Source organism: Papio anubis, chromosome 14, assembly GCF_008728515.1.
Source record: "Papio anubis isolate 15944 chromosome 14, Panubis1.0, whole genome shotgun sequence".
Taxonomy (NCBI): Eukaryota; Metazoa; Chordata; class Mammalia; order Primates; family Cercopithecidae; genus Papio; species Papio anubis.
Genome location: NC_044989.1, coordinates 65649294 through 65937651, shown reverse-complemented (window position 1 = coordinate 65937651; position 288358 = coordinate 65649294). Strand labels below are relative to the sequence as shown.

At 43.6% G+C, this 288358-nt stretch overlaps 2 protein-coding genes and 2 pseudogenes across 4 annotated transcripts; 3 read left to right on the top strand and 1 right to left on the bottom strand.

Moving 5' to 3' along the window:
- The first annotated feature begins 7624 nt into the window (after positions 1-7624).
- LOC101001481 lies at positions 7625-8226 on the top strand (annotated as a pseudogene).
- A 344-nt stretch (positions 8227-8570) lies between these two features.
- On the top strand, positions 8571-9147 carry LOC116268642 (annotated as a pseudogene).
- A 68520-nt stretch (positions 9148-77667) lies between these two features.
- SPRED2 (sprouty related EVH1 domain containing 2) lies at positions 77668-204605 on the top strand. 2 transcript variants are annotated; one of them, XM_003908741.5, is made up of 6 exons: positions 77668-78584; positions 168352-168529; positions 176505-176673; positions 179233-179297; positions 198558-198707; positions 201284-204605. In XM_003908741.5, the coding sequence occupies exons 1-6, from the start codon at positions 78559-78561 to the stop codon at positions 201950-201952; spliced, it is 1257 nt and encodes a 418-aa protein (XP_003908790.1). In that variant the 5' UTR covers positions 77668-78558; the 3' UTR covers positions 201953-204605. The 2 variants fall into 2 exon arrangements, with proteins under 2 accessions (XP_003908790.1, XP_003908789.1); XM_003908740.5 differs by lacking the exon at positions 77668-78584 and adding an exon at positions 144636-145219.
- A 41256-nt stretch (positions 204606-245861) lies between these two features.
- On the bottom strand, positions 245862-287035 carry ACTR2 (actin related protein 2). Of its 2 annotated transcripts, XM_003908739.5 has the most exons (10): positions 285693-287035; positions 277380-277490; positions 275280-275294; positions 270365-270580; positions 266311-266383; positions 263047-263183; positions 261251-261400; positions 255921-256066; positions 251643-251775; positions 245862-248541 (listed from the first exon to the last, which is right to left on the bottom strand). In XM_003908739.5, exons 1-10 carry the CDS (start codon positions 285738-285740, stop codon positions 248371-248373), a joined length of 1200 nt encoding a protein of 399 aa, XP_003908788.1. In that variant the 5' UTR covers positions 285741-287035; the 3' UTR covers positions 245862-248370. The 2 variants fall into 2 exon arrangements, with proteins under 2 accessions (XP_003908788.1, XP_003908787.1); XM_003908738.5 differs by lacking the exon at positions 275280-275294.
- Between the last annotated feature and the right edge of the window lie 1323 nt (positions 287036-288358).

The window sequence follows — 288358 nt, the reverse complement described above, 5'->3', positions numbered from 1 at the left end:
GCGCCTGTAGTCCCAGCTACTCGGGAGGCTGAGGCCGGAGAATGGCGTGAACCCGGGAGGCGGAGCTTGCAGTGAGCTGAGATCCGGCCACTGCACTCCAGCCTGGGCGACAGAGCGAGACTCCGTCTCAAAAAAAAAAGAAACAGCACCAAAAGCAAAATCAATAAAAGAAAATCAATACATTGGACTTCATCAAAATTAAGAACATTTATGGAAGATTCTAAAATCTCTTATGGAGAAAAAAAGAAATAAAACTGAGAACATTTGCTCTTTGAAAGACATTGTTAGGAGAATGAAAAGGCAAGCTGCAGACTAGGAGCAAATATATGCAAGTCACACATTTGATAACAGATTTGTATCCAAAATATGTAAAGAAATCTCAAAACTCAATAAAAAAACAAAACAACCAAATTTTATAAATGGGCAAGAGATTTGAACGATTTACCAAAGAGGATATACAGATGGCAAATAAGCACATGCAAAGATGCTCAACATCATTAGTCATTAGGAAATGCAAATTAAAACCATGAGATACCACTACATACTCATTAGAATATCTAAAATTTAAACGACTGACCAAATCACATGTTGGCAAGATGTTGAGCAACCTAGAACTTTCTGGTTCACTGCTGGTGGAAATATGAAATGGTACAACCAGTTTGGAGAACAGTGTGGCAGTTTCACTAAAGGTTAAACATGTTGTTCAAAGTTCAACTAAAAAAAAAAAGTTAAACATGCACCTGCCATATGGCTCAGCCATTCCATTCCTAGGTGTTAACCCAAGAAAAATGAAAAACCATGTCCACACGAAGACCTGAACATGAATGTTCATAGCAGCATTATTTGTAATAACCAAAAACTGGAAACAATCCAGATATCCTTCAACAACTAAATGAATAAACGAATTCTGATGTATGAATCCAACGAGATACCACTTAACAATAAAAAGGAATGAACTATTGATGTACTCAACGACATGAATGAATCTCAAAGTAATTATGCTGAGTGAAAAAAGGCAGAATCCCTCCCCACTAAAAAGAGCAAGTACTATATGATTACATTTACATAAAATCTTAGAAAATGCAAACCAATCTAGTGGCAGAAAGCAGATCAGCAGTTGCCTGAGTAGGCAGCGGAAACTTGAGGGGCAACTAATATGCTCACTGTCTTTTTTTTTTTTTTTTTTTTAGGTGGGGGACAGGGTCTCACTCTGTCACTCAGGCTGGAGGCCTGTGGGGTGATCACAGCTCACTGACTGCAGCCTCGACCTCCCAGGCTCAAGTGATCCTCCCACCTCAGCCTCCTGAGTAGCTGGGACTACAGGCATGCACCACCATGCCCAGCTAATTTTTTTTTTTTTTTTTTTGAGATGGAGTCTCGCTCTGTCACCTAGGCTGGAGTGCAGTGGCACGATCTTGGCTCACTCCCAGCTCCTCCTCCTGGGTTCACGCCATTCTCCTGCCTCAGCCTCCTGAGTAGCTGGGATTACAGGCGCCCACCACCAAGCCCAGCTAATTTTTTGTATTTTTTTTTAGTAGAGACGGGGTTTCACCATGTTAGCCAGGATGGTCACGATCTCCTGACCTCGTGATCCACCTGCCTTGGCCTCCCAAAGTGCTGGGATTACAGGCGTGAGCCACCGCGCCCAGCTACGCCCGGCTAATTTTTAAATTTTTTGTAGAGACGGAGGTCTCACTTTGTTGCTGTTCTCAAACTCCTGGACTCAAGTCATCCTCCTCCCTTGGACTCCCAAAATGCTGGGATTACAGGCATGAGCCACCGTGCCCAGGTGCTCATTATCTTGACTGTTTATAATTTCATGGGTGTATACATATGTCAAAACTTATCAAATTGTACATTTTAAATAAGTGACATTTATTTTATGTCAATTATATCTCAATAAAGCTGTTTTTAAAAAAAAAAAAAATAACAATTTGATCCTTAGCTGCCTTCCCCAACTCTGTGCAACTGGGCAACTGCCCTCCCACAATCCTGCCACTAGGCTTAAGGTTTATTCTCTGGAGGAAGTTAATGGAGCCTCTAAGGACTGACTGGAGGACAGCGGGCACCATTGATGGCAAGGAATTACAACAAAAAAAGGAAAGTCCACAGAACGAATGCTGAGACTCACTGCTCTTTAGCCCCACCTGGGTCCCAGGACCCTGGCAGCCAGGTCTATCTCCTTGAGCAGAAGACTGGAAGACTTACTGGCCCAAGAAGAAATACTCAAACATCCTGACATTGGAGGTAGCAGAGCCAGATAACCCTATGGGGAAGATAGCAGTCAACAAGCTCCACTCACAAGATCAGAGCCTCTATTTGGCTTTTTAATACCCTACTCTTAAATATAAGCAGACAGCTAAAATTAGAATTTCACTGTTCTGAGAACATGAAAGGTCAAGAAAGGCTTGTACAGGGGGCTGGAGAGCACTGTCAGAAAGATACATTATATTCTTTAGAAAGAAGTCCTTTTAAAATGCCAAAACCAGAAAAACCATGAAGTAGCAATTTAAGCAAATTAGGATGTGTGAGGATAAATATTACAAGAATCAGCTGAAAGAATTGAAAGTGGTTGCCTCTCAGGAAAGGAAAATAGGGAGGAATGAGGAAATTACTGCAGCAACAAGTGTAGGAGAATTACGTGGCTCTTTAAATTATGTGCCCGTGGGCCGAGCATGGCGGCTTATGCCTGTAATCCTAGCACTTTGGGAGGCCAAGGTGGGAGAATCACTTGAGGCCAGGAGTTCCAGACCACGCTGGGTAACGTAGCAAGACTCTGTTTCTACAAAAGAAAAAAAAAAAATTATCCAGGCATGTGACACGCATCTATCTAGCTATTTGGGAAGCTGAGGTGGGAAGATCACTTGAAGTCAGGAGTTTGATGCTACAGTGAGCTATGATCAAGCACTGCCCTCCAACCTGGGTAACAGAGTGAGACCTTGTCTCTGAAAAATATATCAATTTAAAAATAAAAAAATTATGTGCCCATGTAACTTTGATTAAAACTGGGGAAAAAGTGAAAGAAAATTCATTAGAGATGAATAAAGTTCTTGAAAAATCAATGGGTAGGATAATCACATGTCTGTGTTTGCCAGAAACATTCCCAGTTTTCATCTATTAATAGCACTCCCTTTTACTCTCAAAACATGCCCATTTGGCTAATTTTATGATGTGTGAGGTTGACACCTCCTGAATCCACTGATCAACCTTAACATCACCTTAACATCAGACACAGTATCCTCCTGATACGATGCAGCAGGAAGTACACGATTCCACCTATGAAATATCCTTGCCAAAAAAAAAGCAAAACTTGAATCTCAAGTCTCCCGGTCAGGGTTTCTCAACCTCAGCACTACTGACATTTGGGGACACACAATTCTTTCTTGTGGGCAGCTGTCCTGTGCACTGCAGGATGTTTAGCAGCATCCCTGGCCTCTACGCACTAGATGCCTGTAGCACCCCCACCCCCAGGTGTGACAACCAAAAGTCTCCAGACATTGCCAATGCCCCCTGGGAGGTGAGGGAAGCAGAGTCTCCCCCAGCTGAGAATCACTGTTGTCTACATCTTCAGCACCAATGTACAGGAAACAGGATGGAAAAATAGGTTGAAGGACACCAGCAGAATATACCAGCCACATTCAGAACGTGGGAAGTTCTGAAGGACAGATGACCCAACTATGTCAACAAACAAATGGCATGGGGAAGGTATAGGGGAGGGACCATGACAGTATAAAAGCCCTTAAAAAATGTCAATGAACACAATGTGTGGACTTGTTTGGATTCTCATTTAAACAAACTGCAAAAAGACATTTTTGACACAACCGGAGAAAACTGAGTTCGAAGGTATTATGACACTAAGAAATAACGCTAATTTTGTGGATGTGATAATGGTAACTATGGTTACAGTATTTTTTAAAGCTTTCTGTTAGAGACACATATTGCTGTACTCGTGGATAAAGTGTTACGATGTCTGTCTGGTTGCAGTGGGGGAAAATGGGGACTAGATAAGACAACATCGAATCGGCGACCGGTACTGACATCGAGTGACGGGTACATAGATGTTCATTATACTCTTCTCTCAACTTTTGTGTATGTTTGAAAGGTTTTGTGATAAAAACTGAAATGTAATAAATCAAATCCATGAAATTAACAAAGCATGGCTCAATGGGAAGTTTCCAGAGTTTGCGGCTGTGTCCCTGGTTCCTCCACTAATAGTTCTGTTCATTTTAAGCAGGGAAGTCACTTCTCTGGCCTACAGAAAAAGGATCTTGAATTGAGAGATGTTCATAGTTTCTTCCAAGTGAGATTTTTGATGACTCTGTGACATTTCTTGAATAAGTGTGCTGAGTAACAGCCCTGAGGACCCAGCAGTCTCAAAAGCCTGACTTTGTGGTAGAGATGCTGGTGGACTCGCTGGTGGTGAGTGCTGGCCCAGGGCTCCCAGGTTCAGCAATGTGCCCCCTCCTCAGTCCCTTCACTAGTTTAGAAGTAGCAAGATCAACTGCCTCGGAACATTCTGAATTAGAAAGCGCCTGCTGAATAAGGCTTGCGTCAAGCTTCTCTTTAAGCGGCTGTGGCTGCAGTTTGAGTAACTTGTCAGGAAAGTGTGAACTACAAGTCAGTATTACAAAAGTGTTTATTTTCAGCCTTTCCAAAAAACAGTGAGAAAGAGGAAAGCATGCATAATAAAGCAGCCGGGCATCTGAGGCAAAAGTTGGCTTTTCCTTAATCCTCTCCTCCCATCCTCCTACCCTTTTTGACTACAGGTACCCCTTTTCTGTGAACTTGAATGCAGCTTCCCACAGGTTTGGACAAAAGAACGAGCAGGAAGAGGACAGTTGGAACGGGATGGAGGAAAGAGGTAGCCCTCATAGGTAGGGGTGCAGAGCTCAGAGTGGAAAATGAACAGCAGAAGTCCTGTTCTCCCATGCCCTTGCCAAGTCCTGCTGCAACAAAATGATGAGCTTGGAACTGACTGCCAACTGCCACAAAGGGAACCCTTATTACAGAGAGCTCCCCGAAACACCCGTGGAAACAGCGTCCAAAAGATCTCTGCTCGTGCTTTGAAGAATGCAGAAAACTTTCCTTGCCGCCATATGTGGAGCATTGCCCACAGAGAAGGGAAGGGGGAAACACACCCATCTCCTCCCCTCCATCCCCAACTTGGGCCCCAACTAAAACCTCAGCCTGTCTCCCTCAGCCTATCACAAGGGCCTCCCACCAGTCTTCCATCCATGAGGGTGGCCTTCCACAAATGCAAGCCTGCCCGAGCTACTTACTCTACTCTTTAAGATATTTTCACAAGCCCTCATAGCTGGGGGGAATAAAATCCAGTGTACAGAAGTTCCAGTAGAGGCAGTGAATACTAGTGATCTAAAAGCATCCTCAGAAATCACAGGTGATGCAAGAACCCCTGGATAAACCTAGAATGAGTTTCTCTATAATATTCAGATACCAGGCCTAGGGCCAGAGCCAAAGGAATCCCACCTAGACTCTGGGGCCCTTGGCTTTGGGCCTGTTCCCCAGCTTCTCCTATGCTGCAGCTCTTCCATCTCCCCAGAAGAGAAGCGGTGGGGGCAAGGGGGGGTCAGTTACCAAACAGCAAGTCCCTCCCTGAAGAAAGTGCCGTGGAAAGGGCAGCCTCAAACAGTAGGTCCCCCAGCCTGAGGGAGTACGAAGGATGGAGCAGCCCCAGGAAGGCTCAAGTGTGTATTCCAAAAGTCTTGTACACCTGAGTTGTCAATCAAAGCAGTTCAGCTGGCAGCCCAGAGACCAGCAGCAGAGGCAAACAAGAGCCCCGAAGGGTAGAGGGAGTCAGAGAGTCAGCAGAAGGTGGATCAGGTCAACTCTGAAGATGAAGTACAAATGCCTAAGGGGTTTTATCCTCCTTCAAAAAATGTGTAATTACCCAAGTAATGCATGAATAAATTCTACTGAGAAAATACATCACTTCAGGGCTGGGCTTGGTGGCTCACACCTGTAATCTCAGCACTTTGGGAGGCCGAGGTGGGCGGATCACCTGAGATTGGGAGTTTGAGACCAGCCTGACCAACATGGAGAAATCACATCTCTACTAAAAATACAAAATTAGCTGGGCATGGTGGCACGCACCTGTAATCCCAGCTACTCGGGAGGCTGAGGCAGGAGAATCACTTAAACCTGGGAGGCAGAGGTTGTGGTGAGCTGAGATAGCACCATTGCACTCCAGCCTGGGCAACAAGAGCGAAACTCCGTCTCAAAATAAATAAATAAATAAATAAATAAATAAATAAAATACATCACTTCAGATTAAACTGCTATGTTGGTTAGGATGTGTTTTATTGTAACAGAACACCTGGCTTACAGTAGTTTAAGAAACAAAGGCTTTTAAATATCTCAGGTAACAATAAGTTTGGAGAAAAACAGTTTCTGCTTTGGAAAAGAAAGAAGGTATCAAGATGCTGGGGTGGGCCAGGATTATGCCTATAATCCCAGCAGGTTGGGAGGATGAGGCAGGAGGATTGCTTGAGCCCAGGAATTCGAGACCAGCCTGGGCAATATAGTCAGACCCCCATCTCTATAAAAAATAAAAAATTAGCCAGGTGTGGTGGCACATACTTGTGGTTTCCACCACAGGAAGCTGAGGCAGGAGGATGGGTTGAGCCCAGGAGCTTGAGGCTGCAGTGAGTTATGCTGGTGCCACTGAACTCCAGCCTGAGTGATAGAGCAAGAGATCTTGTCTCAAAAAAAAAAAAAAAAAAAAAAAAAAAAAAAGGCAGAGTGCAGTGGCTCATGCCTATAATCCCAGCACTTTGGGAGGCAGAGGCTGGTGGATCACCTGAGGTCAGGAGTTCAAAACCAGCTTGACCAACATGGAGAAAACCCCCCCACTAAAAAAAAAAAACACAAAATTAGCCAGGCATGGTGGCACATCCCTGTAATCCCAGCTACTCGGGAGGCTGAGGCAGGAGAATTGCTTGAACCAGGGAGGTGGAGGTTGTGGTGAGCTGAGGTCATGCCACTGCACTCCAGCCTGGGCAACAAGAGTGAAACTCCGTCTCAAAAAAAAGAAAACAAAACAAACAAAAACAAAAAAATTAAGATGCTAAGCTGATGTCTCTACATTTCTCCATTTCTCCTGGGTTTTTTTTTTTTTTTTTTTTTTTTGAGAGGGAGTCTTGCTCTGTTGCCCAGGCTGGAGTGTAGGAGTGCAATCTTGGCTCACCACAACCTCTGCCTCCCAGGTTCAAGGATTTCTCCTGCCTCAGCCTCCCAAGCAGCTGGGACTACAGGTGCTCGGACCACATCCAGCTAATTTTTTATTTTTAGTAGAGACAGAGTTTCACCATGTTTGTCAGGCTGGTCTTGAACTCCTGACCTTGTGATCTGCCCGCCTCGGCCTCCCAAAGTCATGGGATTACAGGCGTGAACCACTATGCCCGGCCTCTCCTGGCCTTTTCCCCTGGGTCACAAGATGGTTGCTGTAACTCCAAGCATCACATTTTCAAAAACTCCATCCCAAGGCAGAAAGGAAAGGGAGAAGCAGAACTCTTCACCTTCATCTACTTACTTCATCTACTATACCCTGTCTGTTATTAGAACAACAACAACAAAAATACTTCTTAAAAGTCACCAGCAGGTTCCATACTCTGGTTCTGCCATGTAATCCAACAAGGATGAAGCCGAGCTCTGTATCAGCATTGCCCTCAAGGCCATCCAGCGCAACCAGCCCGACCAGGCGCTCCTCTTCCTGGAGAAGGCACAGTGGCTGTACCCAATGCCGCGAGTTTGCATCTTGATGGAGTCCCTCAACTAGGAACCACAAACTGCTGATGACTAGCCCCAACCCACAGATGCAACCCATGCCACCCACAGGAAAGCAGGTGGGACCGATACTCCCTAGGCCAATGGTGAAGCTGGAGGAGGAGAGAGCACCAAAGGCTACACTGAAGAAGGAGTTGCAGCTGTGGAAAGGGTCAAGCAATGTAAGGATTACTATGAGATCCTGGGGGCGAGTAGAGGGGTCTCAGATGAGGAACTGAAGAAGGCCTACCACAAACTGGCCCTCAAATTCCACCCAGACAAGAACCATGCACCTGGCGCCACTGAAGCAGCATATGCAGTACTCAGCAACCCGGAGAAGAGGAAGCAGTATGGCCCGGCGCAGTGGCTCATGCCGGTAATCCCAGCACTTTAGGAGGCCGAGGTGGGCAGATCATGAGGTCAGGAGTTTGAGACCAGCTGGTTTGAGACCAGCCTAGCCAACATGGTGAAACCCTGTCTCTACTAAAAATACAAAAATTAGCCGGCCGTGGTGGCCCATGTCTGTAATCCCAGCTACTTGGGAGGCTGAGGCAGGAGAATTGCTTGAACCCAGGAAGCAGAGGTTGCAGTGTACTGAGATCGAGCACTGCACTCCAGCCTAGGCGACAGAGCAAGACTGTCTCAGAAAGGAAAGAAGGAAAGAAGGAAGGGAGGGAGGGAGGGAGGGAGGAAAGAAGAGAGAGAGAGAAAGAGAGAGAGAGAGAGAGAAAGAAAGAAAGAAAGAGAGAAAGAGAGAAAGAGAGAGGAAGCAGTATGACCACTTCGGCTATAACAGGAGCTGGGCAGCCAGGCCCGGCATCGGCAGGGGACTTCCACCGTGGCTTTGAGGTTGACATCTCCCCCGAAGACCTTTTCAACATGTTCGTTGGCAGTGGCTTCCCTTCTAGTAAAGTCCACATCTACAGCAATGGCCGCATGCGCTATACCTCCCAACAAAGGCAGGGCCCCAGGGAGAAGCAGAGTGGCGGCGGGCTAGGGGTGTTTGTGCAGCTGATGCCCACCCTCATCCTTGTGTCAGCTCTCAGCCAGCTCATGGTCTCCAGTCCACCCTACAGTCTGAGCCCAAGACTGTCTGTGGGCCACATCACAGGCGAGTCACTGACCACCTGAGCACTTTCTCCGAGGAGTATGCAGGCTCCAGCCTCCAAACAGTCAAACCGAATGTGGAAGATGATTATATCGCCAACCTCTGGAACAACTGCTGGAAGGAGAAGCAGAAGAAGGAAGGCTTGCTGTACTGGGGCCGCTGCTTTGGCGACACAGATATGTACCACAAAGCACAGAAGATGGGCGGCCCCCTGCTGCAGCTGACTGTCACAGGTGCAGGCCTCCCTGCATAGATAATCTGGGGCCAGCCACACCACTGAGGTCCAAACTCTGAAATTCTTGGAGAATTGTTGGTGACATGCACTGAGCCAAGGTGATGGACTATATTTAAGGAAAGACATACAAAGAAACAAAATTAAAACAGAATTGGAAGCCAAAAAAAAAAATAGTCAATAGCAGACTAGGTCACATGCCTACCCCTAGACAAATCACAGGCAAAGGGCAGTGGTATAAGCATACTTGGCTTAGATCAATCATGATTTGACACCTGGACCTACCTTCCCTGAGCACAATGCTGCCCTTTGATACCTGAACAAGATTTGAGTTGTTAGCATTAAAGAAGGGGGTGAGTGGGAAATGGCTGTTACTAAGCAGCCAGTACTATCTACCACAACTGAAGTCCCCTTTGACCAACCCCCGAATCTTGAACCGCCTCCCACCTCTCCAGAGCAAACCACTCTTACCAGTTTGATGTATATTATTCCAAACTTTGCATATGGACATATACATATAACAAAATACCATAAAAGACATGGGGCATTTAATAGACTTTTTTTTTTTTGAGGCAAAGTTTCGCTCTTACCACCCAGGCTAGAGTGCAATGGTGTGATCTCGGGTCACTGCAACCTCCACCTCCCAGGTTCAAGCGTTTCTCCTGCCTCATCCTCCCAGAGTAGCTGAGATTACGGGCATGCGCCATCATGCGCGGCTAATTTTTGTATTTTCAGTAGAGATGGGGTTTCACCACGTTGGCCAGGCTGGTCTGGAACTCCTGACCTCAGGTGATCTGCCCGCCTCGGCCTCCCAAAGTGTCGGGATTACAGGCGTGAGCCACCGCACAAGTGTTGGGATTATAGGCGTGAGCCACTGCGCTGCACCTTAATAGACTTATGATAGTGTATGTGGTTGGGGGGTTGGTGAGTATTGCAAACATGCCATCCTACTCTAGGCATTTTTCTGCAGTTTACTTCACCACTCAACAACAGGTCTCAGCAATCTCTCCACACCATAACTATTGACCTGTTCTGTCTTTTCAACTCCTGCCTAGGATTTCCTAGCACGGACACATCACAGTTTATTTAGATATTTCCCTATGGATAGCATTGTGGATTGTGTTCCTAGCAGTTTCTAAGTACATCTGTGGATAAAGGCAGAGGATGCTCTCTTTGCCCCTCAGATTCATCCTTGTCTGCTCTGCGTCCAGGCTGCTGATAGCATGAGCTGACTCCCTCACCTTTTGGCATCTGGTTGGATGAAACCGATGTGAGTGGCAGGAAATCAAAGGGTGAAAGAGAGAGAACTTGGAGTGTTTATCCACCGGCTCACTTCCTACCACGCTGCAGGTTGGGCAGTGGCCGCGTTTCACTTGCAAAGGTCACAGGTCCTGTTAGGGGCCTGTCCTAGAGCTAAAGCTCTCAGGGCGTTCCTGTATCTGCTCTTGTCCTCTTGTCCCCCAGAAACATGGTAAGAGCCCAAAACCTCCCTGTCACCCCTCAGAGCTCTCTAATACCTTACCTCATACCTCCTCTTAAGCTCAGCACTAAGTACTCCAGGCTGCGAGATTAGTTTAGCAACCAGTCAACAAATTTCCAAAACTCTCAGCCTAGTCGTTAAGAATATGGGCTTTTCAGCAATTTCTCATCTGGGTGAATACCCCAAGGAGATGAAATCACCACCTCATAAACACATCTGCACTCCCATGCTCCTTGAAGCATTATTCACAATAGCCAAGATATAGAAACAACCTAAATGTCCATCTATGGACAAATGGATAAAGAAAATATGATGTGTACACACACAGACACACACACACAGGAATATTATTCAGCCTTAAAAAAGGAGATCCTGTCATTTGCGCCAGAACTTGGATGAACCTAGAAGACATGTGCTGAGTGAATTAAGCCAGACACAGAAATAAAAATATTGCATGATCTCACCTATACGTGGATTTAAAAAAAAAAAAATCTCAATTACACAGAGACAGAGAATAAAACAGTGGTTACCATGGCAAGGGGGAGGGGGAGAGGAAATGGGGACATGTAGGTCAAAGGACACAAAATAGCAGATGTGCAGGATGAACACATTTAGAAATCTAATGCACAACATTAGGGCTAAGTTAATAAAATCGCATTGCTCTGAAATTTGTGTTAAGTAAGTAGATTTTAGCTGCTCTTGTCACAAAAAAAGTAACTGTGAGATGATAGATATGTTAATCAGCTTCACTATAGTAACCATTTTACTATCTATATCTGTATCCTATAACAGCATGTTGTAAACCTCAAAGATACACAATAAAAATTATTTTTAAAGAAGAATATAGGTTGAAAAGATAAATCAAGGTTCAAATTTTGATTCCACCACTCAGCAGCTGAGAGGCCTCATGAAAGCTATTCCACTCTGTGCCTCAGTTTCTTCATTTGTAAAACTGAAATTATAAAATTACCTCATAAAGCCCAGGCATGGTGGCTCATGCCTGTAATTCCAGCACTTTGAGAGGCCGAGGCAGGTGGATCACCTGAGGTCAGGAGTTCAAGACCAGCCTGGACAACATGGTGAAACCCCATCTCTACTAAAAATACAAAATACAAAAATTAGCTGGGTGTGGTGGTGGGCACCTATAATCCTAGCTACTCGAGAGGCTGAGGCAGGAGAATCGCTTGAGTCCAGGAGGCAGAAGTTGTGGTGAGCCGAGATAGCGCCACTGCACTCTAGCCTAGGCAACAGAGCAAGACTCTGTCTCAAATAAAGTAAAATAAATAAATAAAATAAAATTACCTCATAGGATAGTTTCAAAGATTCCATAATATAATATATCTGAAAGATCTCGGCCAGGCACAGTAGCTCATACCTGTAATCCCAGCACTTTGGGAGGCCGAGGCGGGCAGATCATGAGGTCCGGAGATCGAGACCATTCTGGCTAAAACAGTGAAACCCCCTCTCTACTAAAAATACAAAAAATTAGCCAGGCGTGGTGACACACACCTGTAGTACCAGCTACTCGGGAGGCTGAGGCAGGAGAATCGCTTGAACCCGGGAGGCAAAGGTTGCAGTGAGCCAAGATCACGCCACTGCACTCCAGCCTGGGCACCAGAGTGAGACTCCATCTCAAAAAAAAAAAAAAAGATATTAACAAAGTGCCTAGTCGACAGAGAGCCCTCCATAAATGGTAACAGACAAGGTTTTTCTGAACTCCATATAAGTTGCTGTGGGACGAAAAAGAAGACATGGGCCTTACCCGCAAGGAGCCTGCAATCTACTTTGGAAGATGAGACAAACATTATTATAATAATGAACAGCACAGATGACCCTATTTTTTTGTTTGTTTGTTTTGTTATTTTGTTTGAGACGGAGTTTTGCTCTGTCCCCCAGGCTGGGGTGCAGTGGTGCAATCTCAGCTCACTGCAAGCTCTGCCTCCCGGGTTCACACCATTCTCCTGCCTCAGCCTCCCGAGTAGCTGGGACTACAGGCGCCCGCCACCACGCCCAGCTACTTTTTTGTATTTTTAGTAGAGATGGGGTTTCACCGCGTTAGCCAGGATGGTCTCAATCTCCTGACCTCGTGATGTGCCCGCCTCGGCCTCCCAAAGTGCTGGGATTACAGGCATGAGCCACCGCGCCCGGCCCATGATCCTATATTTTTAAGTGGTAAATTATCTGATATGAGCTACAGTGAAACAGTATTGGAACAGTATTGGAACTATCTTTTCCACATACCTGTCCATTCTTTTTTTTTTTGGCAGGGTCTTGCTCTGTCACCTAGGCTGGCATGCAGTGGCACAATCATGGCTCACTGTAGCCTCAACCTCCTGGGCTCAAGTGATTCTCCTGCCTCAGTCTCCCAGGTAGCTGGGAGTACAGATGTGCACCACCATGCCTGACTAATGTTTTTAAATTTTTGTAGAGATGGGGCCTCACTGGGTTGCCCAGGCTGGTCTTGAACTCCTGGGCTCAGGTGATCCTCCTGCCTCAGTCTCCCAAAGTGCTGGGATTACAGGCATTAGCCACCACACCCAGCCTTTCTTTTTATATTGTCTGTAAATTTATTTATTTTATTTTATTTATTTTATTTTATTTTATTTTTGAGACAGAGCCTCACTCTGTTGCCCAGGCTGGAGTGCAGTGGCGCAATCTCGGCTCACTGCATCCTCTGCCTCCCGGATTCAAGCGATTCTTCTGCCTCAGCCTTCTTGAGTAGCTGGAACTACAGGCGCGCCACCACACTCAGCTAATTTTTTGTATTTTTAGTAGAGATGGGGTTTTACCATGTTAGCCAGGATGGCCTCAATCTCCCGAACTTGTGATCTGTCTGCCTCAGCCTTCCAAAGTGCTGGGATTACAGGCGTGAGCCACTGTGCCTGGTCTGTCCGTAAGTTTCTTGAGGGTAAGCACCAAGCATTATCTTGTATAATAATAATGTTATCATTTGTGTAATATATCCATTTTGTACACCCATTACTCTCTGTGTAGCCATCGCTCTGCACACAGCAGGCATGCAAACGCAGTTTGTCCATATAGCCAGAAAGTATTTGCATAGCACATTAGAACAAGCATTTAGTTCTTTACAAAGCACTCTGAAAGGGAAGATCATTTATTTTCATAACAACCCTGTGAGATAGTTACTATTATTATTAGAATCTGCATTTTCCAAATGAGGAAACTGTGGCTCAAAACAACTAAGTATCTTGTTCAAGTCACACAATCAGTTTATGATGCGATTGGTCTGGGATCCAAGGCCTTTGACTAGAATAAATGTGGAGCCTCTTCCTATAAGGGCCACAGAAGTCCACAAGCTGAAGAAGTGTATCCTCTGCCAAATGTCTTTTTTCCAGCCTCAAGTATGTTCCCTTTTTTCTTTTTTTTTTTTTTTTTTTTTGAGGCGGAGTCTCGCTCTGTCGCCCAGGCTGGAGTGCAGTGGCGCGATCTCGGCTCACTGCAAGCTCCGCCTCCCGGGTTTACGCCATTCTCCTGCCTCAGCCTCCCGAGTAGCTGGGACTACAGGCGCCGCCACCACGCCCGGCTAATTTTTTGTATTTTTAGTAGAGACGGGGTTTCACTGTGTTAGCCAGGATGGTCTCGATCTCCTGACCTCGTGATCCGCCCGTCTCGGCCTCCCAAAGTGCTGGGATTACAGGCTTGAGCCACCGCGCCCGGCCGTGTTCCCTTTTTTCTAACCTTTCTCTTTGCTCTCTCCAACTGAGACAGCTGGCTCCAGTTTTTTCTTTTAGCCAAAGGGAATCCAATTCATTAGGATTTCTTCTGAGGGAGGCAGAGACTCTCCTGTTTATCCAAGCCCGTATCAGACTTATAAATGTATAATATAGTCATTAAACTCTGAAATACATGACACAGTCATAACCACACACAAGCTATTAAAAAGTTCCTTACCTCCAGTGGGAGTTATTCACTATGCTTACTGTTCTCTCCTCTTGGCAGGGCCAAGAGAGAACATGGGCTCTGTTTGGGGGAAATCTTTTCTTTTCACCAGGAATCCTTCTAAAAGCAGTTATACTGCTGATAAAAACCTTATTTATTTGTATGCTTCTGAATGCATTGGAAGGCACTCACAAACAGCACAGTATGCCCTTTGCAAGGAAAAAAATCAAACAATACTGAAATATGTAAAGTAAAAACAGAAAGTTCTCAAGAGAATGAGAAGAAGTCACAAAGTGGGAGAAATTATTTTTAAAAGATATATCTGATAAAGGACTGTTATCCAAAATATACAAAGAACTCTTAAAACTCAACAATAAGAAAATGAACAATCCAATTTTTTAACATAACCAAATGACCTAAATAGACACCTCAACAAAGAAGATATCAGATGGAACACAGACGCATGAAAAGATGCTCAACATCATGTGCATCAGAGAATTTCAAATTAAAACACAGTAAGATGCTACTACCTACTTATTAGAATAGTTAAAAACCAAAACAGTAACACCACCAAATGCTGGCAAGGATGAACAGCAACAGGAACTTTCATTCATTGCATGTGGAAATGCAAAATGGTACCGCCACTTTGAAAGACAGTTTGGCAGTTTCCTACAAAACTAAACATACTCTTACCATATGATCCAGCAATCGTGCTCCTCGGTATTTACCCAAATGAGTTGAAAACATGTCCGCACAAAAACCTGCACATGAATGTTTATAACAACTTTATTCATAACTGCCAAAACTCGGAAGCAACCAAGATGACTTCCAGTCGGTGAATGGATAAACTGTGGTACATCCAGACAATGGAGTATTATTCAATGCTAAAAAGAAATGGGCTATCAAGCCATGAAAAGACACGAAGGAATCTTAAATGCATATTACTGAATGAACAAAGCCCATCTGAAAAGTCTACATACTGTATGACTCCAACTATATGACATTCTAGAAAAGGCAAAACTATGGAGACAGTAAAGATCAATGGTGGCCAGGAGCTGGCAGGGGCAGGGGTTGCCTGGATGAATAGGCAGAGTACATAGGATTTTTAGGGCAGTGAGGCTACTCTGTATGATTCTGTAACAGTGGATTCATGTCATTACACATTTGTTCCAATGCACAGACTGTACAGCACCAAGAGTGAACCCTAGGGTGAACTATGGACTTTGGGTGATAATGTGCAATGTAGGTTCACCATTTGTAACAAATATATACTTTAGTGCAGATTTTGATAGTGGGGAAGGCTGGGCATATGTGGGGACAGGAGGTATATGGAAAATCTCTGTAGCTTCTTACTATAGTTTGCTGTGAACCTAAAACTGCTCTTAAAAAATTGTCTATTTTTTTCAAGTAAAAGTTTTTTCCTCATGTCTCCCGTGCCCAATCTACTCCCCTTGTGTAACTGTTAATGTTTAGTGTATTTTCTTTGTCTTTTTTTCTCACACACGCATGATGTCTATGTATCTGTAAGTTTTTTGTTTGTTTGTTTTTGTTTGTTTGTTTTTTAAGACAGAGTTTCACTCTTGTCACCCAGGCTGGAGTGCAATGGCGTGATCTCTGCTCACTGCAACCTCTGCCTCCCGGGTTCAAGCAATTCTCCTGCCTCAGCCTCCTGAGTAGCTGGGATTACAGGCGCCCACCACGATGCCTGGCTAATTTTTGTATTTTTAGTAGAGACGGGGTTTCATCATGTTGGCCAGGCTGCTCTCAGACTCAGAAATACTTAAAAATAGCCAGCTGTTCCAAGCAAGGAATAGTTAAGCAAATTATTATTTATTGCTAACTGAGCACTGTGTAAAGGAAACAACTCTGGGCTCTAAGGTAGTTAGAGTAGAGTGGTAGTAGGAATAGCAGTGGTAGAGTCAGACAGAACTGGGTTTAAAATCCCCCATCACTATTTAAACAAGTAGTGAGTCCTCTCTAATCCTCATTTTTCATCTGTACCATAAAAATACTAGTGCTCACTCAGAGGATTGCTGTATGGATTAAATTAAAAGTGAGAATGTATACAGGGTCCTCAGCAAAGGGCTTGGCACCTAATAGATGCTCCATTAGCTCCAATCCCTTCCTGGCCATAGACCCTTGTCCTGGTGATCATTATTACCCAACAGCTTGCCTCAGTGCCTGGCACAAAATAAGCAGTAAAATAAATGTTGGCTGAGTTGAACTGCAGTGCAACAACATAGCTTTTAAAAATCAATATTTGGAGACATGGGATATGGTTTAGTATTTCAAGCAAGATGAGACTGAATAGAGAGAATGCGAAGTGGACTCAAGGCTGGAAGGTCAGGGTTGGTGGAGGTCAGGTAAGTCCCAGCCACCCTGCACAGCAGAAAGGGCAGAGAATGAAGGAAACGATCGCAGGTGAGCTCAGCCGCTCTCAGCACCAAAGAGGTGGTGCCCAAGGGGCTGGAAAAGCTTCTGGTAAACTTTACATCTGGCCTGGTAACAAGGTTTTCTCTGCATTGCTGCCATGACTCTCTGTTGACACATTAAGAAAGAGAGCCCAATACTATGAAAAAAATGCAGAGAAGTGAGTTCTCATAAGAGAAAAGGAAGGAGGAAGCTCATGGCACAACCTATAGAATACTGCAGGAGCATTTCTTGTTTTCTTTTTTTTGAGATGGAGTTTTACTCTGTTGCCCAGGATGGAGTGCAGTGGTGCGATCACAGTTGTTCACTGCAACCTCTGCCTCCCGGGTTCAAGCAATACTCCTGTCTCAGCCTCCCAAGTAGCTGGAACTACAGGCGCCTGCCACATGCGTGGCTAATTTTTGTATTTTTAGTGGAAAGGGGCTTCATCTTGTTGGTCAGGCTGGTCTCGACCTCCTGACCTCAGGTGATCCACCTGCCTCGGCCTCCCAAAGTGCTGGGATTACAGGCATGAGCTACTGCACCTGGCCTGCAGGAGCATCTTTTTTTTTTTTTTCTTTTTTTGAGACAGAGTTTCACTCTTGTTGCTCAGGCTGGAGTACAGTGGCATGATCTCGGCTCACCGTAACTTCTGCCTCCTGGGTTCAAGCGATTCTCCTGCCTCAGCCTCCCGACTAGCTGGGATTATAGGCATGCGCTACCACACCCGGCTAATTTTGTATTTTTAGTAGAGACGGGGTTTCTCCATGTTGATTAGGCTGGTCTTGAACTCCTGACCTCAGGTGATCTGCCCGCCTTGGCCTCCCAAAGTTTTGGAATTACAGGGTTGAGCCACCGCGCCCGGCCCGGAGAATTTCTTACAACAAAAATAACTTTGTTTTATATTACAAAAATATATCCCCCAACTGTAAGAGGAAAAAATCATCCATTATCTAACCAGAGAAAATCCTTGCTAAGACCTTGCTCTTATGCCCTTGTAGATTTATTCTTATGCCTGCATATATATATCTTGCACATATCATAAGTATAAAGTATTATATGTGTTTTCCATAGAGGATATCCTCCTATCATGTCAATAAACAATCATCTATGACATCATTTTTAATGGCTGAATAAAATTCCAATGTCTGGCTAACCCATACCTTATCTAACCAATCATCTATTGTCAGACACTTGGGTCATTTCCAAAATCTTGCTACTATCAACAGAGCTGCCAGGAACTTCCTTAGAGCCATGCCCTGAACTTCTGATCCTCTTTCACAGAAGGGTGAAAGAGAACAATGAGCTATTTGCTAAAGTTGACTTCAACCCCAACCCACCACCCTCTTGTCCCCACCCATGGCGATACTCAGAAGTCCTCTGGAGACCAGCTGGGGCAATCCACGGTCAGGACCTTGGATGCCCGAGGATCTGCCCCCGCTCATAGAAGGAGCGTCTGAGTCTCTTTGAATCCACAGAATATCATTATTATTTCTTTGAGACAGGCTCTTGCTCTGTCACCCGGGCAGGAATGCAGTGGCATTATCAGGGTTCACGGCAGCCTCGACCTCCTGGGCTCAAGCAATCGTCCCACCTCAGCCTCCTGGGAAGCTGGGACTACAGGTACGCATCAGCATACCCAGCTAATTTTTGTAATTTTTTGTAGAGATGGGGTTTCACCATGTTGCCCAGGCTGGTCTCAAACTCCTGAGCTCAAGCGATCTACCCACTTCAGCCTCACAGAGTTCTGAGATTACAGGCAGGAGCCACCATGGAATCCACAAAATTTAGATGTGGGGGCCCAGAAACCAGGCCAGCTCTAGCCACAATTGGGAGACAGATTCAGGAGGTCTTGGGTCACCATCAGCTCCCTCTTGAGTGTTTCCCTTCCCCAATACTGTCCTGTCCTCCCAAGAGGAAACTCCCTAGTCCACAAACCCCAGAGTCCTGCTCTCAGATTGACAACCTCATTTCTACAGCTGTGACAGTAGTCAGGCTAGAAAGAGCCACATCTTCCAGCAACATCTTTTTATGAAGCTCCCTTTAACGTCTTGAGTCAGCCATGTTTGGAACTAAACAATGCAGAAAGGCATAAGATGAATAAACCATCATCCCTGCCCTCAGGTGGCTTCCACTCTGGATTACTCTCCAGAGCTGTCAAAACAAAGTACCACAAACTGGGTGACTTCAAACAACAGAAATGTGTTGTCTCACAGTTCTAGAGGCTACAAGTCAGAAAGCAAGCTGTTGGCGAGCCCACACTCCCTCCCAAGGGTCTAGGGAAGAATCTTTCCTTGCTTCTTCCTAGCTTCCAAGGGTGGCTGGCAAACCTTGGCATTGCTTGGCTTGCAGCTACACCACTCCAATCTCTGCCTCCAACTTCACATGGCCTCCTTCCTGTGTATCTGTGTCTCTGTGTCCAAATTTCCCTTTTCTTATCAGACACTAACCGTACTGGATTGAGGGCCTCTCTAATCCAGCACGATTTCATCTTGACTAATTATTAGGTTGGTGCGAAAGTAATTGCAGTTTTTGCTATTGAAAGTAATTGCAAAAACCGCAATTACTTTTGCACCGACCTAACAAATTTGCAAAGACCTTATCTTCAAATAAGATCACGTTCTGGGGTTCTGTGTGGACATGAATTTTGGGGAGACACTACTCAACCCAGTACACTCACAGACAGAGGCAAAGATGAATGTAAAACATCAGGCCTGGCACAGTGGTACACACCAGTAATCCCAACACTTTGGGAGGCCAAGGTGGGAGAATCACTTGAGGCCAGGAGTTCAAGAGCAGCCTGGGCAACAAAATGAGACTCTGTCTCTAAGAAACAACACGTAAATAAAAATAAATAAAAATCAAAACTGCAGGTATGAAAAATTACCTAAAGCTAAAAGCTAAAATAAGCTTTAAATGAACCAGGAGGGAAAAGATGTAAGTGTGAGTATGAGGTGTGAGGAATTGTGAGCCTGGGGGTTTCTTACAAGCACCTTTAAGTCACTTTGTCTTGTACCTCCTGGTCTGGCTATGCCTAGGAGTCAGACTTGCTGTGAGACCCCCGTGGGCCCTCTAAAACTCCCTGTGGAATAAGGAATAGTTCTTGACTTCATCTTTTTTTTTTTTTTTTTGCCACGACTATTTCAGTATAACTTCTTGATTTCTCTCCAGCTCTACTCACAAGCCCGTTTCCTTTCAACCATAAGTTCTGGAGACAATCATGGCAGGAAAAAGGCAAACCTTAATGAGAAACATACAAAGGCAAAACTGCAACAGCTTTTCCCCCAATTTGCTGTGCTTTCTGCACATTTTTTCCCCTTGCCTCTGCTATTTCCAGTTTTGAAAAGTGGGGAAGGTGAGGGAAGCAGCATTATCCTTTTTGAATCTGTGAGGTTGCTCTTTCCTGCCCCAGCTGTGCACTGCTGCTCACATAGCAGGGTCGTAAAATCTCAGTGAGATAAGGAGGGTGGGGCCGTCCTCCAGCGAGCGCAGGCAAGAGTCTCTGCACTTCCAGAGCTGAACCTCGGTGGAGAAAGGGCTTGGTGGGTGCTGAGATTTCAGAGATACCACTTGACAATCAAGTCATTAAAGAGGCAGCAGGGTTTTCTTCAGAAGCATATGCCCCCACACCTAAACCCTCCCCTTGAACAATCTCAAAAAAGTTATAATTTTTCTCCACCAACTCTTATGGATAACAGCAGAACTCAGAACAAGGGCTGCCACAGTCGATGCCCCATCCAGAGATTCCCCCCAGCACAGGGTCCAGTGGGACCATGACCCTGACCCCAGGCTTTCTTCTGCAAGCATCTTTGACTCTTGGCATAAGAACTGTCTTTGGCTGCCTGGGGAGAGTGTCCTGAAAGTACAGAGGAGGAAACCTTTTGGGAGCAACCCTCAAGCAATGAGTAACAGGAGGTGATGAAAAAGACCCCAACTTTCTTGCCCTTGGCAAGAGGAGAGACAACTCTGAGGTTTGCTCTCTGCAGTCTCCCAGAGGTCCCCAGCAGGATTGAACCTGAGTGTCCACAGTGGGAACCTGCTCATTAATGTATCCTGTACTGTCTCACTTCCCCTCTTCCTTACCTGTGCCTCCTGGGGTCGCCTCTCAAATACACGACTTGCACTCAAATCTGTATCATCAGGTCAGTTTCTGAGGGCACCCAACTTAAAACACACAGTTGCATTAATGTATATTTTCCTTTTGGATGGTGAGCTCCCCACAGACAGCCAAAAACCATATTTCTCTGAGAACTCACCCTGCCAAATGCTTTCTGTGAATTACCTCATCTCATCTGCATGACAACCCTAAGAGGCCACCACTATTATTATTATCCTCATTTTACAAATGAGAAAAATGAAGCTCAGAGAGTTTAAGTCACTCGTCCAAGGTCACACAGAAGAGCTGGGATTTGAACCAAGGTGGTCTCTCTCTGAAGTTCACACTCTTAATGACTGCATATTACATATGGTATTCAATCATGGTGTGAAAGGAAGGAAGACGGTAGCAAGCAAACTTGACAAGCACTGGTACAATGTTCATTATTTGATGCTAGAGATCAGCCAATTTCTCAAACATGTTTAAGACCCAATGGAGACAGAGGCCATCACAGTGTCCCTCCCTACACTGTCATGTAACTTTTTTCTGTTCATTTATTGATTCCTAATTGTGTCTAAGACACTGAATTAGGACCTGTGGAGATCACAAATTAAAGCAAATTTGAGGAGCTTACCGTCTACTAGAGGGTGTGGGAGAGGGACAAAGATAAGGTAGAAGTGCCTGGAAAGATAAATGACACGACCAGAGCTTCCATCAGGCTCAGCTGATTCATGGCCAAGTGCACTGAGCAGAGAAGTGCCATGTTTTCAGAGAAGGTGGCCCGTGGGAACTGGAGTGGACAGCTGCCCTGGAAAAACAAGGCTTAGAGAATGAGGGGAGTTTGCTGGCTGGGAGCAGGGCTGGAGAGGGAGAATGAAAGGGGAGAGGCACATGAGCAAAGCTATAAAGCCAGGAGATACCAGGTGATTCTCTTCATCACTCTGCCTCCCCCACCTTTCCTCAGGTCAGAACAACTGGGGAGTCGAAGGGGGTGATTGAAAAAGATGTTTACCAGGAGGGAAACCAAGTTTCAAGAGACAATGGCTGAGGATTGTAGATACATGGTAATTCACGACTACTTTTCAAGCCAAGACATGGATAAAGTACACAAACCACATACTGAACAAGTCACCCTTCCTGCAGGTCTAAGAGGGCTGATTGATTAAGATGACGCGTGTGACCGCTGTGGCTCCCCAGTCTGAAAACTTGGCACCAGAAGACACTGTGTAACTGCCAGTCTTACTGTTGTGCTTGGATCACACTGCTTGGAACTCAGGAGTGTCACAAACTTTGGGGGCTGAAGACATTTCCCTGAAGCCTTGGCAACTGAGACCTCATTTACAGCTCCTGTGCTGGGAGAGGATTTCTTCAGTGCTTACCTTCACCCTTCACCCCAGTGAGGGCGTGGGCAGGAGAGATTGGCACACTGGGTAAGAAAGAGAGACAGCCCAGCCAAATACTCTGCACCATTTTGTAAGGAGAAATCAGGCATGGAAAGCCTTGAAGACTCTGGGCTACCTCAGGCAGAATTTGCTCAAGAATAATCTTACTCTTTTTGTTTTTAATTTATTTTCTCAAAAATTGAGATGGGCCAGGCATGATGGCTTATGCCTATAATCCTGGCACTTTGGGAGGCTGAGATGGGAGGATGGCTTGAGCCCAGGAGTTTGAGACCAGACTGGGCAACATAGTGAGATGCTGTCTCTATAAAAAAAAATACAAAAATTAGCCGAGTGTGGTGGCACATGCCTGTAGTCCCAGCTACTTGGGAGGCTCAGGTGGGAGGATTGCCTGAGCCCGGGAGGTTGGGGCTGCGGTGAGCCAAGATCGCACGACCACATTCCAGCCTAGGCGACAGAGTGAGACCCCATCTCAAAAAAAGAAGTGAAAAAAAAAAACAGAGATGGAGTCTGTGTTGCCCAGGCTGATCTCAAACTCCTGGGCTGAAGTTATCCATCCACCTCAGCCTCCCAAAGTGCTGGGATTACAGGCATGAGCCACTGTGCCCACAGGTCTTGCTCTTGGTGGCTGTGTTCAGAGCTAACAGCCCCTCATATTCCTTCAGCGTGCCCCAAATACATATACAATCTAAGTAAACACAATGTCTGTTCTTCACAACCTACCCCAAGTCCCAAACAGATGGCTGCCCCCAGGCTCCTTTCAGATAGATATTCCACAACCACCATTCTTACCAGCTTTACATTGCGGCACCTATAGAGTTTTATAGCCAGGGCTATAGGAAGGCAAGTCCCAGGATCCAAGTCCCAGGAGGTTAAAAATAGTTTGCCATTTCTTCAGCAAGATACCAGGCGCTGTTGAAGTGACACTGTGTAACCAACAAGTTTATGTAAGGATCATGCCCCTGGCTTTCCCCACCCCCTGCCCTAGATGAGGCAAATACAAGTGTATTGATGCCTATGGGGCAATCTTTGCCCACTGGGGCCCGGGGGCAGAAGGGTAAATGCTTCCCCATTTCCTCTCCCCTGACCCTAGGATGTTCCTGAAATGCATTTCATAAATCTTCTCAGAAGGTTCTGCGTAGGGGTAGCCAACTCAATACCTCATTATTTTATTGTGATGGGGTTCAGAACACACTACCCCAAAATATGGCACCTGGGTATTTAAGGAAACAGCAGAAGCGGGAAAGTCTCTCTGACCTTTTCTTGACCTTCTCCCCTGAAACAGACCAGAAAAGAACGTTCTTACATTCCCCTAAAGTAGGTCATAAGGACCAGGTGCAGTGGCTCATGCCTGTAATCCCAGCATTTTGGGAGGCCAAGACAGAAGGACTGCTTGAGGCCAGGAATTCAAGACCAGCCTGGGCAACATAGTGAGACCCTGACTCTGCAAAAAAATCAAAAAATTAGCCAGGCACGGTGGTGCACGTCTATGGTCCCAGCTACTCAGGAAGCTGAGGATGGAGGATTGTTGGGGCCCATAATGTCAAGGCTGCACACTGCAGCTTTGATGGTGCAGCTCCACTCCAGCCTAGGCACCAAAGCAAAATCTTGTCTTAAAAAAAAAAGTAGTTGATAGGTCATAAAACCCTCATTCAGGCCAGACGAGGCAGCTCACACCTGTAATCCTAGCACTATGGGAAGTGGAGGTGGGAGGATCACTTGAGTCCAGGAGTTCAAGACCAGCCTCGGCAACATCGTGAGACCTCATCTCTATAAAAATGTTAAACCATTAGCTGAGCATGGTGGCAAGGTGGGAGGATCACTTGAGCCTGGTAGGCAGAGTTGCAGTGAGCGCTATACTCCAGCCTGGGCAACAGAGTGAGACTCTGTCACAAAATAAATAAATAAATACCCTAATTCCAGAGGTGCCCTCCCTATGCCTGAAGGAAAGAAATGTCCTTATCGCTGAAGACACAGAGACCCAGAGAAGAATTTGAACAAATGAGCCTTGCTAAATTCCCCCCAGTGGATTACTGTTAGGTCCTACCTCCTTTGTCCAATCATACCTCTCCATGACTGGCCACTCTTCATCAAACCTAAACATAAAAAAAAAAAAAAAAAAAAAAAAAAAAAAAACCACAAGCTTGACTGGGCACAGTGACTCACGCCTGTAATCCCAGCACTTTGTAGGCCAAGGTGGGCAGATCTCCTGAGGTCAGGAGTTCAAGACCAGGCTGGCCAACACGGTGAAACCCTGTCTCTACTAAAAATACAAAACAATTAGGCAGGTGTGGTGGCGCTCGCCTGTAGTCCCAGCTACTCAGGAGGCTGAGGCAGAAGAATTGCTTGAACCTGGGAGGCAGAGGTTGCAGTGAGTTGAGATCATGCCACTGCACTCCAGCCTGGGTGATAGAGTGAGACTTCATCTCAAAAAAAAAAGAAAAAAAAAACACACAAGCTTCCCTCTTTCATGGTTCTTCATTTGTTTTTTTGCTTGTTTGTTTTGAGACAGAGTCTCACTCTGTTGCCCAGGCTGGAGTAAAGTGGTGTGATCTCGGTTCACTGCAACCTCTACCTCCCGGGTTCAAGCAATTCTCCTGCCTCAGCCTCCCAAGTAGCTGGGACAACAGGCGTGTGCCACCACACCCAGCTAATTTTGTATTTTTAGTAGAGTCAGGGTTTCACCATGTTGGCCAGGCTGGTCTCAAACTCCTGACATCAGGTGATCTGCCTGCCTCGGTCTCCTAAAGTGCTGGGATTATAGGGATAAGCCACTGTGCTCAGCCGGTTCTTCATTTCTGAAGGCCCCATGTTACATCAAATGCATTAAATAAATTAATATGCTTCTTTTTATTTATTTGTTTGAGATGGAGTCTCACTGTGTCGCCCAGGCTGGAGTGCAGTGGTGTGATCTCGGCTCACTGCAACCTCTGCCTCCAGGGTTCAAGTGATTCTCCTGCCTCAGCCTCCCAAGTAGCTGAAGCTACAGACGCCCACCACCACACCCAGCTAATTTTTTTGTATTTTTAGTAGAGATGGGATTTCACTATGTTGGCCAGGGTGGTCTCGAACTCCTGACCTCAGGTGATCCACATGCCACAGCCTCCCAAAGTGCTGGGATTACAGGCGCAAGCCACTGCGCCCAGCCTGAATATGCTTCTTTCTTGTTAACTTGTCTTTTATTATAGGTGCCTCAGCTAAGGTACTCAGGAATCTCAAAAGATATCACTTGGCTTCTGAAAGTGACCCAGTAGGGCACAGTGGTGTGGGTCTCCTTAGATCCCATCTTCTGTTGGTGCTGCACGTGAACCTTTTCTGTTGTAACCAGTCAGGCATTGACTCTGAGAAGTCCTCATGCAACCCATAGAAGGAGGAGAAGATGATCCCTCTATCTACAGTGGATAGGCATAGCAGGTGAATTCTTTTCACTAAATCCTGTTTCATTTTGTTGATTCACTAGAACTCATCTTGTGGGAGGACCACTGACTCACCATGCAAAAATGGGAAGATCAGTTTCATTAGAAGTGGGATGTTTCACACGCTTCTTATATACACACTTCAGGACACAAAGTGGGGTGACGTGGTTTGGCTGATGTCTAAGTGCCCTCAACCCAACATCAAGATTTTAACCAAATATAGCAAGGAGTCTTCAATTTGAGAATCCAGCTCCTTCTTCCAAAGCAGATGATAGGTGAGAAGAAGGGGGGGGGGGGGGGGGAAGTGGGAGAAAGATGGGATTTCAGTTAAAATAAACCCAAGAGGAAAGAGCAGAATTCTAAAGAGAAGGAAAGAAAAACCTCATCTATACCTTCTTCTGTTTGAGTACCTAGGTCTGACCATAATCGTTTTCAAAGCGACAGAAAACATCCAGAAATATATGTGTCACACATGGTAACGGTTGAGTTTTATCTTGAGTGGGAAACTAAGATGGCAAGTAGTTAAAAAAAAAAAAAAAAAGTAGTGTTTCAGTTTTTAGCACTCATCACAGATCAAAATTCACATTATAAGCTCAAAACTAACTGTTTTATAAATTATAAACTTATTTTGATATATTAAAAATCTGAATACTGGAAGAAAAACTTATTTCTGAGTTTTTCAAAAGTGTGTGAAAAAAAAAACAAAAACAAAAAACAAAAAAACTCCTGTTTTCCATGTCCTTCTCTGGCAGCAGGGGGCTGTTGACATCTACCAAAGTCCTGAGTATCTAGTTATACAACATCCTGAAGGCTAGCTAGAAGCACGAGCTGTGCAATCCCACTCCTAGGTATTTACTCAAGAGAAATGAAAAGTTACATTCGCATGAAAACCTGCACAAATGTTGGCTGGCCGCGGTGGCTCACACCTGTAATCCCAGCACTTTGGAGCCCGAGGCGGGCGGATCACGAGGTCTGGAGATCGAGACCATTCTGGCTAATACGGTGAAACCCCGTCTCTATTAAAAATACAAAAATTAGCCGGGAGTGGTGGCAGGCGCCTGCAGTGCCAGCTACTGGGGAGGCTGAGGCAGGAGAATAGCATGAACCTAGGAGGCGGAGCTTGCAGTGAGTCGAGATCGCGCCACTGCACTCCCACCTGGGCAACAGAGCGAGATTCTGTCTCAAAAAAAAAAAAAAAAGAAAAAAGAAAAGAAAACCGCACAAATGTTTATGTACCTTTATTCATTCCACACTGGGCACAACCCACATGTCCTCCACCCGAAGAATGGATAAACGAACAGAGGCACATCCATACAATGTAATATTTCTCTGCAACAAAAAGGAACAAAAGATGGATGTATGCAGATTATGCTAAATGAAAGAAACTAGTCTCAAAGGGCTGTATGATTCCATTTGTATAACTAAAAAGCAAACAGAAAACTGACCACTGGGCATACAGGGGGTAGGGGCAAATAGAAGGAAGGGATCGAGGCTGGGCGCAGTGGCTCATGCCTGTAATCGCAGCACTTTAGGTGGTCGAGGCAGGAGGATCATGTGAGGTCAGGAGTTTGAGATCAGCCTGGCCAACATGGTGAAACCCTGTCTCTACCAAAAGTACAAAAATTACCCAGGTATAGTGGTGCACGCTGCAGTCCCATGTACTTGGGAGGCTGAGGCAGGAGAATCGCTTGAACCTGGGAGGTGGAGGTTGCAGTCAGTGAGCCGAGATTGCACCACTGACCTCCAGCCTGGGTGACAGAGGGAAACTCCGTTTCAAAAAAAAAAAAAAAAAGTTGGAAGGGATTGATTAGAAAAGGACGCAAGGGAATTTTTGAGGGTGATGGAGCTGTTCTATATCTTTATTACGGTGGTGAGGGTTACAAAGTTGTATTTCATTTGTCAATCCTCATAGAATTGTACACTGCCAAAACAAAGTGAATTTTACTTTATGTAGATTATACCTCCATTTAAATTATTTATTTATTTTTAAAGACAGAGGTCTCCTTATATTGCCCAATCATGCCTCAGCCTCCAGAGTAGCTGGGACTATAGGCGCACACCCTATAGGTTATATACATAAAAAAAAAAAAAAAAAGATATGGGCCTTGGGGTCACCAGCCTTACAGAACCTCAGCCCCACCATTTCTTTAGCTGTGTGACCTTGAACAAGTTCCTTAAGCCTTCTGGGCCTTAGTATCCTCATTTGTACACGGTGATGTAATAGTTCCTGGTTCACAGGTTTGTTAGGAGGATGCAGTGAATGTGTATATGTAATGCAGTGCCCAACACCCATTCTGCATTAGGTCTCACTGTGACTAGCCGGCCAAGAGTCATAGCATGAAGTCCCTTCTCAGCTGGGCCTAATATCTGTCTGCCCTGTGCTCTATTTCCCACCTCCCTCCAAGTGGCCCTCTGCCCAGCCTGGATTCCTGGGAGGTACCACCCCAGGGCAGCTAGCTTCTTGGCATTTTATCAGACTACACTAAACATTGTTTGATTATAGGTTCTAATATTCTTTTTTCTTTAATTTTGGGGGGCAAGTGTGTGTGTGTCATATCGCCTAGCTAACACTTTCTCTTGAAAACTTTCTGTCCAACTTCACCGTTTTAAAGATCCCAAGCAGACTTTTTCATAGTTAGTAAGTTATGTGAAATGTCCCATTCATTATATTAAGTAACAAGATGAACCCTTCCTGATAGATTTTCATGGGTTAGGATGAAGTTCGGGGCACTAACCACATGTGTACTGTGGGCAGGATTTGACAGGGACCATCACACTGTGAGCGTTTATGGAGCACCCTGTCTGTGCCAGGAGTGCTGGGCCTCTAGGCAGTCACACAGCTCCTTCCCAGCTTCTGAACCTGAGTATACATGCTGTCAATATGCAGACACCTCACCTCTTGGGGTCTCTGTTTCTTCACTGTGATTTTTTTTTTTTTTTTAAAGATGGACTCTTGCCCTGTTGCCAGACTGGAGTGAAGTGGTGCAATCTCGGCTCAGCGCAACCTCCATCTCCCAGGTTCAAGCGATTCTCCTACCTCAGCCTCCCGAGTAGCTGGGATTACAGGCGCCCACCACCACACCTGGCTCATTTTTGTACTTTTAGTAGAGACAGGGTTTTGCCATGTTGGCCAGGCTGGTCTTGACTCGGCCTCCCAAAGTGCTAGAATTACAGGTGTGAACCACCATGCCCGGCTTTTGTGTTTTTTGGAAATTTTATATTTTTAGTAGAGACAGGGTTTCACCATGTTGGCCAGGCTGGTCTCAAACTACTGACCTCAAGTGATCCACCCACCTCAGCCTCCCAAAGTGCGGGGATTACAGGTGTGAGCCACCGTGACTGGTCTCTCCACTCTGATTTTAAAGGCCCATTCTGGACCCATTCCAGGGGTCTATGACTTGGAAACGTCATTGTAATCAGTGGTGGCTATGGGAACTGATAATGGTGGTGACAGTGGTGGTGAAGATGAGGATGCTTCCAACCTGGAGAAGAGGAAGAAGTTAAAGGAGGGCAGGCAGGATGGCTCATGCCACAGTCCCAGCACTTTGGGAGGCCAAGGTGGAAGAATCACTTGAGCCCAGGAGTTAAAGACCAGCCTGGGCAACAGAGCAAGGCCCGTTTCTATAATAATTGTTTTTAATTGAAAAAAAAAAGAAGTTAAAGGAGTGTTTTTAATGGAAGTAGCTAATTTACAAGTTTCCATTCCTTTTGCTGCTTTGAGACTACTTGTGAAGGACTAGAAAAATATATAGCCCCTCGAATGCAGTAGGAGAATGGGAAGAGAGCACAGGAGGGCTTCGACTGATATTTTTAAAGTTTTATTCCTTAAAAACATGTGTAAGTCAATTCATTAAAACCAAAAGTTCAACAGGGGTGTTCAGAGTCCATATCCATGAGTTATAATGCACTCTGCACTTTTTCACATGTTCGAAATATTTCTCAATCATTTTTTTTTAAACAGACACCATCCCTTCTTAAGTAGTCATGAAAACTGTGGTGCAGGGCATTTTTCATCACAGAAAGGGTATTTCTGTGTCTAGCTGAGCAATCAATTATTCCTTGGAAACAACACCCCGCTGATTTGTTCTCCTTCTCCCCTCCGAATGTTGCACAGGATCCTGCCTATACCGATGCTTGGATAAACGAATACACTAACGGATACTTAAGTTCCTTTATTTTCTCACTTTTTGATTTTTTTAATTTTTGAGAAGGATTCTTGCTCTGTCACCCAGGCTGCAGTGCAGTTGCACAATCTCCGCTCACTGCAACCTCTGCCTTCCAGGTTCGAGCAATTCTCCTGCCTCAGCCTCCCTAGTAGCTGGGATTACAGGCATGTGCCATCACACCCAGCTACTTTTTGTATTTTTAGTAGAGAGAAGGTTTTACCATGTTGGCCAGACTGGTCTGAAACTCCTGACCTCCGGTGATCAGCCTGCCTTGGCCTCCCAAAGTGCTGGGATTACAAGTGTCAGCCACCACGCCTGGCCTTAAGTTCCTTTAAACCCTTCGTACTAGCAGGTCAGCTCCGCCTCCATACTCCTTGCCCCACCCGGGGCCGACATCCTGCTGATGGAGCAGCTTTGAGCAAGCTTTGCTCGAGGGCAGCTCCCGAGAGAACTCGGGTGCCCTGGCTGGGCCAGGGAATAAATAGGACTGTGCGTTTCAAAGGAAGGGGCGAAGGGAGGGGTGAATCAGCCTCGCCTCAAAGGCTAAAAATAATCTGGCTTTGTAGACTCTTCCTCCAACTACTCAGGGCCCGGAAAACGGGAGGTGGGGAGAAAAGGGTGGGATCTTTGCATCAGTCCTAACTATTAAGCATGTGTTTGTCAGAAAAGAGTTAAAAGGGAACCTTCATCCTAGGCTGTCTTCCAAGTCTACTTCTTATAACTTGAACTCGTCACTCATCTTGTTTGTAATAAATGCAATTAGAAGGAGCCAGGTGGGTTCCCTCTGTTGTCTTGTCCCACTGTTGTCTCTTGTCTCACAGTTTAGAGAAAAGCCCAGACAGGCACCGGACGCAAGTCAGCCTCCCTGGAGCCTGAATCCCCACATGCACTTGAGCCTGGACATGTGGCCTATCTGGGTACAGAATCCTATCTCTTTTCAGGTGGTTTGGGCTGATCCCCTACATACTTTCATAACAAAGGAGACAATGCGCAGGAGATGCTTGTACCCTCCTTGAGAAATCCAAGTGGCGTTCCAGCATTCCTGTGGTCAGATGCAAGCTTCCTGTGTGTGCCAGGGATGCATTTCTCTTTACTGGGTTTCCTTTCCTCCTGGTCTGCAAATTCTCTCAGTAAGACAAGGACTCCTTGCTGCCCAGCATGCTTCTCTACCCTACCTGAACCTGGGTGTTTGTAAACCTGTCAGAAATTCCAGAGGGCTGACTTCCTTTATAAACCAGGTTAGAGACAGTCAGGGAAACCTACTTACTGGCCAGCACCCGGGGATGTCAGAGCTACAGCCTTGTAATGGGTTCCAGGACTACACAATTTTCCCTGAGGCAGTAAGCAACATGGGAGGTTCTGCTCCTTTTCATCTGCTGAGTAAAACCTTTTCCCTGCAAACTAGGTCTTCCTAAGTGCAATGACTTGTGTGTGGAACTGCACACCATGACTGGCTCCAGCCTAGTCACCCTCCAACACAGAAGTCTCACCCAGTGGGTGAGTGGCTGCCACATAGCCACTTCCCTTTTCTTGGTGACTATGCCATCTCCATTGGTTGGAAAGGTATATCAAGGAGTCCAGCTTCCTTAACCCAGTTGTTATTGCCACATATTTGCCAGGATTTTATGTGCTGCAGAAACACTTCAATTTTTTCATAGGATCGTTCCGAGTCAGGATGGTTCTGAGCAGCTTCCAAATGAGGTGAGAAGGCAGTAAACTCCCTGGACGTGGACTTGAAAAACCATCAGATTCCACCCCCTTAAATCCCAAAATACACTTCTTTGTTCTTTGAATTACTTACAAAAAATAATATGAACAGCTGATATCTCCTCAAGACTTACTCTCTACCAGGCTGTATCTGTGCTAAGCTTTTAAATAGATCAACTCCTTCAGTCCCCACATTTACAGGAGTTGGGGGTTGGGGGTGGGGGGCTGAGGTTTTAACACAGTCATAAAAGGTTCCACTGTCATGCAACCCATAAAAGGGATTTGAACTCAGGTCTGTCTAGCTCTACATCCAGAGCTGGTAACTATGATGTCCAGAAGTGCTCTGTTGAGACGCAAGTGGTCTAGTGTGGAAAGTGTATAAGAACAAACCTTGGCAGACTTGTGTTTGAATCTCTAGATCACATCCTAATTTTCTTTCATTTTTTTTTTTTTTTTTAGAGATGGATTCTTGCTCTGTCACTCAGGCTGGAGTGCAGTGGCTCCATCATAGTTCATTGCATCCTTAAGCTCCTGGCCTCAACTCATCCTCCTGCTTCAGCTTTCCAAAGTGCTAGGATTACAAGTGTGAGCCTACGTCCTAATTTTCTATATGACTGTGAGGACTAGCACCATCTCTCTGGGTGTCACAGCTGAAGAAAATAAACAATGGTATTAGGTCAGCCTGTTTCTCAAAAGTGCTTGCTTGTGTTTTACCGCTAATCTCTAAAGGAAATGGAAAGGAGATAAGCAAACAACATACAAGAGGAAGCGACCAGGATTCTTCAGTCTTGCCAGGTCTTCTTAGAAAGATCACAGGAGGGTGGGGCCCCTTTACTAGATGGCATCTGGAGACCAAACCCCTCCCACCTGCCTTCTCTGGGTTGTCTGAAACCTTCCCACTATCATTAGACAAAGAAGTCCTAAAAAACCACCTCAAAATGGGCCAATTTAGGAGTCCAGGTTTCAAGGGCTTCATTTACATCTCGAGGGAAATAAGCTGACCCCTTTTCCAGTTACTGAAGCCATTAAACTCAGAAAGGGCTCTCCCCAAAAATAAGCAAGAGAGGTGTCTGAACAGACCCTGAAAAGGCCCCATAATGGGCATCAAAATTATTTGAAGTTTGATCTACATCTTTTAAAATATAGACAAAGGGCTGGGCACGGTGGCTCACACCTGTAATCCCAGCACTTTGGGAGGCAGAGGTGGGTGGGTCACGAGGTCAAGAGATGGAGACCATCTTGGCGAACATGGTGAAATCCCATCTCTACTAAAAATACAAAAATTAGCCAAGCGTTGTGGCAGGCACCTGTAGTCCCAGCTATTCAGGAGGCTGAAGCAGGAGAATCTCTTGAACCTGGGAGGTGGAGGTGGCAGTGAGCCAAGATCTCACTGAGAGGTGAAGCCAGATGGACTTCCCGGGTCAAGTGGGGACTTGGAGAACTTTTCTGTCTTAGCAAGGGGATTGTAAAATGCACCAATCAGCGCTCTATAAAAACGCACAAATCAGTGCTCTGTAGGTACCAATAGGATTGTAAAATGCACCAATCAGTGCTCTGTAAAAATGCACCAATCAGCACTCTAGCTAGCAAGAGGATTGTAAAATGCACCAATCAGCACTCTGAAAAATGCACCAATCAGCACTCTGTAGCTAGCAAGAGGATTGTACAATGCACCAATCAGCGCTCTGTAAAATGCACCAATCAGCACTCTGTAAAATGCAATAATCAGCAGGATCCTAAAAGTAGCCAATCGCAGGGAGGATTGAAAAAAGGGCACTCTAGTTAGACAGAAATGGAATATGATAGGGGCCAATAAGGGAATAAAAGCTGGCCACCCCAGCCAGCACTGGCAACCCACTCTGTTCCCTTTCCATGCTGTGGAAGCTTTGTTCTTTAACTCTTCACAACAAATCTTGCTGCTGCCCACTCTTTGGGCCCATGCCACCTTTAAGAGCAATAACACTCACCGTGAAGGTCCGCGGCTTCATTCTTGAAGTCAGCGAGACCACAAACCCACCGGCAGGAACAAACTGCAGACACAGCACCATTGCACTCCAGCCTGGTGACAGAGCAAGATGCCGTACTGTTATTCCTCCCACCTCATAGATAGGGAAACTATTCTCCACTTCATTGCTGCCTTTCCTTTAATTACACCCAAGGATGTACTACAATTGGCCTGTGGCTTCTCCCACTTTGGACATTATGGATGTGTGCCTTCCATTCATGAAGATTGTATGAGAATCTTTATTATTATCATTTTCAAACTATAAAGTATATAATAAACATTATGGTAAGCATAATTCCCTCCAAGCTTCATCCTTCTGTAAGGCTGAGAAGCCCCTTCTACTCCTCTGAGAATCCCTGAAACATGAAGTTGCTTTGGGTGTTGCATTATTTCAGATAAAGACCCAGTTTAATGTGGTGATAAGCAGCTTAGACTCAAAGCATGGGCTCAGGAGTTACAAATCCCCACTCAGCCACCTCCCCCTTGTGTGATTTTGGGCTACTCATGTACCCTCTTAGCCTCAGTTACTTACCTGTAAAATGGGGGTAATAATAGGACTTACCCATAGGGATGTTGGGAGGATTAAATGAGCTAATGCATATATAATGCCTGTCACAGAGTAAGTGATCAAGAAATATCAGCTGCTTTTCTTATTAAAGAGACTTTGGACGGAAGTTGCTTTAAGCAAGACCTTTTAGGTAACATACTTCCAAGGATGGGAAAATTACTGCCATTGATTTCAAATAATCTTCAGATGTCAGACCAGACATATTGACGTTTGGCTGAAAATGGGATCTCTAAAACAATGTCTTAGATTCTGAGCTGGGAGTGCGTATGGGGTAAAGTCTACTGACTCCTGTAACCCAACTGAGTACCTTTATGAACCTGAAATCCATTTACAGGGAAGAGTGAATCCAAGAGATACTATAGGTGATCCCTCTGAGACCACAGCAGAACTGAGCCTTGCTGGCTGCAGATGTAATGAGATCACAGTTGCCCTGCCCCAGGGGACAGCCCTACTCACTCTCAACCCCTACTGAGCTGACAGTACCAGTTCTCACCCTGGCTACCACCTCCCCTCCAGCTCCCATGTTCTCATCTCTTGTTGCACTGAGAACTCATAGAGACTGGGCCATGAGGCTTCATTCATGTCCATACACCCACACCTGGAACACAGTACATGTTCTGTAAACCTTTGCAGAACTCATTCACAGGAAGCTATTAAATGCCCTCCTCTCTTCTCTAAGGTGGATCTGTGTAATCAGTGCTAGTCCTGTGGCCTATATGTTTGGGTCAAAACGAATGCCGTCCAGCCTTTATATTCTTCCTTTCCCAGATTTGGTCTGACAAAGATGCTTTGTTTGACCAAACTTTAGTCAGGCTCCTGAATCTTCTCCTAAGTTTATCTGTACACTTCCTTGTAAAGACAAGTTTAGCAAGAACCTGGCTAAATTGGTTTAGCCAGAATCCCCCACCCTCCATATCTGATCCCTCTTCATATCTGATTGGATTCCTCATCCTCCACCATCCCCAGGTGATGTCTGATCATCCTGCCCTGTCCTCAGTTAGCCAGAGTCCCCCTTATCCCACCTGCCAACCCCCACCCTGCTCCTGGCTAGAAATTCCCACTTGCCCATGCCGTATTCAGAATTGAATCGAGTTCTATACTGTGATCTCTTTTCCCCTAGTGAGATAGTCATGAACAGAAACCTGTTTTTACCACTTCAGTTACTGTCCAGCTCTGGTTTTACCTTGTCAGTACATACGGCTGCCCTTCATTTAACAGTCACCTCAAAGAGACAGGCCACTCAGTCACAATCTTTATATTCTTTATATTTTAATTGTGTAAGTACCTTGCCTCTCTGGTATCTTGTTCCCAAACATTTCTTCAGCTGGACCACTTAAGCCAATGAAAGAGCTAATCTATTTAACATTGATTCCATTAGCTTTGGTTTCCTGAACTCCTTTCCAACTTGGGGGGAATGATGGGAAAAGGGGCACCTCTCCATAGCCTTCTCGGACCTGCCACAGGAGAGGCAAGGGAGCTGTGGTTGCTCTCCCACACTCTCATTTGAGTGTGACCTTGTCTCCCTACCCCAATCCTACACATGAAGATAGCAGAGAAGTAACATACCTGTATAAACTTAATAAGAGCGTGTCTCAATGGACCTAGTGGAGCCTGTATCCCCTACGCATAAATAGATTAGTCTTGTATCCTGGCAAGAACCCTGGATTTATAATCATGGGCCTTGCCTCCTGTTGTGACATTTCAGATAATCACTTAGCCTCCTTAGACCTCAATTCTTCATTTCTAAAAGCAGGATTAGCCTAAAATATTTTAATGTTCTCTGTAACACTAAAGAGTGGAAAGCACTATACAAACATGAAGAATGACTGGTCTCCCTGGAAAATGCCTTCCTTTCCCCACAGCACAAGCTGGTAGCAAGTTTCTGAGGGCAAAAGTCCCTAGGGAAGCAGAAAAGGCCAGCAGATCACAGATCACATTCAAAACAGAAGAGGCTGCAAAGCTCCCCAGACATGACTTACTTGTGCAGAATATCTCCTGGAACCTTTGTGGAGACATGAGAATCTCCTGAAGTTACCTTCCCAATGGAAGAATCTAAGCATCAATTGTCCTTAAGTCATATCAATGAAAATCTTAGGCCTGAACTGGAAGCTCTTAATATATTAACCAATGTAGTAACTGGCCCTTTTAGAGGGCAGAATATGTCAAGAGTTGCCTAAAGAACTAATAGTGCAACCTGTGCTCTATTGTCCAAAGCTATTTTGGGTCTTAAACCATAAGTGCAATTAAAAAAAAAATCAATGCTTTCAACAACTGAAAGTCAATTGAGTTACTTAAGCCTTTCCCCAACATATATGGCCATTGACTCTCCAGGAGTCTGGCTACAGCATTTGGGCCTGGTGCAGACACAAACTACTTAGCTAGCAGATAAAGATTATAGGGAGCTCCAACCATCCAATCAAGAAACTATTAAAATATGGGTCATAAATCTTCAGTTCTGTCACAGTTCACCAAGGACAAAGTCTGACAACCTTTCGTCCTCACTGAGAGGCAGCTCTACGGAGCTGGAATGACCGAGGGTCCTGTTTTCCCTTCTCTTAGCTGTAGCCTAAGGTATGGTGCACAAGCATCATCAGAGAACTTTTGTTTCCATACCTGAAAGGGAGTCTACTTTCCCCAAAGGTACCCAGAAGGTTTTTGCCAGTGTAGCCCCTCAACCTTAATCCTGAGTGCCTTCCACCTCCAGGAATGCTGCCCTTGAATATGAGCAGGCTCCTGAGGACTCCTTGAGTCCTGCCCCTCACCGGCAGAGCTGTGAGTGTCAGAGGATAGAGGAGCAGTGTCTACCCCTGTATCTGAGCTCATTGAGGGTCTGTCCTGTGGCCAGAGTACCCAGGGAGTAAACTGACAGGGGCAGGATGCTCCAGGCACCTTGGGCCGCATCCCAGAACCACTAGCACTGAGAAGATCAATAGCTCAGCATACATTCATTATGCATTCCAGCATACCAACTGGGAAGCCCTGCTGGAGACCCTCTGCCCTCTAAGCCACAGTCATGGTTTCCTCATCTGCAAAATGGGAGAATAATACCAACGCCACTGAGTGATTGACTCCATGAGATAATTATGGCAGCCAAGTGCCCAATACAGTGCCTGACACATAGCAGGTACTCACCTGTGGTGGTGCATTTCCCTAGCCTCTCCCTCCACTCTAAAGTCCAATTGCTGAAGCCCCTAAGAAACACCTGATACTCCAGTTCCAGAGTGCTATGATCAATATCCAACCCTTGAAAGAAAACTATAATGAATAGTTCAGTTCAGCTTTTCCTCTGTTAAGGAAAACCATCCAAGATGAAAGTAAAGTAAAAAAGATTACTGCATGTCTTTCCAATGTCATACAAGAGCATTTTCTAACAAGTCCACCTACAGGTTATCTGACATTCTATAACACAGGTTATCAAAGTATGGTGCCTGGACCAGAAGCATCAACACTGCTATAAACACAAATTCTTAGGCACCACTCCAGACCTATTATCAGAAACTCTGGGATTTCTGTAATTAACAAGCTGTCCAGGATTGATGCACTCATCTGAGGAAACATGACTTTCCTCTGCTCTAAGTAAACATAATTTTGTGCTTACAAAAGTGCCTGACACAAAGTAAATGCTACGTAAGTACTGGCTGTCATAAATTAGCCTATGTAAATGTAAAATCGTGATGGTATATACATTGGAGCAAAAGGCACAGTCAGAGGACTAAAGATCTCTGAGTGGAAGCCTCAAGGCTGACCCAAAACTGTCACAACCAAGCAGGCAAAAATCAGGGAGGCAGAGAGTAATGTGGCTGTCTGTAGTTGATGAGCAAGGGGAAATCAGAGGCAGGGTATGGATGAGACAGACACAGCTGGAATGAAGTCTTTTTTTTTTTTTTTTTTCCCAGACAGGGTGCCACTCTGTCACCCAGGCTGGAGTGCAATGGTACAAACCTAGCTCACTGGAACCTTCACCTGCTGGGCTGAAGTGATCCTCCTGCCTCAGCCTCCCCAGTAGCTAGAACTACAGGCACACACCACCACACCTGGCTAATTTAATTTTTTGTAGAGATGGGGTCTTGCTATGTTGCCCAGGCTGGTCTTGAACTTCTGGCCTCAAGCAGTCCTCCTGCCTCAGCCTCCCAAAGTGTTGAGATTACTGGCATGAACCACCATGCCCAGCCAGATGAAGTCTTAAGATCATACCTGGGAAGCCTTCAAGCGGTCTGGAGCAAGTTTGACCTTTTAGCTGAGAAGATGTTGGTCTCTGCTGGCAGGCACTTCCAAGTCTGAAAGGTGTCAGGCCTACCTGTCTGTGCTTGTCTCCCCTGTTCCTGGCTGTGTTCCATTTCTCACATTTCTCCAATAGCCTCAGGACGGTGCCACTGCTATCTCTGGGGGCATGAAGCAGTCAGCGTAGAGCAGATGAAGTTTAATTCTGGAGCCCACTTCTATTAGTCCATTTGGGACAAAATAACATGGACTAGGTGGCTTATAAACACCTGAAATTTATTTCTCACAGTTTTGGAGGCTGGGAAGTCCAAGATCAAGGTACCAGAAGATTCTGGTGAGGGTCCATTTCCTGGTTCTCTCTGTGTCCTCACATGGTAGAAGGGGTAAGCCTAGTTCTCTGGGGTCTCTTTATAAGGGCACTAATCCCATTCATGAGGATTCCACTCTCATGACCTGATCACCTCCCAGAGGCCTCACCTCCTAACCATTAACATAGGGATTAGGATTTCAACATATAAATGTTGGGGTTGGGGGACGAAGACATTCAGGCCATGAAACCACCTACCATCCTGCTCAGGTATCTTCCTGGCTCTCACAGCTTCACAGGGTTGAGGTCAGTTCCTTCTGAGGTCTGGGACCAGAGCCCTAAGAGCTAAGTTTGCAGTTAGGGCACTGTTAACTGATGTAAGAGATGGTTGGTTATAATGATTATCCTGGACAATACAAACATGAGGCTCATGATCATACATATACCAGGTACTAGCAAAAATCTGGCTCCTTCACAAGTGGGTTGATCCACTTATAAATGGCTGCATAAACAAGAAAAACTGGATTTGGGTTTTTTTTTTCTTTTTTAGTTATTATTATTTTTTTATTTTTTAGAGACAGGGTCTCACTATGCAGCCCAGGCTGGTCTCGAGGTCCTGACCTCAAGCAATCCTCCTGCCTTGGCCTCCCAAAATGCTCAGATTATAGGCATGAGTCATTGTGTCCAGTCCTGGTTTTGGTTATAAAATTAATTTTATAAATACTGGAATTCCAGCCAGGCACGGTGGCTCACACCTATAATCCCAGCACTTTGGAAGGCTGAGGTGGGTGGATCACTTGAGGCCAGGAGCTCAAGACCAGCTGGCCAACATAGCAAAACCCCGTCTCTACTAAAAATACAAAAATTAGCCAGTCGTGGTGACACACACCTGTAATCCTAGCTACTCGGGAGTCTGAGGCACGAGGATTGCTTGAACGTGGGAGGCGGAGGTTGCAATCAGCCAAGATTGCGTCACTGCACTCCAGCCAGGGTGACAGTGAGACTCAGTCTCAAAAAATAAATAAATAAGTAAATACTGGAATTCCATTTGAAACATACGTTTGAAGAGAAATCACGTTGATAAGAGAGTCCCTTTCTTAAATGCTTGAAAGTTCTGTGTTCCTTATATTTCAAATCATTGCCAATTAATGCAGTAATGACAGTGGTGTTGCTTTAAAGCAATTTAACTGTTTTGTAATCACTGAAAATAATTTTTAAGTTAATTTTTTTTTTAAAGCATGGAATATTCCAAGCTGGTGAGAAAGGGGAGGAAGGAAGGGCAGAGAGGAGTACATCAGCAAATCGAGACTTGCCAGCCACTATTGCTGGGTACATTCTGCTACATACAGCTGCCGTAAGGGGCAACTAAGGAATAATTGGCAAAGCTTGGGGGGTTGAGGAATGTCTGTACAAAACATGCATTATAAGGCAGGGCATGGTGGCTCATGCCTGTAATCCCAGCACTTTGGGAGGCCGAGGCAGGCGGATCACTTGAGGTCAGTAGTTTGAGATCAGCCTGGCCAACATGGTGAAACCCCATCTTTACTAAAAATACAAAAAATTAGCCAGATGTGGTGGTGCATGCCTGTAATCACAGCTGCTTGGGAGGCTGACGCAGGAGAATCACTTGAACCCAGGAAGCAGAGGTTGCAATGAGCCGAGATTGAGCCATTGCACCCCAGCCTGGGCAACAGAGCAAGACTTTGTCTCAAAAAAACCCAACCGAACAAACAAACCCAAACAAAAAAACATGTATGAGAGAGAGAGAGGGAAATGGTAGAGATACTAATATAGGTAGTCCTGCTTGGCCTAGAGATATAGGTATATGTAAGCATGTGTAGCAATATTTCACAGTATTTCACAGTTTTCCAAATGCTTTTGCATAACATTCAAGGGATACTTAGTAAGCTTTTACTATATGTAAGGTATTAGGTCTACAAGGAGGACTTAGAGGCCCCTGCCCTCAAACAGTGCACTTTCCAGTTATTAGTAGGTAACATCCAAACGAATTTTTTGCTGTGGTCCGTATGATAATCTGTTGTAGATATATATATGTATAGTGAAATTAAGATTGGAATCTCAGTGTATTTATTCATTTTTTTTTTTACAGTTCTGCATTGATCAGCCTAATGAAATTTCAGTTTAATTTACCCTTTATAAAGAAGATAATTAGGGAAGTAACTGGGAACACCAAGTCTGGAATCAAACTGCCTGGATCCAAATTTCAGCTATATTGTTTACTAGTTGTGTGATCCTGAACAAATACTTTAACTTCTCTGTGCCTCCATCTGCAAAACAGGGATAGTGATGGTACCCATCTCAGGGGGGCAACTGTAAGGATTAAATGAGTTAAGAATGTATGTAAGGCACTTGGAAGAGATCTTGGCACAGAGTAAGCACTACATGGATTTCCTATTCTATTTTTATTTATTTAGAGATCCACTTGAGCGGATATTTCATTCATTCCCTAGTGGATAGAACAATAACATAGCAAGAAAACGGAAATAGGGAGGAAGCAGGTTTGTATGGTTATTTGGTCAATTTCTGGCCCTAGAAAAATACACTGGCATCCTAACGGATGTTAGGGCATGATTTCTAGATAAGTCAACAGAAATTGCTCTTAGCTAGCACCATTCCTGAGCTTATGCTCTGGCATAGTGCCCGCACATTTACCCCTATGTGATCTGACGCCCCAGGGAGCAGAGGATGAATGCCATTATCCAAGCCAACCAAGCCAGTTAGGATCCATACTAGTGGGGGATAAAACACACACACAATGACAACCTGATGGAAGAGGCCTGCAAATAGAACTTTTAACCCTGACGGCCATCCACGATGAGTGAGTTCCATGGCTGGAAGCCATCACTCCATCTGTCTGACAAGTCATTCAAAAAAGTTCACCATCTTCTGGTCTTTAAAGATGAACGCCTATAAGGCCAAATGGCTGGAGCTGTGTACTGAAGCCCAGAGTCCCTGACTTCCCTTCCCCACTCTGACACCCCTTCTAAAAAGCCATCTAAGGAAGTCACTTAACCACTCAGTTTCCTTATCCACACAAAGAAGAAAGCATTTGGTGCCCTTTGTTCCTCCTTATCACCCTAGAGAGTTTACAGTGTCTGTGTAACTAGTGCTCTGAAGATGCAAAGAATCCTAACTAAAGTGTCCAATATTGCAGAGACCAGTAAAATGCCTGGTTAATTTACTTTGGAAACATTGATGCTTCAGGAATTCAAATAAATGGGTGATGTGGAGGTAGGTGTTAGGTCTGGTCTCTGGGAATCTGGCAGTTTAAGGAGAGAAAATCCTGAACACATCCTTCCTAAAAGACACTCTTCTCAAGTATTAATGCTATCTTCTTGTTCATGGTCCTATACATAGCATATTCTGGTTCACTCATGTATTAAAGTAATTTCTTTCATTTACTCTGCCGATTGTGCACAGTAAATACGAAGTGATGTTGTTGCTGAAAGTAGTGCTTTTTGGAAACTGCCTCAGTATAAACCAAGTCTTCCAAGTTTTGAAGCCACAGGGTGTAGTAAAAGGCACACAACCAGGCCTTCTTTACCACTCTAAGTGGAGGGTCTGAGCAAGAATGGGGGGATTGGAAGTAACAGTAGAAAGTTAAAGCAAAAAAAAAAAATTGAAGGCTGGGCACAGTGGCTCACACCTATAATCCCAACACTTTGGGAGGCTGAGGTGAAACGATCACTTGAGCCCAGGAGTTCAATACCACCCTGAGAAATACAGTGGGAACCCATCTCTACCAAAAAAAAAAAAAAAAATTAAAAGCATGGTGGCATGCACCTGTAGTCCCAGCTACTCAGAAGGCTGAGGCGGGAGGATTCACTTCAGTCTAGGAAGTCGAGGCTGTAGAGCAATGGCACAACCCCAGTTCACTGTGACACTGCACTATAGCATGGGCAACAGAGCAAGAACTTGTCTAAAAAAAAAAAATTTGAGGCCAGGCACGGTGGTTCACACCTGTAATCCCAGCACTTACAGAGGCTGAGGCGGGCAGATCACGAGGTCAGGAGACTGAGACCATCCTGACTAACACGGTAAAACCACGTCTCTCCTACAAATACAAAATATTAGCCAGGCGAGGTGGCGGGCACCTGTAGTCCCAGCTACTCAGGAGGCTGAGGCAGGAGAATGGCGTGAACCTGGGAGGCGGAGCTTGCAGTGAGCCGAGATCACACCACTGCACTCCAGCCTGGGCAACAGAGCAAGACTCTATCTCAAAAAAAAAAAAAAGAAAAAGAAAAAAAAAGAAAGAAAATTGAAATGGGATCATCTAAGTGGTCTACTTTTTGGGTTTATCTATTTACTTCCTGTTTGATCAAACAATGCTCAGATTGACAGTGCTTCTGATATTATCATGCAGCAGGGTAATACAGATTTCTGGGTCCACCCTAGTAATTTTCAGTGTATATATGTGCAGACATCCTGAGGACACAAGATGTACATCTGAATTGTTTGTCCTGCCACAAACAATTCAGTGGTTTCCCACAGCTCTTAGAATACGGACCAAGTAAGTCCGGGCTAATGATTCTTAACCCTGGCTGCTTTACCTCAGGAACTTTAAAACACTACCCATATCTGGCCTGGCGCAGTGGCTCACACCTGTAATCCCAGCACTTTGGGAGGCCGAAGCAGGCGGATCACTTGAGGTCGGGAGTTCAAGACCAGCCTGACCAACATGGAGAAACCACATCTCTACTAAAAATACAAAATTAACTGGGCGTGGTGGCACATGCCTGTAATCCCAGCTACTTGGGAGGCTGAGGCAAGAGAATCGCTTGAACCTGGGAGGCAGAGGTTGCAGTGAGCCGAGATCATGCCATTGCACTCTAGCCTGGGAGACAGAGTGAAAAAACAAAAAAACAAAAACAAAACCACAAAAAAAACCTACCCATATCTCTCCCCCTCTCTCCTAACTGAATCTGAATCTTCATGGGTGGGGCTTGGGGGCTAAATGTTGCAAAAGCCTCATGGTCTAGCACTTCTTGCCTCTCCAGTCTCAGCTTCACCGCCTACCCCTCCCTTGTTCTGCTCGCCCTAACTGGCTGAGTCCCAGTACCAGACACAGTCCAGGGCTTTTGCACAGGCTGTTCCCCTCACTGGCTTAGACATCCATCCCCTGACCTCTCAGACTATATCAAATTGCACACTCTCCTAGCACCAGACACTTGCCTCCTTAGCACATTTTGTAGTTGCATTGTGATCCTTGGATTAATGTCAGCTTCCTCACTGGGCTGTGAAATTTTTTGCAATTAGAGGCTGGTTGGTTTCTGCGCACCGTTGTGTCTTCCCCAGCGCCAGTGCAGGGTCTGACAAATAAGAGGTGCTCATTACTTATAACAAATGTGGGAAATAAATGGCAGGACAGAAAATCCCAATACTCTCTGTCACAGACTTTAAACGATAAAAAAAGTATCTATTTTTTAAAAGTCATGTAAATCTAAGGAAGTATTGTCACAAAACACTGAACCCCATTTAATCTTAGCTACAGTTCCCCTAGCCAAGCTTCAAAGACAAGCATCATTTGGAAAATAAAATTACAGAACTAATATAACAAGCCATATCCTGTTGAAAGTTATTTTGGGAGGTGCCTACAAAAGGAGGGTTGTACGCTGCCTTTTCAATGCCTGGATGGGGATCTGCAATTTGAGGCCTCTCCTCCAGAGAGAATATTTTCTGAAAGAAGAGTTAGACCAAGTGATAACTGCACAGCAGAGCATGGATCTGCTCCCATACTGCTTCCAATGGGGCGTCTCTGTCAGATAGTCAGTTAGTTCATAACTACCATCTGTTGCTAATCCAGAAATGCAAATCGACATGACTTCGGTTCACATATTTGTAGGCCGAAACATCAGAAAGCTTGCACCTGCCAGAACTACCTCTTCTTTAGACCTCTGAAAAAAGCCGAAGCCGGCAATCCCAAGCAGAGGTTTCCAGAATAAGCTGAACTGCACAGCAGATAAAGTTAATTCACAAAACGAAGAATGGTCTGTGTAGGGGGTGGTGGGCTATAGATTTCACAGTCAAGAGGCATAGAAATTGATGCATTTGGGATATATGTATTTGAAAGACTGGAGGCAAATAGAAAAGATAATACAAGATTTTAAAGTTATAAATTAGCTCTAGTTCTCTCTTCTTTGTCCTCGACTTTTAAAATGCCCCTGCTTGGGAGGTGGAGGGTTCAGGAGGTCTGTGGCACTAAATTGCAATTACAGAACATATTGCTACATACCCATCTTCCACTGTAGCACAGAAAGTCCATGAGAGGTAGGGAGACACTGGCCTGCCGCAATTATTTTCACTGAATAAAACCAGCTGTGTTTCCTAGACCCGGAACTGCACAAAACTATGACGTTTGGCTTTAGCATCCTGCCACTCCCCTCCAGAAGCCTCTGTGTCTTCCCAGCCAGCCACAAATGTCAGAGGGCCTCAAGCAGCCATCGAGAATGCTCAGGGACCAGATTTGGGCTCCAACCTCTGAGACACCCATTTCCTTCTAACATAAAAGGAAGGTAATTAATTCTTACCGTGCAGGGCCATTGGGAGGGTTCTATAAAACAACACTTGTCAAATCCCACTTGGAGCCCAGTGAATGTTAATTTCGTGTGTGAAATACATTCTCCTCAATAGCAAAACTTCTAGCGTCTTGGTAATCTACTCTCAAGTGGACATGAAGTCATCTGAGAATCTAATTTACATGGCAGTGTGAATGACTGAAAATGGATTTCCCTATCAATTTCTCGGTGTAGACGGCTGCACAAAAAAAAAAAAAAAAAGAAGACATTTACAGAGGTAAATTCCCAGTGCAGAGTCTAAATACCAGGGACAGTGCAGTGTAGTAAACACCAGCCTAGACCCGGGAGCCAGGCTTCCCAGGTCCCAATCCTGCTTCCATCCCCAGCTGCCAGCGAGAGACCTTAGGCCAATTACTTAACCTTTCTGTATCTAGTTTTCCTTATCCCTAAAAAAGGTTTGATATTAATAGTGCCATATCTCATAGGATGGTTGGCAGACTCAATGAGGTAATACATGTGATATACTTCAAACAGTGCTGACACCATAATAAGTGCTCAATAAATATTAGTCATTATCACTGACAATGGCATTTCAAGCATAAGGTAGGATACCTGGGTGGCTGCTTCCTTCTCCAAGCTCAAGCCAAATGCCCTCTCACCAGATGGCCCCTGTTTATAGGAAAGGAAAACAATCTACTTTGTTCAGAATGACAGGAACACAGCTCCAGATTGAATGAGAAGGCTCCCTGCCTTGTAACAAAGGGAAAGTAGGTGCCAGAAGAAATGCACTTTCACATGTATTATTGCCACCAGAAGAAAGGAAGGAGTGGGGATTATACAACCTGTAAGTGCCTTTATATTTTAGTCAAGGAAAATTTAAAAGGAAACTAGGAAGCCATTCCCCAAAGCTCATCCATAACATCGATTCCTTGGTTTTCCACCCCACTCTCTATACAGAACACATCTGTTCTACACCCCTTTACCTTTTCTTGTTTCGTTCACTCTGTCACCAGCTCCCATCCCCAAGCCCAGGAGAAGGCCACGTTACTCTGCCCCATCTAATGGCTAAGGACCAAATAGCATAGGAAGGGAGGACAAGAAATGGGAAAAAGAAGCTTGCTGAGAGTTTTCAAACCTACATCAACAGAGGTCTTGTATATTTTTGGTATATTAGTTTGCCAGGACTGCCATAACAAAGTACCACAGGCTGGGTGGCTTAAACAATAGAAACTGATTTTCTCACAGTTCTGGAGGCTGGAAGTCCAAGGTCAAGGTGTTGGCAGGGTTGGTTTCTTCTGAGGCCTCTCTCCTTGGTGTACATGACTTTCTCCTCCCTGAGTCTTCACATGGTCTTCTATGTGTGCTTGTGTATGTAGTCACCTCTTCTTATAAGAACACCAGTCATATTGCAGTAGGGCTCACCCTAATGACCCCACATTAACTTAATTGCCTCTGTAAAAACTCTACCTCCAAATATAGTCACCTTCTGAGCGGTATTGGGGGCTAAGAGTTCAACATATAAAATTTGGAGGACCAGGACCATAATTCAGCTCATAACACTTGGTTAGGCTAATTCCTACATACTTTGTGGGTTTTGATGACCATTTTGAACGTTCTTATATTTTTAAACAATTTTTCTTTCTTTCTTTGTTTTCTTTTCATTCCTTCCTTTTTCTTTCTTTCTTTCTTCTTTCTTTCTCTCTCTTTCTCTCTCTTTTTTTCTCTTTCTCTCTTTTTGTCTCTTTTTTTTTTAATAGAGACAGGGTCTCATCATGTTACCTGGGCTAGTCTTGAACTCCCAAGCTCGAGCAACCCTCCTACGTTGGTCTCCCAAAGTGCTGGGATTAAAGGCCTAAGCCATTGCATCCACCCTCTCATATTGTTAATTACATTATTAGGAGGTTATTGCTTATATAGATAAATGCTATTACTTTTTATATGTTGACCAGCAACCTTCCTGAACTCATGTATTAGATCTAATTCTTTGTTGGTTGTTTCCTTCACCATCAAACAATAATACATTTGTCTCATTATCTGACAACTTCTTTCTCAACTAGCTTTTTTTCCCAAGGACTGCTATTTCCCATAGGAGTCCTCTTCCTTTTTCAGTTACATTCCCATAGACAACTCTGTATGGCCGAATCCAGAGGGAGATACGAGATCAAGCATGGGATTCTTAATTTGTATTTATTTATTTATTTTTTTAATAGAGGGAGGTCTCACTCTGTCACTCCAGGATGGAGTGATCATGGCTCACTGCAGCCTCAAACTCCTGGGCTCAAGCGATCCTCCCACCTCAGTCTCCCAAGTAGCTCAGACTACAGGCATGAGCTACCATGCCTGGCTAGGTTTTTTCGGGTTTGTTTTGTTTTGTTTCAAAGGGAAGAGGCTTAAATGGCCAAAGAAATAAGCATGTGGTGAGAAAGAGTTTGAAGATAGAAGAGAGAATGGGGGTCATTTGGTATATTGAAAATCTGCGATGATATTTTAACAGAGACGTCAGGATTAGCCCTGGACAGGAAAATGGAAGAAAGCAAAGGTAGATGGAGATAAGGACAAGATGGCAGATGGGACATGCACAGAGAGGCTGCAGTGCCTTCTGTCTAATCATCTCAGCAGCAAAGTCATCTGCAATAAGACATAGCGGTGTTGGGTGGCATGAGGAAGCCTGGATGCAGATGGAGGGCTGAAGAAGAACTGTAAAGGTTTGTTGTAGCCACACTGTTTTTTCTTCATCCTACCATGATTTGTTACACAGGTTTAACTTAGAGAATACACCACTCCCTGCTCTTATTTCCATGAAAACTGAGAACAAGAGCTCTTGGCCAAGAATTTAGTCAAGTCCCTTCCAGAAAGTTCAAGAAGTAAGAGAACATCCATTAAGAGGTACATCACTCCCTTCTTATTCCTAGTAACTTATAATGCCTGTAAGAAATCGTGTTTGTCTTTGGGAAGGGAATGTGAAGTGTAGGCATATGTCCGTCTAGCAAGTTCAAAAATTGCCCATTGAAATTGTTAGAAGAATGACTATTCGTGCTGCAGCTATGTGCTGAGGGAAACCTAAAAGTCAACTCAGCTTAGAGAGACCATGTCCACATCCCCACACCCGCACCCTTCACCTTGGGCCCCAGAATGAGATAAAGGGAAGAGACTGCATGTCACTGGTCCAAGGAGGGCAAGGGACATAAGAAACACAACTGGATCCAACCTGGAGCTTGAAGCCCAAAGCAAAGAGCTAGCCTAGCTCAGTCCAAGTTGTAGCCCAAACTGTAGACCTTTGAGCATGAAAATAAATGATTGTTGTTTTAAGTAACTGAGCTTCAGAATAACTTGTTAGAATAACTGTAGTAGTAACAGACAGATACACCACCTTATGTCAGAGGAAGTCAACTCTAGAAAAGGGAGTGAAGAAGCTGGGCACAGTGGCTCACGCTTGTAATCCCAGCACTTTGGGAGGCTGAGGCGGGCAGATCACGAGGTCAATAGATCGAGATCATCCTGGCTAACATGGTGAAACCCCGTCTCTACTAAAAATACAAAAAACTAGCCGGGCGTGGTGGCGGGCGACTGTAGTCCCAGCTACTCGGAGGCTGAGGCAGGAAAAGGGAGTGAACCTGAGAGGCTGGAGCATGCAGTGAGCCGAGATCACGCTACTGTAATCCCAGCACTTTGGGAGGCTGAGGCGGGCAGATCACGAGGTCAATAGATCGAGATCATCCTGGCTAACATGGTGAAACCCCGTCTCTACTAAAAATACAAAAATTAGCTGGGTGTGGTGGTGCACGCCTGTAGTCCCAGCTACTCAGGAGGCTGAGGCACAAAAATCACTTGAACCCAGGAGGCAGAGGTTGCAGTGAGCCGAGATCGCACCACTGCATTCCAGCCTGGAGCACTCCAGCCTGGTGACACAGTAAGACGCCATCTTCAAAAAAAAAGAGAGAGAGAAAAGAAAAGGTAGTGAAGAGTAGAGGCTCACATTTTTGAGTTACATAAAAGTGGTAACTTACTGGGTAAGATGTATTTATTCACTTGTTCATTCATTCAAAAGTTGTCTAATGAGCTGTGTTTCAGATACTGGGAACAAAACATTGAATGAAACAGAGGAAATCCCTGCCCCCACAAAATTTGTACTCCAATATGCAATATGCAATATGCAAGAGGCATTTGCTACGGTGAGCAGGGGAAATACTTTTATGTCTTAACCTTGATGTAGTAAGCTCACTTACATTTGTTTAGCTACTGCATCACAGGTTCTCAGCCATTTATATAACCCAGCTGAGTTCCCTTCTCTGCTTCTCTTTCCAGAGAAGCAACTTGCCCTGAGTGCCCACTACTTGACAAGCAGGAAAACTACATCTTCTTCATCCTTACAAAATCTTTAGACTGGGTAACAGCATTCCCATTATATGAAGAAACTGAGGTGAGAAAGTGAAATAATTATCCATGGGCACATAGCTGGGAAAAACCTGACATTTGAACCCAATTGTATACAGCTACAAAGCCCTGTTTCTGGGAACCATATTGCCTCCCACAAACTTGGTATTGCCCTGGAAGTTTCTAGGCTAAAATAAGATATTATTGATCCTTCATTGGATTTGAGGGTGGCAGGGGGAGTGTTCAAAGACATTTTCGGGACAACTACAAAAGTCTGGACTATATTTTAGGTAGTAGTATTATTGCACTAATGTTAAATCTTGTAAGTGTGATAATCATATCACGCTACGTCGGAAAAATAATGGCCTTATTCTTCGGAAATGCGTGATAGAGTGTTTAAGATGATATGTCAAGTTCGCTGCAATTTACTTTCAAAGGGTTTGTCACATTGTGTGTCATATGTGTGTTTATAGAAATGGATGGATACATGCATACATAGACAGGCAGACAGCTATCTCATAAGAGGAAGAGGGAAAAAAGGGGAGACAGAGAAAGCAAATGTTAACAGCTGCTGAATCTAGGTGAAGAATATATTAATTTTGTGGGGTTTTTCTTTCAGCTTAACTGTAGATTTGAAATATTTTCAGAATAAAAATTGGGGGTAAGAAAAAAATGAAGGTTTTGGCAAGGATGGTGTCTCTGTCCCTTACTTTGCTGTCATTTGAAAAATGCCATAACCGGCCAGGCGCGGTGGATCATCCTTATAATCGCAGCACTTTGGGAGGCCAAGGTGAGTGGATCACGAGATCAGGAGATCGAGACCATCTTGGCTAACACAATGAAACCTGGTATCTACTAAAAATACAAAAAATTAGCCGGGTGTGGTGGCACATAACTGTAATCCCAGCTACTTGGGAGACTGAGGCAGGAGAATCACTTGAACCTGGGAGGCAGAGGATGCAGTGAGTCATTATCACACCACTGCACTCCAGCCTGGGCGACAAAGCGAGACTCCGTCTCAAAAAAAGGAAAAAAGAAAAATGTCACAACCTGAAATAGATCATCCTTGCAGGACATAGCCCTGTCTGAATCCTGGGCCTAGTTAAAAATCCTCCCTGCAAACCCACACTGAGTGTCCATTCAGCATACTCAGGAGCTGACCAAAGAGGGTGCTGGCTCCTCTCCTCCTTCCTCCAGTCTGGTGCACCATGATGACTGTTTGGAAGTTGACTTTGATAGACAAGAGGATGTTTGTGCACTGCTGGAAGAGACTGTGAAGGGTGAGTCAGGAAAAGGCTAGGAAAGAGATGAGGGGGCAGAGAGATGGGATGTTTATAGCCAGGAGACAACTTAAGGAATGTCTGAGAAATGTGGAGGAGGGGAGGCTGGGAAAGGGTCAAGGAGCAGTGGCTTATCTGAAAATCCTTTAATACAAAAACAACAGAGGAAGACTTATTTGGTGTTGTTTATTTACCTACTACAGGTTGATACTGAGGAGTAGGTGGGCAGCCCCTACCCCTGTTTTCTCATCCTCTAAGGGAGCATAAATTTCCTTCCCGACTCTTTCAGACAAGCCCTTCTTTCCTTGGCAAATCACTGGTCTTCTTCACCTCAATGTGCCCAAAGCAGGAACACAGACATTTGGAGCTGGAATGTGCATGAAGAAATTCTAAGAGGGCATGGGTGGAAACAGGAGGACCAGTCTGAAGGTCTCTGAAGCCTAGTGACCAATGAGAGTGGTCTAGACAGGGGGTTACAGAGGAGGTGGTGAGAGGTGGTTGGATTCCAGATGCATTTGAAGGCGGAAGTCAGCTTTCCATAGATGCCTTGCCTAGAAACATCACTGCCTTTTAGATTTCCCTTCAGTAGTCCCCTCTCTGTGGTTTATATTCTTGAACTGGAGGGCTCAGTTTCTTACAGCAACAAGGTGAGTTGGGATATGGACAGATGAAGACAGATCCATCTCTGATCCTGGAAACACCATTTGAAGGGCACATCTTCCTAATGAAGATCGTTCAGCAACATCAAAGGAAGTTGAGTCCAGCTCAACACTCCATTTTTCCAGGAAGCCTCACTCTCCACAGTGTGATGGCTTCCTCCTATGAGCTCAAGGGCAGTCTCTATTATAGTAATAACATCCTACCTGACATGAGTATAGTACTTTACAGTTCTTTCATACCATTTGGGGAGGTCCTTCCTAACCCCTCGATTAAGTTGGGCCCCCTATTGTATGTTCCCATAGCACCTTGGTCTTCTCCTATTCCAATTTTCACTGTATCTTATTGTAGATGCTTAATTACTTGTCTTTCCTGCTAGATTGAAAAGCTTTACAAGGAAAAGACAATGTTATAGCCTTAGTACCTACCAACCACAGTGCCTGGCTCATAAGAAGCATTCAGCATATCCCTACAATTGAACGGATAAATGATCATTAACTCTTTTAATCTTCAAAAGATTAATCTTCAAAATTATTCTAAAGTGGGTGGTACTGACTCCACTTCATTGATGAGGTGAAGGAGCTGCTGAGAGACTATGGTCACATAGCAAGTTAGCAGAGGAAGTGGGAATAGTACCAGGGTCTAGGCTCTTTCCACTGCACTCTACCTGGAACCAAAAACAAAAAAACAAAAAAATCAATTCATTTAATCAATCAATAGATACTTACTGATTATTCTCTATGTCAGGCTCTATTGTATGCTGATAGAAGGACAAACAAAAAAGGTAAGATTTGCATTTGGATGCTATTAAAAGAAACCAAATGCTGGGAAACTGACATGCAAACACATAATTGCATCAGAGTGTAATAAATACCACAGACGCTCTAGCAGGACTGTCTAACTCTGCTCATAGGAGGAATGTCTAACTCTACCTTTAATGGGTTCCATTAGATCTGGGTTTAAAAAAAAAGTAGGCCGGCACGGTGGCTCATGCCTATAATCCCAGCACTTTGGGAGGCCGAGGCAGGTGGATCACGAGGTCAGGAGATTGAGACCATCCTGGCTAACACGGTGAAACCCCGTCTCTACTAAAAATACAAAAAATTAGCCGGGTGTGGTGGCGGGCACCTGTAGTCCCAGATGCTCGGGCGGCTGAGGCAGGAGAATGGCGTGAACCCGGAGGCGGAGCTTGCAGTGAGCCGAGATCGCGCCACTGCACTCCAGCCTGGGCGACAGAGCGAGACTCTGTCTCAAAAAAAAAAAAAAAGAAAAGAAAAGAAAAGAAAAGAAAAAAGTATATTGCTAGAACAGGATGGGGAAGGTTATTAAGGGAAAAGGTGAATGGCTGGTGCCTCCAAAGCTGGGTACCCTTGTTTCCTGCTCTGTGGCTAAAGATTCTTAATCACACATTCCACCCTAACCCCGGCAGCTTGCCTCAGGAAGTGGGGGAATCAGTCCCAGGAGCCCAGGATTGCTTAACTCAAAAGCAGCCAAGACAGGAGACCAATAATGTGGGGCCAGGTCGCATTATAAACATTCCTGGAGCTTGCCTACCTGGGCTACCACAAACTGATTAAAATTTCATCGTATGAATGGTGTTTGTTATCGCTTCTCGCCTTTTGGTTAAGATCAAGTGTAGTATGAATAGTGTCTGTTGGATTCAGGCAGTGTTCAACCCTCACTTATCACACACAGTGGCCTGAACACTTCGTTTTGATCAATGTATAAAATTTATTTTCGTGACAAGTAAAAGAACACTGCAGGTCTTGTGGCCTGGAATAAAGTGAGGTACAGCTTGCTGTGGGTAAGAGACAGTTGGGGCCAAAGGAAGATCACTGGTTTATGGAGACTTGGGAGAATTTGCCTCCTGAGAATACAATAAACCAGCCAGGGGCAGTCAACAGTCCTTCCTTCATTGAGAAATGGCACAGAAGGGCAGCCAAGAGGTTATCCTATGAGCATTGTTACGCCATAGTAGGAATTGGAGTGGCGGGGGGGCAGGAATTACCATTAGCAGTTGAAGTGGTAGGAAATTTTTACATAGGAGAGTATGGTGATCATATTCGCATGTTGGAAAATAATGGATGGCAGTTTGTTAGGGGAACAAAGGACAGAGACAGGGAGACTGTTTAAAACATTAATAAAAAATACCAGTGACAGATCTACCTGATGGGAATCGAGAAGAGGAGATGGATTTGGAAACTACTCAGGAGGTAGAGTCATCAAGATCTGGATGACTAATTGCATGTAGGGGGTAAGAAAGTAGGAAGAAGAGAGGATGATGACTCCTGCCTTTCTGGCTTGGGAAAATGGTTACACTGTGGGCTGGATGTGTGCGTGATTGTGTGTGTGTGTGTAGCTGAAAGGCAATTTAGCTTTGTAACTGTTAAAGTGAATATGGACCATAGGCATAGACATCCACTAGGTAGCTGAATACGTATTCTGCAAATCAGGAGAAAATCCTAAGTGAAGATGGTAATTTAGAATCATCAGAGTCTAAATGTAAGTGGGAGTGGATGAGGCAGCCCATGTAGACCACAGAGGGAGGAGAAGGCCGAGGACCCAAACTTGCAGAACACCCACACGTGAGGGGCAGCCAGAAGCAGCTGCCTGTGAAGGAGATTGAGGAGTCAAGCCACACAAACTCAAAACTGTAAATACCATTGGGAGCCTTAGACAGTCTAGCTCAGTTGGAGTTGGATTTGACTATATATAACAGAAACCTGACTACAGTGGACTAACAGACTTCTTATCCAGAGGCAGGCAGTCCAAGGCTGATGCCCAAAGAAGCCATCAAGACCCGTGCTACTTCCAGCTCCTTCTGTCCTCATAATCATAGATGATTGCTCCACATCCAGGTATCAAGCTCTTATTCCAAGCAGGAAGGGGAAGGACAAAGGGCAAAAAGCATTTGCCAAGTCTCTCCCCTTTTATGAGGAAAAACAATGATTTTCTGATAAGCCCGATTAGACTAAAAACTACAACCCATTGGACAGGATTGGGAATATGAATATCTCCCTGCAGGAGTACCTGGGGAAAACGAGTATTTTGAAAACTTTTTGCTTTGGAATGATTTCAAACGGACAAAATTTGCAAAAGTAGTACAAAGAATTCCTGTATTTTTTCACCCAAAATTTCCCAATACTAACATTTACCACAATTACTTTATCATTTTTTTTTTCTCTCTCTCTCATGCATGCGTGATGCTCATTTACTTCTAGTTTGGTATGTGTTTCCTAAAAATAAAGACTTTCTCTTACATAACCACAGTACAATGATCCAAATCAGAATATTAACATGGATATAATGCTATGATTTAATCTACAGCTTTTGTCAATTGTCCCACTAATGTCCTTTGTAGCAAAGAAAAAGCTTTTTTTCTGGTCCAGGAACCAATCCAGGAGCAAACATTGCATTTCGTTGTCATGTTGCTTTAGTCTACTTTAATATGAAACAGTTCCTCAATATGTTTTTGCCTTTCATGTTGTTGGTATTTTTGAAAACCAAAGGCCAGTTACTTTGCAGAACATCCCTTATTTGGGTTTGTCTGACAGTTCCTCGTGATTCAGGTTAGGTATTTTTGGCTAGAATACCACAGAAGTGATGCTGCATCCTTCTCGACGCATCATAGCAGAAGGTACCCTATTTTGACTTGTTCTATTACTAATGATATTAGCTTTGATCACTTGGTTAAGGTGGTAAGGTCGTATCTGTCAGATTTCTCTACTATAAAGTTCCTATTTTACCCTTTGAAATTAACAAGAATCTGTGAGGAGAGGCTTTCAGATGATATAAATATCATGTTTCTCATCAAACCTTCACCCACTAGTTTTAGCATCCATTGATAAGTCTTGCCTGAAACAATAAGATGGTAATTTTCTAATTCTGTCTTTCCTTCTATATGTATTAGTTTGCCTTGTACCATACGGAAAGCTTTCCTTTCTCCACTTACTCATTTATTTCCGTATGGACTCAAAGATTTTTATTCTATTTGATGGGTGACAACCCATTACTATCATAATTTATTTTAACATGGAATTGTCCCAGATTAACCATTAGGAACCCCTTTAAGCTGGCTCTGTGTCCTATTGACATGTCCCCATCATTCTTTGGGGACTTCTCTTATTGAGATTATTATTTTTAACAGGGTACATTGCTACCTTGATAAAATCATCCTTCTGTTAATAAGGAACAAAAGGAGAAACAAAAATTGCGTGGGCAACCGGAAGTGTCTACCACACCTAGCTCCTCATCAGCCAAGAGGTGGTGGCTTGAATCCAGGCTGACAGCCTTGCTTTGTTCTAACAAAACAACTTTGTGCAAACATTCCAAAAAGAGCCTTGAGGCCATTTAATTCCATCCATTCTTCTCCTCACTGTAATCCTTTATCACTATCCAAACTGAATGCTCCTAGAGCCAGGTCATCTGTGTTGCACAACTCCTGGAGGTGCCATTCATATTGCAGACTATGAATGATGTGCTAGAACAGGGGCCAGAAAATTTCTTTCTTTTTTTTTTTTTTTTTGAGACAAGGTGGAATGCAATGGTACGAACACAAGGCTCACTACAACCTCTACCGCCTGGGCTCAAGCGATCCTCTCACCTCAGCCTCCTGAGTAGCTAGGACTACAGGTGCACACTGATATGCCTGGCTAATTTTTTTTTCTTTTTTTTGTTTTAGAGATGGGATTTTGCCATGTTACCCAGGTTGGTCCCAAACTCCCAAGCTCAAGCAATCTGCCCATCCCAGCCTCCCAAAATGCTGGGATTACAAGTGGCATGAGCCACTGTGCCCGGCTAACAAACTTCTAAAAAGGGCCCAATAGGGCCAACAGTTTCCACTGTGTGGGCCACACAATCTCTGTTGCAACTACTCATTTCTGCTGTTGTAGAGGGAATGCAGCCATTGACAATGTGTAAATGAGAGGGCATGGCTATGATCAAAAAAAGCTCAATTTATGGACACTGACATTGAACTTCATATCATTTTCATGTATCATGAAATATTCTCAAATTCATTTTCAAAAACCCATTTAAAATGTAAACATTATTCTTAGTTTGTGAGTTACACAAAAATAAGCAGCTGGCTAGATCCGGTCATAGTTCACCACCTCCTGCTCTGCTCAGCTTCAGCCATCTTGTGCAGTGCTCCTGCCTCCGGAGGTCTCTTCTCCCTTACCCTAATCTCCAATCTGTTATCCTGCTCTGGGCTTCCTCTCCACCTTCTACCTTCTTCCTTCCCAGATCTTTCCTCTGTGCCCTGCCTTCATTCAATTGTATAGAAACTTCTTTCCACTTTTAACCTCTGGCTCATTCCTTGCCTTAACTGAAAAGTGACTGTAATCCCTAAGGAACATGATTCCCTTGCTGAATTCTGGAAAAGATGCTACTCATTTTCCCATGCCCCACAACCCATGGGCATGGAAAGTGGTATTGGCCTTCTCCACATTCCTCAATCCTACTTCTAAACCTTTAGCTCTTCCAACCTCCTGCAAAACTCCCTCCTCCTTTGATGCTCTACCATCTGAGTCTTTGAGTAGTAGCTAACATACACTGAGCACTATCCTGAGCAAAACCAGGAGACAGGTACCATTGTTATCCCCCACTTTGCAGAGGCAACGAGGGGTTAAAGTCACACAGCCAATAGTAAATGGCAGAGCCAGGATCTAATCCCAGCAGTCCACACTTATTCCCAAGATGTTACATTGCCTTTTCTCTATGATCACATGGATCACCATCCTCCATCCAAGCCTCTGAATCCCATTATCTCCTGGATCAGTTAGGTACCTGGGTGGAAACAGGTGCACATTCAGCCTGAGTCATTTGAAAAGGATCTAGTCAAGGAACTATTTACAAAGGTATAGGGCAGTGTTGCTCAACATTTTGTCATTGTCTCATTTCATCCTAAAGAGAAACATTTAAATTTCCCTTAACAAAATTTTGGTGAGTGGGGTTGAGCTTTGGAGGCCAACAAACCATTTTCATATCTAAGATTGTTTTGCTCCCCCAAACTAATTTTCACCCCTTTAGAGGCAATATTACCCCCATTTAGAAGGTGAGACTGCATGGGGAGGGGAACCATAGGGATAGCACAGCCCTCTAGGCTAGTGACTGAGATACCATCTCAAGGCCGGAAGTGGTGAGGAGGGAGGTATTACTGGAAGTTGGAGACATCTGAGAGCTGTGACCTTCTGTCAAGAGATTGGTATGGCCCCAGGACTGATCCTTTCTTCACACTATAGTGAAAGTTATCTTTCTTTTTTTCTTCTTCTTTTTTTTTTTTTTTTTTCCTAGAGATGGAGTCTTGCTCTGTCGCCTAGGCTGGAGTGCAGTGGCATGATCTTGGGTCACTGCAACCTCCACCTCCCGGGTTCAAGCGATTCTCCTGCCTCAGCCTCCCGAGTAGCTGGGATTACAGGCATGTGCCACCACGTCCAGCTAATTTTTTGTGTTTTTAGTAGAGACAGGGCTTCTCCATGTTAATCAGGCTGGTCTCGAACTCCCGACCTCAGGTGATCACCCACCTTGGGCTCCCAAAGTGCTGGGATTACAGGCATGAGCCACTGCACCTGGCCGAAAGTCATCTTTCTAACTGGAAACAGTGGGCACCTTTGGAAGATGGAACTGGGTAGTGGAAACAAGCAGGAAGAAGACCTTTTCAGCTTTTGAAGGCTGTACAATATGCATGTATCATCTAATTTTAAAATAAAATGTAATTTTAAAAATTGACCTAAAATGCAAATATGGTCATTCTTTCCCATGCTCAAAACATTTCAGTAGCCCATCTGCCACCAAGTTAAAATCCAAATTCATCCACATGTCACACAAGGCCCCCGGCATATTTCTTTAGCCCATCTCTGCCACTCTCCACCTCAAACCCTGTGTCTAGACATGTGAATTGCTGAAAATTGAGTGCATTCCCTAAGCAATGTTTTTCCTTTATTGCCAGTTTGCTCATAATACCATGTTGTATCAGACATCTATTTCTTATACCTGCAGTTTCCACATGCTAGAATGCAAAGCCTCTCCCTCTCCTCACTTTTCTTCCTGGTGAATTCTTCATTCTTCAAGATCCAGTTAAAATTACCTCTCCTGGCTCCCACTCCCACTTCCAAGAGAACAGCTGACAAGCTTCTCTGTGTCACCATTGTACAGTACGGTGATTAAGAATACAAGTCCTAATGTCAAACTATGTGGGTCTTGATCCTGGATTTGCCAATTCAGTTGTTCACATTGGCCATGCTACTTAACCATGTGTTTTGGTTGCCTTATTTATAAAACGGGGATTCAAATAGTTCCTATCTTAGAAAGAGAGCCTTTATTCATTAAATATTAACTGAGCATTTATTTTTCTATATTGAAACCGACCAAAATTCCTGCCCTGGTGGAACTTAGATAGATTCTAGTGCAGGAGTTGGCAATCTACAGCTCCTGACCAAACTTAGTCACTTGTTTTATAAAGTTTTATTGGTACATGGCCACACCCTTTAGTTTATGTATTATCTATGGCCACATTCATGCTACAAAGGTTGGGTTCAGTGGTTGCAACACAGACCATATGGCCTGTACAGCTGAAAATATTTACTATCTGGCCCTTAAAGAAAAGGTTTGCTGTCCCTTGTTCTAGTGAGATTAAAGTAGTTCACACATGTAAACATATACAGTGTTTAAATTTTTGAATCATTGCCTAGCACTTGGTAAGACACTCAATTAATACCAGCTTTATTAATATGATTGCATACCTTTACTGTAACATCTAACACCAGTACTCGGTTAAATTTTTTGCTGAATAAATCAATGAATGGAGAGGTAAAGAGGAACCAGAAGTTGGGGTTACGAAGTCACTGATCAAAGAGTTTCAAGATAGTAGAAGTGGTCAGCCCTGTTAAGTGACAAGCCAAGGACTGAAGAAAGACTGGCAGATTTGGCAATCAGATGAAGTGACCTGACCAAAGAGCAGCTTGTGTGAAGTGGTGAGGACAGGCGCTGGTCTGCAATGGGTTTAGGAGGAAATGGAAATGAGGAAGAAGAGATAGGAAAGTGGAGATTATATGATGGCAAGTATCAAGATAAAAATGAACACATTTGGCCTGCTACCTGAATTTTTAAAATCAGCTCACCAAAAAATATCAGGCTTATTGAAATATTGGAATATCTGACGAAGTTTCCTCTTATCTTTGAGCTGTTCCGATTTGGGTAAAACTTCAATGCTTAAAATTCACGTCTAGAACTAGCAGGCAGAACCTTAAAGTCCAGAACCATTAAAGGGTTTATAATGGTGAAGCATATGATGATGCTGATGGTGATCATGTTTCTTTCTTTCTTTTGTGATTTTAATCATTGTGTGATCTTAACTAGCTTGAAATGAGAATTGCAATGGAGACAGTAGTGTAAATTTACCAACAGAACAATTACAGTCATGACAAAACAAAACTATACAAGCATATTTTTGTTCATTCTATAAATATGTACTGAGTACTTTATATGCACTTGGCATTCTGACAGATATAATTATGTGGGTATAAAACTTAGGTTATTTGATAGTTGCTTTCCCCACCCCCTTCAGAAATTCATGATTTAGTTGGTAAAGAAAACCAGTTAAGCAAGTAAGTTCACTATTTGTAGAAGTGTAGATGGGTTATTGTGGGGGCACAAAATAACAAAATAATGTATTTAAAACTATTTTCGTGTCTGTGAAAAGCTCTATACATGTGTGGCATTAAGACTAAAGAGAAAGATGCCAAGTCATAGCTGCCAAGACATTTAGGACCTCTGCATATTACCACTGAGTTGTTTTTCTTTTAAGGGGCTACATAGGAGTATGTTCAGCATGATCTTATTTTTATTAAAATTATACTTTCTATACAGAAAAAGACTATAAAGATACACACTTAAAACATTAGCAGGGACCCAAAGCTAGTATCATACTGAATGGGGAACAACTAAAAGCCTTTTCTCCATGATCTGGAACACAACAAAAATGCACATTTTTACCACAACTATTCAACTTAGTACTGGAAGTTCTAGCTAGGGCAATCAGACACGAGAACGAAATAAAAGGCATCCAAATTTGAAAGGAAGAACTGAAATTATCCTTGTTTGCAGATGATATGATCTCATATTTGGAAAAATCTAACAACTGCACACACACAAAAATATCTATTAGAACGGATCACTGGGCGCGATGGCTCACGCCTGTAATCCTAGCACTTTGGGAGGCCGAGGCAGGTGGATCACGAGGTCAAGAGGTCGAGACCATCCTGGCCAACATGGTAAAACCCCGTCTCTACTAAAAATACAAAAATTAGCTGGGCGTGGTGGTGTGTGCCTGTAGTCCCAGCTACTTGGGAGGCTGAGGCAGGAGAATCACTTGAACCTAGGAGGTGGAGGATGCAGTAAGCCAAGATCACACCACTGCACTCCAGCATGGCAACAGAGCAAGACTTTGTCTCAAAAAAAAAAGAAGAAGAAGAAGAAAAAAAGAAATAAGAACTGATCAACAAATTTAGTACAGTTGCAGGATACCAAATGTACACAGAGCCAGAAGTAGTGGCTCATGCCTGTAATCCCAGCACTTTGGGAAGCCAAGGTGGGTGGATCACTTGAGCTCAGGAATTCAAGATCAGTCTGAGCAATATGACGAAACAACATCGCTACAAAAAGTGCAAAAAATTAGCCAGGCATGGTGGCACACACCTGTGTTCCCAGCTACTAGGGAGGCTGAGGTGGCAGGATGCCTTGAGCCCAGGAAACAGAGGTTCCAGTGAGTCAAGATCACACTACTGCACTCTAGCCTGGGCAACAGAGCCAGACCCTGTCTCAAAAAAAAGAAAAAGAAAAAGAAAAACTCAACACACAGAAATCAGTAGCATTTCTACATGCCAACAGTGAGCAATCTTAAAAAGAAATTTAAAAAAGTAATCCCATTTACAACAGCCACACATAAAATTAAATACCTAGGAATTAACCAAAGAAGTGAAAGATATCTATAATGAAAACAACAAAACACTGATAAAAGGAATTGAAGAGGACACACAAAAAAGGAAACACATTCTATGTCCATGGATTGAAAGAATCAATATTGTTAAAATGTCCATACTGCGCAAAGCAATCTGCAGATTCAATGTAATTCCTATCAAAATACCAATGGCATTCTTCACAGAAATAGAAAAAAAAATCCTAAAACTTATATGGAACCACAAAAGACCCAGCATAGCCAAAGCTATCCCAAGCAAAAAGAACATAACTGGAAGAATCACATTACTGACTTCAAATTACACTACAGAGCTATAGTAACCAAAACAGCATGGTACTGGCATAAAAACAGATACACAGACATATGGAACAGAATAGAGAACCCAGAAACAAATCCACACACCTACTGTGAACTCATTTTTAACAAAGGTGCCAAGAACATCCACTGGGGAAAAGACAGTCTCTTCAATAAATGGTGCTGGGAAAACTGGATATCCATATGCAGAAAAATAAAACTAGATCCCTATCTCTCGCTATATAGAATAATCATATCAAAATGGATTAAAGACTTAAATCTAAGACCTCAAACTATGAAATGTCTACAAGAAAACATTAGGGGAACTCTCCAGAACATTGGTCTCGGCAAACATTTCTTGAGTAATACCCTTCAAGCACAGGCAACCAAAGCAAAAATGGACAAATGGGATCACATCAAGTTTAAAAGCTTCCACACAACAAAGAAAGCAATCAACAAAGTGAAGAGACAACCCAGAGAATAGAAGAAAATATTTGCAAACTACCCATCAGAGATGGGATTTATAACCAGAATATATAAGGAACTCAAACAATGCTATAGGAAAAAAATCTAATAATACAATTTAAAAATGGGCAAAAGATTTGAATAAACATTTCTCAGAAGAAGAGATACAAATGGCAAACAGGCATATGAAAAGTGCTCAGCTGGGCGCAGTGGCTCACACCTCTAATCCCAGCACTTTGGGAGGCTGAGGCGGGTAGATCACCTGAGGTGGATCAGTCTGGCCAACATGGTGAAACCCCGCCTCCACTAAAATACAAAAATTAGCCGGGTGTGGTGGTGTGTACTTGTAATCCCAGCTACTCAGGAGGCTGAGGCAGGAGAATCACTTGACCCTGGGAGGTGGAGGTTGCAGTAAGCAAGATCATGCCACCGTACTCCAGCCTGGGCAAAAGGAGCGAAACTCTGTCTCAAAAAAAAAAGAAAAGAAAAGAAAAGAAAAGGTGCTCAACATCACATCACTGATTATCAGAGAAATGCAAATCAAAACTATAATGAGATATCATCTTATTCCCAGTTAAAACAGCTTGTAAGCAAAAGACAGGCAATAACAAATGTTGGTGAGTGTGTGAAGAAAAGGGAACCCCTGTACACTGTTGATGAGAATGTAGATTAGTACAGCCACTATGGGGACAGTTTGGAGGTTCCTCAAGAAACTAAAAATACAATTACCAAATGACCCAGCAATACCACTGCTAGATGTGTACCCAAAAGAAAGGAAATCAGTATATTAAAGCGCTATCTGCACTCCTATATTTGTTGCAGCACTGTTCACAATAGTCAAGATTTGGAAGCAACCTACATTGTCCATTAACAGATGAATAGATAAAGAAAATATGGTACAAGGCCAGGCATAGTGGCTCACACCTGTAATCTCAGCACTTTGGGAGGCCAAGGCAGGCAGATCATGAGGTCAGGAGTTCGAGACCAGCCTGGCCAACATGGTGAAACCTGTCTCTACCAAAAATACGAAAAGTAGCCAGACATGGTGGTACATACCTATAATCCCAGCTACTCAGGAGGCTGAGGCAGGAGAATCACTTGAACCTGGGAAGCGGAGGTTGCAGTCAGCTGAGATCGTACCATTGCACTCCAGCCCGGGCAATAGAGTGAGACTCTGTCTCAAAAAAAAACAAAAACAAAAAACACACACACACACAGAAAAAAGAAAGAAAGAAAATATGGTACATATACACAATGGAGTGCTACTCAGCCATAGAAGAAAATGAGCTCCTGTTACTTGCAACAACATGGATGGAACTGAAAATCGTTAAGTGAAATAAGCCAGGCACAAAAAGACAAACATCGCATGTCTTCACTTATGTGTGGGATCCCAAAAATCAGAACAATTGAACTCATGGAGACAGAGAGCAGAAGGATGGTTACCAGAGGCTGGGAAGGATAGTCGGGGGTGGCGGGGGTGAGATGGAGATAGTTAATGAGTAAAAAAATTAGTTAGAAAGAATGAATAAGACCTATTATTTGATAACACAACAGGGTGACCATAGTCAATAATAATTTAATTGTACATTTTAAAAGAACTTAAAAGAGTATAATTGGATTGTTTATAATACAAAAGATAGATGTTTGAGGGGATGGATATCCCACCTTCCATGTGATTATTATGCATTGCATGTCTGTATCCAAATATCTCATGTATACCATAAATATATGCACCTACTATATACCCACAAAAATTAAAAATTAATTTTTTTTCTTTCTTGGAGATGGAGTTTCGCCCTTGTTGCCCAGGCTGGAGTGCAAGGGTGTGATTTCGGCTCACTGCAACCTCCACCTCCTGGGTTCAAGCAATTCTCGTGCCTCAGCCTCTCAAGTAGCTGGGATTACAGGCATGCACCACCATGCCTGGCAAATTTTGTATTTTTAGTAGAGATGGGGTTTCACCATGTTGGTCTGGCTGGTCTTGAACTCCTGACCTCAGGTGATCCACCTGCCTCAGCCTCCCAAAGTGCTGGGATTACAGGCGTGAGCCCAGCCCCCCCAATTTTTTTTTTTTTTTTTTTTTTTAATGTAAAAACATGGCCAGCCACGGTGGCTCAAACCTGTCATCTCAGCACTTTGGGAGTTCAAGGCGGGTAGAGCATTTGAGCCCAGGAGTTAAATGTCAGCCTGGGCAACATGACAAAAACCCATTTCTTCAAAAAATACAAAAATTAGCCGGGCATGGTGGCACACAACTGTAGTCCCAGCTACTTGAAAGGCTGAGGCAAGAGGATAGCTTGATCCCGGGAGGCAGAGGCTGCAGTAAGCCAAGATCGTGCCATGGCACGCCAACCTGGGAGAGAGACCGAGACCCTCTCTCAAAAAAGAAAAACCCGGTGGGGCGCGGTGGCTCACGCCTCTAATCCCAGCACTTTGGGAGGCCGAGGTGGGCAGATCACGAGGTCAAGAGATCGAGACTATCCTGGCCAACATGATGAAACCCTGTCTCTACTAAAATACAAAAATCAGCTGGGCCTGGTGGCATGCGCCTGTAGTCTCAGCTACTCGGGAGGCTTAGGCTTGAATTCCGGAGGAGGAGGTTGCAGTGAGCCGAGATCTTGCCACTACCTCCAGCCTGGCAACAGAGCGAAACTTCTTTAAAAAAAAAAAAAAAAAAAGAGGCCGGGCACGGTGGCTCACGCCTGTAATCCCAGCACTTTGGGAGGGCGAGGCGGGCGGATCACGAGGTCAGGAGATCAAGACCATCCTGGCTAACAGGGTGAAACCATGTCTCTACTAAAAATAAAAAATTAGCCGGGCGAGGTGGCGGGTGCCTGTAGTCCCAGCTACTCGGGAGGCTGAGGCAGGAGAACAGTGTGAACCTGGGAGGCAGAGCTTGCAGTGAGCTGAGATCGCGCCACTGCACTCCAGCCTGGGTGATAGAGCAAGATTCCATCAGGAAAGAAAAAAGAAAAAAAGGAGAGGAGGGGGGAGGAGCGGGGAGGAGAGGAAAGGAAAGTCAGAACCATTAGCAAGGGTTATATCTGAGTGGTGAGATTACTGGGATATTATTCTTTTCTCGATACTTTTTTACACTTTTAACTGTTTATACAGTGAACAAGGCTTACATTTCTTTTTACTTTTCTTTTTTGAAAATTGAGACAGGGTCTTGCTATGTTGCCCAGCTAGTCTCGAACTCCTGAGCTCAAGCAATCTTCCTGCCTCGGCTTCCTGAGTGGCTGGGACTGCAGATGTGTGTCACTGCACTTGGCTTTTATTTATTTATTTTTTTAAATTAAGGCTTATGTTATTTTATAATCACAAATAACAATGGAACAAAACCACTGAGTTTTGTAAAGCAACAATATGTTACAAGCATATAACACATGCTTGTAAGCATACATAGGCTAGAGGTTTTTACATTTTTGTAGATTGCCCAATGTTAAGTTGTTACACAAAAGCACCAAAAATTTCTCAGCCTACAAATATCAGCAGATGACATCTCAAAGAGATATGTCTAAAAACTGCTGCTTAGTCCTCTTCTGCAAGGTGGCAAACCAAGCCCAGGCACCCGCTGCTGGAAGACTGAGATTTACTTAAAACCCTGCAGAGCAAGGAATGCACACAATGAAGCCATGCTGTGTGAATCACTTAGTTTGGCTGAAAGTAACAAGACACAGAATAAAGGTGGCTTAAATAATAAATGCTTACTACTTCACATAATGTGAAGTCCAGATATAGGTGGTTTCCAAGACTGGTTATGTCAGTTATCTTGACAATTTCAGGATTCTAGGTCAGTTTTCCTTTGACTTCCATGGCTTTCCCCTCCCGGTAGCTCCTGGCATCACTGTTTCACACAAGAACTTCTAAAGGCAGGAAGGGGTGGGTGGTGGCATTTCTGCTCACTCATCTCTCTTTTTCTCAGGGATTCAAATCTTTCCCAAAATGTCTGTTCCTAGCAGACATTTTCCTACATTTTATTCGCCATACTGACAGTTCAGTGTAAGGAAAAGCACAGGGAAAAAACTACGCTCAGTTAAAAGAAGAAACACGCTCAGTTAAAAGAAGAAAATCAAGAACTGGCCCAGAGAAGGGGATTACCATTATCATCATTATTGCCCTAGACCAGCAGTGTCCAATAGAATTTAATGTGAACCACAAATCCAAGCCATATAAATATCCCTGAGTCAGTCTTTGGAAACCTAAAAGCAAGTCTTCATTTTCTCCTTTGTGAATGAGTTACAACAATCATAAGCAACACTGCCTCCCACCAGCATAATTAGCAGTGGGTGCCAAAGGTGTATCCAGCATTATTCCAACAAAGTCACCTTGATTATGAAATTTGGACTCTTGAGTTCCCGAGTTATGGTTTGGTGTTACTCTATCTGTGTGATCATAATTGAGTTACTTTTCTTATCTGGGCCCCAGTTTCCTCATCTTAAAACAGGTAGTTCCTTAATGTCCTTTAGAACTCTAGTACTGTACTCCATGGTTTTATGCTATAAAATCAGCTGGAGCACCTTCCCAGCCTGTTATCTGACAGGAGCAAGCCCAGGGCCTTGGGCAAGAACACTCCAGAAGTCATTCAGGATACTTTCTCTGATGCCTTGGAGCAAAATACACTTTTACAGGGAAAGAAGAAGGCAAGTTGTGCTGGCTTGTCATTCACTTACTCAGTAAGCATCACAGGGCATGCACTATGTGCCATAGTGGCTCAAGATTGAATAAGAGAGAATAAGATGTGTTCCCTGCCCTCAGTAAGCTTACAATCTAGTAGGAAGGAAATGTAGAAGAGCAATTACCAAAAGGTATGGAGAGGACTGGGACAGAGGAGAGGGTGTACAAGCCTTGTAACTGGAGAGTTGAGGTGAGATGAGAGAAGCCTTCCTGGAGGAAGTGATATCCAAATGAGGCCTGAAGGAAGAGTACTTGGTTGCCTCTCCTGGCATTCTGGGGAACTCTGGCCTAGCGGGAATGTCATCATATACTTTACCTGTTTTTCTTCTTTTCTGCGACTTGCTGTTTTTCTATTCTTTTTTTTTTCTTCTTCTTAACAGAGTCTCACTCAGTTTCCACGCTGGAGTGTAATGGCGTGATCTTGGCTCACTGCAACCTCTCCCTCCCTGCTTCAAGCGATTCCCCTGCTTCAGCCTCCCGAGTAGCTGGGACTACAGGCATGCACCACCACACCCGGTTAATTTTTTTTTTTTTTTTGTATTTTAGTAGGGACAGGGTTTCACCTTGTTGGCCAGGATGGTCTTGATCTCCTGACCTCGTGATCCACCCACCTTGGCCTCCCAAAGTGCTGGGATTACAGACTTGAGCCACCTTGCCCGGCCTTCTATTCCTTTTTCTAATGCATTTGCCCTAGCTATCTGTATAGCCTGAAATCTGGTAGACGGACCACAGGGAAACCACTGCAGCAAACTAAAAGTGTCTATCTCAGATCCTTCCACCACCAGCATTTCCAAAATCATCCTCACTATCTCCACCAACATCACCTTTACCACTATCACCATCCTCACCCTTCCCATCACCATCTCCACTGCTATCTCTCAACACCATCATCACCACCACTACCATCATCACTATAAGTACCACCTCTGTCATCATCAAAAAGGCACACAGGTGAGCCTTGCTTTAACTAATCCCAAAACTATACATAAGATATGAGTTCTATGAACAAATTCAGGAATGATTATTTGCTTTTCCAAATTATCCAATCTAAAGTAACCCTAAATAATTAAGCTTCCCTAGTGTTTTTAAAATGTGCTTTGGTTTACAAACATTTTAATTGCCAAGATCTCTTCAGGAACATATCTATTTTAAGATGTAAGCATAACAGAAATTGGATTTTCAAGCTGACAGAGAAGGGCAAGTATAAGAAGTTTGTAAGGACTTTTTCTTGATTCATTAAAGTAATTGAGAATAATTTTATAGCATGCACAAATCTACTAAACATTAAGCAGTTTTAGTTACTGCTTTTAGTAACTCAATTATGATCACACAGATAGAGTAACACCAAACCATAACTCGGGAACTCAAGAGTCCAAATTTTATAATCAAGGTGACTTTGTTGGAATAATGCTGGATACACCTTTGGCACCCACTGCTAATTATGCTGGTGGGAGGCAGTGTTGCTTATGATTGTTGTAACTCATTCACAAAGGAGAAAATGAAGACTTGCTTTTAGGTTTCCAAAGACTGACTCAGGGATATTTATATGGCTTGGATTTGTGGTTCACATTAAATTCTATTGGACAAATCAGGGACTGTAAAGGGAAAAGTGAATTTCATCAACAGTACTCCTATATAGAAATAGTGTATCTGTATAAAAATATACTTATTGTAAATACATGATACATGTACTTATATATGTATCATGTTTATATTTTATATTTGTATATGTAAGAATACAATATATCATATGTGAGATAAATGTATATTATTATTACAAATATCCTGGCTGGGCAAGGTGGCTTACACCTGTATCCCAACACTGGGAGACCAAGGCAGGAGTATCGTTTGATCTCAGGAGTTCAAGACCAACCTGGACCACATAGCAAGACTTCATCTGTACTAAAAATTTAAAAAATTAACTAGGCATGATGGTGACCCCCTGTAGTCCCAGTCACTAGGGATACTGAGGTGGGAAGATCACTTGAGCCTGGGTTGAGGTTGCAGTGAGCCAGATCGCACCACCGCACTCTAGCCTGGGTGACACAGCAAGACCCTGTCTCAAAAAAAAAAAAAAAAAAAAAAAAAGCCACAACAGGCCAGGCATGGTGGCTCATGCCTGTAATTCCAGCACTTTGGGAGGCCAAGGCAGGTGCGTCACTTGAGATCAGGAGTTCAAGACCAGCCTGGCCAACATAGTGAAACCTCATCTCTACTAAAAATAAAATTAGCTGGGCATGGTGGTGCATGCCTGTAATCCCAGTTACTTGGGAGGCTGAGGCAGGAGAATTGCATGAACCCAGGAGGTGGAGGTTGCAGTGAGCTGAGATCACACCACTGCACTCCATCCAGCCTAGATGACAAAGCAAGACTCCATCTCAAAAAAACAAGCAAACAAAAAAAAAACCACCAAAAACAAAAACAAAAAACAAATATCCTTTTCCACGTTGTAAAATTTGGGTTAGAGGTTGAAGTAGATTATTAAGTTGACTACAAATTCCTCTCATCTTATATGCATATCCTTTGTGATATGACTTTGCTATTCTTCTCATCAACAGGGAGAATCTATTTCACTACTCCTTGACTCTGGATTGACTGTGTGACTTCTTTTTTTCTTTTCTTTTTTTTTTTTTTTTTTGAGATGGAGTTTCGTTCTTGTCACCCAGGCTAGAGTGCAATGGCATGATCTAAGCTCACTGCAACCTTTGCCTCCCAGGTTCCAGCAGTTTTCCTGCCTCAGCCTCCCGAGTAGCTGGGATTACAGGTGCCTGCCACCACGCCCAGCTAATTTTTTATATTTTTAGTAGAGACAGGGTTTCACCATGTTGGCCAGGCTGGTCTTGAACTCCTGAACTCATGTGATCCACCAGTCTCGGCCTCCCAAAATGCTGGGATTACAGGCCTGAGCCACCGTGCCCGGCCAACAGTGTGACTTCTTTAGCTAATGGGATAATAACAAATGTGATGCAAGCAGAGGCTTAAGAAGTACATGCACATTGGGGTTTGTTCTCTCTTGCTGATCTGGGAACCCTGCCACCACTACCATGTGATGCAGTTCAGGCTGGCCTGTTGGAGGATAACAGATCATGTGGAGCAGAGATGAGCTGGCCCACCTCAGGCCCTACTAGAGCAATCAGCTTGCCAATCACAACATACATCAGCAAGGCCATCCTAGACCATCCAGCCCTAGCTGAGCCAGCCCAGACCAGAGACTCACGAGAAACAGTAAAATGTTCATCATTTTAAGCCACTAGATTTTGTGGTGATTTGTTATACACCAAAAGCTAACAGATACAGGGACCATATCATATTGTATTTTGTTTTCTTCCTTAATATTTCTCCATTCCAAAAAGCTTGGGTAAGATGTTTGATTTACTGAAGTCAGAGTTTCTACAATATATGATCCTTCATTTTCTTCTATTTTTTTTTTTTAGACAGAGTCTCGCTCTGTCACCCAGGCTGGAGTGCAGTGGTGGGATCTCTGCTCACTGCAAGCTCCACCTCCTGGGTTCACACCATTCTCCTGTCTCAGCCTCCCAAGGAGCTGTGACTACAGGCGCCCGCCACCACACCCGGCTAATTTTTTTTATTTTTTAGTAGAGATGGGGTTTCACTGTGTTTGCCAGGATGGTCTCTATCTCCTGACCTTGTGATCCACCCGCCTTGGCCTCCAAAGTGCTGGGATTACAGGCGTGAGCCACCGCGCCCGGCCCATTTTCTTCCTATTCTAAAAGCTCTGATTCTCTTACATTATTAAGCTTCTTTCCCTAGCTTTGGTCTTTACAGAAGGGATAGGAAATAAAGGTAGTAAAAATGAGGTATGTTTTTAGGAGTGAGAAGGGAGGTGAACACGTGAATTAAGGTAGCGATGGTAGGATGCTGAGACTGAAAAGAGAGGACAGTGCAACCCATAAAGCGTTGACTAACTTCCTGGGAGAAGTTTGTTCTAGTAAATCAGAGTCTCTATGAAACTCCCTGGCAAAGACCCCAGATGTCCCTGTGTTAAATTGCAAACACACATTCTAAAATTCCCCTTACGTTCCATTCCTTAGTTCCTCTCAATCTTTTTCACTATCCAAAGTATGGTTTTCTACTTCGTTGGTTAGAATGTTGGGGGCTTCAACTGACAAAAGCCCAACTCAACCTAGCTCAAGCAAAAAACAATATATTGGCTTTTACATCTTGAAAGTCCAGATCATCCTCAGGCTTCAGGCAAGATTGAATCCAGTTGCTCAAATGATGTATTCGGGGAACTGTCTCCCCATCTCCACCTCCAGGATCTGCTGCACTCGGTCTTGTCCTATCTATATCCCTCAGTCCCTGACCTACTGTGTGGGTCCCAGACTTGTGTGGCAGCAACTGCCCATTGTGTCTCTCCATCCTGAGTGATCCCAGCCTTCTTCCTACTCCCCACTTATTACCGTAATCATGTTAAGGGACCAGAAAACACCCAATTTCCCAAGGAAAAGGGAAAGAAACTTGGAATTTATTCTAGACCTCTCCATGAGCCCCCACATCTAACAGATCATAAAGCCAAGTCATTTCTCCCCCATTTGTGTCTTTGGAATTGGTTACTTCTTTCCATGGCCCTTGTCACTGTGCTTTATCATGCACTGTTATTTCTGTCACGGAAGAGGAAAATTTCTCCCACACCAGTCTTTGCTCTGCTCCCAACAAACCATCCTTCAAACCTAGAGTAACCTATTAAAGTATAAAACCTGAGTCTAGCATTCCCTGCTTAAACTATTTGGTTATGTAACTTGTAAAACCACAAATTTGGTGATTTGCTCAGTTGATCACTTGAACCCCTCCAGCTCCCCTGGTGGGAGAGAGCCTAGTTCTCTTAGGTTGGGTTCCCTAGAAACAGAGCCCAAGTTGGGATCAGTGTTCATTGTTATTTTAGGAGCCTCACTGCTCCCTGCCTGCGGACTGTGGGTAGGCCCATTCTAATCCAGTGTGCCTGGCCTACCTAGGTAGAATACAGTGTCTTTGGTAAGGAGATTGGGGACTGGCCTCCCAAGAGGCCCAGCGTTCCTCATGCAAATTGCTTTACCCAGGGACAAGCTCTACCTGCCTGGGGTCTCAGAGTGGGGCCTTCACCCCGTCACAAAACATCCTGTTATGCCAGGGGTCAAAAGCTCAAATGCCTCCAGGAACCAGAAGCCTGACAGACAGGGCAGCCTCCACTCAGCAACCATCGACTGTTACCCCGCAGAAATCTGGCACTCACAGTTGCTAAGTCTTTAATTTTTTTCAGGAGGAGCCAAAAATATTGAGTTTTATGTGAAATATTCTGGTTTTAAGCTGTTAGCTTGATTAAAAAATAACAACAAAACAAAAACAAACAAACAAACAAAAAACAGGCAAAACAAAACTTGTCTGGGGCCTTATCTGACCTAGGAGCTGTCAGTTTGTGAATTTGGTTTGAAGCCCCAATCCCATAACAATGGATGCCCACTTGCCCCACATTTGCATAACTTTGGGAGCCACTGCAGTTATCTGGGACTAGACAAAGATCAGCTGTGAGTCGACTACAAAAGCTTCCATGATTTCAAAATAAAGGGTAACCTTCTTCAGCAAGGCCTGTGTGACCTCCCTGACCTGGCTTCTACCCTTCTCCACCCTTTCCCGCACCTCCTTCCCCCTACCCCCAATGTTATTTCACACCTAGGGCCTTTGTGGTAACCCGGCTCTTTATCCCGGAGATCCCTCCCTTCCAATTATCTAAGGGCACTCCCAGCATCTTTCAAGGATCCTTTCCTCCTTTCTCTGACCCCTGTTTTCTCTTCTGCTTCCCCCATTTTTTACAGTTGTGTTTTTTACATGCCTGTTGCCCCAGCTGACCGAATCCCTGGAGGGAAGGAGTCTGGGTTTCTTCACCTCTGTATCCCCACTGCCTCATAGAGACCTGGTGCTTTCAACGCAGACTGGAGCAATGGGTAGCCAATGAAAAAAATCATGACTTTGACCATTGCCCTTCACATGTCAGAAATTCATTTGTGAAGAACGGGCCATTTTTATGTTAAAAAATTAAGTTGAAATCTGGTATTTATGAGATGAAAACTTGCTGCATCCTTTAATTTTTAAAATGACTACCTATTTTTGAAAAACAGTTGGAAAAAAAATACGTTTTAAAACCTACTCAGCTTTGGACCTCGCTGAGGCTTCCAAGGTTCTGGAACTAGAGAACGGCTACAGTGACCAGCATTCGCTTTTTTTATAGACCCTCAGGGGTTCTCAGGGCTCATCTTAAAGTGGGGGATGAGACGGGAGAGGGGATGTGTGCTGTCTCCCTGGCAGGGCAGGAACTAGCTCCTCTGAATAAAATAGCACTTTCCACAGACAGCGGCCTAGGGTGTGAGGGCGAGCAAGCCGCAGTCGAAAGCCCCTTTGCATAATCCATTCTTAAATTGACTGAGGCTTGTACAGTTGTAAACTGAAACTCCAGAGGCAAACCCTGAGCGGTTAAATTTTCTCGAAAAGAATGTTTCCCAGCCTGTCAATTATTTCCTGCTCTCCGTCCCTCCCCAACGCGCGCACACACCCAACTTTTGGTAGCCAGCTGCCTTGACAGTGAGCCTCTCTCCTACCTGAAGTGGAGCACCTCAGGAAGCAGCGAGGCTGGCGTTTCATTCATAATACATGAACTCAGGGGAGGAGGGAGGCGGGGGCAGGGGCCTTTCATCTCTATTTAAAATTCCGGCATTGCAGCTGAAAGAGAAAACGACCTGGGAGTGAACGGCACCGGGGATGAAGCATTGCACGATAACGGCACAACCGAGAGCGTCAGCGGCCCGCCTGCCGGCTATTTATACCGCGCAGATTATGCAATCCGGCTCCAGCCATTCATGCCCCGACTGGGCCGCCGCACGCCCGGGGCGCGGGGGGGGGGGGGCCTCATTCCCGGGCGCCGGGTCAGTTTCTAAGTTTGCATCATCCCCTGCATTACGAGAGAGCTTGGGTTTCCATTCCTGCCAGTGGGGCTTGGGGGAGACAGTTGGGCTACAAACTCACTTGGCACACACGACTACTTACTTAAACATCATAATAAAGGCATCAGATCGCCCGAGGCGCGGCCCCGCCGCGCTCAGGGCTGAGCTCGGGGAGACCGGAAGGAACTGATAAACCGAGCGCTAATGACAACCCCTCCCTCCCGCGTCGGAAGTGTCCTCGGAGCGCCGGTCATTGAGAAATACCGAAGGGGTAGAGTGGGGGTGAGGCGAGGACAGGCCCGGGCGCAGCTGCGCGCGCCTCGCGGGGCGGGGAGCGGAGGCGCCGCGGCAGCTGGGGGCTTCTGGGGGCAGGGCCGCGGCGGGGCGGCGCGAACCTTTGGGCCCCGTGGAGTCCTCCCTAAATCACCCCCTCCCCGCCCCTGGGAGGGGGGAGGGCGAGTGATTACTCAGATCCCACCCCCGCCCCTGGGGAAATCTACACTCCCGGCCCTACCGGACGAGAGGGGGAGAAGGACACGAACGGGAGCGGATTGCAGAGGAGGCTAAAATGTCCGCTTCTCCTGGCGCCCGAGACAGGCGGGAGGGGTGGGGGCCGCGGCCGGCTTCCCAGTGAAACAGGACCTGCGGGGCTACTGAGCATGCCCGTCCCCGGCCGCGAAGGGTCGCTCCGGCTCCGCGCTCCGGGCTTTCCGGGCAGCCCGCGGGAAGGGCCCGGGTGTGGGTGCTCCCTCGCCCAGGACTCGGAACCGAGAAGCTTGTAGGTGGGGGACCTGCTGGGGGCCCCGCTGGGTTTGCGTGAAGTTGTGAGCAGATCGATATTACTTTTGAAGCTTTACGATCCTACTCTGACTGAACACTATTGATTTGATTGTGTTCAGAGCTTCCCGCGCCCCCCGTTCTGCTGGTTTTGGGGAGACAGGGATGTGGGTCCTTAGCTTTTTCAGCAGTGACATTCAATTAAAGCCCTAAATCTGTGATATCCCCTATTCCAGCAACAATCCAATGGACTTTGATAACACCCTGTTGTTCAGATCAACAGGCGTATCCCAGTTATTCCCCCAATATCCTCATTTATTCTATGGAGCTGCAGGAGTCAGACTTACCTCAACCACGGTAATTGATGGGGAGGACCAAGAGGTGACCTGCTAGTAATGTTTCCATCAAAAGGCCCCTTTTGGGTGATGAACAAGGCAGCAGAGAACTGGCAGGCTTCATTTAAAGGAACATGAAGGACAGAGTGGAGGGGGCGTTTGGTAAACCAACTTGCCAGAGAGAGCAAAGAGCTACCAGGAATCTGCATAGCACATTTAAGATTCCCAGCAACCCTATGTTGTGGGTATTATTCCCACACAACAGACACTGAACCCAAGGCTCAGTGGATCTAAGGGCCTACCTGAGATAGCCCAGCTGGAGTATGGCACCAGGTGATCCCAATGGGGACTTGGGGACTTCTGCACCTCAGAATATTTACCATTGTTCCCCTGGCAACCTGGTCCATAGGCTGGGCCAGTCGTTCACAGATATTAGCTGAGAGCTGGCTGAATGAGTGGTGATGACACCAATTTAACCTGCGCATAGAGCTGGCCTACCTGCAGAAATTAATAATCACCTCGCCTGCCACCTCGCCATTTGTGTACCTTGAAACTGGAGGGTGGAGCCCAAGAGATGCCCATAGGGTGGATAATTTTGACATGGGTAAGTGCTTGTGTTCTGGGAAGTTCAGGAATAACAGGGTGGGATCTCTTTCAGCACTCCCAGGGAGAAAAGCAACCGTGGCTAAAGGTGAGACCTGGGTGAGAGCAACCATGGCCAAAGGTGAGTCCTTAGCCTTCTGGGGATTTAAAGGACAATGAGATCTTGGCTTTGGTTAGTACTTTCTCACCAACTCTCAATGACCTCACAAACTGATAAAGACAAGCTTGACCTTGTTATTCCTGTTTTATAAGGAAACTCACTTGGGGTCTCAGGACTGCTAGGAGAAAACCAGAACTAAGCTGTTCCATCCTCTGGTTCATGCCCTCCCCATCATCACACATCACCAGTGTGAACCCCACTCCATGTCCGCAGAGATCATGGCTGTGATAAGCACAAAGCCCGGAGTAAACCATCAGTTTCTCCTTGACTCAAGGTGAAACTTTTTGGAGCATTTGTGGCTCCTAGATGCATGTAAATTTTAGGAATACTAAATGTGAGGCATTTATTTATTTATTTAGAGACAAAGTTTCTTCTTGTTGCCCAGGCTGGAGTGCAATGGTGCAATCTTGGCACACTGCACCCTCTGACTCCTGGGTTCAAACAATTCTGCCTCAGCCTCCGGAGTAGCTGGGATTATGGGCACCCACCACCACACCCAACTAATTTTTGTATTTTTACTAGAGACAGGTTTTTGCCATGTTGGCCAGGCTGGTCTCAAACGCCTGACCTCAGGTGATCCGCCCACTTCGGTCTCCCAAAGTGCTGGGATTACAGGCATAAACCACTGCGCCCAGCCTGAGGCAAATATTTAATCTCTTAACCTGATGTTCAGTGGTTGCTATTTAGTTAACATCATATCTGGATTGTCCCGTGGACATTCAAGAGGATGAAAAAGTCTACTATGTTTGGAGAGCAGCAAGGGATAGGGACTATGTCCCTTGTTTCTTTTTCTTTCTTTCTTTCTTTCTTTTTTTTTTTTTTTTCGAGACGGAGTTTCGCTCTTGTTGCCCAGGCTGGGGTGCAGTGGCGCAATCTTGGCTCACCGCAACCTTCACCTCCCGGGTTCAAGCGATTCTCCTGCCTCAGCCTCCCGAGTACCTAGGATTACAGGCACTCGCCACCACGCCCAGCTAATTTTGTATTTTTAGTAGAGACGATGTTTCACCATGTTGGTCAGGCTGGTCTCGAACTCCCAACCTCAGGTGATCTGCCCGCCTCGGCCTCCCAAAGTGCTGAGATTACAGGCGTCAGCCACTGCGCCCGGCCGGGGCTGCCTCTTAACGCGAGAATTTCCATAATTTCTACGGAAATGCAAACGTTTCTGGGCTATGCTGGGCTTTGCACGAGTAATGATTCTTAAAAACATCCGTTCCTTGGCCGGGCGCGGTGGCCCATGCCTGTAATCCCAGCACTTTGGGAGGCCGAGGCGGGCGAATCACGAGGTCAAGAAATTGAGGCCATCCTGGCCAACACGGTGAAACCCCGTCTCTACTAAAAATACAAAAATTAGCTGGGCGTGGTGGCGCGCGCCTGTAGTCGCAGCTACTTGGGAGGCTGAGGCAGGAGAATCACTTGAACCCAGGAGGTGGAGGTTGCAGTGAGCCTAGATCGCGCCACTGCACTCCAGCCTGGGCTGGGGACAGAGCGAGACTCCATCTCAAAACAAAACAAAACAAAAATCCGTTCCTCTATTGAAACAAAAAAGGAAAAAAAAAATCACAAGATTCACGTGAAACGGAAAAGCCACTGCCTTTCAGAACCTTGGTAAAGTCGAACCCCCTCCCCTTTCTGGTTGGGTTGGGTTGGAGAAGCCAGCCCCTGGCACCTGCGCCGCCCCTACCTTCCCACCCTGCGGTGGGGGTACTTGTTCCTCTGAGCCTGAGCACCTCTTCAGCTGTTTCACTCCCTCCCCTCCCTTGAGTTTCGCATCTCCGCCCCCGCCCAACCCCCCGATTTTTAATCTTGGGGTTTGGAAGGAGGGAGGGGGCAAAAACGGGAGCCAGATGTGTAAGAGTCCTCCGCTCCCGCCTCCTCTCTCCTCTCGGGCTTCCTAAAACCCGGAGCCCTAATCAAGGAGGATTCGGAGCCAGACGGTCGCGGCGAAAGCAAACAACTCGGCTCCGCGGCTCCCCCGGGAGTGGAAGCCAGGAGGGAGGGGGAGAGGAAGCCGGGCGTGCTCAGTAGGCGGGACAAAGTTTTTTTTTTTTTTCTCCCGTTTTTTTCGGTCGCAAGTAGGAAGCTTTTTGCACTCCACCACCTCTGGCCGCTGGGAAGACGTCATCGCTTCCGCCCTACTTCCTCCTCCTGTTGGCGGCGGTGAGAATCCAATATGGAGTAAATCGGTGGAGTCGAGAGATGGGGCTCGGACGGGGCGCCCTGCACCGCCTCCCAGGCGCACCTCCCCCGGCCGCCGACCGCTCCCCGGAACCGTGATTGGCCCGGCCCCCCGGGGGCGACCCCGGACCGAGTCCCCCCACCCGCGGCCGGCGCTCTCCTCCTCCTCGCAGCAGTCCCCGCCGCTCCAAGGCGCGCTTGTTTTTCTCCTGCTCTCCCCCACCGCCGTCCCCTTCCCAAATCTCGCCCCCTTTGCCCGCTCCCGAGCCCCCGGAGCCTCCGCCCGCCTCTCCCTACGGCGCTGCGGCGTTCACTCCCCTTGCAGCCTGCCTTTGCACCCCTTCCCCCAAACCTCACCCCGCTCCCTGCTTCCCCTTCTGCTGCGGCGCCCCCATCTCTAGCCGCCCCCCCTCCCCAAATCAGGCGATCTCCGGAGATGTGAAGAAGGGGGGCGAGCGGACAGGAAGATGAAGGGAGCAAAGCTGCCCGCCGCGGGACAGGCGTCTAGGTGAACAAGAAAATGACCGAAGAAACACACCCGGACGAGTAAGTTTGGTCGCGGGGTGGGACGAGGGTGCCCCGCGGGGGCAGCGTGGGGGCCGGGGCTGAGGATGCGGGCGGGGACGCTTATTGGGTGAACTTGGCGTGGGGTGCAGCGACTCGCTGACCTGTCGGGGTTGGGACGCGAGGCTTCCCTGCTTGTTGAAGTGAGGAGGGGGCAAAAACTGCTGCGGGCTGGCGGGCGCACGCCTAGGGTCGGCGGGCTGGTGGCCGCCCCGGGGGCCAAGGGCGTGCGGGTGACCTCCGGGCGGTCCCCGCTCCCTCTCCGAGGACTCACAGCACCCCCCGCCCCCGAAATCCTCGGCGGCTGGAGCGGAAGACCTGACACCCCCACTCCGGCTTCCCGGGGCCGGTGGGTTTTTGCACAGTGACTTTGTGACTCCCGCCGCGCCGCGAGCCCCGCAGTCCGCTCCTGAGCCCACTGGGGCCTAGGCTCCGCCATTTCGTTTTCTTGAATCGCTCTCATTTGCATACCACATTTTCATTCATAAAAAACACGGCGGAGCGAGAGGAGGACGGGCGCGGGCTGCGCTGGGGTCTGGTGCGCCAGGGTCCCCGCGCGGGCCGGCGTGCTGGAGCCGCCCGAGGGGCCCCGCGGTGCGTGAGTGCCTGTGCACGCGCTTGTGGTCGGCACACGCGTCCTGCGGGGTCAGGCGGCTCGGGGCGGACCTAGGCGAGTGCGGCGGGGGCGTGCGGGGCAGCGCTCTGGGGGCGAGTGTGTGTGTGTGTGTCCTCGCGGGTGCGCGTGCACGGGCTTTTGCCCGGCCCGCAGGCCCGAGGGGAACAATGCTTGGGGCGCTCCGCCGGAGGGATCCCGGGCAGCCCCGCGCGGGACCCGTGACTGTCGCCAGCCTGGGGCGGAGGTGCAGCTGCCTCCTGCCTCGCGGTCCAGGGGTCCAGTTTGGCATTTTCTCTCCCTGGTCCGAGGCGTTTTCTGTCTCGGGTGCGACGGGGGCGGGGCCGCGGGGCCTGACACCTCAGGTCTTCTGCCTGGGGTCCGAGCGGTCATCGCGCGGCGGCCGCCGCTGCTGCTCAGTGGCTGTGCCCGCCACCAGCCACTTTTTTTTTTTTTTTTTTTGTGAATAAGACGCTCTCCTTTATTGTCACATGATATCCCTCCCCTCCTCCCCTGCACATTCATAAATCCGGAGTCTGCATCGGTTCCTTTCATTCAGTGCTGCCATTAGCCAAGGTAGCGGCGGCGCGGGCTTGGGCTCAAAGAGCCGGTTGGCAGCCGCGGGGACGCGCCCTGAAGGGAGGCCCCGCGCGCGTGTTAGCAGGGGAGTGCGGGCTGCGGGAGGCGTGCTCCAGAGGCCCCAGGTCTTTTGCCCCCCTCAGGCATTGGGCCTCAAGAGTGCTGGGAGGGGAAGTGACTCAGGGCTGGGCGACAGGGAGGCTTGTCTCTTGCAGCAGGTGACAGTGTTGTGCTCTACTCTAAGAAATCTACTCACTTTATTAAATATACCCCCTTTATCCTTTGGCGTCTGCTGTTGCCAGTCTGGGCGGGAATGGGGCTGCTGTTTGGGGAAAGGAATTTCGATTTCCTTCCTGTGAGTCCCCAGGGAACTTTGACTGCAGTAACCCCTGATCTTCCAGACACCCGTCACAGGAGAGGATCCCTGCTGGTGTGCCTGTCGCAGATGTCCCACCACATCTGCTGGTGTTTCTATTTCAGACGTTTTGCTTTGTCTTCGTATATAGCATCTTAAAATGGTAAAATGAAAAAAAAGTTGCGCTTTTAGGGCTGAAATATAGAGAAGGATTATGCTGCTGGGCCTTGCTGCGTTTTGAACGTGGCCAATAAATCAGTATTTTTATGGGCCCTCGATTGTACCTGCACACAGAGTAGCAGCAGTGGCAGTGAGGTTGGTTGCTGTGCTCTGGCCTTGCAGATTCTTGGAGAGGTTTGACCGCTGTACCTTGGCTCCACTCCTTGGGAATACAGGCCTGACCTGGCCCTTTTTGTGGCAGCTTGTCAGCCTTGCATCTTTCTCCATCTGCTATCCAAAGCAGAAGGATTTCGAGTGGGATCACCAGCGAGGAAAGAATAGTTCCATTTTAGGCGCTCAGAGCAAGTTCAGCATGAAGCCGCAGCCTCCACTGCTGTCACAAGTCCAGTTGAGAGGATAGATATTTGAGGAGTTCTAGTTTCACTTAGAGGCTGAGAAAGCCTTGGCATCTTAGCCACTGAAGAAATGGGCTATAGGGGTTATTTTTAATGTGATGACCTTGGCACGAGACTTTACATGCCTGAGAAGAAAGCGACTTCGTGGGCTGTGAACTGCCATAGTAGCTACCGTCTATTATTATGTTCAACGTACCTGTGTAATGACGCATCTGAAAAATTCCTTTTAAGTGTTAGTGACAGTAAGTTTTCTCTCTCTGAATTACAGAGCTTGCTGTGATTGCTTTTTTGTTGTTCAGGTGTTGTTTGCTGCCACTGTCTTTAAGTCCAGAGCTAAAATTATTGTTTGATTAAGGTAGCCATATTTGCTTAGGTTCTTGCTAGATTCCTACTCTGGGTGAATTTTGTTCTATTTTTTTCTTGTAATGATTTTATGTTTGAGGTCTCTCAGATACCTTTTGGAACCAGGCAGGGGTTGTTACTTAAGAGAACTGTGGCATCAAACTGGAGACCTAGGGAAGATGTATTTGTACTTTTGGTAAAATAGACTTGATAGTCTACATATAGTAAAGCTTTTGTGGAATGGTCCAGATAATGTGTTTTATTTAGCATCAGAATGCAGTAAATCAGAATCTTGCAAATGGTAAAACTGTGCTTAATTTAAAAACAGTTTTGTTTTCTAATGTTGTTTTCCATGTCAATTTAAAGTTCTTCTAATATATGGTAATTCAGGAAACTCTCTTTGCTCCTGTTGACGATGGTCCCAAAAGATATCTTGCATATAGAAAATACATTGACCATTCTGTCTTTCGTTCTCCCCCCCCCACAAAAATGCATGTTAAAATTTACAATTCTACAGACTTTTAAAAATATAATTTAAGAAGTAAAGAGCATCAGCAAACTATTGTAAGTCGTCCTCTGCGCATAGGAGTGGAAGTTTTTTAAAAATTAAAGCATTTGATCATGGCTATGAATGGCTTGGAAATTCGCAGACAAGATAAACCTTCCTGAACCAAGCTCTAACCCTGGAGACATCGAGCTGCCATTCAGCTTTCTCTTTTGTTCCTTTCATGAACTCTTCTCTGTAACTCACTCTTTGCTGGGAATGGATTTGCAGCTTCCCTTTCAGTCATATTTTTCCTAACGTCGAAAGGTTTCCCATTAATAAAACAGGCATAAGTATTTTTGCTGAACTGTTTCAAAGACATTGCAGACATTGGGACTCTTGTATCTGAATAATTGAGCTTACTTCTCAAGAAATAAAAATACTGTTCTGTGAAACCACAATACTACTATCACATTTTACAAAATTAATAATTCCCTGATGTCTTTAACACTCTGCCTGAACTGTCTGCAAAAATGTCTTTTATAACTGGTTATTCAGCCAGAGACCAATAGAAGACCCCAAGTTAAATGCATTTGTAACATATATTTAAGGCTTAAGGCTTAGCCATTTGCTCACTTTATGATCTAGGGCAGTTTACTTTCGTATGTCATGTTGGTTTTATATGGAGTGGACAAAATGATAATAGACACTACCTATTTTGTGGAGCTGCTTTGAGAATTAAATGCGATAGCCTATGTAAAGCTTATAGTACAGGACTAGGCATAAAACAGGTGTCCTGTGTGGCTCTGCAGGGCACTGAGATAGATTTCTTTCAAGCTCAGCTTAATTTTCAGATAACCCTGTGAAGAAGGTGTTACCCCATTTAACTGATGAGAAAGCCGAGGTCAAGTTAGTTGCCTGAGAAAGCAAACATTTTTTAAAAGCACTTTATTCATTTAGTCTTCTTAAAAATCCTGCGAGGTAGATAGTATTATTATCTCTATTAAATACTGGGAGAAGTGAGGCACAGAGAGGTGAAATCCTTTGCTCAAGGTCATGCTATGAGTAACTGAAGGAGCTGGGAATTGAGCACTCCAGTAGCCGGGTTCAGGAAGTGCTCTGTGCTCTTAACTAACCACTGTGAACCGGTGGGGGTGTCCAGCCTCAGTCGTTCTGACTCAGAGCTCGCAGCCTTTCTGCCAATCATGCTTGTTCATTATTCTTCTGAACTGGTGACAATCTGTCATTGCCATAATTTTTCTCACTTCACTTATCTTCCCAGAAAATGCTGTGAAGCATGAGGGGCATACTGAATTAAAATGTATTTAGATAAATTTGGGTTTGAGAATTCTGTGATACACCTTAAAGATAGTGGGAGTAGTGCAGATTCAGAGTTGGTTATTATTGGAATGTTAGATCTACATTAACTGAAATAACAGTTGCGGAAATTAAACTGATACAGTGAGTATTGATCCATTTTCTTTGTGTTAGCCTTAAAAAGGGGGGTATGTTTCTACCAGGGGGTATGTTTCTACTGTACATGAGTAGAACCCTTAAATGTTAAAAATATGGAGTTGGCTGTGTAGAATTAGAATATTGATTTATTCCTCAGAAAATCCCCACACTTCTGGAGACCCAGGCCCAGAGGATGGCTTGAGGCCAGGAGTTCAAGACCAGCCTGGGCAACATAGTGAGACCCTGTCTCTACCAAAAAATAAAAATAAAAAATTAGCCAGGTGTGGTAGCACACACCTGTAGTCCCAGCTACTCAGGAGGCTGAGGGGAGAGGATGGCTTCAGGCCAGGAGGTCGAGGCTGCAATGAGCTGTAATTGTGCCACTGCACTCTAGCCTGGGCGACAGAGTGACACCCTGTCTTAAGGAAAAAAAATGTTAAAAGCAAGACAAAACAAACAAACAAAAAAACTGGAAAGACCTTAAGGAGCTTGTAAGCTAGGACCTGTCATAGTATAAAATTAAGTGCCTAGTGCAAGGCTGAACAGCTAGTGAAGTAGTAGACCTGGAGTGGACTAAGCTCCATCAGCTGGTGGTGGTCTGGGTTTGTTTCCATGGGAATATTAGCAAGTGCAACCTCCTTTCTGACTAAAGCTGGTCCCCTCTGCTTTCCTGTCCTTTTAACCAGTAAAATATATACAAAGTGGATCAGTAGCAATACCCAGAACTGTTTTGCCTTAGCAATTTGCTTACTTTTGCTTTTATTCTGAAATTCTCTTCTTTCTTCCTTCACTTCTCCAGTAGGTGACATTCTGCTTATGCCCCCAGCCATCTCTGAGCCATTGCGTTTGGGTGGTCCTTTTTGACTTTCCCACCACAACCCCTCCTCCCAGTCAAAATCAAGTTGAAGTCAAAATCCAAGTCAAAATCGATGCCTGTGTGTAGTATTTTTTTCCCTACACTATGTGGCAATTATCATTTCAAGTTAGGCTTATACCAAGCTACATTCTGCATCTGAATATGAGCTTTTTGGATTCAAGGTTACTTCTCAAATGCCTAGTTTTCTAGTTGTTGGACCAACACCATTGGGCACATTGTGGTTGCTTAATGTCTATTGAATAAAATAATGGATTTAATTATTTTAAAGTGCTATTTCATCTCTACTGACTAATGCAATAATTACAAATGTTGTATTTGGTTAACTTAGGATATACATAAGCCTCCTTCTGAGAAACTCTACCATGAAGCCTCTGGTATTTTGTGGAAATTCCACGCAGAACTATCTGGTGGTAGTGATCTGTCATTGGTAACTCAAAACCAACTTTGATTCCATTATTGTTGCGAGAACTGACAAGTAGAAAATCTTGAGCACAATAAGACAGGGCCTGTTTCTGTGCCTCTGCAGGAGAATCTCTGCAGAAGTCACAATATTAACAATTTGCAATATCTGCAGGGTTCTGTCGGAGTCTTAACACTTGAGGGTGGATACAGCTGTGCCAATGAACTCCAATATTGGTATTATTCCTGTATTGCCAGCTGAACACAAATACAATCTAACGGCAAAGTTTTCAGAAATTGAACAAGATTATAATAGAGGCAGACCAGAAAATTTTGGTGTATGTGATTATTTGTTTGGGCTTGTTTTTACTAAGATGAATTAGGCCAAGTTTTTAAAAAAGACTCCGTCATATCGATAAACTTGATAACTTACTCTTAGAAATATTTTAAAATTACTATTTAAGACTAGAACATTGACGGTGCTTTTAAGGCATTTTCTAGGGCTTTTAGTGACTTTGAAGTAGAAGAAATATTTTGGGCTGGGCTTGGTGGCTCACACCTGTAATCTCAGCACTTTGGGAGGCCGAGGCGGGCGGATCACGAGGTCAGAAGATCGAGGCCATCCTGGCTAATACGGTGAAACCCCGTCTCTACTAAAAATACAAAAAATGTGGCGGGCGCCTGTAGTCCCAGCTACTCAGGAGGCTGAGGCAGGAGAATGGCGTGAACCCAGGAGGCAGAGGTTACAGTGAGCTGAAATCGTGCCACTGTACTCCAGCCTGGGCGACAGAGCAAGACTCTGTCTCAAAAAAAAAAAGAAATATTTTATATTGATGCTCCAGTGCCCCGTGGAGCAAAATATGTTTTTTTATACGCTTGCCCTGGATAGGCATGAAGGATTGTTACACCTTGACATATGTCCTGTGTCATGGAAGGAAAGTCAGGCCAGGATCATAGGATTTTGCTAAATTAAGTAACAATTGTTTCCTAACTACCCATTTCCCTTTCTCAGGTAACCTTTATCAACATTATGTTCACATGTGGCATATTGCACACATATTATCAAATTGTGCTTATGTTCTTCCTGCTACTCTCAAAGGGTAGTTGAATATTTATTTAAAAACAAACTTTCTGTGTTTACTTGCACTTAGAGGGTAAAGGTAAAGAAACAGATTTTGACTTCACCCTTAGCATTTAACACTTGGAACGGAAGAGATTAGGACAAATATTGGAAGCTTCTAAAAGGTACGGTTTTGGTTCCTCTGTGTCCTGAAATAATGATTTTTTAGATCTGGTTGTTTTTGTTCTTCGATATATTTCCTGTGGTCCATTTATAAATGCTTAAACTTAATTATCAGTTACATTTTTTAATTGACTTTCATTTGTTCATCTGGTAATGACATTTTTGTCTTTCCATTTTCATTATTTCTTCCTTTTGTTTCTTTTTCTTGTTGCTTTGCTTTGGCTCTGGCCTCCAGTACTGACCTTTCAGATACGCACTGTTTATTTTGTATTTGCATCACATACTAACTGAGAATGCACAGAGAAACTTGGCCCATCTGTCTTTCTAGGTGTAGGAATAGCTTTTTTTTTTTTTTTTTTGGAAACAAGGTCTTGCTCTGTTGTCCAGGCTGGAGTATTCAAAGCGATCCTTCTGCCTTGGCCTCCTGAGTAGCTGGGATTGTAGGTATGCACCACCACACCTGGCTAATTTTTAAATATTTAGTAGAGATGAGGTCTTGTTATGTTGCCCAGGATGGCCTTGAGCTCCTAGCCTTAAGCAGTCCTCCTGTCTCGACCTTCCAGCGTGCTGGGATTATAGGCATGAGCCACCTGCACCTGGCATGGGAATAGCTCTATTTTTTATTTTTATTACTTTTTTTTTTTTTTAGAGCCACCTGCACCTGGCATGGGAATAGCTTTATTTTTTGCTTTTATTACTTTTTTTTTTTTTTTAGAGATGGGGTCTTGCTGTGTTGCCCAGGTTGGAGTGCAGGGGTGCAATCATGGCTTGCTGGAGCCTTGAACTCCTGGGCTCAAGCAGTGCACCCATCTCAGCCTCCCAAGTAGCTGGGATCACAGGTATACACCACCATGCCCCGTGAGAATAATTTATTAACCCTCATACCCATGGCCTGGTAGAATGCTGAGCACATAGTAGGCTTTCTGTAAACATTTATCAATTGGTTGAAGTAAATATTCAGTAATTGAAAAAATAATTGTACCTTGTATAAAAATTTAACAATTTTTCGCAATTTAAAGATAATTTAACAATTATCTTTTTTGGATACCTATATCCAAAAAAGACTTTGAGTTGCTTTTTCAAAACTACTAAAGGAGAGGCTGCCATGATGGTAGTGGAAGAATCATGGACTTTGGAGTGAGACCATACCTCTTCCCCCACAAAGGGACCCTGCTAAGTATCCTAAGCCACCAGCCCTGGGTTAATGTAAGTGAAGTTCATTATGCTGTATACCTGATAGGCTGTTAAAAAGTAGAAATGGGCGGGGCATGGTGGTTCATGCCTGTAATCCCATCACTTTGGGAGGCCGAGGCGGGCGGACCACCTGAGGTCGGAAGTTCGAGACCAGCCCAACCAACATGGAGAAACCCCATCTCTACTAAATATACAAAATTAGCTGGGCATGGTGGCACATGCCTGTAATACCAGCTACTTGGGAGGCTGGGGCAGGAGAATCGCTTGAACCTGAGAGGTAGAGGTTGCACCGAGCAGAGATAGTGCTGAGCAGAGATCGCATCATTGCACTCCAGCCTGAGCAATGAGAGCGAAACTCCATCTCAAAAGTATAAATGGGGTAGCCTAGGTAAAACATTTTAGCACAGCACCTGATAAATTGAGATTCAGTGGCATCCATCTACCCCAGGTCTGTCCCACATCATGTAATAAGGTGTTCTTTTCAGAATTTACAAGGCAGAGGAGATCCATGAACTTTTCAAGGCAGGAAATGAGATTTTCACTTTATACCTTAGAGAGCTGAAATGACTTGCTCAAGGCTCCTCAGGGAGCTTGTGGGAGGATAATTAGGATTTAGAAGTCATGTTCTAAGACTGACTGTTTCTTTTGGCTTTCTAATGCTGTCCTGGTAGTTTTTGTACTGTGATAATCAATGATGCCCAGCTGACCATTGGCCCCTTTACTCAGTGATCCCAGTTAGCTGTGCTTTTTGAGATTCTGAGTTTTATAGCTTGTCTGTTCTCTTAGGGTAAGAGTACCTACCTGTAGTAGCATCCTTGGCTCCCCTGCTATCCCTGTGCCATTCCTGATATGTGGTCTAGAAATCTTATTACCAACAGCATTCAAATTGTCTCTAAAACAAAAGTCAGTAGGCTTGGTGGGGATGGGTGGAACTGACCATCCTCTTAGGAGTCACTTGGCTTATGACATGTTTTGTCTACTTGAATGCCATGTTTGGAGTTTCATTTTATTTTTCCAGCCAAGGAATAAAATGGATGATGGAGTAGGAATACAGATGTAGCGCTAGACTAGAGGTTTAATTTGTCAACATCCCAGTAATTTTACTCATTTTTATAGATCTTTTTTTTTTTTTTTTTTTTTTTTTTTTGAGACGGAGTCTTGCTCTGTCGCCCAGGCTGGAGTGCAGTGGCGCAATCTCGGCTCACTGCAAGCTCCGCCTCCCGGGTTCACGCCATTCTCCTGTCTCAGCCTCCCGAGTAGCTGGGACTACAGGTGCCCGCCACTGCGCCCGGCTAATTTTTTCTATTTTTAGTAGAGACGGGGTTTCACCATGGTCTCGATCTCCTGACCTTGTGATCCACCCGCCTCGGCCTCCCAAAGTGCTGGGATTACAGGCGTGAGCCACCGCGCCCGGCCTATAGATCTTTTAAAGCAGCATACGTGTGACTGTAGTCTTAATATAGTTATTAGATTTCTCCCCTTTGCTTAAAGGCTAAGTCAAGTTTGATTTTGCTCAGACTCAGACTCCCAAAGCAAATCTGCCTTGCTAGAATGATGTGCCTGGGCTCAACAGCTCACCTCTGGCCCTGGAGGCCTAATAATGGTTGCCTTCTCATTGATCTGTGTGTGAGCACATTTCAGAACAGTACTCTGCTGTTTGTAAAAACAAAAAACAACAACAAAAAACCTTTGAAGACCTTACCGTCCATTCTAAGATGTCTTTTGTACTAAGGAAAATCGGGGATACTAGATTATAGGTGTTGATTTGGAGTGTGGTAGACTATGAATCTGAATAACTTGAATTAGAATGTACTTAGGCCCCAATTGCAAAATTATGTATAAATTATTGTATTGGATAAAATAAATGAGTGGAAGTACAGCCAGAGGAGAGGTAGCCACTAGCCATTGAATGCCTACCACATGCCATTCACTTACTGCAAATATAGAGCACTTAGCCTGCCATACAATACCAGAGCTGTGGCTCAGGAAGTCCCTGCCCTCAGGGCGCTTATATTCTAGGGTGCTAGACAGTTTCATCTGCTTTAAGGTGGGAGGACAGCCCTCTTGATGACTGACTGACTGATTACTAGAGTTGTTTTCCATTTTCTTCCCCTACTTCCTGCTGGGTTCCTCCTAGAGCTGCAAACTAGAAATGTGAAGTGTTGGGGTTCTCATATTTGGGGAGGGGAACTCTTCATGCACAGCATTGACAAAGGACCTACAGGCCCTTGCCAGAATCTTCGAACAAGCAAGCTTTTCAAGTCGTTTTTAGGTATGAGAGAAAGAATGAGTGAAGGTAAGAGAGAGAGAGAGTGTGTGAGTGTGTGTGTGTGTGTTGTACGTACAGGCACGTACACATTCACGCATGGGTGGAATATGTCCAACAGTCAAGTGTCCACATACCACAGGTGAGGAAAAGATTCTGAGAAGGCACTGTCTTGCCTGGGGTCACACACACAGCAGGATTTGTTATTTTTAACCCAGGTCCTTTGACTTCAAATCTTAACATCTGTAGAACAACACTCTGGGTTACAACCTCACAGGGCCTCAGTTTTCTCGTATTAAAAAATGTGTTGCCTGAATAGCTTGGTTTATATTACTGTTGAGCAAATGAAATTAGAACTCATTTAGAATCCTGTAAACACCTCACAACTATGCAGTGACATTTCTTCCTCGCATTCCTGTTCAGCTCTTCTATGAAGTAGGGAGCCAGTGCCCATCCAGGTGGCCTTTTCTGTACTGAGATATAAACAGCAACTCTACAAATACTTGCTTTGGAAAGAGTAAGCCAACTTACCCCTGATGGAAAGCTTGTGAGAGCAATATGTCCAATACCTGGACCTGCATTGTAGCCTTGCTGTTTTGAGGGGAGCATCCTGTAGTGGTCCTTCTCAAACCTGAACTTACATAGGGATTCCCTAGGGAAATCTGGTAAAATGAGGATTCTGATCCTGAGATTCTGCATTCTTAACAAATTCCCAGTAATGATGCCACTGAGGGTTCATGGGCTTATCCATGGCTGTGATGGTTTGTCTTCATTGTCCAGACCCTAATAAAAAGATGACTTCACATCTTTGGCATTTTGAATGTTTGCTGAAGAGGCTCATTTGATAAGAAGGTGGTGCTCATGCACTGAGAGGTATCATCAGGTGCCTGCCCTTCCCCATTCTTGGCAGGACTTCCAACTTTGAGGTACAGCTTGATTTTAGATAGAAATGTACTAGAAGAATTTTTTCTTTTCTTATGGCTGAAAGAGTTCTTGGTGAATGCCAGAAGACCCATGAGATCCATCACTTAAAAAGAAACGTGAAGTCCCAAACTGTGTGTGTAATGTCTGACTGTCAGCTGGCATTCTGCACCTTCCAGACAAATCAGTCATGTATGCACGGAAAGGCTGCCGCCCTGGGAAGCTTGGGCGCTCAGCCCTAGAAGAAATCACAGGAAGTAATTAAACTGAGAAGGTCAGAGAAAGAGGAAGTGGTTGTGTTGTTTCTGATGCAAAGAGCATTGTTGTTACTGGGAATCAAGATGATGATGTTTAAATCTCTTGGAATGTGACTGCTTGGGAATTTGATTGTATTGTGGCCCTTTTAGTTTATTCTTTTAGACATCAATGTAGTTAGGAAATGAATTGCTTTTAGTTCTTATCAGGAATCCCCACGTGCCTAAGCAGAAGTCTTAAGCGGGAGTTGCTTGTAGCTTGGCAAATTGCACTTAAATGAAATGAATGTCAAGACTATTAGAGGTTAATTTTAGGTGTCTGGAGTTCTCCCTAATTCTCCTGATTAAACACTTTAACATAATAGTTTCCTTAATTGGAATAATGATGGAATATTAGCATGCATATTAAACCATTTACCCAAATTTGAATAGGGTTAAAATGCAAATTATCCATCACTTGTCAGTGCTTACTCTTTAGAGATAATTCTGGTGAGAAATCGGGAAGAGACTGGAATATGAATTGGAATAGGGTTTTCTACTTGACGCAGCTTTGCTGGGAAAGACAAGAATAAACTAGAGGACTGAAATAAGTGAGAGGCCCCTTTGTTTCCCCCCAAAAGAGGTACTAAAAATACAAAGGCCTGTGCTGTCAGTAACTCCAACACGGAGGTGGGTACAATGGGGAATCTGAAACTAACCATAGACCCTCTGGTTGTATCTTCATTAGGTTGTCATATTTTTCCTTTTTTTTTTTTTTTTTTTGAGACAGAGTCATGCTCTGTTGCCCAGGCTGGAATGCAGTGGTGCAGTCTTGGCTCACTGCAACTACCGCCTCCCAGGTTCAAACGATCCTCCCACCTCTGCCTCCCAAGTAGCTGGGACTACAGGCAAGCACCACCACGCCCAGCTAATTTTTGTATTTTTAGTAGAGAAAGGTTTTCACCATGTTGCCCAGGCTGGGCTCGAACTCCTGACCTCAAGTGATCTGCCCGCCTCAGCCTCCCAAAATGCTGGGATTACAGGTGTGAGCCACGGCACCTGGCCTGGCTGTCATATTTTTCTTTCAGAGGAAGGTGACTAAAACTTAAGGTCTCTCCCCAGCATTTAGATATCTCATCTGCAAGTCTTGAACTGTTGCTACCACCCAGTGGTTTCCAAACAAGTGTCTGGGAAACCATATGCACTCCATGCATTTTTGTGAACCAAATACGTAAGTCTCCCAAGTACATGTATTACTGTCTTTCAGTGTATGTAGCTACATTTATAGAATAATAAAATACAACCTTATGAAAATACTACTGAATTCACAGTGGATGTTTGGCATATATTTTTCTTGGCTCAACAGTTAATTAAAAAAAAAAAAAAAAAACCCACATACAACTATAATCCCTGTGAAGGGAAGTGCTCCCTGAATTTTTTCCCTTTGAGTCCTTGTGCTTGGAAAGTTGGGAATTATTGTTATGAACCGCATTCTGGATATAAGAACGTAAGTGTGGGCACTCTTTGGGGGTGAGGGATGAATACACAGAGGGTGCCTTGGTACTCTAGAGTGGATTTAGTGGAAGGTCTGAAGGAAAGCAGAGGACATTTAGTTGGAGTTGGATGGGGGGAATTGCAAGTGAGTCTAACCTAGAGACTAGGTATAAAGTTGGGTCTTCTGATTAAAGGAGGAAGAGTTAGGGTAGTGAATCTTCTGTCTTCCAGTTCTGTCCCCTTTCTACTCTTGGAGTTAGCATTTGTGTGAACACCTTGTCTGTGTGGTGCACAAGTGGAAAAGAGGATACACTCAACACTAAAAGCTCTTGAATGTGGATACCAAGTCTAAAGAAGATAGGTACCTGGTTGCCAAGTGTAGTAAGTTCTGGGATGGGAGTCAGAAAACTTAGGTCTGCCACTGACCTGCTGTGTGACCTTGAGCAAGATAGTCAGCATCCCTAGACTCAGTTTTCTCATCTCTAAAATAAAGGGATTGAATAATAAAGTAATACTGAAGGACTCTTTTCATTCTAAATGTTGCAAGCAGAATTTATATTTTTTTAAAAAAACTTTTTTCTTATAAGGATAATATTCTTCTTTTAAATAGAAAAAAAATTGATAAGAAATTAAAGGCCGGGTGCGGTGGATCATACCTGTAATCCCAGCACTTTGGGAGGCTGAGGCGGGCAGATCACTTCAGGTCAGGAGTTCGAGACCAGCCTGGCCAATATGGTGAAATCCTATCTCTACTAAATATACAAAAACTTATCCAGGCGTGGTGGCAGGCGCCTGTAGTCCCAACTACTTGGGAGGCTGAGACATGAGAATCACTTGAACCCCGGAGACGGAGGTTGCAGTGAGCCAAGATTGTGCCAGTACACTCCAGCCTGGGCAAAAGAGTGAGACCCTGTCTCAAAAAAAAAAAAAAGAAAGAGAGAGAAAAAGAAAGAAAGAGAAAAGAAATACTTGTCACTGCACCAGCCAGGGGAGAGTTCACTTTCGACAAGGTGAGTCTTGAGTCTTTGAGGACTCAGAAAAAGATGATGGTAGTATTTGGGGGAGGACACAGGTCAGCAAGGTGGAGAGGAGACATCTCACGTCCAAAGGTTTCTTCCACAGATAGGGACACTGCATGTCTGAGTTTATGCTGGTGGAGCTCAGAGAAAGCCGGTCATGTCAGCTGAGGCTAAATTTGGGAGGATATTGAGTACCAGCCAGGCTGACAAAGTATGTATTTGGACTTTTGTTCTTTGAGTAGAACAGAGCTGGTTGAGACTTTGAAACAAAGAGACGATGAAGTGATATGTTGGTAGAATCAAACAGATTAGTTAGAGTGCAGGCTAGTATGGAGTCAGGGAGACCACTAATAATTCTGTCTGACAGGTCTCAGCTGGATTTTTCTCTCTGACTTTAGTTAAATGCAGTGAGCATGAATATAGAAACCTATGTTCTGGCCGGGCGTGGTGGCTCAAGCCTGTAATCCCAGCACTTTGGGAGGCCGAGACGGGTGAATCACGAGGTCAGGAGATCGAGACCATCCTGGCTAACACGGTGAAACCCCCGTCTCTACTAAAAATACAAAAAACTAGCCGGGCGAGGTGGCGGGCGCCTGTAGTCCCAGCTACTCGGGGAGGCTAAGGCAGGAGAATGGCGTGAACCCGGGAGGCAGAGCTTGCAGTGAGCTGAGATCCGGCCACTGCACTCCAGCCTGGGAGACAGAGCGACACTCCGTCTCAAAAAAAAAAAAAGAAAGAAACCTATGTTCTGAAGAGGTGGTTGTTGGTGAAGATGGTCAAGGGGGCTGTGAAATTCAGAACAAAATTAGCCAACTTATTTTGTAAATTAGACATACGGCCTAAAATTATCCAAGTGAAGCTTTGTTTTTGTTTGGTTTCAGTATTGTTACTTCTCACAGCACTCATCAGCGAAGTGGTGAATGCTTTGCCCTTTCTCGTTTAAGTAAAATGGTTTCCATCTGACCATAACCTTTTAGAACTAGAGAGGATCTTAGGAAAATACCAGCTCAGCTCCCTCTTTTTCACACCTAATTTGCAATCTGGAGAGGCTGAGTGACTAACTCAGGGTCACAAAGTTAGTTACTTTGGGCTACATCAATGAGATATCATCTGGTTCCAGGCCTGTTTTGGGTACTGTGTTAAACATTCATGACAACTACTTTGAGTTATTGAACCATCAGGAGATACGAAAAAGATGGTGGAAATTAATTGAGAAAAAGGTGGCCCAGGTAGATGTTGAACCACCAGCATTGAACAGATGGCTAGCCTTGGTCACACCCTGCATGAGTTGGAGGTAGATGAGCTTCCCAGATGCTGTTCTTGTGTAGTAGCTCTCCTGAACATGGTAGGGAGGGGTCTGGGTCTTAAGCTTTGGTTTCTGCATGTTGTGTTCCAGGTACAGGAGCACTGGGAGTGGAGGCAGGGAAGGGCCTCCAGCTCACTATCCTGGGAGAGAGAAGGTGGGTCCTTAGATGATCAGTTGAAATACATGTGAAGTTCCAAGGTTTTTGCACCTGGGCACCAGAAAAATGTTTATGAAACATTACCTATGCTTGTTCTTCCTCCCCTGCTCCAGCGCCTTCTGTTCTCCCCATGTGTTTGCTTTTGATGTTAACTGCCAAGGCGGTGTGGTCATAGACAGCAGGAAGTAATATCTGATATGCAGGTCTCCTGGGGTGGGGGAAGGTGGGTGCCAGGATGGGAAGGGTGGTGGTTTTGGCACGTTATTGTGAGAACTCTGTGCACTTAGAAGCCAACAGGTGCTGTTATAGCAAAGAGAGAGAAGGAGGAGTTGACTGTCTGGTCGTACATATAACCAGCATTTTTTATGGTAGCTTTTTACTCTTAAGTTTTTATAAGGCCACTGCACCATAGATTAGCTCCAAATAAAGTGGGGCTTGTCCTCTGTACTGAATCACAGAGCTAGGAAGAAGTATCATGGCCAAGGGCATGTACAAACCTAGGTTTGAGACAGAATGAAAATAGTCCCCAAACCAAGACACACTATCCAGAGCTCCCAAGGTCCCACAGACGCCTAGGAGGACACCCACCCAGCTTTGCCATGGTAAGGCTTGATCCATTTCCCAATTCTGCTTTGAAACTAGATTTTACCGTCAGGACTTCCATTGGGATAACAAGATTCATACTGCTTGTGTAGGACAGGAAACTTGTATTTTTTTAAAAAATTTCCTTCTCTTGGGCTTCCAACTACCCCCTCCCCTCTGCTTTTCTTGTTAATCCGCATCAGCTGGGCATTCTTCTTAGCATAAAGGATCCCTTGTGAGGCTAAACAGTGAGGGGAGTTTGGTTATAATGGCTTACCTGTAGACCCACGCTTCCACACTCTCTTGTTCAGGATGGAGCAGTACAACAGTGACCAGGAGAACTAGATGTGTGTGGTTCATTTCCCATCCCCTCCCTGGGCAGTGTGTTGGTTGGCACGCAGCCTGAAATAGACACCCCCCCCCAACTGTCTTAACAAGGACAGTTTAGCAACAAAACCAGAGGCCCCAAGGAAGAACATATCTGAGGTTGCTTGGGGATGTCACCAAGGAGAAACAACACTCTTCATCTCTCCCATCTTAACCTTTCTTATCCCTAGACCGATTGAATCTGAATGTCACCCCCATCCTCCCATCCTCCTGAGTTGATATTTTAAAAATCCAAGAGATTCTAACATGCTTTAACTCATCGGGATTTGGAAGGGGCAACACCCAATCAAACCTAGAAGGTTGCAGCCAACCTAGGCAGTATTGACCAGGGAGCAGCTAGTCTTTTTAAAGATCCTTCTCTCTCTCTTCTGCCCATTAATTCATCACGATTTATCTGTCATACTGGGTGGTATTTAAAAGATGACACACATTCGTATTAGTGAGCTGAGGAGAGGAATGTTGCTCCTTCCCTCTCACCCTTTGTTCTTTCTCATTTCAAATTAGGTGACCGATAACCTCCCAGGGAGGCATGTACCAAATGGATGTTACATGTGAAGAGAATCGTAAGAGTCAATAAAAAATAAATTCTAATTGTTGATCCAAAGAGTCTCTTTGAATAAATAAAATAAAATAAAAATAAAATCACCTACAGCGGTCCAAAATTATAACTGGTTTTTATTTTTATTTTTAAAGGTTTGGCTGAAACTTTAAAAGGTCTATTAATGTTCTCAGAAATTTTCCTTGGTGATATAACACAGATGCCTTTAGGATATGAATTTAGCTATTTTAATGGTTAAAGCAGTAAATATAGAGGTGCTTTAAAATGTTGCCCCCTTTTGGTGGAGTGGGGGCCAGTTACTTTACAGGAAACAGGAATAATTCCTTGTATTTGAATTTTTTTTTTTTTTGGACAAACCTTTGTTAACATAGGATTGGTATTTGCTTGAATTTAAAGGAAAGCAGAGCTATAAAATCATATGCTTTTACCTAGAAATAAAAATACATTCACTTAAAACAGATGTCTCTAACAAAGACTGATGCCAGGTTTTAAGATTGTATCTTGTCACCCAAAGTGTGGCACTGCGTGCAAATGTGGGGAAGGCCCAAAAGTTGTTTTAATGTCTTAGGAGAAAATGTGAAGGGCATACATAAAAATGGGACAGAATCTTACATATCAGTGTGAATGTACTTAATGCCACTAAATTGTATAAAAATGGTTAAAGTGGTAAATTTCATGTTATGTATATTTTAATATGATTAAAACATTTTGTTTAGGCTAGTTGTGATGGCTCATGCCTGTAATCCCAACAATCTGGAAGGCCAAGACAGGAGAAGAGGAGTTCAAGACCAGCCTGAGCAATATAGCAAGACTCTCTCTCCACCAAAACAAAAAAAAAAAATTTTTTAAACGGGACAGAGTCAACTAATGACTTTATAAGAACTCAGAGAAACACTTCCCTCCTGAAAAATGGAATCCTGGACACAACTATCTGGCTCATACTCCCCAGAAGCTGACTCTCCTATTTACATCCTTATTTATAGATTTCTAGCTCCCAGTCAATTTCTTCCTAGTCCCCTCTGCAACTCTGTTCTCCCTGTCCCGCCCCAAAAGCTCCCTTCACAGAAATTTAAAGATCAACTTTGCGATTACTCCAGTAATGGCCAAAGTCTTGCATCTCCTTAAGGTTCCTGCAGTTCACCAAGCATATACATTACTTTCTGTAGTACCAGTGCATCTTGACAAGGGGTTGGAACCTCTGAGAATGCTCTAGAAGTCTGAATTACCTGGCAGTAGAGCAAACAGCAGAGCTGGGTCTTAGTTGTGGGTGGTGGGGATGATGATCCCAGACATTCAGGGGACCAAGGTTGAAGAAAGACTCCTCTATGACAACTGATAGGCCCTTGGGCAAGCACTTCACATCCACAGCCTCCGTGGTTCTCGAGGGCAGCAAGAATAGGAGCTTCAGAGGTTATACTGATCATAGGTGATGATAATGTGAAAAAGGTAGTATTCACACACGTGTAAAAACCAAGCAAGGCAGCCCTTCCTCCTTTCCCCTATTTGGAGAAGGGACAATTCAGCATTTAGCAAATGAAATTAAGAATCACTTAATTCAAACAAACATGTTCGAGGATGCGTATGTGTTGTAGTGCATGCCTGTGAAAAAACAAATTGTTCTTTGAAAATGCTCGACCCCCCCACCTTTTTGTTTTGTTTTGCTTTTTAAGACTTAATGTTTCTCTCTTTAAGTAGTTTTACTAGTAGCATGTTGGTGTAAATTGGATTGTTAGCGTTTTCTGGGACGCTATATCCCTAGAGTGGGAATATTAACAACTTAGAGTTTTTTGTGACTTTTTCAATAAAACTACACACACTAACTCTTACCAACAAGTACTCATTCTTGATTGTTGAAAATTTATACTCATTCATAAACTGTTTATAGATTTGATGCTTTCTGGCCTTGGGGAATACTTAAGTCACCAAATTTGGCAATCTGTATGTTCAGTAGAAAAAACAAATGTCGTGATGAACCACTCTGATAAGCTTTGGAGTTAGGGCTATTTGTGATGGAAGCACTCAGACCCCACAGGGACTGAAACACAGGATCAGAAAATATGCAAATCAAGGGAGCTGAGAAGGATGCCCTGTCCTACCACACTGGTTGGCCCTGCAGCTTATGTTTGGACGTGTGCTTGATGTGGAATGCCTGGGTCCCACTTGCACCGTGACTTGGGTATGCAGCTCTAATAGTCAGCGAGTTCTTCTGTGGAACCACTGTCCTCTGCAGCAGCGACAACCAATTCTCTGCTGTTTTGACCGCGCTGCAGACAACACAACACAGAGGGTTTCCTTTCTTCTCTTCTGTTGGCCAAACATTATCCTGGTCTCCTGATCAGTGGACAGATACAACCACATCTCTTCATAACGTGGGAACCCAGAAATGCGATGCTTTTCCAGAGGCCGCAGCCTCTTATGCACTGTGGGTATTTGCCTCCCTGTAAAGTCTGGGGTGACTCTGAGGCCACCGTCAGGGTAAAGGCTCCAGGCTGTTGGCATGGAAAATGCATGCTGTCCTTATGAAACCTGCAGCGTTGGTTTTCTCTTGAAAGTATGTTGGTCACCATCAATGGCACCTGGGCCTTAGAGGAGAAGCATCTCTCCCCTTGAGATGGGGTGGGCAAAAAAGAAGGTCCTCTTAGTGTCAGTATGATCACTTTCTGGACAATTTATTGGCTCCAAGGCAAGGATGGGGAAAGGAGTTCCTCCTGTTCCAAGGATCAGCCCACTTAGGTGAAGGACTCTGGTCTTTGTATTCCCTGGGTGGTATTCTTCAGCAGGGAAGAAGGTGAATGATCTGCTTATAGTGCCAAAATTGTGACCATAATAGGACAGTTGCTGATGTGCACTTAAGTCAATGCAATGAGGCACAGGATTGCAGCAGAGAAAAGTTTAACTGTAGGACCGCCGAATAAGGAGATGGGAGGAAACTTCAAATCCATCTTCCTGTGGAGTTTGAGACTAGGATTTTTAAGGGTTTTGGAGTGGGCCAAAGTGTGAAGATCATTGATTGATTAAAGAGTGCAGCATAAAGTCTTAGGGCAAGGAGATGAAGAAGCTGTATTCTCATACTGATCTCATTCCTCTTGGGGAGGGGGGTCTTCAAACTGGTTTCTGAAAAACATCTTAAAGGATCATTAAACAAAAGCCTCTGACTAATGTCAGAGATCCTGTCTACAGGAACAACAGGGATGCAAATCCACTCTTAAACGGTCACATGACCCTGATGCCAGAAATCTACCTCTAGGAATAATGGGATTGCAAATAGTCAATATCTAGTGCTAGGTGACTTTTAGCAACAAGGAAGTGGGCCAGAGTGCAGCCCGATTAGTGCTTAATTACAACTGTATTTCTATCCAGAATCTGGCATGCAGTTCTTGTGAACCCTGTAGGGATGGTTTCAAAATCCTTTTTTTCTTGAAGCTGGTCCTAAGCCACCTACTCAGAGTCAGTACTCCGGAGGGCTTGTTAAAATACAGGTGTCTGCAGCCCACCCAGGCCTCCTGAATCTGCCTGCATGGGTATGAGGTCCAGGGAATCTGCATTTTTGAAATTATCTCCAGGTGATTCCTCTGCCTACATCCACAGTTTGAGACTTACTTCCTAAATTGTCATTGCATCCTTGCTGTTCATTTTCTTTTCTTCTTTTTTTTTTTTTTTTTTTTTTTGAGATGGAGTTTCACTGTGTCGCCCAGGCTGGAGTGCAGTGGTGCATCTCGGCTCACAGCAAGCTCCGCCTCCCGGGTTCACGCCATTCTCCTGCCTCAGCCTCCCCGAGTAGCTCCCCGAGGGACTACAGGCGCCTGCCACCACGCCCGGCTAATTTTTTTGTATTTTTAGTAGAGACAGGGTTTCATGGTGTTGGCCAGGATGGTCTCGATCTCTTGACCTCGTGATCCGACCACCTAGGCCTCCCAAAGTGCTAGGATTACACGGGTGAGCCCCACTGCACCTGGTCTTGCTGTTCATTTTCTTAAATGTTGAACTATGGAGTACTCAATCCTAAAGGCCACCTCTGTGCCTTACTCCAGCCACCCAGTGCTTTTTTAATAGTTCCTGAGTATGTGTTTACACAATCTGAATTTTATGAAGTCCATAAAGACATATTTACCCAACAAGTCACCAGCGTTCCAAAGGTTAGCTTTCCTTGATTTGTATGAAAGCCACTTACCTCAAAGTCAATTAACACTAAGATAGAAGCCAATTAAAGCAAGGAAGTGAGCTGTTCAGGCCAACATTCCATCCCTCACTTTTGTCCCCTGTTGTAGCTTAATTTCACAAGTCCCTTCAAGCCATTTACTTCACACAACCTATGCATGTGTGGCCCGTTTCAGCATATAGGAATAAGTACCATTTGTCATGTCATCATGTGGAGTGCTGTTTAAAAGCATGTAATTTAAGTAACTATTAAACAACGCCATATTAGCACTTTTGCAACCAATTCAGTCGCCCTCCCACTGCAAGTAGCAGGGATATCACAGCAATGTTAGGAAAGAAGCAAAGAGAGGCTCGGTGTCCCTCAATGTTGCTATCAGAGCCTGCTGTTGAATCTGAGCCTTGCCTGGGTCCAGAAAGTACAGAAAGTAATTCCTCAAAAGATTGCTGGAGGATTAAATGAAATAATGTGGGTCAAGTGCTGAGCACAGCACCTGGTACGTGGAAAGCAAACCTTTTTTTTTCTTTTAAAGGTAGTTGCTGAAGCAGATGATGATTATAATATAAAAATGGAAAACTCTGAAAGATAACTAAACCTTAGAGTTAGCAATTACAGTAGGTCAAGCGCATCCTCTGATAGGTTTTCCACAGTGAAGGAAAACCTTCCACAGTGAAGGAAAGTGTTTGCTTGAGGTGCAAAGAACCTGAGGTCCTCCTCTGCAGACCATGACCCCTGTCCCGATGGCAGTTGGTTGCCCTGTGCTGAGAACCGCTCTCCAAAGGAAAAGTCTGAAAGTACAATAGGCTCCTTCCGGTCTCATGATAGATCCTCTGCATTACATCTTTCAGGCTAACTGATTATCTATAAAAGCCTCATCCTTTAGAGAAAAGCTAGGTTCTTTTTTGATTGGGAACCATTTTTACCTAGTGAGTTTAAGAACTGGGATGGCGAGTACAAGTAATGGATTTAAAAGGAGATTCTGCCTGAGAGGTATAATCAGATGCCATGAACAATGCTAAAGAACCCAGCACGGGCAGGAGAGAGACAGAGATTGAGAGAGAGAGAGAGAGCCCTGTGTAGGCTGCTTGCAGATCATTTGACACCTGCACATGAAGGATTTTTGTTTGTTTGCTTGTTCGTTTTCTTTTCAATTAAAAGACAAGGTCTCACTGCATCACCCAGGCTGCAGTGCAGTGGCACAATCAAAGCTCACTGCAGCCTCAAACTTCTGGCCTCAAGTGATCCTCCTGCCTCAGCCTCCCAAAGCATAGGTATTACAGGCGTGAGCCATTATGCCTGGCCTTGCATAACATGTTGTACTTTTCTTTTTTGGCATTTAATTTTTTTTTTTTTTTTTTTCCTGAGGCGGAGTCTCACTCTGTTGCCAAGCTGGAGTGCAATGGTGCAATCTTGGCTCACTGCAACCTCTTCCTCCCTGGTTCAAACGATTCTCGTACCTCAGCCTCCCGAGTAGCTGGGACTACAGGCACGCACCACCATGCCCGGATAATTTTTGTATTTTTAGTAGAAACAGGGTTTCACCATATTGGCCCCCCACTTAGTCTCCCAAAGTGCTAGGATTACAGGCGTGAGCCACCATGCCTGGCCTAAAATTACTCTTGAAAGTCTTCATCAGGAAACAAAATTCTTTTTTTTTTTTTTCCCCAGGAGACTGGAGTTTTATTATCACTCAAATCAGTCTCTCCAGGAAACAAAATTCTTGTTCCTAGAAGTGAGAATGTCAAGGTGGCTTTATTTATTTTTAATTAGTGCATGAGATGTAAATTGCTAATAGCTGTGTTATTATAGGGAGGCAGTAGAACTTCTTGGTAAACTCGTAGGATTTAGACTAGTGCTGTCCAATAGAAGTACAACACAGGCCACATACGTAAATTTTTATTTTTTTATTTATTTATTTTTGAGACAGCCTCACTCTGTTGCCTGGCTGGAATACAATGGCGTGATCTCGGCTCACTGCAACCTCCACCTCCTGGGTTCAAGCGACTCTCATGCCTCAGCCTTCCAAGTAGCTGAGATTACAGGCGCCTGCCACTACACCCGGCTAATTTTTGTATTTTAGTAGAGATGGAGTTTCACCATGTTGGTCAGGCTGGTCTCGAACTCTTGACCTCAGGTGATCCACCCACCTCGGCCTTCCAAAGTGCTGGGATTACAGGCGAGAGCCACTGCGCCTGGCCACATATGTGATTTTAAATGTTCTGATAGGGGTGTTAAAAATGTAAATAAAAACAGGTGAAATTAATTTTAATCTATTCGTGTATCTAAAAATTATCATTTCAACAGTTAATGTTTTAAATTGCTAATGAAGTATTTCACATTCTTTTTTTGTACTACACCTGCAAAATGCCACTTGTATGTTATACTTGGAGCACATCTCCATTTTCATGTGCTCAGTGCCACTTGTGGCTGCTGGCTGCTACGGTGTTAGACAGTACCTCTAGACTAGGACAGACCTGGGTGTGAATTTCTTTTTGCTGCTTATTAGCTGTGTGACCAGGGTTAAATTACCTGAGCCTTTCAAAAACTTCAGTGTCCTTGAATATAGAAAAAGGGATCATAATACTTCCTTTTCTGGGCTGTTGTATTAAGTCAGTTGATTCATGTGCATAAAGGTCTGGGGTCGATGAAGAGGTGATCTGTAAATGACATCGGTGACTTTTGAGATATCTACAGGTAATTGTGGTCTCACACAGGCTAAAGACTAGGATATAAGGGTTATGATGAAAGGCAGAATTAGGGCAATATTTATGGGCTATTAAGAACTTCAGGGCCAGGAGCGGTGGCTCACGCTTGTAATGCCAGCACTTTGGGAGGCTGAGGCGGGCAAATCGCAAAGTCAGGAGTTTTAGACCAGCCTGGCCAATATGGTGAAACCCTATCTCTACTAAAAATATAAAAATTAGCTGGGCGTGGTGGCGTGTGACTGTAGTCCCAGCTACTCGGGAGTCTGAGGCAGAAGAATCGCTTGATCCTAGAAGGCAGAGGTTGCAGATTGCACCACTGCACTCCAGTCTAGGCAACAGAGCGAGACTCTGTCTCAAAAAAAAAAAAAAAAAACTTTATAATTCCCCTTATATAGTTGACTAATTCCTGTGACTGGCGACTGGGATTGTACATACGGACATTGGAAGGGGGCTCTGGTTCTAGTCCGAGCAATTTGCATGGAGTTCTGTGATCAATTCAGAGAAGATGGGATACAGGGAATTCCTACAGGAATCTCTGTGGCGTCATGAAAACAGCTTCTGCCTCAAAGCCAGGGGAGCTGATTTTGAATTCTGACTCTGCCTTATACAGCGTATTTATCTTCCCAAACTTTAGCTTTCTTGTCTGTCAAATAGGACTCATAGTATGAGGCTTGTGAGGATTAAATTAAATGTAGCACATGAAAGTGTCCTCAGCAGTGTCTGACACATTTGAGGTGCCTACTACATGCCGGGTGATCATTACTGGTGTCTGGAAAGCAGTTTCAGCCTAAAGCTTTGTTGAAAGGACCCACGTCCGGGCAGAAGGGAAGGATCTCGCTCCTCTGATAAGATCTTAAGAAGATGGAACCAGCAAGCCGGGAGAGAAGCTCAAGGGACTGGTTTTGTGAGGAGCTGAAATCAGACTGATAAAAGGAAGATAGCCTGGGTTGGTGGCCTATTGGGGAATGACATGACACAGGGACCATGTCATAATCGTTTTGATAACATTCTTTCTTCCTGCTCCTGTAGACCTCTGGCTTCCTTGCCCAGCTTTTGATATTTTGTTGTTGTTTGTTCTGAGAAGTAAAAATATAGCTAGAGCTTTGCACTCTGTCATGTTAGTATTTTAAGACTCTCCCAAGAGCAGAAGAGAGAACTGTCCTCCAGTTGGAGTTAAGGGGAGGCTCCCTGTGCTCCACCTTCCCCACCCTTTTCTGTCTGCCTGTGTGCATGCAGGCATGAGTGGATACAGTGTCTCCACGGGTGAAAGGACAAGTGGTCCAGCTGGAGAGAGTTGATCTTTTGGTTTAAGACACCCAAACCTAGATTTCCAAGGCATGTGAACAGGGGTGTGCATGACAGTCCTTGACATGAAGACTCAGAATGAGATAAGCTTTAAGTTCGCAACACCTCACACCCCCTGCAGAGAGGAAGTTTGCATGCGGTACATCCACCTTCTTGATTTACCTGCAGCTCTCATGGCTACACAGCAATAGATTAGAACCCCCTCGTGGATCTTGACTTGATGAAGACAATCAAAATGCCTCCCAATATTGTCATTTGATGGGTTTTCCCTGCATATGTTGTTTTCCTTCAATTCAGGCATAGGTATCAATCATCCTTCCCACGAACACACGACACACATGCACGTGCGTGTGCACACACACACACACACACACCTGCAGCCACCTCGGTTTCCTGTTAAGTTATTGTGGTTTGGGAGTCTTCATTGTCAGTTCACATTAGCTGTGAAGTCAGAATCCTTGTGTTATGGAACTTCTAGCCAAAAATAAAGGAACCAGCACCCCATTTGAGAAAGAGACTAAACTTTCCACTGTCCGGTAACTTGGACCAGAGCCCTGCCTGAGCCTCCAGGACAGGCAGCTTGGTGGAGGGCCCTGCCTCGCTCTCAAGGCTGAGCTCTCAGGAAAGGTGGATTTTATCTCTAAGGAAGTGCGGCTCCCTTTATCAGGCCATTCTGGTGGAGCAGGTTAGCTCCCTGCAAGGGTGGAAAGGAAAACAGTGTTACTATTTTTAGCCTGCCTCTTGTGTACACCAAGGTGGACTGATGTGCCAAGCAGAAGGAAGGTGAAGTGTGAGTTGCTTTCTGCCCCCAACCTTTCATCTCCACCCCTACTTCCCACAATCTCCCCAGAGATGGAATGTCAGGACATCTCACATGTGGTGCACGAAGAGTATAATGACCAACTTTATTTCTACAACTAGCGAGGCTCCTTGTCACTGCCTTTCTAAAAGAAACAAACTTGAGTGCACAAACATGAGTGGATGAAATAATGGGTCCTGCCTAGCAAAACCAGGCTCTTTGATTTGCGGGGAAAGGTTGGTGTTGCTCTCTGTGAACATTTCCATTTATTCTCGACCTCTATAAAGAGTGAATTACAAGAATGGTGTGGGAGGATTGGAAAGTTGGTGGATGGTAAGTTTGGGTGTCAAGTAATAAGAAATCCTGGCTTCTCGGCATTTTCTTTGCAGGGCACATGCGGCAGAATTTTCTGCCTCTAGCAGGGTCTTTGTGGCTCTGAAGGACCTGCCACCATGGGGTGGTTCGCTCTTCTGATCTCATGGCAGCACTCTCAGCCCAAAGGAGTGTCATCACCAACATAGAGGCCAGGAGCACCATTTAACAGATGAGGATGCTGAGGCCTGGGGAGGTAAACAGTTGGATAGTGAGAGAGTCTGGTTGCCTGGTTGTTTTGCTACAGGGCTCCTCCAAATGAGTGCCGGGAAGAAAATGTGGGGATGTTCTGCCCATTGCAAGAGGGTCAGCTTGGAGAAATAGGTTTGAATTACGGAGTGCCTGACAGAAAGTGGGAACAGTCACTTAGCAAAGAAGTCCGGGTCTTCTCAAATAGGAGTGCTCTGGGTGGGAGGAGAAGGGCGGGTAAGCCTGAGGACTTGTGGAGGAGCTCAGATGTAGCTGCTTAAATTAGTTCAAAGTGAGAAATGTAATTACTATACTTGCTCAAACCAAATGTCTGAACATTGTTATAAAATGAGGTGTAATCACAGAAAAGAGGATTGCAGTGCAGCATCACTCCCACAAAATAGCCTTTGTGTTCTCAGGAGCCCCACGGTGCTGATTAATCTTCTGGGGGCGTTGAAGCCCCATTAAGTTCAGGTGTGTGTATTGGACTTAATTGGGGGAGTTTTGTCCTGCTCGTTTGGCCAGTCATTCACAGTTATTTGCATTTATAATGAGTGCGTGATGAGAGGGGGGGAAAAGACTCAGCCTTAAACATTTTGGCTAGGAATATTTGGGATCAGAATAAAATAAGATCCAAGCAAGAAGGAAAATTGAGGATGATTTACGGCAATTGGTCCTTGTGAACTGCTATTTGAATGATGAAAGGAAGGTTGAAAAGGACATTTCAGTAACTCCCTGGATAGGGACTTCCTCTATTACTATCACTATGTATCACCTCGATGACTATGTCATCTCTGTGCTCTTCTCCACCAAGGTGGAAAGTACCATAAGAAGGTCATTAAGTCCTGATTCTGCCATTTGTTGGTCATGAGACGTAGGGTAGTTACATAAACGCTAAGCCTTAATTTTCTCTCCTGGAAAAATGGGCTGATATATATACATTTAGATGAGCTAATGCTTGGCACATAAGAAAACACACGGTAAATATTAGCAAGTTGTCATTATTGTCATCATTATTGTTTATAATAATCTCTACAACGTGTTTATAATGTGTGATAGAAGAAAAACACCTTGCCAGATTAGCCACAAGGCAGGAGGGAAAGTGAGGAATGAAAGGCCTGTTAGGGAGCAGGTGCCTGGAGCTAAGTGAAGTTAGATCATAAAAGGGCCCAGGGATGTGCTATTGTTGGGTGGGGGGAGGGGGGTTGTTTGTTTGGCAGAAGGGAAAGGTGGTCTGTTCATGCTGGGGAGGCAGTACATTGATAACTGGGCTGTGCCCTCATTTGTAAGAAACAGACACTTGTTTTTTATAGACCTACAGCCTGTCCTGTTTGCTCGCTAGGTGCCTTCTCTTTGATCTTGTGTCCCAAAGTTGGGGGTCTGTTGACACTCCAGCTCCCAGGGACCCCAGGTCCCCTCTCTCTGCACAGTAGGAGGCAGGGTGTCTGCCTGTTTTATTCATTGCTGTCTTCAGTGCCTGCCATAATAGAGGCCCAAGAAGTATCTGCTGAATGAATGAATGAATAGGGTATAGTATGAATGAATATCTGCATTAAATTATGTGCTTCTAGAGAAAACTCCCTGAGAAGCTCATTACTGAGACTGTTTAGCCGTCCAATAAAGAGATGAGAGGAGATTTTGAAACAACTTGGTTTGGCCATAGAGAAGTAGTATATACTTGCGCTTATACCTAGTTTCCATGCAGTTGACTAATGCATGTAATATATATGGTTAACTTTGTGAGTATATTTGATTACAGACTTTCCCTTTATTTAACATGGTTGCCTGCCTACACATAATTCTTAAAACAATTAAGGAGAACATTACTAGCACAGATGTTTCTTCTTTTTCTTTCTTTTTTTCTTTTTTTTTTTTTTGAGACGGAGTCTCACTCTGTTGCCCAGGCTGGAGTGCAGTGGCGTGATCTCGGCTCACTGCAACCTCCGTCTCCTGGGGGTTCAAGAGATTCTCCTACCTCAGCCTCCTGAGTAGCTGGGACAACAGGCACCCACCACCATGCCCAGTTAATTTTTGTATTTTTAGTAGAGACTGAGTTTCACCATGTTAGCCAGACTGGTCTCTAACTCCTGACCTCAGGTGATCCACCTGCCTCAGCCTCCCAAAGTACTGGGATTACAGGCTTGAGCCACCACACCTGGCCGCAATTGTTCCTTTTTAGGAAATGATTCTGCTGCTGCTTCTGGAGTAGAGTGTTGTGTATGGAATTTTGAGCATTATATTCACCTGATTATGGCTCAGAACAGGCAGTACCAAGCACCTGAGCTCTAATCCTTTTGGACCAGTGCTTTGATATGCATGTGAGTCACCTGGGGGTCTTCCTGCTAAGCTGCAGGTTCACATTCAGCAGGCTTGGGGTGGGGCCTGAGATGGTGCTTTTTCCTTCAGCTTTTGGGTGCTGCCCATGCTGCTACTCCTTGGACCACATTTACACTAATGAAATTTCAATTAGTCTAGTATTTTGAGGATTTCTTTGTGTCCTAAAAATGTCTATCCCAGCTGGGCTCAGTGGCTCATGCATGTAATCGCAGCACTTTGGGACGCCAAGGCGGGAGGATTGCTTGAGCCCAGGAGTTCAAGACCAGCCTGGGCAACTCCACCTCTACACAAAGTTTTAAAAAAATTATCCAGGTGCAGTGGCACACGCCTGTAGTCCCAGCTACTCAGGAGGCCGAGGCAGGAGGATCACTTGAGCTCAAGAGTTTGAGGCTGCAATGAGCTTTGATGCGTGTACCGCTGCACTCCAGCCTGGGCAACAGAGTGAGACCCTGTCTCTTAAAGGAAATGGATGTCTATCTGATCTTATTCTAAATGTTGACTGTACTATCTGTAACCCCTTCTGGAAATATTTAATAGTTGTCTCCTTAGGAGGCTGTTGTTTGGTTTGCACATGGTTCATGTAGTACTGCCGAGTTTATAGCCGCTCCTGAGCTTGGACGTTTCAGCATTCACTGTGGACCTTTGGTGAAGTCTGAAGCTTTGTATTTGGTTGGCTTTTGGGAATGTATTTTGGCTTCTGGATGTAAATCAGATGTTATTAGTTCAGTGTTGGCTGAAAGATTGTGCCGATAAATTCTTTTGCAGAAGTGTAAAACGCCCCAAACATAGATTCATTTCTATTTCTCAATTCAACCAAATGTGCTCATCGTTGTGTAACCCTTTTTTTTGGTTAATAATGAAGCAAATCTTCTGTAGTCTTGCAAAATTAAAACCCTAATTATGATTCTCTGCGTGACTGTACCGTGCCTATTGATTTTAAACATTTCTGAATTGTCAGAGGATTTCTTCAGACGCAGCTCTTTGTGGAATTATATTAATCCAATTCAGGCAATTACATAGGTGTGAGTTTAACTTCTAGTTTGTTTTGGGATGCTGTGATTCCATATGAGCTCTGGTAGGAATTCCTGTGCCTTCACTATGCCTGCTTTAGGCTCTGGAGCACCCCAGGGGCTCAGTGCTACCCCCTTCTCCTTTCCCTCTACCGGCCTGCCTGGATGGCATCTAATCCTGTGACTTCACATCCCATCTGGGTGCAGATGACTCTCAGATTGATTTCTCCAGCCTGGCCATTCTCAGAACTCCAGAGTTATATCAGTATCTCCATATGGTTGTCTAACAGGCATCTAAACTTAAATATTCAAAAGAGAACTTATCCCCTACAGTGGGCAGCCCGCTTACCCAGCCTTTCCTGACTTGACAGATGGCACCACCCTTCACTCAGTGATCCAGATCCCCAATAGCATGATTTATTTATTTATTTATTTTGAGACAGTCTCACTCTCTCTCCCAGGCTGGAGTGCAGTAGCCGGATCTCAGCTCAATGAAACCGTTGCCTCCTGGGCTCAAGTGATTCTCGTGCCTCAGGCTCCTGAGTAGCTGTGATTACAGGCGTGTGCCACCACGCCCAGCTAAGTTTTTGTATTTTTAGTAGAGATGGGGTTTCGCTATGTTGCCCAGGCTGGTTTCAAACTCCTGGCATCCCTGCACAGACAAGCCTGTATGAAATACCTGATTCTCCTGGTGATGAAACCTGTGTTCCTTTAGAATTACCTAAGACAAATTAATGTGTATGTGTATGTTAATATTCTCATCATTTTATAATTTATAATCTGAGTAGTCTAGATGTTAGCATGTAGTTAACTAAAATATTGACCAACTGTAAGTAGTAAATATTTATTTATTTATTTATTTTTTTTTTTTTTTTTGAGACGGAGTCTTGCTCTGTCACCCAGGATGGAGTACAGTGGCGCCATCTCGGCTCACTGCTAGGCTCCACCTCCCAGGTTCACACCATTCTCCTGCCTCAGCCTCCTGAGTAGCTGGGACTACAGGTGCCCCCCACCATGCCCGGCTAATGTTTTTGTATTTTTTTAGTAGAGACGGGGTTTCACTGTGTTAGCTAGGATGGTCTCCATCTCCTGACCTCATGATCTGCCCGCCTCGGCCTCCTAAAGTGCTGGGATTACAGGCGTTAGCCTCCGCGCCCGGCCAATACTTCTTGAGCTCTCACTACTTACAAGTCTTTGTACTTGATGCTACCAGGAAAAAAAAAAATGGTATGAGACATGGCAATTAACTGTAATTCTGTTTGTAAATATTTGATATGCATGTGAGTCACCTGGGGGTCTTCTTGCTAAGCTGCAAGTTCCCATTCAGCAGGCTTCTGGTAAACTGAACAAGTGAATATATCTCTGCTTCCTCCCAAAACTGTGTAAAATGAAAATAAGGGGCTGGGCGCAGTGGCTTATGCCTGTAATCCCAGCACTTTGGGAGGCTGAGGCGGGTGGATCACTTGAGGTCAGGAGTTCAAGATCAGCCTGGCCAATGTGGTGAAACCCCATCTCTACTAAGAAATTAAAAAAAAAAAAAAAAATTTGCCAGGCGTGGTGGTGCGCCTGTAGTTCCAGCTACTCAGGAGACAGAGGCAGGAAAATCACTTGAACCCGGGAGGCAGAGGTTGCAGTGAGCCAAGATCGCACCATTGCACTCCAGCCTAGGCAACAGAGTGAGACTCTGTCTCAAAAAACTAATAAAAATTTTAAAATGACGATAAGGAATAAAAACAGTATAAATCCAGAAACTTCCCAGAGAAATAACAACCACATTTTGTAAGATGGAAGGCCAGCGTGTGGATTTAGCAGAGCAGGGAAAGCTAGAACCGAACTGCCTTCCAGGGTGGGTGGTGCAAAGCTGAAGGTGGGATAGTTGGAGTTTTTGCTGCAGAATCCTGAATTCTGGATTCCAGATTCAAGACTGAACCAAAAACAGGACGTGAAAGGACATACCATCAGAGCAGGAAAGAAAAAGGAGAGAGAACCCCACAGAATCTGGGAAATAGGGACGGACACAGAACAGAAGGGAAGGGAAGAACCCCCATACCCCAGACCACACACTGAGGCCCTCAGAGCAGTTGGCCTAGATGGAACATGGGGCCACCACTAAAGAACTTACTCATGTAACCAAATGCCACCTATAGCCCTGTAACCTATGGGGGGAAAAAAAAGATGGGGGATGGAGGGCCAATGGTCCCAGAAGGGATGGCATCAAGCAAAAATGCTTTCGATCTTACTGAGAGAATAGTATTTCAGTTTCTCTGAAAACTTGTTTTTTTTTTTTTCTTTCTGGCCCCATTTGTAGATGAAACAATAATTCCCACATAGGAAATGAAGCAAAAGTAAACAGAGAGGCAATATTTAATATAGGAATAAAGCAGAAAGTTACAAGAAAGAAAATATAACCATAGACTATTCCAAGGTTGGCCCTGAATATTTATATAATCGTAAGTTTTATCACCAAATCTTGACTTAGTTAAAAGTGTCATATAATTATTTAAGAAGGATTGAGGGGGAGGATTGTGGAGGGACCAGAATAATATGAGAGCTAAACCTTGGAAAGCTAATAGGTAATCACTGAATTTGATGTGGGAAGGATTATCAGTACCTTCACTGGACCTTCATTACACTTGTGTATACCCTGCAGTGCTGACATTAGCTCAGGTATTTTGTTGGGGGTTTTTGTTTTTTGTTTTTTCATTTTTATATTTCAATAGGTTTTGGGGGAACAGGTGGTGTTTGGTTACATGAATAAGTTCTTTAGTGGTATTTTCTGAGATTTTGGTACCCTTATCACCTGAGCAATGTACAGTGTACCCAAAGTGTAATCTTTTCTCCTTTGCCATCCCCACCCTTTTTCCTAACTCCCCAAAGTCCAATGTATGATTCTTATGCCTTTGCATCCTCATAGCTTAGCTCCCACATATGAGTGAGAATATATGATGTTTGGTTTCCATTCCTGAGTTACTTCACTTAGAATAATAGTTTCCAGTTCAGGCCGGGTGCGGTGGCTCATGCCTGTAATCCCAGCACTTTGGGAGTCCGAGGCAGGCAGATCACAAGGTCAGGAGTTCGAGACCAGCCTAGCCAACATGGTGAAACCCTGTCTCTACTAAAAATACAAAAATTAGCCGGGCGTGGTGGCAGGCGCCTGTAGTTCCAGCTACTCGGGAGGCTGAGGCAGAAGAATCACTTGAGCTGGAGGTTGCAGTGAGCTGAGATCACGCCACTGCACTCCAGCCTGGGCGACAGAGAAAGACTCCGTCCCAAAAAAAAAAAAGAAAAAAGAATAATAGTTTCCAGTTCCATCCAGGTTGCTGCAAATGCCATTATTTTGTTCGTTTTATGGCTGAGTAGTATTCCATGGTGTGTATATATATATACACACTTTTTATTTTATTTATTTATTTATTTATTGAGACAGATTTTCGCTCTTGTTGACCAGGCTGGAGTGCAATGGCGTGATCTCGGCTCACTGCAACCTCTGCCTCCAGGTTCAAGTGATTCTCCTACCACAGCCTCCCGAGTAGCTGGGACTACAGGCGCGTGCCACCACACCTGGCTAATTTTTTGTATTTTTTAGGAGAGACAGGATTTAACCGTGTTAGCCAGGATGGTCTCGATCTCCTGTCCTTGTGATCCGCCCGCCTTGGCCTTCCAAAGTGCTGGGATTACAGGCGTGAACCCAGCTACCCCACATTTTCTCTATCTGCTCATTGATTGATGGGCATTTGGGCTGTTTCCATATTTTTGCAGTTGCACATTGTGCTTCTATAACCATGTGTGCAGGTATCTTCTTCGTATAATGACTTCTTTTCTCTGGGTAGATACCCAGTAGTGGGATTGCTGGACCAAATGGTAGATCTGCTTTTAGTTCTTTAAGGAATCTCCACACTGTTTTCCACAGTGGTTGTACTAGTTGACGTTCCCACCAACAGTGCAAAAGTGTTCCCTTTTCACCACATCCACACCAACATCTATTATTTTTGGATTTTTGATTATGACCATTCTTACAGGAGTGAGGTGGTATCTCATTGTGGTTTTGATTTGCATTGCCCTGATAATTAGTGATGTTGAGCATTTTTCCATATGCTTGTTGGTCATTTGTATATCTTCTTTTGAGAATTGTTCATTCACGTCCTTAGCCCACTTTTTGATGGGATTTTTTTTTTCTTGCTGATTTGTTTGAGTTCTTATAGATGCTGAATATTAGTCCTCTGTTGGATGTATAGATTGTGAAGATTTTCTCCCACTCTGTGGGTTGTCCGCTAACTGTTGATTATTTCTTTTGCTGTGCAGAAGCTTTTGAAGTCCCATATATCTTTGTTTTTGTTGCATTTGCTTTGGGGTTCTTGGTCATGAAGTCTTTGCCTAAGCCAATGTCTAGAAGGGTTTTTCCAATGTTATCTTCTAAAATCTTTGTGGTTTCAAACCTTAGATTTAAGTCTTTAATCCATCTTGAATTGATTTTTGTATAAGCTGAGAGATGAGAATCCAGTTTCATTCTTCTACATGTGGCTTGCCAGTTATCCCAGTACCATTTGTTGAATAGGGTGTTCTTTTTCTGCTTTAAGTTTTTGTTTGCTTTGTCAAAGATCAATTGTCTACAAGTATTTGGGTTGATTTCTTGGTTCTTTATTCTGTTCCATTGGTCTGTGTGCCTATTTTTATACAGTACCATGCTGTTTGGGTGACTATGGCCTTATAATATAGCTTGAAGTCAGGTAATGTGATGCCTCCAGATTTGTTCTTTTTGCGTAGTCTTACTTAGGCTATGCAGGCTCTTTTTTGATTGGATGTGAATTTTAGGATTTTGTTTTTTTCTAGTTCTGTGAAGAATAATGGTGGTATTTTGATGAGAATTGCAATTAATTTGTAGATTGCTTTTGGCAGTGTGGTCATTTTCACAATATCGATTCTACTCATCCATGTAGCTCAGGTACTTTGGAGTGGGGGATATGTCTGAAGGAGTCTAGCTAAGATGGGGCTCCTGTCTTCAGGAAGTGGGCAATCTATTTGAAAAGCCTGGGTCTGTGAATTATACATATGTTACCTTGTATTGTGAGTAAAGGGCAAAAAAAAAAAAAAGTGATGCCAGAAACAGATTGTAGAAATTTGAAGGGTCAGATTGGGACATTCTGCCCACAGCTGGGGCTGAAGGCAGTTGTCAGGGCTGGACCTAGTGATGGACCAAGAAATTATCTTGTTTAGGTAGTTGTGAAAATCTTCACAGAAGAGAAAGAAATTGAGCTTTGCCTTGAGTGATTAGTAGAGTTTAGGTAAAAAGGAAAAAGAGAGACATGTCATAAGCCACAACCCATTCTGGTTGCCAGTGAGAAAAGTTAACCCTGTTCATTTGTTCAGGATGGGGGCAGTGAGGGCTGGGTTTATTACTTGGCGCTGTCTGTGGCTAATTTCTGACAAGCATGAGTCATTTTCAGGGTACTCAGGAGTAAATACTGTGATAGGGGTCTCAGAGGCCAGGCCATGCAGATATGTAAGGCTGGTGCCAAGATGTAGTGTGTATCTGTTTCTCTATCAAAATTTTTCTAATTTGGTATTTCATTCAAAACAAGGAGAGAAAAGTCAAATCTTTTTCCTTTTCCCTTTTCTGATGGCCATGACTGAATTCTTTTTTTTTTTCATGAACGATTCTTGTGTTCTTATTTAAAAGAAGAATTTGGCATATGGCAGACCTCCTCAAGCTATCTTTAGTCGGTTGTGGGGTGTAAGTGATTAAGAATGCAGCTGTACTTGCTACCAGCACATGCTTTTAAGGAGTGAATTGCTAGGCAGACAGGCCTGGTTAGAAGTTTAGAATAGCCTCTTGGAAACAAAGATCTAATTTTTCAAGTGCATGGTATACAAGAGTCCCTCCCTTCAGGACTGAAGCACTGAGGGCTGTTTGCATCAGAGCAGGGTGACTTATTTGTTTAAAATGGCAGCCACCCTTGGCTCTGGGGAGGCGGCCATGCTTCACTTGGAGGAGACAGGGGAAGCTGACTTCACTTCACTTTGTATAGTTTGGCTTCACTGCTCCTTTGGAATAAAAAAATTCTTTACTTCTCTAGTATGTCCCAGGACAAACCCATCTCTGTCCTATTGCTCAGTTATACTACAGTGCTGGTTCCTTAGTCTTCAAAGCTTGGAACTCCCTCCTGCCTTTGCTCCAAAAATTTGTTCTTTCACTCAGCAAATATTTACCAAGTTTCTGCTATATGCAGGACCTTGTGGAGAACTCAAAGGTGAATCAGACGTGGGGCCTGTCCACAAATGTTGTCAGTCAAGTATAGGACATAGGGCAAGCGCACGGGAGCTTTTGCTGTTGTGTCCAAGAATAGCATGATGCACTGTAGGTATTTGGTGGGGGAAGGAGATTAGTGGGTGGGTTTCAAGTAGACCCACATGGAGAAGGTGACATTTGAGTTGAGCCTTGAAGGACAGGCTTATCTGTGCAGAGAGGGAAGTTTTAGGTAGAGATATAGCACAAAAGTTAGAAAACAAAAACGGGTGGAAAAGAGGAAGAGTAATCAACCTTTAACTGCGTTCTAAATATTTGCCATGCCCTTGACTGAGGCCTCACCCACATTATCCCATCTAATCCTCCTCATAAGAAAACTTTTTTCCTCATAAGAAAACTAAGGCCTGCAGCATTAAAATGACTTGCCCAAGAATGCTCATAAGTGGTTAGAGTGGAGATGTGAACCCAAGACAGTTCAGTTCCAAATTTGAACTGAGCAGGCTATAGCCAGAGCAAAAGATATTTGAAGAGAAAAAGGAGTAGTTTGAAGAGGTAAAGTTTAGGAAATAAAGTTACTTGAGGCAGATGGAATAAAAAGACCCTGAGTCCTCAGCTAATTACTCTGTAAGCAGCAGGGAGCCATTGAAGGTTTTCAATAGAGTGTGACGTGGCCACAGCAGGACTTCCAGCAGTAACCGCAAAAATATTTGATATTTGAGTTCATGACTGTGTGCTGGACACTATCCCAGGTGCCCGATACCCCAACCTGTTTTAATTCTCATAACAGCCCTAAGAGATAGGTGCTGTTGATGCCCACTTCTACCCGTAAGTAAACCGAGTACACATTTAGAGACCTCAAATGACTTTTTACAAGTGGATCGAATATGATGTGCAAGATGAATTGAGGTCAGAGGCAGAGGTAAGTCAGGACATGACAGGAAGCAATGAGAGACAGGTAATGTGGGGTGTGGTAGAAAGAAATGGATGAGTGTGAGGGAGTTGGGGTTGAGCTGAATGGATGAGTGTGAGGGAGTTGGGGTTGAGCTGAATGGATGAGTGTGAGGGAGTTGGGGTTCAGTTGGGGCAGAGGCTTCTAACTTCCACTGTGTAGGGTACTGCTGTGGGGAGAATCCTGGGGAGTAGGCGAAGGGGGAAAGTCCTCTTCCTTTTCAACCCCACACACAGACTTGAAGGTCAGGTTGGGACATTCTGCCCACATCCAGGGCTGAAGGCAGGTGTCAGGGCTGGACCTAGTGATAGACAAAATCCGTAGAGGGTTAATGTTGGTAAGGGAAGAGCGTGTGGAGGCCAGGAACTGGGGCCACGGAGCAAGAAGTGCTGGAGATTGTGGAACACTTAGATCCGAGGCCCAGTGGAATGACAGGGGTCAGACAGGGAGACGGGGATGAACAGTCAGTGGGCTGGATACCTCGGGAGGAGTTAGCTTGGGTGATGGAGAGGAATGACTGGGGATGGCAAATCCTACCCACCGGACATCTCTTGTACCCTTGCTACAACCCACGGCAGTCTCCTATTTTCCTTGGTCAGAAAATGGATAAAAATCACTACAATTAGCATACATTTGCCTAAGAAAAAGACAGAAGTAGTGTAATGTGAAAATGCAGTTGTTGTTTTACTTTCTCTTCATATAAAAACAAAAAGTTCTTTTAGCTAGCACTTGAATATCTAGTCCTTTGTGTTCAACCCTCCCTGCACCTCACTGTGATCTCGGAAGTGGACTTTGGTGTCCCGGGAAATAGAAATAGTAAGCAAAACCCCTCATGGCTCCCAGCAATCTTAGTACCGTAGCAGAAAAGCAAGGAGGCCTGGGACTGAGGTGCACACACAGCGGACAAAGCCCTGTCCTGATGGGTGTTTGTAAGCACCAGGGAGGGGGCAGGGCATGTGTTTGTTCGTCTCTCTGTTGCAGTGGGTCCAATGAATCTAGCATCTGTGAAACATGTTGTCATAAAGTATGTTCCCCTCCGTTAGATTTGACCCAGAGGCCTTTCTCATTCTGCTTTTGTGTTCATTAAGGCTGCTTTGAAATGGAAGGTCCATTAAGCCCTTGTTCCTGTCCATTCACAGCTGCCTCTATCCGAGTGGTCCGTGCCGGGCGCGCCAGCAGCCACCCCGATGGAGGGCAGATCTCTAAAAGCAGCATCCTTTGCCAGGTGCCTGAGAATTTGAAAAGTGAGGATGCATCTGTGGCATCATCTTCCTAAACTAAATGATGTGTAATTGCATAGTTGTTGAACTGTGTGGTTGGTCTATTTCTAGCAGATTAGCTACCTGAGAGGAAATGAGAATTTAAATTGTTTGCTGGACTTTAAAAATTTTACATATGAGGGAGACATCTCATCCAGAGATGCGCTGGGCACAGGGAAAGCTTTTTTTTCAAGTAGCAGCCGCTATTCATTGACATGTTACAATTTTCCTGCCTTAGTACTTTTCACACATCCTTAGTAGTCCTCATTTTTTACTTGTGTAGTTTTAGCCCCATTTCAGTAATGAGGAACCGAGGTTCAGAAGGTTTAGGAGCTTGCTCAAGACCCCCCAGCTAGTAGGTGCCAGAGCTGCAACTGGAATACAGCTTTGATTCCACTGTGGGTTTCTGTTCCATTATCAAGAGTAGCCTCACAGTTGGCAATAACAATTACTGAATGAATGAATAAATGAATTCTCCAAGAAAATAGTTCATGTTTCCCTAGTATGAGGGAATTCTTGAGATAGTTGTTTTGAGAAGGGGACCAGAGACCAGGAGACACCAATAAGTCTTTCTTATTTCTGGTAAATCGCTTTATAATGACCGTTATTACAAAGTGTAAAAACAACAACAAAAAAATAGGCACAGTGGCTCACACCTATAATCCCAGCACTTTGGGAGGCAGAGGCAGGCAGATCATTTTAGGTCAGGAGTTCGAGACCAGCCTGGCCAATATGGTGAAACCCTGTCTGTACTAAAAAAGCAGAAATTAGCCAGGCAGTAGTGGCACACGCCTGTAGTCACAGCTACTCGGGAGGCTGAGGCAGGAGAATCACTTGAACCTGAGAGGCGAAGGTTGCAGTGAGCCGAGATTACGCCACTGCACTCCAGCCTGGGAGACAGAGCCAGACTCCATCTCAAAAAAAAAAACAAAAAAAAACCTTACGATTAATCACTAAACAGGTATTGCATAAAATAGCAATTTTCAGCTCTGGATTTTGGGAAAGGGAGTAGAGGTTGGAAATGCAGGTGGAGAGTCAGGCTGGGGAGAGATGCCACATTTGCAACACTGGGTATTTTTTACAATAGTACTGCATCTATCTCTGTGCAGGAATCTAAAAGTGGTTGAATGCTACATTTAGGATTATTTAAAATAACATACTGCCTTATTTTTATCTCTGTAGCAACAACTTTTTATAGGAAAAATAGCTAGTTCCATGATCTTTTGCCTTTTGAAAAGGAGAGATCTATTTTAAACTCTTGACAGGCTCCTGGAAGTTCCTTTTTTCACTATTGAGTGGCAAGTAGAATGTCTAGTTCATGGAGGTCTGATGGATCCATGGCCCCCTCCTCATATTGTGCTAACCTCTGCTTCTGTCCCTCATCCTTGCCACTCTCAATAGTCTTCCCCAACAACACTTAGGAAGACAAGGGCTTGGAGAAGGAGAAGGACTGAGTGTCCCTGGCACGTTCTGATTAATCCTATTCATTGTCAAGTACAGCTTTTTAATGAGCTGATTCATTACTGAGAGTAGGTCTCATGCACATCCCTAGTTTGTATCCCGTGGATTTGATTTCTAACAATTTCCTCATTTCAGCACAACTCCATTTTACCACGGGCTTTATGATTTTCTAATGTAGAGCTTGACCTCACATTTTAAGACTATAAGATGAATGCTAAAAAAACGAAATCCTTAAAATAAAAATTCAACTAGAAGAACATGTAGGTGGATATTCAACTCATCTCTAAAGGAAGAAGGGTTGTCTACACATAAAAGTTTTGGAAGAGACTGGGTTTAGTGGCTTACACCTATAATCTCTGCACTTTGGGAGGCTGAGGTGGGAGAATCACTTGAGCCCAGGAGTTCGAGACCAGTCTGGGCAACATAATGATACCCTGTCTCTACAAAAATTTTAAAATTAGCCAGGTATGGTAGTGCACACCTGTGGTCACCTGTGTTTGGGAGACTGAGTGGATTGCTTGAGGCTTCAGTGAGCCATGATTGCACTACTGCACTCCAGTGTAGGTGACAGAGCAAGACCCTGTCTCAAAAAAAAAAAAAAGAAATTTTGGAAGAAATGACAGAGGAAATCACTGATAAATTTTGAAACATAAGTTTGTGCAGTATCACAGACAAATATAACAAATATGTAAAATTTGTGTCCATTATGGTATAAAGAGTTAATATAAAACTATGAAGAGTTCAGGAGATTATAAAAATAGACAAAGACAACCAGGAGAAAACAGATAACTTAATACTTTTTTAAAAAACACCAGGCTAACAAAAAAGAAATATATAATTGGCTAAATAAATATAGTACAAAATATTTAACCCTACAAATTTAATGCAATGAAAACATAATAGCAGCTTTTCAACTGTTATTATTACCAAAAAGAAAAATATTTTAAAATGCTCTTGTGGTTTTGGTGAGGGAACTTTTTTCATGCACTGTTGTGGAGAGTAGTATTTAGTGCACCCTTTCTGGAAAGCAGTTTGGTAACTTGTAATACTTTTTTAAAACAAAATTCATCCTCTTGTCTAAAAATTTCTGCTCTAGAAACTTAATAGTCAAGTGAAAACACATTTATGGGCAATGTTTAAAGTTTTGTGAGTGAAATTGTTGATAAGAACCTTTTAGAATGGTTAAGCCACATGGAACATACTATTTATATATTATGCAGCCTTGGAAAATGGTACTTTTAAGGTATGTTAATAAGATGGGCAATACAAAACTGGATGAAAACCCGATATAGAGCTCTGCCTACATAACATGATCCAAATTTTGCCTAAAATTTGCCTAAAACATGCATAGCAAAAGGATTTTGGGCACCACATCACAATGTTAGCATGGGTCCATCATTTCTAAGCTGTGGTGTTACTGGCATGACTCTTGTTTTCTTCTTTCTTCTTTTATGTTATATTAAGGTGACCACCTGTTCCAGTTGGCCTGGTACTGCCCTGGTTTTAGCACTGGAAGTCCTACTCTGGACAATTAATGACGTGTGTGTGTGTGTGTGTGTGTACACATTAAAATGAGGTTGTGCCCATTTGAAAGGAAGGGCCAAAGATAAAGTGACAAGCTTATGGGGACTGTGTGGTAGTCAGGCAGTAGACTTTTTTTTTTTTTTTTCTTTTTTGAGATGGAGTCTCACTCTTGTCACCCAGGCTGAAGTGCAGTGGCATGAACCTGGCTCACTGCAGTCTCTGCCTCCCAGGCTCAAGCGATCCTCCCACCTCACCCTCCCAAATAGCTGGGACTACAGGCATGCACCCCCACACCTAGCTAATTTTATTTTGCATTTTTTGTAGAGACGGGGTTTTACCACGTTGCCTAGGCTGGTCTCAAACTCCTGAGCTCCACCTGCCTCAGCCTCCCAGAGTGCTGGGATTACAGGCATGAGCCACTGCGCTTGGCCCAGGGAGTAGATTTTCTGATGATAAAATTAATATGACTTGTTCTAGAAAATACAGAAAAAGAATAAATGTGCAAAGACTTAAATAGCGTTTACATGTAGCCCATAGTGCTCTAAATGCTTTTGGTGGTTCACACTGTAATCGTCACAACCCTGTGAAGTAGATAGTGTTGTTGCATCCCCATTTACAGAGGCATAGAGAGATGGAGTAATTCACCCATGGCCACACAGCCCTTGACAGAATCTGGATTTGATCTCAGTCTGTTCAGATCCAGAGTGTGGGCCATTGACCACCACCTGCATCTCTATAGATCCCTGACTCCAGCCTCTCCTGCTGCTGCCCCTCTCAACAATAACGATGCTGTTAACTCCCCACGCCAGGCCTCTGGGCTGGCCAGGCTCACTCCAGCCCCACGGTCATGGCCAGGACTGCCTTTGACCTTACACAGAGGAAACATCTTCCACCTGTCGGGAGGGAGCCAGGCGGGGATTTCCATGGCAGAGTTACTGTTCTCTGGTGATAGAGTTCTTTCAGTTTTGCTACATGGTCTTGTGGCAAAGGACTGGGTCCAGGTGCAGTCTTGGTTATTTCTGGAAACACTTCTCCTTTTCTTTTATTTTGCCAGGTCTGGCTCATCAGTCACCTTCCTCTCGGAAAGGTGTTTTTGGCTCCTCTGCCCGAACCATCAAACATTTCTGTAGGTGTCACAAGTTTCTCTGAGGGTTCTGGTCTCTGTGAATTTCAGGAAGAATCCAAACATAGGAAGGGGGTGATGTATATCAGGGTGTCCATCCTCAACTTTGCTCGACAAAGACCCTCACACTTCCTCATTGTTTTGTTAACAGTATTATCTCTGGGTGGTGGGTTTATTCTTTTTTGCTTACCTGTTTTTTTAATTTAATTTAATTTTATTTATTTATTTTTTTGAGACGGACTCTCGCTCTGTTGCCAGGCTGGAGTGCAGTGGTGCTGTCTTGGCTCACTGCAACCTCCGCCTCCTGGGTTCAAGCGATTCTCCTGCCTCAGTCTCCCAAGTAGCTGGGATTACAGGCACGCGCCACCATGCCTGGCTAATGTTTGTATTTTTAGTGGAGATGGGGTTTCACCACGTTGGCCAGGCTGGTCTTGAACTCCTGACCTCGTGATCCACCCACCTCGGCCTCCCAGAGTGCTGGGATTACAGGCATGAGACACTGCGTCCGGCCTGCTTACCTGTTTTAAACACGTCTTCAGCAAACTTGCTTTACTTTCCATTTTTTAAAAATGCATTTCAATTTTTTAAAAATAATGTCGTTTTACTCCTGCAAAATTTCTCACTCCTTCAAAGTCTGTGTATGGCACAGATCTTCCTAACCATCATTCAAGTTAGAGCAACTCCATTTCTGTATCAAAAAGACACACCTTTAGTTATTGTCTGAACTTGTCAGAAATTCTGAGAACGATGCCAGAAATTCTGGTTAATTGTTTGTTTTGTCACATGAATTGAACAATGAGAGGGCACCAGCGTTCCTCACTCATGAGGTGGAAGCACCACATCTACATTTCTTTTTAGATAAGGGTGATGTTTTTGCTTTTAAATCTTAGAAATCTGTTAATTAACAAATAACACAACAAAGTTTGGGATACTTCCTTGTGGGGACTGGGATGCTTAAGCTAAAACGAAGTTTAAATTTGGACTGTGTGTGTTATGTTTCGCAGAATCTATTATGTTTCTCAAAAGTAGGCGTCACCCTCTTTCCTCCCCCAACACACGCTTCAGGGGTAAGAGGAGAAGTAATGTAGAAAAATTAACTCTTTCTCCTCCGTAAAAGTAGGGTGTCTTTAGAATGTTTCATGTTCAAAGGAAAGATTGTGCTTCCCCAAGACAAGATGGTCCCTTAAAAAAAAAAAAAAAAAAAAAAAAGGCGAGCGTATCTTTGTATTGCTCTCTCTGGAAGAGGAAATGAGGCATCTCTTGGGGTTTTGGGGTGAGAACAAGGGAGAATTGAACTCTCTGGGCTGGCCAGATGGATTCCTTACACTAGCACAGAGCTGTGAAGGGAAGGGCCTTTCATCCTTCAGAGGAAAGAGGGCTGGGGTCTGAGAGGCCAGAGCATGGGGACAGGCAGGAGTCCTGCAGCCCTGATGCCTGCCCCTCCCAATACAGGATCTCTCCCCTGACCCCCACCTGTTGAACCTTTCGAATCCCAGTGACTCGCCAGCTTTCCCTGTGGATACTGGCTGAATTGGTGGCTTGTGTGGCTGCCCAGGAGAGCAATTTACCCCTGAGCCAAGGAGGGGGTGGGCTACAGTGAGATGGAGAAAGACCATTTTAATTAAAGAATAGGGCCTTTATAATATGAAACCACATGCTCAGGGTTTGGGTTTTGCTTTGGGTACCTAGGAAACATCCGTGAACACAACAGTAATGTTTTTAGTTGGGGTGTGTGTGTGTGTGTGCGCGCGTGTGTTTTGGGGAAAAATTGCTTTTCACCACCTCCTTCCTGCTTTTGGTCCTTTGTCTGCCCTGGAAGAATCATTGGAGGGGACTGAGGGACTTCCTGCCCCATTGACAACAGCCCCTAAGAGCACAGGATGAACCCTGTAGTAGGAGACCAGGACATCTCCCAGCCACCCTCACTGTACTTACCATACTCTTATGGGCTTAAGAAGTCACTGAAAATGGAGCCATAAACCCATGGGCCTTGGCTAATTTTTCAAGGCCCAGGATCAAGTAGGAGCAGGTACTGTAGCTGGGAGCCAGGCACTGGGCAGGCAGGGCGGCCCTGCCTACATGCCGCCCAGGGCTGGCATGACCTCACTGTCATTTGTAGGGCACTGATAATGTCTTTGGCCCGGCCCCTAATAGGAGACATGCGATCTTTACCTTGAGGGCTCATATTCAGTTTCATAAGCACTGGATTCACTCAGGTTGAACTTTCTTTTCCCCATACACACTGTATTAAAATAAGAGACTGAACCTAGCGTGTGGGTGAGGTGCTGGCCCAGCTCTTTGTGTGGCTGTGTGATGTACTGAAGCTGAAGACGCGAGCTGCATGACTGCATCGTGGTGGCTTTTAGAAATTCGTTCTCCGCTGTGCATAGTGGCTCACGCCTGTAATCCCAGCACTTTGGGAGGCCGAGGCAGGCGGATCACTTGAGGTCAGGAGTTCGAGACCAGCCTGGCCAGCGTGGTGAAAATCCATCTCTACTGAAAATACAAAAATTAGCCGGACATGGTGGTACACATCTGTAATCCCAGCCACTCAAGAGGCCGAGGCAGGAGAATCACTTTAACGTGGGAGGAGGTTGCAGGAACCAAGATCATGCTACTGCTCCCCAGCCTGGGCAACACAGCAAAACTCAAAAAAAAAAAAAAAAAGAAAGAAAAAGAATTTGCTCTCCCTGGGAGTTCAGTGTGTATACATTTCCTTTCATATACATGTATATACATTATATGTTTATGGTAAATTGGCATTTTTAGTTTCATAGTCTTTAGATCTAAATTGGAAATGCATTTGTATATTTAAATTTTTAAATTTGTTTTAACCAAACTCTATAGTATCTTCGCGCTGGAGTTAGTATGCACACAAATACCTAACCTTTCCAGTGTAGGCCCTCGTTACTGCCGAAATAATTGAGAAGTGTTTACAGATGTTTTGACTATTTTGCTATGATTTTTCATTTATTAGTATCAGAATTGGATATATTTAGCTGTTGCTCTCTGCTAAATAAACTGAGACCTAGGTGTGCTTACCATTATTTTCTGTGAAAACCAGCTGATCCATGTTACAAATGACTGTAAAACAGCTATGGAAACGACACCTCTGTGAATAGGATTCCTTGTGTGGTGGGCATCGCTGGAGAGCAGTGACTGTATTCATTAAAGAGAAAGTGCGAGAGCGGCAGTACAGACTAAGGCAGAGGTGGCTGAGGAGATTGTTCCGGTCAGCCATGTAGAATTCCCGCCCCTGGTGTTCTGTGACCCCAACAGAGGGAGCCAGCACTCACTGTGCACCTCCCACACAGCCCACACCGTGCAAGGCATTTAGATAGTGCCTTAAACTCACTCCGTCAACACTTCGAGAGCCCCACCGGCTTCCCCTTTCGGGTTTTAGGTGCTTAGGGTATTCACTGGATACAGTTGAAGTGTTTTTCTATAACATTAAAACCAGCTTCAACTTAAAAAACTAAAACAAAAACATAGCTCTTAGCCATATGTAGAAAGCTGGTCATCCATGTGAGTTCTGGGTGAAGTGTGGCGGGAAAGCTGGGTCTCTAAAGTAGACATTATTTTTAAAAGATGCCTTTATGTCCAAGACCTCTGAAACAACGGAGTGCTCTGAATATACAGAATGACAGCTGAAGAGCCCAAACCTGAAATTTCCTTCCTTATATAGTTAGTCCGAGCTTTACTTGATCTCTCTTCCTCTATAAAAATGTAAGGATGAAGATGATATATATTTGACAAATTCATGATTGCATTACTAGCTTACTATGTTCACAGCACTGTTCTGGGTCTTGCATAATCAGAAGTGACCTTACATTCTTAAGAGGGAGATACACAATATGCATAGAAGCATGTAAACAAAAAGAGTACAGATGATACCAATGCCATGAGAGGTACGACAGAGAGGACATGACCTGGCCCTTACCTAGTGAATACTTGTCTCCATAATTGTTAGCTGCTGCTGCTACTATTGTGGTTGCTGAATGCCCTGTAGGAGTAAGAAGGTCCCTTGATTAAATCTGGTGAAGACCTTCTGATACCAGAGGGCACACGAAGTGAAGGCCTGTGCTTTTTTTTTTTTTTTTTTTTTCTTTTGAGACATCTCACTCTTGTCGCCCAGGCTGGAGTGCAATGGTACAATCTCGGCTCACTGCAACCTCTATCTCCCCAGTTCGAGCGATTCTCCTGCCTCAGCCTCCCAAGTAACCGGGATTATAGGCACCCGCCACCATGCCCGGCTAATTTTTGTGTTTTTAGTAGAGACGAGGTTTCACCCTGTTGGCCAGGCTGGTCTCAAACTTCTGACCTCAGGCGATCCTCCTGCCCCCGCTTCCCAAAGTGCTGGGATTACAGCCGGGCCTGTGCTTTCTGATACAATATCATCCCCCCTCTCTGCCTCACCATCTCCCATGGGCATGATCAGTTAACAATTGCTGGAAAAATCAACTTTACCTGAACATTTTTAGGAAGCTATTTGGGATGTCCAGTGTTTTTCTTCCTCTTGAAAAACACTAAAGCAGGTCTACATTTATTAGGGGGAGTGGTGATCATCGTCTGTCTCTTCTACCACTTTGCTCTAAAGGAACTTAAGAGCCCATAAGCATTTTCCCTGAAAAGGTCATGATTTCCAAGGAAACGAGAGCTCATTTAAAGGTTCTAGATACGAAAACCCCAGGTTCTTGCCCTTCTCCTTCTACTTCTTGGTGCCACTGGGTAGGGGATCAAACATGAGATGACCTTCTTCCTCTCTGGTTTCTCCCCACCACTGTATCAGACCAGGAAGGTGAACGAGGGTCATGCTGACTCTCCTAACTCCCATCCCTCTGCCACGCCCCCCCTCCACCGCTGCACTGGCGTGGTTACCTGTGAAGCAACTGCCAAAGACAACATGGGCAGCCTTTGTGTCTGGGTAGCCCGGTTCACAATGGCGGTTTCACAATGGCGGTTAATGGAAGTTCCTGTTCAGACGCCCTCCAGCTCCCCAGAGGGCGTGGGCATCTCCTCTTATGTAAAGGGAAAATCTTAGGAAATTTTTAATTTTTCCTTTAATCAGTCAGCAAAGTCATAAGAGGCTTTGTAAGTATTCATTAGAAGTGGAAAGTAGGCCGGGCGCGGTGGCTCATGCCTGTAATCCCAGCATTTTGGGAGGCCGAGGCAGGCGGATCACCTGAGGTCAGGAGTTTGAGACCAGCCTGGCAAACATGGTGAAACCCTGTCTCTACTAAAAACGCAAAAATTAGCCAGGTGTGGTGGTGCGCCTGTAATCCCAGCTACTTGGGAGGCTGAGACAGGAGAATCGCTTGAACCCAGGAGGCGAAGTTTGCAGTGAGCCAAGATGGTGCCACTGTACTCCAGCCTGGGCGACAGAGTGAGAGTCCATCTCAAAAAAAAAAAAAAGAAGTGGAAAGCCACATTTCTAGTGAACATGCCATAGAAATTTATAGCAGACCTACTGTGTGTCCAGTTTTGTTCTGAACAGGTGGAGAGGAGGGCACAGAAATGAAGAGGCAATGAACAGGAGCCTGGAACTCCTGGTGAATGGAGGTGTGCAGGAGAGACAGGCAAATGAGTAGGCATACTGTAAATCAGGGCCAGAGAGTGCCTCTGAATGGGGACCCGCCAGGGTGGAAACCGATTTTCTTGTCTTGAAGTCTTCCTTGAGGGAAAGGATGAGTTTCACTGCAGTGAGGAAGAGGTAAGGAGGGCTTTTCTCCGTGGGGGTAGCATCTGCCTTCTGGGGTCGGTCTAAGGGAGGTGTGGGGAAGGGGCCGGCCTCATGGGCCTGCAGCCTATGCTACCACACCAGGCTTGCTCTCAGAAGGGCCCCACACTTGGTTTAATTCTCTGCTATTACTGTCTTGAAATTCTTACTAAGTTTTGAACTAAGGATGGCTCCACAAATTATTTTCATTTTGCACCAGGCCCTGCAAATCATGCAGCTGGTCCTGCCTACGGAGATGGGACTGTAAAAGTAGATTTGGCTGGATTGTGAAGAGCTTTGCCTGTCAAGCTTGGGAACATCTGACTTTATTCCATTAGCAGTAGGGAGCCATGGAAAGTATGCTGACAGGGTTGGGAGAAGGGGCACTGGAGGCTGTGAGACCAGGGAGGCCGGCAGTCCACCAAGGGAGGCTGATAACACCATGCTGGGACAGACTCCGACAGCTACAGCTCACACACCTGGTGGAGATAGGCCAGCTCTGGGCACTGGGAAGGAGGCCGAGAGGACCATTGCAAGTGACTGAGGCTTCTAGCTGAGCTGCAGATCCCGCACATCAAGAATGCAGGAGAAAGAAATCTCTCAGCCAGTGGCAGTGAGGCAGATGTTTTGCAGGAGCGGGGCGAGGCTCTTTCCAGAAAGACCCGGAAATCTCTGGTGGGACAGCTTGTAGAAACATGCACTGCAGCTGCTCAGCTGCAGCAAATGACCTGCAGATCAAGGTTTTTGTCAGTATCGAGAGCTTCGCTAGAACAAATATTCATCCAAAAATAAACTTCCCGTTCTTCCTGTTTTTATAACTTGCCTATTTCCTCTGAGTTTGAGGCTGGGCTCCAGTTCCATGGGTTATTAATCTTCAGAGGATCAAGACCTCTATAGAAGTATTTCCTGTACATGTTTATCTACCCAGCCCTAAATTATATTCTCCAAATGATAAGAGAACTTTTCCATACTGGTATGTCAGACTCCTCCTTAGAGAGATTTCGATTAGGCACCACAGCAAGTAAGGCTAAACCAGAACGCCTTATCCCAGAACATAGGGAACCCACTATCGGTGGAGAGTGGCCTTTGGTGGGTTTTGATGGACACTCAGCCTCCCTCCTCCAGGTGAAAGGTAGCTTCTTTCTGGCCAGAATCCTAAGGATATAAAGTATTAGCTATAGTGGGCCCTATTTGAGGATATTTTAAATTCCCTGTTGAATACCACAGGGGATATTAGCTAAAGAAATTCTGCTCCTTTGAAGAGCTCATTGGACCATCAAAATACCCCTCATTGGACCATCACTTGTTCTTACAGCATCTTGCAACTAGAAACAGGGCCCCTGCCCTCACAGACAAGGGAACGAGAGTGAACTTGGTGCTCATGACAGCACAGAGAAAGAGGGAAAACCTCTGTTGAAGCTTGGGCCGAGTTCAGACCTGATAGACAAGTATAGTTAAGCAGGCGTGGGCGCTTTACTCTTAGGCCCGGTCCACCTGCCTCTGGAGCCCTTCCTTGCTCTCCTACTTTTTGTGCTTACAAACCCCAAGCTAGCATGCTGGTGTATTTTTAAAACGTAAGCCTTCTTGTATGACTCTTGCAGAGAGGCGGTGGTGACCGGGCTGCGTGGGTGGCGGCTTGTGCTGCAGCGGAACTTGGAGGAAGGCCAGCTGCCTTTTACTAAGGCCTTCCGAGGTGGGGCTGGGATGCCACATTTTTCAAACACACCACCGCAAGGCAGCACCCCTCCACCTTGGAGATCCTGGTGACTCCACTGAGAATTACTGCACCACACCGTGGCTTCTAGACCCATACTGTCAAGTACGTAGTCCTCGCCACCTGGGCTGTTGAACCTCGAAATGAGGCTAGTACGAGCTGACATGGGCCAAAAGTGCAAAATACACGTTGGGTTTTGAAGCCTTATTACAAAAAAAAAAAAAAAAAGAATGTAAAGTATCTCATTAATGATTATTTTATTTTGGTTACTGTGGAAACAAAAATATTTTAGATATCTTGGTTTGTGTCAACTATGTTATAATTAATGACACCCGCTTTTTAATTACTCTTTAAATGTAACTAGTAGAAAATTTTAAATTTTGTACGTGACTCAAGTTCCATTTCTGTAGGCAGTGCCGCTAGTCTGTGCTGTGAGTTCAGCTGCCAGTTGTGGCTTTGAAACCAGTACATTCCCAGAGGTTCCTCTCCTTAGTGGCCTGGCTGAGGGGGTGACCCCACCCTAACCGTGGACTGCCTAGGGCGGTAGGTGGGGACAACCTGCTTCCAGGCAAAAAGTTAATAATTTAATAAGCAGCAGCAAGAATTTCTAAAAATCGTTTCCAAAGCACCCCTCCTGGCTTTTTTTTTCTTCCTCTTCTTCTTAGCCTTCTTCCTGGACCAGCCTTCTTCCTGGAAATCTTTTTTTAAATGCAGAACTCTTCCCTTCTGTCCCACATGGGACCTGTGGGGGTGATGGTGTCCAGAGGGGCTATTGTTTTATTTTATTTTCTTGTTTAAATTGTTCTTTTGCCCACAGGTCAGGCTGCTCCAGTAGCTGCCTTTTAACCCTTCCTCTGCAGGACCATCTCAGAAACCACCCAGCAAAGACTGGGAAGCCACCCTTTTAGACCAGTTCCCCCTCCCTTCTCCCTTTGGAGTGGTTACTCAAGCGCAGATATATATTGGGAAAACACAAGGTGGATGTGAAACCAAGGAAACTCGGGCTTTGAGAAGTACAGAAGTGCAGACCCACAACCGACCTCCTAATGTCAAGCTGGCATTTTAGGAAAAAGGTGTGTGTGGTGGGGGGAATTCCACTGGTGTCTGAAAGCCCCCAAGTAATTCCCTGTTGCAAGGAGGACTCTCATGTTGACTTCAGAGGTCCAGGCAGAACCTGTTGAATTGCACAGTTCCCATTTGCTAGAGGATATTACACAGTGAGATCTCTGCTCAGGCACCCGTGCTGAGGGCTTCTGTCATCAGCCAGTGGAGCGGCCCTGCACCGAGGCACCTCCCTGCTTTTACCACATTTTGCCCACCCTGCTGTCTGTCATGTACTGAACCTTTGCTGGAATAATTGCCATACGTGTCAACATGTATTAAGTGCTTGCTGTATGAAGGTACTATGCAAAGTGCTTTTTGCCATGTGCAGCTAACTGGCATGACAAACCCCAAGATGCCCGAGAGGAGATACTCTTGCTTTCCTGTTTTGCAGATAGAGAAACTACAGGTTAGAAAGATGAAATAAGTTGACCAAGCTAGAAATTGGTGGGCAGGGAACACAACTTGGGCCATGCTGCTTTAGAGCCGCCGAGTGTTTAACTGTTAAGGTGTCATTCTGCACTGCCTGTACCAGCCCATGTATGTTACCGTTCCATTCTGTATGAGCATTTGTCTATTATCAAGACATCTGCTGGTGCAGGCTGGGACACAGCACCAAAGGAGGGTTAAATTCTGGGCTGCCAAACCAGCTGAGCTAAGAGTTAAGCAGCACCGCGCCTCTGAGCTTTGCTGGACTAACTTGGTGAGGTCTAGAAATGAGCAAAGGGGTAAGAAAGAGCCGTGTCTGTCTGGAATCAGGCTGCCTATTTGGTTTGACCTCTCAATGGCTTCATAGGTTGGGCTACTCCTTCTCTGGGCAACAGTTTCCCCAGCTCTAAAATGGAGATCCTAAGAGCGCCTACCTCAGAGAACTGCAATGAGAATTAAAGAGGACACATAAAGGCGAAGTGTACTTGGCACATCAATGTCATTAATATCATTAAAGCCATTTAATGCTCTTTGATGGAGCATAATCCTATATAAAATAGAAGATATAATCATGTGGCTTGAATTTTTTGTTGTTTTAAGGCACATACATCAGAGCATGTACCTTTGCATCTGAACACATACGTTTGTATTTGAATGTTGTATCTTTCAAAGCCATGACCTCACCTCAGGAGACTCCTCTCTCAGCTTAATCTCACAGCCGTTTGCTGGAAACATTTTCAGAAGCCTTTGTGGAACTCTTTTCAGAAGAAAAAAAAGAGAAAGTGGGGGCCATACTTGGCACTAGTAAGTATTTATCTTGTAAAGGTAGATTTTTAAGTTTAGTAGAGCTAAGTTTGGTAAATAAGTCCAGAATAAGCTTTGATCCACTAAAGTTTAAAAAATGGTGCTTAATTAATAGTAAGGATGGAATTTTTTTTTAATGGCTGGCTCATTCATGATTGACTAGCCTTGAAGGCAGTTCCAGAAGAAAGGTTCCAGGCAGCTTTTGACTTCTGATACTGTCTCTGGAACACCAGTAAAGGCTCCTGGGGCAAAAGCTTTAATGACAGGGGTTTGGGGATGAGTATGCAGCCTCGACTAAGATCTACAAGGTTGAGTCTGGAGAGTAAAAATTTATCTTATTTACACCTACAGTATTAAGTGACACTGGCATCTGAGTTGACCTTGTCGTTGGGGCTTGCATAGCTACGAATGGGGTCAGTAACAGAGAAGGTTCTCTGCATCTAAGGAGTAGAGTCCAAAACCTGACTTTTGACCTAAGTTGACTTGCTCACTAGGTCTCTTTATACCTTATATACAGAATTCAAACCTGGATATGTGAGTGCAGGTCAAGGGAAGGACCCTGAGGTTGGTATTGAGTCCTTGCTGAGGCAAGGACTTTAGAGTTGGGTGTGTAAGAAGCACTCACCCTCCTTGTACAGTGCCATGGACAGAGCAGCCAGGGTAGCTGGAAAGCAACACCCAGTTGGGGTGGGTGGAGGAAGAATGCATGTCCCCATGGAACATGATAAAGCAAAGTTCAAGGCTCATGATGACTAATAGGTTCACTAGGAGGATGTGTGACCAAGCAACCTTTGTATTATTTCCTACAGGTGGAAATAAGAGGTGCCATGTTCGTTCTAACCTAAAGTATCTCTTAGAGGACATTGCTATGGAAAAAGTGTAGTGCCTTGGAGTTTGGCTGGGTCAGATTCCAGCCCTGCTCTCTGTTGTGGTGTTGACTCAAGCATAGTAACTAAGGTTTCATGAGCCTCATTACGCTCATCTGTAAAATGGAAACATGATTACACTTCAGGGTTGTCATAGGAGGGAGGGTCATAGGAGTTACATAGATGAGGGGCCTCAACAGATGCAAGTGTTCCACCTCTCCCAGGCTCTGAGAATGACACCAGAATCTATCTTTTTGCCACAAGAAAGTAGGCAGAGGCTCATCGTTGCTCATCAGAGTATGCCACCTGCCACAGGAAAATAGCCCCAGTCTCTTTGTGAGGAGAGGCTTGCAGTCCTAAGAGAATTCTACTTCCTCTTTGCTTGAATAAGACCAGCTGTTAGGGCCCCAGTACTCAGCAGCTATGACAAATTTCACTGCTTAAGACCCCTCGGCCTCTTAAAACAGGAGTTTTTCTGTAGCTAACATAAGCTGCTCTCAGCAAGATGCACATTAGCACTTAATGCTCAGGTGGGTGAGGGGGAGCAGTCAATGGAACACTTGGTATCCACTGCAATCCTGATATTGATAACGAGTCACTTCTCATCTGGCTTTAAAGTAGGTCCAGCTTCTGGTTTTAACCTGTTTGCCAAGTCCCTAGTTTTTACTATAGCTCTCGTGTCATCTTTGATTGCACCGGTAATTTAGGGATGCTCAGCCTGGACGCCAGACTTGGAGGCCCTAGAGAGACAGAAAATCAGGTCAGGGGGGTCCCAGGAAAGGCCCGAGCAGAGAGTATCCAGCTGTCCCTGTCCTTTCTCACTCACTTACCCTTGCTATCTTCCTGAACTAGTATGTTAGGTTCTCAGAGTACTAATTCTCAAACTTCACTGTACATTAGAATTACTGGGGAACTTTTTAAAATCCAGAAATTCAGGCTGTACCCCAAACAATTAAATTAGGCACCAATTAAAACAACAAAAATAAACCTCCCAGGTGATTCCAGTGTGCAGCCACATTTGAGAACCAGTGTGTTAGCTGATAGAATGTAAAATCGAGTGCAGTTACTTACTGGGTTGACTTTTGTGCAGTCACCAACTCTATCATCTGAGGATCATACAGGACAGAAGTGTCACCCCTGTGGGACCACACTGCCTGTTCTGGTCACTAGTGAGGTCTCAGTGGCATCTAGCCATTATAACAGCCCTTTTTCCTTTTTACTATGAAACATTCATAAAGATAGAATAGTATATGCCCACACCCCATGTACTCATCACCCAGCTGTCATTCATGTCTCCTCCGCCCCACCACACACACTTTTTCTCGTATGGAGAGGGTGGACTGCAGTATTTTAAAGCAAATCCCTGGCATATAATTTCATCTATAAATACTTCAGTATGTATTTCCGAGAGATAAGGACTTTAAAACAAAAACCACAATACCATGATCGCACCTAAGAAAATTAACAGTAATTCTTTAATCTCATCTAATACCAAATTCATGTTCTATTTTCTCCAATTTGTCTGAAAAATACCTTTATACATTGGGTTTTTTCCAATTAAAGCCCAAACAAGTGTTACTCATTTTTAGTAGTTTGACTTTAACCCCAGGGTAATTAAACTGTCATTATGTACACACACAGGTAATGATGCATATGCACTTCTGAAAAGAAGTGTAAATGGAATTTGGCTCAGCTGATGTTTACTGGATGGGCTTTCTCCTCCTTCCTTCCTTAGCCCTTCTGGTGGGATCTTGACATGTTACAGAGGAAATACTAATTGAAGCCCCAGCCACAACCACTTCTGTGCTCTGCTTCTGCCTAAAGGCATGTTCCCTTTGGTAAACTTAGAATAGAACCTTCAGGATGCGTGTAGAAAGACAGTATGAGTCAGCTCCGTGGACAGAATTTCCTGCCCCTTTGCTAGAGGCTGTGTCTGAGAAGTGCTGGGACTGCCTCCTGGGTTCCTCTCTGGTCTCTACTGAGGACTGCTGCTTTGACAGTTACCTAGGGAGTTGCCCAGGACTTGTGTTCTGATGGAAGGACCAGCCAACACCCACACAGCCCTGCTTTCCTTGGTGTGCAGATGGCTCTGTGCAGCCTTACCTCCAGCTGGGCATCTGGGTTCAGGTCAGACGATGACCAGGAAAGGAGGGGGTGGCTTTCTGCCCTCTGAGGTAACACCTGCCACCTCATCAGTCAATGCTTTGCCACAGTGTTCCCCCTCTATGAGATCGAATGCTGTTAGAATTTCTTAGAGTCAGACGCTACAGCTTGAATGGGTGATGAGGCTTTGAGGGGGTCGGCAAGAGGAAGATAAGGATGGAGAATGGGCAGCCTAAATAATCAAACTGTATCACTCCTTCCACAAATACCAATCCAATGCTACCACATATGCGTCATTCATTATCTAACCCAACAAATCTAAATTTTGTTTTGTTTTTCTGTAGCTTTTCTCTTCTTTAGAAGGGCTTTGTCTTGATTTCAGATGGGTTTGCAGTTGCAAGATTTTCTTCTTTCTCTGTATCATGGTCAGATGGTTACAGAACAGTAAACAAACATCTTAATATGTAAAGGCAACTCTAATGTATAAGGTTATTTATCACAGGATTATTTTAACAGCAAAAAGTTTGGAAAACACTAAATGTTCATTAATAAGGACCTAGTTAAATAATTGTCATGGTACATCCTTATAGTGGAATATGGTGCAGATATAAAAAGAAAATGGATTAGGTTTTTTTTTGATGTGGAAAGACTGGGAAGAGATAAACAGTAAGGTCTAGAACATGTGAGTAACATTCTTGCTACCCCTTTTTTGTGAGATGAGGTTGCGAGAGAATGCATGTTTATATTTGCATAAACCCTAGAAGGATACACAAAGCAACCTTTAAGAAGTGCGTACCACTGGCATGCGGGGTAGGAGAAGGAATGGGGCAGATGGGATGGTGGGAGTACGCCTTTGTATTTTGATTTATGAATCAAATCAATGTGATACCTATACAGAACAGTTAATAAAATTAAAAAGAAAAATGCATCTATTTTTACATTGTACAGGTAAATTAATGGCTTTATTATGCCCCAGTTAATCTGTTTTGTAAGCTTCTGACCACTGCTTATCCACATTTAAACAGTCCAGAATCTGCTCTGAAACGGACCCATGTAACCAGCCCATGGAATGCATGCCCTATTCTTCCCATGATGTTTTCCTCAACAACAGATTATAAATACGTGGTTGACTCCTGGAGCCCGTGGTCTTTTCCCCTTCTTCACCCTGAAATATAAACTGAGCTGACAGCCTCTAAAGTTTAACTGTAGGGAACAGGGAAGGCAGGTGCCTATGTCCCACAGCACAATGGGCTTCTGTCTTCTGTCTCTGGAGGAGGTGCAGTGGAAGGATAGGGAGCAAAGGCATGGCCTCCTCTCCCACCTCAGTCTCTCAGTGCACTCTTGCTTACCTGTTGGCATTCTGTGCACCATATCGTCTGTATGTTTGTGTTTATTTCCTGCTTGTCCTGAGTGGTAGCACAATCTCTCTGAGCTGAACTGGTCCCACCCTAGTAGCTTTGGAATGTTCAAATGTTAAGACTTGCTCTTCACACTCGGCACATTCTTAGCATCGGGGGCAATTCCTCCAGGGCTCATGGGAAACAAACAAATGAAATCCATGGAACTCTTTTCTCCATCTTGAGTGGAGAAAGAGGCAGAGAAGATCTTTGGGGAAACTTGAAACAAAGAACCTGTGAGAGTGAACCTTGTTTAAAAGTGTTCTGAAAGATGAAATTCAAGGACACTTGGGATCTATTCTCGGCTCTGCCACAAATGTACCTCTTCTATTTTATTCCAGTTTGTGCATTACTATTAGGTTTTTACCTACAGAATAAGTAGAGCCCACATTGGTTGTCCATTCCCCTTACTGTTTCTTCTTAGCCAGCTGACACTTACTTTAATGAAACTTGAGAACTGTCCTTTTAATGGCAGCTCAATGAAGAGAATGGATAAGCCCTCCTCCTTTGGCCCCTTTCTTCCTTGAATGAGGACTATAGTGAGTACTGTTCTGAGGATGAGTGCTGGTCAGTTGAGATTCGATCAGGGACTTGTTATCTCTCCTACAGATCTCTGTCCCTTCTGAATAGGGTTATACACACAGTGGAAATCACATGTGGTCACAGCTACCTGAGACCAGCATACAAGCCTTCGCCTCTTCCTCCAGTGCTGGGAAGGGTTAATGTTCCTGTGATGGAGTGCCAGATGAAGTCATTGGCTGGCATTTAGGAACCATGTTGACAAATGAGTATGTGCTGCAACTTTAAATGCTTGAGGCACATCAGGGGTGGCAAGGTGCGTGGACAGGGGTCCCCAAATCTCAGCCAACTCCAGGGTATGTGTTCCTCAGAGGAAGGGCCTCTACTCTCTACATGTTCTCAGTCTCTTGCTGAGTGTGCATTGTTCAGTTGGGAAGGGTAACTCTGCACCTATGAGACTCCCCTGTAAAGCCCTCAGCTGCCAGATACAGCAAGCTTCTTTTCTTGATGAGGTGCTTTGGATCCCCACTTCTCTCCCCTCTCCCAGCAAGCTGTATTAGGCTGTCTCTTGGGGATACCTGAGAGGAGGAGATACTCGAAACAAGTTGGATGCTCTCCACACATGCCTCCCCTATGCAGAATGCAGGTGAGCCATGGGCAGGAAGTTGGGCCCCAAGTCAGTGGTCTGTATGCTTTATCTGATAGTTTCCCATCTATTAACCAGTGAGCCCTGGCTCACATTCACTGGCCTATTTTTTAAATTTCTGATAGAGCTAAAATGTTTGTGGCAGAGCCAGAAAGAACTTTCAAGTGTTTAGTAACTTTGGCTGCCCTGCTGGTGATTTATTTAACCTACCACCTGAGAATTCTCATCCAGGTAAATATCCTAGATGTGATCATCTACTTTTAATTCTGGAATCATCGGAAACCACAAAGTTAACTGTGACAGAATTTGGGGATTGGTTATAGTTAGGTAGCTGATTCTTAGTACGGAACAATGAGTTTACAATCTGAATTTAGAATCTTAGTAAGGAACAATGAATTTAGAATTTAGAACAATGAATTTAGAATCAGGCCCAGTTCTGCCTCCTGCAATTAAATTTGTACAAGGAGCTTGATCAACAGCTGTAATTTTCTCTTCCATCAAGTATGCTTGGTCTGGACCTAGGTATTTCTAAGGTCCAGTTTAGAATTCCAGGCAGCTCTTCTAATTCTGTAGTTAAAGTCTAGGGTTCATAAGGTGTGAACCTCATAAATTATTTATTTGCCCCTCTGGGGAACTGAACGAAAGCAGAAGAAAATAAAATCTTGCTAAGCCCTGTGCACTATCTCTTTTGTTTTTATCAGGAATGAATAAATAGAAAAACAGGGGAATATTATTTTCCAGTAATTTTTTAAATGGATCTCAGTGGCGAAAAGTATGTTAAGTCAGCAAACGTGCCTCACATACTGTGGATGCCTGTAAGACTCTTACATTCCTCTGCCTAGATGTATTTCAGGTGAATGTTTTTCTTTGCATTTCCTAAATTTTCTGTAGTGAATTTATCTCTTTTTGTAATGAAGAAAAAAATACACATCACAGAAGTTTGCTATTGTCATTTCCTCCCCTCATATAATCCTTATCTCTACCCCCTGTAGAAGCCAATAAAGGATAATGTGTGTTTGTTGAATGAATGAAGAAACCCAGTCTCCCGTGGGTTTATCATGTGCCAAATGCGGAGCTACAAAAGGCAAAATGAACGAGAAAAGACCTAGAGAATCTCAAGTCCAGTGGTAAAGATGACATGCAAGTCATAACAAAATGCTGTAATTGTGGTACCAATTACCATGAAGACAGAAGAGGTTGTGCTGTAGACTCTGTCTCCCTATCTTGGGTCTTTTTCTGGGATAAAAGTCCAGTGTAATTCTAAAACTCAGTGCTTGCATATTATATAACCATAACTAATGTTGACATTAGCTGCTGCTGTTGACTAATGTTTGTTTGTAAGGAAAAGTGAGTTCTAGCTTTGGGGTAAGATCCACATCCTTTTGGACTGGTGTGTGAGTTTTGTGTGGTCTCTTAGATCCAGCATCAGGGACATAGCTTTCCTCCCAATCCATTGGTCTTGATCCACCAACAGTGCCCAGCTTTCTTTCCACTCCCCTCTTCTTTATGGGGTACTTTTATTATTAGGCAGTTTTCTCATTTCGCTGTGTTGGAGCTTCAAGTACTAAACTAGTTTAAACCCTGCATTTTCTAGACAAGGAATTTGAAGCACAAAGAAGTTAAGTGACTCTACCTCAGGTTGTATAACTAGTGGCAAAGCTAGGCCAAAGCTACTGCCTCTCAATAGAATAAACTTGCAAGATGTCTAACTCCATTAATTGTGGGCTGTTTACCTAGGGGAATGATTACAAAGTATCGTTGAAGGCTCTTAGAAGACATTTCCATGTCCACAGCTGTATGGGCTTCTGACAAACAGATAGCTTCCATGTGAAAGGTTTATTTAGCTAGGAATCTGTCTTGGATAAGTTTTTTGTGGCTAGCATCAAGGTGAGTAACAGATTTCTCCACTGAAGACTATTCTTAGAATTGTACAGAGCAGGTTCAGGTCTAATTCTGGCTTAGAGGTAGGGAAACAGCAGAATGGGTTGAGCTGGCCTGAGTGGCAGATTTGGGTCTAGCATGCTTAGTCCAGTTAATGATCCTCTTGGTGCAAGTGCACCTTAAGGAATAGGCCATTCAACTTTAAGCTGATTTCAAGTTCGGACTTCATTGTTCAGCCTGTCAGGTGCTAAATACATTAAATGATCACTCCTTAACTCCCTTTATCTCATTTCCAAGACTTGAGTTAACCCAATCCCTTGAACTTCAAATTCCACCTCTAGATCTAGACTTGGTCTGTCTGCAACCAGGTCTGAAGCCAGGCCTTGTCCTGGTTGGTCCTCAGCACTCTTTTGCCAGACTTGAAGGGGAAACTGGTCTCCTCTCATAGACACCTGGCCTCCCTCAGCCACATAATCAGCACCCTGAATGCCCCAACCATTCCCTGTCATTGCTAATCAAGCCCCTGGCTCTTCCCATGCTTTCCCAGAGTAACTTTCCCATATTTCTGATGTATTTTGGATTCTTCCTCTCTCATCAGTCCTGCTGCATTTGTGTAACATACTGTGCAGGAGAAACTCAGACTATCTAGACAAAGCCTGTGTACTAATCCAACCCTCTATTTTCCCTCCACACAGTCCAGGAACAAAATTTATGGGTGTGATGATAGAACCCCATGGAGCACCCCACACAGAGTGGGCTTTGGGAGAATGTGAGTTCCCTTTTCCTTTCTCTAAAGAAACCTGGGCTGAAACCACAATCCTAGCTCTGAAAGATCCTTACATTATAGAGCCTTTTTTTTTTTTTTTTTTTTTTTTTTATGAGACAGAGTCTCACTCAGTCTTCCAGGAGGGAGTAGGGTGGTGCAATCTCTGTTCACTGCAACCTCCACTTCCTGGGCTCAAGCGATTCTTCTGTCTCAGCCTCCCAAGTAGCTGGGATTACAGGCGTCCACCACCACACCCAGATAATTTGTGTATTTTTAGTAGACGGGCTTTCACCATGTTGGCCAGGCTGGTTTCAAACTCGTGAACTCAAATGATCCACCTGCCTCGGCCTCCCAAAGTGCTGGGATTACAGGCGTGAGCCACCAAGCCCGGTTGAGCCTCTTACTTTTTTTTTTTTTTTTTTTTTTTCAGTCTACTTGGCATAATAACCCATATGCATTTCATCTGCGAGAGCCAGGTCTTCTGGCTCTGGCCAAGCTGAACATCCCCAAATTAACCCTGAGCTTTGGAGAGAGCTTTATTTTACCTCTCTTGCCAGCCTGTTACACTTTAAGAAACATAGCTGAAAACTGACTTAGCTTCAAGGAAGATTTGTCACTGTGTGTTCTGAAGTCCTGCTCTACCAGGTAACAATAGAAATCATCTGCCTCCCCTGCCTCCTTGACCGGCCCTCATCATTCTCGTCAGTATTTAACACAGGCATTTCTCTATTGGATTGACTTCTCAAAGATGTTGATATTTGCCAGTAAGGCAGCAAGTGACCACCAGAAAGACACTGTGTATATCTAAGTACACCCCAGTTTAATCTGTTCAAACAGCTGGCTGAGACTTCTTTTTTTCAAGAGAACATAACTGAAGGCAGCTAGAATGGTTTCTTTTGTTCAAATTTCCCCTCCCAGAGACCAGTCCCAGGAGTTCCTTCACCTGCATTATCCATTAATGCTGTGAATTCATTTCCCCCAAATAAACAAGCTTTCCTGCCAAAGAAAATATGCAGTATGATTGGATGCAGGGGTATGTCTTGGGACCTGATTTTGAGGCATGTTCTTCATTTTTCTAGGTTGGTCCTCATTCTCCCTTACTGAGCTCTTATGCGCAGGAACAGTGTGGCTGTAGCCCTCATTTCTGAAGGTCCTCACTGCCTTGTTAATCCTGTGTGTGGCTATTCAACCCCCTTGAAAGCATCCTTCATTTCTGTTTGCTTAGTTTCCTGCATGCCTCTTCCAGATCATCTTTCACCTCTTGCTTCCACCTCTGGGGACATGTGTGGTTTCTACATAATGCACAAATGTGACTTCGGGGGAGGGGAAGATGGCGGTGGACTCATACACTTCAGCTGGAGTCACTGGACTCTGAAATAGGGGAGGTCCTTTCTGAGTGGGCTGGTCAGGGAAGAGGGGAGGTGGAAAGACCAGCAGGCAACCTCAGGCACTGTAGATACAGTGCCTGAGACAGAAAGCTATGTATGTGTTTTGCATTATAAGGAAATCGTGAACTACAGCTCCTGTGGACCAAATCACCATAAATAACACTCTTGTATCCGATTCTAAATTGAGACATTGAGGAGAATAAGGTATCAACAATCAACATTTCTTTTTTTTTTTTTTTTTTTTTTTTGAGACGGAGTCTGGCTCTGTAGCCCAGGCTAGAGTGCAGTGGCCGGATCTCAGCTCACTGCAAGCTCCGCCTCCCGGGTTCACGCCATTCTCCGGCCTCAGCCTCCCGAGTAGCTGGGGCTACAGGCGCCCGCCACCTCGCCCGGCTAGTTTTTTTTTTTGTATTTCTTAGTAGAGACGGGGTTTCACCGTGTTAGCCAGGATGGTCTCGATCTCCTGACCTCGTGATCCACCCGTCTCGGCCTCCCAAAGTGCTGGGATTACAGGCTTGAGCCACCGCGCCCGGCCACAATCAACATTTCTATAGGAAAAAGATCTGGTTCTTTATTCACCCAAATGTTGATCACCAGGGGTCAACGAACTTTCTCTATGAAAGTTAGATGGTAAATATTTTCAGCTTTGGGGACCATATGGTTTCTGTCACAGCTGTTCAGGCCTGCCTTTGTAGCTCTCAAGCAGCCATAGACAGCATATAAACACTCAAATGTGTTGCTGGCCATAATTTGCCCACCTCTGAGAGAGTCTAAATTCATAAAATTTACTAATATCATTATCATTGTTGTTCACATAAATTGACGAGTGTTCTGTATGTGGCCAGGCTCTGTGCTAAGTACTTGTTGCGAATGGTCGCATTTATATCATTCAAAACAATTCTGTAAGATTATTAATAGTGTTGTATCCATTTTACAGGTAAGGAAGCAAAGGCTTAGAGAAGTTAAATAACATTAAGTGTGGGCAAGGCTGAATTTTGAACCAAGAAAATTTCACTCCAAGCTCATGCTTTATACCACTACACAATACAGTCAGCCTATAGTACCTGCATCATTGATATCCACATTTGCTTTTAGATCCTGATTGTAGCCAGTATTTGGACTTGATATATACATATATAGCTAAAGTTTTGCTTTACAGTTAGAGCTAATTTTGCTTCTTACCTGCCAAGGATCAGTGCTAGGAAATGAATACATGAAGGCCTGGAGAGCTCAGAGGCAGAAGACATATATGTCCAGGCTGGTTTCCAGGTTCTAAGACACCGTGCTCTGAAAATAGTGAGGTAGAGCCAGGCTTGCAGCAAGCTATACTACTCCTTGGAATGGCCTCACCCAGGCCCAGCGCTGGCATGAGCTGCCAAGCCATTGCACACAGGTGCAGGCTCCTCAGCTGCTGGTGGCACAGACCACACTAGTATGGTCAGGGGAGACTGAAAGTTGCATAATTAAGTTGTTTTCTAACTACTGGTATCATTAGCATGCAAGTTGACCAAACAGAAATGTCTGTTAAAGACGGCAGGAACCATGTCTTTGTTGTTACAATGAGTGAAGAAAACTTAGAGTAAAAGTAAAAGATCAGGGGAAAAGTATCCCATATGCTATCACCACCAAAGTTCTTTCTTCAGGCTCGTTGGAATGGTAATGGGGGTTGAGGGTGGGGATTCTGTGGTCAAATAAGTTTGGAAAATGCAAGCCTAGAAAAACTTAACAATATTCTCAAGAATATAGTATGATGTTTTCCCAAAATGTGTCTGTGTCTGTGTGTGTGTGTGTGTGTCTCCCCTTATAAAAATGTTTATAAGGAATATCCTTTGAGAAACCCAAACCCAGAGGCATTTCCCAGTGTTAACATTTTGGTAAATTTCTTTATGGTCCAAGATTTTTCAAATGGGTGGGCATGTCAGCAGCAGTAACTGTGGTGATTATTAAATACATTTAAAAACTTTTTTTTTCTTTTTTTTTTTTTTTCTTTTTTTTTGAGACATGGTCTTTTGCTCCATCACCCAGGCTGGAGTGCAGTGGCGCAAACATAGCTTACTGCAGCTTCAGCCTCTCAGGTTCAGGCTATCCTCCTGCCTCAGCTTTCTGTGTAGCTGGGACCACAGGCATGCACCACCATGCCCAGCTACTTTTTGTATTTGTAGAGACAGGGTCTCACGTTGTTGCTTAGGCTGGTCTCCAGCCTCAAGCAGTCCTCCCATCTCAGCCTCCCAAAGTGTTGGGATTACGGGCATGAGCCACTGTACCCAATAATCTCTTTTTTAATTTTTTTAGGAATAAGAGTTATATATATTCGTTCCTGTGTGTTTGTGAATGTTTAAGTTCATTTTGAAACAGTTCATAATTACAGAAATGTTGCAAAAACAGTATGAAGGACTCATTTCCCCATTTGTTACCATTTTACTGTCTTTACCTTATTGTGTGTGCATGTATGCACACATTATTATTGCTATTATTTTTGTATTTTTCATTACTGAAATCTGAATTATAAAATTCTTCAATGAACTGTGAACTTATTTCTCCAAAATACCACAGAAACTCAAATTAGACTAGAAGTTTATTAATTTCCCCCATTTCTAGCTGTTGCATTAAGGTAAATTATGCTTTTCAGGTGTGTGAAAGGTTATAAAATTTCAAGGAAACATTTTGATAAGGCTGCAGCCTACAGTCCTCATGAGGAAAGAATTGTCAAATCCAAGGAAGTCTTCAGTTCAGGCCCAGGCAATCCTAATCAGTCTGGATTAGTGGGTTGTAATTTGATGTTGGATGGGACTGTCCCAGCCATTTGGAGCCAGTTTGAAGTCCTATTAGACAGGGTCCTTTAAGAATTAGAGTCAGCTGTTTGCTGAGGTGGGAACCTCAGCCTGAAACATGCTTCCGTTTTTAAGTTTCAGGACTAAGGAGGCCATGCAGGAGCTCTGGGCTTTAGTGACCCCTGTATTTTGTTTCCTGTGGGGACTTGTCATGTTTTCACAGCGCATCAATGTGGATAGTTTTTAAAGTGACAGCCAGTTTCAACAGTGGTTTTATTTCACATACATTGGAGCTTCCATATCTGGACTTTTTTTTGTCAGCCACTAAATCAAAGCTCTTCCTCCTCCAGATGGTTTAAGACACCCAATTTGAACATTAAGTGATTCAAGCAAACACTGTGCCACATTACCAAAGGACCTGTTGGTTTAAGAGACTATGGATGTGACTTACATAACCTCTCATGGAGCATTTCCAAAACCTTATAAGGAAGCTGGATATAGTCACCTCTACTTCATAATGTTAACACTGAGCTCACGAACGAAGCCAGGGCTTGTGTCCTCAGAGAATGCATAAGGAAACGATCACCAGATCGCCCTGGGAGAAGGCACTAGGCGCTTGTTCAGGAGGTTGATGCAACACTCACAACAGCCATAGGACACGTGTATCATACCTCCCAGCTGGAAGGCAGAAACAACTTCAAGTTCAAGTTCAGCTCCCACACCCACAGGGCCGCACTGTGTAAATGGTGCCCTCCACTCACATGTGTGGTAGCTCTATACCTAACTAGAAAAGTGCCTTGTTTAGGTATAAATTAGATGGAAAAAAAATATTTTTTAATTTTTAAAAACATTTTGTTATGAAAATTTTCAAAGATACTTCAAAGAAGAGAAATACAGTCAACCTGCATATATGCACTACACAGATGAAACCATTTATCAAGATTTTGCCACATTTCTTTACCCCCTCCCTTATTTATTTTTTTGCTGAAATGTTCACAAGAAACCCCAGATATCGTATCATTTTACCCCTAACATACTTCAACATGCCTCTCTTAAAAAGTAGACATTTTATAAACACAATGTCACTATCCCACCTATAAAATTAATCCAGGACCAACATTTTGATGTGTACTTTTTACATAGCTTCTGCAGCTGGGTCACCTCACAGCACAAGAATCATTAAGTCCATGCCTACACGAATTCAGCTGATAACTTTTTTTTTTTTTTTTTTTTTTTTTTTGAAGTGGAGTCTTGCTCTATGCGGCCAGGCTGGAGTGCAGTGGCGGATCTCAGCCTGCAAGCTCCGCCTCCCAGGTTCCACGTAATTTCTCCTGCGTCCAGCCTCCCGGTAGCTGGGACTACACGGGTGCCGCCACCTGCAGCCCAGCTAGTTTTGTATTTTTTAGTAGAGACGGGGTTTCACTGTGTTAGCCAGGATGGTCTTGATCTCCTGACCTCGTGATCTGCCCGTCTCGGACTCCCAAAGTGCTGGGATTACAGGCTTGAGCCACCGCGCCCGGCCTTCAGCTGATAACTTTAAAGAGAGGGATCCTTGCTCTCAACTTTGTACAAAATTCTTTGTTTTGGGGCTGGGGGCGGGTGAAGAATTTGCACTTGTGGTTCTCCAGAATGTAATCTCAGGTATTGAACTGTGCCATTTGCTTCCTGGGCATTTCATCCTCTCATCAATGATTGATAATCATAACTTACAGGAATTTTTTTAAACAATATTTTAATTGGAAAACGCATCTGTCAGCTGTCAGGCTTCCAGTTTCCACTTTTGAGAAGCAGGATGTTGAATGTGAGTAATGACACAACAGGCCTATAAAATGCGGACTAACCCTCGGATGACTCATCCAGTACAATGCAGTATATTTGTCAAGGAGACTGAATCATATATGGGGGAAACCACTTCTCAGGCAGCCAGCTGGTTCTCAGGTCAGCAAGAGACGATCCATTTTTATCGGAAGCTTTAGAGTAGCAATAATGCTAACACCCAGCACTCGGGCTCCACAATGTAGAGGAAATGGCATCGCCTGGCAGGTACGTGCTTACTGTTTACATGAACTTTATTTTTTCATTGTTCTCTTCTGCTTAACCTTTCTGGTGCTTGCTTTTAGCATTTTTTTAAAGGAGAAAAATTATCCTAGTTGTAGAAGACCACAGTGTGTATGTGTTTGTGTCTGTGTGTGCCCACGTGCAAGGACAGATAGGTAACCTCTGGTCTGTTGATAGACACAGGACTCTTACCCCCTCATCCCTCTTTCTGAAAACAAATTTCTCCTTAGATGTTCTGATAGACTTTTTTTTTTTTTTTTTTTTTTTTAAAGTCCTGAATCTAAAAGATGCTGCCTAGGAAACAGCTTGCAGAGATGGTATACCTTTTGGGTGGGTAGTGTAGAGCTTTAAAAAAAATGAGTAAGCAGAGGTGAGCTGAAGGAGGTGGTCTAATAATTACTGTTGTGTTATGTTGGATTTCTTTCAGTACTGTGCTTTTTTCCTACCCCCAAGATGCATGACTTAATGCAAGAAAGCTTTTATTCCCCTACCGAGTGAATAGGGTGGGTTTTTTTGTTTGTTTTGTGTTTTTTTATAAATCACAATTTGCTCATACTGAATTCATGCATTAACTTTTTCTAGGTGGGAGAAAGGGTAGTGGGGATTTGGTAGCAACATTTAATTATAGCGTTCACATGATCTGAAGGATCATTCTGCATAATTGGGAGGCCGTGTCTGCCTGTCTGACCCTCTCTCTTTCTTCACCCACTAAATTTAAACAATGTCTGACTAGTTAAAGCACATATCTTATTTATTTGAGTGTATAAAACATTCCTATGTGTGTTGACAGTCTATTCAGTGTCTCCTCATATTTTAAAAAAATACTTTGTGAGTCTTGCTTGTTAGGGACAGATGCTATAGTTAGTTTATAGCAGTACTATTTATGCTTTCCTGGTCTGTCTGTCCAGAATGGCTAGGTCAGGACCTATAACACAACTGCCCACAAATTTGCCTAAGATTTAGCATTTGTGGAGCAGCCCAGTGTATAGCAGTAAATCCTGTTATCACTCAGAGAGCATTAAAGAGATCTGGGGTTACCAAGCTGGAAAAATAGGCAATCTTTGTTTCTCTTCCCCTTTCTTATAAAGCCCATAATAATGACTTGTTTTCCTTGAAGTGTATGAATTTTAAGCTGTCAGTAAATGCGTTCAATTTACTTACTTAACTACATTCAGAAATTCCTATAATTTGGAAAGCCAGGATGAAGGGAGTTTGTTTCTGTTTGTTTTGTAGATTAAGGGGTGTACTTTTTATAGAATGGCCAATTTGTTTTTGGAGACAAGACTATCTCCAAATTTCATTAATTTTGCATTCTATAAATGAAAGCCACCTGTTATGCTGTAACGTGCTAATTATGGTAGAGGACAATAATGAGGAAGAACAGTATTTGAAATATGTGGGGGTTTTGCTAAGAATTTTCCTGCCCACATCTGTAGTGCTTATTTTTATATGTGTATACATGCATATATAGTACATATTTAATAATAGCACTTGGTGACATTAACAAATACTTCAGATTCAAAGTGAGGGCCATTTTTTATTAACAACATTTTTTTAAGTTGTGAAATGAAGGCTACTTTAAAAGTGTTATTGCCATGTTATAGTAAATGAGTTGTTTTCCTACAGTTTTGGTGAATGCCACACTCAACTTAGGGTTCACTTTATCACATTCATTAGAAAAATATAAATTAATTTTGTTTTATTTTAAAGACAGAATAGCTAATTTCCTGTGCTTTCACGGAAACATTAGGTTGCATGATAGCATTTTTTTTCTCCTTGAGGCCTGTGGTAAATGATTATAGTCAGGGATAAAAAAAAAAATTCTTTTAAAGTTCTTGATTTAGTAACACTTTCTGTGAAAATGTCTTGTTTTTCTTTGATGTGTATGGTTGGGACTCGCTTAGGTCCTGTCCACATTCTTTCCAGAGCACCATATTCTGTTAGCTTTGGTTATACTACACAGAGGGTATACTGACCATTGAAACTGGACAGTGATAATCACTCCTAGGGTTGTGGCTGCCATGCCTCAGAGGCGTCTTTGCTGTTAAACGCTGTGAGCCATCAGTCCAAAGGAACCACGTGGTTTTTAGATGCCTTCTTTCCCTTTTGAGGGAAAAGGAATACAGAGCCATGGCCAGTTCCAAAGGTCTCATATCATTCAACTTGGAAGCAATCAATAGATATTGAGTGAGACGCTGCCTATGCTCAGAGCAATGTGCTGGGAAGTGTTACGTTTAAAAGCGCTTCAGATCTGAGCCCAGTCCAGTTCTTCTCTTAATTCCCGCCCTAGTGGGGATTCATTGTTATTGGAGATAAATTCCTCCCTGGGTTTTCTTTTATTCATAGATTTACTGGAGTCTACAATCCAGAGTCACTCATTGCTATTGTGTATAAGCAACTTTGAGCTATTCCTTTTTGGTTCTTCAAAACCTAACTCTGCTTGGATGGAAATCAAGAAAGAACTGCTCTACTCAAAAATCCATTTGATAGTTTTGGTGGCCATGTTTTCTGAGCCAAGTAGAGTGACATAACCTTGGACAAAAGATTTTTGTTTTTCCTTTTTCTTGGGGAGAGTGACAGGGAGAGCATTTGAATCCTGAAAGGTTAAGAGTGTCCAAGATATTTTAGTGGAACAGTTTTTCCCAATCTTTGCTGGCTTGCAGATTTTTAGCACTTACTAAAATTATATTCTAAAGACTCAAGCTATTGTGAATTCAATAAACATTTTATAAAAACAGGTTTATTTAAAATTAATATAGATCACTTACCAACATTTAAACATCCTTATTTGTATTTAGAGGGAGACCTGTTTGTTATGGAGTCTGCAGTCTGTCCTTGCTGTCCGGATGTGTGGTTTATGGATGCGTGGTCGTGATGATCACTGCCTCAGAAGGCTTGGCCTGTCTATTGCCTGCTGTCCATTGCTCACTGTCTGCTGTGATATTGTCCTCCCCACATCTGGAGTTTATTGTCATTATGCCTACATACTGGTTGGGTTTAATAACACTTGTAGGTAAATCTTATATCATTATCTAGAAATAGCAACATTCCTGTGTAGCTCAGAAAAGCCAGAGACAAGTGTGGATCAGCCTTCTAACATAAACTCCTAAATGTATAAATGGGATGGATGATCACCCTCTTATCAAACTAGCATGGACTTCTGTGAGCCCTGAACATTCTTCTGGGTATACGTTTGCTGACAGCTTGTTGCGTCAACTCCACCTGGATTGTCTTGAGCTATATGTGGCATAGTTGTGCAAACCGTATGCATTCCCTTTTGGATTTGTTTGTTTGTTTGTTTTGTTTGTTATTAAGACGGAGTTTTGCTCTTATTGCCCAGGGTGGAGTGCAATGACACGATCTCAGCTCACTGCAACCTGCGCCTCCCGAGTTCAAGCGATTCTCCTGCCTCAGCCTCCGAGTAGCTGGGATTACAGGCATGTGCCACCACACCCAGCTAATTTTGTATTTTTAGTAGAGACAGGTTTTCTCCACATTGGTCAGGCTGGTCTCAAACCTTTAAAAAAAAAAAAAAGTGATGACCATAGAGAAAGCAAATGCTGCAGCTCGGCCTCCCTACAGGCGTGAGCCACTGTGCCCGGCCCTTTTTTCTTTTTTTCTTTTTTTGAAATGGAGTTTCAAAAAACCTCCACCTCCCTGGTTCAAGCGATTCTCCTGCCTCAGCCTCCCAAGTAGCTAGGATTACGGACGTGCGCCACCACGCCTGGCTAATTTTGCATTTTTGGTAGAGATGGGGTTTCACCATGATGGCCAGGCTGGTCTCGAACTCCTGACCTTAGGTTATCCATCTGCCTTGGCCTCCCGACCCACTTGGATTCTTATTTGCCAAGGTTTCTTCATAATAGATGATGGCCAGGCGCAGTGGCTCACACCTGTAATCCCAGCACTTTGGGAGGCCGAGGTGGGCAGATCATGAGGTCAGGAGATCGAGACCATCCTGGCTAACACAGTGAAATCCTGTCTCTACTAAAAATACAAAAAAATTAGCCGGGCGTGGTGTCAGGAGCCTGTAGTCGCAGCTACTGGGGAGGCTGAGGCAGGAGTCCGGCGTGAACCCGGGAGGTGGAGCTTGCAGTGAGCCGAGATAGTGCCACTGCACTCCAGCCTGGGCGACAGAGCGAGACTCCATCTCAAAAAACAAACAAACAAAAACAGATGATGACCATAGAGAAAGCAAGTGCTGCAGAAGCAGGCTGGCACTTCAGCCCTCTTAGAAAGAGCCTTTGGCTTGGGATGAGAGTAATACCTTCTTTACTGCACATCTGAGAGCAGCTCAGAGAGTTAGCTGCATCGTCTTCATAGAGTTCAGTGTATAGGAACTACAGCAAGATGACTATCTCTTTCCTGATTTCAATCGAAGAGATGACTTAGTTTTCAGTGTTAATTCATTCATTTGTAAAGATTCTTCAGATTAGAGATGTCCAAGCTAGATGTGGCTTTTTGTTGTTGTCTTCTTTTAAACACATGTTCCTTGTACCCATCCAGTGGAGGAGATGGGTTGCCTGTTGTTGCCCTGGCCCTGTGGGGCTCTGCTGTTTGACTGGGCCTCTTGAATTCCATTAAATGAAGCACAGACAGCATGTGTCATAAAGGCTGCTTGGGAAGGGTGAAGAGCAAAATTAGTGTCTGTGGGTGGGCATGTGTTCTCATCACGTCGCCAAAGAACTGCAATGTGCAAAATCTGGCAGGAACCTGTTCCAAAGAAAAATAAAACAGCCCCTTTTTTCCTGCTTTGAGTAATATTAAAAAACATTGCTAACCCCCATGTAGAAGAAATGGAACTGTTAGGAAATTCTTGTTATTATGTGTGAGTGTTTCATAATCTGTGTGTTTAATCTTTACAACTGAGGTTAGAGACGAAAAGGGACTAATCATGAAAAATATTTTGGTGTATTCTGTTGCTGGTGTTGTAGACATTGTAAGGGATTAGAGGAATTTGTCAGAGCTAACAATTTGGGGAAAATCTATTTTGTTTAACTTTCTTCTGTTCTTCTTTGAAATGATTTTGTAAGAAAAGCCATTTTTGTCTCAGTAAAACCAGTACCAAAGGAAATGTTTGTGTTTTTCTTACATATGATTTGCCTGGTACCCCAAGGAACAAAGCAAAGCCAACATTTACACTTAAATTTGAAGCATGAGATCTTCCTTTTATAGTTTCCTCGAGAAGGTCTTGCATATTTGTTAATTGCTCCTCATAGTATAGAAGAATGTTTTTTAAGGGAGGATTGTGATGTATGTAGTTTGCATAATGGGGACATGTGTTACTTTTGTAATTAGGGGAAAGTTAACTTTTTAAATAGTGTTAATGTTTACTCCTTTTTTATTTTAAAAGAATTTTTTAATAAAAATAGAGATGAGGTCTCACATTGTTGCACAGGCTGGTCTCAAACTCCTGGGCTTAAGCGATCCTCCTGCCTTGGCCTCCCAAAGTGAATGTTTACTTCTTAAGGACGGCAGAAATGTTCCTAAGCTAAACCCAACATTTCTAAATTTGAGGTTTTTTACCTATTTCAAGTAGCCTCTCTTTGTTTCACAGATTATCTTTATTTATTGTGGTAAAAAACACATAACATAGCATATATCATCTTAACCATTTTTAAGTGTACAGTACAGTAGTGTTAACTATATCCAAGTTTGTATAACAGATCTCTAGAACATTTTCATCATCCAAAACTGAAATTCTTTCCCAATTAAACAACTTACTCCCCTCCCCAGCCCCAGCCTCTGGCAATCACTATTCTCCTTTCTGTTTCTAGGACTTTGACTAGTCACATTTAGATAGCTGGTGTAAGCGAAACAAATCATGCAGTATTTCTTTTTGTGACTGACGTTTCACTTTGCAAAATCTTCACGATTCATCCATGTTATAGCATATGACAATGTTTCCTTCTTTGTTAAGGCTGAATAATTCCATGGTATGTATGGACCACAAGTGTTAAAGTTAATTCCCTATATGCAAACACACAAGAAAAAGTTAACACAAGAGCTTCCATATATACGAGCAGCTCACTGCTGGGTGTGCAGCAGTTTTCAGGGGATGGCATATCCAGGATGCTTTCAGTGACTGTGACTTTCCCAGAGAATGAAACAGTGTGAAGTTAGTCCTGGGAAGTGGCTGAAGCACACCAGTGAGTAAAATGAGCCGAGAGTTGTTCCTCTTGACCGACATTAAGTCGGGGGCCCTTCCACCTGTCAGTAAAGCTCTCTGGTGGAAGAAGTTGGCAGTAGCCACTTGGTTGCCCTGTCTTGGGCAGTGGTCTTTCTTTTTTTTTTTTTGAGATGGAGTCTCGCTGTGTCGCCCAGGCTGGAGTGCGGTGGCACGACCTCGGCTCACTGCAACTTCCGCCTCCGGGGTTCTAGCGATTCTCCTGCCCCAGGCTCCCGAGTAGCTGGGATTACAGGCACCCAGCACCACACCAGGCTGATTTTTGTATTTTTAGTAGAGACAGGATTTCACCATGTTGGTCAGGCTGGTCTCAAACTCCTGACCTCAGGTGATCCACCCTCCTGGGCCTCCCAAAGTGCTAGGATTACAGGCGTGAGCCCCCGCACCCGGCCCAATTTTTAGCATTTTTAGTAGAGACGGGGCTTCACCATGTTAGCCAGGATGGTCTGGATCTCCTGACCTCGTGATCCACCCGCCTCAGGCTCCCACAGTGCTGGGATTACATGCGTGAGTCACCGCACCCAGCCAGCAGTGGTCTTTAACCACCGCAGACTGCATGACAAAGCTTGGTTGGGCTCCCTGCTGCAAACATGTTGGTGATGGCCAGGAAAGCCCATCTTCAGCAGCTTAGCCACCAAGGGTTTCAGTTATCTGTGAAAATCATGAGTCTTGACATAAAATACCTTCTAGTGCCTCCACAAGCTAGTTGACTTTGGGAAGTGGAGATAGCTCTAGTATTTCCTGAAGGTTCTTTCTGAATCAAGTACTTTACTTCCTTATAAATGAAAAAATATTTTAAGACTAACGTGTTAAAACCGTGAGGAAGGTTGGTAGCTAGTTGGTCTTTACATTATCCTTGCTGCCTGGTTCTTTTATGTCAGGAAAGTAACATGGGAAATATGTGTACTGAGTGGATGGCTCTGTCTTGTTATAACTCGGAAGGAAATTGCGCTTGTAGGACAAATCCTGTCCCTCTGTGTAGTCAACTAGCTAAGAATCCACTGCATCATAATTATATCCTATGAGCCTGACACTTGCCTTAATTGCTCGCCAACAGTCATTGTGACCCTAAAAGGAAAGAATTTCCCCAGTAACACTTAAGTTGGGATTTGTAAAATAACATCAGTACGGATCCTTTTAGAGCCATTCAAGATTCAGTGGTGCCACATTCTGAGGATCCCCATAAGTGAAGCCTAAATCAGAAGTTTAAGAAGAATTCCTCCTCCTTACCTTTTCTCCCTCACCCCACCCCTAGATAGGAAAACCCTTGACCAAAACCCAGCAAGAGCTGAGCGGAACTGGCCTTTCCTGCTGGCAGTGGGCAAAGAGGCTTCTTGTCAAGGAGACTGTCAGTAAGCAGTTGAAACATTTGGGAATATTTTTCCACCTTGACTAGGCTTTCAAGGGCTGGATTGGGAGCCCAGTTGCTCACCATTTTATGTTTTTTCTGTAGGGAAGATACATTCCAATTTCAAACAACCGATTTACTTTTGGACCAGAAATTATTTTTCACATTGAAGCAACTTAAACCTAAGTTGCAACTTGATGTGCACTGAGCTGGTTTATCAGAGGTCTGTAAGAAATGTCTTTCCCTATTTTTAAGCTAAACAATTGCTTTGTTACCTTTTCCTAACATTTTCTCCTTTTCAGTCTGAATGTAGTAAAGATTGGGGCTGGGGAGTTCATGTTGAGTCAACTGATAAGGCAGATAGAATCAACTGTTTGGAAGAAAAATGGCAGATCTCTCTTCTCTTCTTAGCCTGCATTTGTTCCATAAATATGTCTTGGGGTTTTTCTTCCATGTGGCTAAAGAGGATCTCACATCTGTGAATGTGTAAAACCAGTTAGATGACCAGGTTGTACCTTTTTTTTTTTTCCCTCAGAGGATCTTATTAAACTTACTAAAACTCAATTTTCATCATTTTCTTGCTTTTTCAAAATACTTGGATAAACCAGTTTTGCTCCTGGAAACTTAATTGTGTAATAACAGTGGCACTGAGAGAATGTATCTGTTAGTTTGTCGTGGTTTCAGGTCTTTGTGGCTTCAAGTTTTTTCTCTACCCAAAATATATTCTCAGTTGCATTTTACTGCTGGAAGTTTTCTGATCTGCTTTTGTAGGATGTTTTAGTGGCTTAAGTTTGCTAAGCCCTCTGCCACAACTAAAAGACTTTAAGGCCATTTTTTTAAAACACAAAGCGTAAAAAGGGACCAAAGTTGAAAGGGTCTCAAAAGTCATTTGTGGTCTCTACCCCTCATTTTACATATAAGGAAACTGAAACTCAGTAATAGAGTTTGAGGTGCCTCACCCAGTTGTGAGAAGATGTGTAATGGAGGTTAGGTCACCTGTCCTGACTTATGGCACTCATTACAACAGATCCAAAAAGGAATTACCTCTGTTGGTGTGAAACGGTGGCAGGATGAGTAGGATCACCCTCTTGCTCTGTGATTTTTTCATGTAGCTGTGTTGCCAGTGTTACCTCTTCATTTCTCCTTAGAATTCCTTTCACAATCAGTTGCCTATCCAGTAAATTTCAAGGGACCAAGATAAGGAATAACTTATCCTCCAGAGCACCTAACTCGAATATAGGCACTTCTGCCACCACATGAGGACCTTTCAAAAGTGTGGTCAGGGGTTGGTCACAGGGACTGGTCTTAGTCCTTCATCTGTCCCTAATGTCAGTGACCTTGAACAAGTCCCTTCTGCAGTCTGGATTTTAATTTTCCATGTGAGAGAGGAGTCTAGCGTAGATGGTCTCCACAGTTCTTTGTATTAATAGCTTAAGAGGTGGAACTAATGTGAAGACCTGAACTCTGCCTTCGGGCTGACCTCTATTCCACTCTTCAGGAGGGAAGTGAAGCCGTGCAGCATGCTTCAGGGAGAACAGGTGCCTTGACTGTGTGTTGTTTGTTTATCTGTGTGTTTAGCTTTCCATCTCTAATGAGGGAGGTGGCAGAATCCTAGAAAAAAAGGAACTAAATGAATTAGTAATTCTTGCCGTCTGAGAGGGCATCCATTTCCAGTGGAGCTGTGGGAATATAAACAGGCTCTTAAAAATCCTGTCAGCTTACAGCTTATTATTGCTAGGATGATCTGCTGATTTTCCTCCCTCCCCTTTGAGTTAAATTATCACCTTCTTTTGTTTGAGAACAGGTTTTTTGTTTTGTTTTGTTTTGTTTGAGACAGAGAGTCATTCCGTCGCCCAGGCTGGAGTGCAGTAATGCAATCTTAGCTTCTTTTTTTTTTTTTTTGAGACGGAGTCTCGCTCTGTCGCCCAGGCTGGAGTATAGTGGCGCGATCTCGGCTCACTGCAAGCTCCACCTCCCGGGTTCACGCCATTCTCCTGCCTCCGCCTCCCGAGTAGCTGGGACTACAGGTGCCCGCCACCATGCCCGGCTAATTTTTTGTATTTTTAGTAGAGATGGGGTTTCACCATCCAGGATGGTCTCGATCTCCTGACCTCATGATCCGCCCGTCTCGGCCTCCCAAAGTGCTGGGATTACAAGCATGAGCCACCACACCCGGCCAATCTTAGCTCACTTCTAACTCTGCCTCTCAGGTTCAAGTAATTCTCCTGCCTCAGCCTCCCAAGTAGCTGGGATTACAGGTGCCCGCCATCATGCCCAGCTAATTTTTGTATTTTTTTAGTAGAGGCAGGGTTTCACCATGTTGGCCAGGTTGGCCTGGAACTCCTGACCTCAGGTGATCTGCCCGCCTCGATCTCCCAAAGTGCTGGGATAACAGGCGTGAGCAACCGCGCCCGGCCAGACAACAGGTCTTATTAAGGGCTGGCTTGTAAAGGATTTTGTAGGTTTAGAATTTGGTATTAACATAGTGTGGTAAAGTCATTTCCTGACCTTCTGATTAGGTTTACGTTGGGGTGGAGGGCAGGTGGTAGATAGCAGGTACAAAAAAAAAAATTATGGAGGGAACTGCATTCTAAATAGCAGAAAGAAAAGTAATCAGATTTTGTTTAGTACCATTATCAGCATCTTATAGATTTAGTGTTGATTTCCATTTAGAAATCAATCATAACACTACAAATTCTCTCACTCTCCCGACACTTACGATTTTCAGTGTTCAGAAGAGTTCAAAGAAGTATATGCTTAACATCCATATGCCTACCACCTCAAGTCTGCAATTAGCATTTTGCTATTATTGTTTTATCAAACACATATCTATCCATCTATCTCCATCCATGATTCTATGTTTTTTTAAATGCATTTCAAAGTAAGTTGCAAATATCATGGCATTTCTTCCTAGACATTTCAACAGGTGGGTTATTAAGTACTCCCTTCCTTTGTTTTCTCCAATAATGTGAAAGAAAGCAAAAAATATTCTGAGAAAGTCAGGCATAGGAGTTCAAGGGCTGCCATTTAAAGCGCTAAATTGGAGATTATTAACTTTAAACAACTCTCCTTTGCCATTTGTTTTTTGAAGTACCAATTTTTCTATCACATGCACACTTTAATGTGGTGAGAGTTAATTTTGTTTAGTAATCTGACATTTCTGTTAGCTGGCCTTTGGGGTTTAAATGTGGATCACAAATACCATTTTTGGAAGTGTGTGTACAACAGAGGGAAAGTCAGAAAATTACTGCTTTTGGAATAAAAAGTAGAAGAAACGGTCCTTCAGGGGTGGGTTATTTTGTTTGCTTTAAGATGGTAATCTTTTGATCTTGATTAATTACGAACTCCAGAAGTTCAGGCTCAGTAAAGCAGACAGACAATAAAAGCAAAATCACAAACCTAGATTCAGACTTTGGCCTCTCACCTCCCAGTACTCCCTCAGCCCCACTTCAGGCCATGTAATCACCCTGAAATTCAGCCCTTTAGGACAGACCATTTCATTCATTCTTTTTTGGTTGGAGTGAAGTAAAAAAAAAATTTTTTTTTTTGAGACAGAGTTTCACTCCTTTGCCCAGGCTGGAGTAAAGTGGCGTGATCTTGGCTCGCTGCAACCTCCACCCCCTAGATTCAAGCGATTCTCCTGCCTCAGCCTCCTGAGTAGCTGGGATTACAGGTGTCCGCCACCACGCCCAGCTACTTTTTTGTATTTTTAGTGGAGACAGGCTTTCTCCATGTTGGCCAGGCTAGTCTCGAACTCCTGACCTTAGGTGATCCACCTGCCTCGGCCCCCCAAAGTGCTAGGATTACAAGCGTGAGCCACCACACCCAGCCCTAAATTTTACTTTTTTAAGCAGTTTACTCATGTCAGAGCCATTCGTGTTTTGGTGGTTTTGAGAAAAACTCAGAACTACCTCTGACACATGTCTTGAATGTCAACAAACTTTCACAGTAAAATCTTCCCATGATTTCCTAAAATATTTTGTTGTTGTTGTTGTTGTTGTTGTTGAGACAGAGTTTCTCTCTGTCGCCCAGGCTGGAGGGCAGTGGCACGATCTCAGCTTACTGCAACCTCTGCGTCCCAGGTTCAGGCAGTTCTCTTGCCTCAGCCCCCCGAGTAGCTGAGATTACAGCCTCCTGCCACTACACTCGGCTACTTCTTTGTATTTTTAGTAGAGACTGGGTTTCACCATGCTGGCCAGGCTGGTCTCGAACTCCTGACCTCAAGTGATCCACCCACCGTGGCCTCCCAAAGTGCTGGGATTACAGGTGTGAGCCACTGCACCCTGCACCCTAAAACGTTTTGAAGAACCTTAAAAGATTTGTGTTAACATTTAGAGAAGCTGTGTATAACATTTTAATAGATTTGCTACTACAATAAAACACATATACATGTCTATGTTTATCTTGTTACTTCAATAACTGTCTTCAGCAGATAGGATCTTTGGGTATGACAGATAAAAGGAAAGAGGACATGGGAACATGTCCAGTGGGGTTTGGAAGGCTTGTCTGGCATAGGAGAACCTATAGAACCTATGCCTTTTGAGGAAGAACCTAAATCTGAATCATCCACTTTATACCTGTGTTATCTTCACCTGGGCCAGTGCAGATAATTATTTGATGCTGGGCTTTAAAGAAAGAAATCTTTAAAACAAGTTTTTAACTTTATTGAATTTAGTGGAATTGTAAAATTGTTTAGATTTTACAGTTCTGTTACATTTACTTTCAAATCAAAGGATGTATTGTTGTTGCTGCTGTTGTCGTTATTGGAGGATAGTATGAGGTTAATTCCTAGAGCCAATGTTTTAGAATTCAAAAATAATTTTAAATACATTGTAGAGCCTTCTTTAAGGTGATTTATCTGCTGCACAGATATGTGACTGATACAGAGGCCCCTAACTGGTTGACCAGGAAACCCACCAAGGATTTAAGAGCATATGCCCAGGAGTCTCCAGTTCCCTGGTCCCTCAGGGTGAGAAAATTAGGATTTCTGCTATTAGTAAGGATTAGAGCAAAGAGTTTTCAAACTTCAAGAAAAAGTTGTTCCATTCTTCGCTGATTATAATCTAATGACTAAACTACCATACCTGTCCTGCCGGTCTCCCCAGGCCTGACCTCAGCCCTCTGCTGGACTTTCCTTCTTCTGGGCCAGGTACATTACTCACCTCAAGAGGTAATTGCACAAGAAGACCATATTGACAAGAGAAAGTTGCCCAGGAGCCATTTTTTTAAAAAATCTGTCTTAGACATTACTCCTAAAATTGCCTGCCTGTGTGCTGAAGCTGAGATTTACTTCAGCGAACACTTCGTTGCCCATGTTTAAAACTGCCCCATGTGGCTGGGCGCGGTGGCTCACGCCTGTAATCCCAGCACTTTGGGAGGCCGAGGCGGGCGGATCACAAGGTCAGGAGATCGAGACCACGGTGAAACCCCGTCTCTACTAAAAATACAAAAAAATTAGCCGGGCGCGGTGGCAGGCGCCTGTAGTCCCAGCTACTCAGGAGGCTGAGGCAGGAGAATGGCGTGAACCCGGGAGGCGGAGCTTGCAGTGAGCCGAGATCGCGCCACTGCACTCCAGCCTGGGCGACAGAGCGAGACTCCGTCTCAAAAAAAAAAAAAAAAAAAAAAAAACTGCCCCATGTTAGGGTTTTAGGTTGAACAACCTTAATGTCTTTATCTTTATTGTGTCCCAATTACAAGTGGTCAGTCATCTTATATATATTTAGTAGTATTGTGGTTTATAAATTTGAGTACTAAATTGAAATGCTGGAAAGATTTTGTTGTTAAAAAAAAAAAAACAAATATAGTGGCATCCTTAATATATTTTTGATAGATTAAATAAGTATTGATAAAATCAAAAGGTTTTTATTAAAACTTTTCTTTTTTTTTTTTTTTTTTTTTCATGAGAGCACTGTAGATAGAATCCAGCCAAATCACTCTTTTCCCTGTGCAGGATTTATGTGTGTTCAAGCTACAGGAGATAAACACTTAGAGGTGAAATTTAAAATTGCGTTTTAAACACAGTACAGTGGAGTGAGTCTAATATAACTTTGTCAACCTTGCTGAAATGGAAACCAGAAAACCAACATTGTATGAGGTAACTTCCAGTGTGCCTGGGCATTGCTAATGCCATGGGTATCACCACCTTCTATTTACAGTCCATGCAGATTTGCCCCTAAAATTGGGGCTTTCTCTGAGAAGGTGACGGGGCACTAGTCACTCCAACTTCCATCTGCCACAGTAGGTTTTTCAAGCTCACCAGAACCGTCACTCAGGGCTCCCAGACTCGGGGGATGTCAGAGGATCCCTAATTGCCTGCCGGTATTTTCCCAACTACTTCCTCAAAGGCTCCTAAGCCTCTGTAAAGCTTACGTGTTTAACTTCCAGCCCTGATCTTTGTTCCTTTGTGTCTTTGCTTAATTTCCTTTTTTGTGTGTGTGGCCCTTGTGGGTCACAGGACACAGCAGGAAAGAAAGAAGGAGGCCAGACTGGTGCATGGCACACTGCCTTGTACCCTTGACTAGGGACAGCTGGGCAGAGCATCTATTCCACTCCCAAGGATGTCTGCAAGGCAGGTGCAAGATAATGTGCCAGAATGTGCAGTATACATGCTGCTCTGGCTCTGGTGACCTGAAAGTGTAAGGTAGCACTCAGAGATGGGGAAATATTTATATTTAAATTAGGATTTAATGTCAGTGATAAGTTAAATCTGTATTATCTAAATATTAAATCTATAATATTTTCCTTTAAACTGAGGTTTAAAGGAAAGTATAGAGGCACATAGCATGCTAAATCAGCACCGTATGTTAAACAAGGTATGGGCATATAATTTGAATCAGAATTGCTCACTTACAAAAATAGGAATTCACAGCTTATTTTTAAAGAAGTATTTCTGTATTAAAATTTCATTAGGAAAACTAAAATACTAGAGGTCCAAGCCTAGCAAACTTTGACTTGTTAGTACTGGTTCTGAAGAATGATTGATAAATTATTAAGTTTAATAATCATTTATATGCTGACCAGTATCTTCCGTGATAATGGAGGAAACGGCCTCTTTTAATATGTGCACTGGAAAATAGCGTGTGGGTGAGAGGTTTATTTATATGCTTCGGTGTAGCTAGGTAGCATGAACAACAACAAAGATGCTCGGCTTATCCAAGGCATGAGGAGGGACATGCCCCTTACCTCCTCTTCAGGAGAGGGTAGAACTTGGACACAGAGGGCGCTAGTGACCTTGCAGGACAGCAGAACTTACTGGCTTTACTCACAGATTCTGAGCCCAACAGAGTGGAGAAGGAAAACCTATTTATCCCCCTTCTGAGGCTTCTGCGCATAAGCAGGACCCCTGGCTTTTAGCCTAATTGGTTTCTGTATGAAGGTTATATCCCCAGTCATTGTAAAGCAAAGACCACCACCGCCACCTCCTATACACAGCTTTTAGGTACCATGTTTGTGTAAGTGTTCCATTCCTAAAAGTCATTGCATGCCATTTAAAAAATACATAAGTTGATAATGAAGATAACATATTTTTAAAAATCAAAGCTGGCTGGGCCTGGTGGCTCACGCCTGTAATCCCAGTGGATGCTGAGGCAGGTGGATCATTTGAGGCCAAGAGTTTGAGACCAGCCTGGTCAATATGCCGAAACCCCATCTCAACTAAAAATACAAAAATTAGCCAGGCGTGGTGGAGCACACCTGTAATCCCAGCTACTCAGGAGGCTGAGGCAGGAGAATTGCTCAAACCTGGGAGGCAGAGGTTGCAGTGAGCTGAGATCACGTCACTGCACTCCAGCCTGGACGACAAGAGCAAACCTCCATCTCAAAAACAAAACAAAACAACAAAAAACCAAAGCTATGTTGTAGTCCTCTTTTTTTTTTTTTTTTGAGACAGAGTCTCGCTCTGTCACCCAGGCTGGAGTACAGTGGTGCGATCTCAGCTCACTGCAAGCTCCGCCTCCTGGATTCAAGCCATTCTCCTGCCTCAGTCTCCTGAGTAGCTGGGACTACAGGCGCCCGCCACCACACCCGGCTAATTTTTTGTATTTTTAGTAGAGACGGGGTTTCACCATGTTAGCCAGGATGGTCTCAAACTTCTGACCTCGTGATCCACCCAACTCAGCCTCCCAAAGTGCTAAGATTACAGGCTTGAAGCCACCGCGCCCGGCTGCTATGTTGTAGTCCTCTAAGGGTAGGGGTTACTCTGCATGAGCAAGATTAGCTACAGCACCTCAGAAAAGCAGGGACACAGTGAAGAGCCTGTTTTGTCCTCTTGGTAAATGTGGTCAGAGCATAGTGCCCGGGCACTGTGAGCTCACATGAAAGTGTTAGTCCCTGTTTAAGTACATGGGTTCTTTTACTAGCAGATACTTTGAAGCTGGAATAGGGCAGTTTCAAAGGTACTCTCTATTGAGTGTATTCGTTGGCTGATTTCACTGATGTTAAATAACTGTGGAGAAGCCTTTTGTTAAGTGATCTTAGCCCACTTTTCACCTTCCCTAATTCTTATATCATGCAAACTGGTTCCCTTTATGAAACAAACACTTAATGCTCAGAAAATCTCTTCTCTGCCTCACAGTGCCTGCTCATCCGTGTTTGAGAGAAGAGCTGATGGCCTTTGCCAAAATTAGCTACTGCAAGATCTGGCATCTTTGGATCGAGTCTTTCTACTGTAGGCATTAATGAGCTTTCATTAACACTGTTTTCTGTAATGGCCTAACCTAACCACACAAACAGTACATATTTTGGTAGTTAACACAAAGGCCTTATTTTCTGGGCCATTATAGCGTGTAGAGCAAGTGTTCTACCTTCAGGGGCTTGTACAGAGCAGAAAATCATGTTACCACCATGCATAAAATTACGTTATGTTAACTTTCCTTGCCCATAAAGTTCAGAATATATAAACTTCCAAAACCAGGGCAGTCCGCTTTCAAAAAATTATTGAGTAGCTGATACTTAAGACAGCACCCACAAAACAAAACCACCACCTGACTTAACAAATAGAAAGTATGACCAGTACCCTCAGTTTCTCAACACATTTGATTCTACTGAAGTATTTTGTTGATTTTTTAAAAAAGATAACTAGTTATATATATTTTATATTCACATATAGTTCATACACACATATGTAATATTTTAAACATATAATTCGATGAAATCAAAGAGCCTGTATAAATCTATAAGCACGAGGAAGACCGGGGGCGGGGGATGTGATTAAAATAAAGTGAGTGTGCCTGGCTCCCTGCAAGAAGTTGGTGTTATATTTGGCTCAGTTGGCGTCTGGGAGTTGGGCTGAAGAGGCTGGGATCTTGGCTAATCCCTCTCAAGGTCTGGTGAAGTGGAGAAGAGGCTGGGAGGAAGTGAATCTAATGTTGAGCATAATGGAGAGATAAAGGAGCCGTGTAATCAGATAAGGGTTGGCTGTGGGAAGTGTTTATGGGGAGGTAAAAGTCCCAGTCTCCATCCCTGAAAGAAACCGATAGGGAAGGGCAGGAGCAGAGGGCCAGCTCACAGACGGTGGACAGCATTATTTTCCTCTACAGGTATGCCTACAGTGGACAACTAAACCTGGTCTTTATAAACCTAACCTCTCATGACACTTGCTGGAGGTCCATGTCAAATTTCCTCCTACTGTCAAGAGCCTGACAGCTTCCCTGCCCCTCCACTCTCTGATCGCTAGAAAGGGCAGGCAATCGAAACCCACTCCTCAGTGGCCAGGGAAGCTGGTGTTTCAAAGACCTGTTTCTGTCACTGAGGTAGGCTTTCAGCAAAAATGATGATGATTACAATTTACCAAATGTCTGAATCTGTAACACTGCTTTCAGCCAGCAGGGTAGATCCCCTATTCATTTTGCAAAGGAGGAAACTGAAGCTCAAAAAGAGGTTTCTTCAGCTCCTGAGAGGACTGGGGGACTTCGGGGCCGCCTGGCCCTGGAGCACACATTCTTTGTGAGACCCAGTGCTGTCTCGCCGTCATCTCCTACAGTTCCTTGGTTTACGTCTGTTAACGTGGCCCAGACAGGGCCTGCTTTGAAACTGGAGAACACTTAGAACATAAAGGCTGAGGTCTAAAACTTTTCTGTGGAGATGCTAATCCAGTTTTGAAAGCGTTTTTTTCTCTGCCTTCCTATCCTGCCTTACGTTGTTACCTGCCTCTTTTGCATATTGCGTGATCCCGGGACAGGAAGTCCTGTTTTTACAAAAAGTCCACGTGTTGGGAACACAAAGCTTTTTCCATAAAGAAACCACATTTCAATGGAAGATCCTCAGTCCAGCCACTTTTGCCCATAACACACCTAAAGAATATGGTATTGAGCGCTGGCCGTCCAACACGATTTGTAATAACATTACTGGGGCTGTTCAGCTCAAGTTCAGACACTCGGGCTCCATTCAGTTGGGGTTTGGACCCTTGGCTGGAGCTTCACTAGATCCACACCATTACAGCAGTTGTTAATTTCAGAAGCATTCTTTTAAAATGTTGTTATTTTTGACAATGATAGCATGTTTTGACATTTTTTTTTTCTAAGGCATACCAGCAGCAGTTTCCTTGTGCAAATTTTTAAAACTAATCTGCCCTTGCCCTTCCTGCCCCATCCCCCCCACTAACAAACCCTGCATCTGTTTTAAACAGATGTTGTTTAATTCTTTCCAGAAAGAGCGGGAGGGAAGGTGGGAAGAGAGTTTCCTCCTTTATACCTTTTTGGTAGTGAAGTTCATTGTCATTTCTGTGCTGGGTGGGGTGAAGTGCCTGAGTAACGTAAATACACCATGGATAGGAAGCAGTTGGCATGCAGCCATGCAGCTGGATTATCCAGACATCCTTCGCAGCTTTTAGTGCAGCACTTTATCCCCCGCCTTGTTTTAAATAGCCAGATGCCTCAGTTAATGCTGGCTGTCGGGGCTCTTGCCGGAGGAGACAAAGGGGGCTTCTGCCCCTGAGCCTCCCTTTCCCCAAATCCCATCACAGAGAAGTCTATACCCTGGAGAAGGCACTTGATAGGAGGCATTGAGGCAGGAAGGAGGAGGCCTCAGAGTGCAAGCAAAGGCCAGAGTTAACAGCCTTGTAGTCTGGACACAGAAGGGTATGGTATTTTTAAATTCTGTAATAAATGGGTACTTTTTGGAAATAAGTTTATGGCACTAACATAAGCAATGCAGACTTCTCTTTTTCATGTTTACTTAATCCCCTCAAAGAAACAGAGAACAGCACACAGCTGCAAAACAAAAAAAGTAAAAGCATGTTTTAACAAGAGGTGCACAGAGTTTCAATTCTTCACCTTGGCCATCTCCTGTTGAGATGAACCCATAGTACACTCATAGAAGATTTGAGAAAGCTGTGTTGCACACTCGAGAATTAAAAGTCATAGGACCCTTAATTTTTTTTTTTTAAATAAATGGGATTGGGGGAAAAGGATATTCTCAAATTGTATGCAGTTAATCTAAATAAATGTTACAGAAGGTTCTTAATCTAAGGGAATATGCATGTTGAATCCTGAAATAGTTGGATTAGTCCTATATGTACATGTATGTCCTATGATATTTATATGTACTTCTACATGATTTTTTGATTTTTATGAATGGAAAAATACCATGATCCCAATGTAGTAATTGTGGTTCATAAGTAAATAAGTATTGAACACTGTATATTTTTATAGGAATTCTGTTAGCTATAGATTTTTTTTTTTTTTTTTTTTTTTTTTTTGAGACGGAGTTTTGCTCTTGTTGCCCAAGGTAGAGTGCAGTGGCGTGATCTCAGCTCTGCCTCTGGGGTTCAAGCTATTCTCCTGCCTCAGCCTCCCAAGTAGTTGGGACTACAGGCACCCACCATCAAGCCCAGCTAATTTTTTGTATTTTTAGTAGAGACGGGGTTTCACCATGTTGGCCAGGCTGGTCTCGAACTCCTGACCTCAGGTTATCTGCCCACCTCAGCCTCCCAAAGTGCTGGGATTACAGGCATGAGCCACTGCATCCAGCCTGCTGTAGATAATTTTTTTAAAAACCTGTTTATATTGTGAATTTAGCCCTATTCATTCCGCAACATATTACATGTAAGACACCATTCTAGGCCCTAGGGATATAGAATTGAACAAAAAAGGCAAAGTTTCTGCTCCTGTAGAATTTATATTCTGGTAGGCAAGCAGATATTTTATTGAGCAAGCATTGATTTAGTAGCATATAGAAAGCCAAAGCAGGGGGAGAAGATTTAAGAGGGGTGGAGGGTGCTATGCTGCTTTATATAGAGTGGGCAGGGAAGTCCTCTCTGAAATAACCTTGGACAGAGACTTAAGTGAAATAAGAGAATGAACCCAGTTGGTATGTGAGGAGTAGGGTTTGAACAGAAGAAATAGCAAGTGCAAAGGCCCTGAGGTAGAAGGATGCTTAACATGGAGGCTAGTGGGACCAAACTGGAATGAACAAGAAGAGTAGTAGGATAAAAGGTCCAGATTTTGACTTCTGCTTGGTGATACCACTGGAGGGTTTGTTTGAGTAGAGTGATCTGACTTACCTTTCTATTTTCTGGGTTAAGTTGGGCAAACATGGAAGCAAGGATGCCAGTTAGAAGGCTATTGCAGCAATCTCAATGGAAGGTGATGACAGTTGGATCAGGTCAGTGTCAGTAGAAGTGGTAAAAAGTGGATCCCGGATATATTTTGAAGAGAGAACTAGAAGGATGAGGAGGTGTCAGGAACCAAGAGTTCAACCTGAAACATGTTGATTGTGGTACATATTAGACACCTATGTAGAGACTTCACATGGGCCCTTGGTTCTACTGGACTGAATCTCACAGAAGAGACCTGGATGGAAATGTGAATTTGGGAACTGTTGGTATGTAGAAGGTGTTTAAGTGGAGGAAGTTGGTCCTAACTTGGATCATGGATGACTTAACCACAGTTACAGGAGGAAGGGCAGAGAGAGTGCTGGTACAAAGCGTAGGCATGGTGGTGGGCACAGGCAAAAGGTCTCCTGTGATTTTGTCTATTTTCTCAGTGAAGCTAAAGCAACTTCATCCATCATCTGAGAGTGAGGGGGTAGGAGGCCGTGTAAAGTTGTCTTTGGGGGACAGATCAGGGAAATGTAGCAGGATGCCAGGTGGCACTTAAGGACTCACTAGAGAGTAGTGTTTATGGCTTTCAAACTAGTCCTGTGAGCATAGTAGAGTGGGGTTTTTCCCTTGCACTATGTTCAGCAGCCTGGGTGGGGTTACGGAGTAGGTAGATGATAGGATTTAACTCCACTGGGGTCATGCCAGGCAATGGCCATAAGCAAGGGGAGGGGTAGAGAATCAGTTGAGGATGTGGCGTTTGGGGGAGGGCAAAAGTGGTCAAAACAATAGATTGTTGGCCCCAACAGGATAAAGAATTATTAGAGTCTGGAGGGAGAGAGCTGCAAAGTTACGAGGTGGTCGGAGAGCAGGATGCTTACAATTGAGTTATGGAGGTGGTGCAGATGTTGGTAATGACAAGATTCACGGTTGACCTGGGCATGAACGGCTAAAGTTGGTTGTAAGACAAGGGCATTGGAAGGAAAGAGGCCCAGAAATTGAGAGGCCAGGGAATTGGAGGGATCCTCCGAGTCAATAATGAAATTATCAAGAATCAGGCCAGGGATCATGGTGGAGATATGGAGAGTCAGTGAGCCTGGTTGCTGAAGTCTTCAAAGGATGAAGGAAAGTGAGGTCTGTGGAAGACTGAAGAAGGGTTATGAGGGGGGCATGGTCAGGGTGTGAGCTTCACACTGGAGGGAGGCTGAACAGTCTGCAGCAGTGGCAAGCACCATACCCACATCTCGGCCCAGCAGGGTGCAGTGGGGAGACAGAAATCAGCCCTGGGAGAATGGGCCACAGAGGCCCAGCCGAGAGTGCATTTTAATTTAGGTTAGGAAAGGGAAAGGAACTTATATGAGGTACCTAGAGTATCAGATTCATAGAGACAAGACAGTAGAATGGTGGGTGCCAGGGGCTAAGGGGTAGGGGAAGTGGGGAAGGGGGAGTTAGTATTTTTCATGGGTACAGAGTTTCAGTTTGGGATGATGAAAAGTTCTAGAGGTAGATGCGGGTGATGGTTGACCAACGGTGTGGGTGTAATTAATGCCACTGAACTTGTATACTTAAAAATGGTTAAAATGGGAAATTTTATACCATTCATATTTTACCGCAGTGAAAAAAAAAAATGAAAGGATTGATCAGAGGAGGGGATGAGGAAGTAAAGGGAATGGTAGACCTTGGAGTTGGGGTGCCAAGGGAGGTCAGTTGGGTGACAGTGGAGGGTTAGCTGTAGGGGGTCATGGAAAATCTGGTGGCTTTGCCTTTAGCGGTGAGTGAGGTGAGCAGGGCTATGGGGCACTGCCTCCACGTCTCTGGCCAATTGCGGGGGCCAAGTTCTGAGTGCCCGGGCTGAGGGCGTCTTCCCTGAGGCCCAGGGAACGAGGGGAGTTCTTTGTTACTCTGCAGCTTTGTTTCCCGAGAATCTGTTATAACGCCTGGCATATGCAAGATGCAAATATATGTTTGAATGAGTAAAAATGAATTCTATCCAAAGAAAGAAAACAGCAAGTGAGAATGTAATGGCCTTGCCAAAAATCCAAATAAATTTCCCCCAAAAGTGATGAAGAATGAAAAGAAGCTAGAGTTGGTCTCTGGGGTAAAAAAAGGATTTTTGGCAAATGTACAGAAGAACTTATTGTGAAATTGAGGTTTTAGACTGGAAGAAATAAAATCATAAACAGAAGGCTACAAATGTGTAAAGGGTTATTGGAATTGAAATATTTTCCTACCTAGATATGTGATTTCATGGTGAATTTATGATTTGCAAGTAGATTATCCTATTTTATGCTAAATAAGATTCTTGACTTTATAAAATGTTAAAACTTGGTCATTCATTTTCAACTAATTTTAAAGGGTTGAAAACTTAATACCCTCTTAATGGGTTTGTAGTCTAGATGCGATGACTCATGCCTGTAATCCCAGCACTTTGGGAGGCCAAGGTGGGTGAATCACCTGAGGTCAGGAGTTCCAGACCAGCCTGCCAACATGGTGAAACTCCATGTCTACTAAAAATACCAAAAACTAACCAGGCATGGTGGCAGGTGCCTGTAATCCCAGCTACTTGGGAGGCTGACTCAGGAGAATTGCTTGAACCCAGGAGGCAGAGGTTGCAGTGAGCTGAGGTCATGCCATTGCACTCCAGCCTGGGTAACAAGAGTGAAACTCCGTCTCAAAAAAAAAAAAAAAAAACGGAAAACCAAAATAGGCATGTGTCTTTCCAACCTAAAGATACTAAATTATAGAAATCAACTCATTTATCAATACTGACACCTAGAAACTAGAGAATATTATGCCTGTATAATCTTTTGATCACAAGTAATTTTTAATTACTAGGTATCTTTTTTAAAATGTACTTTTATATTGAGTTTAAGTGTTTTGTTTTTTCCCTAAAAGTTGAGAGGGATCCCTTTTTAAGGTTGCCTCCAGGCATAGATTTCTTTCTATAAGTCCAAAAAAGTGCTGACTGGTGGTCACCTTGCATTGTGAAACGTGTTCTGCAACTACTAGACCATTGTCATGCCCCATTCTTCTTGTTGTCGTTTTAGTGACAGCTATATTGTGCGTGTCAAGGCTGTGGTTATGACCAGAGATGACTCCAGCGGGGGATGGTTCCCACAGGAAGGAGGCGGGATCAGTCGTGTCGGGGTCTGTAAGGTCATGCACCCTGAAGGCAATGGACGAAGCGGCTTTCTCATCCATGGTGAACGACAGAAAGACAAACTGGTAATGGCAGACATACATCACGTGGGTTAAATTAGTGACAACTGCTTTATTTACGTTAAATCATAGTACTCTTTCCTTAACGTATTTTTTTCTTTCTTTCTCTGACTTCAAACTCTTGCAAAAGCTTCAAAAGTTAGAACCCCGGAGCTGGTGCCAAATTGCAAAATGTGACTGTCCTTTCCAGCAAAGTCTCTTTTGACCACACGCTTTATCTGAGATGCTTAGAAGTATATTTGGCTGTTTTATTTGCATCTTTGATTAAGATGTCTAACATTGTAAAAAGGTGTTCAAAACAAAAGTGTACTTTTTTATTATTATGAATCACATTGTACTGAGCTGTGAAGTCAGTGTTTTAAAAATGTAGAGTTTATTCATGGAGCATGCCATTGAGGTTTGGATGGTGGCAGGTAAAATACAAAGGCAAGATACCATCTGACATTAGGCTATTTATAAATAAATGTTTATCTAGCTTTTATTTCATGCCCTAATGAATAAAACATGCATGGAAAAAGAAAGTAACAAAAAGTAGTGGTATCATACTTTGGTTTGTTTTTGTTTTTGTTTTTTGTTTTTTGTTTTGAGACGGAGTCTCGCTGTGTCACCCAGGCTGGAGTGCAGTGGCGCGATGTCGGCTCACTGCAAGCTCCGCCTCCCAGGTTCAAGCAATTGTTCTGCTGAGTAACGGGACTACAGGTGTGTGCCACCACACCCAGCTAGTTTTTGTATCTTTAGTAGAGACAGGGTTTCACCATATTGACCAGGTTGGTCTCGAACTCCTGACCTGAGGTGATCCACCCACCTCGGCCTCCCAAAGTGCTGGGATTACGGGCATGAGCCACCGCGCCCAGCCCATACTTCTATAAATTATTATCCATGCTTATAGATAAATACTTTGGAGAGTAATCATCGTCTCCCAAGGGTGGGGGATTGATACTTCATAATATACAGTCTTGTGGAGGAACTCAAATGTTCAGTTCTATGTTATGAAGGAATCTATGATAGGAAGGAAAATTGAACGTCCAAAATCTGTTTTAAATTAATGGCCCTAAACATGGAAGAACACTACTTCTATCTGTATTTGATCATGGAGTGTATACTCAGAAGCCAACAGATGATTCAGAATGTGCAGGATTGTGCAGGATCCCACAGAGAAAATGCAAAGACACCACAAGAATATGTCAGTGTTGCATTTGAGACCCTTTACAGCAGCATCTGTTGGGTTTTATGTGTTAAGTGTACAAATTTAATCTTTTGCAAGCACTTCTTATAGTTTAAAAAATTTACAAAATAGATAAGACAGAACAATTTGTAAATGTTACATGTGGGTTAACAGAAATGTTATTTTCACATTTGATTTCATTTCTGAAAATTTGAAGGGAGAAGACAGCTAATTTTAAAAAGTGTTTGTTCAGGAAATACCGTATATAATAGTCGAATAATGAAAACATTCTTATTTATAACATTTTTGCAATAAAAAGCAATGTAACTACATTACCAATAAAAAGTAAAATGACTACCATTTATCTAGCATTTACCATGTACTAAGTACAATCCAGCCCTTCGGTTAGATCTGTCATTGTATCCTTACAGCAGCCTGTATAATTGTAATTGAAGAAATTATGATTCAGAAAGATTCCTTGTTCTTAGTGGCCTGTTTTGGGGGCCTGGAACCAGTATTTGATTCTCTTGTCACTCTGACCCCAAAACTGAACAACCACCCTTAGCCTAACCTTTGATGTAATTTTCCCATTTTGTACTTTTTTAAATAAAAGACAGGATCTCACTTTGTTGCCCAGGCTGGCCTCCAACTCCTGAGCTTCAAATGGTCCTCCCACCTCATCCTCTGGAGTAGCTGGGGCTACAGACACATGCCACTGTGCCCAGCCATATTTTTAAACAGTCGTGTATCTCATTTATTTTGCCTTAAACATTCTCTTTCAAGACTATCATGAAACAGCATTGCCCTAACATTCTCATATGAAATTTTCCATGTTGCTGATATCAGTTCGATGTTTCATTATTTGACCACCTCCTTAGTGTCAGATATTAAGGTTCTTCCCCTCACCTCAGTGTTAGGAATACACCTGTGTGAATTTTCCACGTTTATTATATTTTTGGAATAATTTAGGAGGTCATGTTTGTATGACTTTTGATACATGTGCAAGGAGCTGCCACCGGTATTAGAATTTCCTTTAACACATTGAGGGATATAAAATATACATATATATAATATATGTATAATACTTATTGCTTACTAATGAGATAAAATGTTTTTCTGTTTGTTAAACAGTTGTAACTGTGAATTAATTATCTGTTGATGTCCTTTGTATATTTACTTATCGGGGCCTTATTTTTCTCCTTGATGTGTATGCCCTCTTGCATAATAAAGATATGAATCTCCATCTGTCATATTTGCTGCAAGTATATTTTTATAATCTGTTGCTTGCCCTTTAGTTCTTATTTTTATAGAGAGAGAAATTTTTTCCACGTCTTTGGTCTTTCTGTTTTTAGGGTTATTCTGTGTTTTACCAGATTATCTTGTCTGAAGGGTTATGTTTTTAGAGCTACTTTTTCCTGGTATTTCTACGGTTTGTCGTAGAATACTTCAACCTAAAGTGGTCCTTTAGCTTGTCTAATCTAGTCACTTTGAAGACATCACTAGTGCATAGTAAACTTTCACCATTTGTTCCAGGTCCTTTAAGTAAATAACCTCAGTTAAATTCCTACAACATTTTGAAGGAGGAAGATACTACTATTTCCACATTGTAGTGGGGAAACTCAATGCTCTAAGAAGTGAGCCACGTCCTCGGCATGGGACGGGCAGTGTCACCAGCAGAGCCAGCGTTTGAGCTCATTTCTTTGCAAAATCAAGCCTGTCCCTTCACACTAACTCAGCATACTATTAGGGCAGTCCAGTCCTCTGTCCACCCCCACTGAGTCGTGGACCAACTTATGTTGTTTGTTGCTAGTGTACACATAGATTGTGCTATCCTAAAAGTGTGCCTCATCCCCTCCCCCATCATGTTTCTCCATCTCCCCACCCCCTTTTCCTGTCCACTTTACATTCCTTGACTCCACACTTGTGGGCTTTTATATTCACTGGTACCTAAATCACACACCCATATGTCCTGTTGTACTTCTCTATCTTTGCATCCCTTACCTTGCCTGTTTCACACTCTGGGAAATTCTGGATTCCTGTACTGAGTGGTACTTAACCCTCCCCTCGCCCATACGCAGCATATCCATGCCCATGCTTGCGCATGCACACACACACACACACACACACGAGCACACGTACACAGTCTCCCTCCCTCTCTCTCCCCCAACCCTCCACCCTCCCTCTCTCCCTCTCCTTCTCTCCTTAGAGATATGATAACTCTTCCTTTGGCCTCTCAAGCTTCTCTAATGCAACGCTAGTGCCCACTGGAGACTATGCACCCACATGGGAGCTCTGCAAATGTGGTGAGTTATTGAGGAACCCCCCTCTAAAAGGTGGAATGGCAAAGAAAAGATGAAGATTATTTTTAGGATATATTGGATGGATGGTATCAGAGTTCCCAGTATTCCAACTAGGGCATGAAGTGCTCTTTCTGGTAGAAACAGTGTTGTCAGTTTTTACAATGTAGTGCAGGTGTAGAATTCAGCACATCGTGGGAGTTTGTTTCGTTACATATTGAGGGCTGTGAACTTAACTACCATTGTTTCTATGGGAAAAGTCTCTGTTCCAGACACCCATTCACAAGTAGTTATTCAGATCATTTTTTAGTAAGCTGGGGACGGTCAAGCCTGATAAATTATATGTAAATTAAAATTTTCTAAGTTGAATCTCATTTTAGATGGATTAAAGAAGTTTACTCCTTAAACAAATCTTGCAAGAAACCTCTTTATGGAGACTAATCCCAAAATCTAAGAGGTTGATCATTCTAGGCGTTGCCCATGTGTAGGTCAGTGAGCATTCTCACATAACATTTGGTGGGAATTTGAGCTGGCAAAGCTCTTTGAAAAGCAATTTGGCAGGATTTTAATTTTAAATGTGCGTATCTTTTTACCTAGCAGTTCACCTCTAGAACACTATCCTTTAGAAAAAGACTTAAACACACAGAGATTTATGGACAGCAACAGTTCTTAAACTTTTTTGGTCTCAGGATCCCTTTACACTCCAAAATTTTATTCAGGACCTCAAAGAGCTTTTGGTTTGGTGAGTTACAGCTATTTATAACTTACCATATTAGAAATTAAAACGAAAAACATTTAAAACTTTTAATTAAACAGTATTGTTACTATAAATGACATTTTTATGGCAAATAACTGTATAACTTTTCCAGAACAAAAGTAATTATGAGAAAAGTGGCATTGCTTTATGTTTTTAAAGATCTCATTAATATCTGGCTTACCAGAAAATAGCTGGATTCTGGTATCTGCTCCTGCTTTTAATCTGTAATACATTATTTTGGTTGAAATATATAAAGAAAATTCAGCTACTCACAGAGAAGGGGAGTTGGTAAGGGGAGAAATATTTTAATAGCCTTTTCAGACAATTGTAGATATTCTTCTTTGATACTACACTAAAACTCAACCACGTGGAATCTGAAACCTATCAATGAACCTTTCATACTCTGTTACATTACAACCCACTGGTTTATCTTTCACTTTCAATAGATCTTTTCCTCATCCCTGATTTTGTAACATGCACTGGTCACCTGAAAAATAATGCTCCACTGAGTAAAGCAGATGTTCCAAATGTTGATACATTTTATTCGGTAATATAAAAAAACTACATTTCTTAATATCGCCACTGACTCATTAATATAAAAAAAAAAACTACATTTCTTAATATTGCCACTGACTCATTAGAAGAGGCTTTAAGTACCAGGAAGCTGTCTAGAATTCTGATTTATACTTGAAATATAGATCAGGATGTAAATTGCAGCATTGTCTTCAAGGTGACCAATTCTCGTTGACATAAATGCCCGTGGGTATGGAGAATGGTTGAATAAATCTAATACATCCATATAGACTAATTAAACAATTCTTTTTACCTTCCTGTATCTCTATGACATATTTTTAAGGAAAATAAAAAGCAAGTTAAAAACAACTTATAGGTGTGGCTACATTTAAACACAGTTACCCTTACGCAGAAACTTACCTGTGTATGTGTAAAAAGCCACAAAACGGAAACTGGGATTATGCCCGCTCTACTGACAGTGGGGAACTGGACAGAGAGAGATGTTGACAGGGAGGGGAGAGATGAGTAGGAATGGAGTTCTCATGGCTTCAGCTAATACTTAAATCTCTCACAACATGTATTTCTTGTGTAGTTTTTAAGTCTCCAACGAGAACATAATCACGTTTTTTCTCCTTATGCATCTTATTTAAACGGGTATTTTTTAAAGCCTTTCTCAAGTTTTAAGTTAGCGTCTAATTGTATGTGTGCCAAAACTTCACCAGAGTTTATATCTGTTGGGAAGATTAAAGCATCTAAACCTTTTCATTTTTGTCTTTAAACTTAGATACATATGATAACTATTTTGCTTTAGAGGACATAAAGAGATGGTATCTGATTTCCCCCTTCACTTAATTTAAGTGGCTGAACTATTTTACTTAACTTTTTTTTTTTTTTTTTTAAGACAGAGTCTCGCTTTGTCACCCAGGCTGGAGTGCAGTGGCGCAATCTCGGCTTACTGCAAGCTCCGCCTCCCGGGTTCATGCCATTCTCCTGCCTCAGCCTCCCGAGTAGCTGGGACTACAGGCGCCCACCACCACGCCCAGCTAATTTTTTGTATTTTTAGTAGTGATGGAGTTTCACCATGTTAGCCAGGACGGTCTCGATCTCCTGACCTCATGATCTGCCTGCCTCGGCCTCCCAAAGTGCTGGGATTACAGGCGTGAGCCACTGCGCCCGGTCATTTTACCTAAACTTTTCTAAGAAAATGTACCTTTGGAATAATTTCAGAGTTAGAAAATGTCAACCAAAGACTAATTTTTTTCACCCCGAAAATATGGAGAAACTAGGAGTCTTTGTTTTCATAATACAAAAAGTTTATTTTGAGACTTTGAATTGAGACTATTAAATTCTAAAATAGATAACATTTGTTAGTTAAATTCTTGATTATTTGGATTTCCCCAATGTGGAATGGGGCTGGGCTGACATTTAATCATTGTGCTATTCTTAGGGGGAAATGGCTATAATAAGCAATTTAATCATAAATAGAATTATGGGAGGGGACTGTTGTCCGATCTCAATACAATGTATAAAGTTAACTGCTTGGGACTAATATTTGATATACCAATTTGAATATTATTCTCGTTTTTTTATTAAGTTAGGGAACATTCATTAGGCAACCCTTAATTTATTTTTCATTTGTTCTTTCCTTTTGTTGAGACAGAGTCTCACTCTGTCACCTGGGCTGGAGTGCAGTGGCACAACACCTTCTCAGCTCACTGCAGCCTCAACCTCCCAGACTCAAGCAATCCTCCCACCTCAGTCTCCTGAGTAGCTAGGACTACAGACGTGCGCCACCACACCCAGCTAATTTTTGTATTTTAGGTAGAGACAGGGTCCTGCCATTTTGCCCAGACTGGTTTCAAACTCCTGGGCTCAAGTGATCCTCTTGCCTCAGCCCCCAAAAGTGCTGGGATTACAGGCATGAGCCACTCTACTGGCCTCCTTCTTTTTCCTTTGATCTATTCTTAGAATTTGTACTTATTTAAAGGTATTCTCTAATTTACGTGTATACTAATTTAGGCAGGTCTTTACTCTTGTCCTTCATTGAGTCTAAATTAATAAGATCACATTGTGGTAAACGCAGATCTTTGCCAGAACAAGATTGGGCTATTAAAACTTAGCAAAATCGTTACGGTGTTTGTAATGAAGCCATAGGAAAAAACATTTTAAGGAGTTTGAGTTTTTTCATGAATAAAGAACGAAGTTTACATTCAAATTATTGCAATATTATCTATAATATTAAATAAACTCTAGTATCTCTATCAACTGTGTTACACACAGGGAGTTATTTTATAATCTTGACTTTTTGTAGGCTAGTTAGGGGAACAAGACTAATATACATGAAACTGTTAGAAAATAGTTTGAAATCAGGTACTAAATTGTGAAGATGACAAGGAGAACTGGAGTACGTGTAAGAGTAAAACTTGACAGGGAAGATATACTGGACAATGAGTGTGAATTAGGGTTCTCATTTATTCAGTGTTTTCAGAGCATGTTCCTGTTCTCATTGATAACATTGGTGTTCTTTCCATCTTAGAGATAAAAAGATCAGTCTACTCATTATAACTCAGTAAAAGCCAGTTCTGAGACTAAATTGCTAGAAACTTGAAGATTGTTCTATTAATCCAAACATAAAGTTAATAGAGATGCAGATCAGTGTGGCAGCAACTGAAATGGGGTTGATATAAAAGCTGTTGAAGGAAAAATGAAATGGACCTGGTGATTAATAATACAGGGGATAGGCAGAGGAGGCAAAGATAACCACAGAGATGTTGAGCCAGAGAAAAAGAGTAGAGAAGGATTGGCATTGCCAGAAGCTGGAAGAGGAGAAATTTTAGAGTAAAGTTGATTTTTCAACTTTTGGAATTTGGAGCCTTAGGGGAGGGAAGCTAGATGGCCATCAATACAAAGACCGCAACATGAAAACAGTAATCTGAAATACAGCAAAGACCCAAGACCTGGGCATCAGCTTAGTGCCCTGTAGCCAGGGGCCAGGAGGAAGAGGAATGACTGTGATGAAGAGAGAGTGGTGAAGTGGTACAGCCAGGACAGTGGGAAGCAGCGAAGATCAGATGGTCAGCAGCCAAGCAAAGCCTTCTTTCCAATTGGAGAGACTCACAGATATGTGAAGGCAGGGGTTGGAGGGATTTTGGTAGTTGCCACCAGTGATGGTTCCTAATTAGAATTCTGTAACCAGACATCATCATGGCTGTTCCACTAGTAACCAGCCTGTGTGTTTCCATCCTTCAGGTGGTATTGGAATGCTATGTAAGAAAGGACTTGGTCTACACCAAAGCCAATCCAACGTTTCATCATTGGAAGGTCGATAATAGGAAGTTTGGACTTACTTTCCAAAGCCCTGCTGATGCCCGAGCCTTTGACAGGGGAGTAAGGAAAGCAATCGAAGACCTTATAGAAGGTATTGAACTTGTCACTGCATTCTTAGTGGGACTATGGAAATGTTCCAAATTCTTTTTAATTCCAATAGTCTGCCATCATATATTTGTGGTTTATTTGTGGGAGGGTTTGGGGCCAGGTCAGTAGATGCCAAAACTTTTGGAATATCCAAGGAGAGTAATTAAAGTGACAATGCAGGCAAAAGGAGATGGGTTTCAGAGTAAGGAGTAATCCCAATTGATCTTTGGACTCTGCTGTGAAAACACAAACAGGCAGGTTCTGGATTTCCATGTGCATGTATTTTTGACTGCTTTCACCTTGTCCTGACTATTGAAACGGCTTTGGTCTGGTCTGTCTTGGCTCAGAAGTAGAGTATGGATTCTGGCGGGCCCAGACGGCTTCTGGCCTACCCACTGTCCTCCTGTAATCAGAGGCCCAGGGTGTACGGCTGCCACTGAGAAGGAAAGGGATCTGTGACCTCTGGAGCCCTGGTTCGGTTTAGGCCTTGGTCTATGGGTAAGTGAGTAGTAGGCATTGTGTTACATCTGATCATGGCCTGGAGGGCCCTTGGGCAGTCAGTTCTCATAGTGGACTTGGCGAGAGTCCACAGATGCAAACACAAAACTTCTCCACTGCAGCACATCCAGATATCAAATCAGAGCATTAAAGAAGCCATAGACAGGGCCCTGTGAAGAAAGAAATATCAAGCAAGGCATATTAATGCCAAATTCAGATCTTGGGGAAATTAATCATCAAAGAATGTGTGTTTCATTTGCTTAAGAAATAAAAGTGTTCTGAAGTCATTTTCTTCATTGTGGATTTGGGGGAAGAGAAAAAAAGCCAGTCTTAAAAGACAAATTACCTAACATTATAATCAGTAGTAAGACAAGTCTAGCTAGAACATGAACCCATAAACAACTATGAGATAGCCAAAAAGAGATGATAAAAACCAGTGTTCAAATTATAGGTCTGACATAAGTGGCAAATATTTAAAATGTTATTAAACATAGCTTTTTCATGTTTAGAGAAAAAACAGCTCCTATATTATTGATAGGCGTTCACATTGTGTCCATGTACTTAATTGCACCACATTTCATTCTCCTACTTGTAATTTTTTTCTCTATATACATTCCATCTAGCTTTTTTTCCACCAGTTTTCCTTGAATATTGGTTTAATGGAGTAATTCGGAGTAGAGAGAACTCCTGAAAGACCAATAGGAGTTGCACAGAGCATATTATGGAACTGTTGTTTTTTCTCCTGCAGTCTCTTATTGGAAATTTAAGTATTTCTCATCATTTCTGAGCAGTTCTTTTAATTTCAATTTCATGTAATAGCAAAATACTTTCTTTTTCTTTTTTCTTTTTTTTTTTGAGACGGAGTCTCACTCTGTTGCCCAGAATGGAGTGCAGTGGTGCGATCTCGGCTCATTGCAACCTCTGTCTCCCAGGTTCAAGCGATTCTCATGCCTCAGCCTCCCCAGTAGCTAAGATTACAGGCGTCCGCCACCACACCCAGCTAATTTTTGTATTTTTAGTAGAGACAGGGTTTCACTATGTTGGCCAGGCTGGTATCGAACTCCTGACCTCGTGATCTGCCCGCCTCAGCCTCCCAAAGTGCTGGGATTACAGGCATGAGCCACTGTGCCCAGCCAACAAAGTATTTTCTAAATGCATATTTTAAAAGATCTAACCAAGAAAAGGAAAAGAGAGAGAATAAATTTCCCTTTTGGTATATCTGTCACTGATGCGATTTTAAATACGTTCTTCTTTTGGCCAATTAAGTTGCTCCATGCATTATTGTCTGCTATTCAGGGTGGTGGGGGGAAGTAGGGCAGTTGTACCTGATTCGCATACCAGAATGAAGAAAAAGGTGAACAAGTAAATACATTGAACTTTAAAGTCCACTTGGTTCCATGATGGAATAAGGAGGGTTTTCTAGCAAGAGCTGTAATTTTGACTTGGAAAAACAAAGCAAACTCACTGATGCCTTGGTATTGCAAGAGAAAACCCCCTTGCACAGGTGTCCCCTTAGAAGGGAGCCCACAATTTGGGATTTAGAAATAGAATATCTCAATTCAGAACTGGACACAACCATACAAGCTATTGAGCTAAAATGCCTTCATTGGTAGATGAAAAGACCAGAGGCGCTAAGTACAGTTTACACAGTGAGATTGTGGCAGGTCTCACTTAGAGGTTCCCCGTCCAGTGCTTTTCCCACTACACAGCTGGGACCTCAGGGTCACTACAGAGGCTGGGCTCGATGCATGTCCCTCAGAGGAGCGGGCAGCCTCTCCCCTCCTCCACAGTGCCTCTCTGTGTGCTTATTCTGTAGCAGCCAGTGCAGAAGTTTGAGAGATTAATTGGGAACAACAGCAGGCAAAGTTAATTTAGGGAGCATCCTGGTAAAAATCAATTAAAGAAAAGTAAATTAAAAGCACTCAATTCCCAGGTAACTTATTTCTGCTGGTAATTCACATGCAAAAAGAATGGAATGTGGTTTTATTAAAATATCCTTTTTTAAAGGGTTGGATTTGATGTATCCTCTTGGGAAACACTTTTTATGACATTTTTGTCTTTTTAGGTTCAACAACATCATCTTCCACCATCCATAATGAAGCTGAGCTTGGAGATGATGACGTTTTTACAGTAAGTTTCCTTTGTCCTTTGCTTTCCAGATTAGTTGTTGAATAATCAGAGAAAGGTTTTGTTTAAGGGCATGAAGCACACTTTGCAATGTGGCGCTTGCTGTTGCTGTTTGGACGGCATCAGAGCGATCTCTGTCTTACTACAGTTTTTCTTGGGCTGGGTCTGTCCCTGTTGCTTACGCTGCAGTGGTGTCATCTGCCACACAGCACAGCATTGTCAGCTCTCTCAGGTCTGTCCAAGGTTCTTAAAGTCTTTGCTCAGATTTAGGATGACTGGCTGCCCTGGTTTGCCCAAGTCTGTCCTGGTTTTAGCACAGAATGTCCCTAGTCCTGGGGTACACCTCAATCCCAGGCAAACAAGAACAATTGCTCGCCCTATTTGGAGTCTTCTGTGAACAGGCTTCCCTCCCTGGCATCAAGGGGGAAAGCCAGCACTATCTTTCCTGATGAGTAATTAAACATCTGATAAGAAAGGCCTGAAGGCTGACTTAAGGTTAGGCCCAAATGTGCTAACGCAGGAAAGGGCTTAGCTGTTTTGACACAGCTTGAGTTAATGGGATGTAACTGGAAGCAGAATGATTTCTCAGCTTGCTGCTTCAATTAAATCCTGTGCTTCTAGAAGTTAATTAACAAATAGTTCATTGCCTGCCTGCTGTGTGCTTAGAGCAGCAAGTTACGCTGGACAGCATTTTCTTTCTTTCCTGTTTATTTATTTATTTTCAAAAATGGGGTTTCGCTGTGCTGCCTAGACTGGTCTTGAATTCTTGGGCTCAAGCCATCCTCCAACTTCAGCCTCCCAAAGTGCTGGGATTACAGATTTATGGGCTTGAGCCACCACACCAAGCCTGGACAGCATTTTCAAAAATTCTGGGCCTTCACCTACAATAAGAAATATATGTATGTTGTGACCCAGGACACATATGTCAATAGATACCTAAACCAAATCATATTTCATCCTCTGCATTCTGATTTTTTTCTGTTTCATTTTCTTCCATTTTTTATTATAAAACTTTTCAAGCACACAGAAAAATGTAAAGTGCAGTGAATGCCTGCATACCCTACACCTAACATTGAGCAGTTGTAACATTTGGGCACATTTGCTTGATCTGTGCAAGAGTGTGCTTATTTTATTTTTTATTTTTATTTTTTTTGAGACGGAGTCTCGCTCTGTCGCCCGGGCTGGAGTGCAATGGCCGGATCTCAGCTCACTGCAAGCTCCGCCTCCTGGGTTTACGCCATTCTCCCGCCTCAGCCTCCCGAGTAGCTGGGATTACAGGCGCCTGTCACCTCGCCCGGCTAGTTTTTTGTATTTTTTAGTAGAGACGGGGTTTCACCGTGTTAGCCAGGATGGCCTCAATCTCCTGACCTCGTGATCCGCCCGTCTCGGCCTCCCAAAGTGCTGGGATTACAGGCTTGAGCCACCGCGCCCGGCCAAGAGTGTGCTTAAACACACACAAATATTTTTGTTGTTGATCCATTTGAAAGTAAGTCACCTCTCACACTTTAGCATGTATCCCCTGAAGTTCACAAAGGAATTTCAGGGCAGTGAAACTATTCTGTATGTCACTGTAGTGGCAGATGCATGTCATTATACATTTGTCCAAACCTGTAGCATGTATAACACCTGAATCCTAATGTAAACCATAGCCTTTGGGTGATAGTGATGTGTCAGTGTACTTCATCGATTGTCACAAATGTGCCACTGTGGTGGTGGTGTTGATAATGGGGGACTTTGCATGTGTGGGGACAGGGGAAATCTCTACTTTCCACTCAGTTTTGCTGTGAAACTAAAACTGCTCCCAAAAAAAAAGTCTAATAAAAATAATTTATAAGGCCGGGCGCGGTGGCTCAAGCCTGTAATCCCAGCACTTTGGGAGGCCGAGGCGGGCGGATCACGAGGTCAGGAGATCGAGACCATCCTGGCTAACATGGTGAAACCCCGTCTCTACTAAAACTACAAAAAACTAGCCGGGCGTGGTGGCGGGCGCCTGTAGTCCCAGCTACTCGGAGGCTGAGGCAGGAGAATGGCCTGAACCTGGGAGGCGGAGCTTGCAGTGAGCCGAGATCGCGCCACTGCACTCCAGCCTGGGTGACACAGCGCGAGACTCCGTCTCAAAAAAATAATAATAATAATAATAATAATAATAATTTATAAAAGAAATAAGGCATTTTCCTGCATAAACATACCACCATTACTATCCCTTAGAAAATTAATAAGGATTTCATAGTGTTGTCTAATATCCACTTCATAGTTCCCCAGTTGCCCAGGAGTGTCTTTTGTAAGCTGGTTTTTATTTTATATTTTAATATATTGGGTGCAACCCATTAAACTTTCTTCCATTGTACTCATGGTTTGCAACTGGTGATTTGAAAAACCATTGCTTTGGGAATACAAAGGTATGTAAGCCATGGCTCCAACCCTCAAAGAGATCACAAGATGTTTTCCAGAAATGAGACTGACCCATGAGAGGCTTACAGACTGTGAAAAGTAGTCTGGTTGAGAGATGAAGGAGGGGCATGGGATCAAAAAAGTCCTCACTGGGGGTGAGGCTGGACTGAACCTCTCAGTTGCATTTGAATGGGGTTCAGGAAGGGGCTTCAAGACCTGGGAGCCATATGGGCAAAGGTGGAAGCAGGGGTGTGCATGGTGTGTAGCCTGAGCATTGACGACCCAATCTGACTTGAACTGAGTGTGCGGAGGGGGTTTCAGGAAATGAACTCAGTTGTCCTTCCTTGGATTGGCTGGTGTGGTGTGGCTCCAAACAGGCTTCCTATAGTGCTCCAAGCAGATCCTCTCAACAGTTGGCATGTTGCTTACATCTGTTCCTTTGTCACATTTTGAGAGACAAACAACAGCAGGCGGGTTAAAGGTGGCTTCCTGTGCTCCAGAGCAAGCCTGTCATTCGCAGCTGCTTCCCAGCTACCTGCCAGAAGTGATTTATAGAATCAGAAGAGGGTGAGAGGGAAAGGGATGATGGAAGCCAGAATCCCTCCTGGTTTTGTCCTTTAATCCACAGGGGATCCATGTGCTACTCTAGGCTAACACCAAATGCCTGGAAGAAAGTTTAGAAGCAGCCCTGCTGCTTCCAGGCACTTGCATACTCACTGGAGAAAGAGCACCGCTTAATTTCTTGTATTCTGTATAGACCGTGGTGTCTGTGATCAATTGCCTTCATTCCATTTGTTTACAAACAAGGACGTATTAACAATAGTACCTCCTTTCCCTAGAAAAGCCCAGTCATTAGGCCATTGACTCTTAGGAACACATTCCGTGGGAAAATGGGTCATTGGGACTTACAAACCAGGTCCCCCTTCCTTTATGAGCTCCCTTTCCTTAGATTTTCTGTCCTGAGGTAATAAAATGTCTGGAACCTAGGAGCCAGGAACATGAGCACTGCTTTAGCTCACGTGTAGTCGACAGCTTCCCAAAGTGTGGTTGTGTTCTAAAACTTACTGGTAAGACAGATATTTAGAACTTGGAACTCATTTATCATAGGGTATAAATGAGGATAAGACTCTCCTACAACGTATGATGGATCAGAATGATAACAATTTTCTGAGGGGACAGCATGTGTGTGGGAAAACCTTTAGTGTTGGAACATGAGGAACCAGGTGTGTAGCTTTTCTGTTTCTGCTGCTGGAGCCAGAGGTTTCCCTCTGTTTCAGGAGATTCCTGTGGCTGAGGAGGAAAACAGGATATTGATACACAAGAGCAAAGTACTCCTTAATATTCTACATTAACAAAGCCTGCAGGAAGAGGCATCCCCAGCCACCCTGTGGAGTGGCTGTTTGGACTTGGATGCTCACAAAGTATGGCTGTCTCTGCTCACACTTCCCCAGCTCTCATGGTTATCCCTCAGACCAGCTTGTCCTGACCTCTCAGAATGCTAAAACTGTGTTGCACTCCTCGGAAGCAAATGCTCTGCTGCCTGTTGCCTGCACCGTTGCCTCTGCGGTCTTCCCGTGCTGCTCCTTTCCATCTCACTGACCCCAGCTTGGTGTGTGATCACATCTTTCCTGCTGGAGTCTCCTTCTGAGTTTTGGGCTCTTTATTCCCTTCATGTTTCCTTATATTTCTCCTTAACCAATTATGATTGTTCTTTCTTCTTTAAAATCCCATAGCACTTGGTATTGTATTCCTCTCCTGCCAGTTGAAAGCCTGCCCTTTCTGTTTTCTTTTCACAATTTATTTGCTGGACAAATGAATCTTCCCCTGATTAGATTATAGGCAAGTAATTCATCATGGTAGTCTCTACAATCCAGCAAAGCTTTGCTCTGTAGATGCTCAATAAATAGGTAAAATGAAATGGGCTGGATGAATGGATATAGTATATATAATAATCATAGGTTTTCATATTTTATTCATTTGCTTTATTGTTATCCTCAGGGACTATTTAAAGGTAGGTGATTTTGAGGGATTCTTAGGTTTGTGTTGTTTCTTTTAGCTGTGTCTCTGCTCAATCCACAGTTAGGGTCTGAGCCCACAGTGCCATCACTCATGATAAGCCTGCTAAGGCATCTTCTTGCCCTCCCATCAACTCTCTCCCTTACAGCAGGGTCCCTTCTCGGCCCCTCTGCTCTGTGGGGGACCTCAATTGTAGAGGTGAATCCAATTGAGCACAAACACCTAAGAGGCAAGGGTGTACCCCGGCATTAAATATGGGTGCATCACGGCTTTCCCGCATCTGAACCATTTGGTACAAACTTACAAGTTGAATAATGCAAAGAATATAAAACAACAAGAACAAAAAATTTCAGCATTCCGTGTTGGGGAGTTTTTTGGCGTTGCCAAGAGTTAGCATACGGTTGTTGGTGCCTCTTCCAGACAGCTTTTCTTTTACTCCGGAGCTGGGGAGACTTGAGAGGCATGGAGCTGAAAGACCCTGAAGTCTGTTTCCCCTGTTGGGTGTCTTAACTGACACGTCTTGAGGAGGCCCAGGTAAACCTGAGCTATGAAAAGTTTAGCTCTGTGGATAAGCTGAGCTGGTTTGCTCTCCAGCTTAGGACCAGCTTCCTCCCAGGGCCCTGCAGTTGGGGACTGGGTGAGGGTTTGGAGCTGGGCAAGGAGGTAATTGGGGATGGAGCATGGGAGTAGAGAAAAACTGGCTGATTATGGAGAACTGGAGAGGTTTTAGGCTTTCTGGTCCTTTAATGAACAAATTTCTAAATTCCTGTGGGTAGGATTTGGTCCATTAAAACCTGGTAGTTTATTTACTGCTGCAGAATTCTAAAATTGTTTCTAAATTTTATTAGCATCTTCAGATGGACAAGGATAATTTCTAAGTGATCTTGGGAGAATATGGCTGCAGTATATTCGTACTCGGAGATCAGGCTCATCTGGAGTCTGTGTCGAGCGTTGTTGCTTCAGCTGCCATTGTGCAGAGTGGCCGGACAATGGCCCTGAATCTGGGGGATTAGGGAAATAGTTGCTTTATAGGAAGATACTTGTGGGTGTATAAATTAGCCAAGTATTCATCTTCCATAATAAAAAGCCCTCAAATAGCATCTACATCTGAAAATCAGGAAGCAAAACCATGACATTTTGAAAACAGAGAGAAATACCAGAAGAAAGAGCCCCACAAGAATCGAAAATGAGTTTTTCTGGGGAGTGAGAAGCTGAGATGGGGAGGGCTGAAACAAGGGGTTACTGTTTGATTCATTAAACGGCATATATGCACTGCTTTGATTTTTTAAAAAGAAGAATGAGAGGGGGTTTTCGTGGAAGGGTTGCCAAGGGAGGAGTGACAAGAGACACCTGAGTTCCAGCCATCCTGATTTCTGCCATCTGAGGGTTCAGATAGATTCGAGGGACTCAGCAGAGGTGGTGGTCTGTGGCCCTGGGCGCTCCTGGGAGTGGCCGCCACTGTTTTCTCAGCCTCATGTTAGGAAGTAGGACATCTACCTGGTAAATAATGGCATATTAGAAGTAGGGTAAGTGACGAGAGTTAGCTGGAAGTGTTTGGCTTGTTGGGAGGCAAGGGTAGCAGTAGATGTACCAAGTGCTTAGAGTTATAGATCTTGGAATTGGAAAGGATTGTGTATTCATCTGCTCCAGCCTTCTTTCTAGCACTGAAGTAGGATTTGCCTCATTTTACAGACACAGTTGCAGAAGCAACTCAGAGTCAGATGGGTGACTTGCCTAAGATCTCACAGCTAGTTCATGGTGGAGGAGCAGCCAACACTATCTCCCAAGCTTTCCAGTTAATCACTGCTGTTTTTATCTTCCTGGGTTAATAATTGTATAGTTTTTTGTTTGTTTTTTTTTTATGAAAGAGTCTTACCCCCATTGCCCAGACTGGAGTGCAGTAGGTTATGATTATGGCTCACTGCAGCTTCAACTTCCTGGGCTCAGGTGACTGTCCCACGTCAGCCTCCCAAGTAGCTGGGACTACAGGCACATGTCACCACACTCGACTAATTTTTCTGTAGTTTTAATAGAAACAGGGTTTTGTCATGTTGCCCAGCTGGTCTTAAACTCCTGGGCTCAAGTGATCCACCCATCTCAGCCTCCCAAAGTGCTGGAATTACAGGCGTGAGCCACAACGTCTGGCAGCTTTTCTTCTTTTTTCACTTTTTTTGTTATTTTATTAGATTCAGGGTGTATTTTAGATACATGTGCAGGTTTGTTACATGTAAGTATTGCATAATGGTGAGGTTTGCGCTTCTAGAGAACCTATTGCCCAAGTCCTCAAAATAACAATTAGAAGCATGACCATGGGAAACCTCTACCATATATAAGATTTTGATTTTTCTTTCCCCCTTCCAAGTTTCTACTGCCACTAAAGTATTTTGTTTCTGGATTTGGGCAGCCCATCTCAACCGGGATTCCTAATTAAGCCCTGGCACCGTCAGACATCCATCGTATATAATTAATTGACTTCTATGCACTTAGAATGGTACCAACTGCATACCATCCTTTGCAGAATTGAGAAGACTCATTCAACAGCATTTTGTGTGGCACTTAATGCTTTCCCAGAAGCCAGTTGAAAGGGGCCGGTATTTGGGTTATGTTTTTGTTGTGGTGGTGGTGGTGGTGATGGTGTTTTGTTTTGTTTTTTTTTTGTTTGTTTTTTTGAGACAGTTTCGCTCTTGTCACCCAGGTTGGAGTGAAGTGGCACGATCTTGGTCACTGCAACCTCCACCTCCTAGGTTCAAGTGATTCTGCTGCCTCTGCCTTCTGAGTAGCTGGAATTACAGGCGCCCACCACCATGCCCAGCTAATTTTTTATTTTTAGTGGAGATGGGGTTTCACCATGTTGACCAGGCTGGTCCTAAACTCCTGACCTCAGGCGATCCACCTGCCTGGACCTCCCAAAGTGCTGGGATTACAGGCATGAGCCACTACACCTGGCCAGGTTATGTTTTGGTTTTTCATTATACCTTATTTCTTCAGGTAGGCAGTATTCCTCCTCATAGGAAAAAATGCCCTGTCCTTTGTAGCAGCATCACCTTCTAGCCATGTCTTGCCCTAGCTGGAAAGCTTGGCCCTTCCTCAAGCCCTATGCTTGAACCCTTGACATCCTGTTTATTACAAGCTGCATTTTCTGACTGTCTGGCTATTCAGAGCAGTTGTGTCTAATGACATCCCAGCCCCCTCCCATCCACCTCAGGTGTTGTCTACAGCATGGATAGAGCACATAGTTAAAACCAAAGTACTGAGACAATGTTGGTTTTGCCCCAGATGGGCTTTTGGGTATTTGCAAGTTGAGTTTCTTTTCATTCTTAAGTGGAAAAATGAATTTGTTGAATTTTGTACTTATCAAGGTTTCATTTACAGAAGCAAAAGGGCACAGAATACAACATCTTCCTTTTCTTGAAGATTTTTTTTCTACCTACTCGATCCCCAACAAACATTAAAGCTGAGGGCAGATCTACCAGTTTTGTAATGAATGGGGTTCATCAACTGGCTTTCTAAGGAGTGTTTTCTTAAAGGTGAGGTGGCGTGTGATCCCTGTGTTTGGAGTCTGAAGAGAGGCCTACATTCTAAACTGGATTCTGCTTTTAGTTAGCTGTGCTTTGGACTCAAAGCCTTCTTGGGATGGACATATTTCCTTTGAGTCTCCATTCACTGGCCCAAGGGGAGGGGAAGGAAAGGGACAGTGATGTGGAACCATTACTGTCCCTGGCACTTCGCACTGCACTCCTGCATACGTGACTGCATTTGGTCCTCACAGCTACCCTGTGAGTACAGATCGACACTTCCATTTTTGCAGATAAAGCTACCACAGCTCAGCAAGATGAAGTGACTTATCCTCAGTTCCACACTGTGCTGTCCCAGAACACGAGCCCGTAAACTGCTTGCTGCCTTTCAGAGAAGCTTAAGAAAAGGAAATAGCTATCCAACTAAGTTTCAGTACGTTTTACATTGTCAGTATACCAGATTCCTTTTATTGCAGAAAAGCTGCCTAAATGATGTGCATTTAAACTGGTACATTGGCTTAAGACCTCAGTCATCTCTTTGCTGGAGGTCTGAGGTTCCCCTGTCCCTGCTTGAAAGCCTCAGTCTCGTTTTAGAAGATCAGTTGATCAAAAATATTTTCTGGTGTCCTTACCTTTAGAAGTAAGGGATTGGGGCAGAGGAGGGAAGGGGTGACAAGTAAAAGAGAAAATAGTTTGAAAATATAAATTACTTCTACAGAGTTTAGTGAACCTGATCTATGGTGGTTGATTAAGAAAAGCAAAAATGTTTCGGGAGGGCAGCCCTCCGACCCCAGGGAGCAGTGCATCCCATAACTACAGCTGATTGAGACCCATCACTGCATGGGGTGTCAGAAGAAGGTCTCAGAAGATGGGTGGGGACTCCTTTATCTTCTAAATGACAATAACTCTCAAGCTCACATTACGCTGTAAGAGGAGGATCTTTTTATCAACATGTAATACCTATAGTGGCTACATTAATTAAATGTCTAAGGATCTAAATAAAAGCTTTGGAATGCTCTCAGTTTCAGGAAGCCCAAAGGCATTTTGCAAGCCCTACCACTTGTGTCTTGCTTCATTTACATATATATCATCTCATCTTTTTAAGCTGTGGACAGTGAGACACTTTTATTTCCATTTTACTAATTCATACAGAGTATATATTCAGGGTTACCTGAAACCCAGCCTTCCTGCTCCCAGCCCCTCAGTCCCTCCAGTGAAGCTAAACTATGGGTTTTTTAGAGTCCTTTTCTTTCATATCAACGTATCATCTAACTTTAAAATTTAGAGGCCGAGCATGGTGGCTCACAACTGTAATCCCAGCACTTTGGGAGGCCGAGCGAGGTAGGAGAATCGCTTGAGGCCAGGAGTTTGAGACCAGCCTGGGCAACATACAGAGACCCTGTCCTGTCTCCACATAAAATTTTTTCCAAAAAATTAGCCAGGCCTGGTGATGTACTCCTGTGGTCCCAGCTACTTAGGAGACTGAGGTGGGAGGATCTCTTGAGCCTGAGAGGTCAAGGCTGCAGTGAGTTGTGATTGTACCTCTGTACTCCAGCCTGGGCAATAGAGCAAGACCCTAACTCAAAAAAAAAAAATTTTAAGAAACAAAACTTCTAAAAAATTGTTTTTGTTGACCTGGCGTGGTGGCTCACATCCATAATCCCAACACTTTGGGAGGCCGAGGCAGGAAGATCACTTGAGCCTAGGAGTTTGAGACCAGCCAGGGCTATAGTGAGACCCCATTTCTTTTTGTTCGTTGGCTGGTTGGTTGGTTTTTGTTGTTGTTAATTTCACAATGAAAGAATCCTCTAGGTCCTAGAGAGAGGATGATGTCCTAGAGTCTAGAACAGGGTCAGAGTCATCTCTCCCCCAAAGCCCCGACAGCAGCTGCCTCAAACTGCCTGCTAGCTGGGATTGTGAAAGAATACAAGTCTGGCCTACTTCCTGATCTGCTGCCTCTTTGAAAGAGGACACCTGGAACCAATGCAGGCCCTCAGGACAGATGAGCTGGAGCTACCTGTTCCCAAAGACCTGTTGACAAAATGGCAGATGACTTCCTGTTTGCCAAAGGAGAAAGGACTGATTGCAGGTTTCTCAGCCCTAGTAGACCTGCGGGGAAAATCTTGCAGCTTATGCAGTCTGAGCCAGTAGTCTTCTGAGACACTCTCAGGCTGAAGTTAAGAAAGGAATGAATATATATATATGGGGCGAGGGGAGTTGTAAATACTTGTATATAAAATGAGAATCCCTTGCAAAAGGGATTTTTTTTTTTTTTTGAGACAGTCTTGCTCTGTCACCCAGGCTGGAGTGCAGTGGCATGATTTCAGTTCAGTGTAACCTCTGCCTCCCGGGTTCAAGTGATTTACCTGTCTCAGCCTTCTGAGTAGCTGGGATTACAGGTGCCCGCCACCACACCCAGCTAATTTTTGTATTTTTACAAAGATATTTTGTATTTTGTATACAAAATACTTTGTATTTTACAAAGATGCGGTTTCACCATGTTGACCAGGCTGATCTTGAACTCCTGATCTCAGGTGATCCACCCCTCCCTTGGCCTCCCAAAGTGCTGGGATTACAGGCATGAGCCAGTGCACCCGTCCTAATCCCGTGGTTCTTGAATCAACTAAGCAACAGGCTTAGTCAAACTCCTCTAACCTGTAATGTTCTTAGGAGCAGGTGAGAAGCATTGCACATGAAATTGTTAGGGCTCAAACAGACCTTGGAAATCATCTAGTGCAACCCCCTCATTTTACACATGAGAAAACTGAGGCCCCCAAAAGTTAAACAATTTGTCCAAGGTTCCTGGCCTGGCCTGAAGTGTATAGTGCTGTAACTCTATAGAGTTTGACAACAAATGAGAGCAACTCCATGGAGTTGAATCTCTCTGTATAGTGCTGTTTTTGCTTAGCAGTGCTACGTGATTCCTGGATGATGTGTTCTAGCTCCTTAAGCCATTTCTTAACATTGTTTTCTATGGCCCTATTCAAAACATGTAGGCCCATTGATCTCCCAGACAGGCTGGTCAGAGAAGGCTTGGCTCTTTGCACATTGTGATTTCTGCAGTCAGCCCTTGTGTTCCTGGGAACATGAGGATGATGAAGTGGCTGTACTTGTTTCCTTGCCTCTCTAGAGGAGGGGTTTGTCCCTTTTATCTCCATCCCTAAGAAGCAGGAAGAAATTACACATTGCCAGCCCTCTAATAGTCTCACCCATGTACTGGATGGGAGCATCCTACTTGAGAAGGCTGTGAACCAGGTGCCCCTTGATAATAATCCCAAGTGTCCTTGAGAAAACAGCCCAGGCACACCTTTTCTTTCCCATAGCACTTTTTGCCAACTGCTGCCTCCTTGTCCTCTGCCCCTACCTGCTCTTGGAAAGCAAAGGTTTAGCAGGAAAACCCAGGGGACTTGAGGGGATGCGCATAGTACTGAAAAGACCTGCGAAATGTGAACGTTGAAATCTGTCCGGCTCATCCTGAAGACACAGAAAGTGCCCCCAAAAAGCCCTTGGTCAGCAGCCAGGATTCCATCCCAGAATGGACAATTTAAGCAACCTGTCTCCTCAGCTGGTCTGGCCTGGTGGTTCCTTCCCTCCCTCCTTGAGCTTCCCTTGGTCCGAGAGGTGGCCTTCTACTTGAAGAAGGCTCATTCTTGGACCCAGGGTGTGTGAGCCACTGCACTTGCTTCTTTATGGATTTCCCAGTAAACTCAAGGTCCCTCCATAAGAAAGGGAAGAGTAGCCAAGCTTCCAAGAACAAGAGATCATATTGTACAAAAAAGGCTCATACAGCAGGAAGGAGCTGGCTCAGGTTTAACCTGAGGTGTTGCCCTGTTAGTCTGCTTTCTCCATTCAGACCAATTCCCACCCAAACCAGGCAGCATTGACCTTGGGGAAACTGCCAGTTTATTAGCCCAGGCACCTTCAGCCCAGTGTCTTTTGCACTCAGATTTTGATTTATTATCAAGCCATCATAACATTAAGGTCAATTATTATTTTTTTAAAATTCTGTCTCAAGTTTTGAAGCTCCATGGGGTTGCTCTCATTTGTTGTCAAACTCTATAGAGTTACGGGAAATATCTGAATTTTCAAAATAAGTACAGCCTGTAGAATCCGGCCACTGGAAGCCTGTTCTTTTTTGAAGATGTTGATCAGATGTTCACTGATAAACTTGAGCCCCCTTTTCTTCCTCTGGTCTACCAATCTAGAACGCTGTGACCCATCTCAGGCACACCCCGCTGAGGAACCACCTGACCGTGACCAGTGCTCTGAGGCTCACGCCCATTGGTGTATGAGGACTGCCCACCTGGCCTTGCCTCTGCCCATACCACGTGGCATCTCCCCAACAACGTGGTCACTTTCTGTGTCTGAGCCCACGTCCCACAAAGCACCCAGCCCAAACCCAAAAACCCTTCTGGGAAGGAGGGATGGGATTTTTTTTTTTTTTTTTGAGTCTGAGTCTTGCTCTGTCACCCAGGCTGGAATGCAATGGCACGGTCTCAGCTCACTGCATCCTCTTCCTCCCAGGTTCACACCATTCTCCTGCCTCAGCCTCCTGAGTAGCTGGGACCTCAGGCACCCGCCACCATGCCTGGCTAATTTTTTTGAATTTTTAGTAGAGACGGAGTCTCACCGTGTTAGCCAGGATGGTCTCGATCTCTTGACCTCGTGGTCTGCCCGCCTCGGCCTCCCAAAATGCTGGGATTACAGGCATGAGTCACCGCACCCAGCCAGGGATGGATTTTTTTTTTTTTTTTTTACTACCATAGAGGATTTGGACAGGCCAGCCCTGTCCCTATTTCTTGTTTTTTTAAATGTTGGCAGTGCCCACTTTCATTTCTGTACCCTCTGACACCTGCTTTCACGCCCTTCCCTTCTCTTTTCTCACTCTCTCCTTTCTGGGTTCTTCCTCATCAAAGGCTGGTCTCAGCTCACTGCCCTGTTAGAGGGCTTTAGAAACCAGGTCACACAGGGTTTGTTATTTGCTACTCAAAGTATGTGGGTTTTTATAGTAACCATAGAAAAATTTGACAGTGGGCCAGGTGCAGTGGCTCATGCCTGTAATCCCAGCACTTTGGGAGGCCGAGGTAGGCGGATCACCTGAGGTCAGGAGTTGGAGACCAGCCTGGCCAACATGGCGAAACCTTGTCTCTACTAAAAATATAAAAAAGTAGCCAGGTGTGGTGGCACGTGTCTGTGGTCCCAGCTACGCAGGAGGCTGAGGCACAAGAATCACTTGAACCCGGGAGGCGGAGTTTGCAGCGAGCCAAAATTGCGCCACTGCACTCCAGCCTGGGCGACAGAGCGAGACTCTGTCTCAAAAAATAAATAAATCACATCACATCACATCACATATTAGTAAGACAAATTTAATGAAAGACCAGTAGAATATATCTGAGGAATGCAAAGAAAGGTTATGTTGGAAAAGCTGTTTAATTTACATATTGATAAAATAAAGACAAAAGATTGTGTAATCATCTCAGTGGACAGAAAAATCATCTAATAACGTCTAATATCTAGTGAAAATCCTTAGCAATCTAGAATAGAAGGAAACTTTTGGAACTTTATAATCACTCCAATTACCTAGAAATATTATATCTAATAGAAATTCATTAGAATTGGTTCTATCAAAGTCAGGTTCAAGACAAGCAGGGCACTGTCACCTCTGTTTTTCTATGTCATGTTGGAAGCTCTGGCAAAAGATGCAATGAGATAAGAAGATGGTATAAATATTGAAAAGGAGGCCAGGCACAGTGGCTCATGCCTATAATCCTAGCACTTTGGGAGGCCAAGGCAGGTAGATCATGAGGTCAGGAGTTCGAGACCATCCTGGCTAACAAGGTGAAATCCCATCTCTACTAAAAATACAATATATTAGCCGGGTGTGGTGGTGAGTGCCCGTAGTCCTAGCTACTCGGGAGGCTGAGGCAGGAAATAGCATGAACCTGGGAGGCAGAGCTTGCAGTGAACCGAGATGGCGCCACTGCACTCCAGCCTGGGTGACAGAGCGAGAGTGTCTCAAAATAAAAATATATGTATATAGGAAAAGAAACCAAACTATCTTTTGTGAGCAAAATGATTTACTTAGAAAAATCCAGTTTCATAAGGGAGCTAAGCAAAACAACCAGATACAGAATCAACACACAGAATCAGTAACTTTCATATACCAGCAGTCACAGTTTAAAACAGAAATTTTTAGGCCAGGCGTGGTGGCTTATCACTTTAGGAGGCCAAGGCAGGCAGGTTGCCTGAGCTCCGCAGTTCAAGACCAGCCTGGGCAACCGGGTGAAACCCCATCTCTACTAAAAAAATCAACAACTTAGCCAAGCGTGATGGCACGCGCCTATAATCCTAGCCACTCAGGAGGCTGAGGCATGAGAATTGCTTGAACCCAGGAGGCGGAGGTTGCAGTGAGTCAAGATTGTGCCGCTGCACTCCAGCCTGGGCGACAGATCAAGATTCTGTCTCAAAACCATATATAATAGAAATTTTAAATCCTATTTTATTTTTGCCATAACCCCAAGGAAGATTTTGGCCCCATTTTACAAATGTAAAAAGTGGAGTTAGACATTAACTTGACCAAAATCATCTTATAATTAGCAGAGAATGATTCAAATGTAGTCTGCCTGAGCTGAGCCCCTGTTGTTTTCAGCATTGTAATACTCCCCTGCATTTCTTTTGTTTAGTGCCTCATATTAGGTTGCATGCTTCTTAATTGGACATCTTTTTTTTTTCTAGACAGGGTCTTGATTTGTTGCCCAGGCTGGTCTCGAACTCTTGGCTTTGAGCAATCCTCCTGCCTCAGCCTCCCAAAGCGCTGGGATTATAGGCATGAGTGACTGCACCCAGCTGGACATCTTTTTAGTAACAGGCATTGACATTGAGTCAGAGTCAAACCCAGAGGCAAGAGAGTTTTTAGAGGATACATTTGAAGGTGGCAAGGGCTGTGCTCCCTGCATCATAGTGCACAAGACCTCCCAGTGTCAGCTGGGCCCAGATGGCAATGCCAGACTGGAGACATTAAACACCCACTCTGACCTGTTCTCTCAGGATGCTGCAGTCACGCCTCCTAGGAGCCTGAAGTCCCCGAACACAGAGTAGTCACAGAGGACCTCTGCTTTTGTTCTTCAAAGCCCTAACAGTTCATAGACCCCCCACTGGAGAGCAAGGCGAGTGTAGATACAGTTGGGAGCATGCGATTGCCAACTTTTTCATTGAAGGTGACAGCTCTCAGGTTGGTAGGTTGGTAGGTGTCAGTAGCTTGTGCACAGAAATAACAGAGAGATATTTAAGAATCTTGCTTGTGTATTAGGTATGTGCATACCTCGGGTGGGCTGCTTTTCTGCAGCCCAAGGAAACCAGGGCAGAGTTACAGGAGAGCCAGTTCAGAGGTGCATGAGGGTAAAAGAAGATTTGTTTTCCCCTTGCCTTTCTTGGAGATGCCCTGGTAGTACATTCCTTTTGTTTGTAGGTCACACTAGCTGCTTTGTAAGGTTCGTCTGTTAGCATTGATCTGAAATAAGCCTTGGCTTCCAGTGGAGCATTCCCGGAGTTCAGATGGCCCTGAACAACTGGGCCTGTAAGGCTGCAGGCTGGGCTAGGACACACCCTCAGCTCTGCCCTCAGGAGGTCGTAGACTGTGGACGTGCCTCCCAAGTTCTTCTGGCCTTCTTGCTTCACTGTAGAAATTCCTCATCGGATAAGGCCTTTCTCAGTCTCACATCCTCTGACAAATGTCTAGGGAGCTTTACACGGATTGTGCAGGGAGAGAGGCTGCACAGGGAGGGAGGGTTGGGGAAGTGGGATGGGAGTATCGGAAGGTAGCGTTTCTGATCAACTCATGAGTCCTAGGAGAAGCTGGATGTGCCTCATTTCTCAGAAGGACTTTCTACACATTATTAACCCAAACATGGGTCACAGAAAATAGGCTGGGTTAGGGTGAACAGATGACTAACACAGTGGTGACCGTGATGTGTTAACTGGGTTTCTGAGAACTAAGTACTGAGAGCGTATTACAATGTTCGATACAAGGGTAACGTCTAACCTAATAGATGACTGTAACGTGACTGTTGGATAAGAATTTAACTCTTGAGACTTGAATCACACTGAAGGGCCCTGATTACTCATTTCAGAGGTATTTATTGACATCTGTAGTAACCTTTGTACTGTGAGACATCATCTCCTCATCTCCTGGGTTTGTATACAGCAGGGTGTACCTTGTGACTTGGAGAAGTTGTGTTTTGTGTTAATCTCAACAAAATACCTCTCAGCGTAGGAGTTGGAAGTGGACTTACCTGGGTGTGAGAGGCAGCAGTGTGTGGGGCCTATTAGAAATCTCCCTGGGCTTTGTGGTCAGGGAGGCTGCATTTCAGTAGTAGCTCTGCCAGTGATTCTGTGCTGCCATGGCCTGGATTCCCCATCTCTCAGAGTCCCTTAGTGCCAGTGTGTGACGTGGAGATGATATTTTACCTGTGACCTGCTCTCTGTGCTGAGGAACCGTGTCCACATGTAGCTCAGGGCCTGGCACACCATTAGCACTCACACATACAACACCAAGAAGAGCTGTTTGCGAGGAAGAGGAGGGACGCTGGGGAGGAGTAAGGGCTAGAGAGAAGCCAGGAGTGTGGTGCCTGTGGGACTGCTGCCACAGGAAGGAATCTAAAGTGAAGGGAAAGTGCACCCAAGTGACAAACCCAGTGTATTCTGGCTTAAGTTACAAGAGAATTGGTTTTCATCACTGGGACATCCTAGAGTGGATCAGGATTCAGGCTTGGCTGGATCCAGCAGCTCAAAGGGTCTAAGGGTGGCTTCTCTTGCTCTTATCCTCAGACAAGTCCTTTCCCCACACCAGTGCCAGGATTCAAGGCTTATAGGACCCTTAGATCTTGATTACAGAAATGGAGACAGCTGCTTTTCTGACCTCTCTGTCAAAAATCTCTCTATATTGCTTCAGAGAGCACTGTGTGTTCATATTGAAATTAGTCACCATGGCTTGGGGGATCAGAAACAGGCATCAGCCATGCATGGCATAGACCAAACCCAAGTAGAGAAAAGTCCAGGAGGGTTGGGTCCCTAGAGAGATGCTGCACGTGTGGACCAAGGTTTAAAAACTAACAGTGCTTATGTTGCATAATGGAAATATAGGTGTGTTTTTCCTAAATTCTTGTGCTATTTTTCTGAGTATGTATTACTTTATAAATGGGAGGAGGATAAAAAGAACTTTTATAAGTCTATTTGTTTTGACCTTGTCCCTAAAATGATTTATGATAGCTAACAAAAGCATGTAAAATGATAGACAAGTCCAGGTATGGTAGCTCATGGCAGTAATCCCAGCACATTGGGAAGCCAAAGCAGGAGGATCACTTGAACCCAGGAGTTCAAGACCAGCCTGGGCAACTTGGCAAGACCCCCATCTCTACAAAAAATACAAAAATTAGCCAGGGGTGGTGGTGCACACCTATTGTCCCGGCTACTCAGGAGGCTGAAGCAGGAGGATCACTTGAGCTGTGTTCGTGCCATGGCACTCCAGCTTGGGTGACAAAGCAAGATCCTGTCTCAAATACATAAATTAATAAATTTAAATATATATATATGCAAATGAGATGAGGGGAATATACAAGTAAAAACAATAACCAAGGGAAAGTTCCTGTAGCTTTGCCAGAAAGAGAACATCTAGATATCAGGAAAAACCTTTTCTTTTCATCTGTTTAGTTGGGGAATTGTGGAGGGTAGAGGGATATGTCACTCTAAGCACGCAGAAGGAAGGGTAGCAATTCTAGGGGCCCTGGTTTTAAAGATGGTTGCCAGCTGCATCTAACAAGGCCCCTGGATAGCCCCTGGGCCCAGAGGGTTGTGGAGTATGACCACCACCTTGGGGTCACTTGGCCTGCTCGGTTGTGTCTCAGGTGAGAGTATTAGTCTATTTTCTGGCTGCTGATAAAGACATACTGGAGAGTAGGCAATTTACAAAAGAAGTTTAATTGGACTTACAGTTCCACATGGCTGGGGAAGCCTCACAATCATGGCAGAAGGCAAGGAGGAGCAAGTCACATCTTACGCGGATGGCGGCAGGCAGAAAAAGAGCTTGTGCAGGGGAACGTCTCTTTTTAAAACCATCAGATCTGAGACTTATTCATTGTCAGGAGGACAGCACGGGAAAGACTTGCCCAATGATTCAGTTACCTCCCAGCAGGTCCCTCCCACAAATTCATGATGAGTTTTGGGTGGGGACACAGCCAAACCATATCAGGTGGTATACTGGGGGCCTGTGGGATCTGCTTGTACAGTGCGCACTGATAGTTAATCATCTTCCGAAGACATGGTTACGGAGACTCCAGTCTTAAGTTGACATCTCTAGTGGGCAAAACAGCTCTGTACTCACCCTTCACAGAGGTGGCCTTTGTTCTTCTATGCAGTCATCCATCTCACTTCCAGTTTAAAGTGACGTCCAAGTCTTGCTCCCAACCCCAAAGATACAAAATTTATTCCTGGAAATCCAGTACTCAAGATACCCCAGAGGTATCCTTACCTCTGAGACTCTCCCAGGTGGAGATTTCCCCCCAGTATAAACATGTGGGTTTCATTTTTGCCTCTGTGCATCTTCCCAGCTTGCCATAATACCTCACAGCCAGGGCCACAAATGGGATAACCATTCTTTTGTTTATGTTTCGTTTTTTGTTGTTGTTGTTGCTATTGTTGTTTTGTTTTGTTTTCTTTTGTTTGAGATGGAATCTTGCTCTGTCACCCAAGCTGGAGTACAGTGACTCAATCTGGACTCACTGCAGCCTCTGCTTTCTGGGTTCAAACAATTCTCCTGCCTTAGCCTCCCAAGTAGCTGGGATTATAGGCGCCTGCCACCATGCCTGGCTAATTTTTGTATTTTTAGTAGAGACAGGGTTTTGCCATATTGGCCAGGCTGATCTTGAACTCCTTACCTCAGGTGATCTGCCTGCCTCGGCCTCCCAAAGTGCTGGCATTACAGGCCTGAGCCACCACACCTGGCCAGGGTAACCACTCTTGATCAAACTAGAACACACCTTTGGGGCGCCTGGTATATCCAGCCTTTCCCCTGCATCTGGTCACTATTCCCACATTTAAGGAAAAACCACCTTTCCAGGGTCTGGTGGCTGGGCTTCTCTGCCTGTTGAGCCAGCCACATTGTGTTTAGACAATCTAGCCATTCAGGGGTCCTTCTGTTGTAGCCAAGATAAGCTCAATATTTTGGGAAGACCAGCAAGATGTCACAACGGGGGAATAGGTAATATTTGAATAGTGCATGTTAGGGTTTGGTACGTGGGGTTTTTGTTGTTTTTAAATTGACTCTTGGTTACCTCCCTCTACACAGACAGCTACAGACAGTTCTTCTAATTCCTCTCAGAAGAGAGAGCAACCTACTCGGACAATCTCCTCTCCCACATCCTGTGAGCACCGGAGGATTTATACCCTGGGCCACCTCCACGACTCATACCCCACGGACCACTATCACCTCGATCAGGTGAGCAGAGCCCTGTTCCTCTGAGGGCATCAGGGTGGTGCCCCTGGTTCTGGAATGGCCTCTTTCCCCTCCTATTCAGCCAAATTCCATGACCACAGGCCTCTCCTGCTCTCCTGCTTTTACCCCCACTTCATACTGAAAGTGGCATTGGTGGTGGCACCTCAGCCTCATCCAGTGTTTTCTGTGTGCCAGACACTTTGCCAGACCCTTTATATGCTTTATGTGGTTTAATCCTCAGAAACTGCCCCACAAGGCAAGTCATTAGCCGCCCCAGGTTATAGATGAGGAAGCTGAGGCTTAGAGAGGTGGAGTATCTGATGGAATGAGATTCAAATCCAAGCCTGTTCTCACCCAGGGGGCTACACTGCCTCCTGCATTCCTCTGTCCAAAGGGCCTCCCGGCTTGTGTGGAAGCCCAGAGCCACAATCAGGACTAAGGAATGCTGCAGACTTGGCTCGACCCCCAGCCTTACAGGCTACAGGCCCAGTCTTGCTCAGGCAGATGTAGTTGGAGCTCAGAATTCAGTAGTTCAACAAATATTTACCAAGTGGCTGCTTTGCAGAGCAAGTTCCCAAATCATGGGGCATGGACTGGTGCCTGTGTGGGGTGCTGTGGCCACTAGGCTGCTTTTAAATGAGAAAAAACGGCAGTTAGTTTTGTTTTGTTTTTAACATGAAACTAGATTTGACTCTTTTTTAAAAAATTATTTTAGATTTTGCTTCCTAGTATTTTGGGATTAAAATGTCCTATTTAAAAATCACGTTATTGGCCGGGCACAGTGGCTCAGGCCTGTAATCCCAGCCCTTTGGGAGTCTGAGGCAGGTGGATCACGAGGTCAGGAGATCGAGATCATCCTGGCTAATGCGGTGAAACCCCATGTCTACTAAAAATACAAAAAATTAGCTGGGCATGGCGACAGGTTCCTGTAGTCCCAGCTACTCAGGAGGCTGAGGGAGGAGAATGAACCCAGGAGGCAAAGCTGGCAGTGAGCCGAGATCGCGCCCCTGCATTCCAGCCTGGGCAACAGAGCGAGACTCCATCTCAAAAAAATAAATAAATAAATAAAAATCACATATGGTATCAGTAGATGGAAATTAACTTTTTTACTTTCCTTACTGTCCAAAGTAAAGAATTAATAAAGCCTGTGTCAGTTTCCGAGATTTGTTTTGAAATCCTTCTGAATTGTGAGTTTCAAAAATCTAGGCAACTCTGATACCAAGAATTTGACAGGAATTAAGGCAAACTGTGTGGGACATGGCCCTGCTGCCCTCTGGCAGGAAGTGATGGGTAAATCTAATAAGCACATGATCAGGTCTATAACAATATGATAATGACTGTGATGGCGACAGGTATCACGTTCATCCTGTGAGCGAGGCTGTGAGCTGACACCCTGTGTAGATTATTTCTCTTCATTCTCAAAACAATCCTATGCAGTTTGACAGAAAGGGAACCTGAGTCTTAGGTACCAGCTAGAAAATGTCAGCATTTGACTGCAGTGGGCCACTCCAGAGCCACGTTCCTCAGCCCCTGAAAAACCTTCCTGCCCAAAGTACTTCAAAAGCAAGAAGTCTCAGTTCTCTGCCTCCACTGAGAGGCCCTGGGTGAGCCAGGGTTATGTGCATGTACTTAATAAATATTTATTCATTGTCTGCTGCTGTGGACAAGGCAGGGTTGCAGCCTGTAGCAGAACTAACTGCAGAGAAAAGCCTCTTCCACCCTGAGGGAGAATGCAGTTTAGATTTGCAGGTTTCTAGAGGGTGTGACTCTTGGTCTGGCCTCTCACTATTTGTGACATCCTGGCAGGAGTGGAACTTCAGACAGTTTCCGGAGCCTTCACTCTATCCTTCTCCTGTCTGCATCTTATCTTCCCAACCAGATGACAGAGTGAGCCTTGTGTTTCCTAGTGTCCCCTGTCTCTTGAAGGAGAGACCCACAGGGAGAAATGCATCTCCTGTTGTGATCCTTTGTGGACATATTGTGCACATATGGATAATGAAGTTTCGTAAAACAGGACTTAACCTTATAACATGTATGGCACTCCAGTGTCCTTATTCTATTTCAATTTTCAAAAAGCCAGCCTTACAAAAGAGAACATACTGTACAAAAATAGGCAAAAGTACTGCAGGCCTTTAGAAGTCAGTGTAGCCCTCACACTGGGGCTAGGAGGGCCCTGAGGGAGGCGGAAGATACTCTGGGGCACAGGTCCTATTCTGCCTCTTGATCTGAGTGTGCCATGCTCCTGAGAACGCATCACACTGTGCCCCTGCCATATGCACACTCCCCTGCCTGTATGGCAGTGCGTCACCAGAAAGGGAAAATACTGCTGGTCTCAACCCACGAAATTGATTTCCTGGCCCAGTAATGGATTGAGACTCTTTGAAATACATCTTTGACTGGGCGACAGGATATTCAGTAGTTTCAGGAGGGGTCTGTTTCTTCACGGAGCACCGTGGGGGAGTTCTTGAGAAAGGTGCATTTTGGACGACTAGGGAGGGAGAAGGTGGGGTTTTTTTGTTTTTTGTATGTTGGTTTTTTGGCCACTGCTGTAAAATAATGTCTCCTCTCTCACGGGACAGCCGATGCCAAGGCCCTACCGCCAGGTGAGCTTCCCGGACGACGACGAGGAGATCGTGCGCATCAACCCCCGGGAGAAGATCTGGATGACGGGGTACGAGGATTACCGGCATGCGCCCGTCAGGGGCAAGTACCCGGATCCCTCGGAGGACGCGGACTCCTCCTACGTGCGCTTCGCCAAGGGCGAGGTCCCCAAGCACGACTACAACTACCCCTACGTGGACTCCTCAGACTTTGGCCTCGGTGAGGACCCCAAAGGCCGCGGGGGCAGCGTGATCAAGACGCAGCCTTCCCGGGGCAAGTCGCGGCGGCGGAAGGAGGACGGAGAGCGCTCGCGGTGCGTGTACTGCAGGGACATGTTCAACCACGAGGAGAACCGCAGGGGTCACTGCCAGGACGCGCCCGACTCCGTGAGAACTTGCATCCGCCGGGTGAGCTGCATGTGGTGCGCGGACAGCATGCTCTATCACTGTATGTCGGACCCCGAGGGAGACTATACAGACCCTTGCTCGTGCGATACTAGCGACGAGAAGTTTTGCCTCCGGTGGATGGCTCTTATTGCCTTGTCTTTCCTGGCCCCCTGTATGTGCTGTTACCTGCCCCTTCGGGCCTGCTACCACTGCGGAGTGATGTGTAGGTGCTGTGGCGGGAAGCACAAAGCGGCCGCGTGACTCAGTTTCCCTCCCTTCTCCCTCCTCCATCTGCAGCCACAGGGGAACTCGTCTCTTACATACCCTCAACTTCTCCCCCGCTCCCTTCCACTCCAAGGAGCGAGGAGGGCAAGAGACCTCCCAGCTCCCTGGTACCTTGAGGCACCATTCCAGCCAGGGACGCTGCCGGGTAGACTCTCCACTCCCCCCGCCGCCCACACTGCAGCAGCCACACCCATACACACACGCTCGCACAGTGTTCTGAGGAAGGAACCTTCGCCACAGACTCCTGTACTATTAACAATCTGTAACCAAGCTAACTGTCTCATCCATGTGTTGATTTCCTGTTTCCTCCTCCCCCGCCTCTTCCAGTTCAAAGGAGTCTGCAGTTGGAACTGCTGATTTTCGGTGGGTTTTGTAATTGATTTTTCCAAGAGCGTCGAAGACTTTCTTTCTCTTGGTTCACCTTGCCTGTCGCTAGCAAGCATCTGGTTCTGCGGAAATGGGATGTGAGAATGATGAAACCCAACAGAAGTATCTCAGCCTACAGTCAGTTATTATGTATAGGAGGTGAGCTAGTTAACAAACTTGTACCACAAAACAATATCGCTTTAACTTTTCTAAAGCCAAATTTCCCATGTAAGCTGCAGTTTCTATCTTTAGCCCATCATCATTTTCTGCCCCCCCAAAATCTGTTGAAATGATTCACTGATGCAAAACACTCACCCGTAATAGACTGAGAATTGAGCCTTAACTTCAGATTAACTTGTGAGAATCAGGAAAATTCCTTAAACTGCATTGCATCCTCTTGGACCAGGGCTAGAATGGGGATTTCAGGTTTCTATGAGCCTCCCCGTTACCCCTAAAGTAGACCATTTTTTAAATTGTGTTGCCACCACTTCTAAAAATTTAGCAATATTAGAATAGGATACTAGTGAAGTAAGAAATTTTGCTTGTTGTTTTGCAAACCAAATAGTTTCCTCAAACACAAACCAGTGTTCCCACGAACAAGTTCCAATTGAGAAACACGAAGGTTATGGTGAATAAAACCATAGGGAGCTTCCCCCCAACCCCTGGCTATTTTATATTAATGGGGAGAGGGGATTTTTAAATGTCATGAAGAGTGGTGGGTTGCATTTTCTTCATGGGTTTATGTTTTTGTTTTCCTTTTGGACTCGATTTCACATCACCAAATTCCTCATTTATACTTGGGGAAAAAACAAGGCCATATGTAAAAACCCTTCCAATGCCTAAGTGTCTTTCTCCTGCAACTCCAAACCCAGACTCGCCACTTTAGGTGCACAGGTGGTTAGGTCAGCCAACTGGTTCTGCCTGTCGCCTTGCCACGGAGGAGGCTTCTGAGGAGGCTTCTAATAGCTGGAAAAGAGTATTTTTCTAATATGTCGCAAGGATTAGCCAAATCTTCTTATTGAAGAAAGAAGAAGAGTGAAGAGTGGTTACCTATACCTAGCATAGTACAATCAGAACCTTGTGGAGACCACCGGGGACGGGCTTGTGGACGCCGGCTGTTCTTCCTGCCACTATCTTTCTGTGGTAACGGCCATCCGAAGACGTGGCCTGCTCCCCACTTCCTTTCCCCACTCCTTTATTGCACACAGGACACCAGTCTTCAAGGAAAGGGACTTTTTTCCAGTCTGTCAATCATACTGGGCAAGTGCTAGCTGTGCTCACCTTCCTGGGGCTGTTTCCAGCTCGTCCGCAAGCTCATCACGTTTCTTTAGTAGATTACCGGTGTAAATACCCAGTGTGCTTATGAGTCTGTTAGTAGACGTCTTCATTCGTTGGAGTAACTGGTTTAGGCTTTCCAGTTTGGAAAAGGAGCAGAGAGCTGTCCATCTGGATTGATGGAAGAAAAGAGAACCTCATCCATGCCTGGAGAACATCTAGAAAACCTTCAGCCAGCCTCCAGTGCTGTTGAGAGACCACCTGCCCCCGACCCAGAGGCACCTCCTTGGGGTCTTTCTCTAGGGTCTCTTCTCTACAAAGCACAACACTAATGTTCGTTTCCTTAGACCTCAGTTCGAGTGCCCCTATTTATTTCAATAAGAACGCACATATCCCGGCAGTTTTTTGTTTGTCACCTCTATTTAGTTGTTACCTGTTTCTCTCCTTTCACCCCTTGTCCTTTTCCACCCTTTTAAGAGTTATGCTAGCAAATCTTACTCCACGTATACTTTTTGGTTTGCGAAGGCACCGGTTAAGGGCACAAAGACAGCCATGGGGACATTTATGTAAATACGTCTCTCTAATTGCCACACTGCAGCTGGACAGTGTGTAGTATTTTCCCAGTCAGCTTTGCCATACTGACGTCAATCATTTGAGAGAAATTATTCAGATTTTATTTTTGTATCTGTGGTAACAAAACATTAACCAAAAGATTTTCTGTCCAGAAGCCTCCCCGCCCCCCCAAGCTATTTGCTCACATTAACAAATTAAAGTGCCTGAAGCAGAATTCATTCTTCACCTGTATACTAAAAACCCTGTTGTATTGATTTTTTTATAATAAGCCTTTTTACCTCTGTGTAAAAAATATATATACAAGTGTATGATGTACATTTTAGTTCTTAACTTTTTTTTATGGTTTCTAATATGTATGACCAATGTAGCCATTGCTTTAAAATGTACCGTGTAAATATAAACACATCCTATCAGATCGCTGGCTTTGGGGTATTTGTCTGGCTGGAGACGGGGTGATGCTAGAGCGTTGGCAGATCTTGGAGTTCCCACATACAGGATGGGACAGGGCTTCCTGTGCCGAAGGACATGTGGACACCAGTCTGTTTTTTCAAGGCCCTTTCCTCCTATGGTTATGTCATATTCCCAAGGGGAGACTGCAGCTCCTTGGGCTCGGATGCCTCAGTGAAAGGAAGGCTGCAGGCCACCGCCCAGGAACACCCCCTCTTCCTAGGCCTGGCTTCCCCAGTGAGCGCTCCTCAGAGGGAACAGCTGTACTTCCTCTAAGTTGTTTTCCACTGATCCCTGCTGAACCTCAGGGTGTGTGTGTGTGTGTGTGTGTGTGTGTGTGTGTAGTTTGGAGGACAATTTCTTGCAGAAAACAGTTAACACTGTAAGATGCTTGGTCCCCTCCGAGCAGCTCTCTTTGGCCCACTTTCCTTTTCCAAATGGACTCTTTGGATGCTCCAGAGCTACAGTGACAATCCCCAGGAGGAAATAAAGTATGAGGTCTTTTGAGGGTCACAGAAAAACGTTTCTCTAGAGAAAGGAGTAGGGCCCTTAAAAGGAGATATATAGGAGGGGCCCTATGTATCATTTCAGTTTTAACTCTTCCTAGAGGTGGTGATTTCCCCAAGCCACTGGCAAAGGTAAGAAGCATGGAGAGACGCTGGAAGTTAGGAAGGGAGAGGAGGACGTGGAGGAGTGGGGAAAGAGTCCTGCAAGCTCACTTGCCTTCATGCTCCCTGCAAGACAGGGCTCTCCTGTCATCCCTGTGTCACAGTTAAGCAGCTGAAGCTTAGGGTGAGTAACAGGTAACCTGTGGTCCCAGGAGGCAAGGGCTGAACCAGGCTGAGCTGGGCTAGCCAACTCCTGAGCCCAGGTCCTTACCAGGCCTCACTCTGATGCCTCTGTTCCCTCCCTCCCTGCTGGTGGCCTTGACAAGTGGGCGACAGTCAAGAGCCTTATCCTGTCCGGCTGGTTTTCTGGGGTGCCCTCAGGCTGTCTCAAGTATAGCTTGTCTTTGGTGTCCTATGTGCTAGGCCAGGAACTAGGCATACCACCAATGTCATGTTTAACTTTCTGCGGAATACGGGATTCTTTTCCACCTTACAAGTGAGGAAGCACATGTAGAGAGAGAACAGTAACCCTCAGTATCCATGGGGGATTGGTTCCAGGACCCCCTGCAGATAGAAAATCCACAGATGCTCAAGTCCCTGATGTATTTGCATATAACTTATACACATCCTCCTTCTTGTATCCTTTTTTTTTTTTTTTTTTTTGAGACAGGGTCTCACTCTGTTGACCAGGCTGGAGTAGTGGTGCAACACTGCTCACCACAGCCTCAACCTCCCACTTCCTGTATACTTTAAATCATACTTATAATACCTAATACAATGTGAATGCTATGTGAATAGTTGTTATACTGTATTGTTTAGGGAATAATGACAACAACAAAAAGTCTGTACATGTTCAACCATCCCCCCCCTTTTTTTTTTTGAGACAGGGTCTCACTTTGTCACCTAGGCTGGAGTGCAGTGGCACAATCATGGCTCACTGTAGCCTTGACCTGGACTCAAGTGATTCTCTCACCTCATCCCCCCGAGTAGCTAGGACTACAGGTGCATATCACCTTGCCCAGTTAACTGTTTTTTAAATTTTTTCATAGAGATGGAGGTCTCACTATGTTGCCCAGGCTGGTCCTGACCTCCTGGGCTCAAGAGATCCTCCCACCTCAGCCTCCCAAAGTGCTGGGATTACAGTCCTGAACCACCATGCCTGGTCCTTTTTTTGTTTTGTTTTTTTCTTTTTTTTTTTTTTTTTTGAGATGGAGTCTCGCTCTGTTGCCCAGGCTGGAGTGCAGTGGCCGGATCTCAGCTCACTGCAAGCTCTGCCTCCCAGGTTTAGGCCATTCTCCTACCTCAGCCTCCCGAGCAGCCGGGACTACAGGCGCCCGCCAGCTCGCCCGGCTAGTTTTTTTGTATTTTTTAGTAGAGACGGGGTTTCACTGTGTTAGCCGGGATGGTCTCGATCTCCTGACCTCGTGATCCGCCCATCTCGGCCTCCCAAAGTGCTGGGATTACAGGCTTGAGCCACTGCTCCCGGCCTGTTTTGTTTTTTTCTTAACCTCTATTAAAACACTTTAATGAATCTTTTCTTTTCTTTCTTTTTTTTGAGACTGAGTTTCGCTCTTGTTGCCCAGGCTGGAGTGCAGTGTTACGATCTCAGCTTACTGCACCCTTTGCCTCCTGGGTTCAAGTGATTCTCCTGCCTCAGCCTCCCGTGTAGCTGGAATTACAGGCACCCGCCACCACACCCGGCTAATTTTGTATTTTTAGTAGAGACAGGGTTTCACTATGTTGGCCAGGCCAGTCTCAAACACCTGACCTCAGGTGATCCACCCACCTTGGCCTCCCAAAATGTTGGGATTACAGGCATGAGCCACTGCGCCCAGCCTAAATGAATATATTTTCGATGTGAGGTTGGTTGAATCCACAGATGCAGAAGACATGGATACAGAGGACCGACTACACCTAACTCCATCAAGGTCGCTGGACAGCCTTTCTGCCATGGCAAGTGACTTCACCTTTCTGAGTTTCCTCAGATTTAACAAGTGGGATAATACCTACGCTCAGCTGGCATGAAGGTTAAATGGTATGCTTTAGTTACAGTGGGATACGCAGCAGATGCTCCAAAAATGCTGGTTCTTTTCTCAGTCCCTTTTTTATTCTGAGGCCCTGAGGAAACATCAGGAACTCGAGAGAACAGCCTCTTTCAAGGCACAGGAGGCTGAAGCGCATTATCAATATGTTGTGAGTATTTAGATCTACATCCTGTGTGTTGAGATTTCTATTTCTTAACTTCTATTTGATCTGAATTTGATTTCAGTTTCTTGCCAACCCCTCCAGGGATGTTCATGGCTCCAGGGATGGCTGCAGAAGTGCACTAGGCTGGCTGGGTTTCTGGGAGCCCATGCATGCAACTGGGAAAAAGTCAGTGGCCTCTGTGGGAGCAGTTTTACCAAGAGGGCAGTGTCCTGCTCAGCGGCACTTGTCCTGGATCGGAGCACTGTCTCCAGAGGACTGCCTGCCTGAACCTTCCACCCCGCTTTTCTGGCCTTTGGGGGTTGCCTCCTGCAAGTCAAGCCTCTGCTCTTCCTCCCTGCTGCTGCCCTGATGCTGGTCCACCACCCACTCCCCTGAATGGTGGACACCTCCCAGAAAAGCAGGACGCTTCCCAGGGGAAAAAGTATTGTTAGAGGAGTTCTATTTTACAGGCCTCACAGGCTGGGTTTTGTTAGTTGTGTATTGTGGCATTGGAGCAGGCACTCACAGGGCCATCTGTGTGAATGGCAGGGGCAAGGGGTGTGGGGAGGATGCTCGTGAAAGTGCCCGCCGATGTAGTCGTCCTCACTGCAAGCCTGTGGTCTTTCCAATTCGTGGGGTGAGATGGTTAGAAAAACGACTCTTCCTTTGTTAAGCACTGAACTAGGCGCATGGAATGAAGGGAGATGACCCTGTTAACATTTTGTAGGAACAGATGCCAGTTGTGACTGTGCAAAACAGGGCCTGCCCCATCTCCTCAGCTGGAGCAGCCCCTGGTGCTATTGGTGCTGTGGGGGAAAGCATGTGTATTTATAAAGGAGGAAAAAGGCAGTTATTATGTAATGGTCATACCTGGTACCCTTTCCCCCTCATTATGTCTCTCTTTTTTTTTTTTTTTTAGAAGGGGTTGTGATTATAGAAGTAACATATGTAGTTATTAAAATGTCATACAGGCCAGGTGCAGTGGCTTATGCCTGTAATCTCAACACTTTGGGAGGCCGAGGCGGGTGGATCACTTGAGGTCAGAAGTTCAAGACCAGCCTGGCCAACGTGGTGAAACCCCGTCTCTACTAAAAATACAAAAATTAGCTAGGCATGGTGGTGCACGCCTGTAATCGCAACTACTTAGGAAGCTGAGGCACAATAAATGCTTGGACCTGGGAGGCGAAGGCTGCAGTGAGCTGAGATCAAGCCACTGCACTCCAGCCTGGGCAACAGCACAAGACTCTGTCTCTAAATAAATAAATAAGTAAAATATCATACAATATAAAAATACCAGTCTCGTTTTGCTGGGGCTGCCATAACAAAATACCACAAACTTGGTGGCTTAAACAATAGAAATTTGTGGTCCCGCAGGCTGGTGGCTGCAAGTCCAAAGTAGGGTATCGCAGGGCTGCCAAGGCAGGATGTGCTCCAGGCCTCCCTCCTTGGGTTGCACATCTCCATCTTCTCCAGGCCTGTTCTCATCATCTTCCCTCTGTGCATGTCTCTGTGTCCCAATGTCCCCTTCTTACAAGGATAGCAGTCATATTGGATTAGGGCCCACTCTGATGACCTGATTTTAACTTTATTATCTCCAAATAGAGATGTTATCTCCAAATAGGCACATTATGAGGTCTTGGAGGTTAGGATTCCAACCTTTGAATTTTATTGGGGTGTAGGAGGGAGACACAGTTCAACTCCTGACATTCCTCTGTCACATGAAAGGTAACCACTCTGTGTCCTTCTGGACTTTTTTCTGTGCATTTATACATAGATGTGTGTGTGTATTTGTGTATGTGTACATGTGTGTTTTCCCTTTGGAGGGGAACTAAAATAGGGTCATGTATTCTACCTATATTGATTGCTCTGAAAGCTGTTTATGTTGTTTTAATTAAAAATATATCCTGGACATCTTTGCATGTGAATACATACAGATTTACCTTATCCTTCTTAACAGTTTCACATGAAAAAACTTTTTTATCCAATTAGAAAAAGGTAAGATAACTGCCCAAACATTTGGTTAAATGGATATATGTCTCATCCATTTCCTTGAGTTCTCCAATGAATTCAGAGTAAATTTCTTGAGTGTTCTCTCCTCTTAAGGTTGTAAGGCATTCCCATTAATGTCCGAAGTCAGCAGTGAACTCAGCATTTTTAATCTTCTCAGTGAATATGAGTTGACTGGAAGGGCAAGAGGATTTTGTACCCAGGAAGAATACAAAAGTGATTTTTATTTTCTGAGCTTTGCATAAGCCAGAATGTCTTCTTGTTGCATGCACACACACCCAATGACTTGGCGGAATACAGAATCCTTGGCCAGCATTTCCCTCTGAATGTCCTGTATACATGACCTTTGTTTCTTGACATTTACTGTTGTGAAAAAGACCTGTGTGAGTGTTGACCAGTTTTTGTTCATCAGTAATGGTTTTTTAAACGTAGATGATCTTGTCATTAAACCCTTTGGCTTGTGTATGGCGTTAATTTTTCCTGAAACTCAGTGAGCCCTTTCATATATAGAATCAGATTTTTAACTCAGAATTTTTTTCTAGTATGTCTTTGATGATTTCTTCTTTTTTTAAATTTTTTTTAAAATTATTTTTGTAGAGACAGGGTTTCACTATGTTGCCCAGGCTGGTCTCAAACTCCTCAGCTCAATCGATCCTCCTACCTTGGCCTCTCAAAGTGCTGGGATTACAGATGTGAGCTGCCATGCCCGGCCTTCAGTGATTGTTCCTGCTCCTTACAGTTCAAGTTTCTTCCTTTGGGTTATGTAATTCATAGATTGACTCTCCAGTCTTCCATATTTATTGTATTTGCTCATCATTTGCATCTTGCCCTTTTATTAAATTATACTCCTAACTTTGTCCTCTTTAAAATTATATATATATATATATATATTTTTTTTTTTTTTTTTTTTTTTTTTTTTTTTGCTATAGTACTCTTTTTCAAAGAGTGGTCTGCAGAGAGACCCCTGGAAATCCCTGAGGTTAAAATCATCTTAATAAGACGGTGTTTGATTTTTTCCACTGTGTTGATATTTACATTGATGGTGCAGAAACAACGAAGGGTAAAACTTAGCGCTAGTCAAAGCAGGCTACCAAACTCTGCTAGTCTAATCGTTGCATGTTCTTAGAAAAAAATGCCGGTTTCACTTAAGAATGTACTTGATGAAACAGGCCAGGCGTGGTGGCTCATGCCTGTAATCCTAACACTTTGGGAGGCCGAGACGGGTGAATCGCCTGAGGTCAGGAGTTCGAGACCAGCCTGAACAACATGGAGAAACAGATCTCTACTAAAAATACAAAATTAGCGGGGCATGGTGGTACACGCCTGTAATCCCAGCTATTCGGGAGGCTGAGGCAGGAGAATTGCTTGAACCTGTGGAGCGGAGGTTGCGGTGAGCTGAGATTGCGCCATTGCACTCCAGCCTGGGCAACAAGAGCGAAACTCCGTCTCAAAAAAAAAAAAAAAAAAAAAGAATGTACTTGATGAAGCAATAAATACTTTTAATACATATTGACCCTTGAGTTCACATCTTTTTAATATTTTGTGTGACAAAATGGAATATATATGTAAAGCACTTCTGTTGCACAGTTAAGTATTGTTGTCTTGAAGTAAAGCTTTTGTGCAATTGTTTTGAGTTGCAAGTTGAAGTAGCTGCTTTTGTCATGGGACACCACTTTTACTTGAAAGAGTGACGGACTGTCATTATGATTATCTTGTATGGTTATTCAGGAAGGGGTATTTGGCATACACGTTCTCAAAAAAAATGAGCAAAATGAGCCTATTACTTCAAAAAGACAACTGACAGTTTTGTTGTCAGTGAAAAAATCTAAGCATTCAAGCAAAAATTAGAATTTTGTAAAATGTGTATCTGCTACTGTTGTCTTGACAGTTTCCCAATAGACTTTTTTTTTTTTTTTTTTTTTTTTCATGAAATTGGTGGTGACATTAAGAAATGCGGTTTTGGCCAGGTGCAGTGCCTCACGCCTGTAATCCCAGCACTTTGGGAGACCGAGGTTGGCGGATCAGGAGTTCGAGACCAGCCTGGCCAACATGGCAAAACCCCGTCTCTACTAAAAGTACAAAAATTAGTTAGGCATCGTGGCAGGTGCCTGTAATCCCAGCTACTCAAGAGGCTGAGGCAGGAGAATCGCTTGAACCCAGGAGGCAGAGGTTACAGTGAGCCAAGACCATGCCATTGCACTCCAGTTTGGGAGACAAGAGCAAAAGAAATGTGATTTTTAAATATATATTGTATAATGAAAATGAAACGTGTCAACTTTCAAATCTACATAATTCATAGAGCCAATATCTTCCAAATGACCAATGTATTGCTGTTAAAAAATCATGCATGAGTAAAAGATCCATTCAGAGTGAAAGACCCATAATGAATGTTGGGTTTTTGTTTTAGTATTTTTTGTTTGTTTTGTTTTGTTTTGTTTTTTGAGATAGTGTTACTCTGCCGCCCAGGCTGTGGAGTGCAGTGGCGCGATCTCGGGTCACTGCAGCCTCCGACTCCCGAATTCAAGTGATTCTCGTGCCTGAGCATCCCTAGTAGCTGGGACTCTAGGCACACACCACCATGCCTGGCTAATCTTTGTATTTTTAGTAGAGACAGGGTTTCCCCATGTTGCCCAGGCTTGTCTTGAACTCCTGGCCTGAAGTGATCCTCCCGCCTTGGCCTCCCAAAGTGCTGGGATTACAGGCATGAGCCACCTTGCCCAGCCCCCATAATGAATTTTGATGTAACCAAGTGATGTGGTTTTAGATTCCACAACTAACCTTTCTTTTTCTGGAGACGGAGTTTTGCTCTTATCACCCAGGCTGGAGTGCAGTGATGCGATCTCAGCTCACTGCAGTTTCCACTTCCCAGATTCAAGTGATTCTTGTGCCTCAGCCTCCCGAGTAGCTGGGATTACAGGCACCTGCCACTACGCCCAGCTAATTTTTGTATTTTTAGTAGAGATGGGGTTTTGCCATGTTGGCCAGGCTGGTCTTTAACTTCTGACCTTAGGTTATCTGCCCGCCTCAGCCTCCCAAAGTCCTGGGATTACAGGCGTGAGCCACCACGCCCAACCTCCCACAACTAACCTTTAAGAAACTATCACCTGTGAGTTTTGGCAGAGTATCAAAGACTACCTACAAGGATCTCTCAAAAGGCTATTAAAACTCTCTTCCCTTTTCCAACAACATATCTAAGGTCAGGTTTTCTTCGTATACTTCAACCAAAACAACATATTACAACAGATTGAACTCAGAAGCAGATACGAGAATCCAGCTGTCTTCTATTAATTAAAGAGGTTTTCAAAATATAAGCCAGTAATTCTCTTCTCTAAAATATTTTTTATTTGGAAAATATAGTTGTTTCTTTCTCTTTTTTTTTTTTTTTTTTTGGGACAAGGTCTCCCTCTGTCTCCCCAACTGGAGTGCAGTGGTGCAATCATAGCACACTAACCTCAAACACCTGGGCTCAAGCAATTCTCCTGCCTTGGCCGCCCAAAATACTGGGATTACAGGCGTGAGCCACCGTGCCTGGCCTCCTTAGTGATTTTTAAGAGTGTACAGAGATCCTGAGAACAAAGTGTGTGGCCTTTCCCTCTCTTTGGTTAACAGGCTGTTTTGTAGTCAATACTGCTCTCATTCTCTTCAAATGCAGCTTTGACTCTGGTCTTCTATTTTTGGTTACTTTGTATTGCCTTCTTATTTTAGACAGCTCCCTTTGTATCTCTTGTCTTAGACTGTTTTGTTGTTCCCCTTCCTTCTTAGGCCAGTTCCATTGAAACCATATCTTCTTGTGTCTTTCAGAGGACACTAAATTGCAGTTTTCTAAGAGGAGCCTCTGTTTCTTGCAGAGTAGTAATGTTCAGAGAGATCTGCTACCTCTGGCCCTTGAGGGCAGTTTTCTCCCCTTCAGGCTATCTTTTCTCCAGCCCCTTGTTGGTATTTTTCCGTTGCGTGGAGAGCCCTCTATCCAGGCTTGGCCTTGGCCATCAGACAAGGCAAATGCCTTGTCCTAAGCCTCCCACTTGGGTGCTGGCAGCTTCCGCTTGTGGATCTACGCCCGCCTAGCTCAGATGTTCATGCCTGGTGAGCATTATCTGGGGTATTTCTGAGCCAGCCTACAGTTGAATCTTCTGCTCAGCTCTTAAAATCTCTGATTAAACTAGAGAATCAAATGTAGTTTACATAGCTTCTTTGAGCAGCCACTGTTAGCACCCTCCCCTTTCTACCACTGTTGAAGATACTTCCTCTAGCAATTAAACACCTGAAAAATACGATGTGTGTCTTCAACTAGTGCTCTCTCTCTCTCTCTCTCTCTCTTTCTGTTGTATGCTGGAAGTCGCAGTCTTTGTTGCTTTGGAGAGAGGTGGAAAGAGAAGATGAAACTGGGTTCTGTCTGACCTAGACGATAATTCCTGCCCAAGTGGAAGACTATCACCGACAGAGATTGAGTGAAACAAAACTATTTCCTTCCTTCCTGGGGCTGTCTGCCCCGTTCTGGCTCGGAGGGGGCAACATGGATGGTGTGAAATCCAAGAATGTTCTAAATGCATCACCGGGACAATGTGGTTGGGGAACATTCTGCCTGGCTCATGGTGTCGTCTTTCAGGGAGCTGATACCAGGTTCTTGTTTCTGTGAGGCTTCCCGGGAATCTGAAGGGGATGCCGTGAGGGGTGTCAGGTGTGCCTGCTCTGCTTCTACACTCATCCTCGGGTCTGTGGAATTAATATTTGGGGCTTGATGCAAAATCCATCCCACGTTTTCTCCTCTTTTGTCAAGCCTGGGTAATAGCTGCCTCTGTCTCATGCTTGCCATGCTCCATCAGTAACTATGGTTGCCTTTTGAGTGTCTTCCAAAAAAGCCTTTTCCCTGCCAAAGGAGAGAAAATCGATCCTGTCTGCCTATCCCTAAAAGCTGACATTGTCGGCTGTCATAGAACCATCTTGTGCAACGTGCAGTGAAGGAGAAAGGTTGAAACACAGGCCTCAGAGCTGTGGTCCCTTTTGAGTCTACCCTCTGGGGCCAGGAAGTTGTGGTGTGGCTCCTGCGTGATGTTTTTGAATGAATGCCTTTGCTTCCTCGCCGGCTTGATGCGACAAACAGAAAAGCCACTTTCAGAATGCCTCGCCTCACCCCGGGCCCAGATATTTACATAGTGGCCTTTCATTCTGCGAACAGTGTGTGCCTCTGCAAATATTTCAGGCCTCCCGGCATGCTTGTGGGCCCCTACGTCCCATTCACCAGCTTTTAAGTTTGTTTTGCAGGCAGGGAGCCACTGAGAGGGAGGCCTGACTCAGAGCACAGGGGGCCCTGCTGTCTGCTGCCGCCGCCTCCTGCCACTGCAGACTTGGCGGGGAAGGAAGCAGTGGGTTTTACAGCTGGTGTTTTTGGTTTAGCAAAAAAAAAAAAAAGGGGGGGGGAGTGAAAGAGAAAAGAATTTTTTAAAAAAAATACCTTGCACATGTAAAATGACACTAAATGTAAGTATATATGCAGTATTTTGGGATGATAGAAATTGCGTGTTTTGCATGATTCATCCTCCCTCTTGATGACAGCAAAGGAGGTTTGCACTCAGCCTCTGGTATTTTGGGAGTTTGTTCCAAATGCTCTGAAAAGAGAGAGTGAGAAGGCCCAAGCTCCTCGTCCCTTCCTCAGAAGGAGGGTTGTGTCTGGGCTAAATTAGGGCAGCGTGGCATTTGCTTCCTCTCCTCTCATCTGACTGGTAAAGATTTTCATTTTTCTACCAAAAACTGGGTCAGCTGCTCCATGGGTGCAGGGGGAGCAGTATGTGGAGGCAGGAGAGGGCCATGCTTTCCCAAGTCTGACTTGAGCCTAGAAATATGTGCTGGCAGAGCTGGCTGGAAGGCCTGGCCCAGTGCTGACTCCCAGCAGGTGCATCGGGCTTCCGGGGCGGGGGCGAGCATCACCAAGGCTGGCGTCCAGCGGCCAGGAACACGCGGTCTTTCTAGGATTCAGCCTCTGCAAGTTACCAAAACATTGTGTGCTGCCTTGAGGCTGACACATACCTTGGCAGGGGTGATGAGGCTTCTGCCCAGAGCTGGGAGTCCCTGAGGGTCAGGCTGACCTCCAGGCTGCAGCTTGGCCGGGAGGAGGGGCCACACGGTGGGTGTGGTGGCCTCTCGGGGAAAACTCAATGTTCTCTTGGAGCACCAGGGCCTAAGAAGCAGGATGATCCAGAGACCAAGTCCACAGTTAGTGAAAATGGAAGAGGCTCTCAGCTGCTTCCCAGGCCACTGGCTAGCCGGCCCCAGGAACCCCACCTTCCAACCTAACATTTACTGTGAGAAGGGAGGACTTCCTCACTCCTTGGTCACAGGCAGACTGCAAGTTCGCTGTTGAGGTTAGACAGCCCTCTGTTTAAAAGTGGAATATTATACCTCTGAAATTCAAAACTTCACTTTTCCAAAGCTGTGTTAGAAATGCTATGGCAAAATACAGCACTGAGTCCAAAAACTAAAATGATTAAGTTCTTCTTGCCTTCGGAGGTATTTATTTACTCAGCTTAAACTCTACATTTGTTTTGTGAGGTTTTCTGTGTATGTGTGTTTTGTTTTACATTAAGATGGTTAGGAAAAATAAATGACCCCTGCAGATGAATTAGCAATTGAGTAGCACCTGAAAGCTAATATTGGTCCCCAAATCTACTGTTAACAACCTCCCCACAGACCTGTGGTCATTCCCCTGCTTAAAGCAGCCCATATTTGCCAGCCCCACCAGCCCAGGAGCTTGGCAGAGACACATACTGCTCAAGACTATCCAGGAGACCCCTCTCTGCCATCACAAGTCCCTTGCAGTTAGGCGTGGCCATGTGACTAATTCTGGCCAGTGGGCTGTAAGTGACCTGGGTGAGACATTTGAGGGTCAGTGCGTGATCTGCCTGCATCCTCCATACCCCGTCCCAGCAATGTGCCCCTCCCCCAGGGCAGTTCTAGAGGCCACCCATTGAGGTGGCAAGCCACAAGATGAAAGCAGATTGGGTCACTGGGTCACCACAGGGAGGACAGCTGACGGGAGTGCCCTGAGTTGGGGGTGAATGACTAAGTGAAAAATAAATCTTGGTAATAAGCCAGTACAATTTCGGGTTTTGTTACCCGAAATGTTGTTACCACCATATACTATCCTGACTAATAAAAAAGTAGTGGGAATTTATATGAGAAATAGTGATGAGGCCAGGCGCAGTGGCTCACGCCTGTAATCCCAGCACTTTGGGAGGCCGAGGCAGGCAGACCACTTGAGGTCAGGAGTTTGAGACCAGCCTGGCCAACATGGTGAAACCCTGTCTCTACTAAAAATACAAAAATTAGCCAGGCATGGTGGCAGGCACCTGTAATCCCAGCTACTCAAGAGGCTGAGGCAGGAGAATCGCTTGAACCCAAGAGGTGGAGGTGGCAGTGAGCTGAGATCATGCCACTGCACTCCAACTTGGGCAACAGGCAAAAACTCCTTCGAAAGAAAGAAAGAGAGAGAGAAGGAGGGAGGGAGGGAGGGAGGGAGGGAGGGAGGGAGGGAAAGAAAGAAATAGTGACAAGGGCACTACTCATTGGTACTGCACCCACTCCCCTGGGCCTAGAGGGGGCATCAGGATCTCCTTGAGCCTTACTTAGTACCAACCAGAGACGAGACAAACCTCTGTTGTAAAGGTCTGCTAGAGCCAAGGTCCTCCCCACCTTGTGTGTGGCCTTGGGCAAGCTACTTCAACTCTCTGGACTTTGGTCCATGCCTCGTTCGGTGATCCAGGCATGAAGGTCCCCATCTGCCCAGGCAACAGTCTTCACAGACAATCTTTACAGTTCCTGGCTGCCCTAAGGGTGCTGGGATGAAATGGCGGCTAGAAAGAGGAACCCCTGCTATCCATATTCTTGTTTACATTCAGAAATGTCCCTGGGGTGCCCAGGTCTGTATCTCAAACCTGGAGGGTCGTTCGTATGGAATATCCCAAAGCCAAGGGCCTGCACGGCCTTCTTGGTGCCATCCTCAATGCCTTGGCGATGCTACAAGTGAAATCTCTGAGCTAGTGACCTGGCCAGTGAACCCACCCATCCTGGGGTATCATCTTGCTCTTATTATTAAAAGCACAGCATTGCTCACACACGTGTGCAGGGGCATTTCCCTGAAGATGCCCGTTGCAGCATTGTTGCTGATGGCAAAAATCTAGACATCCTAAATGTCCCTAAGGAGCGGACTGGTTAAGTGCCTCTGTATCTATACTATGAACCATTATTCAGCCATATTAAAATCAGGCAGCTCTCTTTGTTAGGTTTTGCTAAAGCCTTCCAAGAAATGTTAAGTGCGGCCGGGCGCGGTGGCTCAAGCCTGTAATCCCAGCACTTTGGGAGGCCGAGACGGGCGGATCACGAGGTCAGGAGATCGAGACCATCCTGGCTAACATGGTGAAACCCCGTCTCTACTAAAAATACAAAAAACTAGCCGGGCGTGGTGGCGGGCGCCTGTAGTCCCAGCTACTCGGAGGCTGAGGCAGGAGAATGGCGTGAACCTGGGAGGCGGAGCTTGCAGTGAGCCGAGATCGCCACTGCACTCCAGCCTGGGTGACACAGCGCGAGACTCCGTCTCAAAAAAAAAAAAAAAAAAAAAAAAAAGAAATGTTAAGTGCCAAAAGCAAGGTACAGACAGTGTGGACAGTGCACACCCATTTTATATATATACACGTAGACAATAGTGTACACATCTATGTGTGTATTCTCTATAGTCGGAAGGTAAACAAGGAAGCAGTAACGGTAGTTGCCTCTGGACTTGGATCTGGTGGGACAGAGAGTTAATTTTTATTGTAAGCTCTTGTACTTTTTTTTTTTTTAAACCGTATATGGATGTAGTCTGTTTTCTTTTAGGTTATGTATTTATTTATTTACTTATTTATTTGAGATGGAGTTTCTTTCTTGTTGCCCAGACTGGAGTGCAATGGCGTGGTCTCAGCTCACTTCAACCTCCACCTCCTGGGTTCAAGCAATCCTCCTGCCTCAGCCTCCCAAGTAGCTGGGATTATAGGCACTCGCCACCATGGCCAGCTAATTTTTTTGTATTTTTAGTAGAGACAGGGTTTCACCATGTTGGCCAGGCTGGTCTTGAACTCCTGACCTCAGGTGATCCTCCCGCTTCCACATCCCAAAGTGTTGGGGTTACAGGCATGAGCCACCGCGCCAGGCCACCTTTACGTTTTTTAATCAGAGAAGTAAAGAAGGAAAGCATTGGCTTTGGAATCCCAATCTTAGATTTCAAGCCAAGCTTTGCAACATCATAACTGTGTGATCTTGGGCAAGCCTCAGTTTTTGCATCTGTGAAGTGGTAATAACTATAGCGCCTCCCTCTTGGGTTGTTGTGAAGATGAAAGGAGAAAATGTCTAAGAGTTTAGCACAGAACCTGGCACCCAGTAAGCTATTTTTGATGAAGCCCAAAAAACTCACTGTCCATTTGACCACAGGACCTAGATATCTGACAGAATCATTAAGACCATTCCTTGAAGCGCTAGTGTTGGTAATGGTTTTAATATTTTATCACCTGGCAGCGTCTTGTGGAAAACACTCATTCGTAGCCTCTTCCTGTGCTTTGCCCAGCCTGCTATTAACAGTCCCCAAAGCCTTCGTAAAAAGTATGCTTCTCCATATGATTTCCCAAAACTCGTAGTCAATAGACAGGATTGATGTATAGCTGGGTGAACATCCTTTTCTCCTTGAGCTTTTATGGAGGATGTGAGGGAAAGGGCTCTTCTTATCAAATGAGGGAGAAAAGACTCTCGAAACCATTATGTGTCTGACACCAATTCAATTATCCCACCCGTGCCCTTTTTAGCTAAGCACTTCCTAAACTTCATTAGTGCTGCAGCAATGCTGCCAGCTGACACCGTACCCTTTACTGAAAGAATGTTGTACACAGAAGAGGACAAATCTCCACTGCAGCAGGTCATTGCGGCATTCCTGCTTCCTAAGGTGACCTGGGTCTTCCTCCTAGGCGGAAGGGTCCAGGTGAGGTTGCAGGGCTCGGTCGGAACCTGCCCCTGCCTGATTCCCATCACCCAGAGTTTCAAGTTCTTTCTAAAAAATCTTAAGGCTAGGTATGGTGGCTCACGCCTGTAATTCCAGCATTCTGGGAGGCCAAGGAAGGCGAATCAATTGAGGTCAGGTGTTCGAGACCAGTCTGAGCAATATGGTGAAATCCCGTCTCTACGAAAAATACAAAAAAAAATTAGCCAGGCATGGGGGCACATGTCTGTAGTCCCGGCTACTCGGGAGGCTGAGACAGGAGAATGGCGTGAAACCGGGAGGCAGAGCTTGCAGTGAGCGAGATCGCACCACTGCACTCCAGCCTGGGGTCAGAGCGAGACTCCGTCTCAAAAAAAAAAAAAAAAAAAAAAAAAAAATAGGCGGGGCGCGGTGGCTCACGCCTATAATCCCAGCACTTTGGGAGGCTGAGGCGGGCGGATCACGAGGTCAGGAGATTGAGACCATCCTGGCTAACACGGTGAAACCCCGTGTCTACTAAAAAATACAAAAAAAACTAGCCGGGCGGGGTGGCGGGCGCCTGTAGTCCCAGCTACTCGGGAGGCTGAGGCAGGAGAATGGCGTGAACCCGGGAGGCAGAGCTTGCAGTGAGCCGAGATCGCACCACTGCACTCCAGCCTGGGTGACCAAGCAAGACTCCGTCTCAAAAAATAATAATAATAATAATAATAAATTAATAAATAATAAAAAACTTAAGACATGGAGTTGTGTACCCTACTTTGATTTATTTCTCCTAAGGAAAACAGCCCTATGTTCTATCCCACTGTACCAGCAGAGCCCAGCCTCCCCCACCATAAACGCTGGTGTACTTGTCTGTTGGACCAAAGATTATAAGAAGTTTGAGGAAAGGTGACGGTGCTTCACCCATGCATGCAGCATCCACCAATACCCGACTGCCAATGGGTGGTGAGTAGATACCAGGAGACTGAGTTCTTAGAGCTATGGTCCTGGACCCAAGGGAAGGATCTTGGAAGCCCTGTTGGTTATGGAGGATAGAGCTGCTTGCCTTTGAAAAGAACAATGGACTTGGACCATGAGCATAAAGTTACATTATCCATGATGGACTGGAGACCAGAGACCCTTCCCTTCCAAGGCACCTGTAAGTTGCTGGACTCATATGTAGCCATGGGTGAAAAGAAGACCTGCCTCTTGAAATATGACTGAGATCAAATTCCTTGCCACCATGGCAGGTGGGAGCTTGGAGTACTGAATAAGTGTCTGCACAATGAATGGATGACCAGTCCCAAGGCCTTGCAAGTTCTTCAACCATCAAATGAAAATTCAACTACTTTTCATAAGTTATATTATGTTCAAAGGCAGAGAGCAGACTCTCCCCACTTAGAAAAGTGTTTATCCCTATTAAAAAGCAGAAATTCTTCCTTGTACCTCACATTATGCCCCTCCACTGGCTTCTCATCTCTGACTAAAAATCTGAAGTTCTTACCTTGACCTTCCAGTCCTAGGAGACCTGGCCCCCACTCACTCTGACCTCATCTCCTAACACACTCCCCCTCTTTTATTCCCTTGAGCCACAATGTTCTCCTGTTCCTCCTCGTTCCTGCCTCAGGACGTTTGCCCTTGCTGTTTCTTCTGCCTGAATGCTCGGCCCTGGGATCTCCGCCTGGCTTTATCCCTCACTTCCTCCTAGTCTCTGCTCACATGTCACCTCTTTAGAAAAGGCTTCCCGGATCACTTTATCTAACAGAATATCCCTCTCTCAGCCTTTCCACCCACACTTTTTGTTTACCATACTTTATTTATCTCCATAGTCCTTAGCTGACATATACATGATATAGTTATTACTTTTGTCTGTAGTCTGTTTCCCCCAGATTTTATTTTACTGACTTTGGAATCCCCAATGCCTAGAACAGTACCTGGCACATAGTAAGAATTCAAGAAATATTTGTTGAATTAAATAAGTAAATTTATCCAGCAAATACGACTGCCCCAAGTTGCCACACTCCATGGATATTCCCCCGAAGTGAGATTTGATTGGCATGAGCTGCAGAAACAGGATAGAGTGCTGAAGCTGGAAGAGACCTGGGATCACTGACTTCTGCCCTCTCTCAGGGCTGCTTGGGCACACAGGGTGTAAACCTACAGTGAGGCCTGGGGCTTTCTCGTGATCTTAAGGAGGCTGCCTTGATGGGGGAGATGCCCAGCCCAGTGACTGCAGTGTCTTCTCCAACATCACTGGGCAGGAGCACGAGGGAAATTCCATAGGCAGTGAGAGCTGCCTGAGAAAATAAACGGGAAACCCAGGTTCTGCGGATCTCTTACTTCTCAGGGCTGCAGGTGAGTTTCCGTGCGTTGTGATTCTCCGAGATGGAATGACTGTACATCTCATTTCTCACACTTTTTTTAAAAGCCTTTTTTCTGGTGAACCCTTCTATGGGTTTTGTCTTTCCAGGGACACATTTGGGAAAATGCTGCTTTTTTGCCTTTTTTCTGGCTGAAGCGCCTTCTGAACAGGCGTGGGGAAGCTGCAGGGGTCATTTGCTTTTGTTACCTAAAGAACCCAGAGATGGGACTTATCCTTTCCATACGGCCAAGGCTTGCCAGTTCCTTCCATCTTTTAGAGGAACCCTAAAGCATACCCTTTTCTACATTCTGCCAACCCCTGGACCCCCCAGACCCAAAACGGCTCCCTTCAGTCTCTGCTCCAGCCCCCAACACTTGTCTCACCAGGCCCAGCCTTTCCCTCTGGATGTGCTTGCAGCCCGCCCATCCTCCCACCTACCTCCTGAGGCCTGGCTTGGAGGTTTTCCTCCTTCCAGGAGCCCAACGCTGCCTCCAGAGTAGAGAATCATCCTGGAAAGGCCTCCTTCTCCCTGCCTGACGGGCAGCCCCTGCTGAACTCCACAGCGGCAGTGGGGAGCCATTTAAATAGCTGATGCAGGGTGGGCTGGTGGCTATTGCCTGTAATCCCACACTTTGGGAGGCTGAGGTGGGAGCACTGCTTCAGCCTAGGAGTTCAAAACCAGCCTGGGCACTATAGCAAGAACCCTGTCTCTAAAAAAGAAAAAAGAAAAAACTAGGTGATCTGCATCTGAAAGGAGATAAGCAGGTTCCTGAGCGGTATACTGTGCAGTATCGAGCTTGGTAAAATAAGGACGTGCGCACTGTAGACATGTTCATGCTTACCTGCACAAGGAAAGAAAACGCATGGAGGTGAGGGTGTCGGTGGCTAACTCTGGGTGGTGGGATTTGGGGTGATTTTTTTTCCCCTGCGTTGCTTAGCTGTGCTTTTAAATTTTATTTTTTCACTTATGCTTGCAACAACAACAAAAACTCATGCTAAGTGTCAATAAATCGGCAGCTCTTGTTTGGTTCTTCACTAGCTGTGTGACCTCAAAGTACTTAACCTCTCAGGCTCCTCATCTCAAAGACATCCCACCTCCCTCCTCCTCTGAGATGCTGCGGGATTCATCTCTTTCCCACAGCTAGATTGAAAGCAGCTAGAGAGCAGGCGGCGAGGGTCTTCCCCTTTACCGACTCCCGTTTCCCCGCATGCGCATGCGGTGCCTGGCACGCTGCAGCACAGTGATTTTTGTATTATTGCAGGTGCTAAATAAATCCTCAGTGACTGAGCCTGGAGCCAAACACATTTATCCTTGTCATCCGTTCAGTTCTGTGCGGCTGGGATGGAGCCCAAGGCGCTGGGGACTACATAAATCTGCTCTTTGGGCCCCACCCATTTCTTCGCCAAGCAGATGTGGTAGCCGGCAGCCAAGGCCTGGGGACTCAGCGCTGGGCTGAGAGCGGGACGAGCTCCAGGTCCGGTGAGTTGGAAGTCTCGGAGAAGGACCGACTGGCTTTACCTCGCCTCCCCTGCCCAGGAGGTGTGTGAGCAGGCTTTGGCAGCGATTTCTCCAGAAGGAAGGGATAAAGCCCTGACCAGGTTCAGAGGCCGTGCCTGGGCTCAGTCCTGCCCTGGCTCCTTCGCTCCTTGCCGCTGTGAGCCTGGGCAGTGGCTTCGCTGCTCTGGGCCCCACTTTCCTCGCGCATTAGCAGGGCAGTGGCACTCTATTTTGGAATCTCATGAGAATAAAATGAGATGCATAGACGACCTGCACATGGCAAGTGCTAATAATTACCATCTCTTAAAGTGGTTTGAAGGTCCAAAGCCAGTCCCTAATTGAGTAGCCCCCAGGTAGCTCAAAATACATGGCTGACTGATTTAAGGCCTGGAGCCTTCCCCAGTGCTAACCGAGCTGCCATAAGTAACTCACGAAAAGCATGCTCCGGGTCTGACATGGGCAGGGCCCATCCTACTGAGATACAGTATAGCCTCAAGTGGATTTATTAACCCAAAGAAACTAGCAGCACAACTTGTGCGCCGACACCTGCTAGTCACTTCATACGTCATGATCCCCTTTGCACTGAACGGGACATCCATCTAGGCACAGAGAGGATAAGGTTCTGTCCAAAGCCACAGAGCATGGTAAGTGGTGGAACCTGGGTCCAAATACTGCAACAAGAGAGTATCTCTGCTTACCCCTGTTTTGTTTTGCAATCTCTGGAATTTTCCATTCCATTTGTTTAACGCCACTTGTAATGAAGTCCTCCTCATGCATCTTGAGAAGGCATGTGTGCTCAATGGTACGGTATACAAACTCGCTTCTCCCACGTGCTGGCAACACTAAGTGCCACACCTTGAAATAATTCTGAGACATTCTTCTCAGGATGTTTGTGGCATGAGGAGGAAGTCCTTGGTGCCTTCGTGCAGCTGTGTTCCTCTAGGATAGGAATTGTGATAAAGACCCAGGGCTGGGTGGTGACTGAAACCGGAGTGGTTTCTACCAAATCCTGTGAGCAATTTAGACTCCCGTGGGTGTTCCCTAATCAGTCACCATGAGACTGGGAGGAGAGAGCAAATATTACCTGAAATGAGGCTGCTTGGTGGAAGACACTGGAGAAATACAGCTGGAAAGATGGACACTCTGTACTTCAGAAACACCAGAGTTTCACATTTGACCTCCGGCTTTCATGTGAAATGAAGGGACAGAACACTTTTCCAACGTTATTTTCTCTTTACATGAGTTCAAGGGCTGTGGTGAAAGTGAGGAATCCAAAGTTTACCCAGACTACTTCTTATTTTGATTTATGCCCGTGGTTTATAACTTTTTATAATAAATATTTTGTAAACTCCCTTTAACATCCCAAATGAAATTCATGGACTACATCACCTCTCTATACACTTTTTTTTTTTCGAGACGGAGTTTCGATCTTGCTGCCCAGGCTGGAGTGCAATGGGGCGATCTCGGCTCACCGCAACCTCCGCCTCCCAGGTTCAAGCAATTCTAGTTCCTCAGCCTCCTGAGTAGCTGGGATTACAGGGATGCGCCACCACGCCCAGCTAATTTTGTATTTTTAGTAGAGATGGGGTTTCTCCATGTTGGTCAGGCTGGTCTCGAACTCCCAACTTCAGGTAATCCACGTGCCTCAGCCTCCCAAAGTGCTGGGGTTACAGGGGTGAGCCACCGTGCTGGGCCACACATTTTTAAAATTTGGTGTAATACCCTAACCCTAACACAGGGTTTCTCAACCTCAACACTACTGACATTTTGGGCCCCTTTACTCTTGTGAGGGGGCTGTCCTGTGCATTGTGGGACATTCAGCAGCACCCCAGGCCTCTCCCCATTAGATGCAAGAAGCACCTCACCCCCAGTTCTGGCAACCAAAAGTGAGTGTCCCAGGGTGAGGTGGGACAAAATACCCACAGCTGAGAATCACTTCTTTAACCTAAAGGAGAGATAGAAAAAGATAACAAATAATAAAATAACGTGTACTTTAAAATATAAATGCTCAGGCATGGCTGAACAGCAGGACACAATGAAGCCACCAGAGGCCTGCACCTAATGATAATGAATGGGTTTGGATTTAAGGGAAATAAGAAGATCAGAAGCTATTTGTACAAGAAGAATAAAAAAATAAAAGAACAGGCCGGGCGTGGTGGTTCACGCCTGTAATCCCAGTACTTTGGGAGGCCAAGGCAGGTGGATCACCAGAGGTCAGGAGTTCGAGACCAGCCTGGCCAACACAGTGAAACCCCATCTCTACTAAAAATACAAAAATTAGCCAGACGTAGTGGTGCACGCCTGTAATCTCAGCTACTTGGGAGGCTGAGGCAGGAGAATCGTTTGAACCCAGGAGGCAGAGGTTGCAGTGAGCCGAGATCGCACCGCTGCACTCCAGCTTGGGCAACAAGCAAGACTCTGTCTCAAAAAACAAAACAAAACAAAAGGCTGGGAGCAGTGTCTCATGACTGTCATCCCAGCTCTTTGGGAGGCCAAGGCAGGCAGATCACAAAGTCAGGAGATTGAGACCATCCTGGCTAACACAGTGAAACCCCATCTCTACTAAAAGTACAAAAAAAATTAGCCTGGCATGGTGGTACATGCCTATAGTCCCAGCTACTTGGGAAGCTGAGGCAGGAGAGTCGCTTGAACCCGGGAGGTGGAGGTTGCAGTGAGCCGAGATCGCGCCACTACACTCCAGCCTGGGCGACAGAGTGAGACTCTGTCTCAAAAAAAAAAAAAAAAAAAAAAAAAAGAGCAGAGGTATGAATGGACGTTAGAATAAAAACTAAAAATTAGTGTTAGGCCAAGTAATAACAGAGAACACTTATCTGTATATAAAAGAAAGAACAAAATAACCTTATTTAAAATAGAAATACAGGTTGAGCATCCCTAGTCTGAAAATCCAAAACCCAAAATGCTCCAAAATCTGAATATTTTTGAGTGCTGACATGATGCCACCCTGGGAAATTCCACACCTGACCTCATGTGATGGGTCACAGGCAAAACACAGTCAAAATGTTATTTTTCATGCACAAAATTATGTAAAATGTTATATAAAATTAACTTCAGGCTATCTGTATAAGGTGTATGTTAAACATAAATAAATTTTCTGTTTAGACTTGGGTCCCATTCCCCAAAATATCTTATTATATACGTGCAAATATCCCAAAATTCAGAAACTCTGAAACATTTCTCATCCCAGGCATTTCAGATAAGGGATACTCAACCTATAATATACTAAAACAAGCTACAGACTCAAAGTCATAAATGAGCTGGGGTTATTTGCAAAATACAGCATCAGTGTGGTTCCTCGTTTTTTGGCCTGGGATAAGGGTATGTTTTGGAGAGAGTCTCTAGCACTTAAAATAACCTGGGGGCCGTATCCTATGAGAAACAAAGGACGATGAGGACGGATTTGAAAGAGGCCACATCATAGTCAATATTAATTTTTTTTTCTTTTTTTTTTTTTTTTTTGAGACAGAATCTCGCTCTGTTGCCCAGGCTAGAGTTCTGCCTCCTGATTCAAGCGTTCAAGCGATTCTCCTACCTCAGCTTCCCTAGTAGCTGTGACTACAAGCGTGCACCACCACACCCAGGTGATTTTTGTATTTTTAGTAGAGACAGGGTTTTACCATGTTGGCCAGGCTGGTCTCGAACTCCTGACCTCAAGTGATCCACCACCTTGGCCTCCCAAAATGTTGGGATTACAGGCGTGAGCCACCATGCCCAGCCCACAGTCAATAATAAATTAATTGTACATTTTAAAATAAAGAGTGTAACTGGATTGTTTGTAACTCAAAGAATGATTGCTTGAAGGGATGGATACCCCATTCTTCATGACGTGCTTATTTCACATTGCATGCTTGTGTCAAAACTTCTCAGGCCAGGCGCAGTGGTTCACGCCTGTAATCCTAGCACTTGGGGAGAAGCCAAGGTGGGTGGGTCACCACAGCTCAGGAGTTTGAGACCAGCCTGGCTAACATGGCAAAGCCCCATTTCCACAAAAAAAAAAAATTAACCGGACACAGTGGCATGAACCTGTTAATCCCGGCTACTCAGGAGACTGAGGCAGGAGAATTGCTTGAGCCCAGGAGGTGGAGGTTGCAGTGAGACAAAATTGTGCCACTGCACTCCAGCCTGGGCAACAGAGTGAAACCTTGTCTCAAATTAAAAAAAAAAAAAAAAAAAAAAACAACCTATGAGATCCTTGCATTTCATGAGTTTGCTCTTTTATATTTGGCTCAAAATTTGTTTAAATAAATCTCAAATCTGTTTCTTATTTTCATTTGGTTTCATTGTACAGTAAACTCCCTACTGTATTGAAACTCTTTTCAGTAAAATTTGTAATTAGAAATGCTCAATAGATAGAGCAGGCAACCAGGACAACATGAGTAAGTTAATCATTTTGAGACAAGATGTTTCTTCCATTTAAGTTTTTCTCTATAGGCCAGGTGCAGTGGCCCACGCCTGTAATCCCAGCACTTTGGGAGGCTGAGTGGAGGGATGGATCACTTGAGGTCAGAAGTTCGAGACCAGCCTGGCCAACATGGTGAACCCTCGTCTCTACTAAAAATATAAAATTACTGGGTGTGGTGGTGCACACCTGTATGTAATCCTAGCTACTAGGGAGGCTGAGGCAGGAGAATTGTTTGAACCTGGGAGGCAGAGGTTGAAATGAACTGGGATCACGCCACTGCACTCCAGCCTGAGTGACAGAGTGAAAGTCCATCTCAAAAAAAAAAAAAAAAAAAAATCTATGGAATGATCTTCTAAATTACTGGCCTTTTCAAGTAACTTCTTTAAAGTTATTTTCAGGATCATTGTGTTCTAAGTATTGCTGATTTACATTTGTAGTGAGTTTAGGCTAGGGGAACATTTGAAAGTCACGTGGGACATGAGACAGTTCTTCGTTGTCTGGGACACATTGCAGGACATCTAGCTTCCTCCCCATTCCTAAATGCCAATGGCAGAGTCAACAAAAAAAGCACACATGACAATTTTCAAAACACCCCCTTTGGGCCACCACAGCTCTTGCTAAGTGCTTCAAGCTTACATGACCACACCCCAGATGTGGAGGCTTCCCCCAAGACCACATTGTCAAGGCGCTCACTTTGGGTGGATACAGACACTTGGAGTGGATGCAGGCTCGTTCCCTCCCAAGGGCTGGCAAATGGGGCACAATATAGCTATTTCTATTATCTCCGCTACTATTATTTCTACTACTTCTAACTTCTATGCAATTTTGATTTGCCATAAATCACTTAATGAAGCCCTCAATGTATGGTATTAGCAAGGAAAATAGGTAAGGTTTGTTGAGTTCCCTGTGTGTCAGATCCTGGGTGTTGGGTCTATTATTTCATTCAAACCTCACAATAACCCTACTATTATTGGCCTCCATTTTATAGATGAGAAGACTGAGGCACAGAGAGGAGAATTTAGGGAAGTTGTCCAAAATGTGCCAACTAGTGAGCGGCCGAGTCAGGATTTGAACCCGGGCTCCTACTCTACTTGCCATATTGCTTCCCTAGAACTGGCTTCTTTGTATTAAATTTAAGTAAAAGACGTAAATGGCAGCAAAACATATTTTATAAAAATTTTATTTATACCCAAAGTTTATCTGAACTCAGTATACATTCAGCACAGCCCCCACACCACCTGTCCTACAGCCCGGTGTATTTGGAGAGGATGGAGTGGAGGAAGGGTTGTTTGGAATCTTGCCTTTGAGGCCCCATTATGAAAGAAATACTGAGCTAAATTCACCAAACCCAAAATGGCAAATCAGTTTCATTTCAAGTGTCAGCTTTGACTGATTGGTTATGGCTGCCTAGAGGTGAGATGGATTTTTATGGCAAGTTGGAGGGTCAGTGTCTTCATCAATTAGTAATGTCTGCCCTGTCAAGGGAAGAGAGCATGTGGTGGCCTCCGTGTTATGAATTTATTGTCCCTGCTTCCCTAGACAGGAGGTTGGAATTTTACACATTAGGAAAGATTTCAAAAATAGAAATAAAAATGAAAAGGAATTTTTGGTGCTAAACTAGTAAGTACTAAATTCACCAGAAAACTTAGCTCCTCCAAATATCCTTCTCATGTAGTCATAGAAACTTTAAGGTAGGAAGGACCTTCAAGATTTTTTAAACTTTTTCACTTTAGAAGAGTTTTCAAAAATAGGAATAGAAACAAAAAGGAATTTCTGGTGGTGAATTCTAAGTTCATCAGAAAACTCAGTTCCTCAGAATATCCCATTCATGGATTCATAGAAACTTAAATCTAGGAAGGCTATTTAAGATTATTTAGGTCTGTGGTTCTCACATTCGGTTAAGAGCAGAATCCTCTGGGGGAATTTTCGAAAAATTCTGAAATCTGGGTTCTGATTCAAGTGGTCTGGGGATGGGTCCAGGAATTAGAATTTTTCAAAAAATTTCCCTAATGATTCTAATGCATAGCCCAGATTGAGAACTACAGATCTGGTCAAAACCCCTCATTTTGCAGATGAGAAAATGGAGACTTAGAGAAGATGGGTGGTTTTCCCAGAGACACACGGTGAATCGGCAGTAGGGCAGATTCAGCCTCACATTCCTGGCTTTTGGTCAGGGAATGGGGTGAAACTCTGAGACCTTGATTTTGCAGAGAACCCTAGGGCACGGGCAGTCTCATAGTCTGTGTCTCCTTGGCTATTTTCCTCACAGCTGACTCAAGCTGCGCATGAAGACGCCTTTCAAGATGACGCTTTTGTTGCTGCCTCTAGCCCCTGCTCCTGCCATTTCCAAAGAGGCCATCTGTTGCATATCTGGTTTCTCATACCTCTTGCCATAGGTCGCATTGTATGATTCGCTTATCCTTGATGTCCATTCATAGCACTAGAAACAATAGTAAGAGATCAACAAACCACTGTCCTTGACTTTGGACTTTAAAGTAACTTTAAAAGTACCAAGTTTGGGTGCAGTGGTGCTACCTGAGTGCCAACAACTTGAGAGGCTGAGGCAGGAGGATTGCCTGAGCCCAGGAATTCAGGGCTGCTGTGAACTATGGTGGCACCTGTGACTAGCCATTGCACTCCCGCCTGGGCAATATAGCAAGACCCCATCTCTATTTTAGAAAAGCACAAAGTTAAAGTAACTTTAAAAAGCAGAAGAGAAGGCCCGAATCGGTGGCTCACACCTGTAATCCCAGCGCTTTAGGAGGCAAAGGCAGGTGTATCACTTGAGATTAGAGACCAGCCTGGCCAACATGGTGAAACTCAGTCTCTACTAAAAATACCAAAATTAGCCAGGCATGGTGACGGGTGCCTGTAATCCCAGCTACTCAGGAGGCTGAGGCAGAAGAGTCACTTAAACTGAGGAGGCAGAAGTTGCAGTGAGCCGAGATCATGCCACTGCACTCCAGCCTGGGCAACAGAGTGAGACTCCATCTCAAAAAAAAAAAAAAAAAAAAAGCAGAGGCGAATGAGAAGCACACTCGCATTGTAGTATGTCTCCTCTGAGCCAAGTATCTTACATGTTTACTTATGTTTCCAACAATGGGAGGAAATATTATTATCCCATTTCACAGAAAAGGAACAGTGGCTCTGAGAAGTTAGAGAATTCGTCCAGGTCACACGGCTAGAGAATGACTGAGTGAGGACTGTTTGAGCTGGTTCTCACTACAGCCCTCTGTAGCCTCCATTAATATGGTATGTCCCAGTCCCTTAAAAGACAAGAGTATATGGCTGGGTACGGTGGCTCACGCCTGTAATCCCGTCACTTTGGGAGGCCGAGGCAGGTGGATTGCCTGAGGCCAAGAGTTCGAGACCAGCCTGGCCAACATGGTGAAACTCCATCTCTACTAAAAATACAAAAATTAGCTGGGCGTGTTTGTGCACAGCTGTAATCCCAGCCACTCAGGAGGCTGAGGCAGGAGAATCTCTTGAACCAGGGAGTCAGAGATTGCAGTGAGCCGAGATGGTGCCACTACACTCCAGCCTGAGTGACAGGGCAGGACTCCATCTCAAAACAAAACAAGCAAACAAACAAACAAAAAACAAGAGTACATCACCCCACAGCTTGCTTATGAATTGCAAGGAGGAAAATATGGTAACTTGGCAATGAAGAAATGTGACCACACTTGACCAGGTGACTGAAATGAGCATTAACAGATGGACATTGCTCAACATCACCATCCAGTTTTCTGGCCAGAGCTACCTAACCTGAACCTAATCACAAGAAAACATCAGAGGATCCCAAATTGTGCTATGAGATAATTGGCTTCTCTTCTTCAAACATTTCACTGTTATAAAAGACAAAGAAAGGTTGAGGAAGTGTTCCAGAGTGACAAAAACAAAAGGAATATACCTAAATGTATGTGATGCCGGATTTGATTCTGCAAAGGACAGGGAAACTGCTTTGAGGCCCTAATGGGACAATTCACAAAAGTGGAATATGGAGTGTAGAACATAAAAAATTGCATCCATGTTAAGTTTGCCAAAGTTGGTAACTGTGGCTATGTAAGTGAATATCCTTGTTCTTAGGAAATATACACTGAGGTATTAAGAGGTAACAGGGCATGATGTCTCAAGCTACTCTCAAATGGTTCAGAAAAACTAAATATTGCTTCAATATTTTTTTACAGCAACCCTCAGATAGCCAAGCCCATATCAGGTAATGGATTTAAAATATTTGTTGATTATTTAATTTTTAATTAATTAATTAATTAATTTTGACTGAGTCTCGCTCTGTCAATCTGGCTGGAGTGCAGTGTCACGATCTCGGCTCACTGCAGCCTCCACCTCCCAGGTTCAAGTGATTCTCATGCCTCAGCCTCCCTAGTAGCTGGGATTACAGGTGCACACCACACCCGGCTAATTTTTGTATTTTTAGTATAGATGGGGCTTCACCATGTTGGCCAGACTGGTCTCAAACTCCTGGACTCACGTGATCCACCTGCTTCGGCCTCCCAAAATGCTGGGATTACAGGTTTGAGCCACCGCGCCCAGCCTATTAATTATTATTTTTTTTATTTTTTGGCCTTTTCCCTGCAGTATATATTTTTTTATTTTTCTGGCACCTTCATCTTGGACTTGTTGATTGATTAAATAAATAATTCCACGGTCTCCTGAGATCAAGGAAAATACTTTTCAGAGTGGCTTTCTTGGTGTCTAACATTTCTGCTTTATTTCAGAGAAGGCATGAATAAAATCCTGATCCTTTACCAGCCCCCTCCTTTCCCCCACCCTCAGCTCCTATCAGAAAGGGGAAAACCCTAGTGTGAATTTACTTTACATCATTATCATTTATAAATTCTTTCATCTTTCCTGGAAGTTTATTTGGGATTTCATTAATCCTACCATATTCATAGGGTGCAAAAACAAACTTGGCAGGATATAGCTGAGCTCACTGTCTGCTCTTTTCACCTTCTGCTCCGAAGGAAATCTTAAGTCAGAATCTCATTTCACTGGATGAAGGGACTGAACAAATGAATGGCACCTCTCTTTTGAGAAAGCTGACTTGAATTTGATAAATATTGAGCCCCTGCTACGTGTGCATATAGAGCTCTTACCTTGGACATGTGAGAGAATAAACACATTCTATATTGCTGAACTAAATGTTTTGGAACTATCCAGTGTCTTTCATTGCCAAGCACTGGCTTCCTTAAGACAGAATTGCATCCCAGCCAGATATTGTCCGCATTTACCTATATTAGTCAGAGTCTTAGCTGCAAGCAACAAAGCCGACCCTGCCCTGGATGATTTAGACAGAAATAAACTAGGAAAGAATATGTAGGAGTTCGCAGAATCTCCAGGAGGGCCGCAGAGTCCAGTTGGAGGACATCCAGTCAGGACCAAGGCCCAACCATGCTGTGGGCCTTCAGCAGTGACTCTTGCCACCTCCCCTCCTGGACATCGTCTCTGCCACTCACACCTCTGACACTGGGCACTGAATACCAGCCGCCTTGCCCAGCTCTGCTTCAAAACCTCAGGCCTGTGGTGACCCCTGGCTAGGAAACAATTCCTCTGGGTACCTGCTTCTGGAGTGGGAGTGTCTAATGGGCAGATCTTTGCTACAAGAAAAGCTAGAAGGGTGAGTTGCTGACTTTTGCCTCAGGGAAGCGAGATTTGTAATGTAGAAAAATTCCTAATCATGGTAAGAGAATTCAAATGATGGTTGGTGGCCACAAGTCATGGCCAATGTCCACTAATAACCTCCCAGTTTCTAGGTTTTCTTTGCAGTCATTAGTCTAATGTATTTGTCAGTTATAGTCTTCTCTCTCCTCCTATCTGCTGTTGTTTGACATTCTACAGCTTATTCCGTATATTGAAAACATCTCTAATCCTCGAATCTTAGTTCTAAAGCGAACCCTTGAGGAAGGGAGTGTGAGTGATGACAATTCCTAGCACCTGGAAACCTGTTGTTGACAAAGGAGGAAACAGACAGGGCCCAGAAATGTGAAATTTCACCATAGCTACTACAGCTGTCCTACTGGCTAGGACCAGGATTTCCCAGAATGTGCTTTGCATAGTACTAACAGGTGGTGGGCCACAGAGGGAGGCTGTGAGGAAGAGGGGAAGAGAGAGAGGAGTGGGAGGAGGAGGGGAGGTAAAAAAGTGGAGAGGGAGAGGGAGGGAGAAAGAGTTGGGGAAGAAAGAGAAAGGAAAACAGAAAGAGGGACAGAGAGGAAGAGGGAGGGATACAGACGGAGTGAAGGAGGGGGAGAGAGAGAGAGAAAGGAAACACACACACACAGAGACAGAGAGTGAGAGAGAGAGAAAGAGAGAGAGAGAGAGAAGAAACAGAAAGACATCCCTTGCGCTGAATCAAGTCGGCTGCGTGTTCTTCCTGTAGGACATCTCTGAGACTTCAATATGCTGCAGGGAACGTTTATGCAGTATTTCCCTAACTCTGTAAACCACAAAACACACTTGGGATGTAGGGCATCTAGCTGCGACTTGCAGAATGCTCTTGGGGAAATATCATAGCACTCTGTGTTCTGATGCATGTTAGAACTCTGAAGAACACTTAAAATTTGAAACTCAGTGATTTTCATGCAAATACAAGTGATTTTTTTTTTTTTTTTTTTTTTTTTGAGACAGAGTTTTGCTCTTATTGCCCAGGCTGGAGTGCAGTGGTATAACCTCAGTTCTGTAAAGCCTCCGCCTCCCAGGTTCAAGTGATTCCCCTTCCTCAGCCTCCCAAGTAGCTGGGACTACAGGTGTGCACCACCATGCCCGGCTGATTTTTTGTATTTTTAGTAGAGACAGGGTTTCATCATGTTGGCCAGGCTGGTCTCAAACTTCTGACCTCAGGTGATTCACCAGCCTTGGCCTCCCAAAGCACTGGGATTACAGGCGTGAGACGTCACACCTGGCTGGCCAAATACAAGCAATTTTTAAATGTCACTTCTTTTTTTTGTTTTTCTAGACAGAGTCTCACTCTGTCGCCCAGTCTGGAGTGCAATGGCATGATCTCGGCTCACTGCAACCTCTGCCTCCCTGGTTCAAGCAATTCTCCTGCCTCAGCCTCCCAAGTAGCTGGGATTACAGGCTCCCGCCACTACGCCAGGCTAATTTTGTATTTTTAGTAGAGACGGGGTTTCTCCATGTTGGTCAGGCTGGTCTCAAACTCCGGACCTCAGGTGATCCGCCTGCCTTGCCTCCCAAAGTGCTGGGATTACAGACGTGAGCCACCGCGCCCAGTCGAGGGCTACTTTAAAAAGGGAAGGAGGGAACCGTACTCCAGTGCCCTTACAGTTCTCTAACTTGAGATTGGAACGCGAGCTCCCTTACAGGTAAACTTTATGGTCAAATGGCTGTAACTAACACAAGACAAAATAATGTTATCCAGTGAGGAAAAAATTATTTGTCTCCTACGAAGTCAATTTAATACATACGAAATTACAAATGTGCTTATTTTGTGCAAACTGTAACACTGTCATGAACTGATTTTTAAAAAATTCATTGCCAAGTTAAACCTGACAGATCTTCTCCAAACTCATTTAACACATATACATGAAAAAAACCTGCAAAAAATTCCTTGGCTCCCACAGGAGCTAGCCCCCAAGCCCCTCACAAGAAGAGCTGCACAAGGCTAACACTTCCAACTACGGCATACAGTTCGGCTTAGTAATCCTTGGTGCACTTGATGTTGAGATAATTTAGCAGCCTACCAAAATGCCCGCCACTCCTACTTTTTAAAGGTATTTGTTTGGTTCCATCTAAATGAATATTAAGATATTGAAAAAAAAACAAAAACAAAAACAAAACTATCTTTGAGGTTTGATAAGCCCTGACAAATCTTTTCTATTTTAAAAACATTGAATTGCGCCCAGGCAAGGTGGCTCACGTCTGCAATCCCAGCACTTTGGGAGGCCAAGGCAGGCAGATCACCTGAGGTCAGGAGTTCAAGACCAGCCTGGCCAACATGGTGAAACCCCGTCTCTACTAAAAATTAAAAAAAAAAAAAAAATCGCTGGGTGCAGTGGTGCACGCTTGTAATCCCAGCTACTCAGGAGGCTGAGGCAGGAGAATCGCTTGAACCCGGGAGGCGGAGGTTGCGGTGAGCCGAGATCACGTGACTGTACTCCAGCCTGGGTTACAGAGCGAGACTTTGTCTCAAAAAACAAACAAAAACAAACGAACAAAAAACTCATTGAATTGTGAAGGTTGCCATGCAGCAAGCAGTCCAGTTACTCTAAAATATTGCCTTACTCGAGAGGCTTTCATAGTTATCAGTATATTCACTTCTTTGAAACCACATTTTCTTAAAAAGTGAATTATTTTCCACAAGATTATCAAACTACTGAATCTTGTCATGGGAAACTAAAGGCAAATTAGCAATGATCTTATAGTAAAACTTGCTAGATATAATTTTCCTTTTTTTTTTTCATGTGAAATTGAGAAGAACAGATATATTTTAAAACAATTTATATGTCGACCTTGATGTGTCTAAACATCCAGAAACAATAAGAGGACTCTGTTTCCAGGACTCTTTAAAACCAAGCCAGTCACCCCACTCTTCAGTTGCTTTGTTCTTGGTATTCCCATTCCATGTGAAAACATTTAATCCAGGTCCTAACCCTCAACTATCCCATGAGTATGTGAATTACAGATTCTTGCACATCTGAAGTACTTTCTTGCGGCTTTTTGGGGTTTTGCTTTGTTTTGTTTATCCTACACAACTTCCTTCCTTCCTTCCTACACTCTGCTCCCCAGGGCTTTTAGAGATAGGCTAACCACTAATCATGTCCTCTTGCCGCAGTGAGACAGGAGACCCAGATCCAGGCTCCTCCCTCTGCTCCCGGCTTGAGGAGGATGTAAGCAATAATGGCCATCTCAAACAGCACTGCTATTCACAGCATGGAGATCTGGGAAACATCCTTGAATTCAGATAGTGAAATTAGCTGCTTTTAAAGTAACACACAGCTGTTCTGCATGGAAGCGTTGTTACCTCCCTCAGGCGGTAACTTGCATGTTTTAGCCTCTACAGTCGGCCTCCCGTTAGGTGGTCCCCTCTGAAGACAGCTGGTCTGAGAGCTAGCTCATGTAGTCGCCATTCTCAGAGGGTTCCCAAAACACAGGGCAAGTTCTTAGGAGATTTAGGTGATTCAAATGCTTCCCCTCCCCAAGTGTTCTTCTCAAGGGCCACTTGGATTCCAGGGGCCACTGCTAACCTTAGTAACTGTCATTCTTTCCATTTCTTGCTTTTCTCTTGCAAGTGGAGAGTTTACAAACTCCATGGACTCATATGTGAAGCTCTGAGCCAAATCCAGGGCCTTGGACCAGAGTGTACACCTGCTGGTCAAAAATTAAACCTACCAAGGGGAATAAAGACTCAGTTGATCAATCCTAAAAGCGCAACAAGCTCCTCTAGATCCAAATGCCTGTGGCCAACATTCCTTTCACTCGTTCACTCCCAGAGCTTCCACTTGTTTCTTCATGGAAATGGTTTGCTATAAACAGAAGAGCAAGCCCTTGTGGACACTTCATATCAAAGCACTTTTCAAATGGCACTTGGGGCACCAGCCACTCCAGGCTTGGGGCACTTGACTCACTGAGTTAAATTAAGGCACACAAAGGACAAGTGCTTTTCCCAAGGCCCGTGATGAGGGGCAGGGTCAAGACAGCCTCCTAAACTGATCAAGGCTTTGAAGTAGGGCAGGGCTCGATGACCACCACACAGAGCCATCAATGGGTGTTGGAGAAGCAAGGGTTGTATAGCCAGGAAGATGCTTGAGCTCCACTCTGGCTCTACAACTTCTTAGCTCTGAGTCCTTGTTCTTGTTACTTTACCTCTTATGTCTCAGTCTCCTCATCTATAAAGTGCTGATAATTCCTATTTGTGTTAAGTGAGAATGCTGGCAAATGCTTAAGGTACAGTGCCTGGCACTTCACAGACACTCATAAATGGTGACCATTACTGCTTTCTTGTGTCCTCGTTGTTGTTGTCATTGCTTCCTATGTAGCTCTCTTAATTAATGTAGAGTCTGAAGACCATGGCTGGCTCTGCCTGCAGAAAGTCAAGGAACTTGAAAAGTTCAATAAACACGTTTGAGATGCATTCTTGTTCTCCAAAGGCAGTAAACCAAGGCAGAAAAATGCACTCCTTTTCCAAAAGGGATCTGAAACAAAGCCCTTTGGAAGCAGATGAGACTGGTAGCATGTTCCTTTGTGAGCAAGATTAGGCACAAGAATGAAGAAGGCCAGTTTTCACAAGGTACACAGTGAGACTCTGCGGAGTAAGCCCGAAGAGTCCGAAGAGTCCCCAGGCGGAAAAGCCTTCGCCTTCATTCTCTTAGGAAACTCCCAATTAAGTGAAACCTTCTGGACAAACATACCAAGATTTTTATTACTATCATTTAGTCTGTAGCTTAATTCTTACAAAATTTCCCTGGTTTCTGATTCATGTTTTTCTAAGTGCAAAAGACCCCTTCCTAAGAGTGTCACCTCAATTTCTGGAAGTGGGGCCAGGTATCTACATTGTCGTTAGCTCAAGAGAGCCTCAGGCACCCCAAAGTTTGAGAATCACTGGCCCCAGTGTTGCTAGAAATGCTAGAAGAAGGGGTGAAGGCGGGAAAAGATGAAGCACCACAGAGACTCGGAATTCTCAGTCTAAATGGAAATAGTTTACGCTGATATTGTCACAAATCCAAGCTATCTGGGGTGAATGGTTTCCTGATTTTTTCTCCATAAATCAGTGTGGATATTCTTGGCAAGCTCTGCTCCTCTGCAGGGTGGGCAGCTGTGAGTCAAGCTGCCTCCTCTTCTCCTGACCTTGTCTTCCTGCCTTTTGCAGATGCAATTCTTTCCCCGTCTGCCTCACAGCTAATTATTTTAGCAGACAAGCTCAGAGCCTGAAGAAAACAGGGTGTATTCTTGAAAGTAATAACTGTACTGAAATTTAGTGGGAAAAGTTTCTCCTTTAGCCCTATCTTCTGAATAAAATCAGCTAGTGGTGTGAGCTGCCATTTGGTTTAGGTTGCCAGTTAGCAAATCATGCCTTCTGAGTTTAAGGTACTCTTTAGTATTCCATTTTATCCTAACAGTTCAGGGAACTTGGGAGCAGCAAAGGTTTTTGCGATCTGGGCCAAAGCAAGAAGTTTTCTAGTTTCAGTGGTGGGGATGGGGGTGGAAGAACCATAAATCCAATCCTCTTTAGACTCTTAAAACATGGAATTTCATTACATAAATCTTTCTCTTCACGTATTTGTTCAAAAGTGCAACAAAACAAAGCTTTCATTTAGGATACTCAAGGAAGCCTGTCTTACTGTTATTGAAGCACCTGAGGGAGGATTTTTGTTGGCTCACACCACAAATCTGAGCTTCTTTTGAATGGTATGAACAGAAAAAAAAAATGTTTAAGGCATAAAAGAGTTGCTATGAAATGGAAACGATGAAGATCATTTTCATGCAACTCTGAGACTGGTCAGATTAACCAAAAGAAATAAACATAAAGTTGTCATACCATTTAAAAAACAGTAGCTTAAAGTCAGAAGATAGTTTTCCTCATACCACCTATGTTTCAAAAACACAAGTGGTGAACACTGGCACTCCCCAAATCTACATTATGAACTGCATTCTGTATTAGGGGACCATGTCAGTTTTGATATCATAAGAAACATAATTATAGCGGTCATTAATGTATGGACTCTTGGTCACCATGAACAATTCAATACTTCCACTTTTCAACAAGTTGCCTCCAAAAGTTCATTTGTCAGTTGCATGGAACTTGAAATACATACATGATCTCTAAAAGTAAAGCTGCATCTGATAGGTGGGTTTCTTGGCATGACTATAAATCACTTTCATGTATCAAGCAGCTAAAACTTGTAGCATTAGCTGTACTAGCTTGAGTTCAGGAAGCTGGGAACACTGCAAGTTGGAAGTGAGGAGAAAGGAATGTTGAAATGAGCAGTTTGCTTTGGTTATTTTACCACTATCAGCACTCAACTCTCATCTACCGAGGTGAGCTTGCTCTAAAAACTGAATTTCCTCAGGAACCTATGCACTTTTCCAATGCACTCCTTAGGCCAAAGTTACAGACCTTCCTTTCACTTAAATCACAAAGAGCTGCTAATCTACCCTAGGCGTCAGTGTGAGTCTCTGGACTTCCTTTTAATACTAATGGATGTGTAAATGACTGATGGTGCTTTAACCATCCCAGAATTTGCCTTTTTAATGAAAGGTGTTTATCATCCATTTGAACTGAAGATCCATTTGGGGGAGGTGGAACAGAGGTCAGCACATTGCCTAAACAGTTGGTCTCTAAGTGGTTCCGGCTTCCCAGGGCTGCTTCCTGTGTCACTTCTGAACCCATCTGCTAAAAGCTCTAGGAGTTTTCCCCAGGAAGAGGAGGAAAGAAGGGCACTGCAGGTGTGGGCCCAGGAGAGTGGTTCATACTTTGAAGCCTGATTGTCCTCTTAGCCCCTACAACAGGAGTGTGGGAGTTGTGGGGGAAGAGTCGGAAAACAAGCAAACCCTCAGGCTTGATTTGGTGGTCCAGAGTGGGGCTCAAGGAAGCCTGTTTTTTTTTTTTTTGTTTGGTTTTCTTTTTTTATTTGAGACAGAGTCTTGCTCTGTTGCCCAGGCTGGAGTGCAGTGGCTGATCTCAGTTCACTGCAACCTCCGCCTCCTGGGTTCAAGCCATTCTCCTGCCTCAGCCTCCTAAGTAGGAGTAGTTGGGATTACAGGCGCCTGCCACCACGCCCGGCTAATTTTTGTACTGTTAGTAGAGACGGGGTTTTGTCCTGTTCATCAGGCTGGTCTCGAACTCCTGACCTCAGGTGATTCCCGCCCCCCCTTGGCTTCCCAAAATGCTGGGATTACAGGAATGAGCCACCACGCCCCGCCTAAGAGCCTGCATTTTTAACAAAAGGAACATGTGATTCTGACCCCATACCGAAAAAGACATTTGAAAGACAAGTAATTTGTTTTAAAAATACGGATAATCATAATTTAGCTACATCACTTCCTGTGGGATGTTTTCATTTTAGAGACTCCTTTAGAATTTCAAGTTGTATAAGCAGGGAACTTAAGAAGTTGAATATTATCTGCTTGAATTCCACTAAACTACTAAGTAACAGCAAACCAAAGAGGACAGCCTCCTTTATTGATTCTTTGAATCAAGGTCCTTTAAATTCTCACCATAGTTTAGGTTTCACTCTTTCCTTTTTTTTTTTTTTTTTTTTGAGGCGGAGTCTGGCTCTGTCGCCCAGGCTGCAGAGTGCAGTGGCGGATCTCCAGCTCACTGCAAAGCTCCGCCTCGAGGTCCACGCCATTCTCCGGCCTCAGCCTCCCGAGTAGCTGGGACTGAAACCCATACCTCGCCCGGCTAGTTTTGTATTTCTTAATGAGGCGGGGGTTTCACGTGTTCGCCAGGATGGTCTCGATCTCCTGACCTGCATTGATCCCGCCCGTCTCGGCCTCCCAAAGTGCTGGGATTACAGGCTTGAGCCACCCGGCGCCCGGCCTCACTCTTTCCCTAATAGCTCTTTAAAAAAATGCCGCGGGCGAGTGATTGGCTCAACCTGTAATCCCAGCACTTTGCAGGAGGCGAGGCGGTAGGATCACAAGGTCAGGAGATCGAGACCATCCCTGGCTAACATGGTGAAACCCGTCTCTACTACAGAAATACAAAAAACAACGGAAAAATGGGCATCAATTCAACTTCAGGCAGGCAAGGCAGCGTCAGCTCCGGGGCTGGCTGAATCGGCTACTCAACTGAAGCGTGAAAACTCGTCTCAAACCGGCTTGGTAGCGATTGGCTCAAGCCATAATCCCAGCACTTTGGGAGGCCGAGATGGAAGCGGGATCCGCGAGGTCAGAAGATCCGAGACCACCATCCTGGCTAACAGTGCAGAAACCCGTCTCTACTAAAATACAAAAAAAAAAAAAAAAACTAGCTGGGTGAGAATTGGCGGGCACCTGTAGTCCCAGCTTCTTTCGGGAAACTGGAGACGGGAGAATGCGTGAACCGGGGTGAGCTTGCAGTGAGCTGAGATCTGGCCACTGCACTCCTTGAGCGACAGAGCAAGACTCCGTCTCAAAAAAAAAACACAAAAAAAATGCCAGAAGTTTTCAAATGTAAATCTAAATTAGGGAAAAAAACTCCCACATTTGGAAGTGAAATTGTAAGTTTCAATAAAGAGAGGTCAACTGTGTGTATTATCAATTTAACAATTGAGTCTCAGTTAAGGCCCAAATTTCTTAGTCTTCAAACACTAAGTTGTCTAAAACATAAAATATAAGAATATATACATATGTAAACATAAGAAAATATGAAAATATAAGAATTGACAACTCAGAGAGCCCTTAGATTTTTATATTTTATTATTGTGTGTATTTTGAGACAGAGTCTGGCTCTGTCACCTAGGCCAGGTGCAGTGGGCATTGATCTTTTTTTTTTGAGTTGAGGTCACCGGCTCTATGCATGAGCTGAGTGCAGTGGCTGAAATCTCAGCTCACTGCAAGCTCAATTCCACCGCCATTCTCTGCCTGGCTTCCTCCAGTAGCTGGGACTTCTGGCGCCCGCCACCTGCCAACTGAATTTGTATTTTAGTGAGCCGGGGTTTCACCATGTTAGCCCATGTTGGGATGGTCTGGATCTCCTGACCTGCGTGATCCGCCGTCTCGGCCTCCCAAAGTGCTGGGATTACAGGCTTGAGCCACCCGGCCGGCCAGTGTGATCTTGGCTCACTTCAGCCTTTGCCTCCTGGGTTCAAGCAATTCTCCTGCCTCAGCCTCTTGAGTAGCTGGGATTACAGGTATGCGCCACCAGGCCTAATTTTTTGTATTTTTAGTAGAGATGGGTTTTGCGATGTTGGCCAGGCTGGTCTCAAACTCCTGACCTCAAGTGATCCACCTGCCTCGGCCTCCCAAAGTGTTGGGATTACAGGCATGAGTCATCATGCCCAGCAAGATTTGGCTTCCTAAAGTAAAACAGATCTCTTAATTTTCCTGTGTATAGACACCTGGAAAAAAATCCCAACCCCTACAGAACATCAAGGCACTTGCATAAACATATTAATTTAAAATGATCCAATTAATATTGTGGCAGACTTTAATTTTAGAATTTCTCTAATTTTTTTTTTTTTTTTTTTTTTGAAATGGAGTCTTGCTCTGTCACCCAGGCTGGAGTGCAGTGTTGCGATTTCGGCTCACTGCAAGCTCCGCCTCTCGGGTTCACGCCATTCTCCTGCCTTGGCCTCCCAAGTAGCTGGGACTACAGGCACCCACCACCACAGCTGGCTAATTTGTTGTTTTTAGTAGAGACGGGGTTTCACCGTGTTAGCCAGGATGGCCTCAATCTCCTGACCTCGTGATCCACCCACATAGGCCTCCCAAAGTGCTGGGATTACAGATGTGAGCTACTGCTCAGCCTAGTGTGTATTATTTTTTTTTTTGGAGGCCAGTCTCCCTCTGTCGCCCAGGCTGGAGTGCAGTGGCGCCATCTTTGCTCACTGCAAACTCTGCACCGCCTCGGGTTCGCCATTCTCCTGCTCAGTCTCGAGGAAGCTGGGACTACGAAGCCCACGCCACCCGCGCTTCGTGATTTTTTGTATTTTTAGTAGAGACGGGGTTTCACCGTGTTCGCCAGGATGGCCTTGATCCCCTGACCTCATGATCTGCCCGCCTCGGCCTCCCAAAGTGCTGGGATTACAGGTGTGAGCCACCACACCCGGCAGAATTTCCCTAACTACTTAAAACCTTTGATAGTAATGCATTTGCATTCACATTTTTATGATACGTTTTGTTTTTTGAGATGAGATTCGCTCTTGTTGCCCAGGCTGGAGTGCAATGGCGTGATTTCCGCTCACAACAACCTCTGCCTCCCGGGTTCAAGCGATTCTCCTGCCTCAGCCTCCCAAGGAGCTGGGAGTACAGGCATGCACCACCACACCCAGCTAATTTTGTATTTTTTAATAGAGGCAGGGTTTCTCCATGTTGGTCAGGCTGGTCTCGAACTCCAACCTCAGGTGAGCGGCTGGCCTCAGCCTCCCAAAGTGCTGCGATTACAGGCCTGAGCCACCGTGCCTGGCCATAATTACACTTTTATGCACAAAAAGTGTAATTTTAAGAATCCTTATCCTCAAGAGTTGAGGCCTTCTTTTTCAAACCCATGTTTAAGGAAGAGCAAATATGTTACTCACTGGAGTTTTCTTTTCACCGACTGTTTAAAGCGTTCATCAGGCAAAAGCTCCACTTGCTGTGAATGGCAAAGGGCACCGTTCTTAAAGGTCACCCTGGGCATAAGAATCACTCTGTAATACCTTTGTGATCGCTTTCTGCACTTGCCAAACCCAACCAAACCTTTCAAATGGTCCACGAAAATCTACTCAACATTCTCTAATTCTTCTATTCCTATGTCAAGTGTTTCATGGAAAATTATATGCAAAGTCTTTTCCAGTCTTTCCTTTTTCCTCTGGTGGGTGGGAGGAGTTGAGGGGGTAGATATGAAACCGACAGGAACTCCATTCTGCCAAAAGGAAGAGATAAATCATTTGAATTCCCCCTACTCAGATATTTTACATCTGCAGATAACACAAACTGAGATACTTATAATAGGCAACAAGACTGCCAGTCTAGATAATTTGAACAAAAGTAACTATGGTTCAATAGCTTATTTCTTCCTAATTTCAAATGTTAAACAATACAGAGAAAGATGCTTTAAAATGTTTTTAAAATGTTATGTGAACACCACTTGAAATTCATGTAATAGCTGCCTTATTTTCACCCCCCATAAATCAAGTTTATTTCTATTCTGTGACTACAAGTTACTTCCAATATAATGGTTAAAGTCACTAATTTTAGCCTTTTAGTTATATTCACACATGCAAACATGCTTTCCCAGGTACTACCCCTCACCTCCTCTACTTACCTCTGATGTAGCATTTTTCAACCTTCAAAGAGGTCAGGGATTTTTGAGCCAGAGGAAAAAAGTATCCCAGTATTGTGTGTAGTTGGCCAATTAGTCCAAGGTTAGACAGCATGTTAAATACTGAGCTTAGCCAGGTGCGGTGGCTCACGCCCGTAATCCCAGCACTTTGGGAGGCCGGGGCGTACAGATCACCTGAGGTTGGGAGTTCGAGACCAGCCTGACCAACATGGAGAAACCCTGTCTCTACTAAAAATACAAAATTAGCCAGGCTGGTGGCACATGCCTGTCATCTCAGTTACTTGGGAGGCTGAGGCAGGAGAATCACTTGAACCTGGGAGGCGGAGGCTGCGGTGAGCCGAGATTGTGCCATTGTGGTAAGCCGAGATCACACCACTGTACTCTAGCCAGGCAACAAGAGTGAAACTCCGTCTCCAAAAAAAAAAAAAAAATTAAGTTTAGATCAATCCTCGAGTTTCTGCTTCACTTTAGTTGGCTACCCTCTTTGATGGTTCTAAATACAGTTAATAAACTCACTCAATTGTATAATGGTCAAAGTTTGTGGGTGGAAGAAAAAAATGAAGGGCATTGAGAGACATTCATTCCATCAAGGGCACTATGCAGTGCCTGGTATTTTCTTCCTCCATTACATATAGAGATAGCTGTCATCACATTCTTCTTCTGCAACTCAGAAGAAACTTGATGAAACACCAGAGGCAACCTTGCGATGTCTGGAAGGACTCTGGCCCTGAAGCGGGCAATGAGGTTTGCACATACAAGTCCGTGAAGAAGGAAAGGCAAAAATACTCTCTAATCTCCAGCCCTCATCCTCAAGGATAGTATAAAACAAGAAAAGGTCAGTTAAATGTATTTTCATCCTTCTTTTATTTTGTTAAATATGCCTAGAAGTCTGTAGGTGAGTTAATATGTCCTTGAAAGGGGGCATGTGACACCTCGGTCTTTTTAGCATTTCTAATTCTGTGAAAGCCACCTTAAATTTTTTGGGAGACAAAACGGTCTGTTGGAAGAAAACAGCCTCTGATGTAGCTATAAATCGCTCTTCTATTTTCTTATTTATAAAATCATAACAGAAATAATGAGTTGTTTTGTCAATAATAGAACACAGACATGAACTTGACCTAACAACGAGCATAAAGCTGTCAATTCATCTTGCATTAACAAAAATAAAAATACGAATAAAATGAAACAAGAGAAAAAACTATTAGAAAGAAATGACAAAATTCAAACTGACTTTGAAAAAATCTGATTTTATTTTCTGAATCAAAAAGAAGTATTTCATGTTAAATTTAGACTGTTTAGCTTTCCACTGATATCTCAAGATACTTTCCAGATATTAACAGTACTCAGAACTGTGTAAAAGTTAACAACCAATACCATGTTTTAAAGAAAAAAGTTTAAATGTAAGATTGACGTCTTGGGAACATTACTAAATGTATTTCTAAGAAATCCTCTCAAAGGTCAAAGTATTGACAATTCTGATTTAAAAATTTAAAATTTTTAATTATTGGAGATTTAAGTAACAATAGTTTCAAGAGCCAAGAATCAGATTGCTTTTTAAAACAGATTTTTTTTTTTCCTGAGGGATTCACACTTGCCAACAACTCCAGTTAAATATAATAGTCCACCCAAATCCCAAATGTAAATGTATTATGTCACCTTGGAATAGTAACATTATAAAATGGGATTTCTAAATTATAATACATACACATAATATACCATTTTAACTGACATGTTTACCAGCAGAATTCTGAAATCAAAAACAAATTCTACATTCAAGGGACAAATGATAAATGCTCTTTCATTATTTTAAGAGTCCATTCCATTTTTTGTTGTTTTCTACTCCCAGATTTTAAAATGGACCAAGGGACCCAAGGCCAAGTCAATCCTATTTTCCTGAACCCAACTGCCAGTAGGTACTGGCCCTACATATGCGTCCTTTAACAAGCCCCATTCTCAAAAGGCTGGGGGTATTTATATAAGAACTTATTCCAAAGTGGCTCTAAGATCCATGTTCCCAAGATCTGGTACGGGCTATTCATGTGTTCTGAGGCATGTCCAGCATGCAAGCAAACTTATCTGTTCAAATTGAGGTAAAACAGACAAAAAACACTTAATATTAACAGAAGCTACATAATTAAAACTAACCTTTTGCTGCTTATTTAAGCTAATTATGTATTCTTACAAAACAGAGACCCTCAAGTCAATAATTTCTTTTGATTTTAGTCACCTCCAAATTAAGCCTCTTCTTTCAAAGCCATTATTAGTTAAAAAGTTTTAAAATGAAGAAAAATATTTTTTTCCAGAACTTCTATTTTGTCATTAGTGTGATACAATTTCTTTTTATTTTTCAAACTTAGAAAGAACTCATGTACGGGTACTATTTGATATTTTTTTCAGATACCAAGGAATACCGACAGGATTCATAAATAGGATTTTCTGACACTGGCAGGAAAGTCTGCTAACATTTACAAAATACCAAAGACTCTTCTTTCAAGCTTCAAAGATGGCTGAGAATTAACAGTTATGATTAGTTTTTCAGTGCAAATAAAAAATTTAAATCTTGATTTTTTTGGGGGCCAACATTTTAAACAGTCAAATTTTACTGTACTTCCAGGTTTCAAATCAAAACAAACAAACAAAACAACTAATGAAAATTACCCAATTGGCAACAAGTCCCGTATTTCAATGTTATTTTTAAACCACCAATTATAACCTACTGCCAGTAATTATTTGTAAGTACCTGCTTGTTTTATTAAGCACTGGTCAGTTACATAAAAGAATAATTTGCAAGAATGATACTTGGCAATGGGTTACTTTAATGCTTCTGGAATAAACAGAAGCATTAACAAAACACCAGATCTTAAGCACTTTTAAATCTGTAATTTGAATTACCAAAAGGATTTTTAAATGTTACTTTTCCATTGAAGGACTGTAGGGAGTCTAGTCCCAGCTAACATGGTTGATTTTTAAAAATAAATAAATCCCTAAGCCACATAGTAATGGAATACTACACTTGCTTTTTATATCATATGGAAACAGCTCCAGACAGAGCACAAGTAGAAGAAAACCTGCCAAATCAAAGTACTGTAAATAAAGTTCCTCTATGTACTCCAGTGAGAAAACCTCAAAAATAAAAATCAGAAGACCACCCACTGTTACCCCTCCCCCCAACAAAACCCACCCAAAACACTTTAGTTCTGAACCTAACATTTCCCTAAGATGTTCACAGGAGAAGCTTTAAGGTACTTAAAGCTGCAGCAGTACAGCTGAAAGCGCCACATTACAGAGGAAATGCCCTAAAGGGTTCAGCAGCTGCCCACCCATCCCGAACCACCCCCCATCCCAGTAATATGTAAAAGCTCCTGAAGTTTTTTTCTTATGCTAATAAAGGCATACCACCTAGTGTGCTAAAGACTACGACTAGCAGCATTAGAGCAGTAAAGTGAAAACAGGAAGCCTACAGGAATGATCTAAATGCCTACTTAGAAGAAACAAAGCAGCAGACAGGATCCTGAGCCCTCTAGTCTATGTAGGGAAGCAGTTGAATTAAACTCAGATTTACCCACATTAACAAAAATTTAACAAAGTTTCCCCAAGACACCAGAATAAAACTTGACCTTTCCAGTCAAAGGGCAGAGAGAGGCCTCTTCCACGTCCTGGAGTTGAATGAGTTCAAAGATTGGCAATAAAGGAAAAAAGAAAGCATTACGGGTGTGATGGGAACAAGCTTTGGAGTTTATCGAACAGTCACACCAAGTTTCTCCAGCACACGGACACCCTTTTCTTGGTACTCTTGCCGGGTCATCCAAAAGTTGTCTTTGTCTTTCATGATATCCGCTAGAACTGCACCACCCAGGAATACCATGTGCTTTCTGCGGGGTGGGTCTTCAATGCGGATCTTAAATTTCTAAAGGAGAAAGAAAGGATAATAAAATGGTACATGTGCACAGTGCTTTCTGCTTTATGAAAATGACTTTTAAATATATGCTCTCGCTCAACCTTGCAACAGTCCTGTGATATAAGTAGAACGGTAGGATTTGGTACCTGAGGTACAGGAACACTTAGTAATTTGCCCAAAGCTCATGTTTAGGAGACCACACATCCATCCCAGCATGCCTGGAACAGTCCTGATTTACACGTGGTGTCCCATCATTATTAACACCACCCCTTTTCATTCTTGAGTGTCCTAATTTGATCAGTAAATTACATGACTTAACACCCTACTGAGGGACCAAACATGAGAGACATAATTAGCGCAAATTTCCCATCCCCTGGCAGATGACCACTTGGGAAAGTCACTTTGCTATCAAACGAAGTCTGGATAAGAGGACTTGCATGACTTCTTAAAGGTCTAATACTGTTATGATTCTAGTCCAGTGCAACTGAGTAAAACTGAAGTTCTTTTCTTTTAAGAAAAGCTTACTTTCTATTGTCTCAAAATCAAATGAAATGTTCTTAAAATAAACAAGGCCAAATATGGTCAAAACAAATCATGGGGATGTTATGAGAAAATGAACACAGTAACCAAAATTAAAGACAACTGGGAAAAGTTTTATACTCTGTAGCTACTATTAAGTGTCTAGGAAGGACACACCCTCCTTATCTTTATGGTTGGTCAACACTGAAAGAGACCTTAAAATGACATAGCAAGTTTTTCATTTACAGTGTCACAATCCTGCAAAAAACACCCAATGTAACTATGTCATTCTAAATCATTTGTATATTTATGTCACATAAATGAACTGTAAGGGTTCTGAGAACTGTAAGGGTTTCCAAGATAAAGAAAAACATGAGTTTATTTACCAATTCTGAGACTATTTTAATTGTTCCTTTAGCTTTCTTGCTCTTAGGTAGGGGTCAGCAAATTTTTTTGGAAAGGGCCAGATACTTGAGGCTTTGCAGGTGTGACAAGTACCCAACCCCACATGTAGCTAGAAGGTGCCCACACACAGTAAGTGACAACAGGTAACATTATGTAAACAAATGGGCTTGGCTGTGTTCCAATAAAAGTTAAAACAAAAACAAAAAAACAGTTTTGGCATAAGGGCTATAAATGCCCACCTCTGCTCTAAGGGAAACTTAGCTAGCCCCTGAAGACGCTGCTTCTGTAAATATCTCAACTGCTTACTGTTTCTCTCTCACACACTACCTTAACCCTGGAGGTTTGGTAATACGAGTTCTTGCTCTTCATTGCTGCATCTTGCTCATCCCTAAAACTCCACAGCTCCAATGAAACTCATTCTATCAGATTACTCCATTTACCACTCCCTCCTTGCTGAACTCATGCACCTGCTCTCAAGCAGCTGAACAAGATAAGAAAGATACAAAACATCTTGCTTCAATGTATCACTAACCTCAACTGAGCTTGCTGCTGCATGGTAATCCTATTACATTTCTCTATTCTCTCTTCCATTCTCCAAAACAACCATTGCAACCTCCTCCTCTAGTCTAAAACTCTACCATCCCTTCCCTCCTCTCAGTGCCTCCTAACTGGTCTATGCCCACCTTTGTTCCCTCTTCCCCCGAGTCTATTCAACACACCAGACTTAATGAGCCCTTAAAAATATACATCAGATCCTATCATTTCTCTGCTTAAACCGCCCCAGCACCCAAGACTTTCCATTTCACCAGGAGTCAAGCCAAACCCTTTACCATGGCTGAACAAGACCTGCCCTCCTGCTACCCTTCTGACCTCATATCCCACGTGTCCTCCTCCCTTGCTCTCTCTGCTCCAACCACACTGGCACATTCCCACCAACCTGGGGCTTTTGCATTGTTCCTGCCTATAAGATTCTTCCCCCAGATAGCTGCATGGCTCACTCCTCTCACGCTCAACTTAGGTCTCTGATCAAAAGTCACTTCACCCAGAAGGCCTTAGGCCTTTCCTGATCACAGTTTATGAAGGAGCACACAACCGCTCCAACCACTAACAGTTTCCAGCTCTTCACCTTACTTTTCTTCATATCACTTATTACCACTAATACATTATTTAGACTAAAAGTAGGGATTCTGTTTTCATTGTTTGTCCCCAGCACCTAGACCTATGTCTGGCACCCAGGAGTTCAAGAAATGTTTGCTGAATAAATGATCACCTAAGATCAATTATAAATTATATGTAAAACTCAATAAAATCAGAAAAATGAGTGAAGTACCTAGACAGCATGGCTCCTTTCGAGTCTGTTAATCTGTTTAATGTATGTGAGCCCATACTCAATTTAATTTCAACAATTTGAGTCATATATGAAAGATGTAACATACAGTACTCTATAATACATAATCTCATTATCTAAAATAGTTGATCAAAGTCAGTGAGACAAAGCTCAGAGAATAACTCAAGATTAGATAACTCTTGGTTGAGTATACAGCACATACTGTATATTTCACATAGTCCAGAGTTTGGTGGAAAAAACACACAAACCCATGCCAAAGAAACATCAACTATTACTAGTTAAAAAATTTCTTTCTACTGTACATACCAACAACTACCAATTAAAGTCTGTTTCAAGAGCTATGACAGTTACCGGGATGCAAAAAAATTTGAGACATGATGTTTTACAATCTGATGGAGGAGAGAAGACAACATATGTAACAAACAAAGTCAGAAATATGAGACAGCCCAAGAGAAGTGCTAAAGGCTGATTGCATATCCAAAATAAGTTTAAAAAAAAAACAAAAAACAACAAAAAAAACCTCAAGTGGGGCATTTATTCCCCCATAGTACAGCAGGTTCTTCTTTTGCACATAGAGGCGCCTCGGAGTCTGTGCTAGTTGTTACAGATGAACCAGAACTTTTGGCCCTGACCTCACTGCCTCCATCCATTGACTATAGAGGTGACCAGAGCTTATCTTGAACTATTTCCCTCTTCCTATCATTTCCAGGCTGCACTTGACTGCAGTAGGAATTTGTTTTGGAAGACATCTTGCCCCCTCTGGTGGTTGTCAAGATTCACAAACTACTGTACAGTCTTTTAAAAGAATGTTAGTAATAGTTGATTTACTAATACTTACAGAAAGTTTTTCCACATCACCCTTCAGAACTCGTTCTAAGTAAAGCTGTTTAAGTTCTCGTTCCAACCGTGATGGCAGGCCAGGATACATAGTAGACCCTCCAGAAAGCACAATGTGTTTGTAGAATTCAGATCTAGAAAGACACAATGGTTATTCATTTGGAGTTTTAGGTTAGGAAAATGGTATCTCAGGGTTACTGTTACTTATGTCAGCCTCAGGGGTTGCTGGGAGAATTAAATAAAATTCCACATGTAAATCACAGGGCTGAATTTTTGCTGTTATTACTACTGTGAAGTAATGACCCCTCTTTACACATAAAACCTTTTTATAATTTTGATGAAAATAAAATACTTCTAAAAGTATATAATACATTTTTTTTGTGTGAATGTAACTGAGACTTCTAATAATGACCAAGATTTACATTACAAATTTCTAGTACTTGGACTATGTTGTCACATGCTTCCCTAAAGCCATTGAAATGTGGTGATTTACTATAATTAGCCCTATTCTACTTTAATCCAGAATTCCTGCTTTTTAATTTTTTATTTATCTTTTGTAGTTTTCTCTTTTTTGTTCCTTTGCTTAGAGGCTGTCTGCTGTTATTTTTGGCTAGACTGATGTGTATGCTTCTTATAGCAGCACCCTCTTTTTTCCTTAAATATGCTGTTGTCTATGATATCAGATAATCCAATCTAAAAAGACTGCATATGTAGTAAAAGTAACAGAATCTGAGTGAGGGTCTGAGGAATAATACAAAGTTTGGGAGCTGATTTGCACCCATTTTGGCCTTATTCAACCTGGCTTCCAGGTTCTCAATGGCTAAAGCTACTGCAACTCCAACAAAGCACTGTTTTTGTATTTAATTGCCAAAGCAAGCCTGGTGAATGTCGCATAAACTAAGCAGTTGAAATACAGATTCACGTGATAAGTACACATAAGCATTTACATGTACATTTTCAACATGCAGAACACACAAAACAAAATTTGAGTTATTCCACTTTGCAATGCCAACTCTGCGGAGAAGGTACTGAATCTGACTCCACGCTTTGGGAACGTCGAAGCCCTAATCAGCAACAACAGGAATGTACTTTTTTTTTTTTTTTTTTTTTTAATATACAGAGTCTCACTTTGTCGCCTGGGTTGGAGAGCAGTGGCGTAATCTCGGCTCACTGCTCCGCCTCCTGGGTTCAAGCGATTCTCCTGCCTTAGCCTCCTGAGTAGCTGGGATTACAGATGCCTGCCACTACACCCAGCTAATTTCTTGTATTTTTAGTAGAGACGGGTTTCACCATGTTGGCCAGGACGGTCTCGAACTCCTGACCTCGTGATTCGCCCGCCTCAGCCTCCCAAAGTGCTAGGATTACAGGCGTAAGCCACCGCGCCTGGCCGGCATATACTTTTAAATACAATTCTGCTGTGAATGAACATCAAATCAAAGGACAAAATAATCTAATCCCTATCATGAGAATTTACCACAATTATGAAGGCTAGATTCGATTTCTGATCATCTTGCACAAGGTTTATAGTTTGTTATAAGTCAACTGCTATTTTTATTAATTTCTATTACTATCCTGGCTCCAAAGCCATCCCATCAAAATTAATTAGGTGGCTTCAGGGTTACACAAACAAATAAATGCTTGCTGTACAAAATGCTTCTGGGTGAATTCCTCTATAACCTGAGTGTAGAGAAGGGATTTCTAACGATGACTCAAGCTCTAGCTGTAATAAAATATGACTATAAATCTTCTTATATGACTAAATAAAAACAAACTTTTGCATGGCTAAAACACTAAGAGCAATAGACAAACGGCAAACAGAGGAAATATCTGTAAAAGACATCAGAAAGCTAAAAGAAAACTTTTCAAAACTGGAAAAAAAAAACCAAAAACCCCAAAACTCCAAAATCTACAGACAAAAAAGCCATGAACGATTTGCCAAAAAAAAAAAAAAAAAAAAAAATCAAAAATGTCCCTTAAGGCTGGGCGCGGTGGCTTACGCCTGTAATCCTAGCACTTTGGGAGGCCGAGGTGGACGGATCACGAGGTCAAGAGATCAGAGACCATCCTGGCCAACATGGTGAAACCCCATCTCTACTAAAAATACAAAAATTAGCTGGGCGTGGTGGCACGCACCTGTAGTCCCAGCTACTTGGGAGGTTGAGGCAGGAGAATCGCTTTAACCCAGGAGATGGAGGTTGCAGTGAGCTGAGATTGCACCACTGCACTCCAGCCTGGCGACAGAGCAAGACTCTATTAAAAAAAAAAGTCCCTTAAATATACAAAAATATGTTTTATATATATATAATTTTCATAGTAACTTTTTTTTTTGTGGAGGTGGGGAGAGACAGGGTCTCACTCTGTCACCCAGGCACCCAGGCTGCAGTGCAGTGGCACAATCGTGGCTTACTGCAGCCTCTACCTCTCAGGTTCAAGCGATCCTCCCACTTCAGCCTTCTGAGTAGCTAGGACTACAGGAGTACACCACCACCACACCTGGCTAATCTTTTTGAAAAAAATTTATGTAGCCGGGCGCGGTGGCTCAAGCCTGTAATCCCAGCACTTTGGGAGGCCGAGACGGGCGGATCACAAGGTCAGGAGATCGAGACCATCCTGGCTAACACGGTGAAACCCCGTCTCTACTAAAAAATACAAAAAACTAGCCGGGCGCGGTGGTGGGCGCCTGTAGTCCCAACTACTGGGGAGGCTGAGGCAGGAGAATGGCGTGAACCCGGGAGGCGGAGCTTGCAGTGAGCTGAGATCCGGCCACTGCACTCCAGCCTGGGCGGCAGAGCGAGACTCCGTCTCAAAAAAAAAAAAAAAAAAAGAAAAAAATTTATGTAAAGACAGGATGTCCATATGTTGCCCAGGCTGGTCTTAAACTCCTCGGCTTAAGCACACCTCCTGCTCAGCCTCCCAAAGTGCTGCAATTACAGCCAGAAGCCACCACACCTGGCTTGACTTCACTCTTAATGAGAGAAATAAAAAGTAAAATTACACTGAAATAACGTCTCACTCATCAGACTGGTGGAAAGGATAAATGATACAACTGCCAGAGAGGGAAATTTGGCAATATCTAACAAAAATACATGCATTTACATCAAACTAAGAAGTTTCTCTCAGCACTTTGGTAGGCTGAGGGGGGTGGATCACTTGAGGCCAGGAGTTCGAGACCAGCCTGGTCAATATGGCAAAACCCCATCTCTACTAAAAAATCCAAAAACAAACAAACAAACAAACAAACAAACAAACAAAAAACCTGGGCATGGTGGTGCATGCCTGTAATCCCAGCTACTTGGGAGGCTGAGGCACGAGAATCACTTGAAAACAGGAGGCAGAGGTTGCAGTGAGCCAAGACTGCACCACTACACTCCAGCCTGGGTGAGAGAGTGACATTCCATCTCAAAAAAACACAAAAAACAAACCAATAACAACAACAAAAGAAGTTTCTGCACAGCAAAAGAATTAATCAACAAAGTGAAGATACAACCTATAGAATGTGAGAATATACTTGCAAACCAGACATCTGATAAGGAGTTAATATCCCAAATATATAAGAAACTCAAATCTCAAATGACTCAATAGCAAGAAAACAAATAACCCAATTAATAAATGGGCAAATGACCTGAATAAACATTTCTCAAAACACATACAAATGGAAAAAATGCTAAGCATCCCTAATCATCAGGGAAATAAATGCAAATTAAACCACAATGAGTATCACTTCACACATGCTAGAATGGCTATTATCAAAAAAGAGAAAAGGTAACAAATACTGGCAAGGATGTGGAGGAAAGGAAACCCTTGTACACTGCTGGTGGGAGTGTGAATTAGTACAGCTATTACGGAAAACAGTATGGAGGTTCCTCAAAAAGTTAAAAATAGAACTACCATATGATACAGCAATTCCACTACTGGGTTTATCTCCAAAGGATCTGAAATCAGTATGACTATGTAAGAGAGTATCTTTATCCTTAGGAAACACCAACTGGTAAAGAATTGATGCATTTTATCTACTCTCAAATGGTTCAGAAAAAAAACAGAATGAAAAAACAAACACGCAGAACATTATAATTAGTAAAATGGTAAATATAGATAAAGGATATAGATTAGGTTTTCTATATCTTTCTTGCAACTTTTCCGTAAGTCTGAAATTATTTCAAGTAAGTTTATAAACAACTTAGTCATTCTATTTAATTCCACCTATTTCTGATAAATAACTTTAAAATTTTTTTTATTATTTTTCTGATAAATAACTTTGAAATCACCATTTCTAATATACCTGGTATCAATGTCAGCCGCCTGAATTGTGTTAAAAAGCAATTCAGCAACACCAACTCCTTCAACATTGATCAAGTGAGGCTGAAATAAAGCTTCTGGTGCTTCAAATCTCTCTCCCCCAACTTTGATGATACGTCCATCTGGGAGCTAGAAACCAAGAATAATCAGGTACTAATCAGAAAAGATTAAAATTTCCCAGTGTTCTCCAGAACACTAGTACTTACAAATACATCTGTTCTGTAACCAAAATCATTACCAACAATAACTTTTCCTAAAAAATATTTTGGGGAAAAAAAGGTAAATTAAATAGATTCAGGTAACTGTTCTTATCATCACATTCTGTTTTGCTTTTAAAAGTGGTATGCCATGCCCCCAAATATCAGGAATTTCTTGGAGAAATCACTGATGCATGAGTGCATGACATTTGCAGCAAAGCAGAAACAGCCATCACTAACCAACCACTGTACTTTGATTACTGCTGCTATGTGTTACTGCAGTTTTATAATTTTAACATATTTGTGATTTTATGGATATTTCTGCTATGTAGAATAGACATGTTAAACATTGATTGACTGACTGAGATGGAGTTTCGCTCTTGTCACCCAGGCTGGAGCGCAATGGCGCAATCTCGGCTCGCTCCAACCTCTGTCTCCTAGGTTCAAGCAATTCTCCTGCCTCAGCCTCCTGAGTTGCTGGGATTACAGGCATGCGCCACCACGCCAGCATATTTTTATATTTTTAGTAAAGACGGGGTTTCATCATGTTGACCAGGTATTGAACTCCTGGCCTCAGGTGATCTGCCCGCCTCGGCCTCCCAAAGTGTTGGGATTACAGGCATGAACCACTGCACCCAGCTACATCAAACATTTTAAATAATTTTATGTCACCAAATAATTACTCTGTGAAACTATTATTTTGCCATCAAAATACTTTATAACATGTGTGCCACTTCTATCAAATCATTTAATCCAAAAAATGTTTTATGATCAAAGAAGTTTACAGAACACTGATCTAGACTATTTTTATTAGGCAATTCTGTTGTATCCTACTAGGTCCTAATAAATTTTAAATAACTGATAAATATAATTTCAATTTAAGCAAATAAGATTTAAACAAATCAGGTGTCATATTATGACTTTGTACAAAAAAACCTTGTCAGTCACACATCATGTTCATATTTAATTAAATGAGCAATGTTAAGTAGAAACTTCCTCTCATAACACCTCACAATTCACTGGATTGTCCTAAGTAATAAGCATGCCCATGTATGCTGGCATTTGACACATTTCTATACAAGATACCAGAATTAATTTTACATTAACAAGTCTAACAGTACATTCATAATATAATTACTTTTTTTTTTTTTTGAGACAGAGTCTCGCTCTGTCACCCAGACTGGAGTGCAGTGGCTTGATCTTGGCTCAGTGCAACCTCTGCCTACCGGGTTCAAATGATTCTTATACCTCAGCCACCCAAGTAGCTGAGATTACAGGCATGTGCCACCATGCCTGGCTAATTTTTGTATTTTTAGTAGAGACAGTTTCTGCATGTTGGCCAGGGTGATCTCGAGCTCCTGGCCTCAAGTGATCTGCCCAGTTTGGCCTTCCAAAAGTGCTGGGATTACAGGCATGAGCCACCATGCCTGGCCCTACTATATATATATATATATATATTTTTTTTTTTTTGGAGATAGGGTCTTGCTCTGTTGTCCAGGCTAGAGGGCAGTGGTGTGATCATGGCTCACTGCAGCCTCAATCTCCCAGATTCAAGTGATCTTCCCACCTCAGCCTCCCAAGTAGCTGGCACTACAGGTGCACACTACTATGTCTGGCTCATTTTGTTTATTTTTGTAGAGATGGGGTCTTGCTTTGTTATTTAGGCTGTTTTTGAACTCCTGGGCTCGAATGATCCTCCCATCTCGGCCTCCCAAAGTACTGGGATTACAGGGATGAGCCACCACGCCTGGCCAATTACAGTGATTGTTTAGATTCCAAAACTGACTGATTCTGGTCCCAGCTACCTAGGAGGCTAAGGTGGGAGGATCACCTAACTCTGGGAGACTGAGACTGAAGTGAGCCGAGATCATGCCACTGCACTGTAGCCTGGACAACAGGCTGAGGAGTGAGGAGACCCTATCTCAAAAGAGAAAGAAAAAAAAAGGTTACCAAAACTTACAACCTTAAAAAAGCCACCTCCGTCAGGTGGGTTCACATGAAATCATCCAAAATATTTGGAAAAACTTCGCACAGCGGATCTTACTAGCAAAATCTCCTTCCTTAAGCACTCGAAGCCTGATAGTGTGGCTTCTTTCCATGCTCTGGCTGCTGGCCAATATGGGGTCAAGTTTTCTAACCACCTTAATGAACTGTTAAACGTAGGCATCCCATTTCTTTGCACCAAATCTTACCCTGTTCTGTATTTGTCCACTCATGCCCCTCTTTACTTACTCACCAGCTTATTACTTTATACTTGTATATATGTGTGTGTATATATCAAATATACATATATATGTAAATATATATATGGGTTTTTGCTTTGTTTTTTTGAGACAGGGTCTCGCTCCTTCACCCAGGCAGTAGTGCAGTGGTGCAATCCTAGCTCTGCCTCAAAACTTCAGCCTTGAACTCCTGGGCTCAAGCAATCTTCCCACCTCAGCCTCTCAACTAGCTAGGACTACATGCATGTGCCACTACGCCTGGCAAATTTTTGTATTTTTTGTAGAGACAGGGTCTTCTTGTTACATTGCCCAGGCTGGTCATGAACTCCTGGCCTCAAGTGATCCTCCTATCTCAGCCTTCCAAAATGCTGGGATTACAGGTGTGAGCCACTACACCCAGCCTATTTGTATATATTTTTGTAGTCTACCTCAAATGCTTTGAGAAAAGAGAGAAGGAAGAAATAAAACACGTTTTACATTTCTAGTTTGCTTATCTTTTGCCCTGTGCCAGCCACTTTCTTCCAAACTAATCAGGTAGATGGAAAATTAGACAACTAGAGAAACTATCAAGAAGACTTCAGGAAGGAATCTCCAGAGCAAATCTGGAGATGATTAAGTTACAAAATGGGTTTACTCCTAGAAGAAAACCTAGACAATACCATTCAGGACACAGGCATGGGCGAAGACTTCATGACTAAAACACCAAAAGCAATTGCAACAAAAGCCAAAATAGACAAATGGGATCTAATTAAACTAAAGAGCTTCTTGCACAGCAAAAGAAACTATCAACAGAGTGAACAGGCAACCTACAGAATGGGAAAATTTTTTGCAATCTATCCATCTGACAAACGGTTAATATCCAGAATCTACAAGGAACTTAAACAAATTTACAAGAAAAAGACAAATAGCCCCATCAAAAAGTGGGCAAAGGATATGAACAGATACTTTTCAAAAGAAGACATTTATGTGGCCAATAAACATATGAAAAAAACCTAGTCATCACTGGTCATTAGAGAAATACAAATCAAAACCACAAAATCTCATGCCAGTTAGAATGGTGATCCTTAAAAAGTCAGGGAACAACAGATGCCAGAGAGGATGTAGAGAAATAGGAACGCTTTTACACTGTTGGTGGGAGTGTAAATTAGTTCAACCATTGTGGAAGACAGTGTGGTGATTCCTCAAGAATCTAGAACTAGAAATACCATTTGACCCAGCGATCCCATTACTGGTTATATACCCAAAGGATTATAAATCAAGCTACTATAAAGACACATGCATACATATGTTTATTGCAGCACCATTCACAACAGTAAAGACTTGGTACCAACCCAAATGCCCATCAATGTTGCAGTGGATAAAGAAAACGTGGCACATATACACCATGGAATACCATGCAGCCATAAAAAAAGAATGAGTTCATGTCCTTTACAGGGACATGGGTGGAGCTGGAAACCATCATTCTCAGCAAATTAACACAGGAACAGAAAACCAAACACCAAATGTTCTCACTCATAAGTGGGAGTTGAACAATGAGAACATATGGGCACTGGAAGGGGAACATCACACATGGGGCCTGTCGTGGGTTGGGGGTCAAGGGGAGGGATAGCATTAGGAGAAATATCTAATGCAGATGACGGGTTGATGGGTGCAGCAAACCACCATAGCACATGTATACCTATGTAACAAACTTGCATTTTCTGCACATGTATCTCAGAACTTAAAGTGTAATAAAAAATAAATTTAAAAAAAATTTAAAATACGTTTACTGAATATTTGGGTCACTATCTTAACAACTCATTTTTTTTTTTCCAACATGGAGTCTTGCTCTGTCACCCAGGTTGGAGTGCAGTGGCATGATCTCAGCTCACTGCAGCCTCCGCCTCCTGGGCTGAAGCAATTCTCCTTCCTCAGCCTGCTGAGTAGCTAAGATTACAGGTGCCCACTACCTTGCTCAGCTAATTTTTTGCATTTTTAGTAGATGGGGTTTACGCCATGTTGGCCAGGCTGGTCTCCAACTCCTGACCTCAGGTGATCCACCCTCCTTGGCCTCCCAAAGTGCTGGGATTTACAGGCGTGAGCCACTGCACCCAGCCAACAACAAATTTTTTATAATTATTTTTAAAATGACTATTTTGCACATATTTGTGAATATGTAGAGCTAGTATGCATCATATGGTTTTAAAATACTTGCCTTTATTGCCTATTACTATTTCATTTTAGTAATAACTAGTCAACTCCTCTGGTATTATAAACTATAACTAGGTCCTAAATTTCATTAGTTACAATTTCAAGTTAACATTTAACACCTCATTAAAAAATATTAAGTCAGGAAAGGCTGCCACCTACTGAATTAGTAAAGCAATGCTCCAGAATGACCATTTCCAAAGTACGTTTCTTAGACCACTAATCCCATGAAATTCTGAAAAGTCCTAGAGTGTAAGTCTGAGAAACACGCATACTATATTAATTGTGTATATATTAGCATACCAAAGGCTCTTGAGTTCTACAGTGATTTCCCAAACTTATTTGACAATGTAATTCTTTTTAATTTTTGTGAAATGCTTATTAACATCTCAGGGAAATAAAGTTCTGTGAAACATATGTTGAGAAATGCTATGCCAAATACTAGAATCTCAAAATAACATCTCGCATCTAATTATATCCTAGTGTAGAGAGTAATTTATGATTCTTGCTTAAATTTGCATTATATGGTGCCCTAAAATAATTAAATAGCATCTTAATGTAGAAAGAGACATTAAAAGTCACACATATACATATTGCAACAACCCAAGACAAAAATACTGATTCTTAAGAAAACCTCAAGCTGACACCAATAACCATGGCTGCCCACTTTAAAACATATATATATATTATACACTGGAAACACTTACTGTATAAGATTCAACTAGTACTGTGGTTTCTAAGGCCAGTTTCTGCTCTTGCTCAATATTATATCCCACGTAACACAGTTTTTCTTTAATCATGCGAACCGTTTCAAAATCAGCAGAGTGGTTGAAGGCATATCCTCGCAACAGAAGCAGCTGGTACAAAACAATAGCAGTAAGTTCATAATAGATCTGAATGAGTGCTACTCTGCAAAAGCTATTACTGCTCATTAAATATGTCACCTCAATAACAGAATGGGCAGTGGATTCTCAGCTCCTACTGAGTATTTCAGAAGTAGGAGTTTACCCCCCATAAAAGGATTTAGAGAGGGTAAAATAATTAACAATTCATAAATAAGTCAGTAAAATGACTAGAAAAGTCAGTTTTTGAAAAGCTCTACATGAGTACTAATGTTTTGATAAACAATCAAAAGTATATTAATAAATATTATTTTAGTGCTGGACTCCTGTAGCCTGCAGTTTGCTCATACAATTAATGCCATATTTACGAAATGCCCCCAAGTCTTTAAAAGTTTTATCTTTAGCTTCTAGTACTGCATCTGGCACATATTAGAACGGCAATAGCATTTGTTTAACAAATGATAAGGGAATTATTGGGATACTCAAAGGTATAATCTCTATTGTTATGTTTCTTAAATGCTAGAAAATATTAGTTTTTTTAAAAAAAACCCACTGAGAGAAAAAACATTACTAGACTTTACAAATAAAAAAAAATATCCTCTAATATTTGAGTCTGTGTTCTAAAGACAACCCCAGAAATTCTGTTGGTTACCCTTTGAATTTTGGCCTAAAATGAGAGTATTATAATTCTCATTAATTTAATCTCCCCTCATGAGGAGGATTACTTTAAATGACACTGAAGGAACCCAATGTCAAGGTAAAGACAGTGCAACCCAATTTAATGCAGAGACAGGGTTTCTTAACAGCAGCACCACTGACAGACTATACATTGTTTGTGGTGCAGCCAGCCCTATTCATTACAGAATGTTCAGCAGCATTCCTGCCCAGCTCAGACAACCAAAAATGCATCCAGAAATTGCTAATATCCCCCAGGGGACAGCACTGTCTCCTGGTGAGAACCACTGTCCTGGAGAGGATAGAGTAATCACAGAATTCTGGTATAAACCATTTTCTAAATTTTAATATTCAAAATGATATATGTTAGCAAGTAGACGCCTTATGTACCTTCTCCAGCAATGTTTTAAAGAAAATAACTAGTTATAGTCACAAGTAAACTAAAATAGTAAATGTTAAAAACTGGATATATTCCATGAAAACTACTAAACATTAAAGTCTGGTGTATTTGGGCTGTTTTTCTCAAATATCATTAATTTGCTATCACTGTATTTTGTGGGAAAGGACAAGTGTAGGCAACCCAACCAAGAATATGGCTTAAAACATACCTGCTCAAAGAAAGGTTTTATGGCAGAAAAGGCTGCCTGAGCTGACCAGGAAAGTTTCAAGATAGGGGTCTCTTCCATCCTTGAAATATCTGTCTACTCATTCCTCAGGAATAACAAATATAATTAGGTAATGATATAATGTACTCTCAGTAGTATACAGAGATCATATTTGTACATCTTTTTTTCTTGTTTTTATGTATCTTTTTCTCTTCATGTGTATAAAACTTATATGGATTTTTATATAAATAAGGGAGGTAATTGGGTAATTTCTCTAGTGGTACAGATTTACTGGAATCCTAAAATGATACATTCAATTCTGTGTTAAGATGGTAAACAAATTACAAAATTTAATTTCCATGATATTTTCCTTTCACTTACCTTGATAAGATATCTAGTTATATCCCTCCCAGCAATATCCAGTCTCCTGGTAAGATGAGGGAGAGAAAAGCCTTCATATACTGGGCAAATGTGAGTCACACCATCTCCAGAGTCTACCACTACACCAGTCAATAAACCTGCATAAAAGCCAGGGGGGGGGGTTAAATAAAAAGTCATATCAGAAAAATCAAAGCCAGCAAGTTCCAAATACAGTACGGAAGCCAAAATAGAAACGTAACCAACTAGAAGCCAGAATTTATTATTTACTTTGCAGGTTTTTCTAATGCATAAGTATTAAAGCGAGTGTTCTCTTTTCAGACTTCTGGTCTACTATTATGTGCTGCCCAAGGAGATGAGAAGAAACAGACCCTGAGACCGAGGACTGAAAAACAGGACTTTTTTTTTTTTTTTTGAGACAGGATCTGGCTCTGTCACCAAGGCTGGAGAAGTACCAGTGGCTCAATCTAGGCTCACTGCAACCTTCATTTCCTGGGTTCCAGTCATACTTCCCACATTAGCCTCCTGAGTAGCTGGGACTACAGACATGCTCCTCCATCATGCCTGGCTAATTTTTGTATTTTTTTGTAGAGACAGGGTTTCACCATGTTGCCCAACCTGGTCTCGAACTCCCGGCCTCAAGTGATCTGTCCGCCTTGGCCTCCCAAACTGTTGGGGTTACAGGTATGAGCCACCATACCCAGCAGAACATGTTCTTAAAGCTCTGTACAATTCTTCATTTTTTTCAACTTAGATAGTTTTGAATATACTACAAATAACATATACGGTGTATTCTGGAAAAATGCCTATGGATACTAGACAACTAGAAATCTGAGAAAAATTAAACGTGACTACCCAAAGCATCACTTTGATTATTCACTGGAAACCTTATAATAAAAGGCAATGTCAGTTAAACCTCATAATAAAAGAACAGCAAAGAAGCTGCTTTGTTTCCCATGTTTCCTCAACCTCCTAGGCTCAAGTGATCCTCTCACCTCAGCCTCTCAAGTGGCTGCGACTATAGGCGTGTGCTACCACACCCAGATAATTTTATTTTTTGTAGAGACAGGGATCTCACTATGTTGCCCAGGCTGGTCCCAAACTCCAGAGATTCAGCAATTTGCCCGCCTTGGCTTCTCAAAGTGCTGGGATTACAAAGGCATGAGACACCATACCTAGTCAAAGAAACTTTTTTAAAATTTTATTTATTTTATTTTATTTTTTGAGACAGAGTCTCACTCTGTCACCCAGGCTGGAGTGCAATGGCGCGATCTTGGCTCACTGAAACTTCCACCTCCTCGGTTCAAGCAATTCTCCTGCCTCAGCCTCCCTAGTAGCTGCGATTACAGGCGCCTGCCACCATGTCCGGCTAATTTTTTGTATTTTTTTTTAGTAGAGATGGGGTTTCACCGTGTTAGTCAGGATGATCTCGATCTCCTGACCTCGTGATCTGCCCACCTCGGCCTCCCAAAGTGCTGGGATTACAGGCGCGAGCCAGCGCGCCCGGCCCAAAAACTTACATTTTTTAATTTAAAAAGTTATTTTAAACCAAAATATGCAATTATCTATAACATGTCAGTATTATGTTATTTGGTTCTCATCCCTAATAGACTGTCTCCCTTTTTCTTATATAATTTTGCATGTATTATAGTATTTAATTACAATAATTTGTCTTGGGAAACATTTATTAAAACTACTTTTTTTTTTTTTTTTTTTTGTGAGACAGAGTCTCAACTCTGTCGTCCAGAGGCACGATCTTGGCTCACTGCAAGCTCCACCTTCCGGATTCATGTCATTCTCCTGCCTCACTCTCTTGAGTAGCTGGGACTACAGGCACCCGCCACCACCATGCCTGGCTAATTTTTTGTATTTTTAGTAGAGACAGGGTTTCACCATGTTAGTCTCAATCTCCTGACTTTGTGATCCGCCCACCTTGGCCTCCCAAAGTGCTGGGATTACAGGTGTGAGCCACCGCACCCAGCCTAAAACTACCTCCTTTTTAAGTTGATAACATTTTAAGTTGATATAATTATTGATGCAATAAGCCTCATAAATAAAACTCATATACGGACCTTGAATAATACTGTACTCTTCTAAAGAAGAGGCTTTCCATTGCAAAAAAAAAAAAAAAAGAGGAATCCACACCATCATCAATTCAAAAATACTCCCAGTAACACTGACTAAAGCAAGAATTTACATTTTATTTCCCAAAGAGCCCTTCCTACCCACCTCACCTTATTTTCTACCACTTCCATCAGGTCACACACTGGCCTTTCTCCAAACACACTTGACCCATTTCCAGTGCCACACCCTTTTCCCACTGGATTATCCCATTAAGTGCCTAAAAGACTCCTTGGCACATATCTGACAGACCCAGACATTCTCAATAAGTTCCTGTTGAATTTATAAGACCATAAAAAAAAAAAGAGCTCTCCCGACATGGCCAATATTTTATTTCCAATAACGAGGGAGGTAGCTGCTAATGGAAATATCAACAGAATATAAGTAGTCCCCTCCATTAAACCCACTTCAAAAGTTAGACATGCACTCCCAAATGTTTACCTTCTCCTTTTTAATCTACTATATATTTGACAGGCATGATTTTATGCTACCTTTTTGAATCTCTGTGTTTTTTATTTAACTCGAGTCAATTCTGAGGACAAATTCCATGCATAAAAAAATAGCTATGCCGGGCACAGTGACTCATGCATGTAATCCCAGCACTTCAGGAGGCTGAGGCGGGCGGATCACGTGAGATCGGGAGTTTGAGACCAGCCTGCCCAATATGGAGAAACCCTGTCTCTACTAAAAATACAAAATTAGCCGGGTGTGGTGGCACATGCCTGTAATCCCAACTACCCAGGAGGAGGCTGAAGCAGGAAAATCGCTTGAACCCAGGAGGTGGAGGTTGCGGTGAGCCGAGATTGCACTGTTGCACTCCAGCCTGGGTAACAAGAGCAAAAATCTGTCACAAAAAAAAAAAAAAAAATTAAAATAGCTTAAAAGAGGGAACATCCTATTTAAAAAAAAAAATAAGTTTTAAGCCTTTTTTTAACCTTAAATCCATATTTAGCAAAGCAAATAAAAATGTACATAAAATCTTATTTGACAAATTTTAGAAACTGTGAAAATATTTCAAAGTGTGGTATATAAATAATGTACTTTTCTGGGGCTTATAACTTATTGAGAAACCAAATTCTCTGACATAAAACGTACATAATAAATGTCTGATGAAGTGATTTTTTCTAACAGTTAAGCTTCACCTACCTTGAGCGTACAAAGTCAGAACTGCCTGGATGGCTACATATACACCGGAAAACTGGTAAGTTTCAAACATTACCTGTAAATGCGGACAGAAAGAAAAAAAACTAGTATTTAGAAATTTACATAATAAATATATGTTTTCTTCATGGTCACAAAGTGGAATTAATTGCCCAAAATAGAATCAAAGTGGACCTGAAATAGTCTTCCATTTTCATCAGCTCCTCTTGTTTCTTATTAAAGTCCTGCTGCTACAGAGCTCCAAGTCTGAAGACAGACTTCTGGATACATACTAAGTCTCCTAGTATTTCATAAGTGCGACAAAGCAAAGATTTCTTAGTGTATTAGTTAATGACTAATTAGTGTGAAAGAAAGATCTCTGTATTGAACAAGACTTTCTTAATTGATGTCCCTTAAGGGAAATATCTTTTTTTTTTCTGAGATGAAACCTCACTCTGTTGCCTAAGCTGGAGTACAGTGGTGCAACTTCGGCTCACTGCAACCTCCACCTCCTGGGTTCAAGCAATTCTCCTGCCTCAGCCTCCCGAGTAGCTGGGAATACAGGCACGCACCACCATGCCTGGCTAATTTTTGTATTTTTAGTAGAGACAGGGTTTCACTATGTTGGCCAGGCTGGTCTCGAACTCCTGACCTCATGATCCACCTGCCTCGGCCTCCCAGTGTTGGGATTACAGGTGTCAGCCACCACGTCTAGCCAGGGAAATATCTTTTAATTCAAAGACAAAATACAGAAATTGCTTTACAGAGCTTCACACCCCCTCCCTCAATCTGGGCCAAGAGTGTAGCTCTATCTACTCTGAGCAGCTTAAAAATTAAAAGAAAGAAAGAAAGAACAACAGTAAAATGGCATGGCAAAGGGTTATTTCCTGATTGCTGGAAAATACAGAAATGGCTTAGCTGCTAAGCCCAGTCCCTACTTGAATCAAGACTGTAATTACATCCTCCTAATGAACTATCCTGGAAGGAGGAGTTGTTTCCTTGGTGCCCTCACTGGTCACACACATGTTCATTCTCTGTAGCCCAGGTTGTCTGGGAATATCCTGCATGATTTTTTTTTGGTGATCTAGACTGAGCACTCCTTGACTGGTAGGGTTGCCTATCACTCTGAATATCTAAATATTTAGAAATTTTACAATGAAAATTACATAGAATTAGCCGGGCGCGGTGGCTCAAGCCTGTAATCCCAGCACTTTGGGAGGCCGAGACGGGTGGATCACAAGGTCAGGAGATCGAGACCATCCTGGCTAACCCGGTGAAACCCCGTCTCTACTAAAAAATACAAAAAACTAGCCGGGTGAGGTGGCAGGCACCTGTAATCCCAGCTACTCGGGAGGCTGAGGCAGGAGAATGGCGTAAACCCGGGAGGCGGAGCTTGCAGTGAGCTGAGATCCGGCCACTGCACTCTAGCCTGGGCGACAGAGCGAGACTCCGTCTCAACAAAAAAAAAAAAAAAAAGAAAATTACATAGAATTTAAATTCTACAACTCTGAAACACATACTCATCAATTAAACAATTAGATAGTCTGAATAGCATTTTATTCCATCATCCTTTATTCCACCTCCACAGGGATGAAAATGGAAGAATGATCATATATATGCACATACCAACTTGAAAGCATGTTAATGAGATTAAGGTAGGACACTATCAGTCATAGACATATTTGTACTCAAACAAATAAGAATATTAAAATGTAAGCCATAAGAAATCATGCGGAATCTTTAAAAATGATCTTAGATTTTCAAAACACTTAATACAAAAATTGAGTTTTAATACAGGCTTTAAAAATACTGTCTAACAACATTTTCTTCTAAACCCTTTCAAAAATATCCATCAACATTTAAACATTCATAAACAAAACATTTACATTAAATAGTAACTGGAAAGCTACAGAAGTTATTATATTTCTACCTCATATATACAAAAATAAAAGAACCTTGAAAACTTACTTATTTAAACTGTGAGGACCATAGCTCTCTTGCTCTCTCTTTCCTCTGTAACTGCTTATTTCATTATTTCATTAGCATTTTTTTTTTTCTGTTTCTTTTTTTTTTTGAGACAGAGTCTCACTCTGTTGCTCAGGCCAGAGTGCAGTGGGGTGATTTCAGCTCACTGCAACCTCCACCCTCCTGGGTTCAAGCAATTCTCCTGCCTCCGCCTCCTGAGTAGCTGGGATTACAGGTGTGCGCCACCACGCCCAGCTAATTTTGTATTTTTAGTAGAGATGGGGTTTTGCCATGTTGGCCAGGCTGGTCTCAAATTCCTGGTCTCAAGAGATCCACCCGCCTTGGCCTCCCAAAGTGCTGGGAGCCACCTCGCCCAGCCTCATTAGCGTTTTCAATCTCCTTCTGCTGGCTCCTCCTATCTCTCTGGTCCTTGGCCTTTTCACCACTGTCTACCCTCTCTTCTTTGTTGAACCGTATCATTTATATCCGGATGACTCTCAAGTTTGTATCTCCAGCCCAGTCTTTTCTCTTGAACTTGATCTCATATATATAACTACCTGTTTTGACATTTCTGCTTGGATGTCTAATAAGGACCTACAAACTCAACATGTCCACAATTGAATTCTTGCTCATTTCCCTCCAAACCCTGCTCTACTTTTCTCAGTTTTTCTCCAGACCTCAGTTGATGGTAACTCCATTCTCCAGTCAAGCCAAAACCTTTGGAGTCATCTCTGACTCCTTATTCTCTATTACCCATATCAAATGCATTAGAAAATTCTTTGGCCCTACCTTCAAAATAGATCTATAATCTGGTAATTTCTATTTCTTCTACTACTACTACTCCAATCCTAACAATCATTATCTTTTGCTTAAATGACTGACAAAGTCTCCAACTGTTCTAACTTCTATCTTTCCCTCCTTGTGGGATACTCACAACACAACAGAGAAATCTAAATCTGAGCATCTCCCTTTCCTGTAACAGCCTCATATTTCACCCAGAGCAAAAGCCCAATTCCTAATTAGAGCCCACAAAGCACCAATATTACTTATCCGACCTCACCTTCTGTGGCTCTCCCCTCAACCACACTGGCTTCCTTGCTTATTCTTTAATATGCCAGGCTTGTTCCTAACTTAAGACCTTTACATTGGCTACTCCCTTTATCTGGAACATCCTTTTCCTATATATCCTGGCTAACTCACTTACCCTGTCTGTTTAAACATCACCTTCTCACAACCTATGTACAATTACAACCTCCCACTCCCCCTTAACCTGATTTATTTTGCCTTTAGCATCTACAGTTGAACCTTGAAAAACAGGAAGATTGAACCACACAGGTCCACTTATACACCATTTTTGTCAATAAATCTTTCCTGCCTCCCCTTCCCTCCTCCACCTCTTCTGTCTCTGCCACCCGAGACTGCAAGACCAACCCCTCCTCTTCTTTGTCAGCGTGAAGACAATGAGGATGAAGATCTTTATGATGATCGACATCCATTTAAGGTATAGCAAATGTATTTTCTCTTCCTTATGATTTTCTTAATAGCATTTCCTCTAACTTACTTTATTATAAGAATATAGTATATAATACATAGTATGTTATCAGTAAGGCTTCTGGTCAACAGTAGGCTATTAGAAGTATTTTTGGGGGCAGTTAAGTTTGTACAAGAGTAGGGAGGGTTGGTGCCCCTAACCCCTGCATTGCTCAAGGGTCAACTGGATCGCTTACCTTCTAACAAACCATTTAATTAACTCTGTAACTGTTTATTGTATTAGCCTTTTCAATCTCCTTCTGCTGGCTCCTCCATAAAAACTTAATTAAATTAACTCACTAAATTAAAAACTTAAATTTTTTTGGCCTGTTTTTCCCTGTTAGAATATAGACACTCCATGGCAGTAGGATTTTTTGTTTACTGATCTATTCTTCTTTCCTATTTAGAATAACAACTAGCATATAGTAGATACTTAGTAAGATCTGAAGGAAAACAATTATTTTTATTATCTTTATCCACAGCAACAGTAAAAAAAAAAAATTTTTTTTTGATTTAACATAATATCACAGAAATACACATATGCATATCCTGCATAAAAACTCACCTCTACAATCTTCTCTCTGTTTTTGGTTGGGTTCATAGGAGGTTCTGTGAGTAAGATTTTACAATTTCTGGTATCTATATTAAGTTTCTCTGGTCCAAATGTGTAGTCCCACAGGTGTTTCATGTCATCCCAATTTCGTACTATGCCATTTTCCATAGGGTAGTTAACTTCTAACATTGATCGTAATTCACTTGCCTCATCTCCAACCATAAGATCCTAGAAAATTATGTCAAAGCTGTAGATCAAAGTTTTGCATATTTTAAGAAAACTGGGGAATAATTAATTTTAATCTTTCTGGCACTTGCAAAATAAAGCTTTTTATTCCACAAGTTAGAAGATCTTTTCTATCAAGAACAATGTCTTAGAAAGTTTAATCATGGATAATAAATTTTTATGTACAATGTGGTTTAAATCAATAAATTGACCTTACCTTTAACACAAATGTTTCCAAAAGAAGAGCATTAGCACAAATAAACCCCACATTTTCATATTTTGGAGGGTTTTGTATGAGGTTTCATCTGTTTCTTTTGCTCAATTGTTCAAAAAATAAGGCCTGTGATATGTGAAATAGTACATCAGGGGGAAAAAAACTTGTAGAAAAATGCTCAATGCATGCAGCACAATTCTTTGCACTAAATATCAAAATGATAAATGTAAGTACTATAAAGCATAATGAAAGAAGCAAAAAATAAAATGATTCTTTATTACTCTATAATAATGCATACATACACCAACTAACTTATAAATGGCACAAACTTTTATCTACATATGCCTGAATTAGAATTTAAACTGTTTCTACATATGCCTCACCAAGGTGAATGAAAATCTGTAGAGTTATTAAAAAATTAAGATATAGGCAAACAACCTATCCTTTAAAATCATCTCCTAAGCAACACTTTCAAGTTTAAAGTACAATATTGGAAAACTACACCATCACACATGAAGCATAATACTCACAAGTCTTGTCTCCAATGAGAGCATACTTAAGATGATCCACATTTGAAAGTCACATTTTGTATACATAATAAGACTAAGGACATCCTAGCATTTAGATTTATTTTTAGAAAACAGCTAGTCAACATGTTAAATAATATTAATTTCTACATATGTTGATAAATTCAATAAAACACAACTAGTATCAGAAGCAGATACTTGCTACAATACATTAAGTTTTAATTATGGAGAGACAAAAAAAAAAAGGCAGCAGCAAAATTAACACAAGATTATTTTTCTGAGACTGAGTCTCGCTCTATTGCCTAGGCTAGAGTGCAGTGGCGTGATCCCAGCTCACTACAACCTCCTCCTCCCAGGTCCAAGCGATTCTCCTGCCTCAGCCTCCTGAGTAGCTGGGATTACAGGCACCTGCCACCACGCCTGGCTAATTTTTGTATTTTTAGTAGAGATGGGGTTTCACCATGTTGGCCAGGCTGGTCTCAAACTCCTGACCTCAAGTGATTCACCCATCTCAGCCTCCCAAAGTGTTGGGATTACAGGCATGAGTCACCGCGTCTGGCCAACATGAGATGTTTTAAAATGAAGGCTTCAAAATACATGTTTTTAAAAAAAAAAAAAGGCAGGGCGTGGTGGCTCAAGCCTGTAATCCTAGCACTTTGGGAGGCCGAGATGGGCGGATCACGAGGTCAAGAGATCGAGACCATCCTGGCTAACACGGTGAAACCCCGTCTCTACTAAAAAAATACAAAAAACTAGCCGGGCGAGATGGCGGGCGCCTGTAGTCCCAGCTACTCGGGAGGCTGAGGCAGGAGAATGGCGTGAACCCAGGAGGCAGAGCTTGCAGTGAGCTGAGATCCGGCCACTGCACTCCAGCCTGGGAGACAGAGCCAGACTCTGTCTCAAAAAAAAAAAAAAAACAAAAAAAAAAAAACAGATCTCTGGAAAATCCACTAAAAGCAACATCAAAAACTACAACAAAGTTAAAAACAGATGCTAGAAATGTTCAGTAAAAATGTCTGTTGCAATTTCTGATGAAGTTAATTTAACATAACTTACTAACTTATTACTCAAAGTTCTGAAATATTAAATGTTTAGACTCTTTTTTTTTTTTTTTTTAGATTGGGTCTCACTCTGTCACCCAAGCTGAAGTGCAGTGGTGCCATTATGGCTCACCACAGCCTCAACTTCCGCAGGCTCAGGTGATCCTCCCACCTCAGCCTCCCACGTAGCTGGGACTACAGGTTACATGCCCAGCTAATTCTTGTATTTTTAGGGGTTTCACCATGTTTCCCAGGCTGGTCTTGAACTCCTGGGCTCAGGAGATCAGCCCACCTCAGCCTCCCAAAGTGCTAGGATTACAGGCATGACTCACCACGCCCAACCAACTGTTTAGATTCTTCTATGAGGAATATGCAAAACAGAAAATCTGTATTTGTGAATTCTAGTTAATAACATGCACATGTTGAAGTATACTGGTATCTGCAACTTACTTTGAAATCCATTAAAAAACAAGATGCAATGATGAATGAATAGATGAACAGATATGTAATAAATCAATATGATATATATTAATGTCAGAATCTAGGTGATGGATATACAAGTTTCATTGTAAAATCATTTCAGTATTGCTATGTTTTCTTAATACTGCTTAATAAAATGTTAGGAGTGAAATCTATACCTGTAATTATATATACTATTTTTGTTACTAACTTTCCTCTACATCCTTTTTTGTGTTGTACAATATAACAGATTAGATAGTTAGGTAATATAATCAGTATTATTTCAATCAATTTGAAATAAGTCTGATCTGATTTCAACAGAAATTTACTTTTTATTTAACGTACGAATAGGGGCTTACATTTACATGACCCAATGCCAACTCTAAATAAATGCCTCATGTATCGACTTCTAGGACCACACATACTATAAAGGATTAACTGAAAGAAATGTTTAGAAATGAATATCCTTGCCTTCCTTAGAACAAAGAGGACATTTACAACGGAGTATTAACTTATTTAAGAAGTACAAAGTTTGACTATTCAAGCTATCCAATTAAAAAATTTTCATATCTAAAATTTTAAACAAAAAATCCTACTAAGTGTTATATAACTTGCCTTCATCACTCAGAACCAAGTTATAAGTGATCAGATCAGACCTCAGGTATTAACCACCTGCCCCACCACTGAACATCACCTAACTGAAAGAATGAAAAAAATCACAGTAACTGAGATGCTGTTTCAAAGGTATTTATACTTCATGAAAAGTGGGTAGTAGGGATTATATTTGCCAAGAATCATTTTGAACAATGTCACCTCGTATTAGAATACAAGTAAACTCAAGTTCAAAAGCACAATTAAATCCCTAGAAGAAAACTCCACTGAAAACATTTGTTTGTTTGATTGTTCAATTAACTAATAGAGGCAGGGTCTTGCTCTGTCGCCCAGGCTGGAGTGCAGTGGCCCTGTCATCACCCACTGCAGCCTCAAACTTCTGGGCTCAAGCGATACTCCTGCCTTAACCTGCCAAGTAGCTACGGAGGCACATATTACTATACCTGGTTACTTTTTTAAAAACTTTCTGTAGAGACAGGGTCTTGCCATGTTGCCTAGGCTGGTCTTGAACTTCTAGGCTCAAGGTATCCTCCCACCTAGTCCTGCCAAAGTGCTGGGATTAGAGGCATGAACCATCTCACTAGGTCAAAAACTTCTGTTAAAATAAGCCCACACCATTCTCTACAAGCACACCCTTTCCTTTTCTTTTTTTGAGATGGAGTCTCACTCTGTTGCCCAGGCTGGAGTGCAGCGGCGTGATCTCAGCTTACCACAACCTCTGCCTCCTGGGTTCAAGCGATTCTCCTGCCTCAGCCTCCTGAGTAGCTGGAATTACAGGCACGCACCACCACACCTGGCTAATTTTTGTATTTTTAGTAGAGAAAAATTGAACTCCTGACCTTGTGATCCACCCGCCTGGGCCTCCCAAAGTGCTGGGATTACAGGCGCGAGCCACTGTGCCCAGCAAGCACACCATTTTCTTAATCTCATTAGAATATTAACACAAATATATGATCTTTTATTTAGGATAAATTTCCTCTTTTAAATGGTTTTGTTTATTCAAAAGAAAACTTCACAAAGTTACTATTACTAGTTAAAATATATTGTATTAGAAGTGCCTGATTTTTGTCAGAGATTCTTACAAACAATATTAAAAACAAACCTGAAAAGTGTCTACTACAGAAGCACTTACACTATCACAGAAAAATACAACGAAAGAGTTAAATGTCTGAGATAAGCCCAGCAAGCTTTTAGTTGAAAAGAAAAAGGCACTGCACAATGTTATTTATTTGGGGGGGGGGGAATCTGTCGTTTATAGAAAAGCTTTACCTTTTTCTTATTTATCCTCACATAACCTTGTGAAATCTGCTCATCAGTAAGGATAATATGGAAAGAATTCTCTTTTTTCTATCTATGGTTCGTTTACATATTAAAATTTTACTCCATTTATTAAGTACACATCTGATACCATACTAGATGCAAATATATATACAGGCTATGACAGTCAATGTTCAATTTAACACTGGTCAATAAAGTGAATTTATTCAAATGCAACAACTTCACTTGAATTTTCTGGATCACACATATCCAAATAAAGTCATTTTATTTCTAATATGCACAACACATTCCATTTTAACTATAACATTCATCTACAAGAAAAACAAGGAAAACAATTCAAAACTATGTTAGTAATTAGTTCTTGTTTGGTCCATTGTACGCAATCAGGAAAGTATACGACTTAATTAGTTGCTATCAAATTGAAGCAATGAAAAAGGTTAAAAATCAAAGTATTTAAAATAAAAATATGGAATAACCCCCCCTCCCCACTACTAAAGGGACACAAAACAACAACTACTGTCCCATCAAGCAAAAGTGGAAAACAAACAGAGCATGTGTGTAACCTCACTTACCATCTTTTTGTTATTCTACTTCAACGGGTCAAGAAAGGTGAAGAGAGAGAAGGTAGAAGTAAGAGTCAGAAAAGGCCTAAATAAAATCCTCACTGAAATGTTTAAACATACAAGCAATAGAGACAATTAGGTTGAGGTCAGATGCAGTACTACTATATTTAATGGAGTTAATAATTAGGGCCAAATTAACAAGGACAGTTATTCCTGAATGCAAATTAACTCATTAAACGATTTAAATTTCCATTTTTTAGTCTACCACATTTTAGCTAACAAGACACAAAAAGGATAAGTCAAAATACTAAGCACAGGAATTCCAAAAAGTAAGCTTCTTTAATTCATTACTGAATTTAAGAATTTTAATTAAGAAAAATAAATGATAACAGCAAAGGTCTAGCTGAGTAGGCATAGAGTCAGATAGCTCAGGGTTGTTTTTCCAAGCTCTAATGTTCAAGTTAAATTTATTTGACATAGCTATCTTTTGCTGTTTTCTACTGGAAGAACAATTTAACTTGATAGGCTTACAAGATTGCACAGAGTGAACAGAATTGAGCCAATAGAATACAGAATGACAAACCATACAAGCAAATACTGCTAAGGAATTCCTTGGCAAAAATGTTTTATTAGCATATTGACAAATTTGATTTTTATCACTTGGCCTTAAAAACGAAGAACGTGGGCATGAAGAGATGTGTAGTTATTTGTGCCTATGTTGGAAAATAAAAATGGCTATACAAGGTATTTCTTCACACCTCAAAAATTTCATTGTCCCTCAGTATATAGCCATTCTTTAAAAACCTGACACTGAATAAAAAGTATAGCCTTCAACTTCATTAAACATTTATCCTTATCACTATTATTAGCTAATTTCAAGTCAAAGTTCATTTAAGATAGAATTCATTCAGAATGAAAGGAGTTCACAATAAGCAAATAAGGAATCCCACAAATATTCCAAAAGCTCCTTAAAAAGGAAAAACTTATATTGAGTGTCCCATTTTATTTTTTTTGTTAACAGGAGAGGCCAGAATAATTCACTACTTTAACTCTTTAAAAAAAAAAACTAACACAGAACCCAAGTTTCAGCTTGTATTTTTATTCATTGTGTAACTCAACTCTCTATCGCAAAAGCAGAAAGCTACATGCAAATCTCTACCATCTATTACCAACTTCCTACATCAAACAAATGTCCCAAAGAGATATACTCTAATGCATATTTCAAATGACTCATAACCTTACACTGAAGGCTTGCTAAAGACTATCCAGATAGGACCAACAATGCTAGCGTGTTCACAAACAATTCACTAAAAAAACCCCTAAATTCTACTGCATTCTGTATAACTTGATCCCTCAGTCAACTGAAGAACTTAAAGCCAATTGGTGACCACTGTCCTCTGACTGTTCTCTTTCTTCTCAAATATTCTAACTCCTACTTGATTTCTGATCCCTTTAATATGGAAGAAAAATCTATCACCTTTTCATGTAGTCTTTCATGTTAAATACAGCGAGTAGGCAGTGAAAACTTTCCTTCCTCTACATGGTAAAATATATAATGCAAGGCCAAATAAAGGCTCGCATGACTTCCTTCTGCACATTATGGAAATAAGTTGTATTAATGAAAAGAGGAATCAATGAGAGTTACACCCTGTGTTTTCCTAAATGGCTACATAAAAAAGTAGAGGGATCAGGCCATAAAAACATGAAAAGAAAAAGTCTAAGGTGCCAAAGAGACACTCACATACAATGACAAATATATGGAATTGAAAGACATAAAAATACCAGGCCGATTTCTTTTAAAAATCATATTATGTACATAATAGGACTTAAGTCACTAACACAGTGTTTCACATTAATGTAACACACTTAAGTATTTTACTCCAACAAGTAATGGCATCAAGCCATACATAAACAAAATCAGATGAAATTAACTTCAATTTTTGTGCACCTGTTCAGGTGTTGATATAAATTAAAAAGATGAGAACTTCTGCACTCCCCTTTGCTTTTTATGGCAACATATTTTAAAACTACTTACAAGAACTGTTAAACTACTTTTATAAGAACACTTCACATGTCTTGATTATCATTTATCAATAAATAAAACATTACCTTGATTTCAATGTTTCCCACTTTGGTGGTTGATCTGATAATAGGTCTTCCAACCAAAGCTGGGAAGATGTGTTCTGGAAAGTTAGAGCCTGCATATCCACACTTCACAAACTGGAATGAAACAGTAAAATAAAAGTGGGTTAGCATCAGGGTATTTACTATATTTTAAGACAGCATTTGAAAAATATCACTTTGCATTTATATAACATTTTAAACTTTTGGTGCTTTCAGTCCACCCAAAGTAGCCACTCAATCTATTGCAACCTCTCCACTTTACTTCTTTCATGGCACTGACTACTTCCAGGGTTCATGTTTATTTACTGCTAAATTAGTGCCTAAGTCCCCTCACTAGAGCAAAAGCCTCATAAGAGCAGGGAGCTAAGCTGAGCAGTTCATGCTGGAATCCGATACCTATCAGAGATCCTGGCACAGTACTCACTCCAGAAGTATCTGTGGGATGGACAAATTCACTGAACAAATGCTAAGTTGTTTTTGTTTTTGTTTTGAGGTGGAGTTTCACTCTTGCTGCCCAGGCTGAAGTGCAATGGCATGATCTGGGTTCACTGCAACCTCCGTCTCCTGAGTTCAAGTGATTCTGCTGCCTCAGCCTCCCAAGTAGCTGGGATTACAGGCATGCGCCACCAAGCCCAGCTAATTTTGTATTTTCAGTAGAGACGGGGTTTCTCCATGTTGGTCAGGCTGGTCTCAAACTCCCAACCTTGGGTGATCCGCCCGCCTAGGTGTCCCAAAGTGCTGGGATTACAGGCGTTGAGCCACCATGCCCAGTCAAATGCTAAGTATTTTTAAAAAGAGAAATGTGAGAAAATGAACAGAACTAAAGCTTCAATTCTGAAGCAGACTTTCATTAATTTTGGGCAAATCGCTTAGACAATGTCATTTTCCAAAATGGGAAAACTAAGTATCATTTAAACTAATATCACGATACTATGAAAATAAACATTTATTAGGCATTTTTGGCTATTTGTTTATTTTTAGACGGAGTTTCACTCTTGTTGTCCAGGCTGGAGTGCAGTGGCGTGATCTCAGCTCACTGCAACCTCAGACTCCCGGGTCCAAGCAATTCTTCTGCCTTAGCCTCCCAAGTAGCTGGGATTACAGGCACCCACCACCATGCCAGCTAATTTTTGCGTTTTTAGTAGAGACAGGGTTTCACCATGTTGGCCAGGTTGGTCTCGAACTCCTGACCTCAGGTGATCTGCCCACCTTGGCCTCACAAAGTGCTGAGATTGCAGGAGTTGAGTCACCATGCCTGGCTAGCTATTCACATTTTTATATTTAGATAAATGTATTTAGTAATACCAGGCAACATAATTTCATTTTCAGTGTACTGCTCCGAGGAGAACATATCATCGATGGTGATAAAACTTCCATTTTATACATAAGAAACTGATATTCTAGGGGATTTAACTACAGTAAAACTTAAGAGAGAATCAAGCTTTTAATTTTTTTTAATTTAAAAAATATTTAAAATTTAGAGTTCGGGTCTCATATGTTGCCTAGGCTGGAGTGCAGTGGCACAAGTGCAGCTCACTGTGGCCTCTAACTCCTGGGCTCAAGTGATGCTCCCGCCTCAGCCTCCCAAGTAGCTGGGACTATAGGTATATGCCACCAGGCCCAAATAAGTTTTTATTTTTATTATTTTTTTTTGAGACAAGAGTCTCACTCTGTCACCCAGGCTGGAGTGCAGTGGCTCCATCTCAGTTCATTGCAACCTCCACCCCCCAGGTTCAAGTGACTCTCATGCCCCAACCTTTTGAGTAGCTGGGACTACAGGTGTATCCCACCATGCCCAGGTCATTTTTTTTTTTTACCTTAATCCATCAAGATAGCAAAAATCGCGCACTTTCACATTACTTCAAGTGTGAAAGCATTAACAGTTATAATAACAAGAACTAAAATAATTGGCTGGGAGTGATGGCTCACACCTGTAATCCCGGCACTTTAGGAAGCCAAAGGGGGTGGATAACTTGGGCCCAGGAGTTTGAGACCAGCCTGAAACTACACAGCAAAACCCCCTTTCTACAAAAAATACAAAAATTAGCCAGGCATAGTGACACACACCTGTAGCCCCAGAAACTCGGGAGGCTGAGGTGGGAGGATCACCTGAGCCCGGGGAGGTCGAGGCTACATTGATCCATGGATTGTACCACTGCACTCCAGCCTAGGCAACAGAGTGAGACCCTGTTTGGGGAAAAAAAAAAAAATGGCTGAGTGTGGGTGCTCACGCCTGTAATCCCAGCACTTTGGGAGTTTGGGAGGCCGAGGCAGGTGGATCCCTTGAGGTCAGGAATTCGAAACCAGCTTGGCCAATATGGTGAAACCCCATCTCTACTAAAACTATAAAATTGCCCAGGCGTGGCGGTGCATACCTATAATCCCAGCTACTCGGGAGGCTGAGGCAGAAGAATCGCTTGAACCCAGGAGGTGGAGGTTGCAGTGAGCCGAGATTATATGAATGCACTCCAGCCTAGGCGACACAGTGAGACTCTGCCTCAAAAACAATAATAAAATAAAATAATTTAAAAAAAAAAATTATACTGGCTACTCTGGGCACACTGCCTATAGGGTAGCCCTGCTCTGCAAGAAGCAGTAAAGAAAAAATAAAAATTATAATTTTAAAGTTATATTATTTTTTGTAGAGACAGGGGTCTCACTGTTGCTCAGGCTGGTCTTGAACTCCCAGCCTCAAGCAATCCTCCCACCTTTACCTCCAACAGTGCTGGGATTATAGGCATCAGCCACAGTGCCTGACCCCAATTTTTCAATAATAGAAAACTGACAATCTGATTACTTCTGCAAATAATAATAATAATTAGTATTTTTTAAAAATCAAGGCCGGGCGCAGTGCTCACGTCTATAATCCCAGCATCTTGTGATCCCAGCTATTGGGGAGGCTGAGGCAGAAGAACTGCTTGAACCCAGGAGATGGAGGCTGCAGTAAGACAAGATCACGCCACTGCACTCCAGCCTGGGCAACACGGCGAGACTCTGTCTTAAAAAAAAAACAACAAAACACTAAACCATGATGTGATACAATACAAAGAAAACATTATTTTCTAAACTATCATTTGGTATCATTGGTATCGTCTTAATCCTTGAAATTCCTCCTCCATGTCAATCATTTTAAGACTTGGTGACTTTGTTCTTTCATTGTGTGCAGTAAGGCTGTGTTTAAGAAATAGATTTTACCATATATAGTTTCCTCTTCATAGCAGTGTGGTTTAAACTAGTTCCCTTACTTCCCACTGAGTCATCAAATGGTTAAGAATATGAACAGTATAATATTCTTTCAAGCAAAAATGAAAAATTCTATCTGCATCTGCTCTAAAAGTACATTTTTTTCTCTTCAAAAAAAAAAATAATAACCTGGGATTTATAAAGCCCCATTTCGGCTTATTTAATATTTATTTCCCCCTTACTAATTTTATCTCATGGTACTGATGTTATTTAGTACGTTAACTGCACAGTGACAGTTCTGATCTTAGGCCACCAAAAGATTTATTCTACTTACTCCAAAGCATTTTGCAAGACGAAATCAAATTTGATTTTGGTTTGTTTCTGTTTCAAACACTCCTAAATTCAACATATAAAGTAGCAGAAGCCTGATAAAGCAGGCCACAATCAGCTACAAATGTCAATTACATAAATGCGAATGCAGTTATTCTAGCACTATAAGCTTCTCTGTACGACTGGACCTTATTAAGCACTATGCCAGCAACATAGCAAGCACTAGGGAAACCTTCATTTTGTTGGTGATCTAACTCACTGCTGACAAAATCACCCTAGTCTGGTAACAAGACACACAACACCAGGGGCCTGGGCCTAGCTCATGAAGAGGACCTAAACCTAGAGTTTCACAGACCTCCAGATTTTCACCTATCGCCCAAGCGGCTTGATTTCAGAAGGAGGTTTGAATGGTTAAAAACCACATAAACTATTGGATCAAATGAGTTTTCCTCCTCTGGGCAATCCTGCTGAGACACTGGTCAAGCTAGGAGATAGAAAATCGAGCAGGACCAACATCGGGCTCATGATCGTAAGGACACACTTGTTTCCAGGCAAGCTTGTCCAATCCACGGCCCAAGGGCTGCATGAGACCCAACACAATTTCATAAACTTTCTTAAAACATTTTTTTGGTGATTTTTTCAGTTCATCAGCTATTGTTAGTGTATTTTACGTGTGGCCCAAGACAATTCTTCTTTCAATGTGGCCCAGGGAAGCCAAAAGACTGGACACTCCTGTCCTAGAATACTTAATTTGGGTCTGCCGGAGGGGTTAAAAAAAACATCAATTTTTCAAAAAGCTTGTAAGTTTATTTTTATTTTTTACTAGCTATGGGGTCTTGTTGTATTAACCCAGGCTGGTCTCAAACTCTTGGCCTCAAGAAATCCTCTCACCTCGGCCTCCCAAAATGCTGGAAATACAGGCATGAGGAACCACACCAGCCAGCCTACAATTTTATTTATTTATTTATTTATTTTCTGAGACGGAGGCTCGCTCTGTCGCCCAGGCTGGAGTGCAGTGGCTGGATCTCAGCTCACTGCAAGCTCCACCTCCCGGGTTTACGTCATTCTCCTGCTTCAACCTCCCGAGTCTTGCCCGGCTAGTTTTTTGTATTTTTTAGTAGAGACGGGGTTTCACCGTGTTAGCCAGGATGGTCTCAATCTCCTGACCCCGTGATCCGCCCATCTCGGCCTCCCAAAGTGCTGGGATTACAGGCTTGAGCCACCGCGCCCAGCCCAGCCTACAATTTTAAAACCTAAGGCATGTAAGGAGCAAATGAAAACACCTTAGGGTAACAACTATTTCCATAAATTTTTCAAAATTACATCTGAATATCCTCTTTAATATTTAATTATAAAGCAATCATTATAACTTCAGGTATCTGAATAAAATCAAGATGACTATTCACGTCTACAAATGGTAAGAAACAGAATACACAATTTAAGTGGTTCCTAGTCCTCTACATACTCAGAATATTACAGCATTCCTGTTACATGATTCATGTATTTTATCAGCACTGTTTCTTCATTCGAAACCAATCAGGTCCACAGAAAATCTGCATAAAATTTTAAAATAACTAGAAGCATAAGAACAAATAAATTTTTATTTGAATTAACTACACTCACTTTTTTCATTTATATGACAGGAACTGATCATTTGTCTTAAGGAAAAGGATCTTAAAAATATGGATTAGACACCAGACTAACCAATAACATATTACAATCAGCTTTCTTTTTGTGTGTGTGACAGAGTCTCACTCTGTTGCCCAGGCTGGAGTGCAGTGGCGCGATCTTGGCTCACTGCAACCTCCGCCTCCCAGGTTCAAGCAATTCTGCCTCAGCCTCTCAAGTAGCTGGGATTACAGGCAACAGCCACCATGCCCAGCTAATTTTTGTATTTTTAGTAGACACAGGGTTTCACCATGATAGCCAGGCTGGTCTCAAACTCCTGACCTCAAGTGATAATCCTGCCTCGGCCTCCCAAAGTGCTGGGATTACAGGAATGAGCCACCATGCCCAGCCTAAAATCAGCTTTCCAATGTTAGCTAACTAATGGAATAGTAACATAACATTAGCTTCTGACAGCAGGGTGCAGTGGCTCAAGCCTGTAATCCTGGCACTTTAGGAGGCTGAGGTGGGCAGATCTCTTAAGCCCAGGAGTTTAAGACTAGCCTGGGTAACTAGTCTCTACAAAATAAAAAATTAGCTGGGTGTGGTGGCACAAGCCTGTAGTCCCAGCTACTCGGGAGGCTGAAGCAGAATCACTGGAGCCCAGGAGGCAGAGGTTGCAGAGAGCCGAGATCACGCCACTGCTCTCCAGCCTGGGCAATAGAGCAAGATCCTGTGTCAAAAAAAAAAAAAACAAAAAAACAAAAAAACTCAGCTTACAGTTAACATTCCCATTCTAATTTAATATTTAAAAACTCATATATACGACAAATACAGGGCTCATTGCCTCAAACCCCTAAAAGAGGAAGAATTCATTAAAATATAACTGGCTTGACTTTCTAAAAAGAGTATCTGACACAATTACAAAACAAAAAATTTTAAATTCAATTTTTAAAGTTTTGAATTTATTTAGGGGCCACTATAGTGGAAACCAGGCTAATAATTTTTTAAAAAGCACCTTTAACTGAATTTTAACTGCACATGTAACATGTGTTTATAGTTAATTTAAATATAGTTTAATAATACATGCTTTGTTCAAATAAAGAACATTTTTCCAATAATTCAGAAAGGTCATGAAGTCCTCCCCATCTTCCCTCACTCCCTTATCCTTTGTCTCACAGGTAACCATTATGAACATTTCTTATGTATCCCTTCAAAAACTTTATATGCAGATACAGGTTTGTGGACATACATCTTTAATAAGGAACATACACTTAAACTGAATCATTTTAAAACCTTTTTCAACTTAATAAATCTTAGACATGTTTCCATAGCAATGGATCTGCCTTTTTAAAAGTATTACATTCTTAAAAACCGCCCCATTAATATGTTTTGTTTGTTTGTTTGTTTTTGAGAGGAGTCTTGCTCTGTCGCCCAGGCTGGAGTGGCACCATCTTGGCTCACTGCAACCTCCCCCTAACGGGTTCAAGTGATTCTCCTGCCTCAGCCTCCCGAGTAGCTGAGATTACTGGGATTACAGGCACCCACCAACATGCCTGGCTAATTTTTGCATTTTTAGTAGACACGGGGTTTCACCATGTTGGCCAGGCTGGTCTCCAACTCCTGACCTCAGGTGATCCGCCCGCCTCGACCTCCCAAAGTGCTGGGATTAAAGGCATGAGCCACCGCATCTGGCCTCATTGTATGTTAACACTCTTTTTACTCTAGTCCATTTCTAACACAGTTCAGATGAAGCTAACATAATTATTGCTTGTAAAATTCTGTAACAAATCTAATCATAGGCAGTATTATGGCAGTAAATACCAGCTCTTTTCCCCCTCAACAATTCAGATTCCAAAGTGTTTTGTTCAAGTAAAACGTACTTTAATTCATACATCATATGTATGGGAGGGAAGAGAGAAAAGTCACAAAATGTTGCAACATCAAAATGGTTAGAAATCACTAAAGAAGTCATCCAGAATAAGTAATATTTCCATCTTCCAATTTGCTGACTTTGCTATCCGAAATACATTTTTTTAAAATCTGGCAAGACAGAGGTTTGAATGAAACAACTTTTTTTTTTTTTTTTAATTGAGACGGAGTTTCACTCTTATCGCCCAGGCTGGAGTGCAGTGCCACTTCCTGGCTTCAAGCGATTCTCCTGCCTCAGCCTCCCAAGTAGCTGGGATTACAGGCATGCGCCACCACGCCCGGCTAGTTTTTGTATTTTTAGTAGACCGGGGTTTCACCACGTTGACCAGGCTGGTCTCGAACTCCTAACATCAGGTGATCCGCCCACCTGGGCCTCCCAAAGTGCTGGGATTGCAGAAACAATTTTCAAATAGTTTATAAATCAGTGCCTTAGTCAGATTTTACAATTTTTGAATCTTAAAGGTTAACATTACCTGTATTCTGAAACGAAAGGTGAAAAAGGGCCTGGGGGTAGGATAACCAACACTAATTAACTTCCCCTAAGGCCAGTGCAATTAACAGTCTTGTGGGGTCCTAGGTCACCCAAAACCACCCAATGGAACATGCTGGTCTCGGCGGGCCTGCACCTGGGCCAAATCACCAGTATGCAGAACAAAAAGTGAACGATGCGCTGCCAATCTGGACCCCTTCCCTCGAAAAAAACTAAAAGCCCAACAAACACAGCGAAAGGGCTGAGGTCCACACTCCATGACAGCACTTCCCTTTTTTTTTTTTCTTTAAAGTAAACCCGCTTCCTGCTTCTCGTTCGGTATATCTTCAACTATACAGGAAGAGGAAGGCCTCTAGGTCTTTCGCCGTTTTACACACCGGCGGCCCTGGGGAAAAGAGCCCTTCTCGGAACACACAAACCGAGCCTTTTACCCCTCCGTCCGCTATAGCCCAATTGCCCCCGCTTGAGCGCGAAGCCGGTCCCCGCCGGGCGGCCAGTAGGCTCTGCGTCCAGTGCCGGTCTCGCCAGCCGCTCCAACCCGGAAGGCTGCGGGGGTGGCAGGCTAAATGGGCGGCAGGCTCAGGGGAGACCAGGGTAAGACCGGCTCGCTCCCACGCCCGCGGAGGTGGGAGGCACCGCCCCGCGCCCCTTCGCCCAGAGAGCCGGGAGGTGCAGCCCAGGAGGCCGAGGGCCCGCGCGCCCGCTGCTCGTCCCCGCCCGCGTCTGTGGCCGCCAAGGCCTCCTCGCCCGGCGCTTACCCCGGTGCCGTTGTCGCACACCACCACCTTCCTGCCCTGGCTGTCCATCGTTCGCCCAGGGGAGAGCCGCTGCCGCCGCACAACCTACAGCCGCCGCCGCCCGGCCGTTTTCTCTTCTTCCTCCTTCGTCTTCCCAGCCCCTCCTTCGGCCCAACTTTTCTCCCCCGACCGGAAGTCGCCGCCCGGCTCCGCCCGTCATTTAGCTGAATGTCTGCACGAAAAGGGTGGGACGGGCGGGCAGCGCGACTGGCAGCGGTGAGCTCCAATTAAAGATGGAGGAGCGTCGAGGTCCCTCCCGCAGCTCCGCTTCCGGCTTGTCTGTCCTGGTAGCTACCCAGCCGGGTTCTTTGCTGCTTCTAGTTCCCGGCGCTTTGCCGGGCGTTAATGGCGGCCAACGTCGCAGGTGCTGCGGCTTTCTCCCTAAAGTGTCACAGGAGCTAAGGGCGCCGCTTAACGAAGTGCAGAAGACGCAGGCAGGTGAAGGACACCGATTCTGCTGCGGCAGTGGAATGTGGCGGAGAAACCGGCGGGTAGGGCGGGGAGCAAGCCTGGTGGCCCTAGCGGACCCCACCATTCCACAGGGCTTGGTGTGTCATTGCTTCTGGGCCTTTTCCGCGGACAGAACTGGGATGGATACACACATGCTTATTTGAAATCATGCGTTTGTTCCATACTCCAATGTCAGCCCACCCCTTCTTTGCCCAAGTTGCTCTGTGGTCAAGTGAACGAGAGCAGGTGCCTGCATTTCCAGCCTCGTGGCCCACCGCCTCCTTCTTCCAGTAGTCCCATGTTGCTTCACACCTCTTCAGTACATGTACTTCTGTGAACCCAGAGCCTTGGCTTTGAAATCAGACAACCCCAGTTTCAAACGTGGCGCTGCCAATCACGAGTTTTGTGATTTTGGCATACCCCTGTCTGCATGGGGATAATAGGTTCTCTCTCCATAGGTGTGGTGAGGATAAAATTCTATGCATAGAGTAAATGTTCATTCAGTGGTAGCTATTTCTAATTCTGTTCTTCTGAACGTATGATTCTATCTACAATGCCTCATTTTTTTTTCCTTTTTAGTCAATTGGCAAACTTGTGCTCTGAGACCCAGCTTGTCACATCTCTGATGACGGCTGATATCCTCAGGATGTTCCTTACTTCCTTTCTCGCTATTACTTTACTATGAATATATGAATAACGTGTTTATTACATGCAACAAATATTTATTAGATGAATGACATTAAAATTCACCTTTAAAATGCCATCCTTTATGAGAGGTGAGAACTAGAACTTTTCCTTCGACATGGCTGTACATGTTCAACAACTAGAATGAAACAGGGATCATGAACCCTCAATCCAGTGTTCTTTTTATAATATAGCTGCCTGTTTTCACTGTTCTTTTATTAGACCAGTGATTTTCAAACTTTTTTAAAGGCATAGAGTGCTTTATTCAAATTTAATCTTATGTGGAACCCTCAACACATAAATATTAAAATAAAAATAAAGCTGCCATTGTTGTAGTTGGAAGTTTGAGAGGTTAGACTAGGTCTCAGAGGAACATTTCTTCCCTTTGCCTGCTTTAACAGTCAGAGAAGTACCTCAGCCAGCAGAAAAATTTATCTGTTTATAAATTCCTTGAGTATAGAATCCGTATCTTATTTTTTTGGCCTCCAATGCTAGTGCTGTGCAATTTTCTTGAAAGTACATTTTATTGGTCTCAGCAAATTGAACTCAAGCATTTCTGTGTTCTTTTACTTTTCCCCTTTGTGGAATTAAATGGATTGCTAATTTGTATTTTTAAAGAAAGAACATGAGGCCAGGCGCGGTGGCTCACACCTGTAATCCCAGCACTTAGGGAGGCCAAGGAGGACAGATCACCTGAGATCAAGAGTTCGAGACAAGCCTGGCCAACATGGCGAAACCCACTGCACTCCAGCCTAGCAACAGAGCGAGACTCCGTCTCAAAAAAAAAAAAAAAAAAAAAATTGTCAAGTTTGGTCCTGAGATTTATATGAAATGAAAAGGAACCAGAATAAAGGGATTTTGAAACACAAAAAGATGGAGAACTTCCACCAACTGAATTCAAAACCTATTATAAAGCTACAGTAATGAAGACTCTAATACTGGCATAGAGGCAGATATATCGATCAATGGAATTGAACAGATAGTCCACAAATAAACCTTTACATTATGGTGAACTGATTTTCAACAATGGTGCTAAAACAATCCATGGGGAAAGGGTAATCTTTTCAACGAATGATGTGGGAGGGGAAAAAAAGAACTTTGATTCTTAGCTCACATCACACATAAAAGTTGATTTAAGTGGATCGTGGGCCTAACTATTAAAGCTAAAACTATAAATTTCAGAAAGAAAAAAGAGGAAAATCTTTTGATATTAAGCAAAGTTTGCTTAGATATGAGACTAAAATCATGATCTACAAAAGAAAAAATTGGTAATCGACATAATAGAAATTTAAAGCTTTTAGTTCATGTATTGAAACAAAAAATCTAGACCAGGACAATGGCTCACATCTGTAATCCCAGCAGTTTGGGAGGCCAAGGTGGGCGGATCGCTTGAGCTCAGGAGTTCAAGACCAGCCTGGGCCAGATGGTGAAACCCCATCTCTACAAAAAATACAAAAATTATCTGTAGTAGTCCCAGCTACTTGGGAGGCAGA

Bases quoted from the DNA above. Each gene is read 5' to 3' on its own strand.
- ACTR2 (XM_003908739.5), bottom strand. From the start codon at position 285,740: ATGGACAGCCAGGGCAGGAAGGTGGTGGTGTGCGACAACGGCACCGGG. The intron at 277,491-285,692 runs GTAAGCGCCGGG...GTTTCATTCCAG, and splicing joins TGTGCGACAACGGCACCGGG to TTTGTGAAGTGTGGATATGC. The intron at 261,401-263,046 runs GTAAGTGAAAGG...GTTTTGTACCAG, and splicing joins TAACTAGATATCTTATCAAG to CTGCTTCTGTTGCGAGGATA.
- SPRED2 (XM_003908741.5), top strand. From the start codon at position 78,559: ATGACCGAAGAAACACACCCGGACGA. The intron at 176,674-179,232 runs GTATTGAACTTG...TTGTCTTTTTAG, and splicing joins AATCGAAGACCTTATAGAAG to GTTCAACAACATCATCTTCC. The intron at 198,708-201,283 runs GTGAGCAGAGCC...CTCACGGGACAG, and splicing joins ACCACTATCACCTCGATCAG to CCGATGCCAAGGCCCTACCG.